Consider the following 275067-nt stretch of genomic DNA (forward strand, 5'->3'; position numbering starts at 1 on the left):
TGAGCAGAGAACCAAGGAAGTTAACAGTGGGGGAAGAGCAATTGCTTCCAACACTGCTATCCTCACACTTTCTACATGCTTCTCCTCTTGCAACCAAGAAGACCTCCCCTAGAGCCTTTTCTCCCCCAGCCTCACTCCTCTATAGTCCGCTGCGTGGCATCTAAGGCAGAGAACCATTATTCTGTAGAAATGCCCTATGTAGGTCAACACATGCCACCCCCCACCCCTGTTCTGACCCGCCTGATCCCCCACCAGAGGCAAATCCTATTCTATCTTCCAGGTATTTGATAGTGTCATCTTCCATTGCAGTCTTGTTAAAAGAAACATAATCCAATAAAACAATTTCAGAATGTCAGGAATGGCTTCACTATGACTCCTCTAAAGTTGGTGCTTTTCTTAACTTGGGAGACCACTCCCAAGTACTGTGGTCTAGGGACTTCTGGGCAGTCTTCAGGGGTGTTTTTCAGAGTAAAGGTTATTGCCACGGGTTGATGGCTAATTTTAAGAGGTGAAGGGAAAAAATATGGTCAAGAGGCAAGAGTTGCAGATGTCTAATGGGAAAGAGCGAGGGAAGGAATACCTGCCTGGTTGTAATATGGAGCCCTGGACAGGCTGATGGAATGAAGACAAACGGCCGGCATAGCAGGGCTGAGGTGTAGGCAGCTCAGATTTCAGAGAGGTGTCGTCAAACATAGGTGACTAAGAGGGGAAGAGTCCTTTCCTTGGGAAAGCCTTCTTTTTTCCTCTTGGGAGAGGATTCTGAACGGAATCTTAGAGATCGAACACTCCACTCATTTTTTAGAACCCAAGGCCCAGGGAGTCATTGACACTGGACAGTCCTGGGAGAGCAGCTGAATTTTGTGCACCTTTTCCAGCTCCCAGAGCAGTGCGGCAGATAAACAATACTTCCAGAAGAGAGGGCGGGGCAAGTTCTGACTCTCTATTCTATCTGCCTCTTGTCCTATCAGCTCTGTTTAAGCTCCCAGCTCAGGACATAATTAAACTGATCAGCCCAGAGACTCAGCCTGCACAGACCCAAGGCTGCCAAGTGCGGATGGCCTCGAGGAGGATTTGACACAACCATGGAGGCTTGGCCCAGCCATTGTGAATCGAGTCAGCAGATGTATGAAAAATATGATGCAAGTGGGTATTTTGAGCCAAGAATGCTAGCGCTTTGAACAAGCACTTGCTGAATTGAATAAACACACCATTGCAATTAAGGGCTTTAGAACATGAGTTGGAGCCTACACCAAGTTAGCATTTTCCACAGGGAGCAGAAATTGGGGTAGATCAATGAGCCACGGATCTGGAAGGACAAGGCTTTTTGGCTCAGCTTGCACTATAGAGCCAGTGTGGAAACAATTGTGAGCATGCATCTTCATCTCTCACTATTTCCTAGGTCCCCCTAGAAAGCCACTTAGCCACCACTGCCACTGTCACTACATTAAAGCCAACCCTCCTCACTGTCCCAAAGTTCCTCCTAGACCATGTCTGTCCCACTATTGCACATCTGCTTTCTCCTGCCCAGCAGCGGATTATCTCCTGGCTTTTTTCTTTTTAAGATTTTATTTATTTATTATGAGAGACAGAGAGTGAGCGGCAGAGACAGGCAGAGGGAGAAGCAGGCTCCCTGCAGGGAGCCTGATGCTGGACTCGATCCCAGGACCCTGGGATCACGACCTGAGCCAAAGGCAGATGCTCAACAACTGAGCCACCCAGGCACCCCTACCTCCTCCTTTTAAAAGCACAGTTCTGTGCACATGACCAACATCTGCAATCTCTAGGTTAAATACATCTGACCACCCTCCCCCCTCAACTTTTTTTCCTCCCGGCCTCTGTTTTCTGCTCATCTCTTAATTTCCTTTTAAGGCTCTTTAGTACTCTCCTGAACAGACTTCCTTCTGTTAATGATTTTTGAAGCCCTCAAAAATTTGCTTCTGGAAATTCAGAAAAGTCAGCATTTCCTTGGTGCTTGTCCTGGGAGCTATGATCAACCACGCAGCATCAAATCCTCATTCTTCCCCTTCAGCATCCCTTTCATTCGACTGCCATTTAAATCAGTGGTTCTTATGAAGCAGTCTTTGTAAGTAGGATGCTAACTGGTTTCCGTGGCTTTTACACAGAATCCTGAAATTCAGCGTCCACTCCCCATACACATCTGTCCCCTCACTCCAATGCAAAAACCTACTGACTGTTACAATATCCTGACAAAATCAACAATCACTGGGGCATTGCAAAAAATGGCAACAGAGGAAGGATCTAGACCGGAAAATATCCAATTGCCGAGTCCCATCTGCACTGAAACAGCAGAGCTGTGGCATTCGGCAGGCTTACAAACCAGTGTGGGCAAGCCCGCCCCAGAGGAGGCAGCAGGAGATCACTGCTGTGTAACTCTACTTGTTCTCAGGGGGATACAGTCACAAGCGCTATCATTGGGGTGGACAGATTTGCTATTCCTGGCCTTTAAGTCTTCCCGTGAAAAACAATTGAGAAAGTTCTTCGGAAGATGGTTCTACTGAGAACAATACTCTTCCTTAGATGCTTTGGCCTAAGAACTGGGTTTCAGGGACTTGGCAGATTTTCCTTACAGTAGAGTGAAAAGGAAAGAATATAAGGCCATCGAAAAGTAGTTTGGTTCATTTACAAGAACTTCCAGAGTTTTTCTACAGCAGTAGAAAGTAACCAAAAAAGTAGGTCAGGTACAAAAATAGTAACTAGCTTAATTCATTTTTAGCAGCTCAGGCTTTACTCTAGAGGCTGCCATATTGGTTGATGGGTGACCTCCACATGTGGACTCCCACAGAAAAGCTCCTAAGCAGGTTTTCCTCTCTTTCTCCCCATCTCACAAAGAATCCCTCCCAGCCCCTACCTCTGGCCTGCTACCTTGTTTACACTGTTTAACCAAAGAAAGAGCTAGTTCATGAAAACACCCGGATTAACCCTTATTGGGCATCTACTCTGAGCCCAGCACTGTGACTGGTGCTCATGTCTAAAGATGACCAAGACACATTCCCTACCCTCAAATAGTTCACCAACTGCCATAAAATAAAGACACACAGAGATATTAGTAACACGGTGAGAGGTGCCCTATCTGTGTATGGGGGGGTGGGGGGGCGGCATGTATCTATCAGGGAAGAAGTGGTCAGGTCTATCTGCAGAGGTGGAAAGGCTACTCTGGCTGGCTCTTGAAGATGGGGAGGAGTTCAGGAAGTGGAGCAGTATGTGTTGGGGAGGATGGGGGTGGATGTAGGAGGGTGGTTCCAAGCAAAGCAGCAGCATAGGCAAAACCCTTTGGGACACGAACTTAGTATGTTGGAGGCCTGTAGTTTAAAATGGCTAGAGCATGGGTAGTGAGGGAGACGGCAGCCGGAGAGCAGCCTGGAGGTGAGCAGGGTCCAGACTCTGGAGGACTTAGACGCCAGTCTAAGGGCCTGGACTTTATCCCGTAGATCATGGGGAGATACTGCAGGGTTTGGAGCAGGGAAGTGGCATGATCAGATTTGTGCTTTGGAAAGATTTCTCTGGCAGCCCCAGGACACCGGGATAAGCCTTCACAATCAGGCCATTTATCAAAGCTCTTCTGATTGTATTATTGAATTCAGATTTCCAAGACATCTATGTCTCCCCATATATTGTTGAGATGGCACACTAATTTTATTTTCTTTCCTGTTTGTGCACACATATGCATGCTTAATTCCCATAATACTTCCCATTATCCACCACTTCCCCCCCAAACCGGAACTTTAAAATTGCTGGATATGACAAAAACTGGGATTTGGACATAATTCTAACAATCTCTTAGCACACGACAACCCAACCCTGGAAGATACCTCATTTAGCTGGGAAGGTGCAGGCATCTCACTCCGTTTTCCTAGTGGCTTTTGTAAACTTGAACTCCAAATAAGCCGAGGACTTGCTTGGCTTCCACTTCTGTCCAGACCAGTTCTTTTTTTTTTTTTTTTTTTTTTTTAGATTTTATTTATTTCTTCGCGAGAGACACAGAGAGAGAGGCAGAGACACAGGCTCCCTGTGGGGGGCCCAATGCAGAACTCGATCCCAGGACCCAGGGTCACCACCTGAGCCACCCAGGTGCCCCTGTCATAGACCAGTTCTTGGAACAATTCCCCAGACTAAAGAAAAGTTAAGCTACCTGGCTCCCAATGCCACATGTAGAGATGGATACAAGAGAAGATAAAGAGAACAGTGAAAAAGGCCAAGTTAATGAAAGCTTTGGCTTCCATTGTCCAGATAATTCAAGTAAAAGATGTTCCTGTATAAACGAATCTCAGCTCTTTATACTTTTTTTGCACAGATCTGTCCATCTGACATTTAGCATCTGGTAGTGGACATGGCAGGAGAAGAGTTGAGTACTGGAGGTGGTGGAGGGGAGGTAGTGGTGGTGGTGGGGCACTTGGCAAGATGATAGAGGTGCTAGATCAAGAAAGTTGATGAGAAAACAGGACCCCATCAAATGCCTCTTCTAAGCAACAACATTTTCCTTGTTCACATGAAACTTTTGAAATCTTTGTATCAGTAACTGTATCACTAGGCTGCCACAAGGCTCATTTGACATGAAACTTAAATGATTAAAACATTGCCCGCCACATAGTAACTGTTCAAAACATATGGAATTGTCCTGATTTCAAATTCCTATTCAGTCTGGGAGAAACAAGACCTAAAGAAGGATGAAGACATCCTTAAAAATTTGCTGAGACGAGAAGGGAGTGAGAACAAAAGCTATTTGATGCTGGCTTTTCTCTTTCCCCTGCCCACCTCATTTACCCAATAACAGGCCTGTCTGCTGATGCACAGCCAGCCTGTGGCAGCAACCAGAGTGCAGGAGTGGGGCGGGAGGGGGTCAGTCACCACTCCACCTGCCTGAATTGGCTACCCCCCAAACCACAGGTGAGGACCAGCAAATGAGCCCACTAACACATGGTAGCACCAGCCCCGCAGGGACATTTTCACCATCAGAATAATAAGCCTGAATAACCATGCTCTGAGCTGCAGGGACTGATACAGCATAGCCTCCTTAGGAAAAAAGAAGGCATTGTCTCCAAATGCAATTTTCCTTTTCTTATTTTTCCTTTTTACTTAAAACAAAAACAAAACAAAACAAAAAAAAGAGAGAGAGAAAGATACCATCTGCTAATGCACTCGCTAATTAGCAAAGGAGAGTTCTTATAGCTTGCTAAGAACAGACCCAGGGAAAAAAAAAAAAAAAAAGAACAGACCCAGGAGGAGGCAGGGCTTCAGGACCATCACTCCTGTTCCTGGAATAAGCAGCCGAGTCAGCCAGGCTCTGTGCTGCAAGCCAGCGCTGCGGGGAGCTGGCACCGGCCAGGGATCCACTTCCCTATCATGCCTCTAATCTCATAAACCAGAAGTGCTCAAACTCAATGTATTTTCTCCCCCTCTCATTTTTCATAATGGAAAAAAAATAAAAAGAAGGCCATGTTGTTAAAGTTTTGAATTAAGAAACAGTTGCCATCTGGGTAATTGAATTCTGCTTGAAGCAGGCCACCTGGTTCACATCAGCAACTCCTGGCAGGTATGGAAGTGTCAGCTAAGGTCCCGCACTGACTTCTAAACGCAGGCCCACAGTCCAGGCACAGTGCGGAAGCGCTGCTTTCTAAATAGTGCAAGTCGTTTTATATCAGGTTACCTCAATGCATGGTGGATTTCTGGGGCTGCAGACATTTGAAATTACAGTGGTATCATTGGTCTGGTCTATCCCCACCCCATGCTGCCTTGACAAAACAAAAACCGAAAAGCCTGTTCCCTTTGGTTTCCTGTTTGGACATCCGTGTCATTGAAATATGTGTGACCGAAATCACCTTGTTCTCCTGGAGGACTCAGGAGACTGCTCCCAACTCCTCAGATGGTGGAGAGAGGGGTGTACAGCCTGGGAGCAAAGCCCAGCGTCTACCTATGGGCCCCATGCCACATCTTATCCTTCTCTGCAGCTTTCTGATTTGCTAGCCACTTTTATTCCCCAAAGGGGGAGGACACCGTTGAGTCGCAGTCCTATTCCCCAACCTTAGACCCCTGCATACAAAGAGAAAAAGAAGCAGGAGCACTGCATGCACCTTGAGGCCAGGGCCCTGTGGGCCAACTGTGTCCTCTATGTGCAGAGACAGAGCTGGTGTTAAGGGGCAGGGCTGGCAAGGACCAGATATGGGAAGACACAGAACCACTGGGAACTTGGGGTGGTCTTGAGCAAGTCCCTGGACTTTCCTGAGCCTGTTTCCCACATATCTGAAATGTCGACAACAGAACTGAGAGCAACTGAGCAACATTTGGTTCTTGAGTTGGTGGAGGAGCAACGCAGTGGATAGGGTTCTTGCTTACAGGCTGTCTGGGTTTTCCAAAGGCCACTGAGCTTATGGGATGAAAATTCTCCACCAGAAATAACCTGGTCTGACCTCCTCTTTTGCAGAGTGGAATTGAAGCTGGGAGGGTGTGTGTGCCTTCCCAGCCTCACAGGGCTCCCGCTCTGACATCAAAGCAGAACCCCAGCCCATTCCACTGCTGCCACACTGTGCTGTTTCTCAAGGCTGAGGACCGCTAGAAGAGTCACCTCTAAGAACAGAAATGTTTTTCTTCCAAACAAACAAACAAAACAAAAAATGAGGGTTATCCCAAACATGTAATTTAAAGGAACAGCCCTTTCAAAATAGAGTTCTCCATGGTGCCCTGGGTACTCATATGGGTTCATCTTACAAACCCCACTTGACCTCTTTTTCTCCTTTTCTCAAGGGAGCCGTAGCTGAGCACACACATACGCACAAACCTTCACAGAGATGTATACACGTGCACACACGTGTACAAACCCACATCCTCACAGTAACTGTTTGGAATTTCAGAGAATTCAAGGAAGCTTCTTCCCTTTTGCAAAATGGCGCCGAGGGAACATTCAAATAAAATCTCTTGCAGGCCTCTTAGCTCCAGAAGAGCCCCCTCTATTTCTTTCGTGGGAGGTCTCTTCTTTCTCCAGTGACAGTCCCTTGAGCCCTGTGCCGCACCTGTGTGGGGTCTCCTCAAGCTACGAGGTGATGTCGCCCAGCAACACTTCATGGCCATATGGGCTCCAATGTCCTAGGACTTTTCTTCTCCCTCTGCCGGGTGACAGAGGAGGAAAATTCTGAAGAGAATATGGAGGCCGGTATCTAGGGGCCAGGAACTGAGTGTGGAGTGAGGGCGTTTGAGGTGTCAAGGCAGCCTCAAGTAGCCTGTTCCAGTTCCCAGCAGGCTCACTTATATGCCTTTGGCTTCAGATCTCTTTACTTAATCCACTCACATGGCGCTTGCCTAAATCTGAAAAGGTGCCATAAGATTATTTTATCCACAATATCCTGTCCTGAAGTAGCTAAGTTCACCAATTTCCTCTTCCAAACTAGTTTCTGAGAGGGCTCTTTTGATATTGACCTAGAATCGTAAATAGTTTACAGCCCCTGAAGTATTATCATCTTTTTACGCCCCCCTTTCTTGCCAAAAGGACAATGTCTCAAATCTCCTTGCTCCTTCACCCACTCTCATTTCTCTCTCTGCTGCTAAGTCTCCGCCTTTACACAGAACAGCCTCTGCCCCTGGCTCCTCTGAAAACTACTCAGAAAAGACTCCATCTTCCAGCATCTGGATCCATGCATGATGTGCAGAAGATGAGATCCCCACACTGCGGAAGAGAGGGCTGGTGGTAGAGAAGTGCTGATTCTAGATCCTGTTGTAGGGAGGCTGGAGGCACCTGGGAGCCCTAGCGCCCTGAGGGTGAGGGTTGCTGGCCTCAGCAGCAAAATGCTTCCCTTTAAACACAGGTGTCAGAGATTCCTCTGGTAACTGCATTTTCCTTCTTAAGGCTGCCCTTCTTGCCGTAATCATCTCCCACTGATAACAAAGGCTTGGCTTTTTATAAGAGGCCTGCTTCATGATTTTTCCTATATGTTGTCCCCAGCCTCTAAAAACACGAAGGAAACAGATCTGGTGAAATATTGGCAGTTTTCTCTGAGGCAGGGAGTGAGTGACTGATAGCCATGCCCACCCACTTTCGCAGAGGTCCGGTCCTGCCCAGTCAGCTGCTCAGCCCGTGCCCTCAGGTAACTTCCTCCTCTATGCTGTACTTGGCCACTCCTGCAAGTCAGCTCAGCCCAGCTCTCCGTGTTTCTCTATCACTGGTGGATGGCAGGTTCCCATGGCAGCCACACCTCCTCACTCCTCCAGGGAGGGCTGAATCTCAGCCTTGGTGGTGGGGAAGGGGACCCTTTTACATTTCCAAGGGTCTTCACTTATTCACTTATCCCACTATCCCCACTTATCCCATATTATCACTTATCCCCACAATCCAGAGGGAGTCGTTGCTTTCGGCAATTGCTCCTTCTGTTCCCTTCAGAGTCATCCTCTACCCTTTTAAATAGATTTCTATCTTTTTACTGGTTGTATGAAGTCACACATTTTTATATTAAAGTTTCCCTATGCAAATGACGGGTCTGGTTTCTGTCTCTTCACTGAACCCTGACTGATACAAGACCTAAGTAAATTCAAGAAGAAAGATTGTTCATGGTTTGGAAGACTCAAGATTGCAAAATAAGTCATTCTCCCTAGCTTGAACTATAGATTTAAGAAAACACATTTCTCTTCGAGAGTGCTTCTTTTGAGGGTACCAGACAAATATAAAGTATCCAACAATACTTGATTGTTGCTGCAATACATTTCTGGAAACCACATGGAAAATCCTAAATCTGATCTTACCCGTGGGATCTGTGTTATAATTGGATGTTGCATTCTTGACCAAAGACTTGCCATCCAATAAATTGTAGATTCTAAATATGTCATAGAGTCAAAAATTCAGAGTTTAAATTAATAGTCTCAACCCTGGCTCAGCATTAGAATTATCAAAGTAGATTAAAAAAAATACGAATGCCTGGGCTCCACTGGGGATCAGTTGCAGTGAAATCTCTATAGGTGAGCCCAGGGAATCATTTTTTGTTGTTGTTGATATATCAAGAACTGTGACCAAAAGAAAGAAATAATTGTCATTTGACACTTCAAAAAATTAAAAGAGCCACTTGAAAGTACGTCATAAGATTTATCGATTCTCCAAATGGAAACTTAGAGCTCCCACGCTGATGAATGAGTCATCCTAGCAAGGTAATAAGACGTTATACACTGTCCACCAGGTCTGAATTTGAATTAGTGCCCTCAAGGTACAATGTTCTAAGGCCAATGGTTAATGAGTTAACGAGTATTTAGCAAGATTACACGACAAGTGTAACGTCTCTGTATTGGGAATTTGGCTAGGAGCCTTTGGAAAAGAATAGATACGGTCTCTGTTCTTAAGTGTTCAAGGAGAGAAGGGCACAATGTGTCTAAAGTTAGGCTTCTGGTAATTTAGGAAAATGGAAATGTTGTTCTTTGCTGACAATAGTATTTGTATCTGAAGTAATCTCAATCAGATAGAGCCAGTTACTTGGAAATTGTGATAATCGAGAGATATGTTTCAGGATTCTTCCCTTCTCTTGGCAGAAGGCTGGAGGGAGTTGACCTGGGAAGGGGAGCCTCAGCATTGTCTCTGGGTCTCCTCCACATATAGTCTGAACAGGGAGGAAGGATGTCCTGAGAACCAGCCACCAAGAGACTTGGAGAAGGGACCAGCCCTCTGCATTTCTCACCAGGTTTATGTAAGTGGGGTCAGGACCAAATCCAAGAAGTTGGTTTCTCTTTCAGATTCTAGTTCTTAGTCATGAATTCTGTGATTTGTGGCAACGCACTTCATGATGCCTCAGTAATCTACTTTAAAATAGAAAAATTGTGTCTATTTCCTGTCAAAAGTTACCCTCAAGACAAATTAAATTCAATCAGAAGAATATCTGAAAACCTATATGATTTTTTCCTGATTATAAGAGTGGCATTTATTAAGAGAATTTGGAAATTATATAGAAGAGCCACATAAGAAAATAAAACCAACTTATAATCCCATAATCATTATTTTAAACATTAAAAAATACAAATAAAGAATATTCTCTAGATGTGGTTTTGTATATTGTTATTTAATAAAAGATGATCTTATAATAAACATTTCCATAGATCTCAAAATTCTTTAAAATACTATTTAATGGCTGCATAATATTCCATTTGATGGCAATATTGTGATTTGCTTATTCATGGTCAGATATGCAAGAGGAGTATTTTTTAAATACAAAGGAAAGTTAATAATCCAAGAAATTTTGATCACTATTATTTATGATGGTACCTTTGGAGATTTTAAAAATAACAGAAAGATAACAGTTGGAAACCATCTCAGAAGCACAGAAAATGAGATTTAAAAAACAATCAAGAGCAATTTTATTTTTAAAGGTCAATTCGCTTACAAGGGACACAGAGAACATGCAATAATTGTCTATAACTGCATTTCCATTGACTTCTGAGTGGTAATTTTATCTTTAACACCCCCTACTGGTTTGCCTTATGGTTTTAGTGTTATCATTTTCCTTAAAAAAAGAAAAAAAGAAAGAAAGAATTATGATTTCATTAGAAATCTGCTATCTTTCCAGCCTTATTTTCTTCATTTGCTCCCTCAAAAAGAAAGAAAGAAAGAAAGAAAGAAAGAAAGAAAGAAAAGAAAGTGAGAGGAGTAGGAACAAAAGAAAAACAGAACAAGTGATTATTACTTTATATAAATTAGCCCCCAGGTCCACCCACTATATGCAATGCACAAAGGCTGGAGAAGCCCAGGAGAACAAGGAAGAGCTATCCTCAAGCCTTCTTTTAAGAACTTTGTAACTTGTTGTATTACTCATTCATTCAAGACCATTGCCATGGGCTCTATATCTCAGGTTACTCAGTTTATCAGAAAGATAAACTCAGGAATGTGTGGATTCACTGGAACTGAAGGGTTAAGCCAGGTCAGGGCAATGTGGGTTCATCCTTCTTATTGTTCAAACTCCAGGCAGATCAGTTCAAAGTGCCCCTTGAGACGGCCCCTCACTGGTCAGTTGTTTGCACCATCAAAGCACTTTATAGCATGTTTCATCTAGTAACTTGACTTCCTGCCACGGAGGTTGGTGGATGCAAATGTGTAATGTATGGAGACCAGAGGAGCTATTACTTCATTTCTGATAGATCTGGCTTCCTTTCGCTCATTCAAAAAGTGTTTATTGAGTGTCCGTCCTGTGCTGGGCACCAATCTAAGCACATGAACAAGACAGACCACATCCCCGCTCCTGTGGAATTTCTAGCCCAGTGGCAAAAGTGAACAATCACAAAGCGAAAAGGGAGCGTCCTATGTATCTCAACTATACCTTTAAATATGTGCAGCATTCGCATTTGAATACAGATAATTCTAGGTATTTGGGATTCTACTCCCCAGATTGCTATGTAGTTCATTACCAATCCAATCAAAATCACAGCAAGAATTTCAGGGATTCTGATGAACTGATTTTAAATTTTATATGGAAGAATAAAGGCTCTTGAGTAACCAAACAACTTTGAAAAAGAAGGACCAAGGGACAGAACCATTCTACTTGAAACTGAGACATTTGAGAAAGATGTAGAAACCACAAGTATAAGGCTGATGTGCAGAACCAGCAAATAGACCAACGGAAAGAGTGAAGAGTCCCCAAATAAAACTATGCAGCTATAAGAAGCAAGCAGATGATAAGGACAGCTTAATGACTATATATACTAAAAGGATAGATTATTTAGAACATTTTGGAGAAGACGGTCTTACTTAAATGGAGAAAAATAAAATTGAATCCCAATCTTGATGCATTAAGAAGTACCTTAAAATGCAGTCATTTCAAAATGGGCAAGTAAAACTATAAAGCTAATGAAAGAAAACATTGGAAAATACTTATTTGCCTTTAGGCGATTGAGAAATTGTTAAATAAAAACCTCATCAGCTCCAAATACTGAGCTCAATTGATGAATGACAGTAATAAACAATGGAAGGCTTGGGCTCAGTGAGGGACACCCTGAGGCTAATAGTGACAGGTGTCTGGTGACAGTCTAAAAGGTATTTGCAATACCTAAAACTTCAGAGTGTTAACAGCTGGAATGTAAAGTGAAATTGTGCAAATCAGCAATAATACAATGGAAACAACAAGAGAAAGAAAAGGACAATGGCTATGCACAGGCATTTCAACAGAATGGGGAATCCCGAGTGGCTGATCATCATGTGAAGAGACAAGTTCAGCCCAACCAGCAGTCAGAGTAGAGCCCAACAGAACCCCAGTGAGATTGTATTTCACATCAGATTGGCAAAAACTGTAAAGTCTGACAATACCAAGTGCTGGTGAGGATGAGTTGAAACAAAACATTGTGCAACTGGTTGTGGGAAGGTAAGTGACTGCGGCTCTCCTAGGGAGCAATCTGGCGATTTTTTAATTGAAATTACGTCTTCATGATCCTATGACTCAGCAATCTCCCTCCTGGGCACATGCCTGGGAGAAATTTTCTGTAAAGAAAAACTGCACAAGTCCCTCTAGGAACTGTGGCTCTGACCAGCATGGAGAACAGTTTAAGTACAAGGAAATTTACGTGGATGTTCACAGAAGTGTTTGGGCAGCAGCTTGAGGGCATATCCTGAAATACATGGATGAGTCCAGTTGGTGTGTGCATTTGATAGAATAGTATGCAGCAGGCAGAAATGTGAAAACTAGATTTACGTGTAGCATATGGGTATCTCTCAAAAACATAAAGGGGGAGGATTAAAGATATTTCTTTAATATCATGTATAGCATGATATTATTTATGTGATTCTGAAACATAGACTTGGAAAACACTTTTAAAAATGGTTGCACATTTCTCAGAACAAACATACAGGATGGACTGGAAGGATGTACATTAAATACACCAGAATGTGTGCTAGGGAAGAGGAAGGGAAACCAGGAGTAAGCATGAGGGTGATAGGGAGAAAAGAAAGCAAAGTGCATCCTCCCACCCCGTCACCCACCCTCACCCCCATCAACCCCCATGTGCACAAACCAAGAAGGACATACCATGGACAGAGAAGAATGAGTAATTCTGTTCTGCATAGAAACTTCAGAGAAGGGGTAAGATCCTTGTGGTTTGAAAAAAAACTCAAAAGATTTTTCAAGAGGTGGGATGTGAAGGGGTTCTGGGTATAGTAATTAGCACATAAAATGACAGTACATCACTCCCAGCATTTCGAGAAAATATTCCCACTGAGAGTATAATTAGAAAGATTCAAGATGTAATAGAATACCCTACATCTGAAAATGTTTGTGTTTCCATGACATTGTATATACTTTCTCTTCTCTTCCATCTCATTTTTTAAAGATTTTATTTATTTATTTATTTATTAGAGAGACAGAGACAGAGAGTGCAAGCAGGTTGGAGGGGCAAACAGAGAAGGGGAAGCAGGCTCTCCGCTGAGCAGGAAGCCCAATGCAGGCCTCAATCCCAGGACTCTGGGATCATGACTTGAGCCCAAGGGAGATGTTAACTGACTGAGCCACCCGGGTGCCCCTCATCCATTTCAGTTTTAAAACATAAATTCATCAAAAGTACCTGTTACTATGAAGCAGATTTGAATGGCAGTACTTACTTTTAACAACTTTTCATATACTAGAGATATGTCCCTGTGTTGATTATGACAAATAAAAATATGGAGTTTTGTAGGTCTCCTATATTAGTTTTATTTTGGAGGTGCTTGGTTTTTTTAAACAGATTTCACACATTGTAACTGAGGCTCCATATTGCTTATGTAAGTGTTCGAATTCATTTTGATTCCAAAAAACCCAAAACCATAATGATTTAAAAAAAAAATCTACCTTCTTGGATATTTTGACATCAAGACAGGATTGCCAGGTAAGTGAACTGAGGTGATAGACTTAGATAAAATATTATTTTTATAGATGGCAATATTAGGTCTCAGCTGACAAGTTAAAACTCAACATAGATAAATGTTAGTTCCAGCATTTAGGCTCAATAAAATCAATTGCCCAAATAGAGAATGGGAAAAACCTAGCTCTACAATAATCAATGAGAACAGGAATTGGGATATTGCCAATGACCACAGGCTTAATTTGAGGCTACCGTGTAGTGTGTCTGCTAAAAATGTTAGCCTAAGGCTTTGCCTGCATTAGTATAACTATAGAGTATAAGTCGCGGGCAACCATACTTACTCTACTCTCTGCTGGTCAGATATCAAAGGGATCAATGTGTCCAGTGCAAGATATTGAAATCTTTTTTTTTTTTTTAACATTCTATTTATTTGAGAGAGCACAAGCAGGGGGAGCGACAGGCAGAGGGAGAGGGAGAAGCAAACATCTCCCACAGAGCAGGGAGCCCAATGCAGGGCTCTGTCCCAAGACCCTGGGATCATGACCCTCAGGCAGACGCTTAACCGACTGAGCCACCCAGGCATCCCAATATTGAAATCTTCTAAAAAAAACCCTTCATTTGTTATAAAAATGATACATGCTGCTAAAAATATATATAAATGATTGGTATGAGCACCTATTGAGAAGGTGTTCTATATCACTAGTTATTAGAAAATGCAAATCAAAACCATAATGAAATATCACTTCACATTCACTAAAGTAGCTATAAAAAAATAATGACAGTAACAAGTGTTGGCAAGAATGTGGAGAAATGGAAACATTCATAAATTGATGGTGGAAATGTAAAATGATACAATTACTTTGGAAAAACAGTTTAGCAGTTTCTTAGAATGTAAAACATAAATGTAGGACCCAACAATTCCACTCCTAGATGCCTATCCAAGAGAACTAGAAATACATGTCCATGCAAAAAGTTGCTTACAGATATATATAACGATATTATTTATTCAAAAGATGGAAATGGCGCAATGTCCATCAGGTGGTGAGTGAATTTTAAAAAGGCTAAGTGTGTGAGGTGACAGATGTGCTAATTAACTTGATTGTGGCAATCATTTCACAAAGCATATGTGTGTCAAATTATCATGTACACTTTAATCACATACTATTTTATGTGTTGATTATAACTCGATAAAGCTGAAAAATTAATTTTTAAAAAAACTGATGCATGGGTAAAGAGTGTACATATATCCATACAATGGAATGCCACTTGTCAATAAAGAGGACCAAAGTTCCAGTACATGGTAGAACATGGGTGGACCTCAAGAACATCATGTTCAGTGAAAGAAGCTAGATGCCATATACCACGTATTGTAAGATTTAATTTACACAAATCATTTACAATATGAAAACATGAAGAGACAGAGAGTAGGCTAGTGTTTGCATAGGGCTGAAGGTGGAAATGGGGAGTGACTATAAATGGGCTCAAGGTTTCCTTTCAGGGTGAAGGAAATGTTCTAAAGTTAGGTTGTTGTGATGGTTGTCCAGTTTTGTCAATATCCTAAAATGCATTGAAGTATATGCTTGAAATGAGTGAACTTCATGGTATACAAATGATATCTCAATAAAGCCATTGAAAGGGACCCCTGGGTGGCTCAGCAGTTGAGTATCTGCCTTTGGCTCAGGAAATGATCCTGCAGTCCAGAGATTGAGTTTCGCTTCAGGCTCCCTGTGAGGAGCCTGCTTCTCCTTCTGCCTATGTCTCTGCATCTCTCTGTGTGTCTCTCGTGAATAAATAAACAGAATCTATTTAAAAAATAAAAATAAATAAAGCCATTGAAAACGACAAAAGCAGTAATAATACATGTTTATCATAAAAACTCAAGGAACATAAAAAGTTAAGAGAAGGGGAATCCTCCGGTGGCTCAGCGTTTTAACGCCTGCCTTCAGCCCAGGGTGTGATCCTGGAGACCCAGGATCGAGTCCCACATCAGGCTCCCTGCATGGAGCTGCTTCTCCCTCTGCCTGTGTCTCTGCCTCTCTCTCTCTCTCTCTCTCTCTCTCTCTCATGAATAAATAAAATCTTTTAAAAAAAAGTTAAGAGAAGGTAACAAAAAACAATAACAAAAAACATAAACCAACAAAAATCCCCAAATTCTATTGTCTGGAAATAACCATGGTCAACACTTGGGAAGCAGTACTCTAGATATCACTTTATATCCATTGACAATCATTAGAAGATAGAGATAAGTAATGGGAGAGAAATAATTTAGCACAATTGTATTATGCCATATGTGCTATTTTTATCAGTTCGATCGTTAGATCAGATTTTGCTTGATGTTAGTGAAATAAGAGTGTTATTTTTAAGAGACAAGTAAGAAAAGAGGCTCCTGAATCAGAACCACTTGCTCGCTATAAGACCCTGGCAAGTTCTTGAACTTCTCTACACCTCAGCCTTTCAATTATACCCAGTGTTGATAATAATATCTGTCTCACAGGTTTGTCGTAAGGATTAATGAAACAATTCTATAAAGAGGGCAGCAGAAGAGTTGACACAGAGCAAGCATTCAGTATTTACTACTGATTTACAGTGATTATTACCCTAATATCTTTAAGGGACATAGAGTGGGAAACCTAGGATGATGAAAAATCCAATACCATGGCATTCAAAGAATGGTCAATGGGCACCGGAATGGTTCATCTGGAGAGAAGGTTAAGGAGAAGTAGCACATATAACTCTATATCTGGATGTCAAAAGTAAACCCGAAAGATATATCATGTGAACAGCCACATACATGGCAAAATTAATTTTGCAGTTGTGTCTAAGTAAACGATCTTGAGATGAAGAGATTATCCTGGATTGATTATCCAGGTTGGTCAAATAGAATCCTAAGTAAAGGTCTCTATAACAGGGAGTCAGGATAATCGGGCACAGAAGAGACAATGACAAGCAGAAGAGATGGTGGCCAGGGTGTGGAAGGGGAAGGAGAGAGAAAGATTTGAAGACATTGAAATACTGATCATGAGGATGAGGGAAGGGGTCAAAGAATACAGACAGCCTTGAGACGTTGGACAAGGGGAGGGAACGGATCCTTCCTAGAGCCTCTATTAGGAATGCAGTCTTGCAAACTCTGGTTTTTCACACCTTCTTATCCCTGCAACTGTAAGGTAATAAATTTGTGTTGTTTAAGCCACTCATTTGGGGTAATTTGTTTAGAGAGGCATTAGGAAACTCACACAAGAGATTATACTAATATCAGACAAAAGAAAACTTCAAATGTTACTAGGGATAAAGAGGAACATTTTATAATGAAAAAAGCTCAGTTCATCAGGAAGGTATAACAATCATCATAAATATACATGCATATATGTGTGTGTATTTTCTTTTTTTGTGTGTGTGTGTGTGTTTTCTATGTATAACAGAGCACCCAAATAAATGAGGCAGAAATGGACAAAATTGAAAAATGAAATTGAACAACAGTAATCAGAGACTTTAATATTCTACTTTTAAAAATGGATAGAAGAACTAGGCAATCAACAGAAAACAGAAGACATGAACAACGTTATAAAACAACTAGACTTGGGACTCCTGTGTGGCTCATCGGTTGAGCATCTGCCTTCAGCTCAGGGTATGATCCTGGGTCCGAGATCAAGACCCACATCAGTCTCCCCGTAGGGAGCCTGCTTCTCCCTCTGCCTGTGTCTTTACCTCTCTCTGTGTGTGTCTTATGAATAAATAAATAAAATCTTTAAAAACTAAAACAAAAATCAACTAGACCTAACAGATCTTCTAGAGACCACTCTACTCAACAAGCACAGAAATACACATTCTTCTCAAGTATTCTGGAATATTCTACAGGATAGACCATCTGCTAGACTATAAAACAAGTCATAAAGAATTGAAAAGAACCAAATCATGTAAAGTGTGTTCTTCAATCACAATGGGATGAAATTAGAAATAAATAACAGCAAGAAATTTGGGAAATTCACAAATATGTGGAAAGTAAGCAACAAATCCCTAAGTTGCCAGTGGGTCAATGAAGAAGTTACAAGAGAATTTAGCAAATTTTCTTCCTTGGAGAGGAAGGAAAATGAAAACACAAGATACCCAAACTCATGGGTGCAACTCACGCAGTGTTTAGAAATTCAGAAATGTAGGAAAGAAGAAAGACCTCAAGTCAATAATCTATTCTTTCACCTTAGAAACTAGAAAAAGAAGAGCAAACTAAATCTCAAAGAAGCAAATAATAAAGACTAGAGTGGGAAATAATGAAATAAAGAATAGAAAGGTATTAGAGAAAATAAACAAAGCCAAAATTGTTTCTTTGAAAAAAATCAACAAAATTAACAAACTTTTAGCTAGAGGAACCAGGGTGAGGAGGGGAAGAAAAGACTCAAATTACTAAAATAAGGAATGGAAGAGAGAATATCACTGCCAACCTTTTATAAATACAAAGGATTATAAGAGAATACAATGAACAATTGTATGCCCAAAATTAGATAACATAGGTGAAACGAACAAATTCCTAGAAAGACACAAAGCACCAAACTGATAAAGAAATAGAAAATCTGAGCAGACTTATAACAAGTAACAAGATAGAATCAGTTAAAAACAAAAGAAAAAAAAACAACAGAAAAGCCCTCACAACTTCATACAAAGAAAAACCCTAGACTAAATGGCTTTATTGGTGAATTACACCAAAGGTTTAAAGCAGAATTAATGTGAATCATTTATACATTCTTCCAAAAAATAAGAGGAGAGGATTCTTCCCAATTTATACCATGAGGCCAATATTACATTAATACTGAAACCAGACAAAGATAATGAAAAAAATCTTGCAGATCAATATATTTCATAAATTTAGGAGCAAAAATCATCAATGAAGAATTAGCAAACCAAAACCAGCAACTTCAAAGGAATTCAACATTATTACCAGGTGAGATTTAATCCAGGAATGCAATCTTCATTAAACACACACAGAAGTCAATTGGTTTTGTACACTATATTAATAAAGTACAAAAGCTACATGATCATCTCAGTCAAAGTTGAAAAAGCTCTTGACAAAAATCCATCACATTTCATGACAAAAGCACTTAGCAAACTAGGAATAGCATGGAACTTCCTCAATCTGTTAAAAAGTATCTATGAAACGAACAGCTAACATTATACTTAATGGCAAAAGACTGTATGCTTTCCTTTAAGATTGGGAACAAGACAAGAATGTCTCTTCTCGCCACTTCTATTCAACACTGTTGAACTTTGAAGATTTAAACATGGACGGTTAGGCAAGAAAAGGAAGTAAAAGTTATCCAGATTGGAAGGAAGAGGCAAAACTATATCCATCTGCAGAAGTTATGATCTTGTATGTAGAAAACCCAAGGATCCACCAAAATACTTTTGGAATTAATAAGTGATATTGCAGCTGTAACATTGATATACGAAAATGAATTGTATTTCCTATATAGTAACAATGAACAATCAAAAATTGAAATAAAATTAAGAAAACATTTCCATGTATAACAGCAACCAAAAAGAACAAAATACATAGGAATAAATGTACCAAAAGGAGCAGAAGACATAAATAAATGGAAAGGCACCTCAGGTTTCTGGATTGGAAGACTTAATACTGTTAAGATGACAATACTCCCAAAATTAACCTACAGATCTAGCATAATCCCACTCAAGATCCCAGATGCCTTCGTGGTTTTTTTGTTTTGTTTTATTTTGTTTCATTTTGTTTTTACAGATATGGACTAACTGAACTGCATATGGAAATGAAAAGGCAAGAGACTAAGAAGAGCCAAAGTGATCTTGAAAAAGAAGAACAAAGTTGTAGCACTCACACTTCTGCATTTCAAAACTTGCTATAGAACTACAGTAATTAACGCAGTGTGGTACTGATATAGGGATAGACAGATCAATGGAATAGAACAGAAAGTCTAGAGATAAACCTTCACATTTATGGTCAGTTGATTTTTGCCATGGATGCCAAGACAATTCAATAAGGGAAGCAATAGTTGTTTTTTTTTTTTTTTTTCAAGAAATGGTACTGGGACAACTGGATATCCACATGTAAAAAAAATGAAGTTGGACGCTTACTTCACACCACATACAAACACTAACTTAAATGGGTTATAGACCTAAATATAAGAACTAAAATTATAAAGCTCTTAGAAGGAAACATAGACATAAATCTTTGTGGCTTTGAATCAGACAATGATTTCTTGGATATAACTCCAAAACTCCAAAAGAATAAACAACAAATGAATAGATAAATTGGACTTTTATCAAAATTTAAAACTCTGGTGCTTCAAAAGGAACAAACAAGAAAAGTCAAAAGACAACTCATGGAATGGGAGAAAATACTTGCAAATCATTTATCTGATAAGGGATTTGTATCTAGAGTACATAAGGAAGTCTTACAATTCAACAATAAAGACAAATATTTCAATTAAAAATAGGCAAAGGATTTGAATAGACAATTCTCCAAAAAAGATATATAAATGGCCAATAAGTATATGAAAAGATTCTTACTTTAGCAGTCATTTGGGAAACTCAAATCGAAACCACAAGATACCACTTTATAGTCACCATGATTACTGTAAATAAAAAGAAAATAAAATAACAACTGTTGGTGAATATGGAGATAAAGAAGAACCCTCACTCACTACTGACTGGAACATAAGATGGTGCTCCTCACTTTGGAAAACAGTCTGCAGTTCCTCAAAAAGATAAACATAGAGTTACCATATGACCTAGCAATTTCACTTCCGGATATACTCAAGACAAATTAAAACATATCCATACAAAAACATGCACACAAATGTGTGTAGCAACCTTGTTTAATAATAGCCCAAGGTAGAAACAACCTGAGTGTTCATTCATTGCTGACTGAATAAATAAAATATAATTTATCCAGAATGGAATATTATTTGGCAATAAAAAAGAGTGAAGTGTTAATATATGCTACCCTATGGACAAAACTTGAACACATTATGCTAAGTGAAAGAAGCCACTCAAAGAAGACCACATATTATATGAGTTCATCTATACAGAATGAAAATAGGACTAAGAGTGAGCTGGAAGGATTAGGAGAGCCTGAGAATTGTCAGTGGGTACGGCGTATCCTTCTGAGGTGTTGAAATGTTTGAAAATTGATGGTGGTGATGGTTGCACAACTCTGTGAACATATGAAAAACCACTGGGTTATACACTTTTTTTTTTAATTAAGGGAAAGCTTTTAATTTGGAAAAGAAAAACAACTAAAAGGTAGAAGTCATAATGCGTTATTTCATTTTAAGAAAGAACTTTCTAGTAACCGGATCCACCTGAAAATGAAAGAGGCTGTCTTTGAGTTGGCAAGCTCTCTATTTCTAAGCAAGAAATAGCCAGGAGTTGGTGATTGTTAAGAATGTTAAGAACCCTTCCTTTTCGGGGGATCCCTGGGTGGCGCAGTGGTTTGGCGCCTGCCTTTGGCCCAGGGTGCGATCCTGGAGACCCGGGATCGAATCCCACGTCGGGCTCCCGGTGCTTGGAGCCTGCTTCTCCCTCTGCCTATGTCTCTGCCTCTCTCTCTCTCTCTCTCTCTCTCTCTGTGACTATCATAAATAAATAAAAAATTAAAAAAAAAAAGAACCCTTCCTTTTCGGATGCGCACAGTCGTGGAGCTGACTAGATAGCCCTTCTTCACCCAGAGAAACCACTTACTCCCAAAGGGTCTGGCCAGGATGCACCCAGGGCTCTAGAAGCTCAACCTCATGGGGGAATTCAGTATCAACTCTGCCTCAAAGTTACCCCAACTGGAGGACAACTGACAAAGTTGGGTATAGATTACCAACGCTCTGCCTATCACTGGCTGAGGGCTGCTTCTAGGACATTAACTCTCTCGCAATTCCATCTAATCCTGTGAAAAAGCCAAATCTATTCCTGAGGCTGGAATAAGGCAGGGATTTGCAGGTACTCACATAAGCTGCCTGCAGGTAGAGAATGAATGTCAAGCGCCAGCATCTGCTATGACACCCCAGTCTCTAGCTATAGTCCAGGTATCTGCTCTGGGCCTCGGACACATACAGGCAAGTCACTAGGTTTCTCTACGGGTACCCACTTCCAAAAGAATGGACTCTAGTGGGGAGTAACAGTGCTAGTCTCTGCCTTTAATTAACAAAGTTATCTCAAACTCAACCTGCCCGACACCGGACTCATTATCTCTTTCTATATTTCTTGTCTGTCAAGATGCCACTCAAGACTCCAACCCAGAAATCTTCCTTTACTATTCTTTAGTTCCAATATCCAATCCGTCACCACGTTTGCTGGAGCCACTTCCCACCTCTCTGGACTTGTCTCGATCCACTGTTTTTCAAGTGTATTATTTATTCAAATGGGAATGTGATGCAACTAAATAAGAAAGGGGCCTTGATGATTTTCTTGGTGGTGACCAAGCTGAGCTTCCATGGTTCAGTAATCACGGTAGTTGCGTTTGATTTTCTCCCTAGCCAGGATGGAAGCCTCTTGGATTCAGACACCACATCTTATTGTTATCCTAACCCTGTGACTCTGAGCCCAGGTTGGGTACCAGTGTCTCAGTAATGTTTGCCATGCGCTGGTCTGCTCTCAGCAGGGCCGTCTAATCAATTTGTCACAGCAGGTGCAGTGTCTTGGACCCATACATTTTCAGGGGTCCAGGGAGATTTTAAAGAAATTTTAATTTCATTTGAAATTAGAGAAAGGATGCACATAGCACAGTGAAAACAATGGGTATATATTAATGATTCCAGCCTGGGCCATATTTGTCTTTATACCAATATAGTTGTAAAATACAACTGTTATTCTTTTTCCTTTCTTTGTGGATGATGGGACCCTTGATCACAAAAGTGCCTAAAGCCCCCGAGAGTGATAACACAGCCCAGCTCTCCAGGTCAGCGTCACCTCACCGAGAAGTAAGAAACTTCTGGACTTCCCGGGGACTGCACTACTCTTGTCCCTTTTCATTTATGCCTGAAAGAAGAGCTCAGAGGACTGTGTATTTTGCCTTGTCCTACCTCCCTTTAAGACTCTAGGACAAAAATAGCCAAAAGGCCTTTTGGATTGGTTGAACTGAAGATAAGTTTAAATTTAAGAGGCTCTAACTTCAAACATGGGAGATAAGATGAAAAAAGAAATCCAGACAGTCTACTTTCGTTCTATCCCAATCAAACTTTTATTTCAAAGAACTATTTAAAGGACCTGACATATGTGAAACACAAAACTCTTTTTTTAAACCTTCAGGGAGCTGACAAAGAGCCTGAAATGAGACCTTCTTCTTCCCACAGCATTAGGTACCCTGTGAGCGCCAAGGTCTGGGCCTTGCAGGGAGGACGGCTCTGTTCGGCCTGCCCTGGGGCCATCTGCTGCACGAATTGCGTGTTTCCTGGACTCCCTGCAAGTTGCAAGCTGCAGGCATTTGCCCAGCAAATCAGGTTAAAATGAGCAAAGGCCGCCTCGAAGCGGGATGTCTCTGAGGGCACTGCAGGCCTACGGGGATTCTGCAATGTGCGGTGGGTTAGGGGTGGGGTGGAGCAGGTTAGGGAGGTAGAAAGTTGTTGCTAGGCAACCAGCCCTGGTGCCTTTGTAAATGTGGGTATATTTTGTTGGAAGCAGCAGCTGGCAGCCACCACCTTCTTTTATTTCCCTCCTCCTTCTCTCTATGCCCAGAGCACAGACCTGAGCTATAGCTCTCAGGGAGATCCGGGGAAGATGGACTAGGGAAACTCCTTGGGCTAGAGGGAAAAACCACACGCGTGAAAAGACAAATAACTTTCCGCCGCATCATTGGACCCGATAGGATCTGGATGCTTACATTTACTAAACAAGATCGTTGGCAAGTTTATTTCTTCTCTCTGATGTTCAGGTTCCTTGGTTATAAAACTGGAGACATAGCTCTCTTGCAGGAACACTGAGGAGATGAGAGAAAATGTGTGCAGATGACTCAGTCCAGCACCCCGAGAACATGGTAGATACTCAACAATCAGTAGCAGAGTGGCAGGAGCATGGGCTCAGTCAGGCACCAGACTGCCTGTGTCCTCATCCTAGCTCTGCCTCTTATTAGCTGCGTGACCTCAGGCATATTAATTAACCAGCCAGTGCCTTTGCTTTGTTTTGCTTTTTCTCATCGGTGAAATAGGGAATGATAAACGTTCTTACCAAAGCAGGGTCATTTTGAGGGTTAAATCTACTAATACCGCAGTGTTTAGAACAGCGTCTGGCACACAGCAAGCACTCACTACGGGTTAACCATGATTTGTAATAGCACATGCAGTGTGTCCGAGTGTGTGTCTGCACGCCGGGTGCCAGAGGAACAGACTTGCATGGGCTCATTTTCAAAGGGCTTCTGATTTGGGTTGACGAAGACAGGAGGGGGTTGTTACTTCAGTACCTTGAGAGAAGCATCTGCGTAGATGAAGCGAGGACTTCAGGGACAGTCCAGATCCTTTGATCAAGTAAGCAGTCAAAACCTGGTGGCTGATATCATTTCTAGAAATAGAGACAAAGACTGGAGGAGCAGCAAGGGGTCTGTGCCCACTCCGACAGAGCCGCAGCATTAGGAAAAGGGATGCAGATGGAGCCCGGGGAAGCTGGTTTTTACTGGGCTCTGTCTTTGGGGTTTGGGCTGTACAAGCTGCACCACAAGCAAAGCTGCTTTGGCTTTCAGGTGACCAACAGTGACAGAGTAGGACAAGTACCCTTCCCAGGCAAAAGTTCAAGCCTTTGAGCTAAGGGTCTAAGGGTTTCCATACACCCACCTCCGTAACCACTCCAAAAATATGTAAGCTCATTTTTCCAGCAAATCACTCCAGTTGGGTCTTTTCTTGGGCTTTCCCCATTTTTCTTCTTTGCTAATTCTTCTGTACTTCTTTCCTCCATTGTTTTCTAGAGTCTAAAGTTATTCTGGAACTTGTGCTGAGTAGCCTTAGTTTTTGGTGATTTTTCTTCCTCTTAGAACATCTACTAAATGCATGTCACCCAGCTGTCCTTAGGCTTCATCAGATGGGGCCCTAATAGTAGTCAGTATGAAAGTGCACCACACTGGTGCCCACCTGCTTAGCCAGTTGTATGCTCATCACCATACAACATCTAAGTCTCCTCACTGATGTCTTCCTCTGGGACACCTTCACCCCCATTCCTGCAACCCCTCTCACCGTGAGAACTCCACTGTCTATACCATGCCCTCTCTTTACACCTCAATTTCCCAAAATGGTCACATACCTGCTTGCACCAATCATTAGCAAGGCGGTGAGCAAAACTTTAGATCAGTGGCTCTCAACTGGGGGTGATTTTGCTCCCCATCCCTCCTCACCCTCATTACTTGGCAGTATCTGGAGACATAGTTGATTATCATGAAGGGGGGAGGCAGGGGAGTGTGTGCCACTGGCATCTAGTAAGTAGAGGCCAGAGATGCTGTTAAACATCCTGTAATGCCCAGGAAAACACCCCACGATAAAGACCAGGCCAAAAAGTAAAGTGTCAGAGTTGAGAACCCCTGTTTTAGATTAATTGACCCAACATTCGGGGCTTAGAGGGCAGTCGGTGGCAATATATGCATGTACGGATGCAGACTGAACAAAACTGAGATTCACTTAGGAAACAGAAGGGGAGAGGCACCTGGGTGGCTCAGGGGTTTAGCCTCTGCCTTTGGCTCAGGTCGTGATCCTAGGATCCAGTCTCGCATCAGGCTCCCCACAGGGAGCCTGCTTCTCCCTCTGCCTGTGTCTCTGCCTCTCTCTCTGTCTTTGTGTCTCTCATAAATAGATAAATAAAATCTTAAAAAAAAAAAAAAAGGAAGGGGAAGGGAAGGGAAGGGGGAAACGAATCCCGAATTAACAGCCAACCATGTACACTGCAACTTTGCTCCATCAGGGCGTTTACCTCATTGTGTGGCGGTAGTTTATTTATCCCCTGTGCTAGCCTTCTATTGCTGTATAATAAATTGCCCCAAAGTATTGTAAAACAATACAGGTTTATTACCACGGTTTCTTTAGGTCAGAAGTCTGGGCGTGGCGTGGTTGGATTCTGTGCTCAGGGGCTCACTGGGCCCAAGCACAAGTGTTGGCTGGAGCTGTGCTGCTTCTCTGGGGCTCTGGGTCCTCTTGTGAGCCAATTCTCATAACTGAATTAATTGCCTTCTGGTTGTAGGACTCAGGTCTCTGTTTTCTTGCTGACTTCTCAGTTGGGGGTCCCTCTCAGCAACTAGAGGCCACCCATGTTCCTACCATGTGACCCCCTCTGTCTTCAAGACAGCAATGATGCATGGAGTCTTTCTTATGCTTTGAACCTCCACCTCACTGTTCTGCTACCAACTAGAGAAAACTCTCAGCTCTTAAAGTGCTCCTGCAATTGGGTCAGGCCCAAGCAGATAGCTCCCTATCTTAAGATCAACTGATCTGGAACCTTAAATACATTGACCAAGTCTCTCCACAACAGTACTTTTTTATTAGCGTTTGAATGAATAACTGCCAGAAGGTGTATGTGTCTCAAGCATCTTGGTGTTAATGGCTTTTAGCAGAGTACCTGGCAAATATTTTTTTTCAATAAATATTGTTTAAACAAGTAAAGAGTAAAACAAACTCATTTCCTTTTGTTTGTTTGTTTGTTTGTTTGGATAGAATACCTAGATTGGTCACTTAGGGGAATGCTACAGAGAACTGTATAATCTGAGAGTGAGCAAGTACATCTAGTCACAGAGGATGCTGTAAATCATTCTAGGGATCCAGATATTCACAGTGTGGGGTTCATCAGATCAAGATCTCCCTGGTTCCGAGCTCTGCATTTGTTACGACTGCAGACTGAGTTTTTTGGCATTGCCTTTTTGGCAGCACCAGCAAACTGCTGACTCATACCAGATCTGTAGCTCACCTAAAGCTCTATTAACTGGTACCAGGCCGGGGCTCTCCCATTTGGCACTTGGGCAGGATGTTAGGCAGCTCACTTCCACTCATTTTCATGTAGTGAGTTCTGGCCTATCATTTCATCCTGTTGGAGACCTCTGGGAATTCTGATTTTATTATCCAACTTCTTGGCTCTCCTGTCTAATTTTATAATACTTGAAAACATAATAAGCACATGTTCTTTGTCTTTTTCTAAATAGTTTATATCAATGTTGAGTGAGGCATGACTGAATTCAAAACCCAGAGGCTCGTTACTTCTTTCAAGTTGACAATAATGATTTAATCGACACTCTTTGCATAAGGATTGCTTAACCTATGATGAATCAACTCTTATTTCTCCATCCTATCTACAAGCATATCATGAAAGACTTGAATGTTTGGCTGAATGTAAGCTGTATAGAATAATAGCATCCAATTATACTTCTTGGGATCTAACACACATCTTTTGTAATCAGGTACATATACATGTCAGGAAATTCTCTTCCAAATTCTCAAATATGCCACGCCTTGGTGTCCTTTATATTGTTTTTGTGCAGAGACATAGATATCCTGTAACTCTCAGATTTTATTGAATGCCTTCCAGTATTTTCTCAGTAATGAATGATTCTAGTAGCCTTTATGTTGTTCTATGAGTTGGCAAGCACTTCTACTTCCTTGCCTCCATGACTTGTGGTAATTTCCACTTGGGAGATGAAATGATTGTCCTGACTTATGAGGATTACGGGTTGGGCTACAGGTTGGGAACAAGTCACACGAGTCCTTTTTGAAGAGATTCTCATTGAGACCCCAATATATTCCCCATGCTTTTTTCTCCTTGATCAGTTATTTATATTTGCAGTATCCTCAACACTCCTTAATCATCACACTTGAGGGAAATCAAAATTCTCTTGTTCACAGGAAAAGACTGGGGCTCTGTGAATTGCAATTTCCTATTTGTCCATAGGGTTTTCTTTTGATGAAGGATTGGATGCTTCCGGACCTCTAAGTGCACTAGCGATGGTGGAAGAGTAGAGCTTCAGCTTGCAAGTTCTGAGAAAGTCTGTGAACTTGGGCAAGCAGAAGAGAATGAGAGTTGGGAAAAAATTTAATGTGGTAGCCAGTCTTCCAGATAGTCCTCAGTGATCTCTGCCTTCTGGTATTCACATTCTTGTGTATTCTCCCCCCACGTTGTACCAAGGTCCGTCTGTGTGACCAAAAGACTACAGGGGAAGTGATAGTATGTCACCTATAAGGTGAGGATATAGAAGTCATTGCCGCTTTCATCTTGGCCACTCTATCTCATTCTTTGGCCAATCACTCTAGGGAAAGCTGGACGCCGTGCTGCGAGCAGCCTACAAAGGGGCATGTGTGAAGAGGAGCTGAGACTTCTCACCACCAGCCAGCGAGGAACTGAATTCTCTGGCCAGGAGTTAGGTGAGAGACTAGTATGTGATCCTCCAGGCGTACTCAAGCCTCCAGATGACTGCAGCCCCAGCCACTATCTTGACCGGAACCTATGGGGACCCTGACCAGAGGCACCTGGGTTCCTGAGCCTCAGAAAGTAAATGAGACCAGATATTTTTTAGGCGTTTTGAGCTGGTAAACCTTGAGGTAACTCATCATGCAGCAGTAAGAAACTGACACACCAGGAGATGCCGAATGAGATGACTGGGCTTCCTTAAAGGAAGTGAATAAAATGTCAAACCCTCAGAAAACAGAGACTAGGTAGTGAATTTCTAGGTTCAGGACATTGGAGGGTATTGTTATGAAACTTGCATAGGGACACCTTCTACCATTTTTTTTAAATGTCAAAATAATACTTGTTCTTTGTGAACACACACACGCACACATACACATGCGCAGACATATAAAACAAGAAGTGCAAGTAACTTTTCCATCATCCTTCCTATCTTACTCCTCAGAAGCAACTGCTGGTATCAGTTTAGCTTTTATCCTTCCAGATCTTCTGTTTGCCATCAATTATTATCACATGCACACTAATAAAACCTGATTTGTGTGTGTGGTGGGGGATGTTCTATTTGACAAATGTCTTTATCATTTACCAGTACATCAGAGCCTCTTCCTATGCCAGCAGACTTGGCTCCAGTGTAATTGCTCTAAAAGGTACATTACATCCCATAGTATGGTGTTCTATAATTTACTTAAATATGATTCATCTGTTAATAATGGATAATGTTTTATTAGTTAATGTGTTTATTTGCCACTGCACGTGATGCCACGATAAATACCTTGGAGCACATGTACAAATATTGTTTTGGGATGAACTTCCAGAAAGATGTGTCGATTTAAAATTTTGATACATGACTCCCAATTGCCTTTCATAAGTGTTCTTATTTCTTTTCCCACTAACATGTTCTCTCATCCTAATACCAGATAGTAATGATTTTTAAAATTTCTGCTTATCTGATGAGCAAAAATCTGCCAGTTGTTTACATTGGCATGGTTCTGATTCCTGCTAGGAAATGCACAGTCATTTGAACTGCTCTGTTCTATGTCATCTTTCTGGCTGCTTTCAAGAGTTGTCTTCATCTTGGTTTTTAGCGCTTTGATTATGATGTGCCCAGACATGGATTTTTAAAATACTTTTTATATTGTATATATTTATATATACTTATATATTTAGTCATTACTTTTTCCAGTCTGTTTTTCTGCCCTGCATTCTTTCTTCTCCTCTGGGACTGGAATGACACAGAAGTTAAGACATTTTGGTACAGTCTCACTGGTTCCTGAGGCTCTGTTCATCTTTCTTTCAATTTTTTTTTCCTCTGTTGTTTAGACTGAATAATTTCTATTGGTATAGCCAATAGGTTTTAACATTTCAGTTGTTGTATGTTTTAATTCTAAAATTTACATTTGAATATCCTTTAAACTTTCTATTTCCCTGCTAAGACTTTCTATCTTTCCATTCATCTCAAGAGTTCCTCTTTCTTAGTTCTTAGAATATATTGGAATGTATCATAATAGCTGCTCTGGAGTCTTTGTCAGAAAATGCCAACATCTGCATCATTTCGGTGGGGCATCTGTTGATTGTCTGTTTTCATGTGAGCTGAGATTTGATGGTTCTTCATATGCTGAGGGTGGTAGGCAGAAGAAAGTCTCCCTCAAAGATGTCCTTGTTCTGATTCCCGGAAACCATGAATATGTTACATTATGTGGCAGGAGGAATTAAGGTTGCAGACACAATTACAATTTCTTATCAGCTGACCTTGAGATGGAAAGATTTATTGGTGGGCCAAATAGAATCACAAGCATCTGTAAAAGCAGAGAACATTTCCTGGCTCAAGTCAGAAGGGGATAGGACAATGGAAGGAGGGTCGGAGAAATGCTAGGTCACTTGCTCTGAAGATGGAGCGAGGGGTCCATGAGTCAAGGAATGTGGGCAGCCTTTCAAAGCTGGGAAAAGAAAGGAAACAATTCTCCCACAGAGCCTCCAAAAGGAGCCAGCCCTGCCCACACCTGGACTTTAGCCCAGTGAGACTGATTTTGGACTTCTGATTTAACAGAACTTTAAAAAAAAAAAAAAGTGTATTGTTTTAAGCCACTAAGTTTGTAGACATTTGTTTCAGCAGCAATTGAAAACTAATACACTGAGTAATGCTGGACTGCATCCTGGATATTCTGAATAATATGCTCTGAGACCCCGGGATTTGTTTCCACGTTATATAAAGGTTGGTATCTGTGTTTTAACAGGCAGTCAACCCAGATGGATTCAGGCTGAGAGATCTGCCAGCCTTCTGTGGGCTGTAGTTTCCATGTCGGTTTTGTTTTCAGAATCTTCACAGCTACTATGATTTCCACCCCCCCACCCCTGCCCTGTGTGCCCTGGGTGGGGCATGGGGGCGGGAGGTGGGTGCCACCCTGGAGCTTGGGTGGTGGTCAGCTCTCAGAGTCTTGGCGGTGCTGCTTAGGAGCAGATCTGCCCACGCCCGGCATAGGGTTGAGCCCAGGAGTTTTTAAAGAGCTTGCCCAAGGTGCTCCCTTTTTGTGATCTCTCTAGCACTTTCTAGCACTCTGGCTGTCCTTGTCCATCCTCCGGACAGAGAGCTAGTGCTCTGTTTGCCTTACTGTGCTGTGTGCTTCCCATGTGTGTGTCCACCTTCAGGGCCAGGTCCGGGAGAAACAGGAGGAGTAAAAAGGAATGGGAGAACAGGTCCTCCGAGCAGAGAGGAAGGCTATTCTGTGGGCCCTTCAGGCCCCACTGCTCCCTGCCATGGCTCTGATCGCCTGGGGACCCCATGTGCAGGAGAGAATGGCGAGAAGAGGGCAAAAGAACAGCCCCCCAGGGTTAACTACACTTGGAACCAGAACTAGAGGGAGCTCTTTCTATCTGCATGTGGGGTGTTCACTTCTACATTTGGGGCTGCCCCAAATCCAGACCGGGGGGACTGTCAAAAAACGAGTGGGAAACTCACTGCTGGTTCCGTGGCACTTCAATTTCTGGTCTTTCTCCCCGGCCCACCTGCTGCCATTTACTTTCGAGGGCATCCGAAAGCTGCTCTGCATGCTTTGCTCAGGTTTTCTAGCTCACCAAGAGGCTGCAATGCGTTGACTCCATTTCATCCAGAACTGGACCGCTGGCCCCCCACCATTGTGTCTCCCCTTGGCATCTGCTGACACTCACACTTTTCTTCTGGGGTCCTGATCAGACCATAGCTCCCCTCTCTTGCTGCCCCTAAATGCAAACAGGCCAAAGCTGCATCCATCCATCACGGTGAAGCCACATTTTCTGAGCACCGCTCGCCTGGTCTTGCATGTTTGGCCTTCTAGGACTCTTATCAGGAGACACATGCACAGCTCAAGCTCACTCTAGACATCTACCTATAAAGAAATCCAGACAGACAGCTTACCGCAGTGAGTTATGAGCCTCAGCATCCTCTGTGGAGAATGACTGAATCCTTCCTCTGAAATGAGAGCCATGGAACACTCCATTGCTACCTTAACACCGCAGCGAGTTTCCTACAACAGACTCTGCTCATTCTGGTATAAAGCAGTTCCTTCTCCTTGAAGAACTGGTGACATCCTTTAGACAGTGTGGCTAAGAGAAGGGGTGAGAATGTGTCTCCCTGTCCCCCTGCGCGTGTGCCTGCCCCTGGGGAGGCTGTCTCATGCCACGTTCCGTGTGGTCATTTGGGAAAGTTCAAGGCTCGTCTACTCTATGGCCACGGAGCGGCTCTTCTTTCCTCTGCGCTCTGAGAAGTGCTGCTGCTTGGCATACAGAGTCTACACACATGCTTTCCCCTTGTTTGCTCAATATGCCAGCGCGGTGCTTTGACCTGAGCAATTTGCTGTCTGACCATCTGCCTCTATTTTCTGCCCTTTTGTTTGTAATGGGACTGTGGCAAAGTAATGGGGTTTTAAGTTCTTTTAGTAGGAAAAATGCCTTCAGAACTAAAACCAGATGACTCTTCTTGGGCAGAAAACAAGGGGGCAGGACACTGCCATGCTACCAGTAAACATTCCGCTCAATCATTTCTCATCCAGGTAGCTTGTAGGCTGTGCTTGCTAAACATTAACATACATATGAGTCATCTGAGGATCTTGTCAAAATACACGTTCTCATTGCATTGGTCGGGGATGGGGAGTGAGCACCTGCACTTATGATACTTTCACCTGGGCTACTGATGCCCATTGCTGGGTCTGCCCAAGAGCATTCATCCCCTTAAGCATTTGAAGAGCTTTTCTGCCACTGGCAGTGGTAATGCAAAAAGGCAGACCTGGGAATATCACACAGATTAAGACATGTTACTAAATCCTCTGGTCACAGTCTCAGGTCAGGCTGTCTGGGGAGCAGATGCTGAGACTCAGATTGCATGCAGGAGTGTTTTGGGAAGCGCTCTTGAGACCTGCACCTGTGCCAGAGGCAGTGGAATCAGGCAGGACGTACAGGATGCTCTATTAACCCCCCTGGGAGCTCTGAAGCAGGGATGATGCTTTCCAGTCATCCTGAGCTCAAGTGCAGGGGCTCAAGTCTTTCTAATGCAAACTTGACTGGTCCTTGGATGCCAGGGGCTCCAGGTAGGGGGTGTCACCTTGAGTGAGGTGACTCTTCAGCTGAGGCCCTTCCTGCCCAAGACTGACAGCTGAGGCTCTTTGCGGGTAGGACCAGCAGCTGAAAGACCATGTGCGTAGTGTGTCATGTTGTACACTCAGGCCAGGAGCTAGCTTTCTGGTGAGCTAGCTTAAGCCCCTCCTCCTCATTTCCAAGCTGAGATCAACACCATTGACCACAGTTCCTTTTTCATACCTTGGCCTGAAAAGCCAACTGTGGTTGTCAGTGAGAATCAGAGCCCCTAGGTGGATAGCTTGTTGTGTTTTTAAGAATTTCTAGGCTAGGTGTTTCAACACTGGAAGGGTTTCCCTTAACATTTCCTCATAGATTCCTGCTACATCAGGGGTTCTGATACCATAAGAAAGTCTGTCTCTGTGGCTGAGGGAGGGAGTCAAGGCCTAAGAAGAAAAGGACTTTCTTTCTCACAGAAAACCAAGAACTCGAGGTATCTGCAGGGTGAACTGAAAGAAAGTTCAGGACTGAAAGCCCACTTGTAGAGGAGAAAAGCAGGAAGAGCCCAGAACAGGCTGTTTAATGATTTAATCCTGTGCCCCACTGATTGTGTAATGTGAACTTTAACCTCCTGTTAAATATAGTTTGTGCTGAGAATCCTTCACACTCTAGTAAAAATAGCTGCACACTTGAATAGCTCATGTGCTTGATGACTGCAGGGGAAAAGGCTGGGAAATCTGGGAGAGAGGAAGGTAGAAGGTCGGAGAATGCCTGTGCTGGACTGTCTGCAGTCTCCCAGCCATTTGAATGTTCTGGACAGCAGTGGTAGAGGTGCCTGATAAAGCTGGTAGCGGGAGGTAGCCGGACGGTGGCCCGGCAGTTCCCTGGCCAAGGGGCTGCAGCAAAGCCCATCATCGCCTCCACTTAGTGCACTTCTTGTCTGTCTCTCCCACCAGAGCTGGACTGTGATGCTGGGGGAGGACAAGGCTTCGTGCCTGGGATTCCTGTAGCCTGAACATCAGGAGACCCAGTTCCTGGGTGGGAAAAATGGGAGCCCAAAGTGTGTGGGTGATGGAAAAGAACTTGAAACCAGGGCCTGGGCAGGAGCCCCGCACAAAGGCAGACATGAGGATGAAAGGCCACACAACACCCCCAACAGAGCAGAGACAGCCCCCTTGGCTGGTGTGTGGGGGTGCCCCAACTGTGCCACCACTGGACATTGGCTGATGCCCAACGGTGGCCGGGGCAAGGTGCCAGCAGAGGATCAAGTGTCCAGGAGGAGAGAGCTCTGACTTTTTTCTTTTTTCTTCTCTTTTCTTTCTTCTTCTCCTTCTCCTTTTCCTTCTCCTTCTCCTTCTTCTCCTTTTTCCTTCAGCTTGTGAAGTGCAAGAGGAATAAAGCCTGGAGTATGATTTTTGCTTTTGTGACTAGGGTGACTTCAAGAATCAAAGGCAGCAATTACTGCTCTGGTACAGACTCTAGCTCCATGCCCTGCCTCGTGGCACCAGAATTTGCCATATGCTGTGTATTCAGAGATGAGAAAGGAAATGGCATCTGATGCTCCTGGGAAGGACCATGTTGAATTATTTGCACAACCAACGAGGCCTCTTATAGGGGTTGGTTCTACTCAGGTAGAAGTGGCACACAGTGTGTCTGACAGGGAGGAGAAATGGGTCTTCCCTGAGCCAGTTTCGTCCTGCGTTCACCCCACTCCCCAAAAAAAGATTCTCCTGCAGGCTTAATGTTCATGAACAGAAAACCTATACAAGCAGAAGGTTCATGGAAGCTCCCCAACCTGAACAAAGCAATGTAAATCATTCAGAGGATAGAACCACGTCCAGGGGATTAAGTGTGCCCAGCTATTAATTTACATAGATTTTTTTTTTCTAGCAAGAAAGGAGAGCAGAAGGCAACACACAATTCAGATACACTGATCCCATACCCGACACCTTTCACACCACCTGCGCCCTTTCACTGGGTGACTTCAGACTTCTTTGCTCTTGCCATTTCTAAATGTCGAAAGGAAAGAAGAGTCAAATGTATTGAGGAACTACTATATGCTTTATATGCTAATCTAATTTAATGCTTACAGCCGCTCAATGGGATAGGATTTTTTTTCTGTTTTCTGAAACACATGAGGGAAATTCAAAGAGAATAGGTACTCCAAGTGTCAGGGTTGGGGATTTTTAGCCTGGGCTGGACACCAAAGCCTTGTTCTGCAGGGCTTCTCAACCCTCCCTGCCCATGCATGCGTGTGTACACACACGCACATGCATCACCGAAGGAATCTGGGGAAGTGCAAGCGTGTGGGCCCCCTGAGGGGGCCAATCAGTCAGCATCTCCAGAGGCAGAGGCGCGGCCCAACATTGGTACTTTAAACGTTGGAGTGATGCGAACGCATCTGGGGTCAAGAACCACCTGGCGACACCATACTGACCGTTTCCTGTTAAAGTACCACCCCTTGGTTCTGGCCTTCCACCTGCTTTCTCTGGCCTTTCAGAAATGCCCAATCCTGCCACTTTGTCCACGGAGGGGCCAACACATGAGAGCAACGTTTGAAAGTCTACAGATCATTCCTTTCATAACAAAAGTGTGCGGGGCACCACCGATGTAGGGGAGCCTTGTTCGCTGCATGTAACCAACCGTGTCTGACCAACACCAACTGAACTGCACTGTAAGTGACATGGCAACTCAGAGAGAGGGTCGCTGAATGGATGCTTTGCCGTTATTCCACGAGGTAGCAGGGAAAGTACCACATTTGGAGCCATGAACATGGGGGTTCTCGTTTCAGTCTGCCTGCTGGCTAGCTTCGAGAAATAAAGTTTCTCTCACCACCTGGACCTCAATTTCCTTCCTTGTAGAAAGGACGCCGGTGTAGGATTTGATAATATTGGAACTTGCTTCCATTACCTACCACGTGGGTCATGACATTGTTATTGTCTCAAAACCTTGCAAGGTCCAGCTATAGGACGGCTGCTGTGTCACTTCACTGCTGAGTTTACCTTAAATGTGATGGTCTCTTTCTAAAAGGAAATGTTCTAAAAACACAAAGGCTGTTTTTCCTAAATAAAAATTAGGTTGAGCTCTCTCTCTCTCCTACCCGCCTTTTGAGAACAATCTGAATGAATTTAGAGAGCCTACTGCTTACACCTGCATGTTAATTATAAGTACTTTCAGTGACATGTATGACCTTGACTTTTAGTATTCAGGAATGGCAAGCATGGAACCTGAAGCGGGTTGTTGACACAAGATGCTTGGAAAGCAGGTAACCTTCTCTCTTTCCCAGATCAGCATGCAGCAATTTTTTTTTTTTTTTTTTTTTGGTGCAAGTATGAAGGACACATTCATTTTAGAGAAGGTTAATTTAGTCCGATGGTGCAATTCTGTTACTTAGGTATTATTCAGGCTGCCTGACAAAGAATAGTAGAGGAATCTCTTACTGGTCCGGGGCTTGTACAGCGCAGATACCAAGAGGTCCCTGGGCTGGTGTGGAAGCTGCCAGTTTACTAAAGGGCTCCCTTCCAGCCTGGTAGCAGAGGCGTCTGAAGGCACCAGGAGCAGCAGGTGCACCCTGGCAAACCAGCTGAAGTGTGCTAGGCTGTGCTGCAAAGCCAGCCACCCTGCTTGCTCTGCCCTACCTTGCCTGGGAATCCAAAGCAGGGGCCCTAACTTCTCAACACTGACTGCAGTGTGCTTCCCAGCTGAGGTCTGAGGAGTCTGGGGTCTGCAGATGGGAGGGGGCGTCAGGAGGGCAGGAGGAACCGAGCAGGCCAGGGAACCAGCCTATTTCTGATGGGACCTGAGAGGCTGGACTTCTGTACCGTGTGCAGGTTTTCTGTAGGAAAATGTCCTGTGGCAAACAAATAAAACAATTCTGCCACACCCACCAAAGGGGATTCTTACCTAATTCCACCAAGAGGGAATAAATCAGCATCTCGTCCTGAGGAGAGCAGGCTCTTTTCCACCTGCCATAGCAGGTGGCAGAGGGACCTGTAAGAGCCATTCTTCTCTGTAAAGATATATTTGCTTTGTAAAATAACCCAGTGAGAAGCCTTTCTTACTGTTTGGCTCGGGTGTTAACAGGTGGTCAAGACCGGTGGTCATACCCACCCACGAACTTCTGGAGGAAGCTCAGAGATGAAGGTGAGGGGGAGACTCCCGACCCCAATGCCCTCATTCCCTTGGGAACCAGGCCAGTTATGACTTTTCTCTCCCTTCTCTTTTGCTATGGGACACTGCCTGGGGAGATGATCTCTGCAGACCCAGGGCCAAAGCTTAACAATCCAAGGAGTCATCGCAATTGGAACAATTTATTTCATAAAGTTTACGGGTACAGCCTGTGAAAATAGAATGTTCCAGCCCAAGGTACTCACCAGCCTGAATCCCACAGCTCCTAGCCAGGCACAGATGTTTACTGAGTGCCATTTCTGTCTCAAGGAAGGCTTTTTGCCCCATTCCAGTTCTGTCTCAATAGTCTGGCAGTTTGAGACTTGCTTCCCCAACCCCTAGCTATATAATAAGGACAGGTCCAGGGAGATGAGATTTCTATTCATATACTACATTTTCATTCCTTCTGATTATACAGTCCCTGTATTTTCCTAGCCTGTTACAACCCTACCAAAGCCTCAGTCCCCTTCCTGAACCTCCACATCTCAGGCCCCAGCTCCATGACATCAGGACAGGGCTTCTGTCCTCTCAAGAGTGTCTGCCTTTGGCTCAGGTCATGATCCCGGGGTCCTAAGTATCAAGTTCCGCATCGGGCTCCCCACAGGGAGCCTGCTTCTCCCTCTGCCTGTGTCTCTGCCTCTCTTTGTGTGTCTCTCATGAATAAATAAAATCTTAAAAAAAAAAAAAGAAAGAAAAGAAAATAGCTTTGAGGATAACTGAGGCTTTTTAATTATTTGGGGTTAGCTCGGCCCGGATGCAAGCAAGCGTGTCTCATTTTTTGCATCACGTCTTCCTGAGAATGAGAGCGGATGAACTCAAATTTAAATCCACTCTTTCAGTGGAGAAAGAAAAGCAAAAAATGCATTGGGAATTGCCCCAATTTATCTGATGGGTTTGGATTTTTGCAAGCACTGCGCTTCCCTCATGGGTGACAAGGTCACACGTGGCTGCCCTTGGACTATGGTCTGATCACAGACCTCGTGCATAAGGTGGAACGTTTGCCTTTCCCCATGAACTTTTCCAGTTGTTCCTTGTTGTTCTGTCCCATGTAGGAAGAGCTTAGACTCCCTTCTGTCTCTCTGGGTTCATTAACTCTCCTCTCACCTGGGCCTGTGGAGCAGACTTTTGTGTTTGTCATTGTGGGTCAGATTGTTCAGAACCTGCAGCAGGAAAGGCTAGTGCTCAGAGCTGCACCGGTACAGGATCCTGCTGGTTTGTGGTGCTTTGGCCAAGCCCAGCAGGATGGCTCTGGCAGTATGAAATAGGATTCATGTGGGTGTCGTGTTTGTCTTAAGGAAGAAGGGGAACGAGATTTATTTTTGTCACGACTCATGGTTCCTAACAGCTTTCTCTCAGCAGATGATTTCTGAGCTTTGACAATTTTCAGAGATCTCAGTTATGTAAACTTTCTTGGAGAAGAGACCCATCTTTAGAGGATGACCGATGGGGCCAATTGCTCCTGGACCCAGTTTTCTGGGGACCGTGGCAACTGAGTGATGAGGAGGGGCAGTGCTGGGATCACATTCACCTCCCAATTACGATTCCTTCTAACCAACTCCCTACATATTCCCAGTGGCCTGTTGCTGAGGGGTCCTGGCGTTGCTGCACCACCCCAGTGTTTCATTGGATGTTGTGGGCACCACTCACCGAAGCTAACCTCAATGTCCATTTAAGCCAGAGTTTGACTGTATTCGGCTATTATGAGAATAGAAAACAAGGGCCCTGCCCGCTGTCATTAACCTTGACTCAAGCTCCATTAGAGATTGCTCGTAAATGTTAATTCTCCAGAATGAGGTCCTCAAAATTTCTCTAAAGCTATATGCTCCTTGGGCTATTTCATCTATTCCCATGGATTTAATTTTCACCTAAGTGTGGAAGGTCTGGTAAATCTACGTTTCAAGATTTCTTCCAGACGTCAAGAGTCCCATACCTGCCTGCCCCTTCTCATCTCCATGTGGGAGGGTCTTACATTTGCCTCGACTTTAACACATCTGACATTTAACTCTTTGTCCTCCCCCAGCCAGCGTTTTCTTCTGTAGTATTTCTCCCAGCGGGATGTGTGTCATCATCAGCCACGTATAAACCCAAGAGAGAAACGTAGCTGTCGGGAGGTGAAACCTTCACCTCCTCCCAGTGCCATCTCTCCTTCGTGTCCCTGTGCACACCAAGCAGCCTCAGTGGTTTTCCATCTCCTGCAGAATGGAGTTGAAACTTTCTTGTATAGCACAATAGGCCCTTGTCATCAGGTCCCTGAATCTGTACATGTGATCCTTGAGCTTGCTTCAGCCAAGTGTCACTTCTGGAAGCTTTCTGAATTAGCTCCTTTTTTTTTTTTTTTTTTTTTTGGTGCACTGAGCCTGTACATACTGTTATGACAGGTTTTGTAAATGCCGAGAACACCCTTCATTCCCTTCATCCCCTGCTAGTTTCTATTGCTTCTTTAAGTCTGCTCTGGTGTCATTTCCAGAAATGCTTCTCTCTACAACAATGCCCCACCATGGGAATTAGTAGGTATTAAATTCTGGTAGGGGCTTGGCACTCCAAATATATTCACATATGTCATCTTTTTAATTTTTTTCAACAGCCCTGTTAATAAGGCATTATTGCCCTAGTTTAAGGATAGGGAAACTGGGAGGTGCCTGGGTGGCTCATTTGGTGTAGGGTCTGCCTTTGGCTCAGGTCATGATCCCAGGGTCCTGGGATCAAGCTTGAGTTGAGCCCCAAGTAGGGCTCCCTACTCAGCAGGGAGCCTGCCCTCTCCCTGTTTTCATGCTTGTGCCCTCACTCTCTCCTCTCTCTCTCTCTGAAATAAATAAATAATATCTTTTTTAAAATAGAGAAACTCTCACAGAGGAAAAGAAATCAGGGAGCTGGTCAGAAATGCGAATTCTCAAGCTCTATCCCTTGCCAGGTGAATTGGAACCTCCGGGGGCAGGACCCAGCACTTAGCTTTGTAGGAGTCCTCAGGTGATTATTTTTTTAAATTTAATTTTACTTAAATTCAATTCATTAACAGTGTATTATTAGTTTCAAAAGTAGAGTTCAATGACTCATCAGTTGCATATAACACCTGGTGCTCATCTCATCACATGCCCTCCTTCATGCCCATCACCGCAAACCAAAAGACAACCTACAGGATGACACAAAATATTTGCAAGAGTTCGCGGGTGATTCTAAGGCACAGTGCAGTTTGAGAGGCATTGCAATTGCATGGTTTTATGAGTTAGGGCAGTTCTAGAAGGGGTTGGCCCAAGGGAGAGCACCTTTATTTCAAGTGCTTGAAAACCAACTCAGTGCCTCTCAAAGATAGTAAAGATATAATTTGAAGAGGGAAATAACCTGGCGAATGAATTAGAGCACCAGGATTAAGTAAACCCATGTGAGTTAACATTAAACATACTGCTGAGTTTTAGGAAAATCCTCTTTAAGACCATGACTGCAGACAAATGTGATCTTGTCTAGCAGTTTAGTCTTAAAGGATCCCCAGGAAAGGAGTGAAGTGGGGATAGGTTGTCCCAAGTGGATATCACCTCTCTTTCAGCCACCCACAGCTCCCCTGGGCTAGCAAATATCCAACTCTCTAAGAGACCTGGAGTGGGGTCCAGTTGGACTTTGGGGGACAGTTCAGGGGTACTTACTCTTTGTCAGGAGTCTTTTTTTTTTTTCATTAAAATGTACACTTTATTTTTTTTACATTTATGGTTATTGCTTCTTTTTTGTATATTTTTTATTGGAGTTTGATTTGCCAACATATAGTATAACACCCAGTGCTCATCCCATCAAGTGCCCCCCTCAGTGCCCATCACCTCATCCCCCCACCCACCTCCCCTTCCACCACCCCTTGTTCGTTTCTCAGAGTTAGGAGTCTCTCATGTTTTGTCACCCTCTCTGATATTTCCCACTCATTTTCTCTCCTTTCCCCTATGATCCCTTTCACTGTTTTTTATATTTCCTGTATGAGTGAAACCATAGGATGATTGTCCCTCTCCAATTGACTTACTTCACTCAGCATAATACCCTCCAGTTCCATCCATGTCAAAGCAAATGGTGGGTATTCGTCCTTTCTAATGGCTGAGGAATATTCCACTGTATACATAAACCACATCTTCTTTATCCATTCATCTTTCGATGGACACCGAGGCTCCTTCCACAGTTTGGCTATTGTGGACATTGCTGCTATAAACATTGGGGTGCAGGTGTCTCGGCTTTTCACTGCATCTGTATCACCCCAAAGATACAAATGCAGTGTGTCAGGAGTCTCTTGAAGCTGAAAGCCTTATGGCGCCAATGGCACGCAAGCTTCTCTAAAGGTGAAATTTCAGGTCAGCAAGGGACATTTGGCAAAGAGGAATCCCCAACTGAAAAAGACTGCCAAATGGGTCAACTTGGAGATCTGACTCTGGCTGTGGCCAAAGAAGTGGCCCCGAGTATATTCCAGACAAATGCGGGGAGTCATTATTTATCATCACTGCTTGAAAAGGCAAAATAAATAACTGGCACCTAATAGGCATCATTTTACAGATACAGATACAGATATTTAGAGAGGTAAGGCAATTTATCCCAATCTACATTCTGGGGCATAGCACACAGAGTAAAATAGGAGGGAAAAAGTCTATTTTCCCCCATTAAGCTCGAACAGACTCAGAATCATCCCCAGTTCTGGCATTTCCTTCAATCATGATTGTGAGCCATGAACCACTGTAGTCTGGCAGTAATGTGTCAGTAATGGAGGTTGCAGACCATTCCCTCTCATCTTCTGGTCATTGTGAATATCTGGAAATGTCCTCTATATTCACCATTCCAACAAAGTTTAGGCACTTATTAAACTTGCCTCTTGATCTTGTTACTTAATGTACTAACAAAGAAGCAAAAATATTGCTGCAACAAATTTACTTTTAAATATTATTAAAACTTTGAACATCATTTCAATTATAGTTCAGTAAAATTTGTTTCCTCTGCCATCTTCTAGAGTGCATGCATGAAAAAGACCTCATATGGGGAAGTGGCCCTTGGGCTTTACTAGATTCATGATGTAAAAAAAAAAGAAAAGAAAAAGAAAAAGAAAAGAAAAGGAAGAGCTCCTGAAGGTGGAGCAGAAAGTCATACCCAGCTCCATTGATCCCGATAATCAATTTTTTTTCATACTACCTCCCACCTTGGTCCATGTTGGCCTGAGGCTGGAGTAAATTGGTAATACTCTCTGTAATACTCAGAGCCTTAGTCAACACAGTAGTTAGGCCATTAGGCCCAAGGGAGAGAGGCTGTGGATATTGGATGACTGTGCTGGTTTAAGTCACATGCTGGGTGGGTCCCACAGATGCATCCAAAATGCTTTAGTGGTTTGAGAATCAATCTATAAGCTCCTTCTCTTATTACCTCTGACATGGGAATTGCAGAATCATTGCCGACATTTGTGATACTTATTGAGTGCCGATAATGTGTTGGTTTCCATCCTGAAGCCTTAAGAGAAAGTTAGTATATTCAGTATATATTTATGTAGCATTGCAAAGCAGAGACATTGTGATAGGTGTGGGACTAAAGGGGGAAAAGGCTGGAGTTTATGCTTCAGGTGTACACAATCCAATCAGAATATAGGCAAACCCCATATTGATGGTATAGTATAGCTTGGGATCAATCAATGTGGCTGTAGAAGTTAGGGATGGGAGAGCTCATTCTGACAGCATGGATGGGGAAGCCTAAGGAACAGAAGGGATTGGTTAGAACATGAAGGGTAAGCAGAACCAGTGGACTAGGGGGTGAGGATGGGGGTCTCTAGCCTAATAGGAAAAGGTAAAGTGTTTTAATAGCCCAATATGTAAAGGTCAAACTCTTTGCAATGGCTCACAAGTTCCAATGCAGTCTGGAGCCCATGACCTCTCCTGCCTCTTATGCTTTCTCCCTTTTGCCCACCCTAATCCAGCTGCACTGGCCTCCTCTTGCTGTTCTTTGCACACTCCAGGCCTGTTCCTGCCCCAGTGCCTTTGCATTTGCCATTCCTTCTGCCTAAAAACGCTCCTCCCCTGGATATCCTGGAAGCCCACTCCCTCATCTTTTTTTATGTCTCTGAGCGGATGTCACCTTCAGAGTAAGGCTTTTGACAAGCCTTCTTAAAATTGCACCCCCCTTCCCCACCCTGGCACACCTCCCAATTTTTCTACTTTAATTTTTTTTTCTACTTTAATTTTTAAAAAATATTTACTGTCACTGACATGCTATATTAGTGGTGCTTAAACCTGAGTAGTTACTAGAATCACCTGGAAAGTTTGTTGAAACTGCCGGGCACTATCCCAAGGTCTCTGATGCAGTAAGTCTGGGCTGGGGCTTGATAATGTGCATTTCTAACAAGTTTCCACGTGATGCTGATGCCTCTGGTCTGGAGGCTCTGAGAACCAGTGCATTCTGAATCTTACTATTTATTGCCTATCTCTACTAGAATGTAAGTGGCGTACAGCAGCAATTCTTTTTTTTTTACAATAAATTTATTTTTTATTGGTGTTCAATTTGCCAACATACAGAATAACACCCAGTGCTCATCCCGTCAAGTGCCCCCCCTACAGCAGCAATTCTTGTCGGTTTTGCTCATTGCTGGATCTCAGTGTCAGAACAATGGCAAGAACACTCAGTCATATCTGTTGAGTAGACAATGTAGCTTCAGTATAGGGTACACATCAGGATGCTGGGATGTGTACAGTGGGAGTAAGTTTGAAAAGGAAAGTTCGGGCAATTCCTCTTAACATATTCTTATAGCAATAACATGTTGTTATTATGAATATAATACTTATTGCAACACAACCATCATTTATTGACTGTTTGCACTATGGCCATTTAACAATGAGATTCAGACTCCAATGTGCCTAAGATCACAAAGGATGTGTAGTAAATCAGTTGGAATTTGGATTTTAACTTAGGTCTGTCTGACCCCAAAAGGGTGGCCTTAAACACTATGCCACAAAGTCATCTAATGCTTGATTTTTAAAACTTTTTAACTTTTTATTTTGAAATGATTTTAGATTTATAGAAGAGTGGCAAAGATGTAGTACAGAGTCCCCATATAACCTTCACCCAGCTTCCTCGAGGTTCTCTTACATAACTATGGTTGTTGATCAAAACCAGGAAATTCAAATTGGTGCAATGCTATTAACCTACCTATAGACTATTTGGATTCCACCTATTTTTCCATTATAATGTCCTTATCTGTTCTGGGATCCAATCCAAGTTCCCATTGTCTAGCAGTTTTCAAGGACTTGCTGTGGACATGTTTGGATATGGGTGATATGAGGTACTGAAGATACAAGATGGCCAACATACCAAGATGGCAATGGAATCTCACATGACTCCATCACTTTCTTGAAAGGTTTCTTACTTTTATGTGCCTTGTTTTCCTCATCTGCAAAATGGGGAAACACTAGACCTCATTTTGTAGTGCTGGGAGGATTAGGAAAAATGATGGCCATAAGGCTAAGCACAATGCCAGCACACAGAAATCAATGAACGTTGGCAATTCATCAACGGTGCGTCTAGTTTACATCTTGCTTCTATTTCTTAGGCAAAATCTGAGCGGCCCGAGTAATAGTTTTGAAGAGAGCTTTCATGAATATATACGGTCTCATTACACCTTTAGTGCAATTTATCGTGCTTATTTTATAGATAAAGAAGGTAGTAGGACAGAGCAGAGTGGAATGCCAAAACTAAGATCACCTTATAATCGAGTTGAAGAGCAAGTTTTTTGGTTTAAATTCCCAGATGCTTTATATTGAGACATTGACCAAAGTCCATTAATGTTAAGGAACAGTTAGAAAAATAATGGCCTGCCTGTTCTTCAGGTCTTGTCCCAAAGATCAGCCTTTATCAGCAGTTTTGCCACATCAAACATTTTACGTGGTGGCGTATCAGACTTGTGAACATTTAAGCACCTCACATATGCATATGGATTTCATTTGCTGAAGGACAAAGAGTCCTTGACAAATTGTTGAGTTGACAAATTGTTAGCTGTCATAAACACGGCTCACAGATTTGGGCACTTGGAGGTAGGTCTTAGGGGTTGAGCAGGCCAGTATCCATTCTCTGAGCGACCTTGAGTGGATCATCTAATGTGTAAGAGCCTCGGTATATGCATCTATATAATGGGGATTCAGATATTGCCCTCCTAAGGTTGTAGGGAGGTATCAGACATACACATTGTACACACCTCGCCATTCAGATGGTGTTCTTCAAGTATGCGATTCTTTTCCTACACCATCCCTGTCCTCCTTTCTCATGGCTGTCGATGATCTGTCACAAAGGCCAGGGAATGGCAGAGATGTACAGAAAACACACAAAAATATAATTTTACCAGTGCTATTAGATGTCAGGTAGGAAGAGACCTTACACATCAGTGTCTGGGTAGATAATAAAACCAAGATGTGTTTTCCTCCCTTAAAAACTCTGAGAAGGACAGCCCCGGTGGCTCAGCGGTTTAGAGCCACCTTCAGTCCAGGGCCTGATCATGGAGACCCCAGATCGAGTCCCATGTTGGGCTCCCTGCATGGAGCCTACTTCTCCCTCTGCCTGTGTCTCTCTCTCTCTCTCTCTCTCTCTGTGTCTCTCATGAATAAATAAATAAAATCTTAAAAAAGAAAAAAAACTCTGAGAAGCCAGAATCGTCAATTAGATACTGCAGTTTCCTGTTTTAACTAGGTTTGGATTTTATTTGTGTTAATGGCTGAAATTGTGATTGCACGGGTAACTTCAAGCATCCCCAGTGGCCTGAGGTAGCCGTGAAGGACAGAGACCATTCACTTAGGTTGGACAGGCCCCATGAAAGTGTGAGTCCTGGTAACCACAGGCCTTGTGGACTGATAGGCTCAGGCCCAGGGTCGCATTCTGTATCACCCACAAGATGAGAATGAGTTTGGTTTCGAATATATACGGACATGAAAAGAAACAGCTGGCAACTCTTACAAGACAACCAATCACCAAACTCATCTCGAAGGCTCTTGTGCACATACACACACCTGAGCTGTCCTACCTTGCAAGCTGAGCTCTCAGAGGGCCACCTCTTAGAAACTGCTGTCTCCCTAGTGGCCTGCATTTCAGTGGGGACTCCCGTTTCACGGAGAGGGTGGAGCAGAGAGGCACTGGCTGTATACCATTGTGATGAAGCTCCTGGTCATCAATATTTGAACAGAGGCCCCTGAGCAGGTGCTCCTGGTGAGGTGCACAGTTGCAGAAAGTGCCCACGTCCTCGCCTTCATGTGGCCTCTCTAATGCTAGAACACACTGCCTAATCTCAAGCACCCAGTGGAGAACACATCGGCAAGGAGGGGCCCATGCCAGCCAGCCAGCCTGTGCCCAGACGTGCTATCTTGTTCTACAGACTTGGAGCTATCTGATGGTTCTCGTAGCCTGGCCAGCACATTCAGCTATGCCCTGGGGCCAGCAGGGGGTTCAGGGCAATGTTTCACTTACCTCCAGGACTGGCTAGTCTCACTTGCCTTTTCTCTAGTATTTAAAGTGAATTCCAGATCTGCCCCTCAACAATAGATCAATACCATGCCCACATTGCATGGGCTTTCCACTGCTACCCACATTCCGATTGTCATGAAAACACACACCTTTTGGCTAATATAAGCCAGGAACTGATAAGCAGTGTCCTCCTCTTTGTCCCAGACTTTTATTTCTATATATTCTATATGTTGACCTTGATACCGGGAGTGGGCATCAGGGGACCTGATTCCTGTTGTTTCTGTCTCTGGTCAACTAAAGCCAATAGTAAAATGATTTTGCCTCTTTCTGTCTCAGTTTTCAAACATGTTAAATGGAGATAATTGTCCCTTGCTCCATGTACCCACTAAGAATTTGATGGAGATAAAGTAGAATCACATATAAGGATAGCACAAAAATTAGAATGAATAATCTTTATAAATATATTTATATAAGAGCTTATATGATTTATTATATAATTATATGTAATTATACTATTTATATAATCATATTTATAAACAAAAATGAAGATGGTGGTATAGTTTTAATAGGAAAGCATCAGTGCTTTGGATTTTACTTAAGCAGAATTTGTGACTATATAGAAGGGTCAGTGCAAAAGTTTACTTTTGCACTGTTATGAAAAAAGGATGCATTAAATAATTGAACAATGCAAATAATACATGAGGGATATGTTTAACCTACATATGAGAACAATCAGGTTTCACAAAGTTAGCAGCAGCCATTTGCAGATTAAAAATTCATGTCATCCTTCTGAGTTCTCCACAGCAAGTCATGGAATACCTTCACTTAGGAAGACTTAGCTGTTAAAATCAGAAACATGGAAAGGAACTTTTAGCTCACCTAACCCAAAATTCTCATTTTAAAAAGACAACAAGGAGCACCTGGGTGGCTCAGAGGTTGAGCGTCTGCCTTCAGCTCAGGTTGTGATCACTGGGTCCTGGGATGGAGTCCCGCATCAGGCTCCCTGAAGGGAGGGAGCCTGCTTCTCCCTCTGCCTGTGTTTCTGCCTCTCTCTCTCTCTCTCTCTTTCTGTGTGTGTCTCATGAATAAATAAATAAAATCTTTTAAAAAATAAAATAAATAAAAAATAAAAATAACAGCAACAGAAGGGGATTTTTTTGTAATTGTAGACACTACAGTATCACACATCTTTCTGATGAGAGAGGGCTTCCTGTCTGAGTCAGTGCTGTCAAACTGAACCATTCACTTAACAATTTTCCATATCTGATGTTGGGAAGAATTTTCCATATATTATCTCTGACTTCATAATTTCAAACTTCATTTCTCTCCCACTCCTCATATATACCTGGTGGAGGGGCTACAGGGTATGCTCATGTATAATCCCAGGCCCTGTATCCACATGCTAAGATAGTGGACATGTCAGTACAGTGGGTGATAGGAGTGTTCTGGAAAGCCATTCCTTCTCTGGGATGAGTATAGTATGATAGTAACAGAACTATACACGGAAGTGACTGTGACCTACACAAATATGTGCTCCTGGGCCTAACCTAAACTTATCCTTCACTTACCTTCCCCTTAACTGGATTCCAAAAATCCCTCCAATGTTGCCCCACCTGAAGAGTTATGTGATAGAGTGGGAATCTGAGTAAAAGAAGCAGCATTATCAATCCGTTGCAATTAAAATGTACCGCTTTTGCAAATTTTACAACAGGTAACCATGTAAACACATTGGTAGGACCCTCCAGGGCCTTGGAAGGTGCTGATACAAATGAGAGTCCTGAAGATTAAGCTGCATTGACTTTGTGGTAGAAGAGAGGTCTCTGCTGCACAGGAAAGAGAGTTCTAGCTCTGAACACTAGAGACAAGGTGTGGCACATGTCTACAAGGATGGAGGTGGGAGTGTTGTCTGGGCAAACTGACAAGCAAGGAGTCTACCCTGCCTGGCTAAGGGAGGGCCAATGGTTTCATCAGCGGGGTCCAGCAGAGGTGCATGCAGTAGCACGCACTGGGTTCCTGGGGAGAAACGATCAGTTGGTGCTCATAGGGTGTGATCATGTCTTTGGTCCACCGCAGCCCATCCATGAGCCCAATTGAAAAGGAACTTAAAAAAAAAAAAAAAAAAAGGAACTTAGTAATTCCTTGAAATGACATCCTTAAAAACCAATCTGTCACAATTGAAACATAACATTCAAATCTAAATTTGGATGACTGCATCATAACAAACATGTGTGTTCCCCAGACACCAGCTAACACAGGAGACAGCCTGGTGACCAAAGGAAGAAAGCCTTATGCAAGGTAAAATTCTCCTGGAGGGTTCAGATCCCACACCAAGGGCTGTTGGCTGGGAGTCCCTTTACAATGTATCCTAATGATTTGTTTCACTACAAACTTAAAGAGACCTAAAACAAATTGTTTAAGATATTCTAAAATTCTGATTTTTCACAAAGTCATTCTGGTTTTTAACTTTGGGTTGGACTCGGGTTCTTTAAGGCAGTATGGCCCAGACCATACTTCAAGGTCTGTTTTCCAGGCCTTCTTAAGCTTCATTCTTGCTGGTCAGAACGATTGTAACAACCTCTAGTCTCCCCTGTATGCTGTGGCCACATACGTGCTCTAGAGATGGCTTTCCCTGCTCTTTCCCAGGAGCGATCTGTCCTGGAGTAGACACTCAGCCCTTTGGGTGGTTCTGGTCTTTCGACATTAAAGAAAGTCACCCTTCACTGTGGTTGTCTGTACATGGCTATCGCTCCTTCTATGAAGAACATTTTTTAGGATAAGAACCAAGTCCTACCTTTGCATTCCCAGCCCCATGCAAGGTCAAGGCACAAAACCAGAGCCTGGTAAATATCAATGATGACTCCATTATTGATGGTTTTCTTAACAGTCATAGTAATTGTCTTCTCCTTGCTGGCTATCAGTTAAGGGAGGTATCCAAGAAAAGTGTGTCTCTGATAACAGAAATGTGACTAGTGTGACTGAGGACCTTTGGATTTTCTCGGATTCTGATGAATTAAAACGTAAACTTCAGTAGAGCTCATCTATTGGACAGCGCGGGCCAGCTAACTCAGGTGACTCACGTTTGGCAGGGGAAATACCAAGCAGCCAGAGTTTTGTCTTCTGCAGGATGCTGTCATGTCTGGGTGTGATGCCCGGGACTATGCAGCCATCCCACAGCCTTTAGAGGAGCACAGTGAGGACAAAGCTGACACACTGAAGATGGCAGAGGTGATGGAAAGAGTGTGAGCCATACTCAGGCAACTCTGGAGCTGCCCTACCGGGGATTTCCTTCCTTCTGTGTGGGAAAGGACATTTTCCCCTTTGTTGAAGCTATTTTGAGTAGGGCTTTCGGTAATTGCAGCTAAAAGCATCAGAAGTGACAGTGCTGTTACGCGAATCTTGTGGGAAGAGGGGGCCAGGATACATCATGTCCAGTGGGATTTGTGGATGTCATATAGGGACCATGCATAATAATGCAAGAGAAATATGCTAAAAGAGAAGCCATTATGGAACCCCTGTGTATCTAAAGTATGAGTTTTTCTCAGGCACAAAACAGGGTTTATGAGTTTTTGTTGAGTGAAAAATAGAATTCCTTAGAGGACATCCATGGCTTTGGTCTAGTGAGGGCGGCTTTTGCCCTTCCTTTCTTTATAGAATCATACATCCTAGCAGGAATCATTCCTTGTGACTCAAGTAAGGCTGACCCCCAAATTCTGAGTCACAGAGGTAAGTCTGAAAGGGGAGTCTGGCCAACAGGATACCACACCTCAAGCCACAGTGTTTGATTAAAGAATGGGCATGTGACTTCCTTAAGATTTTATATGTGGACAATATAGACACTAGGAGAGATAAAGGGTGTTCTTCACCCCCCTCCCCACACATGCACCTGGGGTCATGGGCTATATGTTTTCTGGCTGGAGGAGGGAGCCCTTTGAGAGTCAAGCCAGTCCCAGAACCCAGAGGGACAGGAGAGACAGAGTCCGTTGTCACTCTCTGAGCTCCTGGGTGCTGCCATGCCTGAAACCCAAGTCCACCTTTAGACTTTACATGTGCAGGATCCAATTTGTTCCTGATGTGCTAAGTGGCTTTCTTTGACTTGCAGCTGAGAGAGTCCTGACTGATACCGTAGAGAATCATATAGGGCAAGGAGGAGGCAGGCCCTGGATCTGCTGCCATGATCAGAGTGAGGTCAGGAAAGAAAGATGTGCAGAAGACCAGAAACTGCCAAGCCTTCATGAGACAGCCTGGTACAGTTGGACGGCTGTCTGGAACCTGGACGAGCATACGTTTGGGACAAAATGATCAGTGTTAATATCAGCTTATCCATTTGATCATTTGATAAATCTGAGAAAATCACTTAAACATAAAATACGGGTCTCGGTTTTCCAGTCTGTAAAATGGGAAAAGATGACTTTCCTCTTAAATCTGTCATGAGAATTAAGAGCAATGTAGATGAAGTCATTTGCATAGAACTTGGCAGACAGTACTCCCTTGATTGACATTAGCCAATAAGAATGTCCAAAGTGACTGCTTAAATTTCTTGGATTCTACTTTTCTATCTTTTGCTTGCTACTTAATCTTAGCAGTTTCAGTGGAAATTAATGCTAGCTGCCATTATTTGAACAAGGACCTTGTTTCTGTGCTTTACATAAATTATCTGCAATCTTGACAACAAGGATTCAAGGTAGGCAGCACCATTCCACAAGTTGGGAAAGATTAGTAACTTGTTTACACTGCAGAGCCAGGAAGGCATCTAGAGGCAACTACTGGGGGAGGAGAGACCGTAGTGGCATTGTTTACCACTGGGACTTTTCTTTCTCAGGAGAATTATGAAAGACATGCTGTTGTTTTGAATTTCAAACCACTAGCTACCTGTGTAATTAAAGAACCCGTAAGTCCCTCAATAGGAAAAAGTGGAAAATGACCCAGTGAATGCCAGACCAAAGGATGTATCCAATTACAGATCTCAGTGGTATATAGGTAGGATAATGTCCTTGAACTTTGCCCAGTCTGATTCAAAATTGAGTATTTGGATTAAATTTAAAAGCAATAGTTTAGAATTATAGACTAGAAGATGAGACTCATGCTAAATGGACTTCTGCTTTCATCATTACAAAAATCCCCAAACCAAGCCAAACATCCACTGCTACCATCACCACCCCCTGCATGCACTCCCCACCCCAACTGTTTTTTTTTTTTTTAAACATACGGGTGGTCCCATTCTGATTAGTGGCACCATCTTCATTAGGACACGAATGAAACTGTTTTTGTTCCTATGGAAACACCAAAGTTGCAAAGACCTGCCTGAGGATGTTTACTGCAGCCTGTTTGCAGGAGCAAAAACATATCTATCCTTATTACTGGTGTCCAGAAATAAGGGAGTTATTTAAATAAGTGGAACATTCTGCTACAGCTAAAAAAGAATTGAATAGATCTATACAACCTGACCGAAGAAATGTCAACAATATATCTAAACATTTAAAAACTAAGATGCAGGGACATCTGGGTGGCTCCGCGGTTGAACGTCATGATCCTGGGCTCCCTGCATGGAGCCTGCTTCTCTCTGCCTGTCTCTGCCTCTCTCTGTGTGTCTCTCATGAATAAATAAATAAAAATCTTAAAAAAAAACCCTAAGATGCAGAACGATGTTTAGAATATAATCTCATTTATGTAAAAAAAAAAAAAAAAAAAAAAAGCCAAAAGAAAGAAAGTAACCGTATGATGGGAAAGCCTGGAAGTAACAGCAACCTATTATTAGTGGTTATTGGGTTACTGTTTGGAGTGGAATCACAGAGGAATCTTTGTGGTTTTTGGTCTTTTCTTTACAGTGAGCCAGTTTTATTTCTATATTCAGAAATATACATATATATAAAGATTTTTAAAGGTTGAGATTCACAGCATATTGGCAAATACCTAAGGGGACAGGCTGAGCTATTCACTGATACTGATGTGAATGGTAGTTTCTATTTCTCTGTCCTCTGCCCTGTGTTTATTTGCATCGCCCAGGATGGTTTCTCTAAATGCTGACTTTTTTAAATTTTTTTTTTTATGATAGAGAGAGAGAGAGAGAGAGAGGCAGAGACACAGGCAGAGGGATAAGCAGGCTCCATGCCGGGAGCCTGACGCAGGACTCGATCCCAGTACCACTGAGCCACCCAGGTGCCCCCAATTTAATCTTGCTTTAATTCTACTTGGGGACCACAGATTGTATAGAAACGTTAAAGGCAGGTTAAAAGCAGAGTAGCTACAACAACCTGGATGGACCTTCCCGAATTAAGGCAGAGGAAGCAGCAGAGGAGCTGGCCCAGCAAGAGGGATGGATAGTGGTTGGTGCTCCCAAGGCTAGCATAGCAGTCTCTAAGATGAGGAGCAGACTTGTTAAAAAGTCAGCAGTTAGAGGGGATCCCTGCGGGGAGGGTGCTGAGACGATTAAGATATGGTCTCTGACCTGTAGAGGCTTACAGTCTAAGTCCAACAGAAATCCAATGCAAGCCACAAATGTGATTTACATTTTTCTAGCCATATAAAAAGCATAAGAGAGAGGTGAAATTAATTTTAATCAGACATTTAGTTTAATCTAGAACATCATCGTTCCAACATGTAATCAATATAAAAATGATTGATGAAATATTTCACATCATTTTTTTCATACTAAATGTTTCGCATCCTGTGTACATCTTATACTTCAACACATCTCTATTCAGACTAGACACAGTTCAAGGGCTCAGTAGCCACATGGAGTCAGCAGCTAAAATAGTTGACAGGGCAGATAAAAGGGCAACATGGACTTGTAAATAGAACATTGAAAAACATATTGAAAGCTTCCATAGGGTGTGCCTAGGATGTTGTGGGTGATGGGCCTCACACCCTGGGGTGGTATGTTTAGGGGAGAAGGTAATGGTCAGGAAAGATTTCCTGGAAGCAGTGGCCCAGGCACAGTGGTAGTCTGATGTCTCATGGGAAGAGGCTATGTCCAGAAGGTGGAACAGACAGCCTGAAGATGGGCTCAGGGGCTTCAAACCATGCAGTGCAGGTAGGGGTCATCCCTAATTCGGTGGTTGTAGCTTAAAAAGTAAAACTGAAAACATACATTAAAAAGACAAAACAAACAAAGGGAAGGTTTTAGTGAGTAGGAATGAAGTAGGAGGGAAGTACAGAGGAAGGGCCAGCAGGGAGGAAAGGTTTTTCTACTTAAGGATAGACTTGACATGAGACCACAAAGATGAGGAGCACTTTGCTAGGGCTGAGCCCTGGTGAGTGGAAGCCAGGCCGGGTTTTGGCCACCGCGTGGCCCACTTTCAGGCCCTTTGTGAAGTGCATGGGCTGCACAGCCCTTTGTGGTTGCTCTTGGCTGTCCTGTCCTGCTGCACCCTCTCCAGCTAGATTTCTCCCACATTTACAGGAGAATAAGCATAGGGGAGCGGATTGGAGGATGTGATCTTGCTTTTTTTTTTTCAGGGTTGGTCCAGAAGCATGAGCTCCTAACTATGCTTGAGCCCTGCAGTGTGCCACATAAAACCTAGTGACAAATACAGCCCATGCCTTCCTGGGATTTATCTGCCCCACACCAGCATTAAATTGGCCCTGCCTCTTAAAGGGCCTGTGTGGCTGCAAATGTGGAGAGTGAATGCTCATGCACGCTCAGCATGCGTCCAGGTGGTGGGTACCTCAGCAGGACACCTGTTCATGGGACTGACCTTGGATGAGTCACCCTGCCTCTCTGGGCTTCCTCTCAGGCTTCATCTCTTCCTCTGTGAAATGGGGGTTGGGACAGTTGACAAAGCTCCCCGGTATTGTGACTCGGACACTGTGACAAGCTGGATCAAACCTGTGTTCAAACCTACCCTCAGCAAACTATGCCCCAGGCTGTCCCCACCCCAACCCTCAGTTCTCAGTCACCACCAACCCTCAGTCTCAGACACACAGAAACCCAAACACTTGGTCCTCTCAGCCTCCCCTGAACAAGGTACTGGCTGAAACCCGGGAAAATCTGGTTTTAGATATGTCCTTATGCAACAGTTTGCCCCCTACTTTACACTGCTAGTGCCTTAGGAAACACAATATTGGCAAAATGGATCATGCTCAGAATGATTCCTGGGAACTGGACAGACCAGTTCGGTGAGAAGCCCAGGGCACCTTCTAGAAGAGCCTGGACTCTCCTGCATGCCAGCTCCCCCTTCCCTGGGATGCCGGGGAACCAGGAGCCCCGCTGGGTCACAGGATAAAAGTCTGAACTAGCTGAAGCTGCCTGGGACAGCTCTAGCGTATCCGAGCCTTGGCGCTGCTCGCTGGGCCTTTAATAATGCAACAATAACCAGCTTCTACAGCACACAAAGGCTTTAGGAAAGCTGGAGATAAAAGTGACTTTGTTCTGTTTTTGCCCAATACAGTAGACATCCATAGGTGTTCCCACAGAAACTAGCTACTGGGCTGTCACTGTTCCCGGATTTGTTGCATTCCCTGCTTATGAGAAGCTAGGAGAGCTAAGAATGAAAACGCCATCCAGAAAAACGTGCTTTAAGGAAGAGGGCAGACAGGAGAAGAGCATATTGCAATGCTGGGTGTGCTTTCTGCAGAGCCCTTCCCTTCCGTAAGGCAAGGCCGTTGGCCCCTGCAGGATGCTGCATCCACTTCATCAAAAAGTCATCATGGGCCTAGTGAGAGTCTTAATGCAGTCAGAGCGTGGGCGGCTGCGGAGACAAAGTCATTTCTCGCCTTGCTCTGCATTCGGGCTGCATCGTGCCTGCTGGAGGGACAGCCAGCCCTGCGGGCAGCCCCACGCCTCATGTCCTCTGCCGCTGGGAACCTGCCTGCAGACCCCATCCCCTTGGCCCCGCCTCCCCCTTCCATGCCCATCCCCACCCCAGTCCCCCAAAGCTGGAGTTTAAATAGCTGGCTTCTCTGACCCCCGCCTCGTCTTTCCACAGAGAGTCCAAACAGAGCGGGGCGGTAGATGGGATTCACCCAGACTGACCCACCAGTGCCTGAACTGTATCCTTATTGCTATTCATGGACAACAACCAAATGCTTTTTTTAAAAAAATAACCTTGGGACGCCTGGGTGGCTCAGCGGTTGAGCGTCTGCCTTTGGCTCAGGACGTGATCCTGGGTCCTGGGATCCAGTCCCACATCGGGCTCCCTGCAGGGAGCCTGCATCTCCCTCTACCTGTGTCTGCCTCTCTCTGTGTATCTCTCATGAATAAATAAACAAAATCTTTTTTAAAAAATAACCTCAGGGATCCCTGGGTGGCGCAGCGGTTTAGCGCCTGCCTTTGGCCCAGGGCGCAATCCTGGAGACCCCGGATCGAATCCCACGTCGGGCTCCCGGTGCGTGGAGCCTGCTTCTCCCTCTGCCTATGTCTCTGCCTCTCTCTCTCACTGTGTGTCTATCATAAAAAAATAAAAAAATAAAAAAATAAAAAAATAAAAAAATAAAAAAATAAATAAAAAAAATAAAAAATAAAAAATAAAAAATAACCTCAGTTGTCCCCTTAAGGAGGGCACGGTGGGTCCTAGAACCAGTATAGATCAGCTTACTGGTCCAAGCTGTGTTTGGGTTTGGGTATGCAAATTTAGGGATAGCAGTCAGGGCACCACAGAATGACTCTGCATAACAGAGCAGAAGGAATCTGGGCAGGAGGAAAAGGATCCCGGAGACTGGATGGGGGCAGAGGGGTGGTTGGGTTGGAAAAGAAAGCCCTGGCAGGCTGTCCAGCAAAGGAAGGCTTTGCAGAACAGACACGTCTGGCTGTTTGTTTGTGTGTCTGAGATGGTTCGCCGTGGGTTGTGCAACTTTCACTCCCTCCAGAAACTGTCAGGAGATGCTCCGCGGCGCATTACTGTAATGTGAGTGGACAATATTACTGTAATGTGAATGGGAGGGGGGCGTTTCAAGAGTTGCTGAGAGCTGCGTCGGTGTGGATGCGGTGTGAAAGAGACAACTGCTGTAACTGCCCCATTCGGAGGACGAGAGGACCGCTGACATCTGGGCTCTACATGGAAGTCCTTGGGGGCCCAGACAGCCCTGGTCTTGATGGGCCCCACTTAGAACTGATCAGGCGTGGGTTTGCACATGGAGGTGACCTTTGCTGATCCCAGGCTCTTGCCAATCTGTCAGAGCAGCAGCATTTGCCCCGGTTGCATGCCAGGCTGGAGGTCTCTGGCAGTCTTTTCTAGCTTCTAGGCTGTTGGAGTGGAAGCGACCCTAATCAGCAGGTCTGCTTCACAACCACAGGCTGCTTTCATGTGCTTCCTTCACCACACATTACCCAAAGTCCATCTGTGCGGGGCTGGGCCAAGCATGCTTCAAGGTTGGGAAATGGAATGTCTTCCAAGACCTTCATGATTTTTCGAATTCCACACTGATGGTATCTTCTTCCTGTTGCAAACTGCCATCGTTCCCTTGCCCATGGGATCAAGACTACAGTTGTGATCCTATGATTCAAACTTGTGTACTTTCTGGCCTTAACCTACACGCATGCATGCAATCAGTCACTTGCCAAATACCAATCTGGCTTCTTTTAAAATTTAAGGTGTTCCCATCACTTTTACCTTCACAGAAAAAAAAATTCCTTTCTACCTGTCCCTAAGTAGTCCATGGGAAATTCAGTCTCTGGGCACCCATCTATGCTGGCCTGGGCTCCCGGACTTCTTTTCCTCTGTGCTCCATCTGATCAGATCTGTTTCAGTTGAGCTCTTAGGTTGCAAGGAACAGCATTCACTCACCAAGGAAAGAAGGCTAGGAGTGGCTGTAAGCCTGGAGGCTGCAAGACATCAAGTTCCGAGGTGGATCCGAGGACTGGCAGCTCCAAGTTTCTCTTTTCAGTTGCCCGGTCTTTTTCTCATGCTGTTACCACTTATAATGAATGTTGGCTCCTTTACAGACCAACTGGCTCTGTCTACTCATGGTTTCTATTTCTTCCTGACTCCGACTTACACTTGACTTTGGTGGGCCCTTGACTCTCCAGCTCCAACTTGACCTGAAGGTAACACTTGAAGCCAATTTTTCCATGCCAGTCTATGCTACCAGATCTCCTATTTTAGTTTCCCGATTTCAGATTCCAGAAAGAAATCTGATTGACACAGCTCATCTTCTTATGTAGGTCCAAGTCACAGATCTCAGACAGCCCAAGGATGAAACACCCTTGAATCAACTTTCTCTGGTCAGTCAACCCTGGCTGGTAGACAAGAATCCATTTCCTTCAGTGGGGGCTGGAGTTGAGTGTTTCTGCATGGGCAGTTTTAGGTGTTAGCTGGCACGCCTCTACCTACAAGGACTCTAAAGCCCAGCTCAGATCACATCTCCTCTGTATTTCTCTCCTCAATTAATTACTCATTTATTTGGTACTTGCAATATTGTATTTTTAGTTATTCTTGTCTGTGCATTTGTCCTTTGTTACCTGAATGATAGATAGCTTAAGGCCTGAGACTCTTAAAATAGAGGCCCATGAACCTTGCAGCCAAGGCTAAATGACCACCCAACCCAAATTCTTCGTGGCATTATGATTTCCAATATTCTCTACTGCCATCCCTAGAAATCAATGGAACATTTAGAGAACTTCAACCTTTTAGAACTTACTTCTGCTTATCAGAATGCCTCATATCTGGAAGTGACACAAAAATTTTATATCCCAATTTTTGAGGTTGAAAATGTGGTTGCAATATTCTTAAGGGATGGAGGACTTCTCTAAGGGTGGTGATGAAAGGCACCTAACATGCTGGAGAGAGATTAGAGAAGCGGAATAAGCTGGACTGGTGATTAATTAGAGATAGAGAATAAGGAAGAGCCCTAATAATAGTTATCTGTGTTTTGGCTTGGGTGATTGGATGGAAAATGGGAAGGGAATTCTAAATTTAGAAAATAGGAAGAAGTTTGAGTGTGATCCATATTTGATAGACCTTCAACATTAAGTCAATAAATATTTATTTAGTACCCATTCTATACCAGGTACTGGGCTAGGACTTGTGATACCAAGATGAACCAGATAATTTCCTCCATTGAGGTGTTCTGTCCAGAGAGGCAAATAGCTATGGAAAGAAAAAATTATAATACATTTTGGTAAGTATTGTAATGAAGACAGATCTGTGCAAGATCTAGTGGTATACCAAAAGGGAGAAAAACCAAGACTCCTTGAAAAGGTAAAAACAAACAAACAAACAAAAACAAAAACAAAACAAAACCTTACACTTTAGAAAGATCATAAAGGATGACTAGGTAATTAAGGAGGACATTCTTGCTATCAGAAACACCATTTGAAATATCGTGGATACATTCAAAGAAGCGATAGGAAATGAAGCAAAGTTCAGTTCCTTGAGAGCCTTACAAGGCAGGCTAACGAATGCAGATTTTATTTTCCAGAGAAGAGGGAATCATTGAAGAGTTTTAGCATGGAAGTAAGGAAAGCAGATGTGAGGTTATAAAATGACAACTCATGCAGCAATACGAAGTATGAATTAGATGGAGATGAGACAGGAGGTCAAGAGAGTGATTATGAGATTATTGCAATCATTCACAAGAGTTAGAAGATCTTTCTGAGGGAGGTGTGCAGTAGTGATAGAGAAAGTCAAAGGCTGAAGAGACATTACAGAAACAAAATGCACATGACTTGGGGACTCCCTGGATGGAGGGAATGGTGAAGAAGCGGAAGTCTTGGGTGACTGGGTTAGTGGTGGTAATTCTAAACCAGACTCCACAATACAAAAGCTGGTTTTGGACAAACTGGTTATCTCTACTAGATTGTTCTTTCCTTAAGAAGAGGAACTATGTGTTGCTCACTGTCACATCACAGGTGATGTGACAGAGCCTACTACAATATATTGAATGCGCCTAGTGATTAGAGAGTTTTGAGAATGTCGTTTTAAAACATCTGAGGGATATCTAGGTAGACACAACCAGTACTTAGCTTTGAAATTCAAGAGACAGATCTGAGCTGAAGACGCACATTTGGGAATCATCATATATAATGGTGGGTGAACGCATCCAGGGAGCCCCTAGAGGGAGACCAGAAGAGGGTTGAGGATAGGACATGGGGTAATAGCAATACTTAAGGGGCAGGTGGAAGAAGAGGAGCCATTTGTAAAACTAAGAACATTGTCATGGAAGCCAGTGTGGAGAGAGTATCCAGAACATGAGAGAGACCAACAATGTCAATGGCCACCAAGAGTTTATCACTCCCAGAAAGTGTCACTCCAGTTAATTGTTTGGCTTTAGTCTCAGAATCATAGACTGCTCTTCTATTAAATCCAGTCCTTCCAGGTATAGTCCTAGACCCAGTCCAGTTTCTCCATCCAAGGAGCCAAAGCAGCATGTGAGTAAACTTGTCCTGCTTTCCATCTGGTGCTGTTGTGAGGGTCAAATGAGATAACAAATGTCAGCAGCTCTCAAAATTTTTGGTTTTAGTACCCCTTTATACTCTTAAAGTTTATTAAAAATGCAAACAAGCTTTTGTTAAAATATGTTATATCAATATTTCCTGCATTATATAATAAAACTGGGAAATTTAGAAAAATAACTCATTTAAAATTAACAATAATAAACCACTTATGTTCATATAAACAACATATTTTGTGAAATACCACTAAATTTTCAAAAGCAACTTAGAGAAAAAGTTTTTGTTTTACAGTTTTGCCAATCTCCTTAATGCCTCGCTTAACAGAGACACTAATTTCTCATATCCACTTCTGCATTCAATGTGTGGTGATACCACATGCTGTGTAACCTCTAGAAAATTTTACTGTACTCTTGTGGAATGAGAGCTAAAAGGGGGCAAATAACATCTTGGTACTATTATGAAAATAGTCTTGTCCTTGAGGATTTCCTGCAAGCATCTCATGGATATTCAGAGATCCCCAGACCACACTTTGAGAATCACTGATGTATATGAATGCACTTTGGAAGCTGGAAAGTCCATACAAAGTTGTTATGATAACCCTGAAAATCTATACCCTGGGAATCAGAAAAGGATCTCTCTCACATGGATATAATTTGCCCCCAGAGGAGCATGATGCATGAGTAACATTGCTCCAAACAGGTCCTAGGGCCAAAGTAGAGAAAAGGATTTCTAGCCCAGATTTCTTACTTTCTCCCTTCTTAGAATTAAATGAAAAAAAAATGTAAATGAAAATGTACTACAAAAATGCAAGGTGTAAATCCAAACTAGATTGTTTTAAGATCTTGTTATCTTCTGGCCAACCACCAAGAAAAAAATATACATTTATATATGCACACATACATATATAATACACATAAATGTACATCACACACACACACATATATATAGATATATGTATATACAAAGACAGAGCAAGGGAATGTTCTATGTTAGAAAATATTTAGAAAAGAAGGCAGTAATGAAGTCATAGAGGAACAAAAAAATCCATAAGGCACACAGGGGGGAAAAGTAGCAAAAGGAAAAATTAAATCTTACCTTATCAGTAACTACTTAAATGTAAATGGACTAAATCTACAACAGAAAAACAGAGATTGAAAAAATGGAGAAAAACCCTCCATCTAACTATATGCCATCTATAAGATACTTTACATTCAAAGATATAAATAGCTTGAAAGTAAAAGGTTGGGAAAGATATATCACACAAACAGTGCCCAAAAGAGAGCTGGAGTGGCCATATTAATATCAGACAAAGTAGACTTGAAATTAGTTATTACTAGAGGCAATAAGTACATTTTATAATAATAAGGGGATTAATCCATCAGGAAAACATAATGATTATAAACATATATCGACTTAACAATAGAGACTCAAAATACATAAAGCAAAAACTGAGCAAATTGAAGGGAGAAATTAACAATTTAAGGATTAGAAGCCTTAATACACCACTGTTAATAATGTATAAGTACCTGGGCAGAAGATCGACAATGAAATAAAAGAGTTAAACAAAGTGTAAACCAACTGGAACTAACAGACACTAAAACATTCTATTTAAAACATTCTAAAATAAAACATTCATTTTAGTGTCTAACAGACACTAAAACACCAATAGCAGAATACACCTGCTTCGCAAGTGCACATGAAACATTCTTCAGAATAGACCATGTGTTAGGCCATAAAACAAGCCATGATCTATTTAAAAGGATTAAGACAATAAAAAGTATTTCCCTGATAACAATGGAATAAAATTAGAAGTCAACTACATAAGGATATTTGGGGAATTCATAAGTGTACAAAAATTAAACAACAGACTCCTAAATACCCAAAGGATCAAAGAAATCACAAAGGAAATTAGAAAATACTTTGAGGTAAGTGAAAATGAAAACATAACAGGGCACCTGAGTGGTGCAGTTGGTTAAGCATCTGACCAGTAAGCATCTTGGTCCAGTTCAGGTCATGATCTCAGGATCATGAGATTGAGTCCTGTGTTGGGTTCTGCACTCAGCGTGGAATGTGGTTGAGATTCTCTCCCCCTCTCCCTCTGTCTCTCTCATCATTCTCTCTCTCTCTCTTTCTCTCCTCTCAAACAAATAAAATCTAAAAAAAAAAAAAAAAAACCCACACACAACATACCAAAACTTATGAATGCAACTAAAGCAGTGCTTAGAGAGAAATTTATAAATGTAAGTGTCTGTATTAAAAAAGGGAAACATTTCAAATCAATAACCTAAACTTCCATCCTAACAAACTAGGAAAAGAACAAGCTAAACTCAAAACAAACGGAAAGAAATAATAAATACTAGAGTAGAAATTAATGAAAAAGACAATGGAAAAGTGTTAGAGAAAATCAATCAAAACAAAATTTGACTTTTTGAACGGATCAAGAAAATTGACAAGACTATAGCTAGACTAAGCAAGAAAAAGACTCAAATTATTTAAAAAAAGAATGAAAGAATGACCATCACTAGCAACCTTACAGAAATACAAAGGATTAAGGAATACTATAAATAATTGTATGCCAAAAAATCAGATAACAAAGACAAAATTATCAATTTCCTAGAAAGTTGCAAACTACTGAAACTAACAACAACAAAAAACTCAAAACCCAGATGATCTAAGTAGATCTATAAGTAAAGAGATTAAATTATTAATTTAAAAACTTCCCCATACAAAAAAGCCAAGCCCCAGATGATTTCACTGGTAAATTTTAACAAACCTTTAAAGAAAATTTAACTCAAATCATCCACAAACTCTTCCTCCACCGCTAAAAAAAAAAAATAAAAAAAGAAAAGAAGAGAATATTTCACATCTCATTCTATGAGGCTAGTCTTACATTGATACTAAAACTAAGACATCACAGGAAAAGAAAACCACAGACCATTATCTCTTATCAATATAGATGCAAAAATCCTGAACAAAGTATTAACAAATTGAACTAGCCACATAAAAAGTATCATACACATGATCAAGGGGGATTTATCTCAAGAATACAAAAATGGTTTAACATATAAAAAGTTAGTATATAAAAAAATAGTATAAGACTCCATATCAATAGAATAAAAGAAAGAAACTACATAATTACCTCAACAGATGCAGAAAAATCATTTAACAAAATCCAACATGCTTTCTTGATAACAGTACTCAATAAAGTAGGAACAGAAGGGAGCATCTTTGACCTATTAAAATGTTTCTAGGAAAAACCCACAACAAACATCATACTTAATAGTGAAATGCTGATCTTCTAAGATTGAGAACAGGGCAAGCGTTCTTGCCACTTCTATTCAACATTGTACTAGAGGTTCTAGCAAGAGCAATTAAGAAAGAAAAAGAAATAGAAGGCATCCAGATAGAAAAGAAAGAAGTGAAATTATTATTTGCAGTTGGCATAAACTTGTACATAAAAACCTAAAGAAGCCACCACAAATTATTAGAACTAAGAAACAAGTTCAGCAAAGTTGTTAGGATACAAGATTAATATATAGAAATAAATTATATTTCTAAACAATAGCAATGAATGATCCAAAAATAAAATTAAGGAAGTATGAAGGGAAATCGCACTCCTTCTGCATGTCTCCTTTACTCTCATGCTAGCACCATACTACTTCTGACACTTCTGGTCACCAAGTGAGTATGTAGGGGGTTTCTGCACTCCAGACGATTCTGTGACACCAGCTAGATGCCCTATAATTTAACTCAATTCTAACACTATATACTTGGAAATAGCATCAGATCCCATAGGTTAGGCGTTCAGTCCTACAAAACTATACCTCTCTCCCCTTGCCCTCAACTTTGGACGTCAGTTGGAAGTCCACATTATTTACCTGTACTTCTGACCAACTGGCTATAGATGGCAGGTTTCCATGACCTCTTCCTCAGGTTTGATTAATTTGCTAGAGTGGCTCACGGTACTCAGGAAAACATTTTACTTATGAGATCACCAGCCTATTATGAAAGGATACAACTCTGGAATAGCCAGGTGGAAGTGGTGCAAAAGGCTAAGTTTGAGGAAAGGGCACAGAGCTTTCATGCCCTCCTAAGCTTGCCACCCTCTAAGAACTCCCAGGTATTCACCAACTTGGAGGCTCTCTGAAACTCAGTTTAGGGGGGTTTTATAGAGGCTTCAGTACATAGTCATGATTAAATAAATCACTGGCCATTGGTGATTGATTCAACCTTCTGTTCCTCTCCTCTCCCCAGAGGGTGAGAGATGGGACTGAAAAATCCAACCCTATAATCAGCGTTGGTTTCCCTGGAAACCAGCCCCCATCTTTAGAGGCTTTCCCAAAGTCCCCTCATTCACATAAACTCAAGTGCGGTTGAAAGGGGCTTGTTATAAATAATAAGATACCCATTTCATCTTTATTTCTCTGAAGCTGTTTCAGAAACTGAGGACAAAATCCAAATGTTATAAAAAAATATGATACTATTGCTCTAATAACTTAGGAAATTACAAGGGTTTAGGAACTGTGTGCTAAGAATGGGGATGAGGATCTAATACATATTTCACATATAAATCATAATACCACAGGAATCAATCCTATTTATATTAGCATAAAAAAGAATAAAATACTTAGGACTAAATTTAACAAAAGCAAATCAAGACTGTGTATACTGAAAACTACAGAAGTCATTGAAAGAAATTAGAGAAGTCTTAGATAAATGGAAAGGCACCCAAGGTTCATGGATTGAAAGAACTAATATTATTAAGATGGTAATACTTCCAGGATTGATCTACAGATTCATTGCAATCCCATTCAAAATCCTAGCTGCCTTTTTTTTTTCAGATATGGATAAGCCGGTCCTAAACGTGTAATGTTGGAATGTAAAGGACTGAGAATAGCCAAAGTGATCTTGAAAAATAAGAACACAGCTAGATGACTTAAACTCCAAAATTTCAAAACTTAATACAAAGCTATAGTAATCAAGATAGTGCAGTACTGCAATAAGGATAAACATATAGATCAATGAAATAGAACTGAGAATCCATCCATTTATGGTTAATTGATTTTTTACATGATTGCCAAGTCAATTCAATGGGGGAGAGACTAGTCTTTAACAAAGTATGATGCTACAACTGGAGATCTACATGCAGAGGAATGAATTTGGATACTGACTTCACATTGTACACAAAAATTAACTCAATGGATCATGGAATTAAAAGCAAAAGCTAAAGGTATAAAACTCTGAAAAGAAAATATATGTGTAGTCATTGTGATCTTAGATTAGGCAATAATTTCTTTAGATATGAAATTAAAAATACAAGCCAAAAAAATAAATTGTACTTAATCAAAATTTGTTTCTTAAATGGGTATTATCAAGGAAATGAAAAGATGACCCAATGAATGAGTGAAAATATTTGCAAATCGTATCCAATAAGAGATTTGTACCTAGAATGTATGAGGAACTCTTACAATTCACCAATAAACAAACAACCCAATTAAGTTGGCAAAGAATGTGAATGAACATTTGTCCAAAGAAGGTATAGAAATGGCCAATGAGCACATGAAAAGATGCCCAATATCATTAGTCATGAGGGAAATGCAAATCAAACCCACAATTAGATATCATTTCACACCCACTAAGATGGTTATATATACTACTAATACTAATAAGTATTGAGAGAAAGCGGAAAAAGTGGAACCCTTCATACACCACTGGTTGGAGTGTAAAATGGTGCAGCCACTTTGGAAATGCTGTAAATAGAATAGTAAGGTGAAGAATAAAGGACAAAATAGAATAAAGAACTGCCTTATTCTGGCAGTTCTTCAAAAAACTAAACACAGAGTTACCTATGCAATTCCACTCCTCGGTATATACCCAAACGAAAGTGTATGTCCATGCAAGAGCTTACACTCAAATGTTCATAGAAGCATTCATTCTTTATTCATAAGAGCCACAAGGTGGAAACAGCTCAAATGTCCGTAAACTGACAAATGGATAAATAAAATGCGGTATATCCACACAATGGGATATTATTTGGCCCACAAAAAGAATGAAGTACCATCCATACTACAATGTGAGTGGACCATGAAAACATTATGATGTGACAAAATCCAGACACAAAAGGCCACATACTGAGTGATTGTATTAATATGACATATCCATCAGGATAAATACATAAAAACAGTAGATAAGTGGTTTCCAGGGAGTGAAAAAATCTGGAATGGCCAGTGGCTGCAGTGGCTATGGGTTTCTTTCTATGGTAATAAAAATGTTCTGGAATTAGTGGGTTATGGTAACAAGGCTTTGTGAATATAGTAAAAACCATTGAATTATACATTTTAAAAGTACAAATTTTATGGTATGTGATGTATCTCTCAATAATGTTATTTCAAGAAACACTAGATTTTTGCTTTTATTGTGATTACTGTCTTCTGTTTCCTTCTAACCCATCATCTAACAGTTTGCAGGAGTCTAAAGGTGTGCTTCCAAATATCCTCATTCTTCTGTCTAATTTGGACTGGAGATGGAGATGCCAGTGGAGGTGGAAATTGCCCTGGAGAAGGGGTCAGAGGATGGAGTTTAAATCACGATTCTGGGCAGCCCTGGTGGCTCAGTGGTTTAGCACCGCCTTCAGTCCAGGGTGTGATCCCGGAGATCCCGTGTCAGGCTCCCTGCATGGAGCCTGCTTCTCTCTCTGCCTCTGCCTCTGCCTCTGCCTCTGCCTCTCTCTCTCTCTGTGTCTCTATGAATAAATAAATTAAAAAATCTTTTTAAAAAAATCATGACTCTGTCTTACTAGCCCATTGGCCCTGGTTGGGCAAGTCACCTTGCTTCTCTGAGCCTTGGGTTCCTATTCTGAGAATACAAAAACCCTGGCCCTATGTATCTCCTAGGGTTGTGTCAGCAAGTAACCCTGTAAATGAGAATGTTGACTAAACCATAGCACTATGCAAATATCGGCCTTTGTGATCGGGATCTCCATACCTTGATGTCAGGGTGGACAATCACAATCTTGTGAGTGAAGATATTACCATCGTTCCAGGTGACTAATCATAAGACCCTAAAGAACAATTGCAGGACCTCAAATCTTATAGTTGTTGCCTTTGGCTGTCTGGGAATAATGGTGACATTCTCCAGTGCCCAAGAAATTGCTGTTATTATTAGAAGTATTTAGTTAGATTATCTCCCTTTAAAGGATTCTCACTTGTCCAACCTACTTTTTGGCTTTTGTTGATTTTGGTGTTTATAGGCATTGGTTTTTAAAGCCCGGCTTTCTAGAACTTTGGTCAAATGTTGACAGACAAACTAAAGGTTAACCCAACAGAGGGATCTCCAAATGTCTCTCTAGAAGCAGCATAATGTGTAGCATAGATTTTAATGTTAGTCATATCTGGGTGTAAGTTCCAGTTCTACCACTTCCTACCTGTGGGACCTTGAGCAAATTATATTGTTTGATTTCTCTGAACCTCAATTTCATCATCTGTAAAATAGAGGTTCCTACCTTGATAAGATGTTGTGAGGATGACAAGAGACAATGTACAACACAAGGTTAAGCACTTCTATAGTATAGAAGTTAATAAATCTAGTCATCACTGGGTCTAGAGAATGAGTAATCAAGGTCAAACGAACATCTGCGGGGAAGAGGGTAGCAAAGGTTGGCTTTGGGTAAAACTGAAAGGAAGAGGCTCTGACAGTTATTGATTGCCTTCTCTGTGCCAAGTACTTTTCCATATGCTCTATTACTTGATCCTCACAACCCTGAAATATAGGTATTAATTCATATCTACATGTGACAGAGCAGAGGCTCCAAGAGATTAAATAATCTGTTTAAGGTCACACAGGTTATTAGTTGTCCATTTTAGAGTAGAATCCTGATTGGACTGGTTCCTAAGGCCAGGGTCTATTTTTTTCTTTTTTTTCTCTGCATGACCCCAGCCCATAGTCCCTGGTGGTCTTACTTCTTCTTGTCCATCTGGTCTTCTTTTGGTACCACAAATACAAGCCTGTCTTTTGCCATGTGACTCCATCTGTCAAGTTCCTATCCTCCTCTCCCCTCCACCTCCAACTATAGTAGCCTCTGGATGCATGCCTTCAGGTTCAAGTGTTTTGGGCAGAGGCTGGACCCATGTGACACAATGCCATAGAGATGACTCGAGGGCTGGATGTAGGGTTGGATCCAATGGATGAGGGGCTCTTCGACCTTATTCATCTTTCAAGAGTGGGCTCAAATGTCACCTGTCACCCTCTTTGAAAGCATTAGAAAGAATTTGTCCTTTTTTCCTCTGTTCTCCCATAGTACCTTATCTAGACCTCTGTCATACATTTACTACCATACTGAAATTATCTGCTATTTGTCTGTCTCTCTTCTGGGCTCAGTGCAATCTCCAGCCTCAATGAAGAATTATTTAATACAAAATTTCTTAACATTTTTGTGCCATCTATCCTCTGGCATTTGACTAAGCTCATGGAGCCATTCTCAGTTCCTAAATACATAAAAGGAAACATACAGGATTACCAAGGAAAAATCAATTATATTGAAATATAGTAATCAAAATCTTAAGAAATCAAATTTGCTTATAATAACATATTACATAGTTTATTCACACGTTAAATAACAAGATCTACTGGTAAGTCTAATAACTATCATGATTTTGAATTAGTGATGAGCATAAATATTACCTCAAGATCAATAACAATTTAATAGAATTGTTAAATATCTGTGCTTTTTATAATGACCAAGTCATGGTTGCTGTGAATAAAACTATGGTTTGTTCCTTATACTCATAAATAGAGAGAATGCCAAATATCAATTCTGGGTATTAAAAATAAAGATTTTTAAAAAGATTTTATTTATTTATTCATGAGAGACAGAAAGAGAGAGACAGAGACATAGGCAGAGGGAGAAGCAGGCTCCTTGTGGGGAGCCTGATGCAGGACTCGATCCCAGGACCCCTAGATCACGACCCGAACAAAAGCACTTAATCTCTGAGCTACCCCGGCGCCCAAAAATAAAGGCTTTTTTTTTCTCATCCTAATAAACAGTCCCATGAATTCTATTCAGAGGCCTCAGACTAAGCCTCCCTGATTGAACGAATCATCTGAAAGTCCAGAGCGGTCAAGACTAACCTCCCTTTCCTGTGCTTCTGTAACACTTGCAATTGTACTTAGCACACTGAATTGTAAATTCTGATGTCTGTTCATGTGTCTTTCTCATCTACTTGGGCTGTGAACCCCTTGAAGGAGAGGAACTGTCTTATTTCTTTTTGCTTCTGAAAGAGTGCTTGGCAGAGCATGGGTCCTCAGTAAATAATGTGGACCCGATGGGCATGGATGATAAGGTCTGTCTGACCCACTGTTGAGTGATAAGAGGTTCAGCACCTCAGCAGTGCATCTTCCCATCCTATACTCTGCCCCATTCTTCAAGGTGCATCTCAGGAAAGCCTCTTCTTTAAGATGTCCCTGAGTGCTCTTGGCCTCACTCCTTTCTCTTCTAAGTGTGACCCACTACATTGGGATTCACCTGGGCATTGAATTAAAAGCCACAGTAATCTCTCCCCCAGTTTTTCTATTTTATATAAATATTTGAAAGTCACATAGCTGACAAAGGGCTTTTATCTAGACTACATAAAGAACTCTTTCAAGTCAATAAGAAAAAGAAAAATAACTCAATTACAAAATAGGCAAAGGATCTGAATAGATATTTCTCCAAAGAAGACATACAAATAGCCAATAAAGCACATGAAAAGCTGCTTAACATCATTACATTAGTCATCAGGGAAATGCAAAGCAAAACCGTGATGAGATACCGCTTCACACACACAATAGGTTGGCTATAATAAAGAGGACTGGCAATAACACGCGTTATAGAAAATATGATATACTGCAGGTGGGAATGTAAAATGGAGCCAATGCTTCTGAAGACAGATTGGCAGTTCCTCAAAAGGTCAAAACATATGGTAGTTACGGTATGATCCAGCAATTCCACTCCTAGGTGTATAATCAAGAGAAACAAAGACATATGTCTGCACAAAAATTTGTACGTGAACAGTCATAGCAGCTTTTTCATAACAGTGAAAAAGTAGAAACAATTAAAATGTCAGTCAACTGATGAGTGGATAAAGAAAATATGGCATCTTGCTACAGTGGTATATTATTCAGGAACAAAAAGGAATAAAGTCCTGATAGATGGTACAACATGGATAAACCTTGAAAATGTTACACTAAATGAAAAGAAGCCAATCCAAACAAAGGAGGCATAGTTGTATGGTTCCATTTGCATGAAATGTCCCAAACAGATAATCTGCAGAGGCAGAAAGTAGATTACGGGCGGGGGGGGGGGGGCACTGTTGAGAAAAAATGGAGAGTGACTGCTAATGGGCATTGGATTTCTTTCTGGGGTGATGGAAATGTTCTATAATTGAGAATGGTAACTGGTACACAACCCTATGAATAGCCTACAAACCACTGAATTATACACTTTAAATGGGTGAATTGCACAGCATAAGAATTATATCCCAATTGTGCTATTATAATAGCTTTGAAAAGACAAAGGGGAGAGAGGCACATAGTTTATTTAGCAAAAGGAAGGAAGTTTGGTATGGCTGGATCATGAAGCAGAGACATAGACAAGTGAAGGAGCTTTGATTTGAATCTAAGGGCACTGAAAATATTTGCAAAAGGTTTAAAGAGAAGGATGACATGATCAGATTCACAGTCTAGAAAGATCTCTGAGGTGTTGAAGGAAAGCAAAGGGTAGTTACTGGAAGCGGCAATGAAGAGGCTTCTGGAGTACTAGCAATGTTCTGTTTATTGATCTGGATTTTGGCTACGTGAGTGCACTCTTTGAGAATTCAGCAAGCTGAGTGATATATGATCCTTTTCTTTATATGATGCTTTGGTCAAAATTTTTAGCATAGAAAAAAGCCCAAGGACTTTTTGATTGGATTAACTAAGATGTTTACTGCTTTCTGACAAAGCCTATTGATTCTATGCACAGAATCTAATGCAGTTACTATAAATGTGGTTTATAACTGCCAATTAATTCGGATTATCACCTGAACACTTTGACACACAGTTATAATTCATTTGCTTACCAACGGCTGGTCCTCGGAGTGGTCTGTTTCATGTGCAGTCGTAAGGAGTGCATTGCCTGGAGGAAATTTAAAACAATAATCAGACAGATTAAGAGTCGCTTTGCTTTTTTATTATTATACTGCGCTGGAAATTCTAAGGGGTTATCGGTAGTGAAATATTTCTTCCCTTCTCTAATAAATAATATGGTAATCTGAGGTTGAAATCAGTGCTACGGCTGCTGTTGAGCTACCTGGACTGCTCCCACGATACCATCCTTAGCTGGGCAACGATGGAGATAGTAGTTACAATGTGATAGGTGTGTGTGTGTGTGTGTGTGTGTGTGTGTGTGTGTGTGTGTTGTAAGACAATGGATCTGGCCATATTTTGAATATAAATCTCATTTAAACCTCATAGCTGTGCAGGTTAGTTATTCTCATCCCCATTTTACAATTCAGAAAGCCAAGGGCCAAGCAGATTAAGTGACTTGTGCAAATTCACTCAGCCGGTAGAGATATGAGGGAGGCGGTCAGGCTAACCTTCTAACTCAAAGCTCACTTTCCCATGAGGGTTTCCCATCCTTTGGTACCAAGTGGCACATGGAAGGCCTGTGGGTAAGTAGATGAAGAACTGGTCATTATTTTAGTTCAAGGAGGAGGTTCCACCTGAATATAACTTCTTACCTAAGTTGTTTTAGATACAAAAACCCTCCATGTGCTTCTTTCCTTCAAATTTTAAGGGTCAGTCCCTTGGAAAGTGTAGCTACCATTTCTCTGCTTATCATTGCATTTATATCATCTGGATCTCACAACTTTTAAAATTTTTTTTAAAATATTTTATTTATTTATTCATGAGAGAGGCAGAGACACAGGCAGAGGGAGAAGCAGGCTTCTCACAGGGATCCCGATGTGGGACTCGATCCCTAGACCCCAGGATCACGCCCTGAGCTAAAGGCAGACGCTCAACCGCTGAGACACCCAAACGTCCCTCACAACTATTCTAAGTAGGTTTATTATGTCTACAAATGAGGAAGCTTCAGCCTGAACACTTAAGTGATGGTCTTGCAGCTAGTAAGCGTGTAGGGGATTCACCTGGTAGTTAAGAACATGGGTTCTGGGTCCTAAGAGACCAGTGTTGGCTCTATCTCTTGCTAGCAAAGTGACCCAGATTTGCAAAGTTTTGGGCTTCAGTTTTAACACTCACAAAATTGGAATTATAATAGTATTCACCTGAGAGGTTGCAAACTCAAATGCCCACAGGAGCTAGGGGTTAGGGAGTTCTGTATTGTCGATTAGTCAGAGGCTTGGCACCTGCCTGGAATGCCGCAGGAGGCAGGGGGTTCTGGGGGTGGAGGCAGGATTGGACTCCACTCTCTAGGCTCACACTCACTCATTCCTTCGATCAATATTTCTGGAGCACCCATGATATTCTAGAATGGTTCTAAGTTCTGGAAATACAAAAATGAATAATGCTCAGGCCTTTTCTGCTCTTTCTGGAGACAAACACAAAACAACGAATGAAAACACGGTGTCGGGATCCCTGGGTGGCGCAGCGGTTTAGCGCCTGCCTTTGGCCCAGGGCGCAATCCTGGAGACCCGGGATCGAATCCCACGTCGGGCTCCCGGTGCGTGGAGCCTGCTTCTCCCTCTGCCTGTGTCTCTGCCTCTCTCTCTCTCTCTCTCTGTGTGACTATCATAAATAAATAAAAATTAAAAAAAAAAACATGGTGTCGTATTGTGGCACCTTCAAGTTCTGGGAATCAAGTCATTTAGCCAGTCAGCAAACCCATGAACAGAGTCGCCTACGCTCATTGTCGCCAGCAATAGGTTCTTCATGCCTGGTGGAGCACAGGACAGTGCTAGGTGGGAATGCAGTCCTGTCCTCCAGAGGTTTAGAGCCTAAGACAGACAAACCAATCTGGACCAACACCTCAAGACCATAATAATACCAATCAAGGGGCACTTGGGTGGCTCAGTCAGTTAAGCATCTGCCTTTGGCTCAGGTCATGATCCCAGGATCTGAAATGCAGTCCCATGTTGGGCTCTTTGCTTAGTGGGGAGTCTGCTTCTCCCCCTGCTTGTGCTGTCTCTCTAACAAATGAATGAATGAATGAATGAATGAATAAATAAAATCTTAAAAAAAAACAATCAAGCATCACCCTCCTGGGGTCTCTTTGATGAATGGGTGGATTTAAGTGAGGGGCATTCTAGCTACGTGTGCATCTGTTTCCTGCCCTCCTGAGGTTCACCAAGTTCTCAGGCCGTCTCCCTGTAGCTTGGCTCTGGTGCTAGACGCAGGTGCAGAAATATACTCCCTCCCTTCCTACCAATCTTACTCCTTCTCAACTCCAATCCCATTCCTTTATGTTCTTTTGGCTTTTTCCTCAGGTAAGTCCATGTGGGGAGTGCAGTCTAAGAGATTAGCTGGAGTAGACTAGGGAAAACATACTTACCTGTCTTCTCACCTGCCCAGGAAAGCCCAAGAGGGGAGGAGGTGTTTCCGGAGGCAGCCGAAGAATGGAAAATGGATACCTGGCTGAGGGCAGGGCACAGAGAATTGGCCAGATGACTTGGGAGAACTATTGGAAATGAGCCCAGGACAGAAAGGATCAAGCCAATGGGGAAAAGATGACAGTTTGGAAGCAGAGGAGAGCTCCAGGACATAATCCAGGTACCAGTGGAGAGGCACAATTTGGATTTAGGTGAGGACACCAAGAGAGGGCAGGGAGGGCCGTGTGGGTTATCTAGGGAGAAAGAGCTCTACTCCACCCAAAATGAGGCCAATGCCTGGACTGAAGTGGTGACAGGGACAGGGTGGGGCTGGTTAGGTTTGGGTCAAGCTAAGCAGAACAAGCCTTCAGATTCACAGGTTTGGGTATTTCTTGGAAACTGAAGAGGCCAGCCCTCTAGTCCAGGGCATAGTGTTACATCCAGAAGGGCTCTGCTAATTTCTTCTTCAGCTCTTGTGAGAAGTATTGCAGGAGGCTTCTGTAAAGCCTTGCAACTCCATATGCTATCACTAAACCCTCCAGACTTGTATAGGGACGTCCCACTTTATGAAGAAAAGCCACCTTCTTGTTAAGAGTTAGCATGTCTTTGATCTTGGTCCACATTCAAGATGGTTCAGTGGGTGGCTGAGAGCAAGTAGAGTCAGAGGGGAGGAACCAGTCCTCGCCAGCCCTCTGTCTTGTCTTTCTTCACATGGACAAATACAAATGCTATCTACTTCGTTATTGCATTGTAAAGAAATTGAAGATTTTTTTTTTTTAACGAAGGGCATTCCTGGATTGGGGGTCATCTATGTTTTTTGCTAAGTCTTTGTAATATTAAGTATAAGATACTTCAAAGTTCAATTCCTTGGGAGATGGGACTGTGGCCCACGTGAGGATGGAAAGAATCCCTGAAGGAAGATGCAGATCATGGGTTCACACATGAGTGTGGAACCTGGGACTACTCCAGACTTTCTCATCCAAAGTTCCTACCACTACCTATCAGCCATCAAGCTCTCCTCACATGATTTGAAATTGGTCTCTGGATATTTAGAGGAGTACCGGGGCCATGTGTTGTGCTTTCTGGAAGGATGTAAAAGCATGCTCGATTAATGGTGGGACACACAAAATGGGTGGCTATTTTGGAATGTGCTGGGTGGCAGGTGGCGGTCTAGTTACCAGCTGATAGTTGGTGTTTACCGTTGAAGGTCAGAGAGAAATGGCCCAGGAGAAAACCATGAAGACAGAAAACTCTCAGCAGATTACACTGTCCGGGTCCTGATACATAAAAAGATAAAAACAAAGAAATGTCAATCTGGATGATACCACTTCAGTCTTCCTTTTCACTAAACCCGTATTCCTCAGAACACACACACAGCCTATTTTCAGACCCTAGGGACGCCCGTAGTCGAATTCTACCTGGGGGAGACCAGCAGTGTTGAATGAGAGTTGGGGATCGGGACTTAATGCCTGCAAAAGAGAAAGAGGGGTGAGTTCTCCCCCAGGAACATGCACCTGCCAGCCAGTCCCGAGGGGATGTAGAAATTGCCGTGTGTGTCTCAATGTGAGTGAAGAAAACCCAAATACTGATGTATTACTGAAAGCAGGTGTGTGGGGCAAATTTGCAAAATCTCAAGATCGGGGAGACACACCACTGACACGGGCAGTCTCCGTGCTAAGTCCCTGCATGTCTCTGACTCCACTCCTGCGAGGCTGGATCTGCACTTGCCCGGGACTCTTTTATTTCTGGTGTAGCCTGGGGAATCAGAGAGCTTGGAGACTCTGCCACAGTTCCTCGGGCACGTTAAGAGTTCCCGCTAGAAAAAAATGACCTAGGTAAAAATAACACCGTCCCCCGCACGAAGGGGTCTACCTGTGTTTGTATGAGAACATGCGTCCCTCCTTGAGAACTCGACGGCCAGCCGGTGCGGAGGGTCCTGGTCTGGGTGCCCGTGACCTCAGGCCGCCCAGCCCTGCCTCCAGCCGAGTGTCTGCAACTGGTCATCAGGGAACTAGATGAGAGAACGCGGATGGATCATTATTTTTCACTGTTGGAAAAACACCTGAAATCTATAACCAATTAAGTCTTGCCGAGTCACTCACTATCTTAAATCTCATCGTGTGTAAATTGGCTGACTCGTAGCTTCCTGCAAGTTTAAATGGTGAACTGCCTGACAATCATTCCTGAACTTGCCCTTGCCCCTCATCCTGTGGTGAGCGCAGGCCTTCTGATGACTGACTCTGTTCCCCAGGGTCCAACGGGTCACATGTCAGCCTCTCACTCGGAAGACCCCTCCAAGTTATTAATAACTAGGTAACATATTCTGTAATTACACAAATCAGGTTTTTTGGTTTCTGTGCAGTCCATGATTTGGCCTTTTTTTTTTTTTAAGATTTTATGTACTTATTCATGAGAGATTTTATGTATTTATTCATGAAAGAAAATAAATACATTTATTTTATGTATTTATACAGAGAGAGAGGCAGAGACACAGAGGAAGAAGCAGGCTCCCTAAGTGTAGCCCAATGTGGGACTTGATCCCAGGACCCTGGGATCATGCCATGAGCCAAAGGCAGCAGATGCTCAACCACTGAGCCACCCAGGTGCCCTGTGATTTGGACTCTCATCATAAAAAAGCCATTGCTTTTTTACAAATAAGGCACATGAAACGCAGAGAGAATAAATCATTTGCCTAAGGTCACACCACTCTCAGGTGGGAGAACCGGGGTTCGAGTCCAGATCCATCAGCTCTGAATGCCATGCCCATTCTTCTGTACCTGTATATTCTTTTTTTTTTTTTTAGATTTTATTTATTTATTCATTAGAGACACAGAGAGAGGAGAGGGAGAGACACAGGTAGAGGGAGAAGCAGGCTTCTCACAGGGAGCCTGATGTGGGACTCGATCCTGGAGCCTCCAGGATCACGCCCTGAGCCAAAGGCAGATGCTCAACTGCTGAGCCACCCAGGCATCCCTGTACCTGTATGTTCTAAACTAAGGTCTCTGCACCTCTGTGACACCAACAGAGAAAATGGTTCATTCATTCACCAAATGTTGATTAAGCATCTGCTTAATCTGATGGAGGCAATGTTGTAGATCAAGGGTTGTCAAACTTTCCTAGAAAAGACCAGAAGGTAAATATTGATGGCTTCAAGGGCTATATGGTCACTCGTGATGATTCAACTCGGCCATTGTCGTGGGAAAGTAGTTGTTGACCATACATGGCTATATTCCAATAAGACCTTGTTTACAAAAACGGGCTAAGGCCGAACTGAGCTCATGAGCTGTGCCCCAGTGCTGGGCATGGGCTTACAGTGCCGAAAGAGGAAACCGGCAAAAATCCTTGTCTGTGTGAACCTTACATTCTAGAAAGGGGTAACACTTGTGTTTCCTGGCTTGTTTATCATGTAAAAACTGTCACAAAGTCTCGAAGGAGCTGAGACCTTCGGGGGAACATCACCCAGTGCTGTCCTCATGGGCAGCTCGCCTTGCACCTCTCCTGGCAGATGGTCCTATTTTCTGTCTGAGTGCATCCGGGGCCAGGGGAGCCCACCCTTCCCTGCTCCCTGTCCCTTGCAGAGACCCTCCTATTTGCCTCCTGTCAGTCTGATCCCTTCATTCCTTTAGGTGAAACCTTCATGGGCCCTCTAACGGCTCCATACAGGAGAAATAACTTACAGGTGACATGACAAGCTCTGTCCCCACCACTCAGGTGGAATCACTAGGACACAGTGCTGGCAGCTACCAAGATGGTCACCGCAGTCATACACAAACAATGAGAAACTGTGAAACCATTTCTGGAAGCCACAGAGAGAGAGCCAGTCAGGTGCTGAGACTGTGGGAGGTAGAAGACAGGGCAATTGAGACAGCAGTTGGGAAGGCTGGTAATAGTCTCTCTTCCACTACGTGACCTCAGGCAAGTCACTTCTCCTGGGTCTCAGCTTCCTCATCTGCAATGTGGAACCTGGCTGAGGTCCTCTGAGTAGTGGTGATTCTAGAATTCTTGAACAGGTAGCTCTCAGTAGACATCCTTACCACCTCACTCCTGGGTCTCTCCTAGGCCACTAACCCAGATGGCACTTCTCTTCCAGCAGTCTGCAAGATCTGCCCTTATGTCCACTCTATGTTTGACTCTATTATTCTCTCTCAAGAGCTGCTTTGCATTCCCTGAGCATGTGTTAAAGTCTATGTTACCTACGACCACCAATGGCTTCCACCAATTACACTTTTCTGTTTTGCTCCACATCTGTGAGCAGAATGTTGTTTTGGGGCCTCAGATCAGCAGTTTGTAAACTCATGATACTAAACCAGACCTCTCTCCTCCTGTCCCCACCACTTGGCTCTCAAGAGGTAACTAACTCTATTGGCTTCCAGGCCTTCTACAGGGACCAACGGGCCTCCAGGGCCACCCAACGTGGCTTGAGACTCCCCTTCTATCCCAGGGTCCCAGGCTCAGACAAGAACTCCCTGGTTCCTGGCACCCAGACCTTTGGAAGTTAAATTGTCATCTGTCCCGTTGTCTGATCAAGCAGCTCAGCAGCCCTTGACTTTATTTTTTTTTAATTTATTTTTTATTGGTGTTCAATTTGCCAACATACAGAATAACACCCAGTGCTCATCCCGCCCTTGACTTTAAACAGCAACCACAAAACAAAACTGAGGCCTCTTGGTCAGGTTTCTTGAGCTCAGCAGGTGATATGCAAATTCTGGGAAATATTGTGAAATGGGTCCATTTCCCTTCCTGTGAAAAGCTGCTTATAACAATCTGCATAAAGAAAATGAATATGGTGTCAGGCATTTGGGTAAACAAACCTGCCAGATGGGCAGGCCATCCAGCCATTGTCACGAGTTGTGTGACAGCAATCAGGTGAGCAGCCGAGTTAGGGGCTGCTGGTGGGAAGTTCCAGTCTGCCTGGAAAACAAACCTGGTGAGGGAAGAGGGAACAGTGCTTAGAGCAGTAGCATATTTGTTGTGTCAGTTCATGGAACAATTATTTATTCTTCTTAAGCCTCTTATAATTATTTCCAGAAGAGTCAGTAAATCCTAGTAAAGTGCTCGGGTTCTGGAGTCGGACCACTGGGTTTTTCTCTTGGCCCTGCTGTTTATTCACGGTATGCCTTGGGCCAGGACTCTTAATCTCCTAAAGCTTCTGTTTTCTTCTATAGAGATGGGGATGATGATGCCTACTTCCCTGGAACTGATGTAACATACAGAATAGTATCCAACATATGGCTATTAATATTACTATTTTCACTGGTTGTTCCAAAATATTAACCCAGCTGCTTAACATATAACAAGCCTTTAATAAATGTCATATGATTAAGTCATAACCTATGGGTGAGATGGTCCAGTTATAGCTTACAAAATCCCTGGTGAGAGATGAAAGATGTTATTTGCTGAATTTCCATCACTCAGCAAACCTTTATGCTCTCTGGGTTACCTCCAGCACTTCTGGAAGTTCAGAGTGTTGGAAAACATGTCATGTTTAGAATTCGGTAGAGAATATTCACACAGAAGGAGTCTCAGAGACAGTTTTTTGAGTTAACCCACAGAGTGATCAGCTGCCCACCCAAGGTCACACGGCAGGTGAACGGTAGAGCTGGGATCAGGGGCCGTTGGACTTATTTCCTTTAGGGTACACGCTTTCACTGTTGCTGTACACCTCACCTCACTGAGTACCTGGGCCACGTGACTGAATCCACTCAGGCTGTTGGTGCCAAAGCCACAGTGACCTTTGTTTAGAAGTCAGGGCTAGAACAGAGCTAGGAGGGAGCTGGGGCAAGATGGCACATTGCTCAAGAAAATGGAGAGACAGGTCCATAGGCCTTTCTCAACTTGACCTCCTCACCCCATTCCCCACACGCTACCCTTGGTCCCCTCTCCTCCTACAGCACCTGCATCTATGTACAGATGTCTGGGGACCTCAGAATCCTGACTCATCCAATCCATATGCTGTAGACTTTCCCTTCATGGAAGAACAAAGTCCCATGAAATTGCCAGGGAATCGCTTTAAGGGCAGCTTTGAAAATTTAACTACTCTATTATTTTTGCACCTTTGGCCTTAAACATTTTCCACTCTATCCTAACCAGCTGTCCCTTCTCCCTCTCTTGAGTGGTTATCCTCCCTGGAAATCCATTTGTACCTAGAGATTCTTTGCCAGCATCATCCAGTTCTCGGGGCAGCTTCTAACCTCCCCCAGCTCCTCCTGGGTGGTACCACTGGGTAGGGGTTTTGTCACTATGTAACTGCTACAGGACAAATAAACTACAGATGCCTTTTCTCCTCTAAGACTCAGCAACCTTGCTAGGGCCGTCCTGGATGGGCCTGTGGACAGAAGCAAGAACAGCCCAACAGAAGTAAAGGAGACCCAGAAAGACACTGCTCGATTTGGGGGTCAGTTTTCTAGCACTGGGATCAATTATTCCTGACAGGGCACCTGGGTGGCTCAGTGGTTGGGTGTCTGCCTTTGGCTCAGGGTGTGATTCCAGGGCCCTGGGATCGAATCCCACATCGGGCTCCCTGCATGGAGCCTGCTTCTCCCTCTGCCTATGTCTCTGCCTTTCTCTCTGTGTTCTCTCATGGATAAATAAAAAGAAAAATAAAATTATTCTTGACAAAAAGCTACTATTGGAGAAGCAGGTCTCTTTGGTTGAATATCCAGCTTTGTAAGCAGTGCTGTCCTCTTCTTATGTATGAACTCTAGTGTTAATCATTAAAAGGCTTAAGAGGATTTTTTCCACAATTTTCCAGACAAGACTCTTCCCCCCAGTATGCATCTTTCAAACATGGATTGAAAGCCTTACATGTAAGGAGCACTGTGCTGAGAGCAGAGGCCAGAGACCGTGAAGTACGGTTCTGTCCTGATTATCTCTTCCAACTGCTCCCTCCCAGATGAATTTCAAGGCAGTGGAGAAGTACAGGGATAGATGTGTGCATGAGGCACTGTGCAGGACCCCACAAGGGCACTAGCCTCACCTGGGAATGGGGTATGGGGGTAATGCCCTAAAGAGCACGGTAAGTGGAGGAAGGGGAACACAGGAGGCAGAGGGGCCTGCTAGCCCATGGAGGATGTGCAGGGAGTGGCCTGGGCCAGCAGTGCTGGAGCAGGAGGCTGGAGCGGGAGGCCGGGAGGAGGCTGACAGACAAGGCAGGTCTTAGAGAGTCCTGTCAGCTACTTCAAGACAAAAGGCACACTCGTTGATTTAGCCTGTAATTTATTATAATTTAAATATTTATATTTAAAAATATTTATTTTGGGGCACCTGGATGGCTCAGTCAGTGAAGCATCTGCCTTCAACTCAAGTCATGATCCCAAGGTGTTGGATCCAGCCCCTCAGGATCGGGCTCCCTGCTCAACCGGGGGTCCACTTCTCCCTCTCCCTCTGTCCCTCCCTCTGCTTGTGCTCTCTCTCTCTCTGTCAAATAAATAAATAAAATCTTAAAATTGATTTATTTTAATAATTTATAATATCTATGCAACGAGAGACAGAATACATTTCTTTCTCTTCTTTTTTTTTTTTTTAAGAGTGAGAGCATGCATGTGTGCACATACATGTATGTGCAAGGTGGGCTGTAGGCAGATGGAGAGGGAGAGAATCTGAATCCGGCTCCAGATTCTGTGCTGAGTGGGGAGTGTGATTCAGGGTCCAATCTCATGACCCCGAGATGATGACCTGAGCTGAATCAAAAGTCAGACACCCAACCAACTGAGCCACCCAAATATAAAAATGTAGAATGAATCTAAAATTCTCTCTCCTGGGATCCCTGGGTGGCGCAGCAGTTTGGCGCCTGCCTTTGGCCCAGGGCGCGATCCTGGAGACCCGGGATCGAATCCCACGTCGGGCTCCCGGTGCATGGAGCCTGCTTCTCCCTCTGCCTATGTCTCTGCCTCTCTCTCTCTCTGTGTGTGTGTGACTATCATAAATAAATAAATAATTAAAAAAAATAAAAAATAAAATTCTCTCTCCTTTCCCACCTCCCTGTGCCTGATCCTTCTCCACAAAGGAAATAAAAACGGATTACAAGGTATCTTTCCAAGGAAAACAATGCATACACTATAATATTTGAATATATATATATATATGCGTACGCTTTCTCATTAACACCAATGATTTTGTACAATGTTTATTGTTCTGCACTTTGATTCTTTTTTAAAAATATTTATTTATTTATTTGAGAGAAAGATGGAGAGAGAGCATGAGGAAGGGGAGAGGCAGGAGGAGAAGGAGAAGCAGGCTCCCCATGGAGCAGAGAGCTCCATGTGAGGCTGAATCCCAGGACCCTGAAATCATGACCTGAGCTGAAGGCAGATGCTTCACCAACAGAGCCCCCCAGGCACCCCTGCACTTTGATGTTTTTAGGTGTTTTTTTTTTTTTCATCTTATATCTTAGCAACCTCCCTGAATCCAGATATGCAGCTGTAAGACATTGGCTTTACCAACTGTAGATTTCTCCAATCATGTACTTAAAGTCCACTCTGCTGGCAGAGTTGCATTGTTTTTGTCTATCACAAACATTGCTATAATGAACATTTTGGTTGTGTCCATTCCACAAATACTTATTGAGCATTTCTGTACACTAGGCACAGTTCTAGGAACCCAGGATATGCTAGTGACAGACGTGGGTGTTCTTTGTTCCCAAAGTCAATGGGAAAATTGCTGGACTAAAGTAAATGTGCAGTTTTAGTTTTGATAAATATTTTCAGAATGTCTGCTAAAATTGCTGCAGGGGCACCTGCGTGGCTCTGTGGGTTAAGCATCTGACTCTTGGTTTTGGCTCAGGTCATGATCTCAGGGTTATGAGATTGAGCCCCCTGTCAGGCTCCTTGCTCAGAGAAGAGTCTGTTGGAGATTCTCTCTCCCTCTGCCTGACCCTCAATCATTCTCTCTCTCTCTCTCTCTCTCTCTCTAATGAATCAATAAATTGTTATAAATAAATAAATGAATAAAATGGTTGCAGAAATCAATATGCCCTCTCAAACCTATGCAAATTGTCAGCTTTTCCACCCTGGCTGACAAGGACTGAATGTTCTCAAACTTTAAAAATGTTGTCAATCTGATGTGTGAAAAATGTCTTGCACGTGAGGAGTGAAACCAAGCATTTTTTCTTGCTTACTGACCACGTGTATATTTTTTCTGTGACACACATTCCTGTTTATTGGGCGTTTCTTCCATGGAATGATGATATACAGATTTGTACTTGTTCCTTGGAAACTAAGGAACTTTGTCCCTCATGGTGTGTTTCAAGTATCTTTTCCAGGCAATCTTTTGTCTTTGGGGTATTTTTTGCAACACTTCCTGGTGGAGTTCAAGTTGAGTCTTGAAGGATGAGTAATAATAATCACTGACTACTCATGTCCAGGGCTCAAGTGCCAAGCATGCTTCAAAGTGTTTACTATGTATCAACTCATTTAATTTTTACAGGTGAGATTATTATGATATAGAAGTGCAGAATTCAGTCTGTCCAGGTCCTCAGAGCTGCTGAGGGGCACAGACAGGATGAAGAGCTGTTTGCCAGGTAGCCTAGGAGAGGCTGCAAAGGCATGGAGCTGTGAGACAACCCAAAATATCAGGGGAAGTCCAAGAAAATATGTTTTGTATACAGATAGGCTGTTTGTGAAGAATGGGGGAGATAAAACTGGAGCAGCCCCCGGGCACACTGCATGCCTTCCTGACAGCTATGCTGCCCTCTGTTCTCTACCTGGGGTGGAGGCTCCTTGAACTCAGGAGCCATGTGCAGACCGTGTCCAGGCAGATGGGAGCCAATGCAGATGCCCATCATTGTGCCTGTTACAGGGCGGTGTGAGGTGAGGTATTTTACAGGCCAAAAGGTCACAGACTCCCTCCAAAAGTAGATACAAGTGATTTTGGATGATCTGTCCTCCTGTCATTAACGTACTTATGCCCTTCCACCATGGAGGCAACACTGAGCCCTATGGGATGGGTAGAAGATTCTGGAATAACCACATATGCATTCAGTTCCTTTCTAACAGTGCTCAGCTCACTTCCAACTTGGCAGGGCTTGACAGCCTTCTCATAGGCTTCTCATTGTTGGGGCAGGAACTGTAGAAATATTGGCTTCAGAAGCAGTATAGTAAGGGAGAAAGCATCCTGGATAAGGAGCCTAATGTTGCAAAATTGCAACATCTTCCAGTCCTGAGGATGGCGGGCCCTGCTCTCCTACCCCTCTGCTCATGGCAGATGTGGTTAATCAATCATGCACTCTTGCCTTCTGAACTCGGATATAGCCTCAGACTCCTCAAAATGGTGGCCCCCGGGAGCCTGCCCTGTTAATTGTGCTTGGTTCCTCAAACATAACATATTCATTATCCCCAACCTGACGGTTTCAAGCAGCCTATCTCGAGTCAGACATGCCTGGGTTTAAATTCTGGCTATGTGACCCTGAGCAGCGGCCTCTGCCTCTCTCAGCCACCGCTCCACCCTCATGACATTCCCCACAGAGTATGTAAAAAGTCAAATATGGATAGTATGCCTTGAGAGCTCCTTGAAAAATGCAAAAATTCAGGTCTAGTGTCAAATCTGAGAAGTCACTTAAAATCTCTGGACTACTTCTAGTTTCCTTCCAAGAGAAATCAGAGGAAAAGATTAGACCATCTCTGGAGTTGCTTCCAATTCACTTAGTGGGACTGGGCTATTTCCCCCTCACCCATTCACTGATTCCTTCGGAGACTTTTTCCTGAGTGCTACGTTGGGTTGGGCAGGCACTGTTCTAGGCTCTGAGGCAGAGGCCTGTCTTCTAGAAGCTTACATTCTAGCCAGTGGAAGTACCATAAAGAAAATTCAGAGTGGGTGACTAGAGAGGGAGTGCCTGGAGCAGATCCCTGGGCCATGATTCTCTCGAGAAAGGAACCTGTCAAGAGAGCCAAGGCTGGGGGGGTCAGCCCTTTGCCCAATCAAAACACTTGGGAAATATAAGATTGAATGGCTGCCAGTCCTTCCCCCCCACCGCGCCCCTCCCCCCCCAAGCCATCTGGGAGTCAGAACTTCTCTGGAGAGGACCTTGGGTGGCCCTATTAATTCAGAATTGGACACGACCATATCACACACATATGTCCAGCATCCTTTCCCCTTGTTAGATTCTTCTTTGAAATGGGGTGGTCTGCCTGACTTCCAACTGTGAAGCCACGGGCTTCTGCTCACTCATGTTGCTCAGGAGCCGAAGAGGCTATGGCTCTTGGGCTGGGAAGGGGTAGAGATCCTTTAGGTTCATCCTACTGTCCCTCCCCTTAGGTGGCCAAGCATCACAATGAGCAATGGGCATGCCAAGTGCTGTCTTCTTCATTGTCTCTGTGACAGCAAGGTGGTTTTCTCCCCCACCTACCCATATCAGTAACTTAGTGCACTGTTCTAAGCTAGCAGCATGTTCTGCTACCAAGAATTAGGAGCCCATCAGAAGAGATGGAATAGAAGACAGGAGGACCCAGGTCCAGAGACAGCTGGGCCATATTGCTGTGTTGCACAATGCAAGGGGTCACCATTTGTCATGTATTCTATTGAAATGGCTTCTGCTGGGGTTGGGTGTCATGACGGCCCTGGGGTGGCCTTGAGAATGTGAAGGAATGAAAAGACAGGGGTGGAGAGGAAACTTCTTTGATCATATAATTACCCCAATTTTTATAAGGGGTATGTGTGTTTGTGTGGGTCCGGGAAGGGGAGTGGGGTAGGGAACTGGGGTGGGCCAATGCTCAGACCCTAAATCCATTTACATGAAAAGTTGCAAGAAAAGAAATGGGAAAGAGCCTCCTGGATCCTAATATTCAGGGCTTACAGAAAACAAGGGAGAGGAGAGTTATGGTTTCCAATTTAGAAGTCTGCATGATGTGAGGCAGTCTCCTCAGGGCACTGCTGACAACAGGAGACCGCAAAGCACTTTTCTGGCTGTGGGCAGCTGTCATAAAGCCTTCAGAGGGGGCCACTGCAGGCACTTGACAGGAAGGACTTCCAGCCCTGACAGGAGGCCTGGCAGGAGGGGCTTAAAAATGCCACCAAGATTATCAAACCACAAATAACCAAAGTGAGGAGAAAAGAGAAGGCACAGATTTTCATCCGAACTGGCCAAGCATCCTGCGGGAGCTTCGGATTGCTGGAGGGGAGGGTACTTGCAAGCAGTCTGTAGGCAAGCAGGGCCAAGGGACAAAATTCAAACATAAAAGGGAGTCTGATCTGGGAACCCAGAGAGAGCAAGCATTAATGGGTTCATAGCAGGACTCTTTATACTTATTGAGTATCTATCATATGCCAGGAACCATTTTAAGCAACTTAGCTTGGTTATCTCATTCAAGTTCTACATCAACTCTGTGAAGCTAGGGTCCCTGTTTTTAACAGATTAGAAAATCAAGGTGCAGGTGGGTTAAGCAACTTGCCCAGAGCTTCTCAGCTAACCAAGAGTGAGCTCTTGCTCAATAAATACGAGATAACTGAATGGATAAAAGAATGAGAAACAGGAGCACTTGGGTGTCTCAGTTGGTTAAGCGTCTGCCTTTGGCTCAGGTCATGATCTCAGGGTCCTGAAATCAGCCCGAGTCAGGCTCCCCGCTCAGTGGGGAGTCTGTCTCCCTCTTCCTTGGGTCCTCCCCACTTCATGCTTCTTTTTCTAAAATAAATAAGTAAAATCTTTAAAAAAAAAAAAAAGAATGAGAAACAAATTTCTCTTCCACATGAAATATTTTAAGAGGGTACTAGATCCTTGGGCATGGCTTATCAGTATTTTGTTCATCATGGTATTTGACAAAATCTTTTAAACTCTTATAAAGAAAGTAGGAACTAAAGGTGAGAGAGAGTATAGTTGGTGGGATTTGTTGACCAATGACTATGTCCCTAAGAAGGCCTCCAATGGTATTCTCCTTCCATGCCTCTCTTTGGTCGAATGTTCTTTTAATTTCAGATTCAGAATGACCTAAACTGGGACAGTTGAGTGAAGTGTGGAAGGACAGAATGAGAATTCCCAGAAGTGATTGGGACAACCAATCAAACGAACTGGGTGATTGAATAAGGATGAAAGTAAAGCCCTGCCCCTGAGGCTCAATAAGTTAACTGCCCTGTTAAAATCTGGGAGTAGACTCCCCAGAGGCTTTGATGAAGCCCTGAGGATAGGAGAGGACTCCACCCTTGATCTGAATTGCCCGCAGGCCTGGCTCCTTAAGTCCTGAGGGTAATCTGGGGTTGCATGGACAAATGTACAGTAACTGAGAAGGAGATCCTGTAGTATTTCACACTGGTGGGACCCCAATGGGAGTAGGTTGGTTTTAAGCACATTTTCTGAGGGACACTGAGCATGCCCAGACAAGCGGGTTTAGGACGATCTTTGCAAACCATTTCACATTCCGAATTTACAAGGCTGCTGGGGATGCTTACCAGAGAAGCCTGAAATCTGGGGACATATGGAATATCTATCTACAGTTATTTGAAGAACTTAGCCAATGAACTCCAAAAGGTCAATGGGGTAAAAATTGTAGTGGGGCAGACCTTCGTCGTGTGGAGACTTACCATGAAGATTTTTGTCTTTGAAATATCTGAATTATGCAATGGCTTTTGGTCTCAATTTCTTCTTCTGTGAAGCAGGTTCAATAAGAGTAACTCTTTTAACAGGATGTTATAGAAAGAAACTGAAATGTGCATATAAAGTGCACAGCCCAGTGCCTGATACACAGGGACCATTAGAAAGCTGGTATTTATCTTACTTTATAATGATTTATACTCAGAGCTGCCCTATAGTGGAACAGAATGCTGTTAGGGCAGTGGAACACAGTCAGAGGCTGTGAGCACGCTTCTTGCCAGTGATCACGCCTAAGTGTTCACACAGGTGGTATGCAAGGGATTCCATCACTGCACTAGAGTCGGTGGTCTCCAACGTCTCCTTTCTCCCACCTTCACTTCAAGGAACCAGTCTCATTCATCCTCAGCCTGAGTCTCAGTCTCCATGATTTGGGTAAGTCTGACCCCACCTCCCAGACCCAGAGGACGGTGTGAGATCAAGGCTTGGTCAGTGTGTCCCTTCCCTGGTCATGGTGATCTGTTCAGGGACATGCCTGTTACCCAAGCCAGCCCAACGACAGCTTCAGGATGGGGCTGAAGCTGCTGCAAGAAAAAAGGCTTCTTGCTAACCATAAGCCTGGAGATCTTGGTGGCATTATTTGAGAAAGAGATCAAGAGAGAGAAAAGGGAATTTGAGAGATGGAGAGAAACAAATTCCTAAGAACATTCTGTTAACAACCACATCCAGCTATTCCTGAAACCCTCTTGGATAGTTAAGGTACTTTTGTCAATAAATCCTCCTTTTCCTCCAAGTCACTGTGAGTTGAGGATTGGCCCCTCAGGAACCAGAAGAGGAATGGCCAAGCCTCTGGAGGAACCAGAGGAGGGATGGTTCCCCTCGTCCAGAGGATAGTAAGTAACCTACCAGAAACTGGGAGAGATCACAAAGTCCTTTGGGCAATTCCAGTTGAAACAACAACCCCGCTACGAGCACACCTCCATGGGACACCTCAAGTGAGAGGCACCCAGCTGCACCCCATCATTCCACAGGACCACGAGAGACAATAATGAATCATTCCAGATAGCTACACTTGGTAACTGAATCACACATCCAACGGCGGCACCTCTGGGGAAATCCTAGCAAACACTGTAAAAACCTCCAGCCAAGGTGAACTCTCACTTTGTTTCTGGGCTACTCCGTAGCTAGAGCACAGTGACTCTACCTGCAGACCTTTATAACCCTTTGTCTAGTCTTTTCCTTATCAGTGCTTAGGATGACAGCCCTTCTTAAATTCTGGAGGATTTCTTTCATTCTTGTCCCTCATCCAGTTCACCTCCCTCTTATTCACCCAATCTGTGCGCACACATACCTTCAGGGTGGCTTGTAGTAATAAGGGGTCCTATTCCAATGTCCGGTCAATCCTTTTCACCTTATTTCAGGGAGGAATTCAATCAGGAAAACTCTTTTGGCCTTTGGAGTAGCTGTTATTTACAGAAGTTACTGATTAGATAAAATCTTTAAAGTTGAAATGTATGTACCCGTGGGTTTAGGAATCCTGCTGATAAGCATTTATTCTGTGGACATTCACAAAGGATGTTAATTGGAGCATTTTTGCCACTGGGGTGGGGGGAGGGAAGAACAAATTGTCCGTCTATAGGGACTGGTTGAGTAAATTATAGTACCTCTAAGTGTGGGATCTGTGAAGTCAGATTTTTTTTTTTTAAGAGATAAATCTCTGTGTTGATCTGGAAAGAGCTGTGGGGTACATTACAAAGTGGAAACAACACTCCTACCACATTGCATAACTCTGGTGGGCACCATGCATGTTCTGTGCTATGGGAATGCAGCCCTTGCTCGGAGCACCCAAGAATGCAGCGGGCTTGGTGTCCCAAAGAGTTGTGCTATCTTGAGGCTCTTTGGGTGTTAAAAACATGTAAGCGCCGATGGATATGTAGTTTTGTACGGTAAACATTCTTCCCCTGAGAGAGAAGCTAAAGAAAGTTCTCAAAGTGGTTGCCTTTGGGGAGAGAAAAATAAGCAGGGGGTGGGGGCAGGTGAGAGTTTTCGCTTTTATTTTGGACCTTTTTGGACACGTATATTATCTCATCCAACGCTTGTATTCATCGGTCATCTAGATGCTCCCTGGGGGTGGCAGAGAGGGGCCGATGGGCCACGTCTGTTTTAGTCTTCAAACTTCTCTATGCTAATTTTTCCAGCCCTACCATGTGTCCCTTCTCCCTAAAGACACTGCCAGGCCTGACCCTGCACCAAGCCTAGTTTTTGGAGATTATCCAACACAAGGAATCCAGCTGTCTCATGCAAAGCATAACATTGCTCCCGTGTTCTGCTTGTTTCTGCTGGAGAAAGAAGCCCCGAGATCCTCGGGTGAGCATATATTTTTGCCCCCGCCTCCACCCAGTGGCAGCCAGTGGGATGTGGGACTGGGGTGCAGGTGGGTGACGGCTCCTGCAGAGGGCCGATGCCCCCCCACTCCTCGTCGGTGGCCCCCATCACCAGCCGTCAGGCTCCTCCTCCATGCAGCTTCCCGAATGCCAACTCCCAGGGCTGATTGGAAGAGGGAGATGAGTCAGCAGATTCGCCTGATTCCAGGCTGGCCTGGTGCCAGCGTGATGCCCTGCCCGGGCTCAACGGCCTGGCGCCAGCAACAACCGGCAAGGTGGGGTCAGAGCCTCCTCTCGGGTTCTAGAAATGAGCTCATCTGCTTTGGCAGCCCTGGAAGCCAGACCCCCCGGGGAAGGGGAGCCGGGGGAGGTGGGTCTGGTCTGGAGGAAGGGCTGCCTCCTCCCCAGCACCTCAGGGAGAGGGAAGGGACTGGGTCTATGGCCGGAGGAGCCCGGACTGCCCATCTGATGCCACCCTCCAGGCAGAGGCTGCTCTGATCTGGCCCCTGTGCAGCCTGCAGGACACAAGGGCCGCCTCTTCCCATACATCTCTCAGCAACACCCTCTGTTCTCATCTCCCTGCCTCTTCTTGGCCGAGGGCCACAGCTACCCACAAGCCCAACAACTGGAAGAATTAAACAATCACTCAGGTACATCGGGAGTGGGAGACGTTCTTGCTGCCCGCCCTGACTCACTGTCTCTTTAAAGCTCCCTCTCCAGGGATCCCTGGGTGGCTCAGTGGCTTAGTGTCTGCCTTTAGCCCGGGGCATGATCCTGGGGACCCGGGATGGAGTCCCACATCGGGCTCCCTGCATGGAGCCTGCTTCTCCCTCTGCCTGTGTCTCTGCCTCTCTGTGTCTCTCACGAATAAATAAATAAGTCTTTAAAAAAAAAAAAAAAAAAAAAAAGCTCCCTCTCCAGAAGGTCAGTCGGGCTAAGGCACCTGCCCTCTCAAACCCTGTCCTCAAGCCCCTAGCACCTGTCCCATTAAATGTGCTCTGCATTCTAGGCTTTTCACAAATCAGCCAGAGAAATGACTGGAAGGAATGCTCTCCATTCTGGGCATCCCTTGAGTTCAGTTTTTGGGTTCTGGCTGCCTGAGGGAAATGCTGTCTTCTCCCAATGTTCATGATCTGACCTTCCCAAGTCGTGGCAGGGGAGGTCCCCATGGCTTCCCTTGCTTTGAATTGGGGGAGGCTCTTTTTCAGAGGCAGGGAAGTGTTCTTTGTCCTTTGGGGCAAAGCCTCAAAGACTTTAGATACTGGGGATCCCCTCCGTTGACAGAACAACGTGGAACATCACAACTCCTGGGTTCGAGATAATTCACAGATTGAGTGCTCAGATAGACTGAGCTTGCCACCCCCACGGATGCAATATGACCCAGCCCTCTGGTTCACTCACAATGGGGGCTCTGTGCCAACATGGCAGAGAGATGGCGAGTCCCTACCTGCGGCACATACCAGTCCTGCCCTGATCCTAATTCCCATGAAAGCCTGTCAAATAGGATTGAAAAGGAAGCTGAATGAAGCTGCGAACCCTTTCCCAAGGCTCCAAAATTCAGGACATTTTAGCCAAAGGCCCAGCTCAGTCGTCCCTCCCCGTGTTGGTAGACCTCATTGGAGGAAGACCACTGTCCTTGGGGGTTGCGTGGGCCCTGGACTCGGAGCCTTTCTCCACTCATGACGATATGGCTGGAGGAGCTCACGGGGGCCACTGCCCCCCTGAAACACCCTCCTCTGGGTAATGGTAGCAACAGCTGTTGCCATTTAGGAAAGCACCTTGCATGCCTAGTCCTTTGTCCCGTGGTTATGGTGATGAGGCTAGAAGAGTCTCTGGGGCCCCCACTCTGGCCAAACCATTATCAAAATCAATTTTCAAATAGAGGCAACTCTCCCATTTTTCAGAGACTAATGGTTTAATCTGCACATTCTCCTCCTCCTCCTCCTCAATCTTTCCCTCCCTCCTCTTCGCCCTCTGCCCTTAGGCTCTTGTGGATACACCCACTGGTGTGGGAAGAGGTGGAGAACTCCAGAGCTATCAGTGTCAGGGCCTGTGAGATCCCAGTAAAGAGTTTGTTTAAGCAGAAGGTTAAGCGGAATACGGATTTTGAGTAACCTTGCTAAGCTCCTTCCCACTTACTGTGGGTAAGAGACAGCTACCTAGTGTTCTTTGAGCTCCTCTGCTAAGTCTTGCCAGGAGAAGAAATAGAAGGATTGAAATTCACCCCCTTGGAGTCAGGTCCCAGGCCAAGACCGGCCAGGTTGAGAAGGCAGGTGTGCCCCATGCTGCCCTGTCTTGCAGACCCAGGACATACATGTGTATTTACCCAGAACCTGGTAGATGGGAGAAAATGGGTTTTTAAGATAAATGAAGCACTCAGTTTTCCTCTCTTGAGTGGCTTGAGTTTTATATGCCCAAATCGAATAAAGTCACAAAAAAAAAAAAAAAAGAAAGAAAGAAAGAAAAGAAAAGAAAACTCATTTTTAAAAAAGTTGAATTCGGGCAGCCCAGGTGGCTCAGCGGTTTAGCACTGCCTTCAGCCCAGGGCGTGATCCTGGAGACCCAGGATGGAGTCCCACATCAGGCTCCCTGAATGGGGCCTACTTCTCCCTCTGCTCGTGTCTGCCTCTCTCCCTCTCTCTCTCTCTCTCTCTCTCTCCATCTCTCTCTCTGTCTCTCATGAATAAATAAATAAAATCTTTTAAAATTAAAAAAAAAAGTTGAATTCACATACAGTAGCAGTTGCTATGTCTTTCCTAGCACACAAGAGGACTTTCAAGGCTTAGTATGCTGCGTTGCATTTCCAGAAAACCAATACCATAATTTCTCTCTCTCTCTCTTTTTTTTTTTTTAAGATTTTAATTATTTATTCATGAGAGACACAGAGAAAGGCAGAGACACAAGCAGAGGGAGAAGCAGGCTCCCTGCGGGGATCCCGATGTGGGACTTGATCCCAGAACCCCGGGATCACACCCTGAGCCGAAAGCAGACGCTCAACCACTGAGTCACCCAGGCGTCCCCATAACTTCTCCTTGTATTATCAATAATAACAAGTGCTAACATCTTGATATGTAAGTGCCTGACTTTATGTCTATATGAAAATATCTTTTTAATCTTTCTAACTCCATGAGGTAGAAACTACTGTTATTCTTGCTTGCAGAAAATGAGACAAAAGTTAAGTCACTTGTTCCAGCTTGCTCAGCAGCGAAGGGACAGAAGATGTTGTCTTATTCAATTTTCAGACCCCACCGTCTTTGATCTTTAGTGTGATCCGTGCCACATGATTTAGCCTTTTCTCTGGACCGCAACTACAACAACCCCAACAGTCAAAACCCCAGTCATGAAATTGGGGATCCCCAGCCCCACTCCCACCTCTCCATTGGCCTCCTGAGTCCCAGAAGACTAGCCTGAGTGCTCCTCTCTGCTAGACCATCCCTACCATTTAGCAGTGAATTGTGCACATCGTGTGGTTTTTGGATTTGTTCTCTCAAGTACCATTAGGTCTTTATAATTTACCTTTTCTTGTGATATATATTATCTCCTCAGAGTAAGAGTCTTGGAGGATGAGATGGTATCATACTCTGTGCAGATTGTAATTTGTCACTGTTCCTAGATGATTCTGGGCACAGAGTAAGCCTGTAATACCTACTTTCTGATTCTTTAGTTGATTGATTAAGGTGTAGAAAGCATGTGGAGTATACCTCTGGTGTACGTCTCACAGTGTTTAACTCAGCCCTATGCATATAGTAGATATTCAACATTTTTGTTGACTGAAGGTCAAACTACTGGGAAGAAAGAGTGGATGAATCCCAAGGTTACCAAGCAAGATGTCATCCCCTACTTTTCACATAGCCTCAAACCTACAGCTGGTGGGTAGTTTTGTGATGGGCAAGCAAGGGTCTGAGCTCATATAGGCCAGGTCCTTGGAACAACTGAGAGCTAGGATGGGGTATCTCAGCCAGCAGCCCCCAGGAACAGTCTGTGGAACTTAGTCCCGACGCCAGGCTCTGCCCATGTTAAGCCTTTGTCTTTGGGCAAATGACAGCAACCCCTCCAGCCCATTACTTTCCAATTGTTCCTGGACCTGAGCTGGTTCCGGTTGGATAAATCTGCCTCAGAACAGAGAGAGGGCTCCCTAGGAATCTGTGGGAATGTGGGGGAGTGGGCAAGATAAGAGACAGCAGGATTAAAAGATTTCACAGAGAAAGCACTCCTTTACACGGGACGATGCCCGTGTAAACCAGCAGGCTGGTTTTAGAGCACTGATAGATCAGGATTTCTAGAGCCCAGCAACGAGAGAGTTTATATTTACCTAAACTTCTACAAACTATTGAGGCTGCTAGTCTGCCCGTCTTATGGGAGCCTGGGGCCATGCCAGGGTTCCCACCCGTCCTGCCAGGTCTCTGCCCACAGACTCCACTGCATGCCTGTTTCCATTGCAAGTTGTGAAAATCTCTATTCACAGGAAGGCTGATAGGTGAGACAGACCTCCACAAGAGGGTGGGTGGGAGGGAGCCCCAGTCCCACCCCACCCCAGCCCACTCTAAGGCACATGCCCTTGCACACAGCAGCATCCCTTCTGCCCACAGATGTGGGTACTATCTTTGCCTCAGCTGCAAGGCAAGGGCCACCGCGTGCACTCTGCAGGCCCCTTCTTGTCCCATCTTTAGGAGCCTGGGCTCAGCACTTAGGACCTCATCTGCCCTTGTTCACCACTGGCTGCACATCACAGGTCCTCCATAAAGATGTGTCAAATAAAGGATTTAACAACATGTCTATTAAGCTGTGCAGCATAGTGGCTGGCCTGGCAGTTGTATACATCTGGTGGGCAAGGGGGAGAGTGGGGGAGCACAGTGGGAAGGGAATCCACATGCTTGATGCTCATCAGTTCTCAGAGTGAGTTAGGGGTTGGCTCTCCCAGCTTCCTACCTGGGTTAAAAAAAAAAAAAAAAAAAAAAACCTAGGCCCAGGAAGGCACTGCATGCTCAGATGCAGCCTCCACCAGCCTCTTCTTAAGCCCTGGAATTACTTCCCTTGGCACTCAAGGTCCTTCAGACCCTCACTGACCTAACTCTCCAGGTCAAATTCCCATGCCACACAGCCTCTGCACTACGTTCGGGTACTCTTAGTATTTGGTAATTCCCTCTTCCCATCTTCCTTTGACAAACTTCTCACTTTGGAGTCCAGAGTCATCACCTCTTCTGGGGAGTCTTCCCAGGATGCCCCTAGGCAGGCTTAGAGGTGACTGTCCTTGAGTCTCACAGTGCTCTGTGCTTTCCTCTGTCATGTAGTTGGTGCTTGCATTTGTACCGTATTTGGGTTACCTGGCTTTCTCTTCTCCTTCCCGGGTGATCTTCTAGAGGAAGGACCTTGTCCCTTACCCCTCCTACATTGCCTGCCTGCTGCAGAGCAGATGTTCCAGGAATGTTGTTGAATGATGGTCACTACTCTTTATTTAAACCTGGCACTTCGAAAAAGCTCTTTCTGGGGCACCTGGGTGGCTTGGGTGGTTTAGCCTCTGACTCTTGATTTCAGCTCAGGTCGTGATCTCAGGGTCTGAGATCGAAACCAGCGGGGGCATGGAGCCTGCTTCATGAGAATCTCAGAGAGATTCTCTCTCTCTCCCTCTCCCTCTGCCTCTCCCCCCTGCCCAAGCACGCTCTCTTTCAAAAATAAAAGCCCTTTCCTTATATTAACTCATTTAATACTTACAACAACACTCCTGCGAAGTAGATGATTGAGATGGTTATTACTTCAAAGTATTTTTATAGTCATCATGAGTCTCCCGTTCGATAGGAGAGGTGATGTAAGCACAAACTATGGAGGGGCAGAGCCCACCCAGCGTAGAAGGAACACGCACACAGCCATCTCGCTGACCTCTTCCTGCTGGCCAGAACCTCTGTAAGCTCATTCTTGCCTCCTCAGGAATGTTCCCCTTGTCTACAGCCTTTCAAAATTACAACTGTCTCCAGACTCAGTCACATTTTCCATGACACTTCCTCTGCCCTCTGGCCCAAACAGCTCGCTTCTGATCTCCCACGGCATTAAAACCAGCATGTAACACATACTCTGATTTCTCTTATTGTGCCGTAAACTTGCATTATCCCCGACACGGAGGACACTATGTGCTCCTCTGGGCCAGCCTCTGAGTCTTATACTCTCATTTTCCCTCCCCTGTGCTCCGCAGATTGTTAGGAGCGCGGGAGGTGCTGAGCCCGAGAAGTGCTAGGTGGATAGAGGTGCAGGGGGATACTTTCTGACACCTTAAATGACGGAACACCTAGGAGTTCCATCTCTTCTGGGCATATGATTGTTGCCACTTGCTGTCCCCATAATGGCAGCATGGGCTGGTGCCCCTCCACTGCTAGATGTGGGGGTAGCTCCGATCTGGGGGGCGGGGGACACAGACTGGGGCTTGGGATGTTTCAGGGTCACGTGAGGCTCTTTGTCCATCATCTGCAGGTCAGACCTGTTGACAGGTCTCTGGGCAACTGGAGTTTTCTTTCTATTACTGATTACTTTCTCCTTTGAGTTTCTTTCCTGAGCCCTGCAGAGAGGGGTTCATGCAATAGAAGTTAAGCTGTACGAGGAAGAGATAAATAAACTCAAAGGAGCACCCTGGAAACAGGCCCATGGATCAGCTGGGGAATGGCACTGCGAGTGGCACCTCTGCCTTTCTGGGGACATCTTTGTGATGAGCCACCAGCTCCATGGGACCCTGTACAGTCCTGTCTGAATGAACCTGTTGGATGACCCCAGGATGAGAGCTGAGGATCATGTACTCTGTGCATGCCTTGAGCAAGCCACTTTCTCCCTTTACCTGAGAAATGAAATAATAATGTCTACACTGCCCTCCCTCATGGGGGATCATTGTGTGGATTAAATGAGCAAAGTACTTGGGAGTACTTGGTGGACCATAAGTCATCGTAGCCATTCATTCATTCATTCACTTACACACTCCCTCAATAAATATTTGCTGAGCACTCACCATGCACCAGACACTGAGTTTAGCCCAATGGGAGTGTATGATGGAGGGCATTGTACCAACAGAAGTGGTTCCTGATCTCAGGAAGCCCACGGTCCGGGGCGGGGGGGAACGGTTTTCAGTGAAGCACACTATGGTGAAGCGTGGTTTCCACGGGCCACTCTGGCACAGGAACGGGTCACATGACACATTTTGTTGCTGTTGTAACCTAGCCACTGGTTCTCAAATTTTGAATTGCAAGAGTCACCTGGGCCGCATCCCCAGGGAGTCTGATTTCCTAGGTCTCAAATTTCCCTTCCAGAAATTTACACTTTTAACATGCTCCTCTGCCTCACTGTCCAAGTGATTCTCATGCAACTGACCTGTGGCCAAATTTTAAGCCAGAGTGACCTAAGGTTAGTGCAGGGCCTTAATTAGAGACTGGTGCCTCCTGAAGTCTCAATGACCGTTCCTGCGTTTTTTTAGCTAATTCTGCTCCAGACCATTCCTGAAGCTTGTTGGATGAGCCACTGGATTTTCTTCTTTGCTTAAGCTACTTTGCATTGGGTTTCCATCACTTAAAAACAAACCCGCTCCTGCCTAATTCAGGTCCCTCTGATCTCTGTGAGCTGCCCTCATGATGTCTGCCGGCTCTGCGGTAAATACAGGCTGGGCAGGGGTGAAGTCATGATTTACTGTTTGAAATAACAGTTAGCGTCATTACCATCCCAAGCCTTGCACCCTCCTCCCCAGTCATAGCCCCCGCATTCATCTGCAACCCGTACGGTGCACCAAACATGAATGCCAGCAACCAGTCTCGAAATACAAATTTCTGACCAAACAACACTGGTATTTACGACCATGGCTAAATAAAATGATTTGGGTTGGATGATTACTTTGTATCACCAAGCCACACAGCGTGGGAACCGGGTGTTTGCATCCTGGAGTCACACCATCTAGATTCAGGTCCTGGCCCTGCTGGCTCTGTGATGGAGGACTAGAGTCACCTCACTTCTCAGAGCCTCGATTTTTCCATATACAAAATGAGCACAATGGACAGGACTTACCTCATCGAGCGGTTGCAAGGACTAAATGCACCATTGTGCATAAAGAACTGAGAATGGGTTCTGGCACACGATCAGGGCTCAATAAATACTACCTCTTATTATGTGGGTTTAAATATGCTTACGGTAGCAGTCCCTCCAGAGGGTTTCCCCAGCTTGATCACCTTTTATCCACATTTGAAAATCTTGTTCGTGACTGCTCTTCCCTTTCCCCCATAACGAAGACAGTTTTTCCATTTAAATCTACCATTTACCTCTTGTCTCCTAGGGCTTTGGCCTCTTTCACTTCTCCCTAATTTACCAATTCAGTGCCCTCTCTTTTCATGAGCTCCCGAGTCTCTGTGATGCCCCTTCCCTAACTTCAAGACTCTGCTTTGAGCCTCTGTCACTGTGTATGTCTGCAGAGACCCCAGGGAAGCTCCAGACACACTGTGCCCCCAGTGCCTGGCGCACACCATCTTGACAGCTAAAGCTATGTGCCCAGCACCAGCTAGCTGATTACAGAACACATGCCATTTGGACCTGGTCCCTGAACTCTGCATCCCTCACTTGTAAATTGAGGATAAGAACACCTACTTAATTAGATTGCTGGAAAAATTGAAGGTGATGATAGGTACAAAGTCCAGATTAATGCTTAATAGCATTTAATATTATAATTACTATGATTATCTTCAAGTAAATAGAAGAGAAAAGAAAACAAATGAAAGATCTATAATTTCACACATACATGCATCCTGTTTTGTCTGCAGATTCTAGAAGGTGAGGTCAGAACTCGGCCAACAAAACTGACCACAGTCCACCGGCACCAGTTTGGAATGATGAGGACCTCACTCATGTGCCCTGACCAGAAGAACCTGTTACTGGTCACTACCATCGCGACCCTTTTTCTCCATCACTTTTGTTGTCGTTGTTTAGTTTCTGTATCATTTATTTCTGCTCTAGTATTTATTAGCTTGTTCCATAATGTTAACTCAGTCTGTCTGTCTGTTTCTCTGGTAAAATACACACAACACTGAAATTATCCTTAGCCATTTGTAAGCATATAGTTCAGTTGTGTTAACTGCATTCACATGGTTGTGACATCAATCAAGAGAACTCTTTTCATCCTGCAAAACTAAAGCTCTGTATCAATTAAGCCATTCCCTATTCTTTCCCGCCCCAGCCCCTGCTAACCACCATTCTACTTGACTGATCAAGGTACATCCTATAAGGGGAATCATACAATATTTGTCTTTTTGTAACTGGCGTATTGCTTGACATATGTCCTCTACATTTATCTTTGCTGTATCATGTGTCAGAATTTCTTTCCTTTTTATATTCCATTGTATGCATATGCCACATTTTGTTTATCCATTCATCATCAACATTTGGATTACTTCTACCTTTTGACTGTCATGACTACTGCTACTATGAATATGGGTGTACAAATCTTTCAAGACCCTGATTTCAGGGGCACCTGGGTGGCTCAGTGCTTGAGCATCTGCCTGTAGCTCAGGTTGTGATCCTGGGGTCCTGGGATTGAGTCTCACATCGAGCTCCCCACAGGGAGCCTGCTTCTTCCTCTGCCTGTGTCTCTGCCTTTTTCTTTGTGTCTCTCATGAAAAAATAAATAAAACCTTTTTTTAAAGAAGACCCTGATTTCAATTCTTTTGGGTATACAGGTATGCCCCACTTTTTCAAACTTCATATTAGGCCACTTGGTTTTTACAAAAGACCTACATTAGTACCTGTTTTTTGCTAACCCAAAGAAATCCAAAGAGGATTTTTGCTTTTCTTTGAATGACTTTTATTTATTTATATTTATTTATTTTTAAACTATTTTATTTATTTATTTATTTATTTATTTATTTATTTATTTATTTATTTATTTGGGGGGGCATAAGCAGGAGGAAGGGCAGAGGGAGAAGCAGACTTCCTGCTAGAGAGTCCAACGTGGGGTTTGATCCCAGGACCCTGGGATTATGACCTGAGCTGAAGAAAGACACTTAACCAACTGAACCACCCAGGTGCTCCAAGCATTTTTACTTTTTTTAAAAAAAGATTTTATTTATTCATTCATGAGAGACACACAGAGAGGCAGAGACACAGGCAGACGGAGAAGCAGGCTCTCTGCAAGGAGCCTGATGTGGGACTCAATCCCAGTACCCTGGGATCACAACCTGAGCCAAAGCCAGACGCTCAACCACTGAGCTACCTAGGCATCCCAGATGTTTGCTTTTATGAAAAAAGGTAAAGAGGAATAAAAGCATTCAGTGTTTGTTTTACAATAAGCCTTTATAGACAGACGCAGGTGACCTGCAAGGAGCAGGGGTGGCCCCTTGGAGCTCCTTCCCCGGGAACTACATTCAGTATCTCAGCATCAAGCTGCCATAGCCTTGAGCTGTGTCCATGAGCATCTGTGATTTGTTTTGATTTATTTTGTGCATTGTTAGCAAGATGTATCTGAAGTCATCAGAGGAGCCTAAGAGAGGTTACTTTTTGGATCTGGGAATTCTACAAAATTTTCCATATAAATTAATGGTAACTACCTCTTTGCTTTCTGCCATTTCAGCTTAAGAAAGTTTTTATAGGAACACATCTTTCGGGTAGCGGGGAAACATGCATACCGAGAAGCAGAATTGCCGGGTCATACAGTAATTCTATGCTGAATGTTCTGATGAACTGCCATGCCATTTTCCATGATGTCTGTACACTTCACGTTTTCACCAACTGTGCACACAGGTTCCAATGTCTCCACATCCTCGTCAATACTTCTTTCCTGTTTTTCTGAGGAAGCCCTCCTTGTGGGTGTGAGGTAATCCATAACTCTGTTTTATCCCTGGCCTCAGGGATTCTCTGACCCAGGACAGGCCTCAGAGGCAGACTTTCCAATACCCCCTAAGGGAAGTGGGCCGAGTTCTAACAGAGGGAGCACGGGCACCCTCCATTTAATCACTCATCAGAATTACCCTAAAATACGAGTGCTTTCACTGCACAGTTGAGAAAACAAACTCAGAATGGTAAAGCCATCTGCCCAAGAGCACACAGCTAGAAAACTGGTATTTGAACTGGGCCCCACAACATGCAGGTGTGGACAAATTACTGTGTACATCAATACCCACACTGTACTCCCTGAGTCCAAGGTGAGAACACTCCTTGTCTGATTCTCTTGAAGCAATACAACCCTTGGCTTCTGCTCTGCTGCCCCTCCCTCAGCCGCTCAGGGGCCTGCTAGGCTAGGGGAAGAGGAAACAAAGCAGACCGCATTTATTATTTAACCACACGCCTAGGTGCACCTGCTGTGGCATTGTATGCTGTTCACGATTCCAGTAAAGTAGGTAGCAGTTCCAAGCATTAGAAGATTTACAGGAGTTTCCTTCCATTCCAAAATTCAGAGAGGGAGAGGCAAGAGTCAACCAGCTGGGGTCCCTTTAAGTAAGGGAGAGAATCATTAAAAAATGCATTGGGCTTGGCTTGGTCTGATCTATGTGCAAACAGCAGCAGTTTCAAGATCTTTCCCCTGGCAGTAGCTGGGCGGAGCCCCTGTTTGGTACAGAGGGACGAAGTGGGAGGTAAGGCACGGTAAGGCTACCCTGGATCCCAGCCGGAGAGGACTGGTCCTGCCTGACCGAGGCTTGCAGAGGCAGCCAGCCTGTTTTACTTGAAGTCCTTGTCCTAGCACAGGTATCTTAACTGCCCCCTGAGGGATTACTAGTCAATGGAGACACAGCCCTAGTAGAAAGAGGTGGAAACCTTTTAAAGGTGAGCAGAACATGTACTCCAGTGTTCACCTCAGAACCACAGGCCGGTAATACTTGACTGTCCCTTGCCTGTTATGCTCTCAAGGGACTTCAGAAGTGACTTCCATACTATGATCTGGTCATGGAGAAGCCAGAGGGCAGTCCAGTGAGAGGTATGCCCTCAAGGAAGACTATGAGAGAGGCCAAGAAGTGCTTGCAACCCCAGCTCCCAACAGCAACATGGAGCGTGGGAGGGATGGGGGTCAGGGATTGGGATGGGGCAGATGGGCAGCAAAGGAGAGCCTGAGGCTTTGACTGGAAGAGAACCCAACGAACCGTTATTGGTGAGGTCCATAGCCAACATGGCTTGCACAAAAATTGTGCAGATATGACAACCCATGGACTGGAAAATGACATGGTGGAAATGCAGAACTGTGTTGGGGATGTAGAGAAGTTTGTCATGAGACTGCACAAGAGAAATGACAGGATGTGTGGTTGGTTATGAAGGGGTTAAAAGTATGAGAAGGGACTGGGCATAGCTCTGACTGAGCAATAAAATATCTATTAAAATCTACTCTGTGCAGGGCTCATGGGAATTTTAAAAGTGAGTGTAACCCTCAAGGATGTACAAAAAAGTCCTTTCTCCATATTCAGAGCTGTGTATGAGGGGTGTGTGTGTGTGTGTGTGTGTGTGTTTGGCAGAGAGCTCAGACTCTGGCCTCAGAGAGCTTGGGTTCAAGTCCAGTCTCACACTTACATTGTGAGCTTGTGCAAATGGCTTACCTCCAGCCGGTCTCAAATTTTAGTCCGTAAAATGGAGTGTAGCAGTCTTTGTTGTAAAGCACTGGACACACTTGTACACCACACACTACTTGGCCTAGAGTGCACACTCAGGAAAAGTTGGCTATTGTTAATTAATTAATTTCAAACCAGGGCTAATAAAAAAAAAAAAAAACAGAGGAACACCTACCATGTACAAGACTCTGGGCCAGATTACATCTATGAATTCATAACATTTAGTCCTTATGACTACTAGCCTGGCAGCTCTTATCCGCATTACAAATGAGAAAGGGCATCCCAGCAAGAGGGCTGGCCTTGCCACTGCACCAAGATCGAAATGAACTGCTGGGGAAATGACCATGGATGCATCCCTTTGAACTGGCTTAGAGTCAACATTTGCTTGAGGAAGTATAGTAAGAGCCATACTTCAGAATTTATCATTCCTCAGCTGGTTAAATGGGGTAGAATGGGATTGCTCTCTTAAGTCAAGTGGCTTCCTCCATCTCGTTCACAACTGCACTGAGGCCCAAATTTCCTCAGATGTGCTTTCTGCTGCATCCTACAGAGGCTCCCCAGCTCACCCAGCACCTCCAGGGGTTCTGTGGGAGGCAACGAACACCAGGGGTTAATGCAGAGGGGAAGGAGTAGGAGGCAGGGCCATGGTATGAGAGCAACCCTTCGTGTAAGAATTAGCTCTCGAAAAGCAGAGCCAGATGGACCAAAGGAAAAGAGAAAAAGGCATAAGCATCTCACTTTCAAGATGTTTTCACACAGGCTTGGGCTTCTTCATGTTCATCTATGGTTTCAGACTTGCTGAATCAATAGGATCTCCATCCTGGAAAGCCCATAAGGGCCAATTGGTCCAGCCGCACCATACAACTGGTGGCAGGTGACTCGCCCAGTGCCACACACACAGCGAACTGGCACCAAAGTCCAGACGAAAACCTTAGTTTCCTCATTCCCAGGGCAGTGCTATTTCCATCTCCTCATCTGGCTTGCACATTGCTCATTTTCCAGTTCTCTCCTGTAAGACTTTTGTCCCTGGCCCCAGAGTGACAGGCCCTTTGGACAGGAGCCAAGGGTTCAAGGGGCAGCAGGGGAGATTGCACCCTGGGGGATGGGCCACCCTGCAAGTTGGTTTTGTGCCACTTCAACGAGACCAAATGGAATCAGAGCATTAACATGTTGAGTGTGCCTCTGTGCTGTCTAAACCAGCCCTGAGTACTAACCAGGAAGCTTAGAGGGAGCTAAAAATAACTGGCTAATCACCACCAGGAAGAATTAACAAGGACTCGGAAGAAAGGAAAATGTCTTAATATTCCATCTCCTTACAGCTGGGCTCTAGCTGTGGCAAGTCCCCTCCTGGCTTCTGTAGGGCAGGTAATTAGGCAATAAGGAAGCTCCTGCTCTTAGGGGCACTGGGAGGGAGCCTGCCCTAGCCTGTAGGAGGATAAACGGATCAGGGTTATTTGGGGTGAGGTGTGGGAAAACAATGAACACAGAAGAAATGCAATGCAACAGGAGGCAGGTTTGGAAGAATCAAACTGTTGTACAGTTTACACCCCTTCTCTTTCGAGAAAGCGACATCCTTAATCAAAGGGAAACATCATTATATACTGCCTCGCAGACCCTCTGAAAGGCTTCCCTGAAGCCTTTCTGAAAGCACCTGGTTCAGCACTGGAGTGCCCTAGATATGGTACCACATTGAATTGAGGTCTTCCCAGCAAAATTACCTTCTTTGAGCAAGGACCAATGTGAACCCACAATAAACCAAATGCTGTGATGGAGAACCAGGAGGGCCTGACTAGAATGATTTGTTCATAGAACCTGAAAGAGTAGGAATAGGGAACAATTACTGCAATTTGGAATTCGGAGAGGTCAGTTCAAAAGAAATTAAAAAAAAGAAATATCATTTTGTAGAGGACAGGGTAATACTTGAAGAGCTTACTTCCTCCAAAAGATTTAATGGATTTAAGTAAATAAATAAAAATCGGTTTAAGAGGTTCATGAACACACATTCTTTTCAAGTGTACATGAAACATTCTCCAGGATAGATCACATGTGAGGCCAGAAAACCAGTCTCAGTAAATTTAAGAAAAGTGAAATCCTGTCAAGCATCTTTTCCAAACACAATGGTATGGAACGAGAAATCAATTGCAAGAAAAAGCTGGAATAAACCCATATACATAGAAGCTAAACAACATGCTACTAAACAATCAGTGTAGCAACAAAGAAACCAAGGATTACAAAAAAAAAAAAAAAAGTACATGGAGACAAAAGAAAATAAAAACACCATGGTCCAAATCTTTGGGACACAACAAAAGCAGATCTAAGAGGAAAGTTTATAGTGATACAGATCTAACTCAAGAAACAATAAAAATCTCAAATAAACAATGCAACCTTACACCTAAAGGGACTAGAAAAAGAAGAGCAAACAAAACTCAATGCTAGTAGAAGGAAGGAAATAATAATAACCAGAGCAGAAATAAATAGAGAAAAAAATGGAAAAGATCAGTGAAACTAAGCTGTTTTTTTGAAAGGATAAATAAAACTGATAAGCCTTTAGTCAGATTCAAGAGAAAAAGAAAGAGGACTCAAATAAATAAATCAGAAATGAAAAAGGAAAAACAACTGACACCATAGAAGTATAAAGAATTATAACCAAATACTGTGGAAAAATTATGTCAATAAATTGACATCAAGTCCTAGAAATATACAATCTTCCAAAGATGAATTAGGAAGAAATAGAAAATTTGAACTAGTATTGATTACTAGTAACAACATCGAATTGATAATCAAAACAAATAAAAGTCCAGGACCAAATAGCTTCACAGGTTAATTCAACCACTTAAGAAAGAGTTAATACCTATTCTCAAACTATTCCAAAACATTAAAGCAGAAGGAGAGCTTCCAAATTCATTCTATGAGGATAGTATTACCCTGATACCAAAACCAGAAAAAGATACAAGAAGGACTGCAGACCAATATCCCTGATGAACAAAAATGCTAAAATCCTCAAGAAAAATTTAGTTAGCTGAATTTGATAATACATTAAAAGAATCATTCACTGGGTACCTGGGTGGCTCAGTGGTTGAGCATCTGCCTTTGGCTCAGGTCATGATCCCAGGGTCCTGGGATTAGTTCCTAATCAGGCAACCTGCGGGGAACCTGCTTCTCTCTCTGCCTTTGTTTCTGCCCCCCTCTCTCTCTCTGTGTGTCTCTCCTGAATAAATAAATAAATAATCATTAAAAAAAAGCATTCACCACAATTAAGTAGGATTTATTCCAGGGCTGCAAGGGTGGTATATTCACAAATCAACCAATGTGATATATCACATTAAAATGAAAAAGAATAGAAACCATATGATCATCTTGATACGGAAAAAGCATTTGACAGAATACAACATCCATTTATGGTAAAAAAAAAAATAAACTCTCAACAATGTGGAGTTAGAGGAAATATACTTTAACATGATGAAGGACATAAATGAAAAAATTCATAGTTAACATCATCCCCAATGGGGAAAAACTAAAAGCTGTTTCTCTAAAGTCAAGAACAAGACAAGGATGGCCGCTCTCACCATTTTTATTCACCATAATACTGAAAGTCCTAGCCACAGCAGTCACACAAGAAAAAGAATAGACATCCAAATTGGTAAGAAATAAATAAAACTTTCACTATTTGCAGATGACATGATACTACACATAGAAGGTCCTAAAGACTAAATCAAAAAACTATTAGAACCAATAAATGAATTCAGTAAATGTACAGAATGCAAAATCATATCTAAAACAATCTGTTGTGCTTCTATAGACTAATAATGAAACAACAGGAGGAGAAATTAAGAAAACAATCCCATTTACAATTGCACCAAAAAGAATAAAATACCTAGGAATAAATTTAACCAAGGAAGTGAGAGACTTATATTCTGAAAACTATAAGATACAGATGAAAGAAATTGAAGATGACATAAACAAATGGAAAGATATACTGTGCTCATAGATTGGAAGAATTAATGCTGTTAAAATGTCCATACTATTCAAAGCAATCTATGGATTCAGTGCAATCTCTATCAAAATACCAATAGCATTTTTCATAGAACTAGAGTAAGTAATCCTAAAATTTGTATAGAATCGCAAAAGACCTTGAAAAGCCAACGCAGTCTTGAGAAAGAACAAAGCCAAACATATTACAATCCTAGATTTTGAGATTTACCACAAAGCTGTGGTAATCAAAACAGTACGATACTAGCACAAAAACAGACACATAGATCAACGGGATCGGATAGAGAGCTCAGAAATAAACCTGCACTTATATGGTCAATTAATCTGTGAGAAAGAAGACAAGATTATACAATGGGGGGAGGACAGTCTTAATAAACAGTATCGTGAAAACTGGACCACTTTCTTGTGCCATACACAAAAATAAACTTAAAATGGATTAAAGACCTAAATGTGAGACAGGAATCCATAAACCTCCTAAAAGAAAACATAGGCAGTAATTTCTTGGACATCACCCTTAGCAACATATTTACAGATATATCTCCTCAGGCAGAGAAAACAAAAGCAAAATTAAGCTATTGAGACTATACCAAAATAAAAGGCTTTTGCACAGCAAAGGAAATGACCAACAAAACAAAGGCAACCTACTGAATGGGTGAAGATATTTGCATATCACATATCTGATATGGGTTAAAATCCAAAATATATAAAGAACTTATACAGCCCAACACCAAAAAAAAAAAAAAAAAAAAAGATTTAAAAATGGCCAATGAACATATGAAAAGATATTCAACATCACTCATCATCAGAGAAATGCAACTCAAAGCCACAATGACATATCGTTTCATACCTGTCAGAATGGTTAGTATCAAAAACACAAGAAATTACAAGTGTTGGCAAGGATGTGGAGAGAAGGGAACCCTCATGCGCTGCTGATGAAAATGTAAATTGGTGCAGTTACTATGGAAAGCAGTATAGAGGTTCCACAAAAAATTAAAAGTAGAAATGCCATATAAATCAGTGATTCCACTACTGGGTATTTACCCAAAGGAAATGATAACACTGGTTTGAAAAGATGCACTCCTAAGTTTATTACAGAATTATTTATAAATAGCCAAGGTATGGAAGAAACCCAAGTATCCATTGACAGATGAATGGATAAAGAATATGTGGTGTATCTTGAATATATATATACACACACACACCATGGAATATTATTCAACCATGAAAAAGAATGAATCTTGCCATTTGCCATTTGCAACAACATGAATGGGCCTAGGGGGTATTGTGCTACGTGAAATAAGTCAGAAAGACAAGTACCAGGTGGTTTTACTTTTATGTGGGATCTAAAAAATAAAACAAATGAACCAACAAACAGATTCTCAAATTCAGAGAACAAACTGGTTGGTTGCCAGAGGGGACGTGGGTGGTGGGGTGGGAAAAATAGGTGAAGAGGATTAAAAAAATTATAAATGACAAGTACATTATTAAAAAGAGCTGCAGTGAGGAGCTGTTTGGTAGCACACCCAGACCACTGGATTCACTACTATTGGCAACATGCTCATGATGCTTCCCCAGTCCATGTGCTTGGCGCAGGCAGGTATTGTGCCTGCTGGGAGTAAAAATAAGAGGAAGAGCAATGTGAAAAAAGAATGTGGATTAGAAAAAAGAAGAAGAATGGTGGACTTTGGTTGTGGAAGATGGGTTCAAGTCCTACTCCACCAATTTTTAGCTGGATCTTAGCTTGACTCAGACAGCTATGTTTAACTTGATTCTCCAGGTCTTTATTTTCTCACCTGCAGATAAGGATGATAGGAGTATCATTTTCTCTGTAAGGAGAATCAAACCACCTCACCAATGTGAAAACACTTCATCCTAAAGTGCAACACAGATATGAATAACTGTTAAGCTCTGGAAAGAGACAGACATGAATCAGCCCAATCTTTCTGATGCACAGATTAAGACAAAGAAGTATTCAACTGCTCAGCACCTGCACCTGTTTCCCAAGGCAGTCGTTCTTGATTAGGTGAGTCTCATCATCCTACTTCTTCTGCTGTTTGTCCTGGTGTGGGGTTCTAGTGGCTGCATCCACCACTGCCATTGCCTTGGGGGAAGGGTACTATTGGTGAGTTGCAAGGGGGCCAATTTCTGGAAGTCATAAAGTCTCTGTGTTGGCTTCCCACAGCCAGAGGGGCGCCATCCTGCTGCCTGAGTCACACTGTGGTCCCCAGGGAGGAGAGAACAGTCTTCACTGAGACGGGAAGACTTCAGAGGATCCTGCATGGGATGCTAGGGAAAGGCAAATCAGGAGTTTCAAAAAATCCATTGGTCTGATGTTGTTCCCACTTCAAACCAGTAGATTTTTATTGTATTATTATTATTTTTTTTTTTTTACTTTGGGGGCTCTTTGTCTGATATTACTTAAAACTTCTAAACAGCAAGATGGTTTTGAAAGAAGAAAGAATAAAATTTAGAAAACTGAGTTAAAATGGCAGCTGTGCCACTTATTGGTTACATGACATTATCAAGTCATTGAACTGCTCTGAGCTTCATCTGGTAAAGAGGAGAGAGGCTTGCCCTGCTGCCTCACAGGGCTGCTATGGGAGTCATTTGTGAAAAAAGTATAAGAAACAAAGTTATAAACTGGATTATCTCATCAAATGTGAACTTAAGTCATTTGAACTGTTAGGTAGATGATTCTCAGTAATAACTTGCATTAGAATAGCACTTGATTTGGTCATTTATTAAGGTATAAATTGATGAATGTGTCCTTTATAATGTATAGTTGTGAGACTTTTTTAAAAAGATTTTATTCGATAGAGTGAGAGAGAAAGAGCACAAGCAGGGGGAGTGGCAGCAGTGGGAGAGGGAAAAGCAGACTCCCTGCTGAGAAGAGAGCCCGATGCAGGGCTCCATCCCAGGACCCTGAGATCATGACCCGAGCTGAAGGAAAACACTTAGCCAACTGAGCCACGCAGGCACCCCTAGTTGTGAGTTTTGACAAACACATCCAGTTGTGTAAGCACCAGCACACGGAAGATATAGAACAGTCCTACCACCGCCATTCCCTGATTCTTCTTTGTGGTCAAGGGTTCTTCACATCCCCAAGAGGTGGCAATCACTGCTTCAATCACCCCCTGGCAATTACTGATCTGTTTTTTGCCCCTACATGTTTTACTTTTTTCCAGAATGTCATACAAATGGAATAACACAACATGAAGCCTTTGGAGTCAGGCTTCTTTCACTTATCATAATGCACTGAGATTTACCTGGCTTATTTCCTATATTCAGTAACTCATTTCTTTTTATTGCTGAGAAAGTAGCATTTCATTCCATGGGTGTATGTCATAGTTTCTTCATCTTTTTGGATTTTTTCCACAATTAAACCACTATTAACATTTGTATACAGATTTTTGTGTGAACATAACTTTTTATTTGTCTTGGGCAAATACCTAGGAGTGGGATTGCTACATCATATGGTAGGTGTTTGTCTAACTGTATGACATTGACAGAGACTGGTTTTTGTTGTTGTTGTTTTGTTTTGTTTCTCTGGGTTTTGGGGGGTTGTTTTTGTTGTTGTTAGAGAGGGAGAGGGAGAGCGAGGGGGGTACAGAAGGAGAGGGAGAGGGAGAAAGTTAAGCAGACTCTACACCCAACACAGAGCCTGACATGGGGCTCGATCTCACAACCCTGAGATCATGACCTGAGTCGAAATCAAGAGTTGGATACTTAGCTGACTGAGTCATCCAGGCGCCCCCGACAGACTGTTTTCTTAAGTGGCTATGGAATTTTGCATTCTAGCACAGCACTTTAAAAAAAAAAAAAACCTTTAAAAAATATTCCTCTCAGCCCTCATGTACCCCATTTCATTTTATCCCCCAGGTAGCTCTGTGTAATAAAGAGGGTAAATCACTACCCTTGTGTAACAGGTGTAACAGAGATGTGAGGGCTGAGGGGAGAAATCACTATGGCAGAGGTTGCTACAGTCTCCAGTAGATCTCCTCTCCCCTTCTTCCTTTTAGGGACCACTCTCCTGCTTCCTGCTGAGTTTTGGCTGAGCAGGTGGTACCCATCAAGAAACTACATTCCCCAGCTTCCCTTGCATCTAAGAGGTCATGTGACTAGACTCTGGCCAGTGGGATATGAGCAGGGATCATATGTGCAAACTCCAATTCTGGAAGGCTGAATTTACTCCCTCTTTGCCTTCTCTTTTCCCTTTTCTGCTGGCTGGAATGCAGCTGTGGACTTGTGGCTGAAGATGGGACAAAAATGGAAGAAACCCAGGTGCTTGATTGAGGTTATGGAACAGGGCTGACCCCAACAGGCAGGGGCCACTCAGACTGTTAATGTGTCCCTTCCTTCCCCCATGGTAGTTTTGGGTTCTCTTTGTCATCACAGCGTGGTGTTTATCCTAGCTACTACAGTCACATGTCAGGTAAGTGGGAGCATGTTACATTGGTCCGCTCTGCCTCTTCCATCTGGTATAGAAAATTAAGAAGAAAATCAACCTGCTGAAAGCAAGATATTATCCTCTGAGGATCACCTCTTCTGATTTTCCAGACCCCTGAGGAGCTGAGTCTGCTGCTACATGAGAAGCATTTATTTTGTTCATGGAGGACTTCATGTGAACAGCAAGAAATGAAGTAGTTAGAGACAGGATGGTAACTGAAAGACTCTGGAGGTCCAACTAAGGCAGTTGGACTTCATGGATTAAGCAAGAGGTGGAAAACACTTGCAGAGGGAACCAAGAAGATAGAATCATGTCTGGCAGTTGTGTAGTGAGAAGATTGGAAGGGAAGAGTCCAGGATAGGAGGCCCTCTTGGGAGGAGACATGAGGACTTTTGGAATGTACAGGCAGAGGTTGGGCAGCTGCCAGCACATCATGTGGGGAGAAAAGAAGCCAACGATGAAGGGGAAGCATATGGGGTGGACTTAGGCTACAGGAAAACTGAAACAGATTGCTGAGGAACCCTCTCCCAGGGCCACCTGCAGTACTCACCCCTGTCTACTCCCTTTCCTGCATTCCTAGCTAGGACCTCTTCACTTGTTGGCAACACCTTGTTTGTTTAGTCTTCAAATCATGTGTCAAGAGCCAAATAGGCCTGGCTTATCCTCCACAGTAACACAACATGCCCAGTCCAGAACCCTGAATCCCAGAGCAGCAGGTGAAGGAGGTGGGGAAGGCTTTGATGCCATAGGTAACAGGGAGCCACTGTAGGTTTTGGAGGAAGGGCATATCTTATTGAAAATAACACTGGAGCCAATAGTGTAAGCCCCACCAACAACGGATAATCCTACACAGAAAGTGATTAGACTTATTCAGGTTATTAATTAATTCGATTCGTCTAGGACCTAAATGTAGTCTTGAAGATGGGATATAAAGCTGCTTGGGGTCTATGGACAAAGGTCAGTGATAAAGAATAATGTATTTAAGAAGAGAAGGGGGCACAGGGATTAACTTCTATGCCCTTATTTTGAATTACATAATTTTAGAACACAATGGGATCTTCAAAAGCATGAAAGGCTGAAGATAAGGACAAATGGAAGAGTCTCGACTGAAAGGACCAACTCTACCACCAACTTGCTCTGTGGCCTTACACCAGTCATTTACCTTCTCTGAGCTCCAGAGGGGCCAACCATACCTGATGATCCCTACAGCTGCTAACTTTTTCACCACGTAGTACAATTCAATAGCACCTACACCAAATGTGAACGTGTCACCTCTATCATTGATGGTGAGTTAGTGGGCTTGCAAATAAGAAAGAAAAATGCACCAATTTGTGGATCTGCGTTTCTCAAACAAGCTACACATGCCCCCAAGAGCATCAGTGGTGCCCCAAGGGGTATAAGGAGCCACAGGGCGAACAAGGAATGTTTTCCTGAGATTTCAATTATATTTGCCAGTCAGTGGTTTCAAATATATTTATATAATATTCAAAATAAATATATCATGGAGAAGAATATAATACTCTAATATGTTTTAAAAAATAGAACATAAAACTTCAAAAAATTCTGAGCATAAGGAGAGCTGTTTGGAACTGTGTGTCTCTCTGTGTGCATGCTGAAGGAGATGGGATAAGGTTATAAAAGCAAGACACAATGGAAAGAGGAGGGTGAAAACCAGAGAGGCAGGAGAGAGCCTGAAGGAAGGGAGTGAGAAAATGAGAACCAGCACAGGTTTGACGTTACTGCAGTCATAGGAAGCACACAGCCATTAATGAGAGAAGCCTTGGGTTCAACTTCCACATCTGCCGTTGCTGGGATTGGAGCTGGCTTGGGAGACCACCAGGATCTATAAGCTCTAGAGATTTTCTTTTTTTTCTCAAGTTCAAGGTTACTTCTTCCTCCCCTCTGGGCCCTTTTGTATACAGTAGTGTTTATTACCTTGGCAGAAAGAAACATTAGCTGTTCTTCAAAATGTCTTTCTGCTCATGGAGCCCGGCCCTGCTATTTACCCTGTAAGGTGCTTTCACCAGGGAAATCAGCCTTGGTTGCAAGTCTGCAGGCCTCTGGGAAGTGTAATTTGCTAAAGGAGTTCAAATAAATACACCACCCAGAGCAGAGCCGTGCCCAAGGTTGAAAAGAATCCACCTGCCAAATGGCCCGGCTCCTCCCAAGTGGCAGTGAAACAGAAAAGCCCCAACAATAGGAGGAACAGAGAGCTTTGCCCCAGCATTTAGAGGCTTGTGGAAAGACAGACTCTCCTTTTATGTTATTATTCAGCAGCTGATGGGGAGGGAAAGGCCAAGCAGGGCCTTCTGAACCTGGCTTCCGGTTTGTCGCTGGCATATCCTGGCTGCGGCCCCAGGCAAGCAAGTAGGCAGGGCAGGGGCACTTGGGCGGTCCTGGCCCTGGAGTCAGCATCCCTCCACTAGTGTCCAGTGACTCTCTAGAGCGCATTTCCCAGAGCCTTTTCTGTGCAGGCACGAGGCTGGGGCCTGGAACACAAATACACATAAGAATCCTCAGTTGCCCTTGAGAAGGTCGCAGGGTGGAGCAGACACACAACCAGTAATTTTGGCACAGAGTGATGAGTTTCACATGAAGGGAAGTCAGGAAACTGTGAGGAGCACCTGTGCCCACATTCACACCAGTGTGAATGGAACGTTGCAGGTTGGAGGGATCCCAAGGGAAAACAAGAAGACCTGAGTCACCCAAGGGTGGGATGTGATGTCATAGTTGTGACAACTGAGCTACACAGTTTACTTTCTTCTCAATTTCTCCTTCTACTCTGACCTTTGGGCAAAAGACACAGATTGAAAGCAGGGGAAGGGTAGGAGGGAAGAGTTCTTCTCCAGGCCTTGGATCTGAGCCCCTGGTTACCAATACAGCAGGGTCTTTGTCACAGAGGACAGTGCCCTCAGGAGCTCAGAGGGGCAGCTGACTGTGTGGCAGAAGGTGAGGGACCACACAGGGTTCCACAGCAGAGGTGGGGGCAGAGTGTTGGCAGAGGCCCACAGTTCCATGGAAGGCCTAGAGGGCATTCTCGCTTCCTTCTCGACTTCCAGCCAACCAACAAAGTGGAAAATTATTTACTTTCCCTCCCTCCCTCATTGCTTTTTTTCTCAAACATATTGGTGGTTTTATATCTTCTGGGTGTAGCAGAGTTGGAACATTCTGTCTTGGCAAGACATTCCTTCTTAGAGATCATTCAGAAAGAACTGCCCTTTCTGGCTTAGAGCAAACTGAGCTTCAGGTAAACACTATTACTGTCCAGGTGCTTTCTAGTGGCTACTGTCTTTGGAGGGAAGCTGGACCACAGAAAATTAGCGAGGAATCTGTAGTTGCTGATCCTGCAGGAGGCAGGCAAGGGACTTGACAAGACTGGCTAAGATAGAGTTATTTGCAGGTTCTTATTGAAAGCTAATTGCACACATCAGATTTCTACATGCAGGAGTGTGAAAGCATAGACATAACGCTTCATCAAAATGGAGAAAAAAATGCAACAGTGGGCATGTCATTTATCTTCATTTCTCTTCTTTCTGGGTGTTATCATAGGACTCCCATGCCCAGGAGAAAGGGACTAGATCCCAGAGGATGAGCCTTAAAACCCATCAGTGGTTCCCTCCAACTTCCAAAATAAATTTCAACTCCCCCACTCCCCTACTTCCCCTTGATTCCCCCCACCGCCAGCATTGCCTTATAGTCTGCTACTCATTTCCAACAGGGAAAAATGGTATCCAAAACCAAGCAGCAAGCAAACTGTATTTTGCATCTCTGTGGCCCAAATGTAACAAATCATCAGGGACTACTGTTTAAAATGAGAACTTAAACCCCACTTTGACCTTCCCCTCACTCCCATGCTTCTGCTCATCCTCCTAGTTGACTATATTTCCTGATTACCTGTCAGTTGGCTGGGAATATATGGTTTTGCTATTCCAAATGCAGAGAGCAATGAATCCGTATCATTTGCTTCTTAAATGTGCCAGGTCTTTTTTTTCCTCCCCCTCTTTTGATGGATAGTCAGCACATGTAGCATCTTAGATTGTCCTGCTACAACTGCCCTTTGGTATTACTATTAACCTTAAAAATAAAACTGCCAGTTATTTTACCAGAAAAATAGGTTTATTCAGGAATAGCAGAAAATTGCAATCTGGAACATGCAAACCATGTCAAAACCATAGGCAAGTCCAGAGAACAGAGGAGAGGAATGCTTTTTTATAGAGGAAAGTGGGGAGTTGGGAGCGATTGTTATAAGTAAAAAGTCCATTGGAGTAAACTAGGAGTTTGAAGTGTAGTGGCTTCTCATTGGCTGAGTTGTGACAATCTCTTATTGGCTGGGCTGTTGCCAGGCAAGGAGAAAATCTTCCTCCTGCTAGGGTAATAAAGTAAGCTTCTTTCTGTTGGGAATGCAAATACTCTCTTCCTGTTGGGTCTGCACCTGACTGGGAATGGCAGAGGATGAGATTGCCCCTTTCTGGCTTCCTGACTCTATTTTCTTTTCTTTTTTTTTATTTTTTAGGTTGATATTTATTTATTCATGAAAGACACACACACACACACACAGAGCAGTGACATAGGCAGAGAGAAGCATGCTCTCTGTGAGGAGCCTGATGTGGGACTGAATCCCAGGACTCCAGGATCACAACTAAAGGCAAAGGCAGACCCTTAACTATAGAGCCACTCAAGTACCCCTTGACTCCATTTTAAATAAGGTTTCCTTCAATCACTTTCACACAGTCAATATGCACTTGATAATGTTATGACCTTAGGAAATGATGGTGCAATCTTTCCCCTTTAAAACCTGACTACTTATGTAAGACACTTTCTCCTAACTATATATCCCTTCTCTGAAACAGCACACTCTTTTGTCACCTTGCTGGTTTCTTTGCTACCAAGATAATAAACTTTGACATATGCTCAAGATCAATTTGTCTAAGACATTTAATATTTTGACATCACCCTGCTCTCAGGGCCCAACTAATTGCAAAGGTTTTCTCAGCCTCCTTCTCCCCAAGCATTTCCAGATGCATAGAGGACAGGTAAGTCTCTAGTCCCTGCCCCCTTGCCCCATGCCCACTCCATCCTTTCTTTTCTAAGAGTCTTCTTATGTCTGTTTGTTTTTCAGGACTCAGCTCAAAGCTATCTCTTTCTGAGAAGCCCTTCCTGAGTCATTCCCATTCTCACTCTCCCACAGTTCCTCTCGCCACACCAGGTTAGGGGCTCCTCTGTGCTCCTGTGATCACATTGTTTACATCCATAGCAACACTATAACAAAAAAAAAAAAAAAACAATTTTTAAAACTTGCCTAAATTTATAACCTAATCATGAAGCACAGGAAAAATATTTTTAGTTCACATTGATTTGAGAGCTTATTGTGCACCAGGTACCATTCTAAGAGCTTTCTACAAATGATCTTATTACAGTTTTGGAACAGCCCTGTAGTAGACACTCCTGCTGCATACCAAACAATCAGTTCCCTTCTTTATGGCTGACAGAGCTCTAATTTTATTCGGATGCCTACAATTCAAAGAAAGCTATAACCCACTACTGTGGGTTGAAACCAACTACTGTGATCCTATTTCTCTTAGAGTGATTGGTTTCAGTATGGACATGTGAAAAAAATTCTAGTCGGTGAGATATGAAAAGAAGTCTAACGAGTGGGGAGGTGCTTCTCAACAGTTTCTAGATGCCAGAAACTTTAGCAATCATTTTACAATTAGCAGGGGAATTAGCCTCGGAATAAGGAGACAGAGAACGTCAGAACCAAGAAATGGAAAATAATTATGTCTTTGATAGTGTCACTGATTACTGAGGTAACCACTCCAGAAATATCAGGACTTTTTTTTTATGTGATGAAACATAGTTTATTTATTGTTTAAATTGAATTACTTGTAGTCAAAAGCATCTTAATCATTGTGAAATCCTTTAGAATGTCCTGTTATTATTTCCATTTTACAAATGAGATAATTGCAGCTCAAAGATGTTAAGATTAACTGCTTATAAAAAGTTAACCTGCCCCTAGGACTTTCTTCTCTGCTACATGTATTTTATTTTGCCCATAATGAAAACAACTGATTGACTAAACTGTTCCAGAGATGTTAGTATTCATTAATCAAGAAGTAAATGAAGGTCAGACTCACAATCTTACTTGCTTACACCAAGTTCCATCTCCATCCCGTGCCCAGTGTAACTGCCCCTCTCAGTCACCCTTGCATCAGTCCCAGTCCAGTGGACTCCCTCCCCTAGAAGACTGGCCCACCACTCTGCCAACCCTACATTTCCTGACTTGGGAGTTCTGCAGAACTTTGGTTCTGGTGGTGGTGGTGACAGGTCTCATTTCACAAACAAACTAAAGCACACCTAGTTAAAATGCATCATATTCAGGCCAGGGACTGAACACTTCCCTCAATAGGCAAAGAGAGCTTCCACAGATGACTGGCCTGGAGGATAAAGTGGCCAGGACATAATAGTAGAACATAAGCAGCACACATTGGAGCACTCCCTGAAGTGCCAAGCCTGGGGAACAGGGGGCACTACATGGCATGGCACTAAAGGACTTCTTCTTTGCAAGGCCATTACCCTCAAGAACAAGAGACATAGCTGACTTTCCTAACAGAGAGAAACAGGCACAGAAACTTAGGCAAAATGCAAAGACAGAGAAATGTATCCCAAATGAAAGAACAAGACAAGACCATGGCCAGAGATCTCAGTGAAACCGTTGCAAGTAACATGCCTGACTGAGAATTTAAAATAATAATTATAAGGATACTCACTGGATTTGAGAAAAAAGTGGAAGACATGAATGAGACTCTTACCACAGAAATAAGGAATAACACAGCAGAGATAAAGAGCTCAATGAATGAAATAAGAAACACACTCGATAGAATGAACAGCAGGCTACAAGAAGCAGAGAAACAAATTAATGACCTAGAAGACAGAGTAATGGAAAGTAATCATGCTGAACAAAAGAGAGAACAAAAGAATTACACCAAATGAGCCTAGACTAGGGAAATCACTGACTCCATCAAATGTATTAATGTTCGACATTATAGGAGTCCCAGAAGGAGAAGAGAGAAAAAGGGGCAGAAAATTTATTTGAAGAAATAACAGTGGAAAACTTCCCCAATCTAGGGAAGGAAACAGATATCCAGATCCAGGAGGCACTGAGAACTCCCATCAAAACCAACAAAAGCAGATCCACACCAAAACATACTGTAATTAAATTGGCAAAATATAATGATAAAGAAAAATACAATTTTAAAAGCAGCAAGACAAAAGATGACAGTAACTTATAAGAAAAACCCATAAGGCTAGCAGGGGGGTTCTCAGCAGAAACCTTTCAAGCTAGAAGGGAGTGTGGTATGTTCAAAGTGCTGAATGGGAAAAATCTGCAGCCAAAAAACCCTATCCAACAAGGCTATCATTCAGAATAGAAAGAGAGATAAAGAGTTTCTTAGGCAATCAAAAACTAAAAGAGTGCATGATCATGAAACCAGCCCTGCAAGAAATATTAAAGGGGAGTCTTGAGTAAAAAAGAGATCAAAAGTGACAGTATAAAGGTAGGAAACACAAAACCAGTAAAAATGAATATTTCTGTAAAAATCAGTCAAGGAACTCACAAAATGATATAAAATATAACAACATATACCTAACACATGGGGAAGAGACAAGTAAAGAATAGGTTCAAACTACAAACCTAATGGTAACTACAAATCAAAACCCACTAATAAACATATAAAGAATAAAGAGAAACAAATCCAAATATATGACTAAAGAAAATCAGCAAACCACGAAAGAGACAAAAACAAGAGTCAGAGAAAATCTTCAGAAACAACCACAAAACAAATAATAAAAGGACAGTAAGTACATATCTATCAATAATTACTTTGAATATAAATGGACTAAACATTCCAATCAAAAGACATAGGGTGACAGGATATACCAAAAAAAAAAAAAAAACACAAAACAAACAAAAACAAACAAAAAATAAAACAAAACAAAACAAACAAACAAAAAACAAGACCCATTCACATGATGCCTACAAGAGACTCATTTTAGCCCTAAAGACATCTGCAGATTGAAAGTGAAGGGATGGAGAAACATCTATCACACAAATAGATGTCAAAAGAAAGCTTGAGCAGCAATACTTATATTGAACAAAGTAGATTTTTTTGTGTGGGGTGGAACATCAGTCAGGGGTGGAGAGGCAGAGAAAAAGGGAGAGAGAGAATTTTAAGCAGGTTTCACATCCAGCACAGAACCCAACATGAGGCTCAATCTGATGACCCTGAGATCATGACTTCAGAGCCAAAATCAAGAGTTAGATGCTCAACTGACTGAGCCCCAAACACTGTAGATTTTAAAACAAAGACTGTAAAAGAGAAAAAAGAGTGCCACTACATAATAATAAGGGGGACAATCCAACAAAAAGATACAATAATTGTAAATGATTATGCATCCAAGTACATAAAACAGTTAATAACAAAGAAACTAATCAATAATAATACAATAATAGTAGGGGACTTTCACACCCACTTACATCGATGGATAGATCATCTAAATGGAAAATCAACATGGGAACAGTGGCTTTGAATGACACACTGGAAGAGACGGATTTAACAAATATATTCAGAACATTCCATCCTAAAACAAGAGAATACCCATTCTTTTCAAGTGCACATGGAACTGTCTCCAGAATGGATAACATGTAAGACCACAAAACAAGCCTCAAAAATTCAAAAAGATCAAAGTCACACCATGCATCTTTTCTGAACTCAATGCTATGAAACTAGAAATCAACCACAAGAAAAAATCTGGGAAGACCACAAACACATGGAAATTAAATAACATGCTACTAAACAATGAATGGGTCAATCAGGAAATCAAAGAAGAAATTTAAAAAACATGGAAATGACTGAAAATTAAAACACACGAGTCCAAAACTTTGGGATGCAGCAAAAGTGGTACAAAGAGGGAAGTTTACAGCAATACAGACCTACCTCAAGAAACAAGAAAAACCTCAAATAAACAACCTAACCTTATACCTAAAGGAACTGGAAAAAAATAAACCTAAAACCACCAGAAGGAAGGAAAGAATAAAGATTAGAACAGAAATAAATGATATAGAAACTGAAAAAACAATAGAAACAGATCAATGAAACCAGGAGCTGGTTCTTTGAAAAAAATCAATAAAACGGATAAACCTCTATCCAGATTTATCCAAAAGAAAGAAGAAAGGACCCAAATAAATAAAATCCAAATGACAGAGGAGAAATAACAACTAACACCACAAAAATACACACAATTATAAGAGAATATTATGAAAAAACAAATGCAAACAACTTCGACAGCCTGAAAGAAATGGAAATTTTTCTATAAACATATAAACTACTAAAACTGAGGCAGGAAGAAATAGAAAACTTGAACAGACTGATAACCACCAAAAAATTGAATCAATAATCTTAACTCCCAACAAACAAGTCCAGGACCAGATGGCTTCACAGGCAAATTCTACCAAATATTTAAAGAAGGTTAATACCTATTCTTCTCCAACTATTCCAAAAAATAGAAGAGAAAGGAAAAGTTACCATTCATTCTACTAGGCCAGCTCTCCTTAGTACCAAAACCAGTTAAAGACACCACAAAAAGAGAACTACAGGCCAATATCCCTGGTGAACATGGATGCAAAAATTCTCAACAAAATACTAACAAACCGAATGTAACAATACATTAAAAAAAAAACATTCACCATGAGCAAGTGGGATTTATTCCTGGGTATCAAGGGTAGTTCAATATTCACAAATCAATCAACATGATACATCACATCAATAAGAGAAAAGATAAGAACCATATGATCATTTCAGTAGACACGGAAAAAGCATTTGACAAAGTATAATGTCTGTTCGTGATTAAAAAAAAAAAAAACCCTCAACAAAGTAAGGATATAGCAAACATACCTCAACATCATAGAGGACATATACAAAAGACCCATAGTTAAGATCATCCTCAATAGGGAAAAACTGAGAGCTTTTCCTCTCTGGTCAGGAACAAGACAGGGATGTCCACTCTCACCACTGTTATGCAACACAGTACTGGAAGTCCTAGTCTCAGCAATCAGACAATAAAAATAAATAAAGGGCATCCAAATCAGCAAGGAAGATGTCAATCTTTCACTGTTTGCATGTCATTTGCAGATGACATGATACTAGGTAAACCCTAAAGACTCCACCCAAAACCTGCTAGAACTGATAAACCAATTCAGTAAAGTTGCAGGATACAAGATCAGTGCATAGAAACCTGTTGCGGGAGGAGCGCGGGGGCCAGGGTAGTGCGGCCTGGGGTGCCAGCGGGCAGTGGAGCCTCGGCCTATGTGACTGGGTGGCGCGGGCGCGACCTCCGTCTGGAGAGGATCCAAGATGACCAACGAGGAACCTCTTCCCAAAAAGGTTCGACTGAGTGAAACAAACTTCAAAGTCATGGCACGAGATGAGTTCATTCTAAGGTGGAAACAATATGAAGCATATGTCCAAGCCTTGGGGGGCAAGTACACAGATCTTAATTCTAATGATGTAACTGGGTTAAGGGAGTCTGAAGAAAAACTAAAGCAACAAGAGTCTGCTCGCAGGGAAAACATCCTTGTAGTGCGACTAGCAACCAAGGAGCAAGAGATGCAAGAGTGTACTACTCAAATCCAGTACCTCAAGCAAGTCCAGCAGCCTAGCGTTGCCCAACTGAGATCAACAATGGTAGACCCAGCGATCAACTTGTTTTTCCTAAAAATGAAAGGTGAACTGGAACAGACTAAAGACAAACTGGAACAAGCCCAAAATGAACTGAGTGCCTGGAAGTTTGCGCCTGATAGGTAAACAAATCATACTCCCCAGTCAAAACTTCCCTGACAGTCCCACTATGAGAAAGCTGTGGTGGGACAGCCAAGTACTTGTTTCCACACCAAGACTCAGACTTTCTGAGCAAAAAAAAAAAAAAAAAAAGCCACATTCTTATACTATCCAGCTGGTAATGGTTAATGTAAAACTTACCAGATGAACCTTGTGTTTCAGCTTTTTTTTTCTTCCCCCTCCCCTTGCTTCAGAGGCCTGATGGCGTTGGACTATTCCACAGAAGTGGCCACCTTCGAAAAATTCCCCTTCTAGAATATGTAGACACTTGAGAAATGTTTCTGTTTGAAGAAAATAGATGGAGAAACAGAAGTCTTAAGTCTGTGGCGCACTGTGTCTTCAGACAGTTTGGAGGAATGAAAACCTAGAGATTTAAAATCATGAATTGAACGTGTAAAATTCCAGTAAAATGCATCACTCTTAACCTTGAGCACAGTGACTTAGAGACACTGTATCTCAAGTTTGCCAATAAGACTGTGGACTTCGTGATTGTTGTTGAACTTCTGGGTCAAAACTCAAATGAGGTGAATTTTGCCCTTAAAGGGTTTATTTGCAAATAACCAATTTAATAGTCACGAGAGAATCAAATAATAGATGTCAGGACAAGTAGTTCATATGTTTAACCGTTTAGTTGGGGCTCTATATTACTTGATTGAGCCTTAAATCAATGTGGTTTTAATCAATGGTTTGTTCTTTGAATGGTTGCTAATGCTGTAGATAATCTTACTGAGGACTATACAAACAAACATAAAGGTGTGGTATCAAACTTCAGGTTAAAACTGTTTGAAGCATTATAAACATTCATTTCACTACTAGATTGTATAAGGATATTGGCTGTGATGAGACTCACTGTGTTATATTTTTCAGTAGTAAAATTAAATCCCCATTCCATTCAACAGGCACAAGTTGAAAGCGCATTGTCGTTGGTGTTAATGGGGGAATGTGTTTCCTTCATTGTATTTGGGCCTTTTGTATCGCACTCTCGATATTAAATTAAATGTGCCTTGAAGTAAAAAAAAAAAAAAAGAAAAAAAGAAACCTGTTGCATTTCTATATACCAATAATGAAGCAATAGAAAGAGAAATTAAGACCATAACCCCATTTATAACTGCACCAAAAATAAGATACCAAGGAATAAGCCTAACCAAAAAAGTGAGAGACCTGTACTCTGAAAACTATAAAATGCTGATGTAAGAAACTGAAGATAACACAAAGAAATGGAAAGACAAAAAAAAAAAAAAAAAAAGAAATGGAAAGACACCCCATGCTCATGGCTTAGAAGAACAGATATTGTTAAAATGTCTATACTACCTAAGTTAATCTACAGATTTAATGCTATCCCTATCAAAATACCAACAGCATTTTTCACAGAATTTACAACAAGCAATCCTAAAATTTGTATGAAACTACAAAAGATCCCGAATAGCCAAAGCAATCTTGAAAAGAAGAGCAAAACTGAAGGCATCATAATTCTGGACTTCAAGCTATATTACAAAGCTGTAGTAATCAAAACAGTATGGTGATGGAACAAAAATAGACACACAGATACACAGAATAGAATATAAAGCCCAGAAATAAATCTACAACTATATGGTCAATTAACCTTTGATAAAGCAGCAGAGAATATTCGATGGGAAAAAGTCTCTTCAACAAACGGTGTTGGGAAAACTGGACGGCAACATGCAAAGGAAAGAAACTGGACCACTTTGTTACCCCATACCCAAAAATAAATTCAAAATGGATTAAAGACCTAAATGTGAGCCATGAAACCATAAAAATCCTAGATAAGAACACAGGCAGTAACCTCTTTGACATGGGCCATAGCAACTTTTTCTAGCTATGTCTCCTGAGGCAAGGGAAATAAAAGCAAAAATAAACTATTGGGAGGGACTACATCAAAATAAAAAGCTTCTGCACAACAAAGGAAACAATCAACAAAACTAAAAGGCAGCCTATAGAATGGGAGAAGATATCTGCAAAGAACATATCCAGTAAAGGGCTAGTATCCAAAACATATAAAGAACTTATAAAACTCAACACCCAAAAAGCAAATAATCCAATTACATAACAGGCAGAAGACATGAACAGACATTTCTTCAAAGAAAAAATACAGATATCAACAGACACATGCAAAGATGCTCATCATCACTTACCATCAGGGAAATATAAATCAAAACTACAATGACATAATACCTCACACCTGTCAGAATGGCTACGATCAAAGACAAAGAAAAAAAAAAGGTGTTAGCGACTACGTGGAGAAAAAAGAACGCTCACGCACTCTTAGTGGGAATGCAAACTGATGCGGCCCCTGGTGAAAACGGTATGGAGGTGCCTCACAAAGTTAAGAATAGAACTGTGATCCAGCAATCACACAACTGGGTATTTACCCAAAGAATGCAAAAATACGAATTCAAAGGGATACATGAACCCCTATGTTTATAGCAGCATTATTTAGAATCACCAAGATATGGAAGCAGCCCAAGTGTCTACCGATTGAAGAATGGATAAAGATGTGGTATGTGGCGTGTGTGTGTGTGTGTGTGTGTGTGTGTGTGTGGGTGTATGCTTCTGCTGCTTTGTTTAGATATATATACATATATATATACACATATACATTTATATATATACACACACACAAAGAAATATTATTCAGCCATAAAAATGAAATCTTGCCATTTGCAATAACAAAGATGGATCTAAAGAATATAATGTTAAGTAAAATAAGTTAGAGTGATTTCACTCATATGTGAAATTTAAGAAACAAAACAAAGGGGAAAAAGAGAAACAAATCAAGGAACAGATTCTTAATGATTGAGAACTGATGGTTATCAGAGAGGAAGGGAGTGCAGGGGTGCATTAAGTAGGTGATGGGGTTTAAGGGGTGCATTTGTCATGATGAGCCCTGATGATGTATGGAATTGTTGAATCACTATATCATACACCTGACACTAACATAATACTGTATGTTAGATAACTGAAATTAAAATTACGATTTTTACTTCTTTTTTTTTTTAACGAGGTCAGAAGGCATACTTTCCCTTTCTTCTCAAACATATATTGCAAGTATCACAGAAAGTCCTAATAACATATGCAACACCACCTGGTTTCAAAATAAAGAGAGCACACACAAGAATGGTGAGTACTAAAGATCCACATGGATCAAACCAGGAGCAATGCTTCAGGATGCCGGAACCTACCCAGTCCATTATTCGCCCTGCCCCCTGCACTTCTAAGTATTTGCTCTGTGGAGTCCACTGCTCTTTGTCAGATTGAAATCCCAGTAGCTCTCTTCCCACATTCCAGGTTAATAGTTGCCTCCTATCCCAAGATGTATAGTCCATACATAGAAATCCAGGCACCTTCAAGTAGATTTGCTAAGCTTAGCCATGTTTCAAGTGGCATCTCTGCAAGCCACATTCCAGCTCAAATTCTGTACAGAAAGTTGCTAGCAAGGAACTCTCACCCCTTCTGGACTTGCTTTGCTACTGAAGCTCTGGTCACCAGGCTCCTCTGTCTTCACTCTTGGCTTCTTCCTTCTCCTTCTCCTTCTCCTTCTCCTTCTCCTTCTCCTTCTTCTCCTTCTCCTTCTCCTTCTCCTTCTCCTTCTCCTTCTCCTTCTCCTTCTCCTTCTCCTTCTCCTCCCCCTCCCCCTCCTCCCCCTCCCCCTCCTTCCCCCTCCCTCCTCCTCTCCTCCTCCTCCTCCTCCTCCTCCTCCTCCTCCTCCTCCTCCTCCTCCTCCTCCTCCTTCTTCTTCTTCTTCTTCTTCTTCTTCTTCTTCTTCTTCTTCTTCTTCTTCTTTCTTTTCATAAACCAGCAGTGCACTTTTAATTAAGGAGCTATGGCTGTGCAGAGTGCAAGCATCTCCTTCAAGCCAGCATCCCTCCTCTTGCTCCCACTGGGCTCAAGCAATGGGGGCAGAGCGCTGAGTGGACCAAGGCCCCTTCTGGGTCAGGGAGAGAGGAGAGGTGGTTAATGGGGGGCAGGGATGGTGGTGGTGGCTGCAGATGGAGGGAGGGATATCTTCACACAGGGAAAAAAGTCTCCATGACAGACACAGGGTCTCTAAAAATAGTCCTGCTGGGAGCCTAATGGTCCTTGCCATAATTGCAGAAGTCAGGAGAGGAGGTGTCTGGAGTTTGCTCAAGTGGCTGAGTGGGAAGGAGGTGCCACTAACTTGGAGGAGGACCTGGAGCCAGGCCGGCTATGAACAGGGGAGGGACCAGCACTGTGGCTGGGGGAAAGAGACAGGGACACAGAGAGCCCAGCAGGTGGGGGAGCTGACACATGGTTCCCTTACCAATCACATGGCAATCCACCATTGTTAGTTTCTGTGGTGCCCTCACAATCATGGTAGAGTACTTCTGCAGCTCTGATGACTTGGAGCTGCAGCCAACAGGTGCAGAACTCTCCTCCGGGACCAGATTCCTTTATCCCCTCCCTCTGTCTCCTTGATGTATCTATATTGTGAGTGCTCGATTCTATCCCTCTCAAAACTGTGTTGTGACCTTGGACTTTGAATGGGGCTTCATCCCTTGGCATCAGAAAAGAGCCTGATACATAGAGTGGCCTGCAGAGAGGGTTTTCAAGGCTATCCCCAGAGCGAGCCTAGGAACTGCTAGAGCATCGGGTGAGCCCAGCTTTTTTAAGGACTTTGTATCCTGCTTGTTCCAGCTGCACATTGGGTACCACACCGGTATGGACATCAAAAATTCAGCCAGTCTGGAAACTGACCAGGACTCTGCAAATTACGTATATAAATACTGGATCTGCTCCTATGCTTCCCACGTCAGGGTCCTGAGTAGGGTACTTGGAGCCTCCATTTGCCTCCAAATTTTCTGGAACCGAGTGGCTTTTTTTCCCTGTCATTTCAGGGTGCTGGGGGCAGGGTGAGGAGGTGGGGAGGTGGGGGGGGGGGAGAACCAATGGCAGAAGCCACACCTGAGAAGCAAGATGCATGGTTGAAGAACCCAGCTCTCTTCTCTCTGTTGGCAAGTGCAACCAGGACATGTTTGTCTGCACAGTCTTGCTCTGCACACTGTCCCGCAAATGTGCCTGGAACAACCGCTGAGCGTGCCAAATTTTCTAAACAGGTATTGGGAGTACTTAACTGGTGAGGGAGCCCATGGTCCGAAGAGAGCTGAACACCTGCTCCAGCAACCCTGACAACTGATGAGGAACAAGAGCTGCTGCGCATGAGCTTCCCCTTCCCTCTCCTCGCGTGCCCAGTGGGAACCAGTCCACTAAGGGCAGGTACAGCCTTGGCTCTACCCCAGGGTCTCGAACACAGAGAGTAACTGCAGTACAGACACACCCTGCCCAGCGAGAGGCTCAGAGTAGCCCTGGTGTGGACAAAAACCCGACTTTGGAGCAGCCCGGATGGCTCAGCGGTTAAGCACCGCCTTCAGTCCGGGGCGTGATCCTGGAGACCCTGGATCGAGTCCCACGTCGGGATCCCCACATGGAGCCTGCTTCTCCCTCTGCCTGTGTCTCTGTCTCTATGTGTGTGTGTCTCTCATGAATAAATAAATAAAATCTTTTTTTTTTTAATTTTTATTTATTTATGATAGTCACAGAGAGAGAGAGAGAGGCAGAGACACAGGCAGAGGGAGAAGCAGGCTCCATGCACCGGGAGCCTGATGTGGGATTCGATCCCGGGTCTCCAGGATCGCGCCCTGGGCCAAAGGCAGGCGCCAAACCGCTGCGCCACCCAGGGATCCCAAATAAATAAAATCTTAAAAAAAAAAAAAAAAAAAAAAACGACTTTGGGCTTCAAAGAGAGTATACAAAACCTCTATGGAGAAAATGACCGAAGTTTACCGAAAGACTTAAAAGAAGCCCCAAGTTAAGTTAAATTAATTAGGTTAAATATGGCAAGTTCATGAACTGTGATTATTGTAAAATTTCCAATCCTCCCCAAACCATTAATTGAACTTAATGAAGAACAAAAAATGGAACTCGAGTTACCAGATATCAATGCTTGACACGACATAAGATTCCAAAGCATTGAGTAGATTAAGGCTTCTTAAACTTTACTGCTCATAGGAATCTCCTGGGGGATCTTGTTTTTGTTTTTTAAAGATTTTATTTATTCGTGAGAGACACAGAGAGAGAGAGAGAGAAGAGAGACAGGCAGAGGGAGAAGGAGGCTCCCTGCAGGGAGCAACATGTGGGAGCTGATCCCAGGACCCCGGGGATCACACCCTGAGCCAAAGCAGTCAACCGCTGAGCCACCCTGGTGCCCCCTGGGGGATCTTATTAACCGCAGGCCCTAACTGAGAAAATACAGGATGCAGCTTGAGATTCTGCATTCTGAACAGGCTACCAGGTGGTGCTGATGCTGCTGGTCCTCAGACTATACTTTTGAGAAGCAAAGGAATAAATAATTGAAAGAAGAGAATAGAGAGCCCAAAAACAAACCCATGCATTTCTGATAGCTTGCTATACAGGAAAGATGGCATAGCAGATTATAGGGAAAGTGAACTATTTAATAAACTAAGCTGATCCATGGTCCTTGCAAGAGGGTCATAAGAATGTCAAAATGAGGGACAGATTTGAAGATACTTTGTGGTTGCTTGGAAGATAGAGGAAGGGGGGTCCAAGCCAAGAAATGGGTGCTAGAAGCCAGAAAAGGCAAGGAAACTAATTTCTCCCCTAGAGCCTGAAGAAGGAATACAGCCCTGCCTACACATTGATTTTAGCTAAGCAAAACCCATTTCTGACCTTCTGACCTTATAAGATAATAAATTTGTTATGTTAAGCCACTAAGATCGTGGTAATTTGTTACAGGAGCATCAGGACACAAATGCATCATGTAACAAAGGACACCATATAACAAAGTGAAAAGATAAGCTACAGACTGGGAGGTTTTTGCAAAGCATACAGTGTACAGGATTAAGATACAAGAATATAAGATGAACTACGTCAATAAAATAGGACAAGTGGCCCACTAGAAAAACAAACAAAAGATACACATAGAATTCGAAGAGGAGAAAGCCTCAGTGGCCAAGAGTAATAAGATGCACAGGCTCGCCAATAACTCTTGGAAATGCAAATTAGAAAAATTAGATACCATTGTACACGCATAAAAATTTTAACATTTTGATAATGCCAAGTGTTGAGAATGTGGAACAATGGGAACTTTCATTAAAAAATGCTGACAGGAGTGCATATTTTTGCAATGACTTTGGAGAGAGCAATTTGGCAAAACTTAGTAAACTTGAAGGCACTTGTACTCTGATTCAGTAATTGCACCTGTAGGTATTTCATTAGAGACATTATCACATGTGAGTACTTGGAGAAACCTGGCATACTATTCATTAAAGCATTTTTGTAATAATAAACAATTGGAAACGATCTAAATATCCTTCAGTGGGCAAATGGATAGATTATGGTATATTTCCACAATGGAATAGACATAGCAATTAAATTGAATGAATCAGCACTTCCTCTCTTCCCTAACTATATACATAATTATGCCTTAGGTTGTTTTCCTATGTCTGGTGTCTTCTCCATTTCTGTACACTTGGAAGACCTTTGAAAATCTGGCCGTGTCTTTACTTTTGTTAAAAATTCTGTAGTGGGTTTTTTAAAAATTGTTTTTTTGGGGTATAATATACCATAAACTGCAGATATTTAAATTATATAATGGATTTAGTTTTAACACATGCATAAATATCACCATGAACAATGGAGTGAACATAGTAGCCATCATCCCCAAATGTTTCCTTGTGGTTTTTTTTTTATATTTTATTTATTTATTTATTCATGAGAGATACACAGAGAGAGACAGAGACATAGGCAGAGGGAGAAGCAGCCTCCCTGTGGGGATCCCAATTCAGGACTCAATCCCAGGATCCTGGGATCATGCCCTGAGCCAAAGGATGATGCTCAACCATGGAGCCACCCAGTTGCCCCTCCTTATGTCCTTTTGTAGTATCTCTGCCCCCTTCCTCCAGTCTCTTCCATCCCCAAGGACCCATTGATCTGCTTTCTGTCACTATAGATCCATTTGCATTTCCAGAGTTTTATTAAATAGAATCATATGGTATATTATTTTCTTTTTATTCTTGCTTCTTTCATCCAGCATAATTATTTTAAGATTCATGCATGTTGCTATGTAGTTCATTCTTTTTGATTGCTGAGTAGGATTCCATTGTATGGATATAGTACAATATGTTTATCCATTCGCCTGTTGGACATCTGGGTTGTTTCCAATTTTTGACTATTACAAATAAAGCTGCTGTGAACATTGTGCACAACTCTTTATGTGGACATCTGGTTTCTTTTCTCTTAGGTAAATTCATAGAAATGGAATGGCTAGATTAAATGGCAGACATATGTTTAACTTTTTAAGAAACCGCCATAGTGGTTGTGCCATTTTACATTCCCTTAGCAGGCTTCAGTGAGCTTTAAGAATAAGATCTGGGGCACTCATTAGGCATTGGTAAAGGGCCTTTGCAGATGTAATTAACTTAAGGATATCGAGATGAGATCATCCTGAATTTAGAGTGGGGCCCAAGTCTAAGAGAAATGCAGATGGAACCAGTGACAGAGACCAAGACAGAGGCAGAGTGGAGTTACGTTGCCCAACATAAGGAATGCCTGGAGCTCCCAGAACCTAAACCCTGCGCGCTGGGCCATAGACTTGTGCCCTTGCCTTCCCCACTCTACTCTCACCCATGTACCTCACCTGCCCTCTCAGCTGTCCTCTATCTTCTTTCCCACATTTTCCCATCTGTACCATGCCCTCTTACCTGTGCTCCATCTTCTCACCTATGTTCTGTCCTTTCACCACCTCTCCAGAGTATGTATCTCTTTTGCAGGGTTCAGGAAGGGTGAAACTGTTGGAGTGTAGTTAATCTCTACTCAATTCATGGTAATGACATTATGGACCCCACTGGAATGTAAGCTCTCTGAGAGGGCAGGGAACCAACATATTAAACATTTAAACTCCTAACACCTGTAAGGCACGTCTATCTACTCTAGCCCATCAAATTCTGATGAGAACCTCGTGAGTAGATATTTTTACCTCTATTTCACAGAATACTAAGCTCAAAGAGCATATTGCTTGCCCAGTATCTCACAGGAGGGACTCACACAGAGCTCCAGCTGGCTCCCAACTCCAAGGTTTCTGTGTCATGGCCCTGGGGAAGCAACTGCATCAGACCCTCCATGCACTTCCTAGCTTATTTGCTCCAAGATGATAAGTGCTGGATAAATGTTTGCATGATGCTGAAAGTAGTTTATCCTCAGCCAGCAGGTCCATTAAACAGTCTTCGTATTCATTTTCCATTAGAGCTTCTTCTCCCTGAAGCTTAAAATAGGATTGGAAATTTGCTGTGTTTGACCTATTTTTACCCATTAGCATAACTTATCAGACTAGAGAACTGCGAAGCTCCTGGATAAAGATATGAAGGAGCCCCAGGAATCTCAGAGTGGGAAGGCAGAGGGAACTGCGAAGGCCATGGGGGCCCCAGGAGCACCATGGAGAGAAGGGAGGAAGACTAACAGTGGCCCAGAAATCGAGACAGGAGAAAAGACAAACTTTCACAGAGGAGTGAAAAGAGCTCCTAGACTCAGACTCTAGCCCTGCCACCCACCATCAGGGAACCTGAGGCAAATGATGCACCGCCTGCATCTCTGCTTATTCCTCTGAAAACTCTCAGAGGCTACCAACCTCACCAGAGTGATGGCATTAATTCTAACGAGATGATGTGTGTGAATGCTGCTTGTAAAGAACCAAAAGAGTGAGATATTTACAGTGTTCTATGTGACATGGCTTTTTCTTCCTTGCTTTGGATTCAATCTCTTAGTCTGCAAGACAGGATGTAATGAAATTGCTCTAAGTGCTTTGAGGCAGGGACCATCTTTACCTGCTCCCATCCCCTAGGACCTAGAATGGTACTTTGCATAGGACAGGCGCTCAGAGACATCTACTCAAATGAATGAGTTAAGCTCATAACTGTTCAGGCCATGACCCTGTGCAACTATTACTATCATGCTCCCTGATCTCCTCTTGAGGGTCCTCAAGTGCTAGCCTGTCCAGCAGCAGTCACTGGGGAATTACAGTAATAGGTAAGAGCAGCTAGTAGGAATGGGGCAGAGTCCAGTTTAGCCACAGGAGGAAGAGGTCCCTGAATCATTTCTTTGCTGGCCACCAAAGATCCAGGGTTGGTGTGGGAACAGCTAGGCACCAGAGTGCAACTAATGATCTGAGGATAAACAAGGGGTAGGCATCATACAATTAGATAAAAGCAAAAGCAACAAAAATAAATAATAATGGATAAATAATAAAAATCAAATGACCTTTTTAAAACACATAATACACACACACGTACCCAAATTGTACTTATAGTTCCTTTAGTTGGTAATAGAGAGTAAGATTGTGTTTGATGTTGGAGGCTTAAAATAAAATGTTTCCTGTGTGTATGTGTGTGTTCTTTCTCCAGATTCCAGCAAACATTGTGCTATGTTTCCATCCATAGGTGGTAGTACATATACTGCTCATTTCCAATTGCAACTCTTGATGACTTCTGGCAGGAAAATCACCGCTCTTGGTCGAGAGAGTGATTTGTTACCATCAAAAGAAAAATTGAGGTGGATTCTTACAATTGGTTGAATAATAACCCCCCCAAAATATGTCTACATCCCAATCCCTAGAACTTGTGAGTGCTACCTGATTTGGAAAAAGGATATATATGGATTTAATTGTCTTCAAGAGAATCTTGACACGAGATCATCCTGGATCATTCAGTGAGCCCTAAGTCAGCTGACCAAGATTCTTATAATGGAAAGGCAGAGAGAAATTTGAGACAGAGGATGAGAAGACACCAAGAGGAGAAGGTGACATGAAGACAGAGGCGGAGATGGGAATGATATGACTACAAGCCAAGGAATGCCAAGGATTGTCTATAGTCACCAGGAGCTAGGAGAGAGGTATGGGAAGGATTCTGTCCCAGGGCCTCAAAAGGAAGCGTGGCCCTGCTAACACCATATTTTCAGACTTCTGCCTCAAGACAGTGAGAGAAGAAATTTCTACTGTTCTAAGTCATCTCATTTGGGGTAATTTGTTACGGTGTGGCTATGAAATGAATAGAATTCTGAGATGCTATCTTTTCACAAATATTCCACATGAAAATTATGAACACCCAAATCATCAATCCAAATTCCAGTGATATGAAGTCCCCATGGAGGGCCTAGCCAGATACTCTGGGCTCAACAATCTCTCAGAGTACTACCCAGTGAGTCCCTAGACAAGAACCATCCATTACTGGGCTTAAGAGTTTACAGAGCACTTTAAAAATTTATCTATCTATCTATCATCTATCTATCTATCTATCTTAGAGAAAGAGAGAGAGTCAGAGAGAGAGCAGAGTGCCCAGGCAGGAGGGGCAGATGGAGAGGGAGACAGAGTCTCAAGCAGCTGAGCCCCACACCCCAGCTTTTAAGGATGTTTAGCACTATTTCTCATCTACCCAAGTTCACAGGCTCTAGGGCTTAGGAGAGAGTCTTAAGATGTGCCTGAAATCCTCTCAGGGAGGTATGTTGATTCTGGTTCTGGCAGCCGTCTTTGAGCACTATGCTCACACCAGAGTGTATCAGCACTATGAAGGACTAGATAATTGTGTGCTGAGTGGTTAGATCTAGTATGTATTTCTGATGAGACCTGCCTGGACAAACGGTGAATGGGACACCCTTGTGTTCTAATTTCCTCCAATCTCCCTTCAAAAGCTTCCCAACTCTGAAGCATTCAGGGTCTCTTTGTAAGTCTGATCTTCCCTCTGCAGGGCCCATTCTGCTGCCCCTCTCACTGCTTCCACAAAATGAATCCCCCCATGTCTGTTGGTCTAGGCCTTTCTCCAATGCTAAGGGACAATATCATTAATGTGTTAATTAGGTCAGCTCAGGAGTTTGAAAAAATCTCTCATGATGGAGACCAGATGGAGAAAGGTGGGTTGGACAGTATATCCGTGGGTGGATTCATAGTTGGCTGAAGGTTCTTACACAGAAAAAAAAATCCTTGGCCTTCTGAAGAGAGGTTTATTTGCCCTTGGCCCAATCCTAGTCAACATTTTAACCAAGGATTTGAATAAAGCCAAAGAGGCAAGTTTAATTTGCAAATGACAACCCTAAGCAATGTAGAATACATTGGTTTACACATTCATTGTTTTTTTAAAAAATATGAAATGATGAATCGCAATGAATAAATCAGAATCTGTGTAGCTTCTTTTAGTTGGTTTCAGAAAATAATCCACAAAAGTAAAAGATAGGTTAAATCACTTCTTTGAAGAGAAGATTTAGTGGTTCTAGTTTATTTTAAGCTCAATATGAGTCAACAGTCTGAGAAGAAGTTTTTAAAAGGACATAAATTTAGGTTGCATTTCTAGAATGTGCGGGTCCAGATCCAGATCACCATTCTGGTATGTTCTGCACTGCCAGAACCTGGCTGCAATTATGAACGTGGTTCTGGATATCATGGTCAAAGAGAGACATGGCTCATTGGTGGGCACCCAGTGAGACAAGTCACTTGGGTGATGATGAGTTTAACCCCATAGGCTTGTCACATGAGCAAAATTGCTTTTTAGTCCAGAGAAGAAAAGACTCAGGGGCATATGTTACCTATTTTCACATACCTGAAGAGCCATTCACTTAGGAGGGGTGGGAGTATAGGTTGTTGGGGGTAGGTTGACATCCTGTGAAGCTTCAGAGAGTGAAAAAGAGACACAGGAAAATCTGAAAGGACCAGAATTCATTTTATTTCTAAGAACCAGAGATGTACAGCAATAGGGTGGTCTCTCTTGTGAGAAGGTGATACTCCCATCCTTGGAAATATTCAAGCAAAGCTATCATTGCAGTGATCACCAAGGTGGGCCAGACTGGAGTCACCAGCTGGTTGGGGTCCTCTTCCACCTTCACCAATCAGGATATATCTTCTTAAAAGCCACATGGTTGGGATCCCTGGGTGGCGCAGTGGTTTGGCGCCTGCCTTTGGCCCAGGGTGCTATCCTGGAGACCCGGGATCGAATCCCACGTCGGGCTCCTGGTGCATGGAGCCTGCTTCTCCCTCTGCCTATGTCTCTGCCTCTCTCTCTCTCTCTCTCTGTGACTATCATAAATAAATAAAAAATTTAAAAAAATAAAAATATTTAAAAAAAAAGCCACATGGTTGATCAAAAAGGATGGCTCTTCCAGATGCAAGGCAGCCACTCTTGGTTAGAGTCCTAAGTGGCATTGTCACTGGTTACAACCTCTAAATAAGCTCTCAAAATCCATTTCAATGAATCTCTTGGATAATATATTACTTGTAGATAGTATTTTATTAGGATTAGTTTGATTTCAGGTGAAAAATGCCCAACTCACACAGGCTTATGGGGGGAATAAAGGAATTTTTTTTCATGTGACAAATATAATTTGTTCCTTTGATTCTGGAAGACAGAAGTGAAGCTGCTCTCAGAAACAACAGGTCAGAGCCTCCCTCTCCACCTCTGAATTCTGCTTCCTCTGTTCAGAACCCAGCGCTGTGAAGAATTCCAGGCAGCCTTCATTCCAGCTAGTAACCCAATAAAACAAAGGGACAAGCTCTTCCTAGGGAAGAACTTTGATTGGCTTGGCATGGGTCATGTGTTCACCCTTGGACCAATCACTGTGGCTAGACCTGGGTCACTTTCTCACTCCTTTGGCCCAGGTGGAAGGGCTCTATGATCAGCAGTCAGAATCACAGGATAGATAATGGGAGGAAGCTGCCAGGCAGATAAAACAAGAGCCACCCATTACTGGGCTTAAGAGCTTACAGAGCACTTTGTATGTATGTATGTATGTATTTATTTATTTATTTTAGAGAAAGAGAGAGAGTGAGAGACTGAGCACCCAGGCAGGAGGGGCAAAGGGAGAGGGAGAGTCTTAAGCAGACTCCACACTCAGTGCTAGCCTGACTAGGAGCTTGAGCCCACCACCCAAGCAGAAACCAGGAGTCCCACACTCAACCACATGTGCCACCCAGGCACTACCCACCCCACCCCCGCCCCAGTACTTTTGCACACATGATTTCATTTAATTCTCACTATTAGTCCTGTGAGGAATGCGGAGCACATACATATTTGTTCTTCATCGTATGATGCGATTTCACCTTACAGAGGCAGTTTGCCCCATAGTAGACAAAAATACTTTGAATTTCCTAAAAAACCTTGTCACAAGAAGGATAGATTGATTGAACGTCCTTTATTGTCATCTGATACTGCCCTTGCACACTGCCAGCTGAAGCTATTTCAATAACTCCTGATAGTAGAAAGTCCTTTTTGAGTTTTCTGATAGCAGGTCCCTGGGGAGCAGCTTGATTCCTGCACAAAAAGTAGATCAGTAGCATGGCCATCACTAGACTTCCTAGGGACCCACCTTTAGAAGCATAGGTCCTCCCTCTCTTCCCCAAACTCTTTCCTGGCTCTTTCTCGATCAGGAAAGTCAGACACCATTAGGAAACTTCAACAGGTGTTATTTCAAGCAGAACTGCACTTGGCACCAGGCCATTTACTTATTCGTGCATTCATTTTTATTTATTCTTTTGTTTATCCATGCAGCCATTCATTCACATACACAAAAATTGTGTAGAGCACCTGTATGCTGATTAGTGATTAGGCAAAGCAATTTTAATAAAGGGATCTCAAAATAGAATAGCTTAAGAAAAATTGTGATTTAGTTGTCTCTCATTAAGTGTCTGGAATGAGCTGTCCAGCGGGTGGGGTGGGAGGAAGGGGATGAGGGTTTGCTAGGGACTCAGTTTCCTTCCATCTTGTTGCTCTGCCATCCTGAGGGTATAGTTCTTTTCTACATCGTGGGAAGGGAGAAGCACAAAGAGGCAAGTTACTCCATGGTTAGGAATGTGAAGTGGAACCTCACCTCACTTCTGCTCGTACCCATTTGACAAAAACCACCTATGGCCAAGCCTAACTGCAAAGGAATCAGGGAATGTAGCTCTAGCTGGTTAGGCAGCCACATACTCAGCCAAGATTTACTCCCAGGAAGAATAGGAGAAGGGGTTATTGGGACAATGGTCTGCCACAACCTGCTCTGGCTATAGTGCACTGTGTGGGGTAGAATGGCACGAGCCTCACTCTCAGGGTGCTTGTAAACTGTCAGGAAAAGGGGATCCCTGGGTGGCTCAGCAGTTTAGCACCTGCCTTTGGCCCAGGGTGCGATCCTGGAGTCCCAGGATCGAGTCCCACGTCAGGCTCCCAGCATGGAGCCTGCTTCTCCCTCCTCCTGTGTCTCCGCCTCTCTCTCTCTCTCTCTCTTTCTCTCTCTCTTATGAATAAATAAATAAATAAATAAATCTTTAAAAAAAATAAATAAACTGTCAGGAAAGGAATGCCTTGTTTCCCAGCAGTAACACAAGGTGATATGGAAAAAAGGTCAGGGGAGTGGGGCAAAGAGCATAGAAAGTTCACAGGAGGAAGGATGACTTGGACTTGAGATGCTTAGAACAGGTTCCTGAAGCAGGTGGCATTAGAGCTGGTTGGCCTTGGCTTGAAAGATGGGTATGAACCTGAACCCGACAATGGGTGAGGACAGCAGGCAGGACAAAGAGCAGTTACAGTTGTCAAGCAAGGGTCAGATTCTCCCGTGAATGTCAGATTCTTCAGCTACCCCTCCTGGACAGTTCTGAACACATCCCGACCCATGAGCCATTTATGTACCCACCTGCATTAGCATCTGCGAGCTCCTGGTCCTCCTTGGCCCTTCCTGGAAGACACAATGCCATCCAGATGTCTAGGACAGTTTTCCAAGTATGGCTAGGCAGTGTTCACTGGGGCCAGCTTCCATCCTTTTGGAGCAAGAGAGGCTGTGAGGCCTAAAGAGACAAGCCAGGCGGTGAGTCAGAGCCGGGAGACCTAGAGTCTAATAACTTAGTAATTGCAAACATTTTCAGAGCTTTGCTGTTTACAGAGCATACCAAATATAGAATTTGCTTTCATTCTCATCTCAACTCAGAGGGGCGGCTAAGTAAGACATCAGCTATCAAAATGCTTTCAAAAGTCAACAGAGCCACAGGATGGAAAAACATCATTATGGAAACACCAAAATCTTATTCTTGCAAACTCCATTGATTCTGAATGTGTGGTAATTTGCACAAGGGTCTAGGCCGAAAACCCTTTTTACACTCACCATAACTAAAAGGATTTGCTCAGCAAATTTCAGAGTGTGGCCAAGATGGCTGGGAGACATTTGTAACCTACGGAGGACAACTGTTTTCCGTGAAAATTGTGTCACTATTGCGAGAGTACTATGCTTCAATTAAGTTTGCATAGTGCTCTTTTCATTAAAGTAGGTCTGGTGGGACTTCTACAAGGCAATAAAACTTTGTTGGCCATTTGTTTGAGCTTCTGACTATGCTAAAGAGGATGAACATTACTAAGCAAATTAGTCTGGGGCCTCACAGAAAGAATTTAAGTGTTTAAGAAAAGGCAGGGCCATCATTTGGCTAGGATGTGGAAGAGCAGATTTTGGCGCTCGTCTGCAGTTTGGATTAATTTTGGCAGCAAAAGCTCTTCCTTTCTCCTTTCCCTTAAAATTGCCATAAATGTTCAACCAAGCAGAGGCATGCAGAGCAATTCTGGCCAAAGTGAGGTGTGTCTTCTCATCTATTTCTCACTGCTTCCCTAACTAGTTCTCAAAGCACCTTTGACCAGGTGCTGAAGAGCTCAAAACCTTGGTGATGGGTAAAATCTCTTTGAGCCCTGTGTCTATACACTGATGGAAAGTCACAATCCATAGCTGCCGGTGTTTATTTGGAGCTTATGCTGCCGTAGGTCTATGCTGCCTGCGTGCTTGCACAAGATGAAGCCACTGCAGCTTTAGAGGGTTTCAGACCCGGTCCACAGTCACACTAACAGTACATGGTGGATCCAAGACTCATGCTGGTCTCACAGGTACAAAGAATGTGCTTTTATAACCATCGTCCCTATAGATGACACCTTGGCACCAGCATCCCCCTCTCTATTGGGTTGGACACGACTTAGTGGCCTTCTGGTCTACATTTGTAATATTTATGTCCTAACAAAACTCTGAAGATGAGGACCCCTCTTCTAACCATATCCTTTTGAAGCCTTACTAGGAGAGCATGGTGACATGGCCCTGTCCCCAGGGGCCCAGAGCCAGTCGTTGGAGTGGACAAGAACCGAGGAGCTCAGTTAATGGGAAACTAAGTGTATAAATGTACATAGTGTTTTGGGCACATGGGTGGCTCAGTGGTTGAGCGTCTGCCTTTGGTTCAGGTCATGATCCCGGGGTCCTGGGATCGAGTCCCACATCAGGCTCCCCACAAGGAGCCTGCTCCTCCCTCTGCCTATGTCTCTGTCTCTGTCTCTCTCTCTCTCTGTCTCTCATGAATTAAAAAACAAACAAACAAACAAAAAAACACATAGTGTTTCAAAGTGGAGACATTCTTGTGGGGAGCATGGGGGGCGGTCCAGAAACAGACATTGGGGATGAATATAGGGCTGATCAAGCTGTTTATGGAGCTTAAATTTGGTTATTCTATTTGAAGGTCATTCATTTATCAGACCTTTATTGAGTCTGCCTTCCATGACAGGCACCAGGCTCTGTGTTGAGGATACAGAAGGAAGATGAGACCGCTGCCCCTCAAGGGAAATGTGAAAAAAAATAACATCCAAAAAATCAGAATAACAAGAGCATGGGTAAGGAGCAGTCAGAGCGGAAGTGGCTGTGGGTGACCGGCACGCACTGCAGGGCTCTGTGGGGCCCATCTGTCAAGTGTTTCACTGCAGTGACAAGGGGGGAGTGATCCTTCTTGCTTGAAGGGTAGGAGTCAAGACAGGCTTCATCAGGAAGACTCTAATGAATCTTCATGATGACACTGCAGCCATCTTACAGACAGAGGAGATTTGGCCAAGGCATGGGGGCCCTTGGGAGAGGTCACCAGGCTCCCTCTGCAGCCTCAGGCTCCCTGGGCTGTTGGCTCCTGCGGCAAGGATTTAGAGAACAGGTCATGATTGATTAGAGGATTCAGAGGCTGCTTTCTCACCTCAGATACCCTCTCACTTTTGCAGAGGGAGGCCGCATTCGATTCGCGCTCAAACTCCTTCTGGCTGAAGCATCTAGTACTCTGTCTACCTGGCAGGCCCTCCCCACCAGGCACTGCATTCTCATTCCACGGCTCCCTGGGCCCGTGATGGGAGAGAAGCAGATGCACAAGAAAAATTGGAAGTGCTGGCTCCCAGAGTGTCAGCCGTAGGGAGTGGGTGACGGGTCTGGGGGGAGAAGATTGTCTAACCACATGGGGATATGCCCAGGTCTGGTGCTGAGCCAAAGCCTGTCATTAGCTGTGCCACAGCAGAAACCCTTTTCAAAACCCAAGAGGTCACCGCCTTGCCTCCTTAGGACTTTTCCTCAATGCCTTGAGTTTCAAGAAAGAGGATCTTACTCAGTTGCTTCAAGTACGAGGCTTGTTTCCCTGGGTGGGCTTGGCTATAAAGACAAGTGAGCTCTCATGGGAGCTCAGGGAGCGTGCTTTGCTGGATTGCATGGCCATGAGAGGTGCAAGAGCCAGACCCATAGGACCCAGAACAGTAACAGCCAACTATCTGCCCCCGTCTTGGCCGCAGGGGCTTCTCTGTTCCAGGCCTCCTCCTGTGCTGCTGTTGGAACACCTGTCACCATACACCGCCCTGCAACTTGTGCCGCATCACCACCCCTGCCGCCTCCGTGGCCCTGCCCACCAGCCTACTCTCTGGATTTGTTTCAGTTTGTCTTGTTGTCCTGTAACCCCCGACCCCTCTCCTTATAACCTCCAGTTCCAATTCCTGCTGTTCTGGAGCTTTCTTGCAATAGTACTTGCCTGCGGCTGGTTCAGGTCGTCACTGACAGATGGTCACAGTACCATAGTATTGAAGTTGCTTCTGATGAAGGAATGTCCCTTAGCAGAGTTCTTTGGGCTGGTGGCTGGACCCCCCATCCACCCTGAGGCTCCCCACACTGTGGCTCTTCACCTCCCTGAGAAGGGAGCATTAGGACTGTTCTGCCCAGTTGGGGCTCTGTTTTCAGGACACAGACTCTGAGCAGGGGGTCTTAAAGATTATCTTGTCCAAAGTCCCTATAGGCTGAGATTCCTGGTACCACAGCCTGGCCAAAGCAATGTCTAGCCTCTTTTTTAATTGATTTACTTTGAGGGGTGGGGAGAGGCAAAGGGAGAGGGAGAGAGAATGTGAAGCAGACTCCACACCCTACACAGAGCCTGACATGGGGCTTAATCTCACAACCCTGAGATCATCACGCGAGCCAAAACCAAGAGTCAGACACTTAACGGACTGAGCCACCCAGGCGCCCCAATGTCCAGCCTTTTCTTAAACACCCCCTGGGACAAGGCATGCACACAGCCCAAAGCAACCTGCTGTGACAAAGAACGAGGTTCTCCTCCTGAGCTTTCTGCCAAGGACGGAATCTTGGGTCCTGCTCTATCCTACCAGGCCTTACCACTTCCTCCCAGTTACACCTTATGGCCTCTTACATAACAGAAGACCGTTTTCTTACATTTTTTCCTCAGTACTAAGTTCCCTCCAGTTCTGACAAGCATTCCTCATGTGACTTATTTTGAATGATCTGAGCACAGGATCGTTCTCCTGGGAATGTGGCCCCGTTTGTTAGTGTCCCTTTTGAGGTGTGGCCCGGAAGAGAAGCAGTTCTGAGTGTGGGCTGACAAGTGCAGCCCTGGGTGGCCAGGCCTGCTCCCACTCCTGATTTCTTTCTCCCCACTAGGGGCTCCATGGTCCCCGCTGATCCTACTAGGGAGCATACGGCCAACAGCAATACTTCTGTTTTCAGGGTGCACGTATTGTTAAAATGGCATCAGCCAAAGACCACCAGGGACAACCTGCAGTCTGACGGGCACACAGTCAGATCATTGGTCTGTTCCCCTCTGGAGTCGGAGGAGCGGCCAAGAGGGAGGAAGGGAGCAAGTTTTGTGTCCCTGCAGGATTCTGAGAGGACCCCAGGGGAACAGGAATCTGTGGCCAAGGGACTGCTCTCTGAGGTGGGGTGCTGTCTCGAGGTAAGGGCAGCCTGGCAGTTGGGAACCCTCAGTACCAGATGGGTTAGCGAGGTGGCTCTGGGCCACCACTGGGGAAAAAAGCAGTGGTCACTCATTTTCCAGCCACGGCGTGGCCTTGGGAGAAATGAAGTCTCCTGTTAACTTTGCAGCTGGTTTTATCCATGTCCCTCCAGCCTGATTAGCTGCAGGAATCTTCTTCTTTGTCAGGCTGAGCTGACTTCACTCTTTCAATCCCAGATGGTTTATTTTTGCAGTGTCTGTGTGGATTCTAGGGGCTTTATTTAGGTGGCAGCACACTCTGTCAGTGTTTACAAGGTGGTTACAAACGAGATGCCCGTGTGAATCATGCAGGACCTTCTGTTAGTTCTTGCATGGACCCTCTTTTTACTTGTCCCACTGTCAATCTGATTCAGACCCCCCCCCACCAGACTGTGCCCGCAATCTCCAAGTGCCTCCGAACTCCTCGGGGGCCCCAGGTCTGTTCATCCAGCTGTCTGCCGAAATGGCCCACTGGGGATCCAACAGGCTCCTGAGATGCAACACACCCCAACTCAACTGTCCTGTCTCCTCCACCACCCTTGGTCACTCCATCCTGCCTTCTAGTTGTTATTGGGTGCATTGTATATCCAACTGCCACCTCGTTTGGACCAAACAACCAGGTGTCCCCCCTAACCAAGATGCCTCCCTCACCCGTAGGCCCAACTGGTTTCAATCACCTGCCAATTCTTCTTCCTAAATGTCTTTCAGATCTGCTTCTCCTCCTCTTTGTGTGGGTTCTCTGATCCTTTGCTTGGATTAGTGCAAAAGCCTCCTTATCCATCTGCCCACTCCAGTCCCTTCTCCCTCTATCCCGCTGAATGCCCTGCTGCCAGAGGGAGACTTTTAAAATGCAAATCTGATCTCTCCCTCCCTCCATAACATCCTTTAATAGCATCTCATAACCTAGTGTGAAATCTGAAACATCTTACACAGCACATAAGGCTTTGCATCTGACAGGGCCCGTTTACTAGCACGTCTTCCCTTGCACTGGGTGCTCCAGCCACAGAAAGCCACCTGCAGCTCCGCAAACTGGCTGCCCTGTGTCTTCTCTGACCATCAGACAGGCCACTTCCACTGTCTGGGATGTCAGAAATATTAACGGCATGAATACAGTTACATTGCCATTTATTGATCACATCCTCTAGGTCCGGCACCCCACTAATGAGTTCACATGTGTCATCGTGGCAATTCCGTACAACAGATCCTATCATGAGGTCCATTTTCCAAATGAAGAAAGAGCAGCTTCAGAGAGGTGGAGGGAAAGCCAAGGCCACACAGCAGATAAGCCATAGGGCCAGGATAGGAATCTAGGTATCTGATGGACAGATTCTCCTGCACAGAGGTACCGTACACAACAAATCCTACTAGTCGTGTTCTAAAACCCAGTGGCTGTATCTGTTTATTCCAAACCCTTCCCTGGCCTCTCATTTGCAAGCAGGTAGCTAATTCCTTCCTTCCTGCCACTATGTCTGGTATAGCAGCCATCTCCCCTCTCTCTCCTGGGCCTGTGGGCAGTGCCAGCCTGCACATATAGCCCTCCCTGTCTAAGCAGCCATGCACTATCCTGGGGCCTGCCCACAACCCAGGCTGTGGCCGACTGACCCTGGAACAGACACCTAACCCCCAAGGCTAGTCCATGGGCTTGGAATATACCTGTGATGCATATGTTTATATGCCTAAATCAAGAGCAGGTCCAAATCAAGAGCATCTGGAAGGCCGTGTCGGCCATGGACATGCTCCATTCAGCTCTCTTTCAAAAGAAGGCGCTGAGGGATAAGTAGCTGACTGACAGGCCCCAGCTGCTACCTTTTGGGTCATACCATGGTGTTCACATTTCTGCCTGCCTGCTTTTATTTTATTTTATTTATGATAGACACACAGTGAGAGAGAGAGAGAGGCAGAGACACAGACAGAGGGAGAAGCAGGCTCCATGCACTGGGAGCCCGACGTGGGATTCAATCCTGGGTCTCCAGGATCGCGCCCTGGGCCAAAGGCAGGCGCTAAACCGCTGCACCACCCAGGGATCCCTGCCTGCCTGCTTTTAACCAACAAGCGTGCTGATGGTGCCGGAGCTAGTCCCTTCCTGCCCCACATGGGACTCCTCCAACGGACAGCCTTGGCCTAGAGGCTGTTGGCCTCAAGACTTTCTGCCAATTGCCCTGCGACCTGCCACTCTTCCTCCGGCTCTCTTCTCACAGGGTCAGACTGGTGTCCCCATCTGAGGGTTCTCCCCACCAGCCCCTGCTTCTCCCTCCTTCATCTTCCATAGGCATGTCCCCCAGGAAATTTCTTGCATGTCATATTCTGTTTCGGTGTCTGCTTCTTGAAGGACCTGAAATGACACGGAGGGAAGAAACCATCTTTAGGCATGTGACACATACCAAGTGCCCAGTCGATGTTTACTGACTAAGGGAAGAAATGAGCCACCTCCCCAACTATTGCTGTTCCTGCCCCCCGCCCCCACCCGCCCAGTCCATTTCTCTACCACTTCCAGATCAATCTTCCTAGAACATGACTTTGTGCCCGGCACTTCCTTTCCTTCCCCAAGGCAAAGTAATAGCAGATAAAAAAAAAAAAAAAAAAGAAAAAAGAAAAAGATACAATGTTTTAGGCTTTGTAAACCCGGTCACGCATCATAGAGATATTAATGATGTGGGATGTACCTTCTCTAATTACATTATAAGTCTTTAAAACAAGAAGTTCAAAATGGGAGGATGACTTTTGATACTTGAGTAATGCAAATGGGTCAAGAAGTATTTTTAGAAAATCAAAATTTTACTAGAGAGAAAGTTCCTCCTGCCTCAACATGACCCCTTGGCAAGTTCGATGTGTCAGGCTTGGGGGTCTGCTGTTTCCCCTCGGAAGAGCTCAGAACCCTCACTTACCACCTTAAGTCACCTGTTTTCCCCATCATTAGTCTTTAAATCAGGATTCAGTGCCTTCCATAGATGCCCACTCCCTGTGGCTGGCAAGGGCTGCCACCATGCTCAGTTCCAAGGGCATACTGTTCCCACCACAATTTCTGCATCCAGCAGCCCTTCAATGGCAATGTAGGCAATGCACAGCCCTGTGTGGATTCTCCTTCCCCAGGACAGTCTTCAGGAAAATTTTCTCCTCCCCCAACCCCCTGCACCAGACTCTATAGCTTGAAACCAGCCCAAAACTATTCCAATGTGATCAGATGCTTGCTGCCTTCCCTGGCAAATTTCCTTGAAAAAGACTATTCATGTAGTGTTTTGGCATGATCGTCCCAAGAAAGGGTTATAATAAGCATCATCTTGAAGACTTAAATACAGTCTCTGGTTCTGCAAATACCATAATGACAGACTTGCGTTCTCAGTCCCAGGAAATTTTGTGGGCACCAGAGCTCAGAAATGTCCTAGGCATGTAAGCAAGCCTTATTCTTCTTTGTGTCTGGGAGCCAAAGAGAAAATAAGGGGTTCCCAGAACTAGTTCACACAACACTCTCATGGAGGCAGGGGGAGGATCTCCACAACCGCATTTGTGTGATGAGAAGGTGAGCAGAATGCACCTGTGTGGGTTGCTCAGGGCCCATGGGCTATGATACTGTGAGAGTGCAGCGTTGGGGGCGTGTTTCCAATGGCCAAACGCAGAGGCAGAGGGGAGGTCTGGGCAGATGGAATCAAGCCTCCTGGCACACACTGCCTGTGGTCAGAAATGCTCATGGTTACTGCTGGAACTGGAGACATTATGGCTGGAAAGACGTCAGGGGGTTACCGAGGGGTTAGCACACAAGCACCACCCAGCAGTGGACACCAGGCTTCCCTGTGCACACAGTCCTTGGCCATCCTCTCCTCTCTCAGTGGCAACCAGGAGCTTCATCTTGCCCATCCCGAGGCCTAAGGCCAACTTGTTCTCATAAGATCGACTCCAATACCTGTTTCAAATCCATGTGTACCCTTATGTTGCAGGTATACGTCTAATTGAGGAATTCAATGAAAAGCACAAGTATTTTAAAACCTTGTACTTTTGTTAGAAAAGAAGGAAGGGCCTAGTAAGAGCATGTCTGTTCAGTTTTCTTGTAAGTCAAGAAAGTCAAGAGTTTGTAAAACCAGCTTTTTCGTGCACTGAGCTCCTAAGACACAGATAAAGGATACAATGGCATCTTCCTAAGGAAACTTTGGGATCCTGGTGAGCTGCTCTACCTTTTAGGATTTGGGCAGAGAGGGACACAGTGTGGGTGGCCTGTGGCTCTGGCTGTTGGGGGAACTGTCTGGGCCCTAGTGCCGGCACGAATGCTGTCCTGGACAGTGGGGTGGGATGGGAGGAGGTGGGGCTGGAGTCAGTTCTCTGGGACTTTCACTGATAGGGGTGGACTGTCCACAGTTCTCTCGGAGCACCCAGTTCCCTGCAGGGCAGCCAGGCTTTGGCTGGCTTCCAGGAAACTGCTGTGGTCTGACCTGTGAAGCTTCCAGGCTTCACCAGACGCGTGGCTTGGAAGGGATGAGGCAGAGGAACCCCTCCCCTGAGCAAATTCTCCGTGAATGGCACTTTTGCAATCATGTTTGCAGGGTGATATTGTGGCCCAGTGGCTGCTCAGATTAGATGAAAATTCATTACAGGAAGCAGGCGGAAACTGCAGGTCGCTTGGACCTGTTAGCAACTGACATCTTAGTGGTTGCATTAGTCTAATCTAGCTGCTATAACAAAATACCACAGGCTGGGTCTTCACACGGTTCTGGAAGCTAAAGTCCAAGATCAAGGGGTTGGCCAACTCGGTTTCTGGGAAGATCTGTCTTCCTATCTTGCAGATGGGGCCACCTTCTTGCTGTGTCCTCACGAGAAAGAGAGGTGAGGGGGAGAGAGAGAGAGAAAGAGAGAGAGAGGGGAATCAAGCTCTCTAGTGTCTTTTCTTGTAAGGACACTAATCCTAATAGACCAGGGCTCCACCCCTAAGGATCTCAATGAACAGTAACTACCTCCTTATGCATCCTATCTCCAAATTACCCTGGTACGAGGGCGTCGGCGTAGGATTTGGAGGAATACAATTCAGGCCATAACAGTGGTTGAACCAAGAGATATTCAGGGAATGGGGTGCCTTTTGAGGCGTTTCCTGCCCTCATCCCCTGGCCTACCCACACTTCAGGCTTCTTTCTCCATCTTAGAATCTGGCTGTGCTTCTGCCACACCATCCAGAGGGCAGGGTGGTGGCCCTGGAGGCAGAATGCAGGACCTCAGGCTGGCAGAGCTGCCTGGATGCAGCATTGTGTCCAGGAAGCCCACCAGCACCTTGCCCACTCTCATTTGTCTTTGTTCCCATCTCAGCCATGGGCCAGGCCCTGGGGAAGCCTGGAGGCAGGGTGAAAGGAAGCCGAGAGTGACAAATCTCATCTGTTACTTAGCAGAAGTAGGAACCCACCTGGGGACAGAACACAGATGCTGCAGGCTTCCTCGCGCATTTCATAGGTTAAACCACTGAAAACTGGGGTCCTTTGCATGCCCAGCCTATGATGTGGAGAGAGCTCGTCACCGGCGGAGGCCAGGTTAATCTGCTAAGTAAAAACAGGAGTGAATGAAAACCACTTGTCATTTGCCTAACGTTGCAAAGAGCTCAAATGATAGCCTCAGAAAAGGCTCCAGTCCCTGCTATTCTCTCCACCCTGAAAATGCTGCAGTCCCCCGTCCTGCTCCCCTCAGCCTGCACTCCCGCCTGGCTGTTATCCTTTCTCTGCCTGTGTTTCACTGTGGTGAAGGGCTACGCCCTTCCAAAGCTCAGGGGATGGTCCTCCAGTGTCAGAGCACCCAGCCATGCCGCTCAGACTGCCCCCACTCAAGAGTTTATTCTTCTAGCGATGAGTCACTGCTACCACCTTGTCCCGATGCTTCCTGCAAGCAGATAAGGCGAGGAAAAGGAAAGGAGGGGTACTCCGCTAGCTCATGTGGCACCTTGTGGGCCTGGGTGGGCTCCAGCCATAGGAATCTAGAAGGGATGGAACAGGCAGCAAAATGATCAGTCCTGCTGCCCTGGAATAGGGGCAAAAACCCTGCCTCCATAGGATGGGAGGGTCACATGGGGCTGCACTGTCCCCCAGGTAGGGGACCACGGCAATCTCACTGAGACAGCATGAGCTTTGGGCTCCAGCAGATCTGATTTTGAAGTCTGGATCCACTGCTTCCAGCATCCTGGCACACTACCTAGTACCTGTTTGGGACTTGATTTCCTCAGCTATAGGATAGAGACCCCAATGTCCTTCATAGGATTAGCATGAAGGCTAAAGGGCATGGCCTCAGCAAAGCACCAGAGCGGTGCCCTGCATGAAACAGGAGCTGAGCCCGTATTAGGGTTCTCCTTGTGCCATCATCCAATGCCAGGACGCTGTCCTCAGAAATGTTCAGCCCACTGTTCCACCATCTCACAAAGGCAGGCTGCCACATGCCCAGAGACCGTGCTTCTTGCTGGGAAACAGGAACAGCTGGTGATCGGGATGGGGGCGAGGGGTGGGGGGTATGAGCCTGTGCACCCTGGACCAAGGGGGCCCTACGCACCCTCGTTCGTTTTATCTCAACACTGTGTTTGGCAATGATTTATTAGCTAATTCTCACATCTCAAGCTCGTGGCAAGAATTTGAATCCCCTTTTAAACGCAGTTCTTATCATCATGCAGCTCCATAGTCATTATTCAATATTTATTATGTTCAGGGCCATCTTCCAGACACTATATATTTACTTCAGTCTGGAAAGCTGAAGGCTGGGAGGGGCTGCTGGCAATGTCCATAGTGTCCCAAAGGGCAAACAGGGCTCCAGGAGCAAGTCCTTATCCACACAATCTCAGCATTGGAGTTTAGGGAAGGATCAGTGACATTGGAGCAAGGGGACTTTTAGGTTAAGTGAAAGGAAATGCTTTTCCTTTTCTAGCAAGTAATAAACCCACAGAATTCATTATCCAACAGGGAGTTGGATGTAAGTGTAAAAGTACATCGAAAGGAGTTTTAGGTAAATTCATAGTTGGCTGGCTGACCTCTGCAGAGGGTGTTCCATGACTCTCTGAACTTGCTACCGGGAAGGACGGCCAGTGTTTTACAAGGTCTAAAGGAGGAGAACTCTGTGCCCTTGGGCCTTGGGTTCTGGCCCATGTCGCAGTTCCCATGTCCACAGGATTGCCCTGGATTTCTCAGATTTGTGATTTTTCAATGCTGTTCATCTGAGCTGGGAGAGAAAGGAGGGAGCATTCCTGGAGAAAGTGGGGTAAGCATCTCCCAGGCAAAATACTGGACAGCGAAATTTTTTTTTTCCTGCTTAAAATTCCAAAGGCCTACACCCTTTTAAGACTGCAGCAATTTCACAAGAGCATAGAACATTTGCATTGGAAGAGAATTGCTGGACCATTCCACTTACTGCAGTTTCTGCCCTGAACAGTTTTGTGCAATAGCAATTAGATTCAGAAATAGAAACAGTGACAGTGCTAGAAATGCAGTTGCTGAGCTGTGTATCTTTGATGCAAAAAAAAAAAAAAAAAGTCTATGTACCTAACAAATGAACGTTTGCTCATTTATACAACAAATGTTCTGAGCACCAATTCTGAGCTATGAGCTTTGGATACAGGATGAATAAGACAAAACATCTGCCTCCTGAGAATTTAGCCAGTGGTGAAAACAAACAGCCCCAATATTGTGGGTGTTATGAGAACAGGGGGTCTATCTGTACTTGCAGAAGTCAGGATATAAAGGACAGCCAGGAAGTCCCTGGTGGAAATGAGAGGGGCAGAGAGGGCTTTTCTGCAGACCACATTAGTGTGGACTAGCTGGAGACGTGCTAAAATTCACTTGGGTTGTCCGAGACAAAGGGGCAGGAGGAGACTATGGAGAGAAGACAAGACAGGGATGACCTTGACAGTGGTAGTCCAAGCTAAGGCACAGGGCACCAATTGTGGAAGGAAAGCTGGAAAGAGGTATGATCAGTTTCTAATTGTAGGGAGATGACGGGGGTGGGGGGGTGACCTAGGTGAGGGCAAGACTCTAAACACCCACGAGTCAGGTGACTATTGCAATATCCAGGAGAACATGACTGAGGACAACAGCAAAGTCCTGAAGTTATTCGAAAGGTAGGACCAATACCTTTGGCTGCCAGAGGTGCAAGGTAAAGGGAGAAAAGAAAGGAGGTCAAGGATCACCTCCTGGTTTCTCTGAGTGGATGGAGGGACCATTCACTGAATGGTAAGTGGGCACTATAGAAGAATGTCACACTGAAAATAATGATGAAGATTTTGATAGGTTTGCACTTGATTTCTGAATGAGGCAGCCACACAGAGACAGCCATCAGGCTGTTTCTGTCAAGATCCAAGTTCTGGAGAAGAGTGGAGACCCCAGGCCTCGAGACATCAGCAGATGGAGGTGAAAGCTAGCCAAGGAAGAACCCAAATGGAACCAGAGGAGCACACTGAAGGTGCCACACCACAGAATGGTGCAGGCAGAGGAAAAGAAGCCCGCCAAGGAGAACAAGCAAGGAGGTGGAGGAGACAGGCTTACCAAAAAACACAGGAGGCTGATTTTTTTAGGAAAAGGGCAATGTTGTATATGCAAAGGCCATGAAGGGACTCCAAAGAAGCCAGAAATGAGGTCCCTGGGTGGCTCAGTCAGTTAAGTATCTGACTCTTGACTTTGGCTGGGGTCATGAACTCAGGGTCATGGGAGACCTCCTGCATCAGGCTCCATGCTCAGTGGGGAGTCTGCTTGAGGATTCTCTCTCTTCCCCTCCCCCTGCTTGTGCTCTCTCTCTCTCTCAAATAAATAAAAAAAATCTGAAGAAGAAGAAGAAGAAGAAGAAGAAGAAGAAGAAGAAGAAGAAGAAGAAGAAGAAGAAGAAGCCTCCAGTAACTCTGCCACCTGGGTAATTTTGCTGACCGGGTGAAAGATTCTTTGGGAAGATATGAGGAGATGCCAGAGAGTCAAGCAGTAGATGAAAGCAAGGAGTGGTGACAGTAGGTAGACTGTTCCAACCAGAAATGTAGCCACGAAGAGGAGAGCTTGGAGGGTGCACCAAGGAGGCAAGTTCAACAGAGTGGACTTGAACATCGTGACCTGGACAGGAGAAGTGGATCGTCTAGGACAAGTAAGAGACCACGCTGGTGGAACAGCAGGTGGAAGGTGCTCAGAGTGCAGCTCAGGTATCTCGTGCTCCAATTTCCCTCCCAGTTTTGTCCCTTCTTCACAGCCCAAAGACCTTCACCCAGACCTCTCACCCTCAGTGCTCACACACTGCCCTCCAATATGGTCATTTCACTGTGTATCTTCCATAATTCATTTTGAATCTCTTCCAGGGTGGGAACTCTATCTGAAACATATCTGATGTAATTCATGGTGCTTATTATTATTATTATTATTATTATTATTATTATTATTAAGGGAACTCCTTTTTATAGCATTTTTTTAAAATTGACATATAACTTACATACCATAAAGAACACAAAGAGGGTGCAGTTTGATAACTTTTTACATATGTACACATCCGTGAATCTACTACTCCAACTATATAGAATATATCCAGCTCCACTAGAAGGCTCTCTCATGGCCCACCCAGGATGTGTCTCATTTCAAAGTAACTTCCATTCTGACCTTTATGTTTGTATTAACCTTTGCCTGCTCTTGGTCTTATAAATGGGATCAGATGGTGTGTGTTATTTTGTACCAAGTTTTTTTCTCTCAACAGTACATCTTTTGTTGTGGGCAATGGTTACTAAGCTCTTGCTCATTGCTGTGAAGTACACTATGGTGTTTTTTTTTTTTTTTAAAGATTTTATTCATTTATTCATGAAAGACAGAGAGTGAGAGAGAGAGAGAGAGAGAGAGAGAAACAGGCAGAGGGAGAAGCAGGTTCCATGCAAGAAGCCTGATGTGGAACTCGATCCCCAGACTCTGGGATCTCATCCTGAGCCAAAGGGAGATCCTCAACCACTGAGCCACCCACTTGAGCCACCCACGTGTCCCACACTGTGGGGTTTCTATCTGTTGATAGATACTAGTTTGGATACGAGTTTACTACAATTTGGGGCTATTGGAGATAGTGCTGCCATGAACCATCCTATATGTGCACAGTGGGGGTCGCAGCACTCATTCTGCTCCATATGTGCTCCAGAGTGGTATGGCAGGGTCACAGGCTAGACATTCATTCAGCCTTAGTAGATCCTGCCAAAGTTTGTGCCAAGTGATATCCCCTTTCGCAATGTATGAGTGCTCTGGCTCTACAGTATTTTCAAATAAAATACGATTCTATGAAGAATGCTTAACACACTGAAAAAAACGATTGCTCTCAACACTTCAGAAGTATCTATTGATAAGTTAACAATTACTATGCAAGTAATACATACCTCAATCCACTAAGGCTTCCCTTATAGAAACCCTCATTGGCCTGATGAGAGTTAAGGTAAATCTTTGGATATAAAATAAGCCAATTTCTTTATAAATAATTTTATCGTGTGCAAAACTGTCGCTAATTTAAAAAGACTTTCTCGCCTTACATTCAGAGTCATAAGATTTTATTCTAATTCTCAATTGTGAGGATCCCGTTTTTCCTGGGAGCTAGCAGAACTGCCCTATCCTAACTGCACAGCCTATGAATCTTGGGCGGCTGAGAATCTCATCTTGATCTAATTCAATTAGATCTTCATGTGTGCACTCTGTACACTGAGCAGCTACTCTGTGTCAGGCACTGGACTAGGCCCTGGGGTATCACCCACCCCCCAGTGGATACAAAGAGCCAAAATGCAGAGTAGAAAGTTACCAAGTCTCAGACCTCATTGCAAGTTTTTCTACAGGGCGGGGCAAGCTGCCAGCTTAGGTGGAACTCCGGCAGGAGAAACTGCCATTTCATACAATCGCTTCTTTTCTGTCTGAATGGAGACCACATGTCACCTGAGGGCAGATTTTGTTCTCCAGCCACTTGAGTATACCGTCAATGTAAGCTTCTCAGACACCCATTACCTAGAAAGGACAGAAACCTCTGGATTTGACAAAGCCTGCCCTTTTAAATGTCCCTAGGAAGAAACTGGGCAAAATTGCTTAAAGTCAAAGAACCTCTTGGAATCTAGAAGTCCTAGACCCTGTCATGTTTATAATCCTGCCAATTATTGAGATGGTTCCAAGCGGTGTCAGCTGGCAGGGAAGGAGAGAACTCTCACTCATTAAATCCAGTGCTAGGGCCTCGATGGTTGACACAGAAGTGCTGATTCTGGCACAGTAAGCAAGTGAGGAGAGAAGCCTCTCTCTTTGGACCCACCAGGCTTGCACAAAGAACCTACTTTGGGAACAGGGGCTGAATATGTGAGTGTGACCTTGGAATCCAAGCATAGAGCATCTTTAGCTGAATATAACTCAGGAGAGAGTGGGATGTGCACATCTAAAAGCTGAGTTCCTATTCACACTTCAAGCTGCTGAAGACTTTCATACCAATTGTAGGCTTAGCAGATATCGTTGGCTATTATAGGCACTCTCTGCATCCCATATTCTCTGCAGATCCCTTTACTATTCTTGTGCACATAGGCTTCTGTGGCCTTCCTGAAGGAAGGGAAATTGTCAGGGAAAATGGACTGCTCTGTATAGTCCACATTCTAAGTTCATCTCAGCTAACTTTAGCTCTTAGAAATGTGTCACAACAGAGGGCTTCTTGGTGGGGGGGGTGGGGGGTGCGGTCAGACTAGCTCATCTAGCTAGCAAGCAAAGAGTAGAGAACGGCACATGGTAAAGAATCCTGTCCATGGGTTGAAAGCTGATAGGGTGAATCTGGGCATCTCCCAATGTGCCTGTCTCTTTGACTGGTGTTGTACACATCTGGGCTGCTGCCCTCTGTGTTTGGTTTATACAGTGTCATCCTGGGATCTTTTTTAACCATCCTCCTGGAAATCCCCTTTACTTCTCTTCAGTGTTGAAACTTCTGTTCCTGTTACATGTTTCGCTTTCTCAGAAATACATTCTCGAGACTTTGTGTGTGTGAAAATGTCTTTATTCAATTTTTGTGCTTTTTTAGGGTAATTTGGCTGGGTATGGAACTCTAGGTTAGAGAGCATTTCCTTTTAGAATTTGGAATACACTGCCCCATTTTCTTTGTTTCTGGTGATGCTATTGAGAAGTCTGCAACCATTCTAATTTCTGATCCTGGTATGTGACTTTTTTTCTTTCTCTAGAACCTTGTCGACTCTTTATTTCCTCCAATTTTTGGAAAATTTCCAACGATGTGCCTCAGTGTGCATCTATTTTCATTTACTGTGACCCAATATTTGACGTATTCTTTGAAGCTGGAAACATATGTCTTTTTTTAATCTCTGGGAAATTTGAAGAAATAATTTCATTTGTGATTAACTCCGTTCTGTCTTGTTTTCTTCTTTCTCTCTCTCTCTCTCTCTCTCTCTCTCTCTCTCTCTCTCTCTGGAACTCCTATTATTTACAGGCTGTACTTCTTGCACTATTCTTTTAATTTTGCTTTCTTTTCAAAATTTTTTGCTCTACTTTAACTTTTTGCCCTACTTTTTGAGAGAGTTACTATTGAGTTTTTCATTTCTGCTGTTTTTATTTTCCAAGAATTTTGTTTTGGCCTCAGAATGCTCTTTTTTTGTTTCACCCTGTTCTTTTTTCTTGGATTCAGTATCTTCTCTATGTAAAGATGCAATAAATATACACTTTAATTTTCCTCTCCTCTCATGTTCTCACTTTTCCCAGATACTACTTTGTTTGTTGTTTGTTTTGTTGTTTATCTTCCACATACTTGGCTTTCCTCAGATGTTTGGTAGCACTGACACATCCATGTGGACAAGCATGTGGACCTGGGGCACCTGGGTGGCTCAGTTGGTTAAGCATCTTCCTTCAGCTCAGGTCGTGATCCCAGGGTCCCGGGATTCAGCCCTGCATTGGGCTCCCTGCTCAGCGGGGAGTCTGCTTCTCCCTCTCACTCTGTCTGCCACTCCTCCTGTTTGTGTGTGCTCTCTCTCTAATCTGATTGGGAATCCTTAAGCTGATTTAAAACTACAGGCAAGTGGGTAGAACTTCGGACTTCAGCTAGATCTGTTGATCTTGAATTACAGATTCCCCAACTACTCTAAAGGTTTAAAAGAATGCCTGACATATTAGAAGTGTTCAATATGTGTTACTCTTGTTGTTGTTGTAGAAAATACGTATGCTGAGAAGTGAATGTAGACACAACTTAACTAATCAAAAGCCCATACCTTTGTTAGGAGCTTCACAGAGACTTATAAAGATGCAATCATTCTCAGAAATTTGGGCACAAGCTTTAAATGGCGGCTTCAGTGCTTCATGGTTGGTGGGTGGATGATGGAGAAAACAAATGGAATGAAGATACTGGAGGCCACCACGGGAGAAGATGGGAGGCAGCTGGCTGAGAAGGAGAAGGTGGCTAGAAGAGGTGTCAAGTCACCATGGTGGCTTCCAGAGAATGCTAGTGGTTTCCTCATTAAGCTTGTGTCTAAACACCCTCCATCTTTACAGTTCTAGGAGAATGGGTTCTTGGGGACAAATTTGTTAATTACTTCCATGACTTCTTGGGTGGCTGTCCATTTTTTTTTTAATTTTTATTTATTTATGATAGGCACACAGTGAGAGAGAGAGAGGCAGAGACACAGGCAGAGGGAGAAGCAGGCTCCATGCACTGGGAGCCCGACGTGGGTTTCGATCCCGGGTCTCCAGGATCACGCCCTGGGCCAAAGGTAGGCGCCAAACCGCTGCGCCACCCAGGGATCCCCGGGTGGCTGTCCATTTTACAGGTGATGGCCCCAGAGGCCCAGCTCTGCCAGGGGAAAGAAGGAATATTCCATTCATCGGGCTATGGGTTATTAAGCCACTCTCTTCCTGTCACAGACAGATTGTGAATAACACTGTGTTCTCTTCCATCCCCTTTGCTGCCTCCTCTTCTCTTTCCACAGCCAGGGGAAGACAGTGGGTGTAACAAGGCCTTGCTATCCTCAGTCTGGTGGGTGCTGGCCTGTCTGGCCCTTGGTAATGGGAAGAGTACCTTTTTCCTTCTTCCCACACCTGTCAGTCCCCAACCACCTGGGAGTCCCCTCCAGAAATCTGACCTCCAGCTTCCGCAGTGCTGGGCCACTGGCCACAGTGGTGGATTCCTCCTGGAAGCTGGTGTAGCCTTTGGCAGGAGACCAGCTCTGCAAGTCATTGATTTCAACTACTCAGCATCTTGTCTCGGCAATTCTTGTGCATCCGCCTCTCTCAATTCAATTCTAATAACTTTATTGGCACAAAGAGATGAAGAAAGGATTGCCAAAGACAATAATCAAATTTCTGCAACTAGGATGATATGTGTGTGTTTATTTATTTATTTACTTATTTATTTATTTAGAGGCTGTTTCATTAAGATAAGAACTGTATGGGCTCATATTGTGTATTATCTTTGGATTCTTCTCCAGTGAGACAGTCTATATTAGGAGGTTTGATTCAGATCCTTCCTCCCAGTTGTGCAGCCTCATTATTTTCTCTTCTTGTTTTATTCTTGTTCATTCCCGTGTCTTTTTCGTGCAACGTTTTTAATGATGAAAGAAGCCAAATAAGCAAATATTTTCTGAGAACCTACTATGTCCTAGGCAGAGTGATGGAGTATTTAAAAACATACACTACTTTTTAATCTAAAGTAGGAAAAAAGCTGGGGCAAGCCATAGCAAAGTGATCACATAAGTTTACCCATCCATCCAAGATAATATCCTTTCTATAAATTAAAGAGAAAGGAAAGCTGAGGGGTTAAGTGTGCAGGTGTCCAGGTCTGCCCCTCACTAGATGTGATTTGGGGCAAACTACTTTGTGTCTGTTTCCTCACTTACAAAGAAGTGAATGGTAACAGTAACACCTACCTCTTAGGGTTGTTATGAAAATCATGCAAGGTTGAACACAGCACTTAGAAAAGCCTGGCGCTTAGTAAGCACTTACTAAATGGTAACTATTATTATTATTGTTATGGTTATGGTTATTGTTATTATTATTATCAATATTATTATTATGACTTACAGAGACCTTCCCAGTTTTCTCACCCAAGCTCCTCCTCTTCATAGTGAGGATATAAAAGACCAGAGAGATTTACTTGCCCAAAGTCATAGTTTGGTCTCTCTCATTGCAGACAAAGATGCTAAATAATCTACATCATGCTGCTCCCTTGGCCAATGGTGTGAGTTTTGATTCTGGAAACTCAATCAAAATTTTGGCAAGGGGGATCCCTGGGTGGCGCAGCGGTTTGGCGCCTGCCTTTGGCCCAGGGCGCGATCCTGGAGACCCGGGATCGAATCCCACGTCGGGCTCCCGGTGCATGGAGCCTGCTTCTCCTTCTGCCTATGTCTCTGCCTCTCTCTCTCTCTCTCTCTCTCTCTGTGTGACTATCATAAATAAATAAAAATTAAAAAAAAAAATTTTGGCAAGGGATTCTTCTCTGGGCCACCATTCAGTGAATAACCCCTCACAGAGTTTGCTGGACTTTCATTGTCTCCTAATCACTTGATTGATTGGAATAGAGTTATACAGACATCACCAGTATCTAGGTGAGGGATGGTACTTTGGTTCAGATGGTCACAAGACAGTGCAGTGGTTAAAAGCCACTGAGTCTGGTGCCAAACAGACTGATTCAAATCCTGGCTCTTTCCTTTTCACCTGCTGTGTGAACTTGGACCAATTGCTTAACATCTCGAAGCCTCAAAGTCCTTAGGAACAAATGTGGATAGCAATGACACTACCCCTTATTACAATGTCATGAGGATGAAACAAAATTATTTAGAATAGTAAGTAAAGAGCTTAGCTTGGTGGCTGGGATACAGTAATACTCAATACATGGAAATTAATATGATTTTTATACTAGTTTTTAGTGTTCTCTTTTTTACCTGTGACCTCATTTTATCCTCAAGACCTCCCTCTAAGAGAAGCAGGAGAGATTCTTTTATTTCCACTCCTAGCTAAAGGAAAGAGTCTTCATGGAGGCTGAGGATCACACCACTAGCAAGTGGCGGCAGCAGGACCTGAGGCACACAGAGACTTAGTGACACCTAAAGCAGGGCTTTTTCTCCTCCACAAGTGTACCTTAGGCACTAAGCAAATCTAAACACATCCTCATAATTGAGAAGGGAAAAAAATAAAGAGAACTGGGAAAAAAATGAATGGAATCATCGTAAAGTTACAGTGATGTTTTTGTTAGACCCATTAAATCAAAGCACCTACATGAGGTGCAGGTGGGAAAAAGGAAGCTCTTCATATAGCCCCACAAGAACCCCAAACGAAACAAAACAGAAGCACGCTGTCTATAGAGAAGAACAGAGGAACCAATCATCAGAAGTTGCCTTGGAAGTCAAAGCCAGGATATGGTAGCCTGAATTAATACTCTCAGCTCATCTCAGACGTAGGGCAGAACAAAGTCTCGGAGAGAAAGATAAGCAGATCAGAGTCAGATTGCTTGGGTGAAGCGTCAGATCAGAGTCTGCAAAGACAGTACCTGCTCATGAAAATGACTGTGATGGTGAGTGCAGCTGTTAAGATAATAATCTTTGCATCCATGTAACCATCAGCCAGGGAGCCAATGCATTGTGGGACTGTTCATTAAGTCAGGAAGCATTAGGACGTCTGCAGCTGATCTTTTTTCTCCCTTGGTTCCCAAAACACTATGAATCTGAAGGAGGTCCCAAGCAGACCTGCTGAGGAGATGAGTCATTTTTGTCAGAATCAGTGGTCTGCACTAAGGCCAAAGCCACCTCCCAGCCACCCTGCATCTTGTGCCTTGCATGGCCTGACTGGTCTGTCTTCTCCCAAAAACCTCCAGACATTGGCTACCCTCTAGATGGGTGGAAAACTTGAAATCTCTCTTGGCATCAGTTTCCCCAACAACTTCTGTTGTTGATACATGTGGCAGGGGCCTGGGAGTTTGTGGGATAAGAAGCAAGAGTGAGTCAGGAGGCACTGTCGCTCAGGATCTGGGATGTTAATGGTTATGGAATAAACTGGGACTGGGCCCTCTCTCTCTTCCTGCTCCACAACCATAGAGTTCAAGCATGGTGGAGCATGCTGCACTAAATATGGAAACACAGAATGCCGAGAAACTGCCCCTTCTGAAAGTCCTGAAACCCCTCTAGGTAGAAATTGTTGTCCTACCAAATGGAACAGTTGGGCCTAAGAAGCAGGCAACATGGGTCCAAGGCATATCAGACAAATATGGGCCCCGGGCCCCAGGAGACAGCTGTACTGGTAGCAGCATCGTGATAGCTTTGACACATCTGGTTTCTTTCTTTCTTTCTTTCTTTCTTTCTTTCTTTCTTTCTTTCTTTCTTTCTTTTATTGTTTTATTACAGGTACATGTGGGTACAGTGCTGACACTCTTCGTCACCCAGCAAAATCTCCTAATGCTCACAGTCAGCTGTCTGCTCGTACTGGGAGAGGCAAGAAGGGCTCCTTACATCTGCCTGCCTGCTCTCTGGAGGCAGGAGCCAGGTCTGTTTGCCTCAGACGGTCTGCCACTCTCTGTAACTCTCCTTTGATCGATCCCTGGGAAAACTCTGATGGGCATTTTGCCATTCAGTGGTACACGATCGGCTGCCAAGGCAGTTGGGCATGGAAAGGAAGAATGTTATAAAAACAAGAGAGGAAGTTGGGCTTCTCACATTGAGAGAAAGGAAGGATGGGGAATTTAAGGTGAAGAATGGGAGATGGGTACCATGGTGAGAAAACTGGACTTGGCATTCCTGCCTCCAAGGGCATGAGGGGTTTAGAATGGGTCCACAGCGGGGACCAAGTAAAGGCAGGGATAGTGCCAGTGGAGATGGGTAATGAGGAATCCCGGGGTGGCTGCTAGCATGGGATGGGCGGAGGAGGGGCATCTAGAAGACTGTTCTTTTCCCTCGCTCTGAGGATTGGTATGCTCTGACTTCACCAGCATGGTGAATTAAGGATGTTTCAGTCAGTGCCTCTTTTTAAACCAGCTGCTGAGAAAGGGTACTGGGTTCAATCCATTGCTTGTGGAGGAAATAACTTCTGCTCCTTGAAACCTCATGGAGTGCACTATTTTGAATTTAGTAAATCCAATTTGGAAGTAAGAGCCATCATGCTGTTTGGATTTATCAGCAATTAAGTTTTTAAGCCAACATTTGTAAAGTGCTATTGAATTTAAAACAATCTTATGCGCTATCCACTTGGTTTTTGAAATAACTCCAGTAGTTCCATTTTATAGAGGTAAAATTGAGGTCTTAAAAAAAGATTCAAAAAAGGCCACAGAGCTAACAAAAGTCCAATAGACGTCCCGATTTTGCTGTTTTGCTTTGCTTATTTCCTCACACTAAATCTTATTTTTTTCGTCACACTAAATCTTTTTTGGGGGTGCCTGGGTGGCTCAGTGCTTGAGTCTGCCTTTGGCTCAGGTCATGATCCCAGAATCTTGGGATCAAGCGCCATATCAGGCTTTCTGCAGGGAGCCTGCTTCTCCCTCTGCCTATGTCTCTGCCTCTTTCTCTGTCTCTCTGTCTCTCATGAGTAAATAAATAAAATCTTTCAAAAATAGATAAATAAATAAATACCTTTTTTTTCAGTGATATCATAGGGCTATAACTTGGAGATCATGAATAAGTGACAAGACATCAGTGGATCTCCTAAAATTATTTACAAAATTTGTACGAAAGTGCCTGTGTGCTCTTTTTTCTAAGGAGGGGGTCCACACTTAGAGCAGAGTCATAAATATTTTCATGATAGCAAAACATTAAACAAAATATCAGGGGATCCCTGGGTGGCTCAGTGGTTTAGCGCCTGCCTTCGGCCCAGGGCATGATCCTGGAGTCTCGGGATCAAGTCCCACATCGGACTCCCTGCATGGAGCCTGCTTCTCCCTCTGCCTGTGTCTCTGCCTCTCTCTCTCTCTCTCTCTCTCTCTGTCTCTCATAAATAAATAAATAAAATCTTTGGGAAAAAACATCATAAAAGGAAAAGCTGTTTGGCTAACAGTTATGCACCTAACACCTATATCCCCTGCACACACCAGTATCACAACGAACCAAAACGAAATTGTTAGTACAAGTATAACAACCTCCAAAAGCTACGCGAAACAGATCAATTGAATCTTCAATTCTATTGGAATTTTGGGATCTGTGTAGGCACAATTTAGCTCTCTTGTCCTAACTGCTTCCTGCGTCTTTTGCTCCCATTCCCACCCAGCCTGGGGAGGGGGCCAGCAGACAGGCAGGAGATAGCGTTTCTGGCTCTCTTCAGAATGCTATCCTTTAGACTCTTGCAGCCACTCTTGATTTTTCACCCAGAATCCCGCTCTGTTGTTTGCTTTCCAACATGCTCAGTCCTCAGTGTGGCCATGGGCTCTCCTGAATTTGGCTCTAATCCCAGGCCCAGCACATCAATCTTGATCATCTAACCAATCAAGGTAATTTTATTCCCCTTGCTAGGAACTGACTTAAGAAAGAACATGTAACTTAATTCTGATCAATGAGATTGGAGGCTAACTCTACCGGGGATGCTTCTGGGAAAGGTTTTTTAGCTTTTAAGAGAACTGAAAAGAATCCAGACATCTCTTTTCTACCTCTGAATATGGCTGTGCACAAATATGATCACTGGAGCTGTGGCAGCCATCTTGAGGCCACAAGAAAAAATGGCCAACATGGTAAAGACATCTGAGCAGAAAGTACAGAAAATACTGAATGAATCAACCAAGAAGCTGCCCTCCTACACTTCATGTTATGTGAAATAGTAAATGCCCAAATTGTTTAAGACATTTTTTTAATAATAAATTTATTTTTTACTGGTGTTCAATTTGCCAACATACAGAATAACACCCAGTGCTCATCCCATCAAGTGTCCCCCCCGGTGCCCACCACCCAGTCACCCCCACCCCTCGCTCTCCTCCCCTTCCACCACCCCTAGTTCGTTTCCCAGAGTTAGAAGTCTTCCATGTTCTTTCTCCCTTTCTGATATTTCCCACCCATTTCTTCTCCCTTCCCCTCTATTCCCTTTCACTATTATTTATATTCCCCAAATGAATGAGAACATATAATGTTTGTCCTTCTCCAATTGACTTATTTCACTCAGCATAATACCCTCCAGTTCCATCCACGTCGAAGCAAATGGTGGGTATTTGTCGTTTCTAATGGCTGAGTAATATTCCATTGTATACATAGACCACAGCTTCTTTATCCATTCGTCTTTCGATGGACACCGAGGCTCCTTCCACAGTTTGGCTATTGTGGACATTGCTGCTAGAAACATCGGGGTGCAGGTGTCCCGGCGTTTCACTGCATCTGTATCTTTGGGGTAAATCCCCAGCAGTGCAATTGCTGGGTCATAGGGCAGATCTATTTTTAACTCTTTGAGGAACCATCAAGATAAGAAGCTTTTGCACAGCAAAGGATACAGTCAACAAAACTAAAAGACAACCTACAGAATGGGAGAAGATATTTGCAAATGACATATCAGATAAAGGGCTAGTCTCCAAGATCTATAAAGAACTTATTAAACTCAACAGCAAAGAAACAAACAATCCAATCATGAAATGGGCAAAAGACATGAAGAGAAATCTCACAGAGGAAGACATAGACATGGCCAACACGCACATGAGAAAATGCTCTGCATCACTTGCCATCAGGGAAATACAAATCAAAACCACAATGAGATACCACCTCACCCCAGTGAGAATGGGGAAAATTAACAAGGTAGGAAACCACAAATGTTGGAGAGGATGTGGAGAAAAGGGAACCCTGTTGGTGGGAATGTGAAATGGTGCAGCCACTCTGGAAAACTGTGTGGAGGTTCCTCTAAGACATTTTAAATTCAGATGACAATGACCTGTTGGCAACAACAAGTTGGCAACTTGTTGGCAATGACTAATTTATTTAAGTCCTATGCTACGGAACCACCTTCTATGGAATGTCTTAAAGTAAGAGAATTCTATTAGTTTTGAGGTAGACTCACCTTATAGAGAATAGAGAGCCAGCGTACCTGGATGAATGACCAAAGTAGGAGGGGTTGGATCTCATGCATTCATCTCTGTAACTTAAAATTCCAAATTTTCGAAGGGACTCTAGGGATAGTTTGGATCATTGTTGAACTCTGGTCAATGGACAACTACAGTCATGCAGGGATACTTTAGGAGCCTACAAATACTTGATTTTTGTTGTACAGGGTGCCTGAGGGGCTCTGTCAGTTAAGCAACTGTTTTTGGCTCAGATCATGATCCCAGGGTCCTGGGATTGAGTCCCATGTCAGGCTCCCTGCTTTTCCTTCTCCCTCTGCCTGCCACTCCTGTTTGTGCTCTCTCTCTCTCTCTCTCTCTCTCTGTCAAATAAATAAATAAAATCATTTTTTAAAAAAGATTTTTGTTTTACAATCACAAATACCTCGATTAAAGAAATTCACGTTAAATATTTCGCACACCAAATGTTTATATACTAGAAACAACCAACATCTTTAAATTGGGCTTCCAGCTTTACATGTTTCTGTGTATGTAGCTCCTGCCGGAAATATGTTGTAAATGTTTGTTGATTCAGAATGTTGCAGCTCTGTACTGGTTCTTTCTATGTTATTATTGTTTGGGCTTTTTTTTTCTTTTTTAATGCAGGCCTTCCCATGTCTATTTACATAAAATTGTACACATGACTATCAAATATAGCATGCACAGGCCCTAAGAAATTAAATGCCAGATGAAATATATATTTGCCTAGCACCCCTCAAGATCACAGTACAGTAATTAGTCTTAAAATACTATTGGACAAAGGTTGCAGGGCAATGATTGCTTCACATTATACATAGTTCCAGCATCTATTGTAAGATCTGAATGCTTCTCTTCCTTTGAAAGGCTGAAGAAGTTTACCTTGGCAAGGTGAAGCTTTTGGGTTAATCATAGGTAATTGATCTGCAAAGACATCAAACCATGTAGTCAATGTTTCAAGCAAAATAGACTTATCTATTTTAAATTTTTTAGTAAATATCTGACAGAGACAGGCAATGGAGAAGCTAGGACCTCATTGGACATCTCACCATTGTTAACAGTTGTTGTTATGAGGTGTCCATCATTATTCTAGAGCCTCGCCTGTATTGGTGGATGCAAGCCACCCACAACCTCATAAGGTAGGCACCATTAACGTGCCCATTTTGCAAACATATGACACAAAAACAGAGGCACTCAGTCCACAGGGAATAGTCTTAGGAGTTGAAGTCATAAAGTGTGCCTCCAGAATCTGGACTGTTTTTCACTGCATGATATTTTGCTTTGAGGAATGAGGATTTCCTTGGTCGAACAAACTGTTTGCTAACTCCCTCCCTCCAGACTGGACATTCTCCCCTTCAGGAAGAACAGGTCTCACGTGCTGGTATTAACTCCATCTTGAAGGGAAATTATCCTCACACTCCTCTTTGACACCTTCTGATCTGAAATTGCCAGGTGAACACACCTGTACATTTGCAACCACCCACGTGTGTGAATTAGGATTCTCTTAATACCACGCAGCTAAAACAAAACTACATCGAACAATGGGGCTGAGATGAGACAGCAACTGTTTTCCTCTGTTCTCAAATTTTATGTATTCTTGAGACAACATTTTTTTAATGGGGTGACAGGGAAATGTTACAAAACTGAACCTATAAAGTACATTAATAGCAACATCCACATCTGTCAGCCTGTCCCTCCTGTTTAGCCAGGTTCTGCAGCTGACTTAGAGTAAATATCAGAAAAGCACCTAGAAGCAAGGAATAGAAACTCAGTGGCTTGAACAAAGAGGGACCTGTTGCTCTCACATCACAAGAAGCAGGGATGTAGATGGTGCTGGTGTTGGTCTGGCCATTCTACATCAGCCAACATCCCCGACATTCTCTTGGCTTTTCCCAATGGACACAAGCAGGCTGATGTAGGTGCAGCCAACACAGTCACCCCACAGACAGAAAAAGGAGCAAGGAAAGTATCTACCTCCTTTGTCCCTTCCATCAGGAAAGGAAAATGTTCCCAGAAAACTGCAGGCTTCTGCTTACATCTCACTTACTTCAAAACTGTCGCCTGGTCACTTCCAATACAGCGAGGCTGACAAAGTGCTTAGCTTCCCTGGGCTTTAGAAGCAAAAGTGGACAAGAGAAATGAGGTTAGAAATGGATACCGAGTCGTATCCTGTGTCTGCTACAAAGAAAAACAAAGATTTTCCAGGTTACCGTGGGTACATGTCCTTTAGGGAACCATACAATATCGGCTTTGAGGGATTTAACAAATAGGACACGCATGCAGCCATTTAAAAACATTTGGTTAATTGCTTATTTTTCATGTAACACTGCACTGGGGCCTGGGAAGTCTCAGAGGTCTGGCACTAGCAGCTTTCCCCACCTGAAGAAGGAAGAGATGAGCTCGCTAACCAATTTTTCATAGCGCTAAGGAATCACGGGAAATTTTCAATCTCCATTTCGGTGTTACAAAAAGATTGGCTCTCTAAGGACGTGTCAAACTCTAGAGCTCTCTGATTTTGTATAAATAATAATTTATTAAGATGTTCTCTGTCCCTGCTGCAATGTCACTGTGAGGGTTGCTGTCAGCAACATGTAATGACCCACATTTCCCCAGGAGCTTAAGCCATCATTGCATTAATCTGATGTGATGGGGGCAACCAGAACGTGGCATAGGAATTGTATTTTAATACGAAACAGCACTACAACCTTGAGAAGGCAAGAACAGATGATAAAAGCTTGGAAAAGACTGGAAAAAGTCAACATAAATAGGAAATAAGAATTTAGAACTTGTAGCTAGTATTAATAAACAATTTATAAACAATTTTCATCCATCCAAGATTCTAACACTGCTGAGGCCCCTTTTCAGGAATAAACGGCCTGCCTGTTTCTAAAGGTGGCCGCTCTTCATTCAACCTTCGGTGCTTACCCTGAGTGACCTTGTAGACACGGTCCTTCATACACTCAATAAGTCTTTAATGAGCACATTTATGTTCCAAGCACTGTAGTAGATCCCTGGGACAGAAACATGAAATAAACCCTGGCCTCTTACTTTAGGATGCTTATGTCTGCTGGAGGAGATGGCCACCTTGACTAAACACTGAAATTCATTGGGGCAAGTGGCTATAATAGAATAGTGAACCAGGTGCAGAGAAAGTACTGAGAGATTCAAGTCAATCCTGCCTGATGCAGGTATGAGACAAGGAGGGCATAAGTGGAAGAAGAATGGGCAGAGTCTTCCACAAGCAGAGGAAAGGTACCTTTTGAGTGGCAGGACAAGTGCAAAGGCAAGGAAATATGTTCGGAAAGCTGTGTATCATTTTGTGCATCTTCTAGAATACAGGGTCTATCGGGGAGAATGGTGGGTGAAATACTCAGACAGTCCAGCTCATTTTGAAAGTGTTTTTGGTTGCATACATACAGAAGGATAGTCTAGCAAAGTAAGGCAAAACTGTGCTGGCTCCTGGTTTTTCTTGGTTTCTCTTTACAACCAACTTTTATTTCTACCATTTGTGTCCTTTATTATAGGGGTTGGAAGCCTGAGAACTATGTATCCCATGCTCCTTTATGTCCGGCGCTCTGAACCACATAACAGTCAGCCAATGAGATTTGCTTAAGATTTGGAGATGGAAGGGCCTGGAAGCATGCTGTGTTGTTCTGTCTCTGGCAGTGGCTTGTCGGTGCTTGGGCTTTGATAGAAACAAGGGTTTGCAAAGTCCTCAGGGCACCCTGTCAGCTACCACTTTCACTGCTGTAGGACAGCCGTGATCCATCAGTGGAGGTTTTCTGTAGTTTCCTGACAACTTTTAATTGTAAAACCACAGCTGCAGGGGTAAACCTAAAAGCTAGCGACTTCCTATGACTTTCACTAATTCCATTTTCCCAACAGTGTTGTAGGCACCTAATCCTCTCTATTAAGTCTCTCCGCCTGCAATACCAAGAGCCACTCCTAATTTCCTGACAGAACTCTCCCTGCTATCAATATATGGGAAGGTAAGGGACAAAACCACTCCTAACTGCAGTTAATGTAACTGTCTACATAGAAAATCCACAGTTACATCTTAGAACTGAAAGGAAAATTCATCAAGTTTGCTAGATAGTAGAGCTGATACATTTAAAAATTGCACAAGTCACACACCTACATGTTATCCTTGATTCTTTCTTCCCCATCACCTCTCACATCTAATCAGTCACCAAGTCCTGTTGATTATATCTACTCAACATTGTGCAAATGCATCAACACCCCCCCCACCACCACCACCCTAATCAGACCACCAACATTTCTCCCCTAGATTACTAACTTAGCCCATTTGGGCTGCTATCTAAAATAATACCACAAACTGGGTGACTGATAACAGATATTTTTTCTCACCGTTCTGGAAGCCAGGAAGTCCTGGATCAAGGTGCTGACAGATTGAGTGTCTGGTAAGAGCTCACTTCCTGGTTCAAAAGTGGATAGTCTTGCTAGACTATCTTTCTGCATGTATGCAACCGAAAACACTTTCAAAATGAGTTGGACTGTCTGAGTTCTGATGTGATAGAAGGGATTAGGGAACTCTCTGGCCTATTTTATAAGGGCACTAATCTTTTTTTTTTTTTTAAATGTTTATTTATTTATGATAGTCACAGAGAGAGAAAGAGAGAGAGGCAGAGGGAGAAGCAGGCTCCATGCACTGGAAGCCCGATGCGGGATTCGATCCCGGGTCTCCAGGATCGCGCCCTGGGCCAAAGGCAGTCGCCAAACCCCTGCGCCACCCAGGGATCCCAGGGCACTAATCTTATTCATGAGGCCTCCACCCCCATGATGTAATCACCTCCCAAAGGTCCCACTTCCAAATGCCATCATGCTGGGGGTTGAGTTTCAACATATGAATTTGGGGGGTAGAGGACACACACATTCAGTCCATAGCAGCAACCCTAACAGCATCCTAACTGGTCTTCTGGATGAGTTTTACCTTCCTGCATTCTTCACAGCACAGATGGAATGGTCTTTCTGAAACATGAACTCAATCCAAGCATTCTCCTGTTTCAAAGGTTCCTCACTGCTCTGGGGATTAATTCCAAATTCTTCTATGTAGTTTTCAAAGTCCTTCACAACCTTCCCTCTGGCTCCCTCTCTAGTTTCACTCTTTCTACACCACACTTGCCTCTTGAGAGCTCTAGTCTTACTGTAATTCTGTCATGTTCTCAAATAAGCCTTTTCATGAACAGTTATCTCTGAGAGCCTCATCCTTCTCATTAGTCCCTCCTGCCCCTCAGATCCTAATCAAGCTTCAGGCTGGGGACTGGACCTCATGTCTTCTGACTGGCAAATGGGGCTCTTCTAATTCTGATACCTCTGCTCCACTATGGCCCTTACTATACTTTATTATTACTGCTTGTTTAATTGTTGTTCTCCAACAGCCAACTATAAGCTCCATGAGACTGAGAATGTGTAGATCATTGTACACCTAGTGCTGACACATGGAAGATACCCCTTAAACATTTGTTGAAAATAAACCCTTATATTCATCTTCAGATGTTAGATTGAGGGGTGACGGGTGGGCAGGGATAAGGGAGGCCATGACAAAGACAAGCAAGGCTCCACTGTTGGGTTATTGTCCTACACAAACCACCATAGGTTACCACAGGGAAGTTCATTTCCATCTCAGTAAACCCCAGGATGAGGTGAGACACTTGCCTTGGACGTACAATATAGGGAGGTACCAGGAAATTCATTAATCAAGATAACATTTTTTTAAGATAAAGAACATTTTAGTGAACACAAAAGAGCCACATTAGAGATGGAGGCAAAAAGGAAAAAATTGGGAAAAATACTGATCCAGTCTATATTTAAAATTTGTAAATTTTATCTATTTTATTCGTCAAGGAGTTTTTACATTAATTTTACTTTTTTAAATGTTGCATTAAGATACTGTTTAGTTTACTTGATTGCTGAGTGTTTTGGCATGCTCTTAGCATTTGTACCTCAGTCAGGTTCCTCACTTACCTAACTATAGTCTCAGCTCTGTAGAGTGTTTCACCAAACTCTGATGGGAGGGCTTGTTCTGTTTCCTTGTTCAACATAATGTGTGTTATGGGGGTTTTAAAAAAGATATACTCTTTATAAATTAAGGGTTTTCCTTTTATTCCTGGCTTACTAAAAATATTTATTAGGGATAGTCACCGAATTCAAAAACAAGTGCTTTTTTAGCATCTCTTGAAATGATCATGTAGTGTTCCTCCTTTATTTTCTTTTTAAAGTTTTACTTATTTGTTCATGACAGACACACAGAGAGAAAGAGAGACAGGCAGAGACACAGGCAGAGGGAGAGGCAGGCCCACATGGGACTCGATCCCAGGTCTCCAGGATCACACCCCGGGCTGAAGGTAGCACTAAACCGCTGAGCCACCGGGGCTGCCCACGTTCCTCCTTTATTTTTTTTTTTAATTTTTATTTATTTATGATAGTCACACAGAATGAGAGAGAGAGAGGCAGAGACACAGGCAGAGGGAGAAGCAGGCTCCATGCACCGGGAGCCCGACGTGGGATTCGATCCCGGGTCTCCAGGATCGCGCCCCGGGCCAAAGGCAGGCGCCAAACCGCTGCGCCACCCAGGGATCCCACGTTCCTCCTTTAATGTAAGAATGTAGTGAATTACATGGATAACAGTAAGAAAAGTTGTTCCCATTTTTTTATCATAAGCAAACAATAATCATATCTATGAATCAATGATCTTTAGTCATTTGAATTATATCTTTAGGTTAAATCCCCTAGCATTCTAAGTGGAATTAATGGGTTGTCATTTTATTTGAAGTTTTTTCATTTTAAACTTTTCTCCAGGCACCTGGGTTGCTCTGTGTTTGAGCGTCTGCCTTTAGCTCAATGATTAGATCCTATATGTCTCAGGATCAAGTCCCGCATCCGGCTTCCCTCAGAGAGCCTGTTCCTCCCTCTGCCTGTGTCTCTGCCTCTCTCTCTCTGTGTGTCTCTCTGAATAAATAAAATCTTTATAAAGAAGAAAGAAAGAAGAAAGAAGAAAGAAAAAGAAAGAAAGAAAGAAAGAAAGAAAGAAAGAAAGAAAAGAAAGAAAGAAAAAACAACCTTTTCTCAAATGAAGCACATTTCCAAGACATGCCATTATCAATAGTAGCCGTCTTCCTTCACGAGTGGCCTGGGGGAAGTTGACACGTTTTCACTTCCAATCTCCTCTTTTACAATTTCCTGGCACAGTCGTGTGTGAGTGAGGGTCTGGCAGTGGTAACAGTGCAGTAACTGTTAAACCTGATGGGAACTTTCAATACCTTTTATAGGAAATGAAAGAAGAGCCCCACTCAACCGTACTTGAGTTACAAATTAAAAGGAGAAAAAGAAATTTAAAAAAAGAAAACAGAGAATCCCCACATATGGCAGGATTCTGTCAAGGGGAAATTGCTACTTTGGAATCTCCTAACGTGTGTGAGTATTGCAGAAAAATAAAGTTGGGGCTTAGGTAGGAGAAAAGGTAGCCAACTCTTTTTTTTTTTTTTTTTTTTTTTTTTTGTAGCCAACTCTTTTGTGTCTTCTCTTCATATCTTGGCTGGGAATACGGAAGAGAGATAATATCATAACTGACTCACCACGGGGCAGCTCAGCCTCTTCTCTCTTTTCTAGGAGGATCTGTGGACTGTTGCTTAATTAGATAGCTCAATGTGAAGTCCTGCATGAGAATGAGGCAGAGGCACATGGGGACGCTGCAAAAGTGAGTGAGGTTTCCCAGGAGGAGTATGGACAGCAGCTGGGGCAGCGCCCAGGACTACAGTGTAAGCTCCATCAGAGCAGGGGCCTCGTCTATCTGCCCGGCTGCACCTGCCATGCTTCATATAAGGCCCAACACACGGCAGCGCCCAGTAAATACTTAGCAATGAGTAAAAGAATGAACCACTAAGTGCTGCCAGACCCCACTATCAAGGACTGGACTCTGGAGAGGAAATACAAGAAGTGATCAGATGTGGTTTATGTATACAATGGAATATTACTCAGCTATTAGAAATGACAAATACCCACCATTTGCTTCAACGTGGATGGAACTGGAGGGTATTATGCTGAGTGAAGTAAGTCAGTCGGAGAAGGACAAACATTATATGTTCTCATTCATTTGGGGAATATAAATAATAGTGAAAGGGAAAATAAGGGAAGGGAGAAGAAATGTGTGGGAAATATCAGAAAGGGAGACAGAACGTAAAGACTGCTAACTCTGGGAAACGAACTAGGGGTGGTAGAAGGGGAGGAGGGCGGGGGGTGGGAGTGAATGGGTGACGGGCACTGGGGGTTATTCTGTATGTTAGTAAATTGAACACCAATAAAAAATAAAAAAAAAATTAAAAAAAAAAAAAAAAAAGAAGTGATCAGAAAAATCTAGTGACCTGGTACCCTGAATGCCAAGGGAAGAATATTTTAAGTGGGGGGAATAGATAACATTGTGCCAAATTATGCTGAGCAGGGGAAGTCATAGCAGTTACAAAACAGTCCATCTGAAGAAAAAAAAAAAATCGCAGCTATGACTTCAAAAGATAAGGGTTTTGATGCTGCTATTGTTGTTTGTTTGATGCATAGTAAGAAATTTAGAGACACAATGCTCAACAATGGCCCAGTACCTTTCTTTCTCTCTGCCACTGGCAGCATGTTGGATGTCCTTCTCCTGCCACAAGATGGGTGCTCCACCTCCAGGGATCGAGGTCCACATCCATGGGAAGGAGAGTAAAGCAAGCCAGCTGAGTCCACCTATTTTTCTCAGGAACACTAAAGCTTTCCCAGAACAAGCTTTTACTTTACTCTCTTTCCTCTCTAGGTCATGTGGTCACCTTTAGATCAATCCTGGACCCAAAGTTGTAACCTTCCACCCATCCCTGCCTTTGTCAATCAGATTCATTCTCTAGAGCTCAGGAATGGCCTCCCCCTGAAATCAAGGGGTCTCAATGGCAGCTGAAAAGAATGGGAATCTGTTGGAGGAATGGAGGGAGAAGGCATGTTGGGTGGACCATGGATGATGTTTGATACAGAAGTTACATTTTTAAAAGATCCCAGCAGGATTAGCAGCATAATTTGTGAGGCCTGGTGCAAAATGGGAATCTAGAATCCCTTGTTCAAAAAATATATTAAGAATTTCAAGACAGCAACAGTGGAGCGCTAAACCAAGCATGGGGCCCTTCTGCGGAGGGGTGCCCGTGCCACTGTCTTCCTCTCGTGCCCCCGAAGTCAGCCCTGGGCCCCAAAGCTGTCCATTGAGCTGGGAGCTGGGGGCTCACTGGTCAATTCAGGTGAAGTGGGGAGGGGGAGGAGAGAAGAGTGCAGTAGGTTGGGGAGTGAATGGGGGTGAGCAAGTGGCAACGGCATCAACACTCACTGGAGAAAATAGATACAACGTGGTAGGAGAAGGCTGGCTAACTAGGGAAAGAGAGAAGAGAGGGGGCGGAGGCTATGTGTACCCAGAGAACTGCTGCTCAGGCATTTTCTGTCTCTCTTCTGGGCCAGCTTGCTTTGGAGCCTGGGGCGGGAGGTGGCGGGGAGGGAGAGACATTCATGTAGGGCAGGTGGGAGAGGAGCTGGGGCTGAGAGCTGCACTCACCCCTCACCAAGCACTCGCCACCAAACCAGGGGATCATGGAAACAGAGCCCTGGGTCTGAAAAGCTAGGTTGGAATCCTAGGTCAGAACTAGCCCAACTCTGAGTCTCCATCCCTTAGTTAGCTCACCTGTCAACAGAGGCAGGAAAATGCATGTCACGTGGTTTATAAGGGGGTGACTCGCTACAAAGGGAAGGCACAGTTACTGCCCTTTGAGCAGATGCCCTCCACACAAAAGCTGGGCATCCCTCTGCTGCCCATCCCTCCACCACTACTGACCCCAGCCACTCAACACTGATTTTAAGGGGAGGTGTCAATTTTAATAGATTCCTCTAATTATGTTATGATACTGTCAATACAAGTGGTGGGTGGGATTGTGCAGGGAAGGGAAGGAAAGGAAGAGGTAGGCATGTTTGTTTATGTAAATTCACTCTGTTCCTTTCCCCCCACCCCTTTGCCATCCATTAGAGACCGGCTCAGGGCTTACGGCACCCGGTGATGTAAACAGTGCCTCAGTGATATCACCCCCATCAGTGCCAGGAGACATAAATTTCATTTCCCAGAAGATGCAGCAGAGAGTAGTTCTGGGCAACAGTGACTCTAGCAATAAATATTGGCAGAGGAGAGAGACCTTTAATGGAAAAGCTTTGCGAACTCTAGAGCAGCCAGGCTGTAAATCCCAAAACAGTGAGGGATTCGATATCTCAGATCAGAAGACAGATTCATGAGAGCAAAATAAATAATTCTATAGCCCATTTGAGGCAATCAACTATTAAAATGTAAGTATTAAAATAAAAAGCACATCGGAGGTAGGAAAGCATGGAAAGGAGGCAGAAACCCCCTAACTAGAGCAAGCCACCTAGCCTGGGCGGGCTGGTGGGGGGCGGGCTGAGGGGCGTGTCCTCCCGCAGGAGGAGCAGGTGGGCGGAGCCAGCCAGGAGGTGGTGGGCGGAGCTCCTCTGGGTTCTGGGTAGGAAGAGGGGGCACCTCAGAGCCCCCAAGGTAGATCCCACCAGATGGAGCTACCTCGTGGCAAGCACAGACTGTGCAGGGAGGACAGCAAGAATTCACCTGGGAAACACAAAAGGCCAAGTTGCAAGCTAACATAAAAGTCAGAGTGTGTCCCCCCAATATCACTTGTCAACAGAATACTTTGGGAACCTGAGTGCCATGACATTTCAAGTGATGTAATGCGTGTTCCTCTGCAGGGCGCTCGCTCGAAACACTGCCTGGATTCAGGAAGAATCCTAGGCTTCTCTTCATCTTGCACGATGTCTGGGCATCTGATGCTTCGGAACAGGTTGGTTCTTCTGAAAAGGTGACACCAAAATGCAGGGACCAAATCCTGCTCTAGTTGACCCAGGAGATCGCACATCATTCCCTAGGTCTACAAAGGCAGATCTAGAGTGGGAAGGATGCACCCAGATGATAGTGCTTCCACGTCTTCGTGGCCAGTTCTTGGAATGTTTGCACCCAGTGGGGTAGACAGGGCATGTCTCCTCTTATACCCTCAGATGTAGAAATGGAAATTCAAAGAGGTTAGATGACTTGCTCAGGGTCACAATAACCTGGGGCTTCTTGCTAAAAATAACCTGGAAGCTTTTCTCACTTTACAAGGAAGCAGAGGGAAATTCTCACTCAGCATGAGAAACCTTCCCCAGCAATTCTGCCTCTGGAATGAGAGATTCAAATGTGCATGGGTGTGTCTGGCGATTCCCTGGGGCTCCCCAACAGCCCCTGCCACCAAATCCCATTCTAGACTTGATCCCCATGAAGGAGCATCCCCTGGACAAAAGGAGCATCTCCTGGGGCTTAGGGTCCATCTTTTCTAGACCTGGTGCTGGTGTGAGCAGATGGAGGTGAAGGAGGGTGCTCAGCCTATGGCATTTGTCCCATAGGATGTTTGCCATGACTGAAGATCCAGGTATAGTCCAGAAAAGCTGGCGCTGAAAATCATCCTTACGGAGAGCGCCAGGGGAGTCAGTTTCTCAGGGGAGCCTTGAGCAACTGGAGGGACATACCCTGAGGGCAAGAGCCAAGTCTTATTCATCTCTAATTTCTCTTGCCTGGCACGTTGTATGACATTTACTACCCTCAAAACTTGTTTATGGAATAAATGAACAAATAAACTGAGTCTCGGCTCTTGCACGGACAGCACATGACAGTGAGCAAATCAATCCCCCAAGCTCTCTAGCCTCTAGTTTCCTCCGTGGGGTGAATTACTCCTTATGAGTTGGCAAGGAACACATGAACCAAAGCATGTGAAAGAGCCTGAAAGATTAAAATGCACCAAAAAATGTAAAGCTTTGAGAGGAAGCATTGCTAATATTAGGAATTATTTTCTTGACCACTGTCATCTTTCCTTGCTACTCAGTCTCTCTCTTTCTCTCTCAGTGTCACACTAATTATGGTCTCCCACCCTGATCTCTGTGTGCTGGGTGGTGGCAAGGGGGTTGGGCAGAAGGATAAATCAGGTTCGAGTCGTTGACAGTCTACACATCTTACTCTTACCAAGAAGCAGCAGTTTTGAAAGTGTATCTGCAATTACTGTGGCAACCTGGAGACCCACCCCACACCCTGGTGTCCGGAACAGTGGCCTTGTTAGATCTCTGTGTGTGTGTGTGTGTGTGTGTGTGTGTGTGTGTGGTGTGTGTGTATACAAGTGCACCAGGGAGGAGTGGGGTGATCCAGCTGTTGAGCCATGCCCCTCCCAACAGCTGTAAAGAGCCCCCCACTGGAAACAGCAAGTGGAGGCTCTTAACGTATCAACTGTTTTGATATGTTAGACCAGGAGTCAGTAAACTAAAACCCATGAGCCAAATCTGGCCTGCTATCTGTTTTTGTGCAGCCAACAGGCTAAGAACGACTTTTACTTTTTTTTTTTTTGGCTTTTACATTTTTAAATGGTGGAAAAAACCAAAAGAATATTTCATGACATGAGATAATTGTATGAAACTCAAGTGTCCACATCCATCCAATAAAGTTTTATCAGAACATCACCTCATCCCTTTGTTTACATAATTATCTGTGGCTGCTTTCGAAGTTGAAATAGATCTGCAATGGAGACCATTCGCCCACCCCTGGTCTAGGCCTTCAGCTCAACGAACCTTCCATGGCAACAGACACCTGCCAAACTCTGGGCTCATCTCTGAGGGTACACAGATGAATAAAATACAGCTCTGTTCTTGTGAGGCCTGAGGACTAGTAGAAGAGCACATAGGTTAAGAACCTAGTCCTCTGTTCTTAGAGATGCCAGATCCATTCTGGCAAAGAGATTTTCAAAGAGATTCCAGTTTGAAGGAATGTGACCCCTACAAGGACTCCTATCCATTCATGATTCCAGCGAGGGCACAATTTTGCAGGAGAGTGAGCTGGTTCCTTGAGGCACACCCAGTGGTCCCTATCAGTACTTGGGGTATGGGCTGCCTTACACCAGCCTATTCTACTGGCTCTTTGCAAGCGGGTGTAGGGAGATCTAGTCACGATAGTCTGAAGTCCCTTGCGCCAGTTCTCCAACAGTCCATGGGTCACCCACCCTCTGTGCACAGCTGCATCTGCTGTTCCTTTAGTGGATTGTTTTATTGTTTCACTATTACCATTTTATTGTGGGTACTGCATGCAATCTGGTTTCTCCCTCTTACTGCTCTCCCTGCCTCACACAGATGTAAAATGTCTCTTTCCCCAGGGAAACTGCCCAAGTCTCTCCTGGGGCCACCTTTGGTCAGAGGCTCCTCGCAGGAAGCAGAGCCAGGGCCAGCAACAGTCGGCCCTGAGCACGAAGCAGTAACAACATGGTGAGTAGTAAAATCATGTTCAAGATGCCAGCAACCTCCATGTCAACGTGTCTGGTGCAGAACTAGTGGATCCCTCAGCCCAGTTCGAGAGAGAAAGGCTACCCTTAAAAGTTATACAGGCCAAAGGGCTCTCTGCCTCCATGCCCAGCGCACACATGGTGCTGATCCAATGGGATCTATGAGCTGAGCCCAAGGTGATGGTAGGGCTAAGCTGAGCTTAGAAGGAGAGCCTTAAAGATAACTAAGGAAGTAAAAGAAACTCCTCTTTCTATTGAATCACAGGGACATGTGAGAGCCAAGGCAAAGCCCCATAGACACTGACTGGCAAGGAGGGAGAAGAGGAGGTCCACTGGGGAAATGAGCTCCAGTGGGGAGCAACATGGAGGGGGAAGAGGGTATGCATGCTTCATCCAGGAAGGAAGACCTGCTATGGCAAGGGGGTGCTTTTGCTTGTTTGGGAGGGGGGCACTCAGAATGAAATTTGTAATCTTAGAGGGAGACTTGAAATGGGCTATGGGATTTCAAAACGGGGGAGATATATCAGTGGGGCGAGGAGCTGCAGTGCTTTGGGCTGCGGAATTTGCTCTTTTGCAAGTACTTTGGGGCCTGTTTTACCCCCAGCTGAACCTCAAAGTCCCCCTGGTGAGACCCTCTGCCTGTGAGGTGCACTGGCTGGCTGGTGTCCTGAGACAAAGGATTCCCACTTAGGACTGGCTGCTTAAGGTAAAAGCATTGTTGCCTTCACCATCACCGTCACTCACTTTGTAGAAAAGTGTATATGAGGGTGCCTGGGTGGCTCAGAGGTTCAGCGTCTGCCTTCATTAGGCTCAGGACGTGATCCCAGAGTCCTGGGATCGAGTTCCACATCCGGCCCCCTGCAGGGAGCCTGCCTCTCCCTCTGCCTGTGTCTCTGCCTCTGTGTGTGTGTCTCTCTCATGAATAAATAAATAAAATCTTTTTTAAAAAAAGTGTATATGAAATAAAATGCATAAAATTGGAGCCACAGTACAAGAGTGCTAATGGAAATAACATTAGTGATTGACATTTGTGTGGTGTTTTATGATAATGGAAGCTATTTTCAACAGCGTGACCTTCCTTTGCTCTTTAGAACCCTCATGGGTGGTGGCTATTACTACCAGTTTTCCTATTTTATCGATGAGGATGTGGTGACAGAGCATGAGTCTGGTACATTCCATGTCAGTCAGTCAGTCCAGAGGTGGCGAAGTTTGTCCAGAGGTCTGGTGCAGTGCCTGAACAGCATCGTCAGGAATCTGGCGCCTTCCCTTCCACTCTGCCCTCCTCTTGGCCTGGTCCTCAGGCTGTTTTCCTGGGCGGGAAGACACTGCCATATCTCGGCACCACAAAACCCTGAAGCAAAAAAGAAATTGCATCTTCCTGGAACCCATTTTTTAAGACGGAGGGCGTCATTGCTAAAAGCCCTTCTCTGCAGACTTTTCCATCCGCCACATTAGCTGGAACAGGCGACGTGTCCGTTCCTAGTGGAATCGCTGGAAGGGGGACGGCAGTCTCCGCACGGGCTCTGCTGAATCGTCCTCACTGGCTTCACTCTAAATCCACCACCACAGGGATCCCTGGGTGGCGCAGCAGTTTGGCGCCTGCCTTTGGCCCAGGGCACGATCCTGGAGACCCGGGATCAAATCCCACGTCGGGCTCCTGGTGCATGGAGCCTGCTTCTCCCTCTGCCTATGTCTCTGCCTCATTCTCTCTCTCTCTCTGTGACTATCACAAATAAATAAAAAATTAAAAAATAAAAATAAAAAATAAATCCACCACCACTATCCTCAGGAAGGCTCTTACTGCTGCCCGGCAACACACAATATATTTATTCCTACCCCAGTGCTTCCTGGCCCTAAGTGTGCATCAGAGTCCCCTGGAGGCTTGTCAGAACACAGACTGCCAGACTTGGCGCCAGAGTTCCTGACCCAGGAGGCCTGGAGTGGGGCCTGAGAATCTCTGGCGAGTTCTCAGATGCCCCTGACGCTGTGCATCCTGCTGGGGCTCACACTTTGGGAACCACTGCTCTAGATCACTGACCATCGTATGGTTCTAGACCACCCCATGGGCCTCTTCTCTCTTCTCAGACATTGTAAACCTCGTCCAACTTCCTCCTCAGTCTCAGCTGACACCAGGCCGCCTACTTCACTGAAAACAGAAGTCCACCCACTCCCATCATCCCAAAGAACATTATACCCTTCAGTTTCCCTCTTGCTACTATGGATGAACTGCCGTTCTCAGATTGAAGGCCGATCCTACTGTGTACTGGACCTTATCTCCTCTTAACCAGCCAGGGTGCCCCTCATCAGCAGACTTGCTCTGGTTTCTTTCTTTCTTCTTTCTTTCTTTCTTTCTTTCTTTCTTTCTTTCTTTCTTTCTTCTTTCTTTCTTTCTTTCTTTCTTTCTTTCTTTCTTTCTTTCTTTTTTAAGATTTTATTCATTTATTTGACAGAGAGAGAGAGAGCACAAGCAAGGGGAGCAGCAAGTAGAGGGACAAACAGGCTCACTGCTGTGCAGGGAACCCAACAAGGGACTCCATCCCAGGACCCTGGGATCATGACCTGAGCTAAAGGCAGAAGCTTAACTGACTGAACCACTCAGGCACCCTCTGATATTTTCCATCCTAAAGCAAAACAAAAAACAAAACCCACAAAAACTCTCTTGACCCCAATCCCTCCTCAGCCACCAACTCAATTCTATTTCCCTTTTTGGCAGAACTCTTGAAATCTCTATAGCTTGCCCCTCTCACTTCCCTTCTCTCTTGAACCCCATCCAACCCAACTTTGATCGCCACCCCTCTACTGAAATCGCTCCTGTCAAGGTGAGCCAATGACTTCCTGGTGTCTGCTTCCGGGAGTGATGTCTGCTCCCATGTTATTGAGCTCATTAGCAGCATCTGACACAGCTTGTCACTCCTCCCTCAGAATACCCTCTATTGGCTTTGGGCCACTGATCTCTCTTGGATCCCCTCCCTTCTCTCAGGCTGTTCCTTATCAGCCTCTTTTGCAGAGTGCTTTCATTTCACTGACCTCTATTGGTTGCAGAGCCCCAGAGCTCAGGATCTCTGTGCACACTCTCACTTTTGGAGTTTCCGCCAGTGGCAGGATTTGAAATGCCACCTACATGCTGTGACTCCCAAATTTCTATCTCCAGCCTGGATCTCTCCACCGAATTCCAGACACATGCAGCCCATGGCATGCAGCTCCAGATATATAACGGGCACGTCAAAATTAACATCTCCCAAACCAGGCTGCTGCTTCTTCCCCAGCAACACAGCACACGCGTGCACTAGGTTTTTCTTACTGTTCACAGCAAATGGAGACTTGGCTCCCCAGTTCCTCACGCCAAGAGCTTGGAGGCATCCTTGCTTCTCCTCTTTGCTCTCACACACCCAAAGCAAACCATCAGCAAATACCAGCGGGCCTACTTCAGAAGGTATCCAGGATCTGACCTCTGATCACAGTTTCTGCTGCTGTGGAGTCTGGTCCAAGCCAATCTCATTTCCTGCCTCCACTGTTACAAAAGCGTCTTAACTAGTCTCCTCACTTCCTCCCTGGCCTCCTCCCTACCCTGCCCCCCCCCCCCACATCTATTTTCAACTGAGCCAGCCAGAGTGATGCCATTAAAATGTAAATCAGATTATGTCATTCTTCAGCTCAAAACCTCACTTAGAGCAAAGCAAAATCCTTACAAAGGCCTGCAAGGGATCTGGGCCTAGATACTTCTCAGATGTCGCTTCCCGGCCCCCCACGTCTCTGCAGGTAGTCTGGCCTCCTGGCAATTCCCTGAACACATCAAGTACATGCTCACCTTTACATATGCTGTGACTCTGCCAGGGGTCCCCCCTCCCCCCATAGAACCCCCTTTCCATCCCCAGTGCTTTATCTTCCACTTAAAATACTGTCATTTTCTTGTTGCACATGATTACCACCTGATATACTAGATATGTGTTTACCACGTATCTCTCCCCCTAGAATGTACGCAGCATGAAGGCAAGGAATTTGAATGTGTAACAAGCACTCAAAATTTGACTAATTAATTAATGGAAAGGGGAGACCCCTCAGTAAACCGACAAATTGGCAACTAAGTTATACTTTGGACTCTCATGAGTTAGATTAGTTAGTGGTAGTCAGTCCCACAGAGCCCTGTCAACTCTGTATTTCCAGACTGAGATTCTGGATCTGCAAGGCCAAGAAGCAGACTCTGGATAGTGCCCCTCTGTGGGTACTGTCAACCTGACACATTCAGCCAGCCAGCCTCCTTCAAAGGAGCTCCATCTCTCACATTCTCCAAGTCCTGGGCCCTTCAAATTCTGTGGCAAATTCTTTTTGCAGTGCAGATAACGCCTCCCTGATGGATCAAGTTCACAACCACTCATTTTTTCTAAATTATTTATTTGAGAGAGAGAGAGAAAGAGAGAGAGAGAGCACAAGCAGAGGGGAGGAGCAGAGGGAGAAGCAGACTCCCCACTAAGCAGGGAACCTGATGTGGGGCTCTATCCCGGAACCCTGGGATCATGACCTGAGCCAAAGGCAGATGCTTACCCGACTCAGCCACCCAGGTGCCCCACAACCATCCATTTTTGTTCATCGTTTTTCTCAAAGCTGGCCTGTAGGTACCACAAAGCAACCTACCCAGCATAGTTCATGCTTTCCTTTCCTCTCACAAGATAATACCCTCAGTTTAAAGAACTTGATCAGCCAGACCAGGATCATTTGGACAACTGTGTCTAGTCATACTATAACCACCTGTACTTGGACAAGAGAATTGATCATTCTATGAGGAGGCCTCATTCTTTTATCGGCATTGATGTGAATTTCTTCTTTCATATGAGCCTAAACTTGTTTCTCATCCCCAATGTGTGTGTGTGTGGGGGGGGGGGGGGTGGTTGGTTAAAAATAGAAAAATACAAGTACAAAAAAAATACATTTAAAAATAAATAAATAGAAAATAGAAAAATACAGCAACCTGTGCAAACAGAAGAATTTCCATGAGGAACTGTCTTGCTTGGAGCCCTGCCAGTGTAGCATTTAATACATGCCTGCACTGCTATGTAGACCAAAAGTGACCTCCCAGGTGATTTTTTCACTCCTTCTTCTTCTTCTTCTTCTTTTGTTTAAGGATTTTATTTATTGGGGCACCTGGGTGGCTCAGCGGTTGACCATCTGCCTTTGGCTCAGGGCGTGATCCTGGGTCCGGGGATTGAGTTCCACATCAGGTTCCCTGCAATGAGCCTGCTTCTCTCTCTGCCTGTGTCTCTGCCTCTCTCTCTCTCATGAATAAATAAATAAATGTTTTTTAAAAGATATACATTTTATTTATTTATTTGAGAGAGAGAGAGAACACATGAGATGGGAAGGGTCAGAGGGAGAAGCAGAGTCCCCACTGAGCAGGGCACCCAATGCAGGGCTCGATCCTGGGACTCCAGGATCATGACTTGAGCCAAAGGCAGATGTTTAACAACTGACCCACCCCGGCGCCCCAATTTTCTCTCCTATGAAAGACCACCCTTCAGGTTTTGGAACAATCCAACAGATCATGAGATTGGCAAAAGGAGGCAGAGGGACCCCACTGGAAATGAAGCAGGGTGGCAGCCTGAACCCTGCTTCACCCACCCACTGAGTAGGATTAAATTGAACTAATCAGATAAAAAGATAAGGCAAGAGGTCTGGAACACCGCAATAGGATAGGAAGACTTTCATTATCTTGCCAATGACAATGCATCAGTATAGCAGGTTTAGAGTAAGGCGACTTCCAAACACACTGGGAGAAATGGATTTTGCTGAATGGATCCTTACTCTCTACATGGTGAAGAGGGAAAAAAAAAAGAGAGAGAGAGAGAGACCAACAATAAAACCCTGAGGCAAGAAAAAAAAAAGGCAGTTAGGAGCATTTAGTTTTGAGTGGGTACCAGAGCAGTGTGAAAGAGCTAATCAATACCTGAATTCAGAACAGCAGCTTCATACTGTCTGGAACTGGGCCAAATGCTGTGCAAATGGCTTGGGGCCACCCATTGGTAGGTGTGAAGAAAAGAAATTTAAAGTACTGGGTACTCCTGAGAATTAAGTGATTCATTTCCCTTTATTTGTGCCTTAGTTGGCTATTTAAACACTTTTTAATAGATGTAGAATAGATGGAGATGGTAAAAATGCTAAATAAATTGTGGAAGTCTACAAAACAAAACCAAAAATATACACAACACCTGTTGAAGTCTGTTATCTAGCTGCTATTTTCCAATTCATTGTTTCTGTATTGAAAAGCTCGGTGATTCCTGTGCTACCCATGTGTCACCACCCCGTCTCAGGTAAGTCATTATAGCCACTGTGCCTAAAGCTGTCTACTCATCTTGTGACACTATCAAGATTCAGACATCCATGAGGAATTAGCACTCAGCACTTAGCTAAAGAGCAGAGCTTCTCAAACGACTGCACCTTCAAATCAGCTGGACAATCTCATTAAAAGATTTTGATTCCTGGAGTCTGGGCTGTGGCATGAGAGTCTACATTACTAACAAGCCCCCAGGTGCTACAAATGCTGGCCCAGGGATGGACCACACTCTGCACAGCAGGGCTTTAGGCTACACAATCTGCAAACCTGAGTTCTGCTTTCAGTGACAGGATTTCTGAAGGGGCGGATTCGATGTGTAACTAGTTAGATCAATTGTCTGGAGCAGTGGGTCTCAGAGTGTGATGCAGGGACTAGCAACGAGGGCATCACGTGGGGTCACGTTAGAGATGCTAATTCTTGGGCCCCATTCCCAGAATGTCTGGTTTTCTGGTTTCTAAACCAGACATTCCGGGGGTGGGACCCAGTAATCTGTGTTTTGATAAGCCCTCCATATGATTCTGATGTGCACTAGCATTTGAGGAACACTGCTCTAGCACATTGAAATCATGTGGGGAGTCAAAAAAAAATCAAGATCTGGGTCCCCTCCCAGAGAATCTGAACTTTTTCATTCTAGGGTAGACCAGGCATTGGGATATTCTAAAGGCATCCATGGAGATACTAATGTGCAGTGTTGTGAACACTTGGTTTAGAACAGAAAAGCTAATCCTGCTCAATAGGACAGTAAAGCATCTGAGTGAACCAGCACAGCCTGGTTGCAGCGCTGGATGTCTATGGGAAGAGTGTGCACTCGGGCTGTCCAGGCTGACTGGGTGAGAGTGGGGGACGATGCAACACTCACCCTCATCCCTGGCTACTCTGGCTCCTTCTGCTCATGAAGTGCTCTGGCTGGAGCTATGCTGCTATACTGCCACCAAAAGTTTCATCCACCCTTAAAGGCCCATATCAATCCAGGTCTTCAGAAATCCCTTCCTAAACCCCCTTGCTGGATGAGATTTATCCTTTGGTAGATGTTCATGGCACGTTATTTGCAAGCCTTATTTTCTCTACCTTTCTTGACTCTTACCATCTGCTGAATTGTGAACTCCTGGACACCCAGAACTGCATAACCCTCAATTTTGCACCTCTTTTGCCACTGTTAAGTGCTGCACTGTGAAACTAGTAGGCACCCAGTCAATATCTTCTGGAATCTGGGATCAGAACACCCGTGGTTGAGGCTAGCCTTTGCAATCAGGCTTGAGAGCCAGGTGGTTAGATATCTTCTAGCCTTGCTTATCTGTAAAATCAGGAGGTTGAACTAGATTATCTTTAAGGCACCTCCCAATTCTTGGATTGACGGTTCCTTATAGTCTATTATTATTCCTGGAAAAATAAGTCTGTGGATACTGGTTGTCATCGGACACTGGGTCAGAGATGGACACAAGTTCTTTGGCCTTCTTCCCACAGAGCAATGAGGTCTCCCTGTGTCTCTGGGCCACATCATACCTTCACTGCAGTAGGAATCAAACTGTGATAATTTTGGGCACAGTAAATGAGAGGCAGGATTGGGGTGAGGTAAGGTGAAAGAAGGTGAGGAAGAAATTTAGAACATTGAGGCCCCAAAGAAGGCCTTCACCAGGCCCTGGCCATCTTGACTTTATGCACACTTGGTGTCAGACACCTGAACTATTATGAGAAATCCTGCCATCTTGCTATGTGGAGAGGCCTTCTGCCTCCATGGAGAGAGACATGACCCGACAGCCATCCCTGCCAAGGAGCTACGGATGAGAGTAAAATGGTTTGGGACCCTCTAGATCAGCCTCACCACTAGCTGATGACCACTGAGTGATCCCAGCTGATGCCACCTGGAGCAAGAGAATCACCCAGCTGAGCCCTGTCTCATTCCTGATCTACAAAATCATGATACATAATAAAATGGTTGCTACTTAGGTCACCAAGTTTAGGGGAGTGTGTTATGTAGCAATGGGTAACCGGAACATCTTGTACATAGCATTACTCTTGTATATGAAATTCTATGTAGTTTAGCAAGCAAATATTTGATAGATCTTGGAGAAAATATATACACATACATACATAACATGGGCTTGTAAGAGTGCATGACACTTTGAGCTGTTCCCACTGACTTATATTTCTTGAGTCAATTACATGGCCCATGGATACATTTCTAGAGCAAAATGCACAACTCCCAACAAGAACCTCCTTGAGAGCTGTGCTCAAGGCCCATGATGTAGCACCAAGTGCAATGTCAGGACTTGTTAAATGGATATAGGAGGAGCCAGCGAATTGCCCTGAGGGCTCAGAAAGGTGGAGCCCTCACACAAAGAGGGCTTTGTCTGCTCCCTGAACACAGTGGGACCATTTCCTTGGGGAAAATTTTCAGTTTGGGGAGAGATCTGCCATTGGAAAAGGGGGGAGGGGGGGATATGATTTTCTCCTCTCCTGGACTAATTTAAACCTCCTCCGATCCCAAGGGAGATTTTTAGTGCAGTATAATAAGGACACCTTCAGAATCACAGCCTCTTTTTCTGAACGTGTTTCTTATGTAAATGCTGCATCAGAGAAATTTCCCTCTGCTTGACACTTTGATTCTGCTTTTAAAACCTGCAAAACAGAAACACAGAGAAAGACACCTTGGAAATACTTTGGGTTTCATCTATTTTCCATTTTTACCTCAAGCTCCCACATTTTTTTTTTTCCAAAATCCTTGTTCTTCAAGTGGAGCATATTTAAAAATCATCCTCTGTTGAACTGGGAAAGCAAAAAAAAAAAAAAAAAGGATGATTCCTGTACAGTTAGGCTGCCCAAATCCACCAGAAATACAAGGCCTTCATAGTGATCTAATAATCCTCAGAATGCCGCAGTGAAGTCAGGTGGCCCGGGGTGGGGATGGGTGGGAGGGAGTGGTCAAGGGACATTGAAAGAGGTGCCATCTGAGGCCTCTGGGTGCCCCTCCCCCATGCCACAGAGCTTCCAAAGGCAGCACAGGGGAGAGAAGAAAAAGGCCTGGTTCCATAGATCTGTTTTAAGACAATTTCCTTTTTTTCCCTGACTCCTTCCACTTTGCCACCACATACCCCTCCCCCACCCCCGGCGGTAGGACTACCTTCTATTTAGTGTTTGTGACCCACCCACAGCGCCCCATTGGGCTACTATCAGACTATCACACAACACCTTACTGTACCAATTCATTCCCGTCTATTCGCTTACTTGGGAACAGAAGCGGTGAGAGAAGAAGGATTGTATCTCTTCTCCATATCCCTGCACACAGCAAAATAATAAAAGTGCACTTAAGGAATGAACGGGTTTGAATTCCCACTCCGCTGACTCGCAGCACTTTCTTAAGCAAGTTATTAACTCTTGGAGACCCGGGTTTCCTTCTCTGTGAGATGGGAAGTAGCAACCAACCTCTCAGGTGGTGAGGAAGCAAGGGGGTGACATTTGTGAAGTGTGTGGCTGACCGTGCTAGGCTGCAGCAGGTTCTCAACTAAGGCCACATCATCATCGTCACTCATCTTTCCCAGACCCACCTCCTAAGGCCAGGGCCACAGATGGAATGAGTCCTGCCTACCTCCTGCAGGGGTACCTGCAGAGCCAGCTGCCCCCCACCATACCGCTCCACATTCCTGGCTGTCACTTGGATCAATTCCTTTAAGAATCTGTCTTTAACCTGAGGCTTGGAGTCTACTTAAAAGGCAAATCTTGGGAAGGGAGGACACTCCAGGCTGTTACAGTCAGTGAAACCTCGGTGCGAACTAGTCTCTGATCCTTCTCAGAGAACACCTTATAATGCAGAAGTGAGGTAGAGAGGGCAGTGAGGCAGAGCTGGGGATGGGATAGAGACAGAGGGTGAGGAGGAAACTGCGGATGTAGGAAGGCAAAAGGATCAAGGGGGGCTGCCTGGTACACAGGAAAACGTGGCAAAGTCAGAGAGAGATCCGGGTTCAAATGTGAGCTTTTCCTGCTGCTGGCAGTGTGACTGCAGGCAAGTTACCTAACTTGTTTGAATTGTAGTTTTCTGATCTGTAAAATGGAGCTAATACTAGCTAATTTGGAGGTGCCTCTGGGGATAAAGTGAAGCAACATAACAAGTGTTTAGCAAGTGGCTGGTGTTCCCCCGTCGGGGGTGCCCAGTGGGGGCCTGAGAGACCTGGCCAGCGCCCCCCTGGGTCCACCACTTAGCAGCAGGCCCAGGAAGCGGCCCATCTGGGTTGTGGTTATTATTTCCCTTCCCACGGGCCGGATTTCCTGGGCTCTGCTCTGCCGGGGGCCAGCTGTGACCACAGTGACAGCCACCTACATTAATTAATTATGAGACCGTGCACCTTCTCCATCCTCCAATCCCAGACCCGAGGCAGAGGCGAGAGAACACTAGTGTCTGGTTCTGGCGGAGACGCTCGGCCTCCAGCCCGGCAGCAGGAAGGAAAAGGGGACAGCATCGCCCCGGGGCGGCGCGGCGGGCGAGCCCGCGGCTGCAAGCGGCGGCGCAGGAGGGAGGGGCGCGCGCCCCGGCCCCGCCCCGCCCCGCCCCGCCCCTTCCCCCCTCCCCGGGTCCCCGGCGCGGGCTCCGGCCACGCGGGTTGTCCCCTTCTGCCCCAGCCCCTGCCGCCGCCGCCCCTGCACCTGCTCTCCGGGTGCCCGAGCCGGGGACAGCGCGCGCCACCGGCCCCCGCGTGGTGGGGCCCAAGGAGCGCGGGGGTCGCCAGCTGGGCGCGCCTGTGTCGTTCCTCTCCTCGCCCCAGCCCTGGCTCCTCCTCCCCCTCCTCCTCCTCCTTTTTCTCCCCACCCCCCACGCGCAATTCCCCCCACTTCCTCCCCGCCAGCTACCTTCTCCTGTCCCCACCTCTTTCAGCCCCCGGGTGTGGACCCCCCGGGGAAGGCCGGTGCCGTTGACAGCGACCCCAGCACCCGCCGACCCACTGTCGCTCTGCCTAGAGAAGGAGCTTGCGAGCCCAGCGCAGCAGCAGGCCCCGGGCAGGGCCCCGTCAGCCCGCCTATGCCGCTGAGCCCCGCGGCCGGGGCCTGCCCTGTGCGCCCAGGCTGGGCTGGGCCCGGCCTCCGTAAACTGGGCGGGCTCGCAGTCCCCCGACACCATCTCCGAGAGCCACATGTTGGGGAAAAAGAAATGTAACTAAGACGCCATCCCTGCCTGCCTCTGGGTACAGAAACCTTCCAAAAAGCTCAGGTTTTCACTGGGCCCAGCTGGGGCAGTGGGGGGGCGGGGGGCGGGGGGGTAGGAATGTGGGGTACTGTGATGGGTGGGGCTGGAGGGGGCCTCTCACACTGAGACTGCAGATCGTTCTGGCAAGCCTGGGCCCCAGAGCAGAGTGGAGCCTTATCCAAATTCAGCCTGGCACTCTGGAAGCCTTTGACATTTCCTCTGCGGGAATAGGCTCCACTATAGGTCACATTGCTCTAGGAATGAAAAAAGAATCGTGATCTGAATTATTGTGGAAAGTGTTTACCTAAAATCTTATGAAGGTTTATTTTTAGAGCCAATGTCCCCTGGCCTTATCACCAGAGACAAATTATAGAGGGGTCTCTCTGTCCTACTGCCGGTTAAGGAAAGACTTCAAAGATAAGAGGCAAGCAGGGAGAGGCAGCTTCTGTCCTTGGAGAACAGGTCTTGCTGTGCCGGCCGCCTTCACCTGCCTCGACAGGCTGCCTCCACCAAACATCCTGGATGCATTCAGTAATGCTAGGACACTGGGAGTCCTTTCAGGGGTGAAGGGCATTGCCCCTCCCTTCTTCCTCTGAGCCTAGACAAGTCTCCCTACCTACTCCCATCCCATCCCAGCACCACCCCACCCCTAGCAGACCTTGCAAAAAGACCAGATTGACCTTTGGGATGGTCTCATAATAACAATTAGTAAGTGCTTCCGACATGCCAGTACCGTTCTAAACACTTCACTACAGTAACTCATTTAATTCTTACCATAACCCTATCATTATCCCCATTTTACAGATTAAAAAACAGTCACAAGAGGGGTCAAAGCAATTTCTGTGAAGTCACAGAGCTTTCTGATTGTTCTCTACACAGCAGAGTCCTAACTCGGAGGCCCACCGCCTAAACCCTATGGGCCAGGGAACAGTCCCAAAGGTGGCCACAGCCTGGCAGGCATGGGGCACTGTGAGAGCCCCTGCAGAGGCATGGACTTTGCATCACACTCTGGAGCCCGGCCAAGAGCTGCTCTGCCTGCCAGGCTATAGAACCCATCTCTAGTCACAGGTTTTAATGGCCCCCAGTTCCCAGGTCCCCCCAGCTTTGCAGGGTGGTGTGTGGAGGCTACGAAGGAAATCTCTGGAGACCCAGAGGGGCAGCTGGAGGTGGCTCAGTGATGCCACTCACTCCCCACTGTGAACCAATCAGAATGACTGGGGAGGGCAGGGCACTCACCCAGGAGCTGTGCCCAGCTGGGTGGGAGGAGAGGCTCTGGTCAACAGATGGGGGATGAGACGCTGAAATTCATGCACATGGACCACGGACTGCTCGGGCACTATCCTTTCTTTGGCTTAAAAGCTGCCCCGAACCACATGTTTGCCAGCTCCCTCTGATGTGGCCCGGGGTGGGGTGGGGTGGGGGGCAGTCCAGAGCCCTGGCCAGAGCTGAGCAGGGTCAGTGGAAAGTACCATGGAAACAGGAGGGGTTGTTTCCTGGGGAAGCAAAATCAAGCCCACAAAGAACTAAGCTGCCTCCCTGTGCAAGGCAGGGCCTGGATCACCTTGGAACGTTGCTTTAGAGCAGCAAAGGGGATGTGTCAAGGTGGCTATGAGCCACAACTGCACTGAGAGTCACCAGGAGGGTGTGTCCCCCCCCCCCCACACACACACACAGGGATACACAGCTGTATACTTCCAGCCTCCCTTTCACACGCACGAACTTTAACACACTTCATGCTCATATCAGTACATACCCAGATTTAGACATAAGCCCTGACACAGGCATGTACTAGGGCAAAATAAAGACACAAACGTAGCAACCACTGAAGCACCCCCCTCCTCGTGAGATAGACATTTGTCTGCTGACACTGAGACCAGTCCAGACCCAACAGATACAGCCTAGCAGACCCCAAGATGTATCAGCATGGCCCGCTGCTGCCCGCACCCACACAGCTGGCCCCGGTCCCCACAGCCAGCCGCTCAGCCCAAGGCTGCTCTGGGAAGAACTGCTCGGCAGGTGCTAGGCTTCCCAGAGGGATTTGAGACACTCAGACTCTGGGGTTACCTGAGAAGCTCCAGGAACATCCTTAGAGAGAAAGGGAAGTTTTGTCTACTTTGGCCTAAAGCTTCCATGAAGTCAGTGCTGGTCAACAGCACTCCTCAGATTTACCGCCTCCAGGGGCTCGGATGCCAAGCTTCATGCCTCCCCCAGTTTGTTCCGTACGTAGATCCACACGGAAATAGCACCAGAGCTGGAGGCTGAATAGGGCGGGTTATTAGCTCAAATTATGGAGCCAGATGGCCGGGTTTGAATCTGGGCTCTGCCAGTTACTGTGTGACCCTGGGCAAGTGACTGAACCTCTCTAGGCTAGGTTTCCTCAACTGTGACATGACAGCAGCGGTAATCCCTACCTCCTAGGGCTGTTGTAAGAATCAAACGGACACATTTCAGTGAAGCTCTTAAACAGCACAGAGCTCCCCAGAACCTGGGTAGTCAGGTGAGAAGGCCTGAGGCCCCGGGGGCAGGCACCAGGGTGGCTGAGGAGTAGAGGGGGTGGGCAGGGAGAGGCGAATAGTCTGGAAACGACCACAGGCCCGAGCCTCTGTGCTGTCCACTTTAATATTACGGAGGGAAAATGCATAAGAGCATATTTCCTCATGGGGCACGGTGTGCTCAGCCAGAAAGCCACAGAACACAGGAACATTTTCTCATTACTGTATAATAATATCGAAGATAATGTTCTCCTTTTCAAAGGAGCCGAGAGCACTTAGAGGTTGCATAGTCAGGGTCCAGCTTGCATGGGCCCTGGGCTAGGGTGGCCGAGGCGGCCCGCTGCCAGCACCAGCCTGCTCCTGCAGTGGGGATCCCAGAACCTGGGCCACGGGCATCTAGGGCAGTCCCCGCCCCACTCAGCGGCAGGACTGTGTCCTCATTGCCCCCCCGCAGCAGGCTCACTGCCACATGGCGACCCTTAGAGAGAGAAGGCCACCACCAGCTTGGAAGCACAGAAGCCTCAGAGGGGGACACAAGGAAGGGCAGGAAGTGACTGCTCTTCTGTCCAGTGCAAGACCTCCCTGTGGTGTTCAGAGGCCAGGAACCCCACATGGGCACAGCTCATGAGTGACAGCCTTCCCGCCTCTAGGTGTTCAGCTCCAGACTGCAGGGAGAGGTGTTCTTCGTCGGAGGAGACAGAGACCCACTGAAGGACTGCATGAGCCCAAAGAAATTGCAGACACCCGATGACTTGAGATTCGCTGAAGCAAAGAGAAGTCGTCGGGGATCAAGTGTGAGTTGAGTCCGGGGAAGGCTCACTACCTTTCTCCAGCTCTTAAGCCAGATTTGATATTTCCCTTTTAGGAGGAAGAGGGAAGCTCTGAACAACGGCTCCCGAACTGAGTTCTTCATGCCCCCGTCCCATGGCGCTCCCATGCAAACAGCCATGCTCAGAGTGGACGCCTGGGTGCGGTCAGCCCGGAGGGGATGGGCCACGGCCTTTTCCTGAGCGCCAGCAACTGGCACCGGGGAACCCCGGAGTCCGAGCACCTCTTGCCTGGATTTCTGCAAGGGCCACGGTCTCGGACCGTAGCCACCGGACAAGTCAGAGACAGGCTCATGGCAGGTGCTCACAGCATCTCACGGCCCGGCCCCCCGCGGCTACAATTACCCGCGTTTGCCGAGTGTGAATTCCCAGCCGCCAGGGTTCTGCGTGCTTTGTAGGTACTGTGTCATTTGTCATTGTAGGTACTGTGTCATTCGGCGTTCTCGGCTGAGACAGGTCTTCCCCTCTGCCACAGGTTACAGGTAGGGAAGCTGAGACCCAGGAAGGTTTGCCTAGGGCCACCCAACGACCAAGTGATGGGGCCAGCATTTGAAGCCGGTAAAGTGCAAGCATCTATCTAGCTGTGAGACACAAGGGCCTTTGAGTGGCCCTGGGATCCTCTCCAGGGTCAGCTCCTAGCACTCTCTACCCTGTGCCCTGCTAACAGCCCCTGTGCCCACATCTCCCTCTCTCTGCCTCTGTCTCCCTGCCTGGGCTGTATTTTCTACCTCCCCCTCCCCACTTCTCCACATCCTTCTCCTGGCTAATACCCACTTCTCTTTCTAGGTTAATTTTACCTGTCACCTGTTCTTGGAAACCTCCCCTTATGTACACTCCCTAAGCCCCCAAGGCTGAGCTAAGGGCCCCTCTTTGGTGCTTCCACAACAGCATGTATGGGGCCCCATCTCTCTGCACACTGCACTTGCCGTGTGGTGCATTTATTTTCTCCCACACATGACTCTTGCCCCTCGGGGCAACAGTGAGGTCTTCTCCAGCATCGTACCACCAGCACCTGGCAGTACTTGGTCACTGCTTGTGAAATTGTGACCTTTGCCTGTAAAGGTCCGGAGAAGAGATACAGGCTTCCTCTCCTCTTCCTCCCAACCCTTTTTTAAAAATATGAAAATCATTCTTAGCTTGAGAATCATACAAAACCCGGGTGTGCGCCAAACTGTACCTGGGGCTTGCAGTTTGCCAGCCCCACTGTCCCTAGGTAAGCTATTTCTAAACAAAAATATTACTAGTCAAACTAATTCAGTGATTTTCATGTGAGAGCCATACTGACATTTCAAAATAGCACGTTAGCAATACTCAGTGCCCAGAAGGTGGGGATGGTAAGCATCTGGCAATGCTCAGGGCAGTCCCACAGAGCTACTCCCTGAGGAGCACAGGCTGGCCATTTGATGCTTCCCTCTCTCACTGCTTTCCGTAGCAAATGAAACTGCCTCAAGAATCCACCGAAAAAAAAAGACAGTAGAGGGATCCCTGGGTGGCTCTGTGGTTGAGAGTCTGCCTTCCGCTCAGGGTGTGATCCTGGGATCCTGGAATCGAGTCCCACATCAGGCTCCCTGCATGGAGCCTGCTTCTCCCTCTGCCTCTGCCTGTGTCTCTGCCTCTCTCTCTGTTTCTTATGAATAAATAAAAAATCTTAGGAAAAAAAGGCCAGTAGAGAACCAAATCATTCTCAGAGCCAATTATTTAGGTAGTAAGGACAGGAAAAGTGAGAATATAAGCCTTGAGGCAAGGACTCTCTCTGATTCTTCATGGGACTCCTGGCATGGGGAGTCTTCGTGCACAACATACCTGGGCCTCTGTGTCTGTTAACCTTGCCCATCCCTGCTGCTGAGGCTTGATGGAGGGCTGTGGTGCTTCAAGATCTGCTACAGCAGAAAGGATCTTCTGCAGTCTCCGCCCCAGAGCAGGGCCAGCCATGAAGAGCTGGAAGCTCACTCGAGGAGCCTGAATGGAGGCAGGGATCCCTTAAAATGGTTCAGAATCTGTCCTGAGCAGGCCACATCCATCTGCAAGCCTGTCCCCGGCTCTGTTTGCATGGGGGCATGAAGCCGTGTGCTGGCAGGCTTCATTGAAAAGGTATCACCAAGCCACAGGCACCATGCAGGAGGCTTGGTGAGTGGCCAAAGCCAGTTAAGCCCAGAGCAGCCTGTAGAGCTGCCCACTTGACTCCCCCCTTTTCTCCCTCATTTCATCCCCATTATACATCTGGAGTTTATGCATACGTTGCTATTGAAATAACTTAGGTAAAACCTCACACTCTCTCATCATGAAAATGAATCAAATAGCAGTTTAAAACCATTACTCAAATACCTGTAGGTACTTTAGGAAAATGCACCGATTAGTACAAAAGGGTTCAAACTTCCTTTTGAATTGCTTTGACCATAGTATCCTAGGCCAAAGAGACCTTATTTAGAAATGGACACAGAAGGTTGAAACTGCTTCTAGTCCCTATAAGCCATGAATTTCTTCACTCTCTTGGAATCTTTACTGCCCCAGTTATAAGGCCAGAGTGATTGATCCCTGCCCAGCCTTTTTTCTGGGGGTGATTCTGGTAATCTGAAAGAGATGTGGCATGTTAAAGTCTTTTATGAGCTGCAAAGAGCCATGAAAAATATAAAATCCCTTAGGATGCTTTGTTTTTGCATAAATCAGAATCTGGTTCTTCCTAAAGATTATTCTTCTGTCTTAAAATTATTCCTCTTTAGAACAAACTAGTTATTTGAATGAGAAAAGAGGTCATATAGACGTTTCATTGTTTCATTTTGGGGCCAACTGGAAAGGTACCAAAATTAGTTCCAATTTCATAGCAGCGTTTGGAAATTCTGCAGTGGGATTTTGTAATGTCTTTCATTTCTTCATGCAGTCCATCTCCATACCATGGTGTCTACATCTGCCCAGCTGTGCTAGGTGCTAAAACTGCTGTCTTATCTTCCCCATATTGTGGGCCCCCCCTAGAGAGTTTGTGTAACTTGCCCCCCAAAATTCAATGAGAAATCAACCATTTTCTTAAAAAATGTTTGTCTATAAAATTAAATCTAGTTATTTTCATCTTTGCTAGGAGACTTAAAACATATTTCCTTCTTGTTAAATCACCAACATATGCACAATCAGTCTTCAGTAAAAACCAAAATATGCAAGTGCAAAGTAAATTGACAGGAAAAATGCAAATTCCAAAATCTCAAGAAGCATTGCTTTTTGTCTGTTTTCTTGTGTGCTGAAAGCAGACCCTGGAAATCAGGTTGTGAAGAAAAATGAGAAAGAAGGAAGAATGAAGAAGACATGGTTATGGATCCCCTGGAATTCTTTCTCTGTGGTTGAGCTGTCCTGTGGCTCAAGAGGATGGGAGCTGTTTTTACCTCACACGTCCCCCTCTGTTCCTTGACACAGTGAGCCCAAACACTCAGGACAGGGGCAAATATTTCTCTCCTACCACCTGCCATTCCACTCTCCTTTGGCTTCAATAACGCTAACATTCTCCTGGCCTCCATAGGCCTAAGAGGCCCAAATTCCAGAGCTGATTCTGGACACAGCAGCATGCTCCAGGGCCTGTCAGAGTCTGCCTTAACTTCCAAGTTCAGCTCAAGCTCTGACAAGGCAGAAGGACAGGCCACATCTGTGAGGTGGCAGGATATGAAGGAAGCAAAATACTCTTTCGATGTTAGCTTTATTTTTGTCACCCCGTCTTCCCTCTTGTTGGCCCAGAAAACACTACTTGTTTCTCTACAGGCTGTAGGAGAAATTTCTCTCAATTTCTGGAAGAGTTCAGTCCAGTCAGATTAGTTCACTCCCCAAACATATGTGAAATAAGCAGGCCCAGTGCGCCAAGTCATAGCAGGCTCAGTGGGGTATTGTGGGAAAATCTACTGCCACAGCCAGGGAACATTCCCTCTTACCAACATGGTGCTACCCTAAGATCTTCACTATGGAAAGCCTACCTATTCTCAAAGCCCAGTTGACACCCTTGACCTTGATCACCTAGGCCAGAAGAGACTGACCCCCATGGCAGCCCTTCTCTGCACCGTGTAGAAGCTTTATCACTGACCACCATGCATCTCATTTGTTTTGCAAGAATGTCTTGGCTTTTCTCCTGAACCATCAGTTCTTCGAAGGAGGCTGGATCGAAATCTCATCGTATACTCCAGACAACACCCAGCCTAGTGCTTTGCACACATGAGGTGCTCAATAAATTATTTCATTTTTCTAAAACAATGGCTTCTTTAGATTTCTGCAGCTTCCCCAGGTCTAATGGTTATAAAAGCATATGTGGGGAAATCTCTAAACACTTGGAGATTAAACAAAACATTTAAAAATAATCCATTAGTCAGAAAGTCTCAAGGAAAATTAGAAAATATTTTCAACTCAATGAAAATAAAGGCATAAAATATCAAAATTTATGGGATGTACCTAAAGCAGGGCTTAGAAGAAAACGTTAACACTTATATTAGAAAAGAAAGGTGTCAGATTATTTGTTTAAACTTATGCCTTAAGAAACTTGAACAAGAAGAGCAAAATCAAGACAAAGCAAGCCAAAAAAAAAAAAAAAACAGAAAAAGAAAACCAAACTGAAAAAAAAAAACAAGGGAAAAGTACAAGATATCAATGAAATGATAAACAGAACAATAGAGGAAATCAATGAAGCCAAAAGATGGTTCTTTGAAAAGAGCAACAAATTTGATAAACATCTAATAAAAAGAGGAGAAAAACCGTAAATCACTGATACTAGGAATGAGAGCCATCACCACAGGTGCCATAGACATTAATGAGGTGTTAAGAGAATTACTGTGAACAAGTCTACACACACAAATCTGACAACATAGATGAAATGGACTAATTTCTCAGGAACCACCAATTACCAATTCAGTCATGATGCCAAAGGTTATCTGAATAGTCTTATAATGATTAAAGACATTGAATTCATAGCTAAAAAACCTTTTAAAAGATAAATCTTCAGGCCCACATGGTCGCACTAGTGAAGGCTCACAAACATTTCAAGAAGTAAGAACAAATAAGGAGGAGCATTCCCCAGCTTGTTTTAGCAGCCATCATTATCCTAAGACCAAAGCCACACAATGACAACAGAAAATGTCAGATCCATACCCCTCATGAACATAGATACAAAAATCCTCAACAAAATATTAGTAAATTGAATCCAACAATATATGAAAACAGTAATACTTCATGACTAAACGTCCTTCAATGAATGGATGAGGCAATGATGCTCTTCCATATTCTCACTGCAGTGACGGCTACACAAATCTGTACATGTGTTACAATGTACAGAACTGTACACACACACACACACACACACACACCAGGCAATTTTACCGTATGTCAATTTCTAAAATAAAGCTTAAAAATGGGTGTGTTTTGCGTGTGTGTTAGCTCTCTGGTGATGGTCACTAGCATTTGTAGTATACCTTGGCCAAAGTGCTTTCAGATACATTTCACACAAAGTTCTCACCAACAATCACATGAGATGTGCGTTATTGGTGTCATCGGACAGATGGGGAAACTGAGTCTCAGAGGGGAGAATGTCTTCACACATACTAAGGAGCAAGCCAAGCCACAGGTGGAAAGTCCGTGTCAGCAGGGTTCCAGGGAGCTCTCCTCTGGCTCTCCAGATGGTTTCTTTTTCCTTTTGTGATGATCTTTTCTTCTGTAATCCCCGAAGGGCAAGGCATTCTGCCAAGAACAGGTGCAGTGGAGGAGCAAGAATGAAGACTGCTAGAATGTTCCATTCCATTTTCTCCAATTTCCTCCAAGTGTAAGACAGATATCTGAGATACCCCTCTACTCCCCATCCCCGTTCAACCCCAAGAAGCACATATGTGTTAAGAGAGGAGGAAAGAGCAGGAACTGGGGGAGATGCCCCCTGGGGCCCTAACCCATTGGAGTGGTCAAGAAGAGCGAGGGCTGTGCCAGGAACACACTCATGAGAAATGCGCAAATGACAGGTCTACTTGTCTATCTCTCCCCTCCTTTCAATTCAGTTAATATTTACCAAGTGTCTGAAGGAGTGTGTGTGTCCACGTAATTGCTTATATCCCCTCTTCATCAGAGTAGATCTTGATGGTCAAGAGCCCTTTTTAGGGGGCTTAATTTTTATTTATTTATTTTTAAAGATTTTATTTATTCATGAGAGACACACACACAGAGAGAGGCAGAGACACAGGTAGAGGGAGAAGCAGGCTCCATGCAGGGAGCCCGACGTGGGACTCGATCCCGGGTCTCCAGGATCAGGCCCTGGGCCAAAGGCAGGTGCTCAACCACTGAGCCACCCAGGCATCCCCCAAGGGGCTTAATTTTTAAATGGAGGAACAGTTCAAGATGCTGCAGGAACTTTTGCCAAAACTCTGGAACCTACCAGGAAAATTTGGACGAGTAAGGGGAAAGTCTATCTCCCAGTGGTCATCAGTGCAGACCTTACCCGGCTGAATTTACATCTTGTTGGAGTGCTATTCTGCCTCAAAAGCTTGATTCTGGCTACAGCATCCTGAGGCTGAGTCATTCCCTACCATTCCAACCCCACTGGAGTAAGTCTGGCATGGGGGCTGCAGGGATGAGTGAAATTTGGAAGGCACAGAAGATGTAAAACCGAGTCTGAGTCTATGCTGGAAAGGAGCAGTGGGCCAAGGGAGAAGTCTGCAGGGCCTTTGCAATCTATGTTTGGTGAATAGAGACTGTAGGCAAGCCACATGTCACGTGCTGGCACTAGCAAATCATGGCAAAGGGCAAGAAATGACTTCATTTTATTTTGTCTGGGAGCATGAGGCATCAGTGCATGGTTTTTAGGGAAGGCAATTGTGTGTCTCCTGTGCTTGCCGCAACAAACCTTATTGGTTGGAAGAGGGGCAATCCCAGAGAACATATTTAAGGAAGAGTAAGAAAGACTCAGTTGCTTTTCAGGCAGCCTAAGGTTACCCTGGTTTTCGTCCTTAAAAATCCAGAATGGTAGATTTTTAAATAATATTTTAAAATATCCCTCTGTCCAGCAGCTTTCTTCTTTGGGGAGCAGATAGCCTGTCTTAGGGTTCCCCAAACAAAGCCAGGAAAAGGACCTGGGGGGTAATCCCAAGTCCATTTTATGGTTACAGGGTGCTTTGTTTCAGTTTAAGAAGCAATTTCGCACATGGTATCTCACCTGGTTTTTGAATTCCATAAGGCAGGTTTTATGATTCCCATTCTACGGATGAGGAAATTAAGGCTCGGAGAGATTAAAGAACATGCTCCAATTCTCTCAATAATTATTTGGCAGAGCAGGGACTAACTCCCTGGTCTGTCTGCGCAGTGCCCTTCTGTGTCCTCTGTCGCCTCTTGTATCTGGAGCAAGGTTCTCAAACTGAACCCCATCTCTAGGCATTGCAAGAGGGACACACTCGAGATGAGAACTTCCTTTTACTTCCATTCCGAATTTCACAAGTAAAGACATTAGTAGGTGTTCCACTGCTGCCCAGGAGTGTTTAATGTTTTCCAAACCCGGGTCTTTGTTCCCCTCCTCTCACAAACACATACCGGGTCACTGCCACACACAAGTCATGGTGTTAGGCATCGTGGAAGTTACTAAGATAAATGAGTCGGAATTTTCCTCTAGGAGCTTTACGAGGTTGTATTTAATCACAGATAGGCATGTCATAGTAGATGGTAACAAAGCCAATGGGATCCAAGAGTTCCTCTGTTGTACCCATCAGAATCTATACTATCCTCATGTGTTTGCAGACATCCTGTCGCCATCAACGGCAAGCTCCCTGTGAGTAAGAACACATCCATCTCTACTCACCACTGAATTCCCAGTACCCAGAAGAGCACCTGGCACATGGTTGGGGCCCAATACCTGTTGACCAAACGCATAAGTGAGAAATTGATCCTTAATGGGGGTCTCCCAGAAGGTTTCAAGGAGAAACTAGCATTTGCACCAGGCCTTGATGAAGAGGTAGGCATTTTAGGAGGTAAGGCGTATTCCAGACAGAACGTGAAGAGTGTGGGACAAGAACAGCTGGGGCAGTGCCAGGGACGCTGAGTTCAGCTGAAAAGGAAGGTATGTAAGGTCCGTGTGGGAGGGAAGTGAGGTTGGGCCTCACGCAGAGTCCGGATGGCAGCTGTTTGTTCGGCTGGCCACAGGAGACCATTCGAGTGTCCGTAGCGGGGAGAGGCTGGCCAGAGCTGTGGATTAGCGTGGCAGACCTGGTAAAGGTCGGAGCGGGAGTGACACGGGGGAGGCTGTTGGGAATATTCGAGGCGGCAGCAAGAGTCCAGTGAGAGGTGACAAGGATCAGAACTGGGCAGAAGTTGGGGGACTAAGGAAAGAGGGCATTTCACAATCAGAAGGTTCCGCTCTCAGAAACCCGATGAGTGTGGAGATTGAAGGACAGAGGGAATCAAAGACGATATTGAGGGGGCACCTGGGTACCAGGAAGAGGAGTTAGGCTCAGAGGAGGGGACAGTTGTTTGCTTGGGGCATCTTACACTTGGGTGCCAATGGGATACCTGGTAGGAATCTCCAGCCAGCTGTTGGAATGTCAGAGAGATGGGTGTGGCCTGACAAACCTCGGGTGAAAAGTAGCCAGTGGAGGGGTACCTGGGTGGCTCAGTCCATTGAGAGTCTGCCTTCGGCTCAGGTCATCCTCCCAGAGTCCTGGGATCGAGTCCCATGTCATCAGGTTCCCCCCTGAGCAAGGAGCCTGCTTCTCCCTCTCCCTCTGCCTCTCCATCCTGCTCATGCTCTCCCTCTCTCTCTCTCTCTCTCAAATAAATAAATAAAATCTTAAAAAAAAAAAAAAAAAGCCAGTGGAGCTGGGCTGTGGGACTACAGGCTGCAGAGCATTGGCCTTGGAAGGGACCTTGGAACTCATTCCTCCTCTGAAGCCCAGAGAGGTTGGGTGACTTGCCCAAGGTCACACAGCCAACTGGCCTTCCCTAATTCTTAGAGGAAGTCAGTTAACTTTTAGGCGATTGGAATATTCCGATTGAAAAGTTCCTAACTTGCCTCTCTCTATGTGGAAATCTGATTAGGCTACTATGGTAATGAAATAAAGAGAATGATCTCTGTTGGTGAACTTAGCTGCCACCCAGATGAGAGCACAGTCCTAAAGGAATCAGGTACAGGATGATGGGGGTGGCTTGGATTCTATTTTTTTTGTTTTTGGTACGCTTTTGTGTCCTTGGGTCTCCTGCATGCCGCATCTTATGAGGGCCGCAGCCACAGATGTCTGAATCCAGAACTTCTCAAATTTCCAAGCCCCCAGGAGGTGGAGGAAAGAAAAGGAAGGCTTGTACTGCACCCCAAATTCCTTTCTCCCTCACCTACATGACATTGGTCCAGGTGCAAACTCTAGGGCTTTTAAGAAGAGCAAACAAAACCCCAACTACATGCCAAAGGTCATCTGGCCTGGGGTGAGAATGAATGATTAACTCCTGTGAAAGTGAGTTTTGAGGATTTTTTTTTTTTTACAGCGTTCAAAGGTGCAACTGGAAAATGTTAGCTTGGGGCAAATTCTAAGACAGCTCCTTCCCCCAGCCCGGCGCTCCACCCATTCCCTTTCCCTCGGGTACGGGGACGGCGACCCAGGTCCACGTGAGGAGTGAACCCCGGCGAGGGCGGAGGGGTGGGTGCTCCTTGCCAGCCGGCTCTCCCTTGGCCCCCGAGGGCTCCCGGGCTCCCGGGGCAGGAAGGCCTGGCGTGCTCTGCCTCCGTGCGGCTCTCCTGTCGCCTGCACCGGGAGGCGTTCAAGAGGACAAAGGCACAGAACGCGGCTCTGGCCGCACCCAGCGGGGTGAACTTGAGGGAACTGACTCCCTTTTCTCTCTGAGCCTCCAGATGCTCATCAACAAAACGGGTTTACGATGCCCACCTCCCAAAGGGTTGGTGGGGGGCAGGCAGCGCACGGCAGCAGCACACCCGGCGTCCTTGCCCTCCCTTCCCTGGAGCCCCCTCCCTCTTAACCCTGCTCTTCCCCACCCCCCTCCTCCCCCCGCGGCTGCCTTCCCCCCCCGCAGCCCCCACTCCTGCGGGGGAGGCGCGGGAGCCGGGCGGTGCGCGGATGCGGCTGCCGATGCGCTGCGGCTGCGCCACGGGCTGTGGGGTGGCCTGGCCCCCTCGGGTGCGGAGAGAAAAGGGGGCCCCCGGGAGCCCGCGGTCAGCCCGGTGGGTCAGGAGGGCCTCTCCAGGTGCCTGCGAGCCCCCGGAGCTCCCCGGGGGGTGGGGGGGTGGGGGGTGGGAGAGGCTGGCGGGCGGGCGCTGCGGGGCCGTGCAGGTGGCCTCGCGGGTCCCCGGGGTGTGCAGGAGCAGCCGCGGGCGCCCCCTGGGGATGTCTAGTCCCACGGCGCCGAGCGAGGCTGTGGGCCTCTCCTCCCAAGAAGCGCCAGGCCTTCCCGTCCTCTGCAGGGTGAGGGGTGGACCCCATGCCGCTCCCATGGGGAGCCTCCTCACTCCTTCTAGAGACTGTGTCCGGGCCACCGAGGCCGCGAGTCCCCAGTGGTAGCCCCTGGACAGAGAGAGTCAAGGGCAGACGACTGTCCTGATGCCCTTCGATCTAGCTCTGCGTTGTGGGCAAGGAACCTCTGGGATGGGAACAGGAGAGGGGAGGGGAAGGCAAGATGACAGCGCGGGGCCTGAGGCCTGTCGTGGTCCCAGCGGCACAGGAGCCCAGGACCCAGATCTCATTGACCCCTGGCCACCAAATGGCCCAAACCGTGGATTTCTTAGGCCGGGGCAGGTGGCTTGCTCACCTGCTCTCTCGGGTCTGAAACTACACTGTTGCTTGGGTTGAGTGCTCCACCTACTAACCCTCTGTGCCCTGAAGAGGGAGGTGACATTCTACATGATATTCGCGAGTTCTGGCCTGCGCTGTGAATGTGTTTTGTTCATTTACAATGCCATTCTTAGAGGGGCACTGCTCACTGGGTCTTCTGTATTTGGCCTTCAAAGGTTAGGTCTTGCCAGAAGATTCATAGGTTACAGAGCCTGAGAACAGATGATGAAAGCTCACAAAAGAAAGTCATACGGCCAAAATATAATGCTGGTTGAATGAAAGGAAATGAGTGGTCTGGACTAAAAGAGAATGGGACAGAGACTTTCTGCCAAGAGCACTACTGTCTGTCCCCATGCTTGGCAGGAAGGGAGGGTGAAGGCTTGAACCCCTTTCTGATGTGTTTTGTTTAAATGCAAAGAGCGCATGCATGTGTGTGTATGTGTGTGTGTGTGTGTGTGTGTGTGTGTGTGTTGCTCACACAGTCCACAAAATGCCTGTGCTGGAACCTGGCTGAGCTGGCTATGTCCAGCAAACGCTGGCTATAACAAGTATGCATCAGTGTTCCCCTTGGGAGCGGCCAGGGAGGCAGACATATGGAGCTGGCTTCCCTGCAGCATGAGTGTGCCTTGCACTCTGCATCACACTGTGCTTTATACTGTGAGGGCCAGGCCCTTCCCAGAAGAAAGGCATCCAGAACCCAAAGGCAACTTTTCTTTCTCTAAAGCCAAGGATATGATTCCTTAACCTTCCAGAATGTGACTTCATAGGGAGAAGAACGTGGCCCGAGCATCAGAAGGCCTCAGTTCAGGTCCAGGCCCTGCCATGAAGTGAAGCAAATGATGCAGCAAAATCATTCATTCATCCCTTCATCTAGCCATTTATATAACAAATATTCACAAGCTATGCACCAGGCACAGTTCCAGGTGCGAGAGATACAGCAGTGAACAAGACGACTCTGTCCATGAGAAGCTTACATTCTAATCAGGAACAGGCAACCCACTATGGGGAGAGTCAAGCAGGGTGAGGGCACAGAGCAAAGGGGTGCTACCTGTTAGACTGGTCAGGGAAGAGCTGGCGATGTCAGCATGTGGACCAAGGGATTTCTGAACAGAGGGGCAAGCAGGTGCAAAGGCCTGGGGCAGGAACGAGCTTGTGTTTGAAACAAGGCAAGGAAGGTAGCATCCTGTGGCCCAAATGGAGTGAAGGTGAGAGGTGGCAAGCAAGGGCAGAGAGAAGGGCAGGAGGCAGATCATATGGGCTGTGTGGGCTGCAATGGGGAGTTTCGATTTTTTTTTTTTTCCAAGAGGGATCAGAAGCTACTAAAGGGTTGGAACAGGGAAACACAATTTGATTTGTATGTCAAAGAGACGACCGGGTCTTGTGGGAAAGACTTGGGTTGGGTGGGGTAGGGGGCAGAAGTGGGAGCAAGGAACCCAGTGAGGAAGTCCCTGTAAGGAAGACCCTGTAGCACTCTAGAAAGGGGAGGGGGTGCCTTGGCCTTCAGTGGGAGCAGTGTGGAGGGCATGGGGATGTATACTCAGACTATATTTGGAAAGGACAGCCAAGAGGATTCACTGGTGGACCGAAGATGTGGGGTGATGGAAACAGAGGCTCCAGGATAACGCGTGGGTTATGGTTGAAGCAAATGGTTGGACAATGCTCTACTTATTGAGTGGGGGCAGGCCGGAGAAGAGAAGTTGAGAGTTCAGTTGGGAACTTTGTAAATTTGAGCAAATCATTTTCTTGCCTCTCTTCTGGTCTCTCCCTTCTCACTTATACAAGGAAGGTCTGTATAGGTCACCAGTTGGTCACCAGGATCACCTCTGTGGTGATGACTACTTTCCCTAAGTCTTGCACTTCCCATGCCTTTTAAACCCACTAACATATTCTGAATTCAGAGAAAAGAAGCAAAAGTACTCTTGTAATTCTCTTTTCAGGAAAGGGAGAGAGAGATCCCACAAAAACAGGTCCCCATGTCCAAGAAGGGTCCTGTCCATGCTGATGCCCTGACAACCATGCCAGTGGACCAGGGTGGAAAGGCGAGGGAGCAGGGGTGACAAGTCAAAGCACAGGACACAGATGAGGAAGAATTACAAAAAATGTTGGACTCACTAGAGTCTGATTTGGATTTCAATCCCTATGTTGCTTAGGTTTGCAGTTTAGAAGTTTCAGGGCCTTCTGGAGATAAAAAAGAAGAGGAGGAAAGGAAAAAAGGGGGGAAAAAGCATTTTAGACTTTCAGTTATAAGCCAGCTCAAAGTTTATGATCTGAGCCCAAACAGTTCAACCTGTCTGAACCCCCAGGTAGCTGCACTCTAAATGTGAAGACCTCTACCATGTCTTCAAGTGAGAGAATTCTGATCTATCATTTTGAAGGAGAGAAAAAAAAAGTCACAAAGATGTCTAAGAAGCTTGAGACCTGAATGGATAGTTTCTGAAGGAGTTCTGCAAACATTTTTTATTCAATATATTATTTATTGGTCATTTTAATATGTGTCCAGGGTTGTAAAAATATAACCCTGAAAATATAAATGAAGTCCCTTTGTCAGAGATTTCACTCTAGTGGGAAATGGTAGATAGATAGATAGATAGATAGATAGATAGATAGACAGACAGGAAGAAGAAAGGAAGAAAGGAAAGAATGTCTAGGTGGTGCTGAATGCCATGCAGAGAAATAAAGATGAGCAGGAGGTTGAACATATCAAAAATGGGGTAAGGAGGGAGTATGGACCAGTGATACTAGTTCATAGTAGGAGGTTAGGGAAGGTCTTCAGATGGAACAACAAGCAAAACGTCCTAAGGTGGAGTCATGCCTGGAATATTCTAGAAGAGCAAGATGTGACTGGAAGTGGGTGTGAGAAAGGAGAGGAGGAGGAGAAAGGTTCAGGATGAGTGGGATGGGAAGTGACTGGAGGATTGGGATCAGAGGAGTTACATGATTTGAAAAATGGAGAGGACCCAGATTATGAGTGGTGGACAGAGACCAGGGACTCCCTAGGATATCAGACACCACATCAGGATACTTGGAGCTCTAAAGCAATCAGGCGTATTTGTTCCACCAAATGCTCAAACCAAAATCATCATGAGAAGCCAGCTCCATTGCTGCTGGAAGCTCCATTTGTCTGTGCCCTGCAGGGTTACTGGTCATCTGCTGTGTGCCACATACTGGGGATACCATGGGACAAAAGACATTCTGTGTGTGTGTGTGTGTGTGTGTGTGCATGCATGTGTGTGTGTGTGTGTGTGTGTGTGTGTGGTGGGTAGTGGCAAGCAGGCTAGAATCCAAATCCAGGGTCACAGTAGCAGATAACAAGGGACAGGGAGTGATAGAAGCCAAACCCCTGCGGTCCTTGTTGTGAGAAAAAAAGGTATTGGTTAACTTTTGACTTTAGCCTATAGAATTAGTCTATATGTACAAACAGCCTTGGTAACCATTAAAAGGACAGAAAGCGTATGGACCTTACGAACTAGTAAGGGGGGGAAAGAAACTGAAAAAAGGGAAAAAAAACACCTCAATTTTGTACTTAAAAGGACAAGATGGTGGGGCGAGAAAAAGAAGGTTTAGAAAATGGGTCACAGAGAAAGTACAGGAGAAGCAATAAATCCAAATGTGTTAGTCATCAGAATAGATATAAATGGATTAAACATTAGAAGTCAAAAGACTTCAATTGTCAGATGGGATTTTTTTTTTAAAGAAATCAGCCATTTATAATAGACAAAGTGATCAGCAATGTAAAGATACAAATAGGTTGAAAGCTAACTGATGGAAAATTATAAAGTTGGGCAAATCAAGTGGTGGTGTCCTGATATTAACATCAGACAAAAATCAATGTTTACAATAGTTAAAGAGTCACCTTATAAGGATAAAGTCTTCAGTTTACTGGGAAGATATAAACATTCTAGCCCTGTATGCCCCTAACAATATAATCTGAAAAGTATATTAAGCACAAGTTGTCAGCATTATAAGGAGAAATAAAAAAATCCACACTCATAACGGGAAATTTTAAAACGACTCTCTTAACAAATGTTGGAAAATGCAGCCAAGAAGAAACCTGAAATATATACAAACTTTGAGCAATGCATGATCTGACTGACATTCCTTGCACCTTGTATCTAAACTCACACACTGCATCCTGTGCATTGACCAATGCAGAAGCGCTAGGTGAAAAGCTAACCTCCACCAGCATCAAAGGATTGGGACCTTCAGACCACTGTCTCTTTTTTTTTTCTTTTTAAGACTTTCAAAAAGATTTTTTTGAGGGATGCCTGGGTAGCTCAGTGGTTGACCATCTGCCTTTGGCTCAGGTCATGATCCCGGGGTCCTGGGATCAAGTCTCACATTGGGCTCCCTGCATGGAGCCTGCTCCTTCCTCTGCCTATGTCTCTGCCTCTCTTTGTGTCTCTCATGAATAAATAAATAAAATCTTTTAAAAAATAAAGATCTTATTGTTTTATTATTTGAGAGAGAGAGAGAGTATATGCATGCGCATATATAGGAGAGCATGCAAGAATTGGGGGAAGGAGGGATCCCTGGGTGGCACAGCGGTTTAGCACCTGCCTTTGGCCCAGGGCGCGATCCTGGAGACCCGGGATCGAATCCCACGTCGGGCTCCCAGTGCATGGAGCCTGCTTCTCCTTCTGCCTATGTCTCTGCCTCTCTCTCTGTGTGTGTGTGTGTGACTATCATAAATAAATAAAAATTAAAAAAAAAAAAAAGAATTGGGGGAAGGAGTGGCTGGAGAGGGGCAAGCAGACTCCTAGCTGAGTGTGGAGCCTGATTCCCACTGGGCTTTATCTTATGACCCTGAGATCATGACCTGAGCCTAAATCAAGAGGCTGATGCTTACCCAACTAAGCCAACCAGGCACCCCAAGACCACTGTCTTTGACTATAATGCAATCTATTTAGAAATTAGTAATGAAAACATAACTAGGAAACCCAACTTGTTTGAAAGTAATACTTTTTAAAAACTTCTAAGTACCTCATGGGTCAACAAGGAAATCATGGTAGAAATCAGAAAATAAACAGAACTAAATGAGATGAAAATGCAATTTACAAAACCTGTGGGATTCCACTAAAATGGTATTAAAAGGGGATTCATATACGTAGAAAAGAAGAAGCACTGAGGAATACTGAGCTAAGCATTTAAGAAGTTATAAAAAAAATCAGAATAAACCTAAAGAAGTAGAGGGAAAGAAAGATATGAGCAGAAATTAATGAAAAACATATGAAGATGAACTAAGCAAACAATGATTACTTGATAAGTCTCATCAAGAAATAGGAGGAGCATCTGCCTTTGGCTCAGGGCGTGATCCCAAGGTCCTGGGATCCCTTCTTTTCCCTGTGTCTCTGTCTCTCTGTGTCTCTCATGAATAAATAAATCATTTTTTTAAAAAAAGAGGGGTACAAACATGTCTGAATTTAAATCAAGTATTATGAGCATTTTTTCCCAGTAAATTTGAACACTTAGATGAAACAGATGAATTCTGAGTAAAATACAAATTAACAAGTAGCTCAAGAAGTAGAAAATCTGAATACCGTTTATCCCTAAAAGTAAATAAATTAATAGCTTAAAATCTTGCAACAAAGAAAACACGAGGCCCACTCAACTTTTTAGGCGAGTCTTGCCAAACTTCCAAGCAAAGAGAGTATTCTAATTTTATTAGAATTGAATAGAAAAACAGTATTTCCTAACTCTGGTGAAAGGCAGAGCAATACAATTTTAGAGGAAAACATAGGCGCACACTTCCATGACGTTAAAAAATGGGAAAATTAGCTCCAGTATAATGGGGAAGGTCACTGAAAATCCACTGAAGGTAAAAGGGAGAATTTCAATTGGTGCTACCACTTCAGAAATATGTTGACACTGCCTCACAAATGCAAACATATATATGTATATATGTTTGTATACATATATGTGTCCTTTTAACATATATTTCTTTGAACTTTGAGCTTGACATTTCTTTGAACTTGAGATTTCACTGATATATATACCCTTAAAAGACCCGAGTGCATCAGAAGATACATTTAAGAATGTGCATAAAAACAGTTCAAATCACTAAAACTAGAAACAACCGAGATGCCCAGTTGCAGTAATGCAAATATGCGTGGTGGCATAAGCTCACTGTGGAATGTTCCACAGCAGTGTAATGGAACACACCACCGCCACCTGCACCCACATGGGAGAGTCTCAGAAGCACACCGTGGACAAAAGCTAATCAGAAGACTTTGTAGAGTATGATTCCATGTATAGACAGCTCAAAAACGAGCAAGACTAAAAAGATATTCAGATGCATGCAGGTCACATTTTGTTGATTCTAAAATACACTTCTCACAGTCTACTCTTTCAGAAAATAGGGGAATGCATCTTATAAGCGGTGGTGCAATTACACTTAGCAGCACTTTTTCTTTCTTAGACATGAAATAAGGATTTGTCTCCTAGTTGTTGGGGGCTAAGGTTCAATGAAATATGATAAGTAGTCGAACTCGAAAGAAAGGCAGCATAAGGGCAGCCTGGGTGGCTCAGTGGTACAGCGCCGCCTGCAGCCCAGGGTGTGATCCTGGAGACCCAGGATCAACTCCCATGTCAGGCTCCCTGCATGCAGCCTACTTTCTCCCTCTGCCTGTTTCTGCGCCTCTCTCCTTCTGTGTCTCTCATGAATAAATAAACAAAATCTTTAAAAAAAAAAAAAAAAAAGAAAAGCAGCATAAAATTTGGGAGGGGGGGCTGGAGAACAAAACGGCACCCAGAATTCTAAAGTACTGGCCAAATGCTATTTTTCACCTGGATAGTGAATATATTGGTGTCTGTTTTATTATTCTTTAAGTACTTTCAACTCTCACACATGATATCTTTCACCAAAAAAAAAAAAAAAAAAATGAAGAGGGGAAGGGCAAGGAAGTGGGGCCACATGTAGACTAGCTCAGGAAGCTGGACCATGAAAGGGGAAAAGAGGGGGCGACATTTACAAGAGGAATTGGGGGATAAGACAGGCATGGAAAGCCATTCCTGAGATGCTGGGTGGCACACGAGGAGAAGCCTGGAGATAACTGCCTCTAGTCAGCAAGGGGAACAAAGGTCAAGATGGGTCTGTGGAATTGGTGGTGGAATTCTGTGCATGTTTTCCTGGTGATGGTTTCTAATCTACTTATGAGGAATTTATATGCGGGGTGGGGGTGGTTACCAGGATTGGCATAAGTGGGGGAATGGCCATGACCTGTAGGTGTCTAAATACTAAGCATTTATTCAATGGTTACTACGTGCCAGATTAGTAAACGAGGAGTTTTTGACATCCATCATTCTGCTTATTCCCCTCCTCAGAGTGGTGAGGTGGCCCTTCTCTCATCAGGCCTGGATTCCTTTCAATTAGTTTCCGAGGGTCGCCATCACAAAATACCACAAAACCATGTGGCTTACGCAACAGAACATTGTTTCCTCATGGTTCTGGAGAATGAGAACCTGAGACCAAGGTGCTGGCAGTACTGGCTTCTCCTGAGGCCTCACTCCTTGGCTCACAGAGGGTCCTTCCTCCCTGCGCCCCTGCTCCAGATGCCTCCACCCCTTCTCCGTAGGAACATCAGTCCTGGGTGGATCGGGGCCCACCCTAACGGCCTCATTTTAACCTAGTCACCTCTTCAAAGGGCCCATTTCCAAATACAGTCACATTGTCAGGTGCTGGCAATAAGGGCTTCCACATGAGAATTTTGGCCTGGGGAGGGGGCGGGTGTGGGGATGTGGAGTGGTGGGGAGCGGGGAATATGATTCCTCCCCTAACCGTGGAGACCTCGAGAGGAGTGAACACCTTGCCAGGGCATCAGTTGTGTTGGAGCTGAGACGCCAAGGCAAGCAGGTCAGTGACAGTGGCTGACTACCAACCATTCCACTGTACAACAGTCCTGTGCCCAGAGTGGACATGAAAGCAAAAGTCTTTTGGAGAATTAAAATTAAAACACAAAAAAACCAAAACCAAAATAATAACTGACCAGAATCAGACTTTTCAGAGCCAGGCATTCTGTCCCTGCAAACAGAGTGAATCCACTACTCTCTCATGGGCTCCCTTTTGAAGTCCAAGCACAAGAAGACTTTAATAGTCGCCTAAAATGGCAGGAAAGGTCAGAGATTGAGCATCAGCTGGAATCAGGTTCCCTTCCCCCAGAAGCCAGTTTTAAATTATGGGCTGAGGAGGGTGACACCTACCGGGCTCTGAGGGGTATGGGTGGGAAAGAGGCTCTTTCTACATGCGGTCCCCCACTGCCCTCTGCTGTGCAGCAGAGGGACACCCAGACACAGACAGGGAAAGACCTGCTGGAATCTGGGGAAGATGTCAGTCCTGCTGCTCTCCATTCACACGCGCACATTTCCAATCAATGGTCCAGTCAATTCTCACTTCTTGGCATTTGTACTTGCTTCAGCTATTTTCGTCATTAAAAAAAGATTATCTGCCACCTTCTCAAAAATGTTTCCAAAGGCCCGAGAATATGAATATTTGAAGGCAACTTTTGATGACTTAATATTGGTTTGCTCATTTCATGTTTTCAAAAATTATAAACTTATCGTTATGTTTGAATGGATTTTTTTTTTTTGACATTTTAAAACCATGATTTTCTATGTGATAGCCCAGGCAGGGCCCCCCACCATTTGGTTACAGTATTTTTGTAAAAATATTTCATTTTCAAATGTGTTCTTTTAAAAAGTCAGTGTTCATGCTTTTAGAAATTTCAATGTTACATATTTGGGGAAAATGTTCTAAGGAATAAAGGATTCCTTTAAGTTGAGAGACATAAATAAATGCCAGCAGAAATGGATGACCACCCTAAGCACTGAGTTACTGGTCACTGTGCTGCACGGGATGTGTGGCCCTGTGGACTTTGGTGAAATGCAAAATGGGGCCTTACTGACTTTCGGTGCCTTGATTCTTGCATGGGTGCTTGGGGCCCCCTTTATGCTGCCCCTAGAATGGGCATTTAAAATGCAAGTCATAAATAAATAAACAAACAAAATGCAAATCAGATTACAATACCCTACTGCTCTGGAAGAGGCCATATGTCACACCTTTGACTTTAGAATAAAATAAATTCCTTGCCAGCTTTTCAAGGCTACAGGATCTGACTTACAGGCAGCCCCTCCAAGCCTGCCTTTACCCCGCTTCCCTTCCCCCTCTGCTGTTTGCAATTTCATCCTTCCAGGGACTCTCTCGGGCTCTCTTGCAATATTCCGTTTATTTTCCTTCAGGGCGCTTGCTACCATCTGTAAGAACCGTGTCTGTTTATCTGTTGTCCACCGCCTGTCTCCGCCTTTAGGCGCCACCCCCCAAAGGGTGCATCCTTTGTCCATTTGGCTCTGGGCTCTATTCCCTGGTGCCCAACTAGCACATATTTATGAGGGAGTGAGTGAGGGGGTGAAGTGAGCAAAGGCAGGTATTGAGAGGTGAGTGACACCAGATCATTCCATGTAGGTCATTGTTCGGAGTCCATTCCAAGAATACCTGGCCCCGGAGCACAAGGAAAGGGGAGTCACTGGCAAACGGAGATGCCCTTTCATCTTTGACCCACACTGGTCATCGAAACCACCCTCTCCCTACTTCGAGAACACCAGGGAAGCAGACAGAAGCAGAAGCCCCGAGCCACAGTCCGGGAGGGCTGGAGGGCCGCAGGGTCAACCCAGGCATACCGACGCAACCCATCAGATGCCATCATTTAATTAATTATGTGGTGTTGGCCGCTCCAGGAGGCAAACACCAGCTACCAACCAAGAATAACAGGCTCCCAGCCCTGCTCCGGGAAAGGCATGCTCACGGTTGCATTTTACAAACGGAACACTGGTAAGCCTGTGGCCAGAGGGCTGGAGAACCGCTGCTCCGGGCCTCCGGGCCGTCTCCACCCTCTGCGGCAGACGATCAGGGCCTGAGCTGGGGTGGGGGTGGGAGGTAATACGTTCAGTGCTGTCATCAACTCAAAATTGGTGGCTTGGGGAAGCCTGATGACAGCTGTCCCCGAGGGAGGTAGCTCGTGAGGGCTGAGATACCTGCTTGGCTCCAGAGAGGCCTGGCCCAGAAATCTTGAGGGACAGTGTTCCTCTCTTAAGTGCTGCTGCTCAGGGTGCCCTGGGCCATATGCTGCTTCTCTCCCGGGCAGGATCCTACAGGGAAGGATGAGGTCGAGCCGGGAGCAAGGGTCCAAGAGCCTCCCAGGCCGCAGGGCAGGCTGATCTGGGGGTTCTTCAGGAAGAGGGCCAGCTGCTGGGCCACGGCATCCAGCTCGCCCCAGTTGGCAGACCGGAAAAGATTGCTCTTTCGCACGAAGTAGTGCTTCAGGAAGTGCTGGCTCACGCACTTGTGCAGCTTCCTCACCAGGCGCAGGAAGGCTTTGCCGAAGACCTGCCAGTCCTTCAAGTGGGGATATTTCTCGCAAGTCCAAAAAAGCACCGTCTGTGGAAGGAAGAGGTGGCATCAGACATTGCACCGGGCACCAGAGGAGAGGATCTTCAGACACATCACCGAGCTCACAGGGCCTTGGAAGGAGGGAGGGAGTCACCCAGGGCAGGGAGGTTCCGCCGTGATTCTCGGCCTTGTCCCACTGGTCTCCTGCGCTCCTTTGCTCATTGTCTCTCTGGCCACTGACATGTCTGGGGACCACCACTCTCCTTGAATCTGTGACCCCCCCCCACCCTGGGCAGATCCCTCGGCTCCTCCTTTACAGGGAAAATGGAAACCCTCATGACAGCAAACCAGACAGTTCTAGACAGTTTTGCCTACACGGGCATCTTCTCTTCTCTGCTTGACCACATCACCTGGCTGGGGGAAGCCCATGCGGCGGGGGTGGGGTGGGGGTCCCTCCTTCCAAGAGCTGTCTGTGACTGACTCCCTTCTTTCTTGCAGGCTCTTGAACTTGTTCTAAGCTCTCCTGCCCTACCCCCTGACGCAGGACCCATGTCCCTCCTAACTTCTCTGCAAGTGCAGGCTTCTCAAATTATCTGTCGTCATTTCCTCTCCCCTGATTCTGACCTCAGTCCACTGCAACGTGGATTCTTTTGCCTTCAGGCCTCAGAAGCCGCTGTCTGTAAGGTCCAACAATCTCCACATGGTTAAATCCAACAGGCCTCACCTGGCCCTGGGCTCACCTGACTTTCCAGCAGCATCGAATTCTCCCACTCACAGCCTCCCTCTTGAGCGCTTCTTCACTGGCTTCCAAGCCACTGTGCTCTCTGGATTTCTCCAGGCACTGCAGCCACTCCTTGGTATGGTATCCCCTTGACCTGCCTCAATCCTAGGGTTTTGGAGGCTCAGCTCCACTCGCTCTTTTTCTTTTGTGCTCACTTATTTCCTTCCTCAGTGGCATGAATCCCCACCACACACACAGAAGTCCCTCGCAATTTTCTTTCTCCAAGACAGACTTCTCCTCTGACCTCCTCACCTGCTATCTCTTGGAAATCTGAAAGTTATCTCCACCAACGTGTCCCAACTGAACTCACGGCCTGCCCCTCACCCCACAAACCTGTAGTGTCTCCAGCTGCTTGGTCAGTCAGTCATGCAAGTCACGAGCTGGGAGTCACCCCTCCCTCACCAGCGTCATCAAGCCCCGCCAGTCCCCCAAAGTGGTTCTCAAATTGACACACATATGTTCATCTCCACTATCTTCTTCCTCTTCCACCTCACCTGGACTTCCGCCCCCATTCTTGTCACCATCTTGTCACCACCTACGCCTCAGCCAATGTGATCTTTTTGAAATATAAATCTTTCTTCTTGTCTGTAATACCTTAAAGCCTTCTTCTGGCTGGTTAACCAAAACCCACAATCCTTTGCACAGTGTGGTTTATAAGGTTTGGTCCCTGCGTTCCTCTCCAGCCTTGACTTGTCCTCATTCCTCCCTGGCTCTCTCCTTCCAGCCCCGCTGGCCCCGGATCATGCTCTCTTCTACCACAGGGTGACTTCTGGTGCATGGAACATACTTCCTTCCCCAATTTGTCCAGGACACACTCATCCATCAGATCAAATTTCCCTATGATACCATTACACACTTTCTTCACAATATACTTCTCAGAACACCAGTGATCACAGGAGTTGTCACCTCTGTATTTATTTGTGCAATCCCCCGCTGGGCTGTAAACTCCATGAAAGAAGAGGCCGATACCTATTTTAATAACTATCATGTCACTAAGCACCCAGCTGAGGAGCTGGTCCACAAGAGGTAGTCAAAAATGTTTATTGACTAAGTAAAAGAATTAATGTTATGATTTAGATGTTGAGCATTTTTAGAATATAGTCTTCTTATAGAAGAAGAAAATAACAGGGCAGCCCGGGTGGCTCAGTGGTTTAGCACCGCCTTCAGCCCAGGGCCTGATCCTGGAGACCCGGGATCGAGTCCCACATCGGGCTCCCTGCATGGAGCCTGCTTCTCCCTCTGCCTGTGTCTCTGCCTGTGTCTCTGCCTCTCTCTCTCTCTTTGTGTGTCTCTCATGAATAAATAAATAAAATCTTAAAAAAAAGAAGAAGAAGAAGAAGAAGAAGAAGAAGAAGAAGAAGAAGAAAATAATAACAGTTTTAGGTTCACAGCAAGATCCGGAGTATGTTTTTAGATCACATCGTGCCAAGTAAATGAGTTGGAGATAATATCACGCTATCAGGAGAACCTAGACACAAAAAAGTGTTTTAATTTCTCCTGTTTTATCTCCCTAAGCATACCAAAGCGGTTAAGCCTCTTACAATCAAGCCCCTGTGCCTTTGAGTGAGTTTTAAGAATAAATAAACCAATGAAGGATGAACTCTTGTTCGCATGAAGTTGCTTTGGGGGAGAGCACTTGGGGAGGACGTGAGAACCTCATCAGACTGTGTCAGACTGATGATGACTGGTACCTCCTTCCTGATGCCGTTTTGCAACCCAATCTCTTCCACTTTCCCCTGACTGAAGGCTTGGCAAGGATCCCTTACACTCCAGACATCAGCCGGGAGGGTATCTAATGCCACATTGTCACCAGCCATGTCCGTCCCAGTGTCTAAATGTGAGGGCATCCTGCCCTTGGACCAAGGATGGAAGGCTAAAACAGGCAGCTAGTACCACTTCTCTCTGTCCTGTCCTAACACATAACCCCCCTTTTACAATACCCACTCTTGAGAATGCACAATTCTATGCCTTGTTGGTGAGTTAGGGAGAACAGAAACAGAGTACATTTAAGGAGTTGCCCTAAAGCCCTCCAGTGATTGAGAAGTTACCGGAATAAAAGTAAACCCTTGGGTGTAACGCAGTTTTGACAGCAGTCAAGGGCTGGGAGGCCTGTGGTGGCCCTATTAAATCTTGTCTAAAATATTCACATCACTTAATATGTTTCCATCCATCTTAATTGCAAGACAATGAAGTCAATGGTTACGATCATTAAGTTCAATACAAGGTAGAATGGAACTTGCTTCTCAACTCTGACTTTTCCTAGTGTAGCCTGTAGAAAGGCACGCAAGCAAAAAGCCAAACCCTCAGAATGAATTAGAGTCTCAGGAAGTACATGCCCTCAGTCCAGAACAGGTGGGTGTTTTTAGGGGAACGTGCGTGAGCACATGTCGGGAATATTGAAACTCTAGAGAAAGGCCCCAGTACAGGCAGATTGACATTCACAGATTCTCGGGCAGGTCAAGGAGGGCAGGCTACGAGGAAAGAGAAGAAAGCAAAGCAAAGCCTCCTGCCTCCGGGGGGAACAAAGTTGAATATGACGTGAAAGCGTTCGCTCAACAAATATTTATTGAGTAACTACTATATACACGGCACTGGGAGAGATACTAAGGGTTCAGTAGTGGTTGCCCCTAAATAGCTTACATTGGAACTGGAAGAGTAATACGGGGCCAGCAGATGATGGTCCCCTGAACGAGAGGGGTACAAGCAGGAGCCTGCAAAGGAGGCACCGCACAGACAGGTGCCCTGTGCTCACCTGTGTAGAAGGTCAGGGAGAAGGAGCGAAGCTCTCCGGCAGACACTAGCTAGGCTTGGCCTGTGCTGTCTCTATGTCTGCCACCTCGCAACCTCCATGTGTGTGTCACACGGCATGTTTCAGGAATGTCCAGGTCACTATGTGCAGAAGAGGAGTTGAGGGTGTGATGGAAGGCCACCTCCCCAGGGGGACTCCCCAGATGTCCCAGCCCAGGTCACATTCTGCTGCTCTGGGTCCTCACAGAACGACGCTCCCGTCCTCCATGGGGCTCCCCACACCGTGTGATTCCATATGCACCAGGGGGACCATCTGACTGTCCGTCTCCTCTGTGAAACCATAAGCTCCAAGGGATCAGGAACCGCTCCTGCGTTCGCCTACCTGTACCTCCAGGGGCAGGACATACAGCGCGAGCTGGGGCCAGTGTCAGGCCCCAGCTGAGTGGTAAAGGCAGGCATGAATGTACACTCTTGGGTTTCGGGCAAGAGGAGCAGGTGCTGCCAAGGGAGGGGAAATCTTTGCCTGAGGATTTGGGACCCGGAAGTTCAGGTCTGCAGCTGTGCTCATGGGACGATCACCACTTCCGGGTAGGCCTCCCTGCCCCCCCACTGAGCAGCAGTGGCCGCACCCAGCTAGAGTGGGGACCCAGGGAGCCCTAACACCGGGGGGAACATGAATTCACCTGAGGCTCAAGCCATTTGCAAGATTTCCCCAGGCCCCAGGCTTCTCAGCGTTATAACCAGGGCTGAACCTCAGCAGGGTTTCTGGCACACAGCGGGCATTCGGGCATTCGTGTTGGTTTGTTGAGGGAAAGAAGAGGAGGGGAGGGACGGAGAGAGAAGAAAAAGAGGAAACGACAAAAGGGAAAGAGGGGGAGCAGGACAGGGAAGAGGAGGACGCCATTCAGCCTGGGCAGGGCTGTCATGGGCACACCTATGGCCTGGGGTTCTAGATCTCAGCAGTTAGTGGGGACTCATGGGAGAGCCAATATGGACACTAGGGCCCCCTCTAGAATCTGTTGCATGGACACACACACACACACACACACACACACACACACACCCGTTTGTGAGTGGCTCTGACCAGGCCCTGCAGAGCACGCAGAGACCACTTACCCATACCCAGGGCGCATCCGCTCACCTGCAGATGGTGGGACGTGATGACAGGCCTCTTTCCCGGACACCAGACATCCTCCTTCACCTGCCTCAGGGCCTGAAGACACTTCCTGCGGCAACCCCCGTCCTCGTCCAGCTGCTCCAGCAGCACCTGCTCGGCCTGCAGGAAGCTCAGCTGCCAGTGATAATTGGAACAGGCCAACAGGGCAAACCCAAACGACTGGGGGAAGAGAAGAACATGGGGAACATTGAGAAGGATGACGCTTGCCAGAGTAGAGCCGTCTCAGAAGCCACGTGCTGCTCTGCGGCAGGAGGGGAGCCTGCTACCAGGCAGGCAGTACCTCCCGCGTGGGGATGTGGAAGGAGGCTCGGGGCAAACCCCTTTCCTGGCACACAGTGAACTGGAAAGACTGTGCCCACTTTCTCTCGGGCACTGGTTCTCCAAGTTGAGCCTGGAGAGCTTGTTAAAACAGATTGCTGGGCCCTGCCCACCAGCTCTCCCTCGGGGGGTCCAGAGCACGGCCTGGGACTCTGCATGTCTGACAGGCTCTCAGGGGTCACTGCAGATTCTGAGGACCACACCTGGGGAACCACTGATCTGGTGAAACCTTATTTTTCCTTCCAAAGCTGGTTGACAGTGACGCTGTGAGCTGGGCCCCGGCCCACTGATACCTTGATGCACTCCACTCTCTGTCGGGAAGGCCAGCGCTTCAGACAGGGAGGCCACCGAGCTTTCTCAGACCAGGCCGTGGGGATCTCCACTGCGGGGACCAGCTCTAGTTCCACCTGACACGTGGGCGTTTCCACGGCAACCCAAACTGCAGCTGCAGCGTGGTGTGGGAGCATGCTGACCTTACCTGGTGGGAAGCGACAAAGAGGTGATGAGAAGAGGAAGCCTGGCTCAGCGCCCACGTCCTAAGGACGGTCCTAAGGAGGAATCCGGGAGCCACAGGTGTGAGCAGCTCCTTGCAGGTGATGGGGCAACTTTCACAGGCCGGAAACACCCCAAAGGTGGGGGGTTTATGGCAAAACTAGACAATTAGCTGAGTAAATATTGGTAGAAATGTTGCTAGAAAACCTCATTGTTGGTGCCGGTTGCTTTTCCCTTTCTCTCCCACCCCCGAGGCTTTTATGGCACCTTTTCTTTTAAAGTAATAGATTCTTTTCAGAAGGCTCAATGGAAGAGGCAGAGAAGACAAAGAAAAGATGGAGTATTTGCTAGTAAAAATGAAATCCAGCCATTCTTCTGTGCCCCCTCCATTCTGCTCAGATGTCCTGACCTTGTCAGCCTCCGTCCCCTGACTTCATTCACCGGCCTCTAGTGGAGCTCGGCTTAACCCGTCCCTCCCCTGCCGCCCAGGCTCTCTGATGGCATTGTTTCCACTATCCATTAAGCTAGCCTAGCCTCAGGTGTATTTGTCATCCCAAGCCCTTGCAATTATAGAATTCTTCAAAGTGTGTCATAGCCACTGGCTGAAAGGCTCGAATGAGTGGAAAGAAGCCCCGCTGCCTCTTCCAACCTGGCAAAGAGAGGGAGAGAAGATAAATGCATCTGGGAGCATCTTCCAGTTCCTGTACTAGAATTCGTTGCTAATCTGTTCCCCCTTCTTTCAAAAGATACGCAGTAGTTTTGTTTGTTTGCCTTCATTACAGATAAAAAGGATGAGCTGTCTTGAATCAGGATCTGTTCTTTTTCTCTTGTTTGCTCAGAGAAGAAAATGGAAGCTTGCTCATTAATCACGTTAAGCTATTCAAAAGGAAAACATTCCTCTCCTTGGCTGGGGTGCGATGAAGAGCTTACTGTCTGCAGCTCATCAGAGCTGCCCAGACAGGAACATGACGACGTCTGGCACCCTGGCATTGTTTACTGAAAGCATCTCATCAACCTGGCCCGTTTGCAAGCCCTCATTTGCACTTTCACTATTACCAGTGTTTCGAAGTGAAGAGGTCAGCACATGCTGGAACCAGCCTGCCCCCCACACCCTGCTTCTGCCCTGGCTCAGCTCACTCGATGCATGACCTCAACCTCGGTCATGCATGATAGCTCCTCTCTCTCAACCTCAGTGTTCTCATCCGTAAAACAGGTAGAAAAATAACTCTGACTCTCCAGGGTTGCTATGCGCATGACATTTTCCACGAAAGCATCCTTAATGTGGTAAAAAACGCATTAAACATGGGCTAATTCCATTATGGGACCTTTCAGAACAGCTCAGTCCAGACAAGTAAAAGTACATTTTCAAATCCTTTTCTTTCTACACACGTGGGATTGCCTCTTGGTCGGTGCTCTGGTTTTTCCCTTCATTATCCAGCGCAGGGATTTTTTTACAACTCTGTGTAGAGGTAGAGGTAGTACAATTTATTTTGTCAACTTCCCTTTGTTTTTGATATTATGTCTACTTACTTTCTTTCACACAGCCCCTATGGCAGTGGACACCATTATGCATATTTCTTTCTAATCTGTAGGAATATATTTCTAGACCTGGAATTGGTGAATTGTCAACTGAAGCACTTTATAAAAATAAAAACAGACTGACTGCCCTTTAAAAAGTAGGCACCAATTTATACTTCCAAAAACAATGCTTGAAAAGGCCTTTTGTACCACACTCACCCCTACACTGAGCATGATCACATTTTTTCATCTCTGTCAATCTATTAGTTGTTTTAATGCACATTGCTTGAAATATATGTTAGATGGAATTTTTTTCCCCACTTTTTTACTACTACGTGTTTATATTCTTTTTCTGTGAGTCATTTTTCTGGTCATTATTTCTATTGGCTGGCTCCTACTCTTACTGGTTTACAACTACTCTTTTATAATTAAGAAAATTTGCAACTTTTTACCCAGCATGAAATACACATTTTTATTCTGTGTGAACAAAATGTGTGTGTGCCCGCCTGTGCACATATGCCACATGTTGGTATACGGTTTAAGATTTTGGGATTATCAAACTTATCGGTTCTTTATGGCTTCTCAATCTTGTGTTTTGGCACAAATCAGTGGTTTCCAAATGCGGCATCTCAATACACCAGGGTACTGCAGTCAGTTGGAGGGTGTTGTAGGAATGTGCTAATACCAAAGATCTGTAGTTTGTGAATAATTTGCTTTTTAAAACATGTAGCCAAGTTTTTAAATTAACATCTGGGAACTGGTGCATAACCGAAAGCCCATCATTTCTCTGCTGGGGCAATAATCCACGGAAATCCAAGTGGATGTTATATGGATCCTATTCTTCAGTGTCAAAGCAGAAAAAAGAGCTAACTCATATTGTGAGGAGTGAACAGATGTAAGGAGCACATGGGGATTATCTTAATTTAGGGGCATGAGCTTCGGGGTGACACCTATGCAGAGGTTTTTTAAAGCAAAAGGGGAATGCCAGAAATTGTCCTTGTACTTTTCTTGATCAGCTCACCTGAGAGATGACAGGTTCCAATTGCATTTTCTACCAGCTTCCGGAACACCTGGAGGACCTTGGCAGGCACGATATCCCCCTCTATGTTCACATCTGCCTTGTGCCACTGCCACAGGCTCTTCATAAACTGCTCCACCTCCAGCCACTGCTGCAGGCCCTCCGGGTCCTGCAAGGGGCAGGAAAGCCTGGTGCCCTGCAGGGTGTAGTACCGCCAGCGCTGCTCCCTGGCCTCCCTGTACCCAGCCAGGCCCTTCACTGGGACAGTGACGAGGAACTGGCTGGGGGCCAACACCTGGCATCAAGAAAGTAGAGAGGAGTGTGAGTTCATGGACTCGGGAGGTAACAGAAATCCTCAGGGAGCCAACCAGTTGAACCAGGGAGCTCAGTGAACTACTCAACCCTCAGCAATGCGCCGAGATGGACAGAGAGCTGCACCTGCCTGCCTGTTGCAGGAGGATTCCATCTTTGTTCTGCCACTAACCACTGTCATGCTTCAGGCAGATGAGTAAATTCACTGAGTCCTTTGTGTAAGGAATCTGCAAGGGAAAGAGTGAACCTGACCTGAGACTCTAGAGGGCACCTAACGTCTAGGGGGAGAAGAGAAAGCAGGGAAAGGAAATAGTATACAGGGAGCTCAACACATACAAAGCACTGCAATTCTCATGCATTAGACTAGGTGGTCTTCCCAGCTACATGGTGAGGCGGGCTTTGTTAACATTTCCCAGATGAGGAACCTAAGGCTCAGAGGGGCTCTGAGATCTCCTGGGGACACACAGCCAGTAAGTGGTAGAGCACGAATGTGGGCTTAAGCCCTCTGATGGCTTCTTCAGTGGCTGTTTCCGATGCTGGGCTGGCTCTTAGTCAAGGAGGAGTGATCTGGATTGGGTAAGGGAAGGGATGGGGGGAGATGAAAGGATTCTGCAAAATATCTCCCTTTCTTTTGCCTGATCTGATGACTCATGGCCAGTATTGATGATCAGTCCTTATAAAATCACAGGTGAAACGAAAAGCAGTTGCTGAGACCACATAAACCTTTGAGACGATTCTGAATTTAATGGAATAAAGCACACAATCAGCATCTCCCTACTCCATTTCTACAGGTTAAGTAGAGGCCAGGCTGAAAGTGGTCAGGCCAACAGTCCAAAGGATAGAACAAATTGGACAGCAATGTGCCAGCCCCAGGGGGGCTTGACCTTTGGCCACATCACACGGCAGCCCACACCATACTGCACTTTTTCCCATCAGTGAGCTATACCCTGGAAGAGCCACCTCCTTTTCATGGAAAGTTCTGACCATGGTATTTGGTTAACTTTTGCTCAGGGCCAGTTCACGGGTCAACACCAAACTCTGCCTCACTGTCAGAGAACAGCAGTGTGATGCTTTAGATAATGGATCCACATGACTTCTGGTGCCAACAGAAAGGTGGTGGGATTAAAAAAAGGGAACAAATTTAAACATTAGCACTCAAAATCAATACATTATTTGAACTCACTTAATTGTAAATTTGAGTGTATGACTGTTATGTTAATAGTCACATAAATGATGCTTAATTGATACTTGGTGAATTTGGTCCAAGATAAAAACAATTTTTATATGCCCCACTCCAATTATTTTCAAAATTTAATATGCAGGACGTGATGTATATAAATGTGAGATATATTTTAACCTATGAATTCTAAGTGAGGCCACAGAAGGAAATTTCCTCAGATATAATTCTAGGAAAAGTGGTGTTGTGGGGCCACTGGGTGGCTCAGTCGTTTAAGCATCTGCCTTCGGGTCATGATCAAGTCATGATCCCAGAGTCCTGGGATGGAGCCCTATGTCCTCCGGCTCCCTGCTCAGTGGGGAGTCTGCTTCTCCCTCTGCCTCTGTCCTTATCCCTGCTCATGCTCTTTCTCTCTCACTCTGCTCAATCTTTCAAATAAATAAAAATCCTTTTTTAAAAAAAGTGATGTTATGTTTCTGCTCCTAGTCACTGGTCTCTATTGGTCTAATGCAGTTTGGAAGAATGATAGAAGTGGGCAAACGATATTGTCATATGTCAGGATTCAATCTAAGTTTTAGAATTTTCACCCTGGGTGAATTTCCCAAAATCTGTGCTCTGTCCCCAAATCCACAGGTCCCAGAATCTTGTGGGTGGTCCTTATGCCCAACGACCTTGGAATGTTCTAGACCAGCAAGGGTCTTCAGTTCAGGGACTATTTCTTTTACTCATTCATTCATTCATTCATTCACTGAAGTTGAATGTCTACATGGGCCACACACCATGCACTGGGTGCTAGCAATGGAGCGCTCAATAAGCATGATATTTGCAGTCAAGGGGCTTGTAATCATGTGTGAGAGATAGGGCATGAATATATATTTAATACAAGTGAAAGGGGTTCTCGTGTGCCAGAAGAAAAAGTGAGATAGAGGAGCATGGGAACTTAGAATGACCCAGAGTCCTACTTCCCTCAGCTCTGAGAGGCAACGAGTCAAGTCTGCTCCACAAGGTTGTTTGCAGGCGTGAGGGAGGCCATTTCTGCAAGAACAGCATGGCCCACACAGCAGGGCTGCAGGAAAGCTGGCTGTCATGCTTGGCCTGGTGGCTTAGAGTCCTGTCTGCAGCAACGACAGGGGTTGCGAAGCTGCCCCTGCAGTTTCTAAGGGCCTCTTCCACTTCTTCCTTCCCCCACCTGCAACCCATAGACTCTCGCTTTCAGCAATCTTCTCACTAATGCCTCCAGTTCCCTCTCCCCAGCCCCCAGTCTACTAAGCAGGTGCTGCCTAAATGAATGTGTGCTTGACTAAACTTTGGTTAATACGGCACAACACGCTTAGAATCAGAAGCCCTGGGCTGAGTTCTGGCTGTAGTGCCAAATGGGACATGCTCGGGTTATCTGACTTCTCGAAGCCTCCATTCTATCATCCGTAAAGTAGGAACGTGGAGGCTCACATGACACAGCACCTAGAGAGCAAGTGTGTAGGTGGTAAATACTCAGAGGACCTACGGGACATGAAGGATTATTGGTACTCTGGGTGGTGTGTTGCCTGTGGCACACCGAGACCTGCCCTCCCACACTCCCTGGCTCCCTGGGTGGCGCTTACAGAACGAGTGAGACCTGCTTACCTTAATGTTCCCATTGTATGTGTCAGAATAAGGCACGGCCTGGAATCGAATGTCTTGGTGGCTGATTTCTGTGGTCAGATGGTGGACAACCCTCTGCACTTCCTCCACAATCTGGGAGATCCGCTGGCGCCTCAAGCCCACCTGGGTGTGAGGGGATCAGCATAGGTGGTCACTCCCAGGTGCAGGGCCCAGGATCTGGCACAAGGACATCACCAGACAGGCCCGGTGGTGGACAACCACAGGAGTCCGTTCAGATGAGCCTGCCCTCCCAAGAAGCCCAGGGGACATGCACCAAGGTGTGATGGCACTTGCTGGTGGCTTGGTGTCCTCCTCGGATATAGAAACATTCATCTAGCATTTATCTAGTACCGAAATATGGTGAGTGCTGGAGCACATGGTGAACATGAAAAAAGCAAAACAAGATAGACTTGTCCTCATATAGACAGGAAACGTGTGTGTGTGTGTGTGTGTGTGTGTGTACACGTACGTGCATAAACACATATACGTATGCATGCACACACGCGTATGTGTTTGTATAACCTAACATCAGATATGATAAATCCCATGACGATTAAGCAGTTTGACATGTGGAATCATGTCACAGGTGGTTTTTGTGCTTTTTTGTCCATAAAGGATGGCTCTCTTCACCCTTTCTTTGCTACTAGACCCACAAGGAAAGGCGCGCACTTATGTTCCTTCAGGTTCCACATTGCAAGTTCCCGAGAAACAGAATTACTGCCAGAAAGTTGAGCACCAACATTATATACCTTTACAGCTACTCAAGGTTTAGGGAAAAGAGGTGTTCGTGGGGGACACGTAGGAACTTTAGTAAGCTCAGGAGAGTTAGAAAGATACAAGTGAAGAAGAAATGGGAAGAGTCTGTGTTTTCTGAAATGGAGGGCCTCCGTTCTGTTGCTGAGGTGGCACCTGCAGACTCCTGCCAAGACAAGTGCTCCCCCCTTGGAAAGGCTGCTAAGTCTGGCCAGGAACTGATGGGAAGCAATATCTGATATATCTAAATGCAGTGGCCACTGTGAACCTTTATATCCTCCTGAGTTTTGTATAATGGCTGTTTCTATGTATTCTCAAGTGGTTTAAGGCACCCATACATAAGTCAAGAAAAAAATTCCAAGTCAAAGAGAATTCCAGCTGTTTTTCTAAACTAACTCATCAGCTATTCTAGTCACCTGAGACTTCATACCTTCTACCATGGTTGGAAAGGTTGTCCACCAACAACCATAGATGGACGTAGGACACAAATGTGCATATGCACACATGCTGTTTGTCACAGGAGTAAGGTGTGTCATATATCAAGTGAATTCATTAATACACATTTATGTAGCACCTCTGTGTGCCAGGTACTCTGTGACATGCTGGGACACAGCAATGAATAACACAGACATAGCCACGGCTTACTGGAGTAGGGAAGACAAGTGTAAGTACTGAATATAAGCATGAGGGCCATAATAGGGAAGTGCAGGGTGCCTCTGGGTATACAACAGGGCAGGTGGCCTAGTCTGGCCTAATAAGCCTGAGACATATTTTAAAGGTACCTATCCCCATTTTTGAAAAACAAATACCTTCCAGATGCCTAGGAGTAACAAGAAACACAAGACAAGGGCCCTGATCTTAAGGGATTACAATCTCATGGGAAATACATGATATACATGAAATAGTCTTTCAAAATCCATGCATCTTATGTGACCTTAGATATGATGATCATGTCTATATAGGCTTTTAACACCATCTTCTTGCCTCCAGCAGCCACCCACTACTCTCCATACGTCCACCCACTATATTCATCATGGGAGAAGGGATCCAGGACATCATTCTTGAGCATTTGTAAACTAGCAAGATTCTGCATCTTTCAGAGTGTCCAAATGGAAGAGAAAAGGTGGTCACAGACGGAGAAAACTATTTGCTCTGTCAGAAATAAAGGAGAATACATTTAGCAGCCCATGATGAAGGGTCTCCTGCAGGGTAGGACTTCTTTGTGTTCTGGTTCAACTCCATTCGATCAATTTTGTTGAACAATTTATGCCAGGTTCTGTGTGTACATGTTGTCAAGAGGTTTACAGCTGACAGGACAGAGCAAGACAAATAAACTGGAAATTAAAGTCACGGCAATCTAGTTCTGGGTATAGGTATGTACAGGATGCTATGGGTACACAGAAAAGGGAAATTTCATCTAGTCTGGAGGCAGGGGGGCCCTTCCTAGAAGCATAGTGTAGGGGAGTTATAGCTTGAAAGATTAGTAGGAGTTAGCTAGAAAGGGAAGGATGTGAAGGTCATTCTAGAAAGAGCAAATGGCTGATATCTAGTATGAGGAGCACAAGAGGGAGGATTGTAATGGTTTCCTTTATTACTGGGGAAGGGATTGCCTTGTAGGAGAACGGCAGAATGGGAGAAGCAGGAAGAGGTCTTAAAAACGATGGAAGAAAAATTTCAAGAACAGAATCAACAGTAAGTGGCTGAGTGAGATAGGGCCCCCAAAATGTCCACAGCGTTTGGCAAATAGAACAAGATCAATGTGTTCAGGGAAGGGACAGGCATAAAGCCAGATTGCAGTGGGTTAAGAGTAAGTGGGAGGTGAGCAAGAGTAAGCAACTCCTCCAGGAAGTCTGGCCAGAGAAGGGGAGAAACAAAACAGGAACACTAACAGGTTTTTTTCAAAATGACACACAGGTTTGAACATGTTTAAATGCTGAGAGAAAAGAACCAGTGGGGAAGGAAGAGGCAGCAGAGAGCAAAACCACTGAGTAAGGGTTTCCTCACCAGGGAGTCGTGCAAATCCAGGAACCTGTTGAGCAATTCACCTTGGTGCATCAGAAGGAAAAAAGGACAGGAGCAAACACAGATAAAAGAGTCAGAGTGCAGGAATCAGAGAGATTTCTTGTCTGAGGACTGTTTTCTTTGCAGAGTAGGAGACAAGACATTGTACTAGGAGTGAGGAGGAGAGAAAAACATGGGGGACTCCGGGGCGACAGACTTTGGAAATCACATCTCTAAGGAAGAGAGGCTGTTCAGGCATGTGTGGGATGACTGCCAGACAGTCCCAAGACTCAGCTGTGGGGGGGTCCACGGAGCTGGAGCATATTGATGGGCTCAGTTGTAAGGTGTCCTCCATACCTCAACGTCCAAGGGGAACAACGGAGGTGCCAAGGTTAGGCCTTGCTGCACAAGACCTGGAGGAGGATAAGGGAATCGGGGAAGGTTTCCATGGGGCGGGCCATGGTTCCCAGCTGGGGGAAGAGAATGGATAAAGTCACTTAGTAGATTAGGGAACACAGGACAAGTTCCAGGGCCAGAGGTCTAACCAGGAACAGTGGGAGAAAGTAATGTAAGGCTAACTGGAGAGACCTCTGCAGTCAGAAAATAATATTCTCAAATAGCTAATTTCTTAGCCTGTGTTGAGGGCTAAGGCTCAGCCACGATTCCTCCACTGATTTGAGTTCATAGAACTCGAATATCAGTAACACGGTGGTAACTCCACATGCATATATATTTTGCTGAGTCGATAAGCTAATCGACTCAGCAAAGGGGAAGAGAGAGAGGGAGAGAGAATCTGAAGCAGGCTCTACACCCAGCAAGGAGTTGGACAAGGGGCTTGGTCTCAGGACCTGAGCCAAAACCAAGAGTTGATGCTTAACTGCCCAAACCACCCAGGGACCCTGACACTGTCAAATAAATTTTAACTGATAAAAGCTCAAGAGAAAATGTGTGCGCACGTGCATGGACACACACACGATGAGTAGCTGATCGAAAAAAGTCTCCACTGTGAATCTTTTCTACAAATGGCCCTCACTTGATGGTGACATTTTCTTACTGGGCAGAACGAGGCAGTTCACACACTCCCTAGAAGGCACCTGTAATCCCTCACTCACCATGCATCTTTATGACCTGTTTTGATTTCTGAAAGTGAAAAATCAGAATAAGGGAATACTTTTCTGGGCTGCGAGCCATAAATTCTGGTTTAGATCTCCTTTATCCATTACTACCACTGCAATTGTGACTCGGGGGCTTAGAGCTTGAAGAGACCTCAGAAACCATCTTGTCTGGTGTCACCTTACCAGAGGCCAGAGCGATGGGTGGTTGTCCTAATGTGACACTGGTAGTCAGCAGTAGAACTAGTCCTAAAGTCCAGGTTCCCTCACTGCTCTTTCTGTCCCACTGAGCGGGACCCTTAAGTAGATGCTCCAGAAGCAATACCTACTTTTATCCTCTTCCTGAACCTACCCATGCCCTCTATTTGAATTGAAGTCCAGGCTCATGAAATAACAGATCCAAAGTCTCATTTATTTGGGCATCACTGACTGTTCTGTTCAGGCCAACATAGTAGGGGATGGGCTGTGGGGCTCAATCAGAGCTGTGGGGAAGAGCCCTGCTTTGGACACCCCCCTGCCCATGCCAGCACTTGGGAAGGAGTCGACTGGGAGTCTCTTCCCTGCAGGTGATGGGCTGCTCCTTCCTCACATATCTCTGGCTATACTTCCTGCAGCCAATTCTTTTCTTTTCTTTCTTTTTTTGAGATTTTATTTGTTTGACAGAGAGGGGGGCAGAGAGAGAGAGAGCGTGCACAAGCAGGGGGAGCTGCAGGCAGAGGGAGAGGGAGAAGCAGGCCCCCACAGAGCAGGGAGCCTGATGCAGGGCTTCATCCCAGGACCCAGGGATCATGACCTGAGCCCCCCCAGGCGCCACCTGGAGTCAGTTCTTACCTCTACACACTTTGTGGAGTATGTGCTCTTCAGCAGCCCCAGAAGGGACTCAGGCTCAAGGTTTCCCAGGCTCTGACCCACAGACCACTTGTCACGCCCTTGGTGTCAATCACAACCCAGAAACCCCAGGTGGCTTCCCTCCACTCCTCCTGACCACAGCCTAGCAGAGGTAGGGCAAAAAGATTCCATTTCAGGGTGTGGAAAAGCAGGGAATGGGGCCTGAGGCAGCTTTATGGGGAGTGGTGTTGGGGAAAGAAGGAGGTGCCACCACACGCAGAGACTCGTGGCAGGCAGGAGCCCAGAAGAACTTTCATGCCAATCCAACCTCAGGAAGAACCCAGCGGCAGCCTTGAGGCAACCCCAACACCAGACCCATTTTGTAGTGTAGCTTTGAAACACATGTAAGGGGGAAACAGGGTCCTTTAAGAAGAAGGAATCAAGGCACATTCAGTCCAAACATGACCTCAGTGCCCGCCTGAGTTTCACATGCCCCCTCTGCTGCAGATTAGGTCAGTGAACATAAGAGTGCATTTCTTTTTAAAAGGCTTCATTTAAAAAAAAAAAAAAAGGCTTCATTTGTGGGGACATCTGGGTGGCTCAATGGTTGAGTCTGCCTTTGGCTCAGGTCATGATCTTGGGATCGAGTCCCTCATCGGGCTCCCCGCAGGGAACTTGCTTCTCCCTCTGCCTATGTCTCTGCCTCTCTCTGTGTATCTCTCATGAATAAATAAATAAAATCTTAAAAAAAAAAAAAAAGGCTGCATTTGTGGATGGGACAAAGCATGAGCAGAAATGCATCAGATGAAGTTAGTCGGACACATGATGCTGGATGTGTAGTTCCGTCCTCTCATTCTCCCTTGGGTCGCACTGACCCCGGAAAGTCATGCTACACTTCCTGGCGTGCAGATTCAGGTACTCTAATGCAGCAGGGTTTCTGCAAACAGAGTCATCAGAGGCCCCCACGAAGGGTGCCATGCATTTTCTGCGGGCCTCCTTCTCTCTGGGGCAAGTGCACCTGCCCATACACACGTACACAGCCCCGCCCCAGGCCACTTTCCTCCTCCCCAGCCACAGCAGCCAGCAGCTGTTGCCCCACCCTCTTTGCTACTATTAATAGCTCAAGTTCAGAACAATTTACTGTTTCAAATGTAAATGAGTGAGAATTCAAGGTTATTGCCTATAATAACACCATTCTGATTCACTTGCATTCCGACCTGCTTTCTCCAGACAGGTAGAGGGGCGGTGCTAAGGAATATGTCAGGAATGTCACACAGGTCTGGCCACATCATAAGCATGTGCCCTGTGAGACTGTCACCCACCATGAGTGTCCCTGGGGATGGAAAGCCGAGAACTTCCTGCCAGACATCAGGAAGTCAGATATTTAATTCTGGAATTGCATGAAATTCAATCAAGTTAAAAAAAAAAAAAAAAAAAAAAAACAGGACCAGCACCATCTCTGTCTTCCAGGGTTAATGATCTTAAAAGGATGGAGATGTAGGTGCTACATACAGGTGAGATAGGAAGCCTTCAATCTCCATCTTCTCAGACCCATTCTTTCCTGAGCCAGATGCTAGGGCCCTGCAGACTGTGCATGACTCCGCAGAAACCACAGCGACAGTTGTACTATGGAGCTGAGACAGGAGGGACACTTCCTGAGAGCTAGCTCCCTTGAGCTGTCCAACAATCCTGAAGGGTGGGTGCTATGATTATCCCCATTTTTCACAGGAGGAAACACAAGTTCACAATGTGTAAGTACTTTGCTCTGGGTCTCTCCAGAGTCAGTAAGTCCCGCAATGGGGATCTGTGTTGGGCACTGCCCATGCCTGGCAGCCCATGTTCATAACCACTGCACGGCTCTGCCTCCCCAGGGACAAGGCTGCAGGGCATGAACCCACACTGCTTGAATGGGGTTCCCTCAGCCTGGAAAGCCTCTTCCATACTCATCCACCTGTTCAAACCCCCTGTGCCCTCTGGAGCTTGGTCTCCACTCCTCTAGCTGTGCAACGCCTCCTGCATGAGAGCTAACACTCCTCTGCTCTCCCCTAGCACCATGTGGGAATCTCTGTTGTAGCCCTTGTGGTTGGCCATGTGTTATAGTAAGCATTCTGTCTGCACAAGGAACATCCTCCTTTTGCCCTCAGTTATGTGCAAAATCTGCAGGCGGGATAGGGCCATCCTTAAAGATACCCTAAACTACATTTTTCCTCTCAGTTAGCAGGCCACATCCCAGATTTGTGTGTTGGGCACAGTGTTTTGCACAAAGCATGTGCTCAGTGTGTTTGTGGAGATACAGAGGGTTTAGTAGAGCAAATATGGCTTTGGAGTAAAACAGAATTTTCTTACTGACACCTCAGCACTTTCACTATCCAGCTGTGTGACTCTGGACAAGTTATTTAATCTACAAGAGCCCATTTCCTCCTCTGTAAAAATGGAGAGACTGTGCACGTGGTGCATGGTTGCTGACAGATTAAATGAGATATTGCCCGGGCCTCAACCTGCCAGCACCTTTTTCACTATTCTTGTATTATCTTCAATGAATCCTAAAGATATTCTGACCATACATGTACAAAGATACTGTGTGAATATCAAGGGCAATGATGACATCCAAGACATTATTATCCCCTCCAAAAACTTAGAAAGAATAAAACAATATTTAAATTGTCACTTGAGATAATAATAGGAAAGGTGTCAAGAGTCAATATACGAGTGATTGCCAAATAAATATTTTAGTAATAGTTATGATGGGAGTTCATAGGGAAGCCAAAACATTCTGTGCTAGGGTGTCAGGAAAATCTTTCTTGATAAAGTAAGCTCTGAGCTGAGTTTGAAGGATGAATATGAGCCAGGGAAATGGAGAGGAGAGAGGCTGTCTCCCCTGGTAGAGGAGAGAAGGGGAGCTTGGGACTTAGACCTCCTCAGGGCCTAGAACTTGTGAGTCAGGATTGGCAGCCTTACCACATACAGGGACAGAGCGGGGACACACATGAGAGGGAGAGTGGAAGGGGGTGGATGTCAAACCCAGGAGTGCTGTGGCTCCCAGAGAACCCGTGAGCACACTCTCTGTTGAACAAACAGCCCCAGCCCACAGTTGCCAGGCAAGAAACTGGGACCTGTGGCTGTCAGGTATTCTGATGTTTCCCTTTTTCCAGAAGATGAAACTCTAGATTTCTATGCAAGATCCCACTATTTTGAAATGTTTGTAACAAATTTGAAGCAATTTAAAAATATTCTGCAGGCCAAAGAAAACCTGTGCACAGGCTGGTTCAATGTGTAGAGCACTGTTAAGAATCTCTGCTATTGGAGATGCAGGGAAACATCATGGAAAGATAAAGTATTACTTGGATGCCAGACTGAAAAACGTGGACTTTTTTCTTTCAGAAAACACAAGTCCATGGGGAAAATGCCTGGCAGCCTCCCTTTATTCCTTTAGAATAGCCCCCAAAAGGGAAAATACGGGACGTCACTTTGTTGGCTATAATTTTTATTATTGTAAGTGTCCCCTATTTATCTAAGTGGTTTGCTTAAGAAATCAACTTTATTTATCACTGTGATAATGAACTCTACTTTGTTTACTTGGGAAGGCGTGTCCCTAAAACTTAGACAAATCCCTAACCTTAGTTTTTAGTTTTACAGGTGGCTCTGGGCCTTAATAGCTTCATCAGTAAATGGAAAGCCTTAATTAAGTGAGATCATATTTAAGGGGCCTTCAAGTTGTAACGTTCCAAGAGTCTCTGCCTCTCTACAGAAGAAATTCAGTTAACTGTTAATTGATGTGATAAATATGATATCTATTTTTAAATCGAGCAGTTTTAGAGTTTCTGAAAGGCATTCTTAATCCCATTTACTCTTTTTCTAAGGCCCTATTATCACCCATTTTACAGAGAAGAAAGCTGAAGCTCTGGCAGGTTAAGTGCCTTGTTCGTGACAATACCCAGTATCAGGGGCAGAGCCAGAGTTCCAACCCACATTCTAACTTTCTGTTCCCGTTTAACTTTCTATACCCAACGTGCCTCTGGCACTTAGAACCTTAGAGAGAAGACGAAAATAAGATAAGTCCCTAAATACTCTTATGAGTGATGGTCTTGGGTTCCTGAGGAGCATTTCATGTATCTTTGGAAGCAGCCTGACATCCCTTCTGAATCCAGGCTGGTGGAGTGGGAGGGAGCCAGGTGGGAACGTGGGAGAGCAGTACTTGTCCTTACCTTATTCAGGAGGCATTCTTCCAAGTCTCCTGCAGTTGGGGATTTCATGACTTCTTGGTCAGTCCCCAGTGGAGCAGCAACGTCTTGGTTTGTCCGTCAGTGGAGGACAGTACTTGCAGGTTGGTTTCCCAAGAACGTTAGTCTCGGCGCTAAATTTCTTTGAGGATGTATACATGGACCAGAGACTGGTCTTTCCAATTCTTCCCTCCAGCTCTCATTTCCAAATCGGGAGCATCCAACTGTCATCTTTCAGGAAATTTTTTTTTAAAAAAGGAATTTAAAAAGGAGAGTTGATGGAATTGAAACTGAATTGGAGTCCAACCTAATAGGACTCGATTAAGCTCTATTGTCGGGTGCTTTGACCGAAGGGCAATATTCCAAGTTGTATTTCCCATTCAAATATTTAAAAGCTCCATTTGAGATAGAAACGCTCTGTAGTTGGCTTCTTCTCCACCTTTTTAAGCTCTTGTCTTAATGCTAGATGCATCCTGGAGCCCAGTATCTTATATCTCCTTGTTCTTATCCTGTTGACAGTAAATATTCCTTGCCCTCCAATCCAGAAAATCCCGCAGATTGATTTACCTTCTTTACCATAAACAAATAGGGAACTGCCAAACAACCAGTCAGGCACCCGTCATTCTGCCTGAAAACAAGCAGGTCCAGGTCTCATCAACCAAATCAGGGCACAATAATTTGCATGTGGAAAAGCGCGCACACACACACACACACACACATGCACACACACACAGGCATATCCAGAAAGGGCAGGACCAGGGACCCTTCTCCTCACCTGCTGAACTTTAAACATAATTTACCTCTTCCTGCTTGAAAGCTGGCAGTAAAAATAAAGTCAGTGTAAACAGGCCCCTTGAGAGTCAAGGAAACACTCTTGTCTGGTTTTGCCAGCAAAACCATGTTGGAAAACAGCTCAGGCAGTAAATTCCCAGTCTGGCTGGCTGGGGCTAGTTTTATTACAGAAAAAAAAAAAAAAAAAAATTCACAATGGCCTGATCTCCCTGACGCTGGTAAACATCAGAGACTGCTATCAGATGATCTAAAGAAATTACAGCGCTTCTGGGAGCCCAGCTCACTTCTGGGCAATGCTCTGAGTAAATGCCTTTCCAAACCCACCTCTGAGAGCTCAGCAACGGTGTTGGTTCCCCGGGCCACTCAGCTCTCTGTAACCACAGTATTTGCATATCTCCCCGCTCTGCCCGGACTAAAAGCCTCATCTGAGCCACACCAGAGCTCCCTGCTCCACCCACCTCATTAATCCCAGCGTTCACGCCAGCTTCTATAGGTCCCTTTTGTGCAATATTGTCGTATATTGAAATATTCTATGTAAATATTGTAAAGCTACCCTTCCACAAAACTGCCTTGACTTTCCATTTTCTTCTCTTTGTAATTCAGAGTTTCCTTCATTTGATATCAGATGCTCCCAAACATTTCAGAATCTTCTCTTGACCTAACCACTCGTCAGTTTTTCACAAACAGAACATGAGGCTGCCTCTCTGAATTTCCGACAACTCAGGATTTCCTCTCCACCTTCTTTTCGGCTTCATCAAAGTCCTCCTGGTTTCTCCCATGAGCTCTTGTTTTTGTCTTTACTTCTGCTTCATTACAATCATTAACTTGGGATCCCCTGTCCTCTGGTGGGCCTCTCTTACGGTTCTAATTTTTCCCCAGATGCCTATCAACCAGATGCACAAATTTGCATCGTTCTCTACCTGTGGCTGCCCTACTTGCTCCAGCGTGGCCACAAATCAGAATGTTGAAACTGCATTTCTCTCACTAGGGCTCAGTGATGCTTCCCAGATGTGAACCAGGAGAACAACCAGTAGGCCAACTGTAGAGCCTGGGAGAAGGAAGAAGTCTGTGTTCCAGCCTCATTTTACCTGGACGTCATACCTGGCAAACAAGGGGTTATATAAGCACAACCTGTTCCTTACTCTCTGATAGAGTTTTCCATGGCAAAGCTTCCAATATATAGGGCAGTTCAACAGTGCAGACCCTCTGACAGATTGGCAAAGAGGACCCTTCTTTGTAGATAGAGATCTCTGGCTAAGTGGCTTTTGGATTAGCAAATATTTATTGAGCAACAGTCTGCCTAAGGCACTATGCTGGGCCACAGAGAAAGATTCAAAGTTAACTCAGATTCTCCTCCTTTCTTGGGAAATAAATATCCTCATTTCTCATGACTCATGCCAAATGCAAGTATGAACATGCAAACCAGCTTTGGCTCAATTTCTATTGTGAGGACCAAGGAGTTATTTTTTAAAGTCAGTTTAGCAAGGTATTCAAAACCCTAAACCAACAATAGGAAAGTCCTAGGAAGACAATGTCACTCCTGATTTACCAACAGAAGTGTTTGCTATTGATTTACCTAATGGCTGCAATTTTCATTCCAAGAAGGGTTGGCTTGATCCAAATCAATCTTAAATACACAAATTTGTTACAGTTCACCAAGATTACAAACTCTGATGTATTTTTCAAAAACTTCCTTTAATCCTACGGTGACTCAAAGCTGACAGCTCCGAGGACCAGATAGAGACAATTGTCCATGCTCTGAGGAAGCCCCCAGCAGTGAAGAAGGCGGTGACTCTATCTGTTCTGTATCCCCACTATGGTCCAGTACCTAACACATAATTGACGTTCAATAGTGGTGAAAATTTGATTGCATTATAGATGAAATGATATTCTCAAATATAAGATATTTGGAGATACACAAGATCACTTTATAGGGCACCTGGGTAGTTCAGCCTGTTAAGTCCCTGCTTTCGGCTCAGGTCATGATTCCAGAGTCCTGGAATAGAGCTCTGAATTGGGGCTCCTTCTCTCTCTCTCCCTCTGCCATTCCCCCTTCTTGTGCTTTCTGGCTCTATCTTTCTGGCAAATAAATAAATAAAATATTTTTTAAAAGATCACTTTATAAAGTGTAAGTTTAATTTCATATATGAACGTATGACCTTTTAAATTACCATCATCTTTTATAAAAAGGCCTGAAATAAAAGAACTTAGCATAGTACCTGTCACATGATAGGATTTCAATAAATATTTGTTTTCACACTTCATTTTCTTCCCTAGGGGGCGGGGGGAACCCTTCTTTTAATGTATCTGACTAACTGTCCTGGTCTTATCTCATGGGTAGGATCTTTCATTGGGTTGGTCCTTGGAGTCCCATCAGAAAGCTAGTCTCCTTTCCTGTTATACCAGAAATGGCAACTGAGATCATCTGAATTTGATCTTTGTGTAGGTCCAGAGGTAGAAGAGCCCCAATTCAAACACCTGCATAGGTTGGGCAGGTAGTAAAATAAATCAGTATAGAGCAGAACAATGGAAAGGGGTGGGGTCTATGGTGGACTCAAGAATATATTCCCTATCTAGGGAGGATACTCTAGGGAGTGTGTGTGTATTAAACAACACTGTACTATCAAATACTGGACAATACAAAACCCACCCTTGTACTCTATATTCCTGTAATACTAATATTATTGAAGTCCTCTGAAAGGTCATTGACATCTTCTCTGGACCTTACATAGGCAATCCTCTCTGCTTGGGTACACCCTTCTACCACCTTCCCTCTTCACTAGGCCAACTCATATACAGACCTTCTCTAATTCTTAAGGCTGAGTAGGGGACTCTATGTAATGCTCCTAGACCACTTGCTGGTTTACTTGTATCTATCACATGTTGTATTGTATGCTCCTCAAAGGGAAAGTACTTACACCTACATAGAGTGGGTGCTCAATAAATATCTGCAGAATGAATGAATGAGCAAACACCTGAATAAATGAGGGTGGCCCCTTTTCTCATTCTTCAGTCTAATCTCATCCTACCTATAGGCCTAAGATAAAGTGAGAAAAGTGGAAGGTAAATAATGAATAAATGTTCATTGGTTCACTTGGGAGCACCATTAACAAAAACAGGGGATCAGATAATGTTCCTTTTAAAAGCTGATTTCAGGGACGCCTGCGTGGCTCAGTGGTTGAGCGTCTTGCCTTTGGCTGAGGTCCTGGGATCGAGTCCCGCATCGGGCTCCCCAAAGGGAGCCTGCCTCTACCTCTGCCTATGTCTCTGCCTCTCTCTCTGTGTCTCTCATGAATAAATAAATAAACTCTTAAAAAAAAAAAAAAGCTGACTTCAACTCAGAAAGAGCCGAGCAACAGGATAAGATGTTTGCAACTGAAAGAAGCTACTATTTATAGCCTAAAAGTCTCAGGACTGCTGAAAAACTGCCCAATAATTAGAAGATGCCATGTGGATCTTGGAATCCAAACACCCATGTGTCTTTGTAAAAGTAACGGCTCCATCTGGCCATGTCAATAAAAAGTACATTACTTCTTAGCTGCAATTATTATCATAATACATCCAGAAAGAGGAGAAGTCTTCCAATATCAGCCTGAAGGGAGAAAACATATGTTTACTTAACATCAATGACTCTATCACTTGTATCACCCATGATCAAAGGAAATAGTGAGGAATAATTAGTGCTGTCAACTCCAGCTTTTTATACAGCAAAGACAACCTATTTTAGTTACAAAATAGTATACACTAAATGATTCCAGTTTGGGCTCGAGGAAAGGAAAGGAGACTATCTAGAAATGTTTTCCTCTCTCCATGTGTCCACCCATCTATATTTCTGTACACTGGAATGTCATTCTGGATTTTCCTCATTCAAAGGGCCCATGCTGAAAGGCAACCCAGAAACTTATTTTCAACAGAGACCAGTTGTTGATGTAATAAAACTCCTGTTATGGCTTAGATGATGATCTATTTTCAAATTAAATAGTAAAGGATGCTTCCATTTTCATATCTCCCTGCCTGGTAAGTGGAGCTCTGTATTTTCATCAGAAATTTTTCCTTAAGTCAGTGTACAGCTTCCTTCTCTCTGGGCTGAGTCACGTGAGGCTGGCATGTTTTTCAGTTGACACAACAGAGAACACACTGAGAGTAAGGGAAGTGTTGAAGGAAGAAGACATTTGGTTTTATTAACTGGTTACACCATGAAGTTAACTGGTAACTTTATCAGGTGTGTATCTCAGTTTCTGTCATGCCTGAGTTAGGAGGTAGCAGGACATAGGGGATAGGAGGGATCAATTGCTGCTAGTTCTTGGTCACACAGTGGACTGCTTTCTCCCCCACCCACCCTCTATTGCTCATTACATTACAAATATTTCTGGTTTTGTTTTTGGTTTTATTTTTTAGTTAAAAGATATCCAGATAGAAGATGCAGACACAGAGATCAATGGAACAAAATAGAAATTCCAGAAATAGACTTACACCAGTACAGCCATTTGATCTTTGACAAAGTGTAAACACAGTTCAGTGGAGGAGATATTCTTTTCAACAAATGGATATTGGAACAATAAGTCATCCATAAGGAGAAAGAAACCTTAATATAAAGTTCATACCTTACATAAAGATTAACTCAAAATAGATCACAGGTCTAAATGAAAAACATAAAACAATAAAAGTTTAAGAAGGAAACACAGGATAAGTCCTAGTGACTGGGTCACCTCTTTAAGGTCTTAGAAATAACACCAAACTGATGATCCATAAAAAACCCCCAACTGATAAACTGGACTTCATCAAATTAAAAACGTTCATTCTTCCAAAGATACTGTTATGAGAATGAAGAGACAAGCTAAGGACTAGGAGAATATATCTGAAAATTATCTACTCCATAATGGACCTGTATCCAGAATATACAAAGAACTCTCAAACTTAACAGCAAGAAACAAATAACACAATTAAAAATTGGGGAAAGAACTGAAATAGACAATTCACCAAAGAGGATACGAGGATGGGAAATAAGCACATGAAAAGATGGGCAAAATCACTAACCATCAGAAGAATGCAAATTAAAAACACGGTAAGATACCATTGCTTACATACTTACTTGAATGGCTAAAACACTGACAATACCAAGTGCTGACAAGTATATGGGGCAACTAAAACACAATACATTTCTACTGGGAATGTGAAATGGTACAGCAACTCTGGAAAATGACATGGTGATTCATCATAAAGTTAAATATAAGTCTGACCCCCAAATAATCCCACTGTGAGGTTTATAGCCTAGAGAAATGAAAACTTGGTTTATATAAAAAACTTGTCACAAACATTTGCAGCAGCTTTATTTGTAATAGTCAAAAGCTGGATACCACCCCAAAGCTCTTCAACAGATGAATGGATAAATAAACTGTGGAACTAGCATGCAAGACTACTATGCAACAATAAAAAGCAACAAACTACTGATAAACACAATGTGGGTGAATCTTAAATACACAATGCTGAGTGAAAGAACCCAATGTCAAAAGGTTACATATTGTATGATTCCATTTACTTGGCATCTTAAAAAATTATCAAAAAAGACTAAGCTATAATGGTGGAGAATAGCTCAGTGGTTGTCTGGGTGTTTGGGGGTGAAGTGAAGATGTGACTACAAGCAGATAACTGAGGGAGCTTTTGGGTTGGTGGAACTGTTCTGTATCCCAATTTTGGTGGGGTTCTCATAAATCTATGTGTTAAAATTCATAGATCTTTTCACAAAAAAGTGCTACCATAGATAATTTTTAAATTTTTTTAGTTGTCGACCTAGGGTTTGCAATATATACTTAAAACTAATCCAAGTCTACTTTCAAATAACACTATACCACTTTATGGGTGGTATGAATAACTTATAATTACAAAATAATCCTAACTCCTTCCTCCCATCCCATCTATTCCTGGTCTCATTGCTATCATTCATTTTACTTGCATATAAGAATATATAAGTAGTACATACACATAGAATACACATAAGCATACATAATTGAATACATCATTGCTGTCACTTTGAACAAATCACTTTCTGTTAGCTCAATTAAGAATAAAAAAATAAAAGTTTTTACAAATGTTGTTAAAATGTCTATACTACCCAAAGCAAATCTACATGTTTAATGCAATCCGTATTGAAATACCAACAGCATCTTTCACAGAACTAGAAAAAAACAATTTAAGAATGTGTGGGGAATCACAAAAGACCCTGAATTATCAAAGCAATCTTAAAAAGAAAGCAAAGCTGGAGACATCACAATTCCACACTTCAAGTCACATTACAAAGCTGTAGTGATCAAAACAGTATGGTTGATGGCACAAAAAAGACACATAGATCAACAGAACAGAATAGGAAACCCAGACATGAACCCACAATTATATGGTCAATTAATCTTCGACAAAGCAGGAAAGAACATCTAATGGTTAAAAGACAGTCTCCTCAGCAAATGGTGTTGGCAAAACTGGACCGCATCATGCAAAAGAATGAAACTGGACCATTCCCTTTCACCATATATAAAAATAAACTCAAAATGAACTAAAGACCTAAATGTGAGACCTGAAACCGTAAAAGTCCTTGAAGAAAGTAAGGCAGTAATTTCTCTGACATCAATTTTAGCAACTTTTTTCTATGTAGGTGTCCTGAGGCAAGGGAAACAAAAGTTAAACTATTGGGACTACATCAAAATAAAAAGCTTCTGCACAACAAAGGAAATGGTCAACAAAACTAATAGGCAACCTTTGGAATGGGAGAAGATATCTGCAAATGACATACCTGGAAAGGATTAATATCCAAAATATACGAGAACTTATAAAACTGAACACCCCAAAACAAATAATCCAATTAAAATATGGGGAGAAGACATAAACATATATGTCTCCAAAGAAGATGTACAGATGGCCAACAGGCACATAAGAAGATGTTCGTTATCACTTACCATAAAGGAAATGCAAATCAAAACCACAATGATATATTATTACTTCACACCTGTCAGAATAGCTAAAATCAACAACACAAGAAAAAATAGGTGTTGGTGAGGATGTGGAGGAAGGGGAACCTTCTTGGTAGGAATGCAAACTGGTGCAGCCACTGTGAAAAATAGTATGGAGGAGCCTCAAAAGGTTAAATATAGAACTATCCTACAACCCAACAAATACACTACTAGTTATTCACCTGAAGAATACAAAACTATGAATTCAAAGGGACATATACACCCCCCATGTTTATAGCAGCATTATTAACAATAGCCAAATCATGGAAACAGCCCAAATATCCATTGATTAATATATAGATAAAGATGATGTATTATATATATACATATATATAATACTCTACAGATTCATATATACAGATATATATATACACACACACACAATGGAATATTATTCAGCCATTAAAAAGAATAAAATCTTGATATTTGCAACTAACACATATGGAGCTAGAGAATATTATGTTAAGTGAAGTAAGTCAGTCTGAGAAAGACAAATGCCATATGATTTCACTCAAATGTAGAATTTCACTCATACGAAGAAGCAAAGCAACTAATCATGGGGGAGAAAAAGACAAACCAAGAAACAGACTCTTAATTATAGAGAAGACACTGATGGTCACCAGAGGGGAGGTGGGTGGGGGGATGAATGTAATAGGTAATGGGGACTAAGTAGTGCACTTGTCATAATGAGTACTGGGTGATGTGTAGAAGTGCTGAATCGCTAAATTGTACACTAAAAACTACAATGTATGTTAGCTAACTGGACTTTAAATAAAAATTTAGAAAAAAAAAGGAAAAAAAAATTACCTCTTTCAATGCTCTTCTTTATATAGATCCAACCTTCTGACCTATGTTATTTTCATTCTCTAAAGAACTTCTTTTAACATTTCTTTCTACTTAGCAACAAGTAGACTCTCAATTTTTGTTGGTCTTTATCAAGTCTTCCTTTCTCCTTCACCTGTGAAGGATAATTTCACAGGGTACAGAATACTATATTGGTAATTTTTATTCTGTCAATGTTTTCAATATTTTACTCCACCCTCTTTCTATTTGCATCATTTAGGAAAAGTTGGAGATTATTTTTACCTTTGTTCTCTAAAGGTGTTTTTTCCCTTCTTTCAGGATTTTTTTCATTGTCTTTGATTTTCTGTAATTTAAATACGATATATCTAGATTTAGTTTTTGTTTTGTTTTTGTTGTTTTGTTTTGTTTGGCATTTGGCACTGAGCTGACTTGGTGTTCTCTGAGCTTCTTGAATCTGTAGTGTGGTATCTGCCATTTCATTTGGGAAGTCTTGGTCATTACTGTTTCAAATAACTCTTCTGCTTATTTCTGTGGTTCTTCTGGCATTCTCATCACATGTATGTTACACTCTTTGTGGTTGTCCCACAGTCCTTAGATGTTTCATTCTGTTTGTTTGTTTACAATCTTTGTTCTCTTTGCTTTTCAGTTTGGAGATTTCTATTGAGTTAGCCTGCAGCTCAGATTCTTTCTTCAGGGTGTCCAGTCTTTCATGAGCACACCAAAGGCATTTCCCTTTCAGTGGTCTTTATCTCCAGCACTTCTTTTTGGTTCCTTCTTAGGATTTCCATCTTTCTGCCTACAATGCTTATCTGTTCTTGTATGTGGTGTGCTTTATCCATGAGAGCCCTTCACATATTAACCATAGTTGTTTGAATTTTCCTATCTGATACTTCCAATATCCCTATAATGTCTGATTCTGACTGTGATTTTTGTCTTTTCATATGCCTTGTAAATTTTTTCTTGACAGCTGGACGTTCTGGGTAAAAGGAACTGCTGTAAAAAGGCCTCTAGTAAGGTGGTACTGAGGTCCAGGGGGAAGGGAAGCTTTCTCTAGTCCTATGATTAGGTTGCAGACTTTTAGTGAGCCTGTGCTTCTGGACTGTGGACTTCATTAGTGTTTCTCAGTTTTTCCTTCCCTCTTGAAGTGGGACAGTATGGCTAAAATAGGCTAGAGTTGGGTATCTTATTTCTTTCCCACGGAGAGCTAAAGCTTAATTGAGTTGGGTATTTCTTTGCTTCCAGGTCAGTTCTTGATAATACCCCAGCAGGTTAGGCTTTGGTTAATGTGTTTTTGCTAAAGACAGCCTTATTAAAAAGAACAGATTGCTCTGGTATATTTAAAAATGGCTCCTCCCTCTACCCTGCAGGAAGCATGAGGACATTTTTTTCTAGTGATTACTGTAAGGATCTGGTCAAGAACCTAGAGGTAAATCTCACAAAATCGTGGAGGCCCTCATGACTGAGTCCCTGGAGTTTTTATCTCAAAGTTGTCTACACTGAGCCTCCAGCAATGTGCCAACCATAGTTCAGGTTTCCCTGCTCTGCTGCTCGTTCCCAGGAAGGTTTCTTTCCCCACATTTCTGCTTTGGTAAGCTGGGACTCTGTATATTCACCTGTCTGTCTCCTCAGTTCAGAGGGCAGTGGCCTGCCCTGTGGCATCTCCCTCTTACTAATCCAAGAAGAGTTGTTGATTTTGTTGGTCTGTTCAATATTTTACTTGTTAGGATGAAGTGGTGACTTCCAAGTTCCTTACATGTGGAATCAGAGATCAGATATGCAGTATTGTCTGTTTTGAACTCTTGTTATTAGAGCTCATATACTGCTAATTATTAAAATGCTAGTCATGGTTTTATTTTTATTTATTTATTTATTTATTTTTTAGTCATGGTTTGAAACATCAAAATCAGACAGCTAACAAGTCAGATTGAAATAATTAAGTCCAATATTATGAGAGAAAGGTCAAGAAGGTCATTCTGGATATGTAAATGTCCTATTATTGCCTTGCACAGTAATCTTTCTGAATGATACTTTTTAATAGCTAGATATACTAGAGATTTTTAAGAGTATGTAAGAAGAAGGAGGAAGGGGAAGAAAAATACAAAATGAAGGTAACAGTTTTTATTTTGGAATAATGGAATAATTATGTGCTTTTATGTATGCATTTTTATACATTTTCTATAATGAGCATATGCTATTTATAATCAGCAAAAGGTGCATATGCTATGAATTCTATTTAAAATAAAACAAAGTAAAAACCTCATTTCTTGATGCTTCCCTTATATTTGCTTTCTAGTTTTGCCAATATTATTCTGCATAATTAGCAAACAGATTGAATTTTACAAATGTTTGAAAGTAGGAAAATATTATTAGCACAACTGTAAAGCATATATATCTGTGCTGGTTTTCTTTATTAAGATGTATCATGCTGAGGCAGGAAAGATATAAACAGAAGAAAACAAAAATATATGTAGGTCAGAGGCAGTAAGAGAACATTCATAAATCATTTTGCAGTACATGTCTATCTTTTCAAGGTAGCTATACAATTTCAGGGGCAAGTATTTGACAGAAATATTTGCAAGTATTTGGGGGAATTTCAAAAGAATCTTCAGAATGCATAACCAAACTCATTGCCCTCCTGCTTAGTATGAGTTCTGTGCTGGGTGCCAACAATGCAAAGATCCTACTGATTCCATAGATTCCTTCATTAGGTAAAGTTAGAGAGTCAAAACCAACGTATAAAGAATGGTATCATCAGTCCTGTACTGATAGGTCATGCCCCAGCTGGCACAGATAAATTGCTGTAGGGAATCATGGAGAGGAAAGCTGAGAGCACACTGAGTGCATACTAAGGAAGTAAATGCTATGGGAGGTAGGTGGGAGAGAGTATCTTAAGCCAGGACACAGGCACAGAGACACTGTCAGGGACAGAACAGTCCACCTGGAGGATGCCTGACTAGTTTGGAGACATTATCCAGGACACTGGATTGAAAGCTAAGATATTTTGATGTTTCCTTATAGGCAGTAGAGAGTCTTTGAAGGATTTTGAACAATATGCTGATATGATAGAGATTGTTCTTTAAAGTAACTTACTTTGCAGCTAGTTGTCTATGGGATTTTCCATCTCAACTAGCCTGTCAACCTTAGAGGCAGAGATTGTATCTGGTTCACTGTTGTCATGGGACTCAGAACTGATACTAGACATTTCAACATCCAGTGTGCAAATCAGAGAAGGGTGGCCCCTTTCTCAATCCTATAAGGCTAATGTTTGATGAGCTGACCATCCCTGTGTGAGCAAGACATTCCACAGAGAAGCAGTCCACGCAAAGTTTTATGGGTTGGCAAGTAGAGCACATTAGATTTCAGCCCCACTCATCCCTCACTCAGGTATCTTTATGCAGTACACAACCTAAAATTAGGTGCAGACCCTGAGAAGCCACACACGGGGTACTAGTTCAGAAGTGATCCCACTAGGCAGTGAACCAGGGTAAGAGCAGTAGGGTTAGGAAGAAGAGGAGAGATCTGAGTGATACTTAAACTCTCTAGCACTTTGGCTGAATGGCTGCTCTAAGAGGTCTTGGGTATTGTCTACCACAAACATAGGCCTTTCTTACAAATTTGCTTGATTCAGCTCCTCAATGACACCTCTAGTAGAAAATTCTGTTTTCAAAGCCTTGTCTGAGGCATTGGCTTCTCCATAGATTGGCCTCAGTTTCCTCCAATCCCATTTGATGGTGTTCAAGCACGAGAACTTACTCAAGGAAGTTTGTTTTTTTGAGTCAATAGTACTTATAAATCCTGTCCTTATGCTATCCTAGAAAGAAGCTTCAAAGGATGTTCAACAATTGGTTGTCAATAATATTGTGGTGGTGAAAAGAAAATGGTGGGGGTGGGGAGAGAGATTATTTCTTTTATGGGTTTCTGTGATATCCATGAAGACCACTTCTACCAGAGTGAGGTCCATCTGAACCCCACACCACTCAACATCTTCTATCCCAGAAACACTTGTTTGCCTTGTGTCATTTCTGGTTGCTCCATCTTGGTCTCTTTCATTGGTGCTTCCTCTTTCACTGTACATCTCTTTGCCAGAATTCCTTCTAGTGGTCTTGTGTTTTATTTTTCACTTACTTTACATACCTATTTAGCAGTCCTACCCATTCCCATGACTTCAAATATCCCACTTCCATGACTCCCACTGATAACCTCCAGTTCATGCCTCTCTTCCAAACACCAGGCCTTACAGTATCTTGACCATTTGGCATTTTCTTCTAGATATCTTGAGGATTTCTCAAAATCAACATATCTAAAACCTAACTGATTAGTTTTCATCTTCTATCATGAAACCATTTGAAATATAAAAGAAAAAATAAGAACTCTACCTTGCCTCTATATTTGTATACATATATCACTTAGGTTTTGTTTTGCTGTTTCTTTTTACAAAAATAGGATAATATTATATATACTCCTCTACATCTTGCCCCTAACAATGTAGTGTATAAATCACTCCTCACTCTTGCCCTACTATGTTTGCTGCTATAGATAGAATGGACTCTTTAAATAGCTATATAGTAGTCCATTGTATAAATGCGCCACAATTTACTCCACTTCTGATGGGCATTCTTTGCCTGGAAGGTTTGAGGTTTCTGCCTGGAAACAATGCTGCAATTCACCTATCTTTTTCAGTAGTCTAGAACAGCTTAAATAATATAATAAATGTCTTTCCTTCAAAGCTCAGATACAACTTAGCTGCCAAAGCATTCTGGCCTGGTCTGGCCCTTTTAAAAGTGAAAAATCTCCATTTTTAAACATTTCTCAAAGATACTATGTTTAATTTTTCTACCCTTCCTAGAGTCAGTGTTGGAAGTTTACATGTGACTCAAAAATCATCCATTTCCTCTAAATTTTCAAATTTACTGCCACAGACTTTACATAATAATGCTACTTTATGATTGTTTTCATCTCTTTCATACTAAATTCTTGATATTCCTCTCAAATCTTTTCTTCGTCTAGTTTTATGGATATCAGAAAAAAAGAACCACCATCATCCCCAAGTTGAAGTCATCTTTGACTCTTTCCCATACTTCATCTTCCACATTCAATCTTCCCTTCAACTCTGCTTGCCTCCAAGAAAGCTCCTGGGTCTACCACCAGTGCCACTGCTTCTCTATATCATCATTACATCTTCCCTGGACTATTCAGTATAAATCATCCTTCTACTTCCTTGCTTGTACCTCGCCACCATTTCCACACTGGGGTGAGCAGTCTTGTTTTTGTTTTTGTTTTGTTTTTTATACAGAAGTGGTGGAAACCAATTTTTATTTTATATATATAAGCCCCAAAGAGATGTGAGACTCCTGGTAATCTTAAAACGTAATCTTAAGGGATCCCTGGGTGGCGCAGCGGTTTGGCGCCTGCCTTTGGCCCAGGGCGCGATCCTGGAGATCCGGGATCGAATCCCACATCAGGCTCCCGGTGCATGGAGCCTGCTTCTCTCTCTGCCTCTCTCTCTCTCTCTCTCTCTGTGACTATCATAAATGAATAAAAAATTAAAAAAAAAAAAAAACAAAAAAAAAAACGTAATCTTAAAAATCTTAAAAAGTAATCTTAAAATACCCATTAGTTCATATCACTCTCCTGCTCAAACTCTTAAATGGAATTACATTTTTTCAATATATTTTTTAAAGATTGTATTTATTTATTTGAGAGACAGAGAGAGAGAGAGAGGCAGAGAGCACAGTTGAGTGGAGGGGGAAGAAGAGGGAAAGGGACAAGCAGACTCTGTGCCAAATGCAGAGCCTGGCAGGGGGCTCAATCCCATGACCCCGAGATCATGATCTAAGCTGAAATCAACAGTCAGATGCTCAACTAACTGAGCCACCCAGGCACCCCTGGAATTGCATTTTTGTGGTAAGTTCCAAAGTCCTTTTTTATGCCTACCACCTTGTGTCCTGATTCCTGACTACTTCTCAACTCTCATTTCTCAGTAATCCTCTCCCAAAGACTTTTAGCCCCAATTATCTTATTTCTCTAAAAGCACTAAGCTAGAAAGGATGCCTTGTTTAATAAATGCTGGTATAAAAACTGGTTCTCTACCCTGAATAAAATTAAGTTTTCTTCATCCTACCTCACACCATATTTTTAAGGTAAAATAAACTCAAATTTCTTAAATCTTGAAATGAATTTTAAGATAATACATGTAAAATCTAGGAAATTAGGTTTCAATCAAGAAACCCAGAAGCTATATAAGAAAATACAGGGACACCTGGGTGGCTCAGCAGTTAAGTGTCCTCCTTTGGCTCAGCACATGATTCTGGGGTCCCGGGATCGAGTACCACATCGGGCTCCCTGCATGAAGCCTGCTTCTCCCTCTGCCTATGTCTACCTCTCTCTCTCTGTGTGTGTGTGTGTCTCTCATGGATAAATAAAGAAAATCTTTTTTAAAAAAAAGAAAAAGGAAATACAGATATATTTGATGATACAAACATTAAAACGGATTATGTGAACAAAGGCACCACAAAAACTAAAAAGGTAGATAATAGTTTGGGATAAAATATTCACAAAGTAAATGAAGAAAAAAAGTCACTATATGTGTCAACAAAGAGCCTCTTACAAATGATAAGAAACAGACAAATATTCCAATAGAAAACATAGGGGAAAAAATAAGAGGAGAATCTCTCTCGTGCTCTCTCTCTCGCGCTCTCTCTCTCTCATACACACACACACACACACACACCCCATCATCACCACCACCACCAAATCAAAATGTCCAATAAAATAGGAAAGATGCTAAGCTCATCTTATAGTGCAGGAAATGTAAAATAAAGTAAGGAATTAAAGAAGAAATATCACTTTTTACCTATCTGACCAGCAAATGCTAAAAAGAGTAGAAAATTCTGTTGCTGACAAGGATTTGGGGGAACAATGCTTCTGACATTGTCAGTGGGACACCTGGGTGGCTCAGTGGTTGAGGGTCTGCCTTTGGCTCAGGTCGTGATCCCGGGGTCCTGGGATCAAGTCCCACATCAGGCTCCCTGAAGCGAACCTACTTCTCCCTCTGCTTATGTCTGACTCTCTCTCTTTGTCTCTCATGAATAAATAAATAAAATCTTTAAAAAATGTTTTTGAAACACTGTCAGTATAAGTATGAATCATTATTATATTTTGGAAAGTTTTCTGACAATATATATCAAAATTTTTAAAATATGTCCCAGAAATCTCACTCTTCAGAATTCAACCCCCCAAAATAATCATATATAAAAAAATATCAGATACAAGTAACAATGATGATGCCATCAATATTAATAGTTGACATATATTAAACACATTTCATGTCAGGTACTATTTTAAATATTTTACAAATATTAAGCCACTTTATCTACATGACAACCCAGCAAAGGTAAGTGCTATCATTATTTCCATTTTACAAGTGAGCTAGAATATAAGTACAAGAATGTATATTATAGCATTATTTATAATGGAGACAAAAGGACTGCCTATCGATGGTAGTTGAATAAAATATGACCATCCACATCATATGACAATGTGCAACTATTTGAAAATGATTAGGATTTAGTGGTTCTCGACATTAGCTAAATCATCTGTGGAGCTTCTGAAAAACATAGATGCTTGGAACCTACCCCAAACCAATGTATATATATACATTAACCTCAGATGCTGATATATATGTGTGTGTGTGTGTATACACACTACCCTCATATATATGTATGTATGTACCTATACACACACACACACACACACATACATATTTTTCCAGGTTACTATATAATATATAATGTATTATAATATGTATAATAACCTGAAAAAGTATGGAAACACGCAGATACAGTTATTAGTTAAGAGATGGGATAAAATGGCTCACAAGTGGGGGAAAGAGGGGGAGAAGGCAGAGACAGGTTGGGAAGAAACAAAAAAAGAAAGAAGCTTTCAGCTGCAGTTTACCAGATAAAACAACATATATTATCATAGTAGTTATCTCAAGGAAGTGAGATTTCAGGTAATTTTTTAATACTTTCCCATATAAAATATATTTTCTATAAGCACACATCATTTATATAATCAGAAAAAATATTCACATTATGATTTTTTAAAATGATGTGTTACTTGTAGCTCAGATAATACCCTCTGCTGGATCCAGTTCCCCTTGATTCATTGCCTAGCTAACCCTTTTCCTTGAGGCCTCAACTAACATGGCAAATTCTCAGAATTACCTTGAGATGGGTATGTGCTCTTTCACACTCAATCCTGTCCCACCATCGTTTGCACTTAGTAGAAGCCTCCCAATTCATTCTCTCCCATTACCATGACAACCCCCATCAGTCACAAACAACCAGAACAACCAGCAAGTAAAGACTAAGCCTTTATCCTCAGCTCATGTGGTTTTATTTCAAATAGTCATCTTGTTTCTCTGTAAATTCTTGCCTTATTACAATATCAAGTGGCCAGTCATCAGCACTGGAGACATCCAAGGACTCATGGACTCTCGGTACCATGAGCTGCTTAGATTCTGGTTTCCTCTTCAATATCCAATTAACAGAAAGATTATATAAATCCTCAGCTTTCCAGCTCAATCTAACTATACCTCAATCATTAAATGAGACTACAGTGATCTAAGATAAAGGGAAATGTTGAATGACATCAGACAACAAATAAATCATACAAAAGCCCTATCAACAAGGACATAAAGGAAACAGCATATAGATCAACCACATCTGCAATTTTTGTACCCCAGCTTGAGTGCCTAGTATAGTTCACCATAACTTCTTTTGATTAACAATCTCTGGAAGTTTCCTAAACGAAAATATCTATTATAAATATTCCAGGTTAATTGAGATGAGTTAAAGATATAGCAAATTATGGCTGTAATTACTGGGAAATTATAACATTTTTCTTCACAAGCTGGGGACAAAGCAATTATTCTTCATAGTTTATAACTCTGAATTGCATAAAATCCTACTACTTCTTGAAAGACTGATAAGTAAAGTAGACAGAAAAATACATTAAGTGACAAATTTGTGATTTGAGGATCTATCAATAACTTCATTTTAATCTCTTGATAAGTGAATTCTGCATTTCCTACCTCAGAGTCTTAAGTAAAGTCTTTACAATAGCTGTGTTCATTTAGGTTAAGCTGTAGAACACTGACAACATTCTTCTTTATGTTAAACATGGCACCACACTGAAAAGTAGCAAACTCATGGAAGGGAAATGAAAAGGACTTATTTTAATGATGAGAGAAACACAAACACTGAATTGTAACACAGGATGATAATGAGTACAACAGTGATAAATGGATACAAGACCATTAATGTTGCTAAAGTAAATAAAAGCAATGTTGCCCGGCAGGTTAGGGAAAAACTTCATTGAAGAAGGAACATTTAGACTGACCGTTAAAGGTGAAAATGATTCATGAAGGTTTAGGAAGAGAAAAATACTTATGAAAAGAAAATGCAGCTTCAAAAGCATGGAAGCAAGTGATGTCAGTGAAAACGGCAGAGTAAAGACCTTCAAAAATTCTCTCCTCCAGGATCCCTGGGTGGCGCAGCGGTTTAGCGCCTGCCTTTGGCCCAGGGCACGATCCTGGAGACCCGGGATCGAATCCCATGTCGGGCTCCGGTGCATGGGGCCTACTTCTCCCTCTGCCTGTGTCTCTGCCTCTCTCTCTCTGTGTGTGTGTGTGTGTGTGACTATCATAAATAAATAAAAATAAAAATAAAATTCTCTCCTCCATAAAAATAATGAGAAAATTGGCATCCGTGGACAGAATCAACTTTCTCGGAAAACAGTAAATTAATCAAAGCCTTGCAGCAATCTGGGCAGGATTTATGGTAGAAAAACTGCTGAATTTGGTAAGAAGAAAGAATTCTATGCTGTTTTAACTTTTCCTCTATTTCACCCACCAACTCAATAGTAGCCTTGAAAATCAATAGCCCAGACTCATGGTGAAGACTAGCAGGCTGGTAGCCACCAGAGGAAACAGAACACGGGTGGAGTTCCTCCAAAGCCTCATTCCCAGAGAATTATTATTTCATCAGGCTACTAGTTCCTGTCCTTGCTGTCTATACCTGACCTGACTCTGGATTTTTCCAGTACAAACAGACTTGTTCCTAAGTACATTTGTCAAAACAATTATAATCAATTGTTTAACTTTGTGGCTACCTGAAGAGATGAATAATATTTGCGGCAAACAATGGACCAACCAAGAACTTAAAAAGAAGAGCTGGGGAATGAGATGTTCATTCATAAAGGCTTTGGAAAGCTTCTATGTATTTCTGGAAATCTGAAAGGCTATGCCTACACACAGGATTGTGCACATTCCCATGGACTGTGAAAATGCTCAGAACAGACTTGCAAAGGCTCTATGCTCTCAACTCTGGGTGACTTGAGGCTTTCCACCACAGGATGTTAAAGCTAAGGCAAAGTTATAGGCTGCTGGGCTGTTTGTTGAAGGCATACCTCCAACACACAACAGAGTCCCCTAACAAAGACTGGGAATCATATTGGTTCCAGGTGGTTAAGGAAATCTCTGTCTAATCACTGGCTAACCACTGAGCTAAATGAGCAGAGACTTCAAGGGCCACATATAACATAGAACACAGACTAAAGAATTAGGCCAGAAAAATCAGTAAATAAACAAAATAACCATAATAAGTAGAAACAACAACAACCAGGGAAGGGAGGAAGCTGATTTACACATTTGTCATGTTATATATTTAAGATGTCTAGTTTTCAACAACAAAAAATTATGAAACATTCAAAGAAAAAAGAAATGATGCAACATACACACACACCAAAAAGCAATTAATAGAAACTGTCCATGAGGGAGCCTAGACATTGGATTTACTGGACAAATACTTTAAGACCACGATCTTAAATATGTTGAGAGAACTAAGGGAACCATTTCTAAAGAACTAAAGGAAAGTATACAAACAATTTCTCTTCAAATAGAGAATATCAATAAAGAGAATTTATGTAAAGGAACCAAGTGGAGGGCAGCCCCAGTGGCGCAGCGGTTTAGCGCCTCCTGCAGCCCAGGGCGTGATCCTGAAGACCCAGGATCAAGTCCCACGTCAGGCTCTCTGTGTGGTGCCTGCTTCTCCCTCTGCCTGTGTCTCTGCCTCTCTCTCTCTCTCTTTCTATGAATAAATAAAATAAAATCTTTAAAAAAAAAAAAAAAAGGAACCAAGTGGAAATTCGGGAGTTTAAATGTATAATAACAAATGAAAAAATTCACTAAATGAGATCAATATCAGATTTGAACAGAAAGAAGAAAGAATCAGCAAACTTTAAGATAGGTCAGTTGCAATTTTCCAGCCTGATGAATGGAAGTAAAAAAAGAATAAAAATCAACAGAACCTCAGGGACTTGTGGGAAATAATTAAGTATACCAACAAACTCATTCTAGGAATCCCAGAAGAAGAGGAGAGAAGAGAGGGCAGGAAGAATATTTGAGGAATTCCTAAATGTGATGAAATATTATTCTACATATCCAAGAAGCCTAATAACTCCAAGTAGCAAAAACTCAGAGGTTCACACCTACACACATCATAAACTGTTGAAAGACAAAGAATCTTGAAAAACTCAAGAGAAGTGTGTGATGAATCATATACAAAAGATTCTCAATAAAATTAACTACTGATTTCTCATCAGAAACCATGGAGGCCAGGAAGTAGTGGAATGACATATATGATGTGCTAAAAGGAAAAGGAAAACACAGGGGTGGGGCAAGATGGTGGAGGAGTAGGGTCCCCAAGTCAACTGTCCCCACTAACTTACCTAGATAACTTTCAAATCATCCTGAAAAACCTGTGAATTCGACCTGAGATTTAAAGAGAGAACAGCTGGAATGCTACAGAGAGAAGAGTTTGTGCTTCTAACAAGTACAACTCCTTTTTAGCCACTCTGCACTGATCAAAATGACTAGAAAGAAGAACTCACCACAAAAGAAAGAATCAGAAACAGTACTCTCTGCCACAGAGTTACAGAATTTGGATTACAATTCAATGTCAGAAATCCAATTCAGAAGCACAATTATAAAGCTACTGGTGGCTCTGGAAAAAAGCATAAAGGATTCAAGAGACTTCATGACTGCAGAATTTAGATCTAATCAGGCTGAAATAAAAAATCAATTAAATGAGATGCAATCCAAACTGGAGGTCCTAATGATGAGGGTCAATGAGGTAGAAGAAAGAGTGAGTGACATAGAAGACAAGTAGATAGAAAGGAAGGAAGCAGAGGGAAAAAAGAGAAAAACAATTAAAAGACCATGAGGAAAGGTTAAGGGAAATAAATGACAGCCTCAGAAGGAAAAATCTATGTTTAATTGGGGTTCCAGAGGATGCCGAGAGGGACAGAGGACCAGAAAGCATATTTGAACAAATCATAGCTGAGAACTTCCCTAATATGGGGAGGGAAACAGGTATTCAGATCCAGGAGATAGAGAGGTCCCCCCTAAAATCAATAAAAAGCATTCAACACCTCGACATTTAATAGTGAAACTTGCAAATTCCAAAGATAAAGAGAAAATCCTTAAGGTAGCGAAAGACAAGAGATCCCTAACTTATCTGGGAGAAATATCAGATTAACAGCAGACCTCTCCACAGAGACCTGGCAGGCCAGAAAGGGCTGGCAGGATATATTCAGGGCACTAAATGAGAAGAACCTGAAGCCAAGAATACTATATCCAGCAAGGTTCTCATTCAGAATAGAAGGAGAGATAAAGAGCTTCCAAGATAGGCAGACACTGAAAGAATATGTGACTACCAAAGCTCTGCAAGAATATTAATAAGGATTCTGGAAAAGAAAGAGGAAGTCCAAGTAAACAATCCACAAAAAAGGGACTGGATAGGTATTACGATGACACTAAATTTCATATCTTTCAATAGTAACTCTGAATGTGAATGGGCTTAATGATCCCATCAAAAGACATAGGGTTTCATACTGGATACAAAAGCAAGATCCATCAATTTGCTGTCTACAAGAGACTCATTTTAGACCTAAGGACACCTACAGCCTGAAAATGAAAGGCTGGAGAACCATTTACCATTCAAATGATCATCAAAAGAAAGCTGGAGGGGGGGCGGGTAGCAATCCTCATATCAGATAAATTAAAGCTTATCCCAAAGACTGTAGTAAGAGATAAAGAGGGACACTATATAATACTTAAAGGATCTATCCAACAAGAGGATCTAACAATCATGAATATTTATGCCCCTAATGTGAGAGCTGCCAAGTATATCAATTAATTAATAACCAAAGTAAAAACATACTTAGATAATAATACACTAATACTGGGAGACCTCAACACAGCACTTTCTGCAAATGACAGATCTTCTAAGCACAACATCTCCAAAGAAACATGAGCTTTAAATGATACACTGGACCTGATGAATTTCACAGATATTTACAGAACTTTACATCCAAACGCAAGTGAATACACATTCTTCTCAAGTGCACATGGAATTTTCTTCAGAATAGACCACATACTGGGTCACAAATCAGGTCTCAACCAATACCAAAAGACTGGGATTGTCCCCTGCATATTTTCAGACCATAATGCTTTGAAATTTGAACTCAATCACAAGAAGAAATTTGGAAGAAACTCAAATACGTGGAGGTTAAAGAGCTTCCTGCTAAAAGATGAAAGGGTCAACCAGGAAATTAGAGAAGAATTAAAAAGATTCATGGAAACTAATGAGAATGAAGATACAACTGTTCAAAATCTTTGGGATAAAGTAAAAGCAGTCCTAAGAGGGAAATACATCACAATACAAGCATCCTTCAAAAAATTGGAAAAAACTCAAATACACAAGCTAAACTTGCACCTAAAGGTACCGGAGAAAGAACAGCAAATAAAGCCTACACCAAGCAGAAGAAGAGCTAATAAAGATTCAAGCAGAACTCAATGAAATAGAGACCAGAAGAACTGTGGAACAGATCAACAAAACCAGGAGTTCGTTCTTTGAAAAAATTAATAAGATAGATAAACCATTAGCCAGCCTTATTAAAAGCAAAAGAGAAAAGACTCAAATTAATAAAATCACGACTGAAAAAGGAGAGATCACAACCAATACCAAGAAAATACAAACGATTTTAAAAACATATTATGAGCAGCTATATGCCAATAAAGTAGGAAATCTAGAAGAAATGGACGCATTTCTGGAAAACTGCAAACTGCCAAAACTGGAACAGGAAGATATAGAAAACCTGAACAGGCTGATAACCAGGGAGGAAATTGAAGCAGTCATCAAAAACCTTCCACAACACAAAAGTCCAGGGCCAGATGGCTTCCCTGGGTAATTCTATCAAACGTTTAAAGAAGAAACCATACCTATTCTACTAAAGCTGTTTCGAAAGATAGAAAGGGATGGAGTACTTCCAAATTCGTTCTATGAGGCCAGCATCACCTTAATTCCAAAACCAGACAAAGACCCCACCAAAAAGGAGAATTATAGACCAATATCCCTGATGAACACAGATGCAAAAATTCTCAACAAGATACTAGCCAATAGGATCCAATAGTACATTAAGAAGATTATTCACCATGACGAAGTGGGATTTTTTCAGAGAGTTGGAACAAATCATCTTAAGATTTGTGTGGAATCAGAAAAGACCCCGAATAGCCAGGGGAATATTGAAAAAGAAAACCAGAGCTGGGGGCATCACAATGCCAGATTTCAAGTTGTACTACAGAGCTGTGATCATCAAGACAGTGTGGTACTGGCACAAAAACAGACACACAGATCAATGGAACAGAATAGAGGATCCAGAAATGGGCCCTCAACTCTATGGTCAACTAATATTCGACAAGGCAGGAAAGACTACTGGAAAAAGGACATCTAAGAAATAGGCAGGGCAGCCCAGGTGGCTCAGTGGTTTAGCGCTGCCTTCAGCCCAGGCCTGATCCTGGAGACCCAAGGTCAAGTCCCATGTCGGGCTCCCTGCATGGAGCCTGCTTCTTCTCTGCCTGTGTCTCTGCCTCTCTCTCTCTCTCTCTCTGTCTCTCATGAATAAATAAATAGAATCTTTAAAAAAATAAAATAAATAAAAAATAAATAGGCAAAGGATCTGAATATACATTTCAACAAAGACATACAAATAAGTCAATAAGCACATGAAAAGATGCTCAACATTATTAGTCAATAGGAATATGCAAATCAAGACCACAATGAGATGCTTTTTCATATCTACTAGGATGGCTTTAATGAAAAAGACAGACAATAACAAGTAGGATGTGAAGATAGAACTCTCATACACTGCTGGTGGGAGTGTGACATGGTGCAACCACACTGGGAAACAATTTTGCAATACCTAAAAAATGCATTTATTTATTTTTAAATTTTAGTAATGTCTACCCCCAACATGGGACTCAAACTCAAAACCCTGAGGACGAGTCACATGTTCTTCTGACAAAACCACCCAGGCAGTACTTCAAAAATGTAGAGTTAGAGGGGTGCCTGGATGGCTCTGTCAATTAGTATCTGCCTTCAGCTTAGGTCACAATATTAGGGTCCTAGGATCAATCCCCACATTGGCTCCCTACTCTGGGGGGAGCCTGTTTCTCCCTTTCCCTCTGCCTGTTGCTCCCCTTGCTTGTGCTCCATCAAATAAATAAATAAATAAAATCTTTTAAAAATTTAAAGTTGTCATATATCCCACAACTCCATTCCTATATATATATATCCAAGATAAGTGAAAACTTAATGTTCACATAAAAATTTGTCCATGAATGCTCATAGCTGCATTATTCATAATAGCCAACAAGGACAAACAACCCAATTATTCACTGACTGATAAATGAATAAATAAAATGTGGTATATTATTTTTAATGGATAAAAATTGGCAATGGCAAAGTGGAATATTATTTGGCAATGAAAATGAATTAAATGCTGTCACATACATGCTCCAATATGAAAGAACCTTGAAAACCCACTAGGGGAAAGAAGCCAGATACAAAAGGAGTCATGGAGTATCTATAATTAAGCAAATCCATACAGACAGAAAGTAAATTAGTAATTGGCAGTGGATGGGGCAGGTAGGAATGGGGAGTGATTGATAATGGATGGGTACAATGTTTCTTTTAAGGGTGATGAAAATACTCTGGAATTAGTGGTGATGATTACATACTTCGTGAATATGCTTTAAAAAACCCCTTCTGAATCCTACATTTTTAAAGAGTGGAATTTATGGCATGTGAATTGTATCTCAATCAAAAAATAAAATCTGGAAACATAACAATTTTCCTAAAGCATTCTCTGTATGCTTCCTACTAACCTACAGGACACTAGTTATCAAAACTGGATTGTAATTAATGATACATTTGTCTCCCTCCTCAATCAATCTTATAAGATCCTTGAAGGTAGAATTTCTCAGAAAGACTGTTTTCCCAGGGTCCAGCATAATGCCTATCAGAAAGTTGGCTTAAGTCAATATTTTAAGAAAATTTATGTGCATATATTTGCAATATAAGGTACTTAAGAGACTGGAAGCAGTTTGTTGTTGCTGGAGAAAGGAGGAAAGTGAGAAGATTTGAGACCCTAGAAGTCAGCAGTGTTCAGTAATGGCTGAGCCTAACGTGAAGACGCAAATGAATTTTGTCCTATAGATAATGGGGAACAATGGAGAGTTTTTAAGTTTGTGAGTAAAATAACATCTGTATCTATAAATAAATCCCCCTGATGGTAGAAAGAAAGGTGATAGCAGAACAGAGATAATTAAGTTTTAAGGACCCTGAAGGACAGCCCACTTCCAATCAAATGGCAAAATAAGCCCAGGCATCAAAATCACTCCTCTACGTTCACCCCCAAATCAACTGAAATGGCCAATGAGAAAAGAAAATATGTTTGTTTTCAGATTCACATTGAAACTAAGGAGTGATACTATTGATATGTCAAAAACTACAGATAGACACCAATGGGAAGACACCAAGAACCAATTCCCTGCATTGATAGGGTAAGGCTCGATATGTTATAGTATAGTAGGTAAGTATAGGTTCTTCCAAAACCCTTTAATATTCCCTAATTTGGAAGGAGAAGGTAGGATACTGAGCAAAGGAGAGAGGCTTCACCTCTCTGGTTCCCAGTTCCCAGCTATTGCTTTGGAAGCCCCTAGATGAGAGGAAGCCAAACCAGACACTGATCCTTTTAAAGCCAAGAGAATATCCTACAAGGAATCTAAATATAGCCACATGACCAACTGGGATGGCAGTCAAGATAAGCAGAAAATGAAATTCATCAAACCAGACCCTGGTTCAGAGGCTTCACCCGGCCTGGAGGAGACAAAGTTCCCTTGCTGGAATACCATGCAGCTCCATTTGTTACCCCTCCCAAAAGTCATGGTACATTGAATTAGTAGGTAAACTTTGATTAGCCATCTCCCAAAGTTAAAATCCAGGGAGCAAAATTCTAATACTATCCAGGTGAGGGGATCCAATAAGGATCCAACGAATTTGCTGGAAAGCATCATGACTAGATTTGACCCTTTGGTTCATTGGTGAGCCTAAAATGAACAAAGAATTGTGCAAATATTATACAATATAAAAACATGAAGGAAAAGCATCATTCAAGACATGGAGAATGAGAATACTTATGGGAGGATTTACTATAAATCTTTTACATAAATCTTCTTTATGAAGATTTAGGAGATCCCTGGGTGGCTCAGCAGTTTAGCACCTGCCTTTGGCCCAAGGCATGATTCTGGAGTCCTGGGATCGAGTCCCACATCAGGCTCCCTGCATGGAGCATGCTTCTCCCTCTGCCTGTGTCTGCCTCTCTCTCTGTGTGTGTCTCTCCTGAATAAATAAAATATTTTTTTAAAAAAATAAATAAGGGATCCCTGGGTGGCGCAGCGGTTTGGCGCCTGCCTTTGGCCCAGGGCACGATCCTGGAAACCCGGGATCGAATCCCACATCGGGCTCCTGGTGCATGGAGCCTGCTTCTCCCTCTGCCTATGTCTCTGCCTCTCTCTCTCTCTCTCTCTCTCTCTCTCTGTGACTATCATAAATAAATAAAAAATTTTTTAAAATTTAAAAAAAATAAAAAAAGAAATAAGATTTAGAAAGTTTCTGTTTTCATGGTGTGTACAAAATTCAAGAAAATGTAGAATTGATTAATGAATGATGATCTTCAAAAGCAACAAAGAGGGATCTGTCTAAACTGAGTTAATGGAGTATAAGAAATATAACAATTACCAGAAGTGAATTTAAAACAGAATTAAAAATAGAAAGAGAAGAATACTATGTTCCTGAAAGTCAAATTAATCATGTGAACAAGTTTGAAAAATCTCTACTATAATAGCAAAGAAGAAAGACAAAAATATTAAAATGATGAGAAAGTGATGGATATGAAGGAAAGAAGATGGAAACCCAATGCAGAAAACTGGTGTACCTTCAGAAGAGATCAGAGTACAACAGAATCAATAATTAAATAAAAAATGGAAGCCTTCATCCAGTGAAACAATACCTGAATCCAGGGAGGGAATAAAAGACTCGTGTGTTCCCTACAATGTAAGTGAAGAGCCAAGATTATTTAGACATGCCCAAGCAAACCTTTTTTTTTTTTTTTTTAAGATTTTATTTATTCATTCATGAGAGACACAAAGAGAGAGGCAGAAACACAGGCAGAGAGAGAAGCAGGCTCCCCTCCCCACAGGGAGCCTGATGTGGGACTGGATCCCAGAACCCCGGATCACAACCTGCACCAAAGGTAGCCGTTTAAGCCACTGAGCCGCCCAGGCATCCCACACCCAAGCAAAGCTTTATAATTTAAATGATAAGCAAAGAATTCTACCAACCAGGATGGATAAAAAAACAACCTAAAAAGGAGCAAAAAGTGAATTGGTTTTTATGATTTAAATTCAGATCTTACTCAGAGCACACTCTTCCTGAGTGTGGAGGCAGAGAAAATTAAGGCCATTCCACTTTAAGTTCAGCATTAGCACAAGTACAGCTATCCCAGGCCCCTGTGAATAAGAGCTGAAGTTTACGTTATGCAGTTACAGGAAGAAAACAGCTTACAGCTTAATGCCCTGGAAAGCCCCATATTAGAATAAGAACAGAGCCCAAGCCAGGGGCAGGAAGCCCCTAATAGAATGAGAGCAGAGCTCAAAGCTCTTGAAAGCCCCATATCAGAAGGTAAACAGAACTTGAGAAATTCCTCCACCCCTTCTGGAGGTCCCCTAGACCAGCCCTTAAAACTAAGCTGAAACCCACTTCAGGGTCCAAGTCCCTGCTCCGCTGTGTCGGGTATACTTGGACCCAAGCTCGAGCTTGTAAATAAACCCTCTTGTGTTTGCATCGGTGTCGGCTCCTCGGTGGTTTCTTGGATTCACAATCTTGGGCACAACATTTGGGGGCTTGTCCGGGATCCAAGAAACCCCCAGGACCCCATCCGGAGGGTTTCACGCGTGGTGAGTGCACTCAACTTTTCCCACCTTTTGCGCGCATATTTTCTGAGAGCTCTAAACTGTACTTTTACCTGTAGGAATTCCAATCTGTATTGGGTCGGCATTGGCTTAGGCGGATGCGCTGGCGGGCCATCGACCGGGGGTCTTGAGGAGACGTCCCTTGCCCCCGCCTGGAGGACGGGGTCCTCGTCTGTAAGGAGGAAGGAGGTCCTCATCTGTAAGGAGGGCCGGCTGCCAGCCCTTCGGGTTACTGTGTCTGTTTTGTCTCCACGGCCGCACTGGAACGTTTGTCTGTGTTACTATGTCCTTGTTAACTGTGTGCATTTGTCTGTGTTACTGTGTCTTTGTTAACTGTCATAACTGTTTACATAAGAAGAGGGAGATTTCAAATTTTTTGCATATCAGAATGGCCAACCTTTGATGTGGAAAGGCCCCAAGAAGGAACTTCCCACCTACCTATTATCCTACAGGTTAAGGCCATGATCCTCAGGGACAAACCGGACGGCCACCCTGACCTGGTGCCCAACATCCTGGCCTGGCAGGACATGATCCAGAATTCCCCTCCTTGGCTAAAACCCTTTTTACCCCCCAAAGCGCACAACTCGGCTGAAGGTAAGGAGAGACTCGGGTCCACGGCCAGACTCTAGGGGCAGGTCTCCAGGCTGCCACGTGCGAGCCTACCAATCTAGCCAAGGTGTATGATGTGAGACAGGGCAAGGATGAGAGTCCAGCAGCCTTCTTAGAGAGAGTCATAAAGAGTACATCGCTGTGAACCCAGAAGCCCCGGAAACAAAGGCCGCAATTATCATGGCTTTTGTAAACCAGGCCGCTCCGGACATTAAAAAGAAATTGCAAAGAGTAGAGAGACTAGGAGAGAAGAGCTTGCAGGACTTAGTAATAGTAGCAAAAGAGTCTGTAATAATAGAAAGAGTCTGGAAGAGCAACAAACCAAACTAAGTGACTGGGAGACCCGAAACCTGGCCAAGATCCTGCTGGCCACAACCATAGACGACCCACAGGAAAGACAGAGGCACCTCAAGAAGTTGGCTTCAGGGACAGGTAAGGAGGATGGCCCTGGTCCCCGTTGGGAGTGCCCTAAGCTGAACAAAAACCAATGTGCTTATTGCAAAGAAGAGGGCCACTGGGTGAAAAACTGCCCTAACAAAAGGTCTAAGGCCCCTGCCAAGATCTTGCAAATGGAGAACTTGGGACGATTAGGGGATTCGGGGTTCGGTACCCCTCCCCGAGCCCAGGGTAACTCTTAAAGTGGAGGGGCAACCTGTTGAATTCCTAGTGGACCCTGGGGCACAACATTCGGTTTTATTATAGCCCCAAGGGAAATTGGCAAACAAGACTTCATGGGTGCAAGGGGCCACGGGCACCAAACAGTATTCATGGACTACCCGAAGAACTGTGGCTCTCGGCACGGGCCGGGTATCCCACTCCTTCATGGTCATCCCTGAGTGTCCCTACCCGTTGTTAGGTTGGGATTTGCTCACCAAGATGGGGGCACAAATTTGCTTCCACCCCGAAGGGGCAAAAGTCCTAAACTAGGGCGGGCACCCTATTCAGGTGCTTGTCCTGAGTTTAGAAGACAAATCTCTCTCCACCCTCAGCCCCAATGACTGACACTGACCGTTGGCTGTAGGAATTTCCCCAAGCATGGGCAGAAGCTGGGGGAACTGGGCTGGCCCGGCACCGACTGGCCACATACATAGAACTAAAGACGGGGGCAGACCCTGTCAGGGGCTGCCAATACCCCATGCCTCTCATCTCCCTAACCCAGACTGGGACCCCCGTCTGCATGACTGTCAAGAAATTTTGGCACAGGTGCACGGAATCAGAGCTGATCTCCAGGACCAGCCACTGCCGAACGCGGACACCACCTGGTACATGGACGGCAGCAGTTTCATCCAAGAAGGAATCAGATATGTGGGGGCAGCTGTAACCATGGAAATGGAGACCTGATCAGGGGCACCAACCCTGCAACCCTGCCTGACACCCCCAACTATACTGATGCGGACTTACAGTGGATCAAATGCTTGCCTATGACCCAGTGCTTGCATGGCTGGGAGAGGGCCACAGACTCCAGCACCATCCTGCCAGAGGAACTAGGACGGCGAGCCCTATCCCAAATGCATCGGAGTACTCACATGGGGACACGGAAGATGGAAGACCTCATACAACATGCAAAGATCACTATTAAAGACTCTCGAGCAAAGATCGAGCAGATTGTGGTGAGCTGCCACGCATGCCAGTTAACTAATGCCACCGCCCATGGATCTTACCTGGGCACCCAGCTCCTAGGGGACCGCCCAGGAGCCTACTGGGAAGTGGACTTCACTGAGGTAAAACCTGGAAAATACGGATACAGGTATTTACTAGTGTTTGTAGATACTTTTTCAGGATGGACAGAGGCATTTCCCACCAAACATGAAACGGCACAGACTGTGACCAAGAAACTGCTGGAAGACATCTTACCAAGGTATGGTCTTCCTGTTAAAATTGGATCAGACAACGGCCCAGGATTCGTCTCAGGGAGTGGCACAAATACTTGGGGCAGATTGGAAATTACATTGTGTGTATAGGCCCCAGAGCTCAGGACAGGTAGAGAGGACGAACAGAACATTAAAGGAGATCTTAACTAAATTAGCCCTGGAGACTGGCGGGGACTGGGTGACTCTCCTCCCCTTCGCCCTATATAGGGTGAGGAATTCCCCATATAAGATGGGACTGACTCCCTACGAGATCATGTTTGGTCTTCCTCCACCTATTATCCCCAATTTAAAACCTGAGGTGCTTGCTGAATTTGATGATCACCAACTTCTTTTCTCCCTCCAAATGTTACAACGAACCCATGAGCAGGTGTGGCCTAAGCTGAAGGCCCTCTACGAGACTGGGCCACCCCCGGGCCCCCATCGATATCGGCCAGGTGACTGGGTGTACGTGTGGAGATACAAACACCAGACATTTCAACCTCGCCGGAAGGGGCCTTACATCGTGATCCTGACCACTCCCACCACTCTCAAGGTCGACGGGATTACTCCCTGGGTCCACTACACCTACGTCCGTCCAGCCAGCTGACCCACACGCCGTTCTCAAGGACTTTGTTCCAGAATGGAAAAGTCAACTGGACAAGGACAATCCCCTAAAGCTAAGACTGCACCGTTCTCACTTATTTCCCACCTCCAAGACTCCCTAGTCTGAGGTTGTCCTTCAAAATAGAAGGGGATTAGATTTAGTCTTCTTACAACAAAGGGTGGGGGTGGGGTATGTGCTGCCTTAAGCGTAGGATGTTGCTTCTCCACTGAAATGCAAATGGGAGCGAGAACAGCAACAAGGTTGGTTGGAATCCTGGTTTAATCATTCCCCCTGGCTCACTCTGAGAGCAACCTGGACCCAGGATTGGGTCCTTCCTTAGGTTCCTCTGAGAGGGGGAAATGTGGAGGCCAAGAAAATTAAGGCCATTCCACTTTAAGTTCATCGTTAGCACAAGTACAACCATCCCAGGCCCCTGTGAATAAGAGCTGAAGTTTACGTTATTCAGTTACAGGAAGAAAACAGCTTACAGCTTAACGCCCTGGAAAGCCCCATATTAGAATAAGAACAGAGCCCAAGCCAGGGGCAGGAAGCCCCTAATAGAATGAGAGCAGAGCTCAAAGCTCTTGAAAGCCCCATATCAGAAGGTAAACAGAACTTGAGAAATTCCTCCACCCCTTCTGGAGGTCCCCTAGACCAGCCCTTAAAACTAAGCTGAAACCCACTTCAGGGTCCAAGTCCCTGCTCCGCTGTGTCGGGTACACTTGGACCCAAGCTCGAGCTTGTAAATAAACCCTCGTGTGTTTGCATCGGTGTCGGCTCCTTGGTGGTTTCTCGGATTCGCAATCTTGGGCACAACACTGAGCACATCCAAAGAATCCTCAAGGATCATTCTCTCTCCCCTGTGGCCCAGATCTTGGTGCAACCAGGGATCCTGGCTTCATCTCCCCAGGTCCCTGGTAGAGGTTTAGATGAAACAACACACACACACACACACACACACACACACACCCTTCCCAATGACCTCTCTCACACTTACCCCTCCAAGCTGGGTCCAAAAGGGGAAGAACGAAGATCTGTTGAGCAGGGCTAGAGGAAGTGATTTTTAAAAAATCCTTCCACCCCTCCCACCCCACCTGGAGGCTATTTCCTCCTCCCAACCAGGGCTCCTCAGAAAAATGGGTGGGGGAGAAAAGGGAGGCAGCTTCCAGGCATTCTTCTATGGGAAATGCAGATCTTCAAGTACAATAAAGAAGAGGGAAATAGCTTTACAAAAATTTTATCTCCTCAGCTACATGATTAGTTGGCAAATAAAGTGGATCAGATGAAGATATGTTTTCTTGAAACATTTTTTATCAATGACATTTTTGGAAAAAATATGGCACTATGAGAGTTCACCTTTTTTTGTTGTTTTTTAAAAATGTGTGTATTAAGTCCTTGTTTTAAAATCCTTGGCAGTTCCTCAGTGGTACCATTTATTGAAGCCCTCCTACTTGGCAGTTGGAATTTTACATGCATATTGTGTAGTAATCAGCATAACAGACTTATAATAAAAAATGGCATTATCAACATTTCATGTTAAAGAAGAAAATGAGAGTAAGTCCCCCTGATTCTAAAACCACATTCATGTGATATTGTGAAGACTATAAAAAGTACTTGAAATATCTTTTGGGAATATTTTGAACTACTACAAAGCTAAAATTTATTAAATATCAAATAAAAATGTTTAATGAAAAATGTGGGAGAAAAAAGTGGTGGCAGTTGGGAAGGCCTGGTTGGTTTGCTCTGGGCTTTGTATCCTGGCTAATCTGATAAGGGGAAATGTATTTATAAGAGAAAATGTTTGTTTCCCTTTGCTATTAGCAGCAAGCTTCTCTTCCCCAGATGACAGGGTTTAGTCTGTTAATTAATTTTAATTATTGGCATACATTGAGGGGTAGCTTAGAAGCTATATGACTTAGACTTCCCTTGAAATCACCAGTAGAAGTCTCAGCCATAGATCTTACTTCTCAAGAAACTCTTCTTTGAAAAAAGAAATCCATTTCTATTTCTAGCTTTCCCAAACTTGGATCCCAGAGACTATAATGTCTCCGCAGGCTGTAAAGCACCTTTGCTGTAAAGCAACCCCTCCCACACCCCATGTAGGTCAAAGACTCTGGGAAGGCTAACTGCTTCAGCAACCCTCATTGATTGTTGACAATGACAAGTCTATTACAGTGACTGGCACACAGTAAGCCACAATCTTTCTTGAAAGTACTTGGTGGAATGGCAGGTTAATAGTAGCCCTAGAGTGAATAATGAAAGTAATCCCAAAGGGCACCCTAGAGACATGGAGAACTTTTCCATCTCCTCTACAAGATCATAACTGGATTTGATCCATTAATAAGGAGTCTGAATTTTGACAAGCTTTCCAATTCATATTATTGACAAATGAATTCCTCAACTCATTTAATTCTGAAGAAAAAAAAATCTCAATGGTTCTAAAATATACTAATTAGAATCTCTCTTAAAATGGCCTGCCAGCAGGAGCCCAATCAAAATGTCTGAGCCTTGGTCTAGAATCAAGAAGACAAGAAACAACAGGTGTTGGTGAGGATATAGAGAACAGGGAGCACTTGTGCACTGTTGGTGAGAATGTACATTGGTGCAGCCACCATGGAAGACAATAAGGAGGTTCTCACAAAACTAAGCAGAGAAATACTATATGATCCAATAATTTCACTATTGGGTATTTACTAATTCAAAGTGATATATGCACCCCTATGTTCACTGCAGCATTATTTCCAATAGCCAAGATATGGTATCAAACTAAGTGTCCATCAGTAGATAAATGAATAAAGAAAATGTGTTGTATATATACAGTATATTATTACACAGCCATAAAGAAGGATGAGGTCCTGTCGTTTGAGACATGGATGAGCCTAGAGGGTATTATGTTAAGTGAAATAAGTCACACTACAAATACCATAATGTCACTCATAAATGTGATCTAGAAAAATAATGAATAGGGTTCCTGGGTGGCTCAGTTGGTTAAGCATCCAACTCTTGATTTTGACTCAGGTCATGATCTCAGGGTTGGGAGATTGAGCCCTGCATCCAGTTCTGCATTGAGCATGAAGCCTGCTTGGGATTCTCTCTCTCTCCCCTCTCTGCTCTTCCCTGCTCGTGCTCTCTCTCTCTCTCTCAAAAATAAAAAGTAAATAAAATAAATTTAAAAATAATGAATAAACAAAAAAACAATTAGAACTACAAAGAACAAACTGGTGATTGACAGAGGGTTGGGCAAAATGGGTAAAGGGGAGAAAGAGATGCAGACCTCCAGTTATGGAATGAACATCACAGGAATTAAAAGCAGAACATAAGGAATTCAGTCAGTGACATTGTAATAGCAATATAATGGGACATATGGTAGTTATACTTGTGGTAAGCACAGAATATAATGAGTAAACTTGTCAAATCACTAAGTTTTATACCTGAAACTAATGTAACATTGTATATCAACTACACACACATACCCATACATACAAAGTCTGCGTCTTGATTTCATAAGGATTCTACCAGTGTCTGTTCTTCTCATATTACTGTTCTTGCCCTGAAACTTGTCTGGAAACAGTCTTTGAAGGAGATGTGACCCCCTTTCCTTCAATTACCTCTTTCACAGGAGGCAGGCCAGAAGGGGTAATTAAGTGCATGGACCTTGGCAAGAGACAAAGGGGATCTAGACCTAGCATCACTACCTAGCTGTGTCCTTGAGAAAGTTACTGAATGACTCTAAATTTATTATTTTCACCAACAGAGGAGGGATTATAAGCCTCCCTAATGGAGTCGTTCTTAGAAGTACATTTAACATGGTGACATGGCACAGGGCACTTGATGCGTGGCAGTTACCATCCCCACTGCCAATAACATTATCATTGAACAGCCTGGCTAAAATCAAGAACCTGCAAGAATTCACAGTATAGCAGTCACTTAAGAAGTGAAGTCTGATGATCCAGGCTTTGCTAATGATGAGTTGCATGATGGGAAAGTTACTTAATTCCAATTAAGCTTGTTTTCTCATTCATAAAATGGAATCAATAGCATATATTCCATAGTTTTCTTTCTGAGGATTAGATGTGCCAAGGAATATAAATTTTTAAAATGATGCTCAATACGTGTTATCTCTATTAACTTGGAAACCCAGAATAGAATGCAGCACATAGTAAATACTCAAAATATTTCATGAATAAATAAATGTGATGTTTTTTTTCCTCCTGAAATAATCTTTGAAATACTAGAAACTAGTTAAGGAAATCTTTTGATGTTCTGTGCACAGCATCCTAGGATAAACTTGGAGCTATCTGAGATGGTTTGAAATGCTTGAAAGGAAACTGAGACACACAAAGCCCAGGTAGCCAGTCCGTTCCTCACTAGATGCCATTTTATGACACCTTGTCACCTAAACTTGATTCTACTGTTGTGCTTAACTCAAACACTTTGTTCTACAAGACAAAACCAACACAAACTTCTCTCCTTGAAAAACGTTTTCCCCAAATTCTCAGCTGCCTCCCTAGATCTGTTCCCCCTTCTCCTTATCAGCCACCTCCTTATCAAGCCTCATCCTTCTCCAGGTGGACTGGACTGGGAAGATAATAAATTCTTTCACTGTGAGAAATTTGTCTCTGCTTGAAGATGTTTGGGCAGCTACTTATAAATTAATGAATAGCGTCTTCTGGGATGTGGCAGACTGGAGAAATAAAGGCAATTATTTATTGTTCAACATCTCCCTTAGGGTTTACTTCCAGTTGTTTTCAGGTATGTATTCATTCCTCTGACAAAGCATTCCCCTGATAAATCAAAGGTGACTTATATATTAGTCAACATACAAGAGCCAGCTTCTCAGTTACCCAGGAAACAAAAATCTAGACATTGATCCAATTCCTAATGATATTTTTTTCTGAATATGCTGATCCCTCAAATGCCTGGAGTCAAACTGACACCATTTCTGAACTTTTTACATGTTCCCATTAGATGAATTATTTTAGGAGACCTAAATGTTACAACATTGATGGTTGTGCCAAAAATTCCTTAATTTAGGAATTTAGATAATACATTGCCTCTCTCTGGGGGCAGGGAAATGTCTCAGTTAAAAAGAAATCACCAAACCCATTTATTCTGTAACTCAGTAGGATGAATGGTATTTTGGTAAAAGTCTGTAAGCACATGGACAAGATTATTATTATTTTTTTTACAATACCATTGGCTATATTCTCTATGCTGCACTTTACAACCCCATGCCTTATTCCTGCCATAACTGAAAGCCTGTCCTTCCCACTCTTTTCCCCTTTTACCCACCCTGCTACCCCTTCCCCTCTGTCAATCATCAGTTTGTTCTATGTATTTATGGGGTTGTTTTTGTTTTTTGTTTCCTAGATTCCATATATAAGTAAAATCCTATATTTGTTTTTCTCTGACTTACTTCACTTATCAAAATACCTTCTACATACATCCCAGTTGTTGCAAATGGCAAGATTTCATTCTTTTTTTATGACTGAATAATGTTCCATTCCATATATATACCACATCTTCTTTATCCATTCATCTATGGATGGCTAGTTAGGTTGTTCCCATATCTTGGCTATTGTAAATGCTTCAGGGGTGCCTGGGTGGCTCAGTTGGTTAAGCAGCCCACTCATGATTTTGGCTCAGATCATTATCTCAGTGTCCTGCGTCTGGCTCTGCCCTCAGTGGGGAGTCTGTTTCAGAATTTTCTCTCTCCTTCTGCCCCTCCCCCTGCTGTCTCTCTTTCTCTAAAATAAGTAAATCTTTAAAAAATAATGCTCCAATAAAAATGGAGGTGCATATACCTTTTTCAGTTAGTATTTTCATTTTCTTTAGGAAAATTCTCAATAGTGGAATTACTGGATCATATAACATTTCTGTTTTTAATTTTTTGAAGAATCTCTATACAGTTTTCCAGAGTGGCTATACCAGTTTGCTTTTCCAACAATGCACAGGGGTTCCTTTTTCTCCACAGCCTCACCAACGCTTTTTATTTCTTATTTTGTGAAAAAGATCATTTAATAATCAATCCTTCTTTGCTTACTTCCATTTTCAATAGACATCTCAGACCTGGTTAAAGGGGATTATTTCTCTCTTGAATGTATTCTTGTCCTAATTCTAATTTTGTACAAAATGGTGAGGTTAGGTAGCAAGATGGTTAAAGTGGAATGAAGATCTTTCAGGTTACCTCCAAGTAGCTTTCTCAGATAAGTAATCCTTAAACCCCTTCTCAAGTTAATTTTGAGGAATAAGATCTCTTTGGAGTACATTACTTGATAGACCAGTTAAGCTAATCTTGACCGTCTTCTGTCTGGACATTGGTTTAAAATGTTAAATTCCTACTGCGTCACAAATACTGTGTCAGTTCTTAGTTATTAAGCGAATAAGATACAGTTTTTTTGCTTTTGAATACAGTGTAGCAATAGAGTTGATGTGGAGGAGTGTTGAGATATTCATGTATACCTTCAAAAATGTTTGAATGCCTAGGACATGTAGGGGCTGGCACAATGAGCGTTTAGTTAAAATAAAAGAAAGTCATGTGCCTTGTTTTTATAGAGCTTATGGCCTATGAGCAGCCTAGAGAAGACATCACCATTTATTAAATTATACAATAAGCACTATAATGGAAAAAATATAGGATGCCTAAGAGCACATAACAAAAGTAGGAGCACATAACAAACATAAAACATGACAAAGAACTAACAATAGAATTGATTTTGATAAGAGACTCCTGGAAACTGATAAGACACAGCAACAAATAAAACTCAAAAAGTTTTAGTAGAAAAAAAAATAAAATAAAGAAAGTTTTAGTAGATTTAAATACTTTTGTAAGCAGTTCATTCTTTCAAACAATAAGTAAAAAACTTCAGGCTTAGCCAACGGGGTCAGTGAGGTCAACAATAAATGTACATTTGAAGGTGTTAGCCATGGTCTGAGTCTAGTTTCTCCAGCAATGATGAGGTTATTCTAGAAAACTTACAGTCATACACTGAGCCAGCAAGTCCTGTCTACTTGGGATCCCTTGACAACGCACACTTAAAACCTGTGATAAGCTACATAGTTGCCCCCAGACATCCACATTCTAATCCCCAGAACCTGTGAATGTTACCCTTTATGGCAAAAGAGACTCTACAGATGTGACTAAGGTAAGGATCTTGATATGGGGAGATTAGCCTGAATTATCTAGGTGGGCCCTTTTAAGGCAGAAGCAGATCAGAAGTAGTAGGCTCCATGGCCACAGAAGCAGAGATTGCAGTGATGAGGCCAGGCCCAAGGTTTGTTGTGGCCTCTGCAAGCTGCAAGAGACAAAGCATGGAGTTCTCCCTGGAAAATTCAGAAGAAACAAGCTCTGCTGACATCTTCATTTTAGTTCCTGAAGACTCATTTTGTAGTCTGACCTCCAGAACTATCATAGAATATACTTGTGTTATCTAAAGCCACTAAGTTTGCGGTAACTTGTTAGAGCAACAGGAAACTAACATGACACCCTATTACTTATGGCAACAAAAAGGACCTTGGGAGTCTTTATGGAAAGGTTAGTAGAACTGGCATTTCCTTTCCACTGGTCTTTCCTGTTGCCATTCTTCCCATAAAAGCAAAATACTCTTCATTCTCCTCCTCTCCCTTCATTATAGTGTCTATTCAGAGGAAACTATAATGGAAAAATTAATTACAGTAAGTAATTTGGGAAGATTACTTGAAAGTGAACTACTGCTCTCTGCCAATTTTCTTCCTTATAAACTTGTGAATTACGCTTTTCAATCTATGCTGCATTAGAGGCAGGCATGTTATAGACATAACAGTTCATTTCAGATCACTGTTTTTCTATTTGTTATCAGGATTAGTGCGGGGGTTGGGGGAGACATGAGGCTTTAAATTATTTGCTGATGACAATCTTTATTGCCCCCAAAAGGATCAGCAATGTGGTGAGATGCCACCCTTGAGATTACCAGTATTTCTTTAGTGCTCACTGAGGAAATTAGTGGGCGGGGGGGGGGGGGGGGGGGGGTCGGGGATATAAGAGTGGCAGAGCCCACTCCAGTTGTAGGCAGTGTAACACATGTTCCGGTCCCTCTTTTTCTACATAAACGTATCCATAAACGTTTATATCCATAAACGTATAACTTGATCGTGCTGCAAAATTAGATGGATACTTGCCGCCGGCAATAGCAAACAGGAGAGGAAACATCGGGTAATATGAAATGCATCTATAATCATTAAAGTGGTTCTAGGAAGCAAATGAGTCTGTTGTATCACCACCTGCAAGAACAGCTTAACCTCCATGATTTTAAAACCCTAATGATCTGATGTGACAGATATTCGCCAACTTTCAAGTGCCTCCCAGTGTTGAGTAACTCCTGTCTGCTTCTCTGGATCCACTCCTCACCTGCGCTGAGCCCCAGAAGGCTGTCCTGTGTCCACTGTTATCAATGGCCTTTCTTCTGCATACTGACTCCTCTTCTGTGGTTTCTGGAAGCTCTGCCCACATCTTGGTAAATCATTCATTTATTAAACTCTCCTCTGAGCTGAGTACTTTTTGCCCATTTTATACAATTATTTCATTCCATTTCTTGAAATTATATTTTGAGGCAAAGCAATTCCATCAGAATCTATTCTCTTCAAAGTCAATTGTTCTGTGGGGTCTGGACTGAAGTTATTTTAATACTAATTTGGCTACATCTGTCCTTGACGTTTTTCAATAAATAAGTAATCTCTTCTAAGCTCTGTATGACAGAGCTCTAGGGTCTCAGCTGAGAAGTTGTCTAAATGTTTCCAAAGATGCAAAGCTCTTTTTCAAGAGAATTTTTACCCTATAGAGAGGGATAAATGGGAATAACAATGAGATTTCTCTATTTTCTTGTCACAGAGTATCAATCTTGACTGAAACTATGGCTTAAAAATATTTGAATCTCTACAATTAGCAAGTACTCCAGTTGCTTACTAAAGAATTTAATCATGACATGACTCTGGTCTAGAAAAAACTCACCAACATTATTTTGTTCAAGAGTGTGGAGACTTCAATATATAAAACTCCTGATTCATTCCATTCCCTGAGCATAAAATTGCAGGTATTTTACATCCCCCTACTGAAGGTATTTAATTGTATTGTTTTCTTATAACTAAATGGAAATTTTTATACACATCTCTTTGCACACATGCATCAGGCAAGTAGTAAGGCAAATACTAAGCTTACCAAGTTTTTTTTTTTTTACTTTTACCAGCTGTTTTGACCTGCTTATGAATTATGAAATCACTCTTCTGTGTCTTTATCAACATTCTTTTCATTTTAAAGTGAAATGTTATAAAATACAAAGCAATGTATCTACAAAGGGTAAGGATTATCTTACAAAACTTTATTTTTTTATGTATATGGCTATGTACACAGATGTGTGTACTATGTGTGTCATAGTGTAAAACACTTTTCTTATAATGAGTTAGTCAAAAATATCTGAAAACCATTCTATGATAAATACACAGAAGCACAATTTCTGTATCATAGAATATGCACATTTTCAACCTGCCTCACTATTTTTTTAAAATATTTTATTTTTTTTCTTTTTTAAAGATTTTATTTATTTATTCATAGAGACACAGAGAGAGAGGCAGAGACACAGGCAGAGGGAGAAGCGGGCTCCATGCAGGGAGCCCGATGTGGGACTTGATCCAGGGTCTCCAGGATCACGCCCTGGGCCGCAGGCAGTGCTAAACCGGCTGCACCACCGGGGCTGCCCAACCTGCTCACTATTAACAATCCAGTTGATGAATAAATTTATGCTTCTATTAGATATAAGCGAATTCTTTTTTCTTCATATTTTTTAATTTTAATTTCCTAAACTTCCCCCTCAATCTTTTTTTAAGATTTTATTTATTTATTCATGATAGTCACACAGAGAGAGAGAGAGAGAGAGAGAGAGAGGCAGAGACACAGGCAGAGGGAGAAGCAGGCTCCACGCAGGGAGCCCAACGTGGGATTTGATCCCGGGTCTCCAGGATCACGCCCTGGGCCAAAGGCAGGCGCCAAACCGCTGCGCCACCCAGGGATCCCTTCCCCCTCAATCTAATGGATTTTAAACAATATCTTAATGTCATTTCAATTTACATTTCTCTGACCCTCCAGTAAAGTGGAGCATCTTTTCATCTGTGAACTGCCTAACAACATTTTTGTAAACTTCCTATTACTTTTCTGATATGCATTTTTTTAAAGAAAAATCTTAAATGTTACTTAAGATTACACATCTAGTAAATGACAAGGTTCTAAACTACACCCAGGCAATTTAATTATAAAATTCTTATGGCTTTGCTTGTAATCTGCTGAAATGACTTACATTTTCATTTTAATTTCCAATTGTTTGTTGTTAGGACATAGAAATACCTGATTTTTACATATGGACCACATCCTGTCACCTTGCTAAACTATCTACACCTCCTTGTACAACTTTTAGATTTTTGAGAGAGAGACAGAGAGCACGCGAGCGAGCTACGGAATGGGGGCTGGGGCAGAGAAGGAGAGAATTTTTAGCAGACTCCCTGCTGAGTGCTGAGACTGATAAGACACTCCATCTCACAACCCTGAGATCATGACCTGAGCCAAAAGCAAGAGTTGGACGCTTAACCAACTGAGCCACCCAGGAGCCCCAGCTTGCACAACTTTTCAGTTGTAGTAGCTTTTTTGTAAGTTTTTTAGATCTTTCTATGAGGTGGATGTTCCCTCTCCTCTATTTTCTGAAAGACTATGTAGAATTGGTAACATTACTCCTTTAAATAGTTGGTAGAATTCACAAGTAAAGCCACCTGGGCCTCAAACTTTCTTTGTGGAAAGGTTTGTAACCATGACTTCAATTTCTTTCAAAGACAAAGGGTATTCAGGTTACATATTTTTTCGTGGGTGAGCTTCAGCAGTTTGTGTCTTTCAAAATATTTCTCCATTTCATCTAAATTATTTAATTTATGGAATAAAATTGTTTATAATGTTTTACCACCTAGGATCTTAGTGATGTCTATTGTTTTATTCTTGATGTTGGTAATTTGCTGTACTTACTCTTGATACATTCTGAATATTAATTCTTATCTCTTAATAGTGTTGCAAATATTTTTTCCCAAATTATTGCTTTTCTTTGAACTTTGTGGTATATTTAGTCATATAGAAGGAAAATTTAAGTTTAGATATAATCAAACTATCAATTTTTTTAATGATTTGTGATTTTCACTTTTTGTCTTGGAAATCCATCTATCTCACAAGGTCATAAGAATATTTTTCTATATAACTTTTTTTAAAAGGGATTTTATTTATTTATATATTTATTTGAGAGAGAGAGAAAGAGAGGGAGGGAGGAGAGAGAGAGAGCACATGTGCACACAAGAGTGATGGGAGGTGCCAGGGGGCGGGAGAGGAAGGGGGAAAGAATCTCAGACAGACTCTGTGCTAAGAACACAGCCCAAAGTGGAATTCGATTTCCTGACCTGGAGATCACAACCCCAGCTAAAACCAAGAGTCAGATGCTCAACTGAACTGAGCCACCCAGGCACCCCTCTCCTATATCCCTTTCCTTTTTTTTTTTTTTTTTTAAATTTTTTTATTTATTTATGATAGTAACAGAGAGAGAGAGAGAGGCAGAGACACAGGCAGAGGGAGAAGCAGGCTCCATGCACCGGCAGCCTGACGTGGGATTCGATCCTGGGTCTCCAGAATCACGCCCTGGGCCAAAGGCAGGCGCCAAACCGCTGCGCCACCCAGGGATCCCTCCTATATCCCTTTCTAATAGTTTTAAAGTTTTGCTTTTTTCTGTTTAGGTCTTTAATTCACCCGGAATTTATTTTTGTTATGGTGAAAAAGAAAGGACCTAATTTTATCTTCTTTGATATGGAAACGCAGTAGTTCTCACATTCATAATTGAATAGGTTGCTCTTTTCCCACTGATTTGTGATACCATCTTTTTAAAATGCCAAATTGTTTATATGCTTGGTCTTGTTCTGGGATCTCTCTTATGTTCAGTTGTTCTACTTGTCTATTGCTGCACCAATACTATAGATTATTTATAAGTTTCGTTATCTGGAGAGTCACGTCCCTCTGCTTGTTCTTATTTTTTACGATTGTCCTAAATATTTTTGTATCTTTACCTTTCCATATAAACACTGGAATTATTTTGCCAGGTTCTATGTTAAAAATCTTGTTCTTGGGACGCCTGGATGGCTCAGTGGTTGAACATCTGCCTTTGGCTCAGGATGGAAGCCTAGTTGCAAGGGACTTTGGGAAATGTACATTTTAGCTTTAAAGCCTCTGCAGTACACAGTAGTAAACAGTGGATTTCACACTATAGGTGGCAACCTATTAGTGGGTTATGAAATCACAAATGGTATTTAAGAAAATGAAATAGGGGACACCTGGGGGGCTCAGAGGTTGAGCATCTGCCTTCAGCTCAGGGCATGATCCCAGGGTCCTAGGATTGAGTCCTACATCAGGTTCCCCGCGGACAGCCTGCTTCTCTCTGCCTATGTCTCTGCCTTTCTCTCTGTGTCTTTCATGA

General features: G+C 44.0%; 2 protein-coding genes and 3 long non-coding RNA genes across 20 annotated transcripts; 1 reads left to right on the top strand and 4 right to left on the bottom strand.

The window, feature by feature from the left end:
• Positions 1-43342: 43342 nt before the first annotated feature.
• Positions 43343-124586, bottom strand: LOC144280561 (uncharacterized). Of its 11 annotated transcripts, none has more exons than XR_013348980.1 (9): positions 124450-124586; positions 121125-121264; positions 75088-75226; positions 74634-74684; positions 74394-74492; positions 70750-70805; positions 47898-48430; positions 45074-45156; positions 43343-43514 (listed from the first exon to the last, which is right to left on the bottom strand). It is a non-coding gene; the product is annotated as an uncharacterized LOC144280561 (long non-coding RNA). The 11 variants fall into 11 exon arrangements; XR_013348981.1 differs by lacking the exon at positions 124450-124586 and adding an exon at positions 73179-73261 and having other exon boundaries at positions 74415-74492; positions 121125-121342; XR_013348983.1 differs by lacking the exons at positions 74634-74684; positions 124450-124586 and adding an exon at positions 73179-73261 and having other exon boundaries at positions 74415-74492; positions 121125-121342.
• On the top strand, positions 120421-121253 carry LOC144280560 (pre-mRNA-splicing regulator WTAP-like). The gene is made up of 2 exons (XM_077842719.1): positions 120421-120946; positions 121178-121253. Exons 1-2 carry the CDS (start codon positions 120501-120503, stop codon positions 121236-121238), a joined length of 507 nt encoding a protein of 168 aa, XP_077698845.1. The 5' UTR covers positions 120421-120500; the 3' UTR covers positions 121239-121253.
• Positions 124587-142192: 17606 nt separating the features above from the next.
• Positions 142193-146588, bottom strand: LOC144324621 (uncharacterized). The gene is made up of 2 exons (XR_013390053.1): positions 146465-146588; positions 142193-143416 (listed from the first exon to the last, which is right to left on the bottom strand). It is a non-coding gene; the product is annotated as an uncharacterized LOC144324621 (long non-coding RNA).
• Positions 146589-160942: 14354 nt separating this feature from the next.
• Positions 160943-178936, bottom strand: LOC144324622 (uncharacterized). 4 transcript variants are annotated; one of them, XR_013390057.1, is made up of 3 exons: positions 178419-178936; positions 163975-164111; positions 160943-161450 (listed from the first exon to the last, which is right to left on the bottom strand). It is a non-coding gene; the product is annotated as an uncharacterized LOC144324622 (long non-coding RNA). The 4 variants fall into 4 exon arrangements; XR_013390055.1 differs by lacking the exon at positions 160943-161450 and adding an exon at positions 162812-162924 and having other exon boundaries at positions 178693-178936; XR_013390056.1 differs by lacking the exon at positions 160943-161450 and adding an exon at positions 162812-162924 and having other exon boundaries at positions 164048-164111.
• A 31719-nt stretch (positions 178937-210655) lies between these two features.
• Positions 210656-233004, bottom strand: MAB21L3 (mab-21 like 3). 3 transcript variants are annotated; one of them, XM_077842722.1, is made up of 7 exons: positions 232224-233003; positions 231434-231679; positions 222517-222657; positions 219408-219699; positions 216670-216854; positions 216023-216217; positions 210656-211400 (listed from the first exon to the last, which is right to left on the bottom strand). In XM_077842722.1, exons 2-7 carry the CDS (start codon positions 231479-231481, stop codon positions 211053-211055), a joined length of 1209 nt encoding a protein of 402 aa, XP_077698848.1. In that variant the 5' UTR covers positions 231482-231679; positions 232224-233003; the 3' UTR covers positions 210656-211052. The 3 variants fall into 3 exon arrangements, with proteins under 3 accessions (XP_077698848.1, XP_077698847.1, XP_077698849.1); XM_077842721.1 differs by having other exon boundaries at positions 231434-233003; XM_077842723.1 differs by lacking the exon at positions 222517-222657 and having other exon boundaries at positions 231434-233004.
• Positions 233005-275067: the final 42063 nt, after the last annotated feature.

This window comes from Canis aureus, chromosome 12 (genome assembly GCF_053574225.1).
Source record: "Canis aureus isolate CA01 chromosome 12, VMU_Caureus_v.1.0, whole genome shotgun sequence".
In the NCBI taxonomy this organism is placed as follows: Eukaryota; Metazoa; Chordata; class Mammalia; order Carnivora; family Canidae; genus Canis; species Canis aureus.

What these genes read in the sequence shown, in the direction of transcription:
- LOC144280560 (XM_077842719.1), top strand. Translation starts at nt 120,501, where the DNA reads ATGACCAACGAGGAACCTCTTCCCAAAAAGGTTCGACTGAGTGAAACA. An exon ending in TGGAAGTTTGCGCCTGATAG is followed by an intron (nt 120,947 to 121,177) that starts GTAAACAAATCA and finishes CCCTTGCTTCAG; the next exon opens with AGGCCTGATGGCGTTGGACT.
- MAB21L3 (XM_077842722.1), bottom strand. Translation starts at nt 231,481, where the DNA reads ATGAAATCCCCAACTGCAGGAGACTTGGAAGAATGCCTCCTGAATAAG. An exon ending in AGAGAGTGGAGTGCATCAAG is followed by an intron (nt 216,218 to 216,669) that starts GTATCAGTGGGC and finishes CTCTTCCCCCAG; the next exon opens with TCGTTTGGGTTTGCCCTGTT. An exon ending in TCACGTCCCACCATCTGCAG is followed by an intron (nt 211,401 to 216,022) that starts GTGAGCGGATGC and finishes TTCCTTCCACAG; the next exon opens with ACGGTGCTTTTTTGGACTTG.